Below are 216196 nucleotides of genomic sequence, written 5' to 3'. Positions count from 1 at the left end.
CCTCCCAGGGAAGCTCCCTGGGGCATGGATGCCTTGCCTGTACCCACTGACCTGAGCAATCCCCTGTCACTGTTCCAGTGATTGCTTTTGTTCATTCCTCCAAGCATTCCTTCTTGCCTTCACTACCAAGTTTCATTAGCCCTGGAAATCATATCCTTCCTGAAGTGCTGGACCCTCCCGCACATTTCATAGCATAGCAACGTAACTCCATTACCATGGATCCCAGACACAAGCGTGCAGAATTTATCTAACTAATCAAGCAGCTAAGGGACACCAATTTCAGCTATAGTCAGCTTGCATTATAAAGCACTTACAGCTAAAAGGTAGCCTACAAGCACCTCCCAGGGAGGCAAAAGAATGAGGTGGGGGGGGGGTTGTTTGTGGTTTGTTTTGTTTGGGTTTTTTTAATGGCATATGTAACGTGCATAGTCTTGGTAAACAGACAGAATTATTCATCCATCCGTAAGCTGCTTCCTGCTGAGGTATCACACCTGCATGTGATATTTGAGAGCTGGGAGTTCTTTCTTTAAAATATTGCCACACTGTAGAGGTTTATTGTCCAACTTTTACTCTGAGTGTGATTATTATGCATTGTCATCTTTTGCCCAAAATCAAAATACACTCTAAAATAAAGATGCACTCTGTTGCTACGCAAAGCAGCTGGCTGATGACTGATGTTGAATGGAATATGGACCAGTTGATCTTTTTCCACTTAGCAGTTAATGAAAACTTAAATCTCAACTAGTAGCTAATCGGAAATCTCTACAAAAGCCATCTATAAAGCACAGACTTAGGTCTTCCAGAATACAATTAACCTGATAAAGCCTCTCATCCAGAGAAGGAATCTGTCATCTGTATTCCATGCCTTCAAGGACCTATATCAAGGTGTATGGGACTGTTTGCTGAGCATGTTATTCAAAAGATGCAATTAAAATGAAGTGAGAGGATTTTTTTCTTTTCTATTTTTACACACCCATTGAAGCTCTGATGTAAGGCCTATTTGTCATAGAAAACTTAAATGGGTGCCACAGGGGGCAAATCTCTCTTGCACCAATTTGCAGAAAAATAGTGTCTTGTTTTCTAAATATTTCAAATGAGAAGGAAGGACACTTAAAACACAGTTTTGGAAAACACAAAAGGATAATTCTTACTGACTTAAAGACTACAAAAAAATTTCTCATTAGGAAAATTTTAAAATTGACTTGAGACCAGCTTACAGCAAAACCTGAATTAGAAGTGTAACCTTTTTTCATAACAAGACTTCACCAAGCAGTGCTATTTTTGTCAGTGATGAGTTCCTTTGTTGCTGGAGATGGCTTTCAATTTCATGATGTTGCAATCGGAAAGCCTTAAATGTTTCAGAATCAGTTCTAATATTTTCCTGTTGGTAAGCCATTTTTAAGACAACCTACCATTTATGGTTATTTTCCAAACATGGGGCCAAAATAAAAAGTCCAAGAAAGCCCATCCCATAATTCACATTGACAGTAAGTGTATGCTTCTCCAGGTTTAGCAGAGTGTGTGTGTACACCAGTCGTGTGATGAGTGTAACGTTTTCTCTGAGTTTCTCCTGGTCTTTTCCTCTTTTAAGGTATTTCTATTTTCTGTTAGTCTGTTTTCCTAGGAACTTGACACCGATACATGCAATTCTGTTTGCTGGTTTGCGTGAGTTGTGAATAAAGATAGCAGTGATTTATATAACTGGGGTCTCAAAGAATGGTGAAACTTAACAATGCAAAAACCAGGCTTTTAACTATTATATGCATTCCATTACATCTCAGGGTATTGCAGGTTGGTTTTTTAAAATTTTATTTTCCTTGATCAATTCTTATTTTTCTTCATGTCTTCCATTTCATGTCCTTTTTATCTCCTCTTTCAGAAGAAGTTACAATATGTTTTTCTTGACATTCCTACTTAGATATGGCTTATCTACTTAGATATGGCTCTCCTCAGCTGGCTGAGGAAAAAAAAAGCCAAAACTACTAATTTGCTCTGACAAGTGCTTTCACTCTTTGTGTTTTTGATGATTGGTTGTGCTGTGTGCTGGACTTCTGCAGCAGCTAATTAGTAACTCCCGATGCCAGAGTAACTCCTGATTCCAAAGGTTGACAGATACCATTTGAGCTCTCATTTCAGAGGTAAATGACAGCCCTTTAACTCAATTATAGTCCAGTGTGGCATAATTGGACTCATTTGTGATCCTTTACCTCTGGCTACTACAGTTAATTTATGGGAAATGGGACAGTATTCTTTTTTTCAAGGGGAATTAGAGTCTATTATGCTTTAATTTATACATTGTTTAGAATTCTCCAGACTGTTTATACCTTAGCACCAATTTTTCCATTTCTGCATCTGCTCATTATTTCCTAATTCCTTTTTATTATACTGAAATCTATTGTTTCTGTGTTAACATGCTTTACAGGAGTTTTCACTGAGACATTTGGAGTTTTTACTTTTGTTACAGTGTCCCTCTAATTAATACAGCCAATTTCGCTATAATGTCAATTACTTTGTGGAGTATATAACTGTGACCATCATCTAAATCTGTTCCTTATTGCACTGGTAGCAGTGCAGCAGACCACTGCCACTAGCATCACACTTTCCTGTAATTCTGACACTGTAGTGAATTCCTTCCCAACTGGCAATAAGAAGGTCTTACACAGCTCTTTCTCTGCTTGAATTCTCTGTTTTCTGGATTGTGAAATTGTCCTCTGCATAATTCAAGAACCGCTTCATGATCTATGTTTGGCAGAATTTGTTACCCAACAGATGTCTGGACAGTTAATGACCTCTGTAAGTACAGCCCTGTGATTTCTTGCTACTGATGGTCCAAGAATTTTTAATCTATTCTGCAACAAGTCAGCACTTGAGCAGCATGTTACCTCTTATTATAAAACAAAAGCATAAAATTTGTATAAATTTTCTTTTCAGAATTGTTATGCCTAGTCAGAAGTGGTATTTTTCCCTCATTTTCTTCTGAATCTTTGTTCATGTATGTGTACATACCATGCACACATGCACATAGCTCCATATTTTTCCTTGGCCAAAACCAAAGGACATGAATGAAAACCCCTGAAATTAATCAAAATACAGTTTCAGAGGAAGATTACTCCCATAAACACAAGTCAGAACTCACACTGCATGTCTTCAAATTGGGGAAAGGGTAGATGCCTAAAAATGGTCTATGGTAGCAAAGCCTCTTTGACTGTCACTTTTACACATATAGCAAATGTAGTCTTACATTTGAAGAGGATTTGAAGGCACTGGAGTGATGTGTTCTCAGTATGAAATCATGCTGCAGCTGCACAACCATTCCCTCTTTCCTCCCCCCCACCATTCAGATCAAGCTCTAGCCCATCCCTGCATAGGAAAGTTGTCCTAGTTTCTCTTCTGTTTTTTTTATTCTGTTCAGTTATCGGCACTTGTGAGAGGAAAATTGTCAGGCAGGATTGTATTAAAGAGGAGGTAAGAGAGTCTCTAACATCTGGCACTCATCTGCCAGAGGAGAGAGTCAAGGAATTGAATGCGGATTGATACAGGTCCAGTCAGACATCCCTGTGGAGATATTCTGCAAGCCAGGTGCTGAAGTTCCCAGAACATAAATCTGCACAGTGAAGTGCTTGAGAGGATGGCTTGTACTTCAATGTGTGCCACTGTGAAGGAGAGAAATTAGGCTGCCTGCATACAAGTGCTCCTCTAGCAGTCAAGGTCCCAGCAGCTGCCTGGAACTCTCACCACATAGCTCCTGAAAGCCAGGAAGTTTGCTAGATGTCTCATTGGTACCTGCTTCTGGAGAGGAAGGGTCATTGTGGCCAAACTGCTGGATAGGAAGGTACCCAAACACTGGAGAAATGTTCATCAGCTGGATCTACACTGGTAAGGTTCAGAAGCCAATGCTCTGGCATTCTATGCAGAGCTCTTACAATTGAGGTATAGGCAGATTACTGGGCAATTTTGGCATTAAAATCCTGGCAACCTCTCAGATGGTATGTGGATATGGCTTGGAGGACAGCATGGAGCAGGAGCCATTTCCTCAAAAGCAATTTTACATCATCACTTTTGGGTGAAGAAGAAAATGTAGTTCTGCAATGCAAGCTAGGACACACTGTTTTGCCTCAGAACCCAAATAACAATCTCTGGTTTGTTTCATGAGCTAGCAGAGCTGGAGCAGGTACCTGAATTTCTTGCTACAGTTTTGGTCTTGGCCTCTCTAGCTTTGGCAAAAGGTTTCTTTTTCTGTTAGGTGGGGGGATGGAGGGGTGGGTTGTTTGGGGTTTTTTTTTCGGGGAGTGAGATTGAGGATTTAGTTAGTTAGTTTGTTTCATGTGTTTAAGTATGCATGCATATCTACTTTCGGTTTTCTTCAGATGGAGAAACCTGTTTCCAACACTCATTCAGTACAGTTTGAGGGTCTTTACATGTTCTTAATTACTACCTATCCCCTTCTCCAGTGTCTTCTCACTTGAACACTTTGGGAGACTTGGCCAATTCTTAGTGTTTCCTGTCATGGTTCAATGGCAAATAACTATTGCCCTAGTCCTGTCTTGTTACTGGAGCTGATCTAGCACGCCAGACAAGTTCTTTTGGTTTCAAGAGCATCGCTTGGCCTCCTATGGAGTCTTTTGAGCACCTAAAGGTGCCTTTTTATACTGATACCTGGTTTAGAGCCTTTGTGTGAAAATTGTCCTGTGCTCATATTAAGCATACAATACAGATGCTATTCTGGGGCTAGTTAGCTTGAATTTTGGGGGCTGGTGAAAACTACTGGGAATGTAATTTTTTTCCTCCTCTCTCCCAGATGGACTGACTCACAGGTTTGCTTTGTTCTCCTATTTGGAGATTCCTTGTGCACTTTCAGAGGTACAAGCTGTACACTTGTCAGTTCCTCAGTCTTCACAGGGGTATTTCTACTATCTTGTCAGATGATATTTTTATACAAGGAGGTCACTGAGTTACAGATGAGGACATGACTGAATAATTGGTTTTGCCCTCCAAACATGTGGAATCTTGTCTCTAGAGCACTTCCTATTTTACAATAAAGAGTATTTCTCCCCCTTTCATGAATTTTCACATTTGGTGGATGTCCTACAGTGGGCCAGTGCTTTCACACCCACTCTTGTCCCAAAGGAAGTCTTCCTAAAGCAGCTAAACGTGACTCAGATATGGTTCTCTCTTCAAAATCAAAGGGTGCTCTGTAGGTTGTGACAATAAACATATGGGCCTACTACTGTGCAAGATGTTCAAAGCAATCAGACATCCTGGCTGCAATCTATCTGGAATAAAAATTATCAGGAGTGGCCTTGAGGTAATCAGAACCAAATGCTCTATAACACCATCTGTGATAATGCCCATCTAAATGTGGCATTAATGGGATGTATATATCTGTGGCCACAGGCTGAAGAACCTCTTACCACAGTGATGATCAGAAATGGTGACTTGCCTGCTAAAGAGAAGGTGGTACATAACATTTGCACAGCGTAAGACATTCAAAAGTTTGATTAGACAATCTGGAATTCTTTTTTAACTCCAAACGGTCCTGTGGCAGTGAGTCATAAGTCCCTGTATACACTGAAACTTCTGCAATTTTGCTCTCAAGCTGCTTCTTGGGACTTCTTTGCAGAAATCATTTTCTACAGGAGGGATGAGTTCAGCTGCCCTGCTTCAGGAACCACAAGCTTTTAAAGCAATCCTTTGTCACAGGTTTGAGTTGACAAAAACTGGCAGCTTTAGCAAGGGTTCCACCTATTAAGGACTCAGATGCTTTGTTTGTACAATATGGAGCTTTCTATGTAATTGCAGTAAGGGGTAAAAATGGCTTGACTGCAAGAAAACTGCCCAGCTCCAAAAACTTTCTATTGAAAAGTGCATATTAAAATGATGCCAGAGCTTTGTTAGCAGTAGCACTGCTAAGATCTTTTGGACGTAAGTTGTATCAGACTTTTTCTATTTTCAAATATTCCTTCATTCCTTCATCAAAGGCTCTTTCAATATTAACAAGCAATAAACATTTTTATATTTTTAATAGTTGTTTATATTTTAATAGTAGTTTTCTTGTTTGATTTTTCTCTTTGTGCACTCAGATCATCACAGAATGGTTTGGATTTGAAGGGACCTTAAGGATCATTGAGTTCCAACCCCCCTGCCATGGGCAGGGACACCTTCCACTACACCAGATTGCTCAGAGCCCCATCCAACCTGACCTTCAACACTTTCAGGGATGGAGCATCCCCAACTTCTCTGAACAATGTGTTAGTGTCTCACCACCTTCCTTGTAAAAAATGTCTTCATATGCCTAATCTAAACCTACCTTCCTTCATTTCAAAACCCTTTCCACTTGTTCTGTCACCACAAGTCTTGGTAAAAAGTTTCTCTGTCTTTCTTACAGGCTCCCTTTATATATTGAAAGACTGCAATAAGGTTTCCCTGACACCTACTCTTCTCCAGGTTGAATAACCCCCAACTCTCTCTGCCTTTCCTCATAGGAGAGGTGTTCAAGCCCTCTGACCATTTTTGTGGTTATCCTCTGGACCAGCTTTAAGAGGTCCATGTCCTTCCTCTGCTAGGGATGGCAAAGCTGGATGCAGGACTCCAGGTGGGGTCTCACAAGGGCAGAGTAGAGGGGCAGAATCACCTCCCTGAAACTGCTGGCCACACTGCTCTTGTAGCCCAGGGCGTGACTGGTTTTCTGGGCTGTGAGTGCACATTTCTGAGTCATATCCAAGTTTTCATCCACCAGTATTCCCAAGACCTCCTCTGCAGGGCTGTTCCCAGTCCAGTCATCCCCTGGCTTGTATTGGTAATACACTGACCCAGGTGCAGGACCTTGCACTTGGCCTTCTTGAATTTGTGAGGTTTCAGATGGTTGAAAGCATTTTGTCAATCTAACAACATCTACTGTAGGCCCATGTGTAATACATGTGAAGAAAAAAAAAAAAAAACAAGCCAAATGTACAAAAGTTATTGTAATAATTTGTTCCTTGATATTCCCTGGGTATGTTCTTAATTGCACACTCTAGATGAAAGAAAAGGCAATACTTCAAAGCTTTTATATAGTTCATGCATTACATAAGACAAATTCATTTACCTTTCATGCAGGTTACATAGGTGATGTTAATGCATTTTCCAGATACAAAATTGTGTTTGCTGATGATATTTTATGATTCTTCAGTATCACAGAGGGAAGATTTAGGGAAGAAGAAGGTCTTAAGTTCTGAGGCCTAGAAAAATATGAGAATAATGAGCTTAGATGAGAATAATGAGCTTAGATGAATTAGTGGTCAGAAAGTTCTACAAAAAAGACAGTGCACTAAATTACAGAGGTTTTTTTACAGAAAGTTGGAGCCCAAAATGTGAGTAATACTACAGCAGGATCAATGAGGACAAAGGAAACAGCAGTAAGACTGCATACAATGCCAGAACTGCTTATGGGGCAAAATGTATGAGCCAGGAGTTGTCATTTGCAGCCCACACACTGACACAGCATCACTTTTTTTGTTCTCACATGTTCAGTTAGTTACAAAGCCAACAGCACTTGCATGGCAGCTAAAAATGAGTGTATATTTTCTCGATAAGGCACTACATAGGGGTACTGCTGTGTTTATTTTTTAATGCTAATCTTTCTCTCTATAACTTTGACCCAGAGCAGATTCAAGCCCTGTTTCTGATAGGTCCTCATTTTCTTAATGACCACATAAATCAAAACTAATAAAATATAGAAGAAAACTGTCACAATGAGCATGTAGGGCTCATTAATAGAAATATGATAGGTGGTATACTATTCATTGTGTGACTGATAAATACCTGGAGCAAAATAAGGAGCAGTGATTAAATTTGAGGGTGCATTTTTGTAACAGGTTTCATATTTTAAGCAAGATGGACAAGCAAATTTTCCACAGAACATTTTGACACTTCATGAAGTTTGCCTTCCTATATAAAGAGCTCATCTATATTTGTTTCCCACATTCTTCCAAGAATGATGTAGCATATGAAATTAAAAATACTTTTCAGTAACTATCTTATGAAGGCTGTCACTGATGACAAAATAGGAGAAGGACAGAATTTTAAACATGCATTTTTGCAGTTGCATAGAAGTGCAGGTATAGAAGAAATTGTAAATCCTATATATTGTAAATCTGGAAAACATTTGGTTTACAAACAAGCAGAGAAGAAAAGCATGAGAGAGTAAAACACCATATTCAATGAGTATTGAGAGGCAGCTCTACTTGTTGCCAAGTGTTTTTTTACCTTTTTTTAAAATGTGGTTATCTTTTGTGTATACAAGTTCTTTGATTTTGCATGGGTCATTAAGAAGGAGGCCTCAGAAGACAAAATATGGCTTTCTGTCAATAGAGCAGTTTTAAATTTAAGCACTGAATCAGTCAAAGTGCAGTCTTGCTCCCACACTAGCTCCCTTCTTGCAGAGTGAGAGCAACTGGAATCAGATTACTTAATGGCTCAAAAGGGCATGAAGAGTTTGGGCCTAAAAACTAATCACCATAAACCAGTTTTTCTTTATTAGAGGCCTCTTTTGGGGACTTTTACTATTATTCTTACTATTGTTGAGCACTTTGTAAAAGGTCTGGTTTTCCTAGCATCAGCAAAAAGACCAATCTGTTTATTAAATTGCCCTATGGCTACTCAGTGGCCCCAGTGCTTGACAGTTTTAGCTGAAATGTATGAGAGATGTCACTTACACTGCCAGATCATGTAATGGTCATAATTATGCAGAAAACTACAATTACACCAAAACAGAACATGCTGCTGTGCTTTTTGGTCAAAGGATTTTACCTCATCTTGTAATAGGTGTAACAACTTTGCAGAACAGGAGAATCTATAAACACAGGGCTGACAGCAGAGCTGGGTCCTTCAGCTCCCTCCTCTCTGGGCCACTCTTTCCATCTGCAGGTCGGGGTTCTCTCCTGCTTGTCTAGACTGTCACACAGGATGTGGTTACCTACTTTTAAAAACAAATTTAGTATGTAAAACTTAGAAGAATCTCACCCCTGTATGTCTAAAACTCAAGACATAAAAAACCAATCCCAAACCCAACCAGCCAAACAGAAGATGGAGCCAGAGAGCAGGTTTTAAAGCAATTTGCCAGAGAAGATGGGGAATTCGGTTTGCTCCAACTCCTAAACTCCAAACAAGACTGCAGATAAGGAATTGGAGAAAGTCCTTCAAGATTCTGGCGCAGCACAAAAGCATGGAAAAAGGCTCCAACTCTGTGTGAATGCATCAGTCCAAACCAGCACAGCTCCTTCCCCGGGGTCTTCTGTCCTCACCCTGCACATGAATAGCGTGAGCCACAACTGCTGCTTTCAGGCAGGCAGCCTAATTCTGCTCTACCCCATTCAAAAGAGGGAAAGTCAGCCTGCTTCAAGAATATAAAGGCCAAAACTAACAGAGGGATGGATGTTTCATTTACCGAGGTGTCAGCCCAGAACACAGAGTAAGAGAAATGATGCTAAAAACCAAAGATGAGGTAATACTAATTTGATATAAAGTAAGCTGCATTTTTCATTCTGTATTACTGGTGGATACACTCTTCCAAGAAAGTTCATATAATCCAAGTGTACCTTGTAGACAAGAAGTAGAACCTTTGAATGATGTCATCATGTCATCATTTTGCAATTTTCTGAAAAAAGCAAATACTAGAGGAGCATCTTATAATTCTTAAACCTACAAAAATTTTTAATGCAGAAAAATAACTGAATAAGCTTGCTTTTCTTGGCATCAGATTCAGATGCTAAGTTGTCCTGCTTTCAGTCCTAGCAATATTTTTAATCCATGCAATCTGACCTGAAAGCTGTGACAGAAAATGAAAAAAGATATTCTAGGAAGTATTTATGAGATTTATTTCCTTGATTTTTCTTTTCAGTTATATGGGGAAACACTTTTCTAAAGTACCCTAATTTTGCTTCTGTAAGTTCTCATTAAACTTGATGTCTACAGCAATTCTAACTTTGTCTGAACTGTCACACAAGACATGATTCCTGACTTCTGTCATTGTAGGAAAATTGTTTATAAAAAGTTTTTGATTGTTTTGTGTGACAGTGGTAGATCTGAGAGAACACTCAGGTCTTGTTGGTAATTTCCATGTCTTTTCCATCACCACAATACTCTCTAAGCCTGTAAGGGGAGAATGCAAGAGGAAGGTCCAGATTCTCACTTCAAAATATTTCTATGTCTTTGCTGTCTCCCTTCCTCCTCTCCTCAGGTTTCCACATATTAATTTTTCTTCCTGCAGTCATAGCAAAATTGTTTTTGTGTTCAGTAGTTTCCCAACCATATTTCCCCATCTCATCAGGGAGAGTAGAGCATTGACCTCAAGTTTGCACACCTGACAAAATGATGTACCAGACTTCAGGACACATTTCTATTATTCACATACTTTCCTGGTCTTGCAGAGGAAATCTCCATTACAGATAAGCTTCAAAAAAAATGCCCTTAAGAATTTTATCTTGAATAGCCACTGGAATCTCTCTTGCATTGTGTTGTCTTTTTTTTTTTTTCCCCTTCATTTCTCCACAAAGGGTAACTTATTTCCAAAATCAACCATTTATATAAAGCATATATTTGATTTCATAATATTTTTATTTCACTTTAGTCCAAAATGTCTGCCCGCCTTTCAATGTTTTCCTCCAAACAGTGTCTTAAACCTTGAAGGAGTAGTTGGATGTGGAACTCTTTAAGGATATAAGAGAGAGAAGATTAATAAGGGAGAGTGATATTTCAACAGGCAATTGAGGATATCCCAGCTGATTTGGGAGATATGTAGGACCTCCTTCCAATCCTGTGACCCACACCTTTGCCTATCAAGACATTTCTCATTTTCTCAACTACTTTCTTCTTTAAAAGCCTTTTTGGAAAATGTATTCTGGGTCTCCCAAAAGCCTGCAGCCTGCTATCTCCAGCATACGCTCAACCCCTGTTTATCTGTCAGTGATCCACAGTGCCTGATCTTGAGTGCAAACAATTGCAAGCTTGGCAGACTTTACCACACTTCAGTTTAAAAGACATTTTTAGATATATTTTGAAAACTATCAAGTATACCAATCTTCAAAGAATACCTCAGACCTCACCAAGTAGTGAGACAAGCATTTCTATCTGTAGGTCTAGCCTAGGACTGCAGGATCATCCCTAGTGGTAAGAAGGTGGGTCTTTGACTCTTCAGCAGTAGCTCCCTTTTAAGAATTATGAGTAAGAGATATTATCTAGTCCAGTTACACATCATTGGGGAAATTGTTTGAGACTGCAGATTCATTTCCTGTAATCCAGCTGTTGCTGACCAGACCTTTCCTGCTACAGTACACTTGCGGACCTGTCATGTTTAGTTGAAAAGGCTTAAATGTCTCACTGTGCTCCTGCAGACACTGCTTGCTTGTTTGGCAGAAAAGAGATTACAAAACACGGTGAAATTTAAGTTTCTGTCACAAGGAATTGACTTTACCTTTCTTCTGTTGCCTCTATCTATTACATAGGCAACAGAAGTGTGAGTGGGCAATCAGGATTTGTTATGTTGCAGACGCTGCTGTGTGCTACTCCTGGAGAAAAATTAAAACTCCTCATCTTGGATTTTTTCATACCTGATTTTTTTTCCACGGAGAACTGCTGCTCATTGGCTTGGGGTGGGTAAATTTAAAGTTGCAGCTGAAATAGCGCTTTCCAATCTGCTGACAACTTCTGCAATGTAGGACAACACTTCAGACATTGAGCATGATTTTCCAGAATCTTTCGAGACAGATTATGAAAGTTTGGCATATGCCTCGGGAGGAAGTTGCCTTTTCACTGGCTTCAGCACAGAGCTCTGGGCAAGTGATCTGACTTTTTTGGAGTTCAATGAATTTGTCAGGAAAAGTAAGCGAAAAGAAGCCGCTTGATGAAAACGAGCTGCTGGAAGTGTGCTGCGTTTCTCTTAGGAAGAAACTTCCTGGAAGAAAATTTCTGCTGGCGCCGCGCTGCAGCCCTGCCTGCCCGCGTCCCTGTCTAATGCAGCAGCAGCAATCCCATGTTTTCCTTCAGTCCCAGGAAAAACTCAGACAAGGAAATGTAAACAGAGGGAAGCAGCCGCTTAAAGTTCAATCCTCACTCGTTTGTTTTTGGGGTTTTTTTTTCGCCCAGCGGCCACAGCAACGTGGGACGGACCGCACGGAGCCGCACGGTGCCGACAGTCCATAACCAGGCACGGGTCAGGAGAGGGACACACTCCCCGGGCTGCCCCTGAGGCGAGCCGGCGGCGTGGGAGGGCGGCCCTGGCAGGAGAGGTGTGCTTACACCTCCGCCAGGCCGCAGGTTTCCCTTTGCGAAGGCGCAGCACCACAACCCCACTCAGCGAGATGGCGGCGGGAAGCCGCCATTTCCGACCCCTCCGAGCAACGCGCCCCGCCCCGCCCCGCCCCGCCCGGCCCGGCCCGGCCCTCTCGGGGGCGGCGCCGCCGCCGCCGCCGCCCTGTTCCTGCTTCCCAGGGAGCGCCCGGCTCCGGCAAGTCCCTCCTCCGCCTCGGTAGTGCGGGCCGCCTCCCTCCCTCCCTCCCTCCCTCCCCCGGCCGTAGCCTCCTCCGGCGGCAGCGGCGGTGCTCGCCGGCCCCATGGCGGCGGAGCCCCAGCCCAAGGCGCTGACTCGCAAGCCCCTCCTGCTCAACAAAGTGGAGGGCTCGCAGGAGGTGGTGAACATGGCAGCGATAGTGCCCAAGGAGGACGGGGTCATCAGCGTCTCCGAAGACAGGTACCGGGCAGCGGGTGTTCAGCGGGGCCGTGGCGGTGGTCTGTCATCTCCCACCATTGCTGCCGGTGATGGTGGCGGTGGTGGGCCCGCAGCGCGGTGTCCTGGGTGGTGGTGCCCCATCGCCATCGTCACCGGCGAGCGGCGGCGGGAGGTGGCGGGTCCCGCCGGCGAGGGATGGTGGAGGCAGACCTCCAGCATCCCTGTGGGACTGTAGATTCCACCACCCGGAGCTCGGGCAAGCGTCAAGGTGGCGGTGGCCCAGCATGGGGACATTGCTTTAGGCAGACACATCACGTTCTGGAGAAGAAGAAGCCTGGAGCAAGGGTCTCCAGCTTAGTGTCCCACTCCTCCTCCTCCTCCACTGCTGTGTGGGTCAGGGCAGTGACTGGTCTGGGGCGCCGCTGAAACTTGCAGGGTGACTTTTCTTAGCGTAGCTACAATGGGCTCTGAGATTTTCTTCATCACAAGGACTGCCGGGGAGTCTGTGGAGATCTTTGACCTTGCCTGAAGATTGTGGTGGCAGTGGCTGAAACAGTAGTTTTGGTTCCCGTTTCCCCTCTCCAAACGTTTCTTAGTAATTGTTTAAAAATACCATGTATCAGTGATAAAATCTTGGAGTTAAATCCCGTGTTGAAAAGCTGCCAAGGAGGAGAATGCTTTCAGGCCCTTTAGCAGGGCTTCGAAGTGACTGAGGCTGCCCAGAGGCAACTCTTGTCTCTTTTGAAAGAGCTCAAACTTAATTCAGCCCTGCAGCTGGAGCTTCAAAATTCTAACTTGAAGATCTTTTATTTTTAAATAAGTGCTTATTTTTCTTGCAGTGTCCATAAATAGTTATTCTAGGCAGGGTTTCTTTGCAGCTCAGGTGTATGGTGTAACCTGTGTCCTAAGATTGAAAGACACATGTTGACCAGTGTGTCAATATGTTTTGATGCTCGAGAGTATTTGGGTGGACTGTTTCTCATGGATACCTGCTATTCTGTTGAGTGTCTATGTCTCTGCAAGCTTTCTGAAAAACTGACTGTATTTTCTTTCATCTTTCATCTTTGTACAAATTTAAGATCATTTAAGTTCACCCAGGCTGAGGTCTCCAAGTGAACTCTCATATGCCTGGTAGCAAGAGGAGCTGAGCTACTTGGAACAAGTACTCTGTCAAAGGAACTTTAAGCAGAGTTTTACATTGCTATGTGCTCACAATTTTATTGTCTTTACATTTTTTATGTATTTGATGAGGTGTTGAATAAAGCTTGAGCTTGTTTTGGTTCACAGTAGCTTGTTAGGCTTACTCAGCCCATTCTTCTTCCCTGTAAGAAGGTATTCCTGAAATTTATTTCCTCTCATATAGATGTCTCTCTCAATCTCTGCATCTTCCCTCACCTTAGAAAAAAACCCCCGTAGCTTTAGTTGTTGATAACAAGTTGATGCTCCAGGTTGATATTTCTGCGTAGAGAAAGGGATTGATAAGACATCTTTGTTTTCACTGGTAACTGAGATGTCAGCTTCAAGAAACAAGCAGTGAAGAAGAAGCCAGGAGTTTCACACTAGGAAAGTCTGGAGGTTCCCAGGCTATTTTCTGTTTAAAGGAATTAACCAGGTAATGTGCCTGCTTGCGGGGCTTGTTTGCAGCGTCCTTGACATGCTACAAGCTATGATCCTGCCTTTTACTTCTCTAAGCATGAAGATGTTGCTTGATGGCTCTTTCTTTCATTTTGTGCTTGCATTAGCATTTTTATTGTAGTTAAAAGGTTAAGAGTCTAAAACTGACTTGGAAGGAATAGCAGGTTGGGAGTCAAACTTGCAGGTTTTAGGATACCTGGGGTGAAAGCATAATTTGCCAGACTTTCAATACCTGTGTATTATGATTAGGCTTGTGCAGATCCTTATGGCACCTTTTCCTGTTTGGACCTGCCCTCTCGTGTTAGTGTTGACATGGTTGTTTAATGGCCTTGGAATGTGGAGGGCTTTTAGAGCTTCCTGGAAACTGTTAGGGATGGTTATGGAGATGTTATCTGTCCCTTTACTTGTTAGCAAGTAAGTGAGTTTTGTTCATGTTTCCCAGCTTGCAATATGCACTGCTCATATGAGGAAAATGTTCTGAAGCTTCTGTAGAGAACTTCAGCTGGAATGACTTGCCACCTCCAGCACTTGCTTCAGGCTGGGACATCTTCTGTAGGTGGAGGAATTGTTTTGTGGGTGAATGGCTGAACACATCATTATTGAAGTTGCTGGTAGTCTTAGCAAACACAACAGCTAGGTACCACTTTAGAGGTTTTCTTTGCTGTATGATGTGGCCCTGTACACCTAAATCTTTAAAAACAGGAGCTAGCTTGGTCTCTGGTCTCAATTTAGTATGGTACGAATGGTGTTATCTGGTTTTAAAAGACACAAAAGTGGTTTTAGCTATAGCTTGCGGACATAGTCATGCATTATATAGCCTTGAATCATGTTTGTAGCACATACATGCATATTTATTAAGAAATAAAATGAAAACTATGTAATAATAGAGAGTGTGGTTATTCCTCATAAAGAAAGACAGAGGAGGGGAAAGAAGGAATCTTGGGCGGGGGGTGGGGGGAGGGTTACGTATTTAACTAGATTCTGAAGACTTTATGTACCCTACTTTATGTACCTTTTTTAGTGTGTGTCACTTGTACAGATGATGCACACAGATTTTTCTCTTCTGAATCCTGGTCACTCATGTTAATTGAGTGATGTTCATTGTGCCCTAATCCTAGCGGGTTTTCTGATTCTTTATCTGGGCAAAACAGACTGAGCCTGTATCTCTACAGTACAGCTGGTGCGCATGGGAGGGATAAGATATTTTGTGGTTTTTTTCTAAGGAAAGGGATGCACCTGTTTAGACAGGTGAGAGTTAAGGTAGTGGCAACATTTGTTATCCAGGAATGTATAAATCTAATGCAGGATGACCCTAAGAGGTTACTAGCTTTCATCCATGCTCTTCCCCGCCAGCAAACATGTGAAATCAACAGACATATATAGCCAAACATGGAGAGTCTTGAGTGATCCATAGCATTGTATGCTCATGTGAAGCTGAAGTGGGATTTTCCTAATAAGCACAGCTGACCCTAAGTTGTCATCAGCTTCCTCAGTATTAAAAGCATGTGCTACCATTTCAAAATTGCTGAGCATCCTTGTCTTTTGTTGCCTTTGGAGGGAGACGTGGGTGTTGGGCATGTCTGAAAAGTAGGTCACTGACATGTCAAGTTCAGACATATCTAACTCTGTGCTCTGGAGAAGATTCAGTGTCATTAATCTTACCTGAGCATGGGATACGGTGGGACAAGTGCACTGACTCACCCAGCTTTCAGTGCAAGCAGTTCTGCTCAGTGCTGGCACACTTGTGTGTTTCTCAAGAGCCTGCCAGCGATGTGAGTGCTCATTCAGCTGGGCCTTCGATGTGCTGATCATGTGTTACCGTGTGAGACTGGCAGGAGGGGGCTGGGTGTCATCGTGGTAAACCTGCACTTTGCCAATAGCCCTCTTTTTACCACCAGCTGGATTGTAAGTGAGGAAAACTTTCGCAGAGGCTGGTGTAAGCAGCTTTCCTGGTAATTGTGACCTCTGGTCTATGCCCTCTTGTGGGCGGGAGTTCTGTGCTCACTTCCATGCTACGGACCTTGGAAATGTAGGTATTCCAGTCAAGAACTGTCCTCCTGTAAGTATTCACAAGAAGTAAAAATTTTCACAATCAACGGAAAATTGTCAAAACCTTTTCTTTTTAAAAAATGGGCATTCTAGTCTCTTAGAAGGTCACAAGACATAGGAGGAAAATATTTATCCCTTTATCCCACAGCTTTCAAATTTCTATTTAATTTTTTTTTTATTAAAGGAGTAGAGACCTTTGTCTTCTCCATTACCTTGTATTATCTTAAGTTCTTTTTGAACTCGGATGTCTCAGCTTCTTCATATGGATCACTGTACAAACAGTGAGCCCAGACTGCTTATCTTATTAGTGTCTTCATCTCACATAGAGAAAACTCTGCAGAGCTTGTATTGCTAGGTTTGGTTTACAGTTCAAGGATTTTAAATACAGATATGCACTTCAGCTGTTGTCCAAGGCTTGTATTCTGGGTATTCTAACTAGCAAGATTTTTAAGGGGCATGAAAACCTAATGTCCATCTTGTGTAAATGAAAATCTCTTTGCTAAACTAACAGGGAACTAGGAGTGGGAATATGCATATGTGACAAGAAATGTGGGAGTTGTCTTTGGGTTTGTGCTGACATGACCTCTAACATAGAGAACTGTGATCTTTCCACCCTTAAGTACATAAAAAGCAATCTTGTTCTCCTTGTGGTTCTCCTGTCCAGATCCAGAACATTAAGCATGTAGCATTATAGTTCATGCGTGTGAAAAAGCTCTAATGGAACAGTGGGTTTCTTCACACAGTGCTGTGTTCAGGTAGGGTGCAAGGAACCACAGACCCTTGGTAAACTCTCTGAGTTTCCTTTCTCCTGTGGTGGAGTGGTAAAAAGTGATTGCTTTGCCCAGCAATGTGGTTGCAGTACAGGTCTGTAATTCTTGTCTAAGCACAGGGTTACATCACCAGTGTCTTCTCTGCCTTGCGTGTGGCTGTTGGTTAGCAGCAGAAGTGAAGGTGCTGTGAGAACTGATTTTGATGCTGTTTGTGTATATTTATCAGTCTAAGCCTGGAGGTTTCACATCCAGGTGATTGCAGCATGAGCAGTAGCTCAAGCAGTGCAGAAGTTGTGGATGCTCTTCACAGGTGTAAAAAGACTTGTCCCTGCCTGGAGGTTCTTTAAATTTTGATAAAAACATCAGTCACCAATAAAATTGTTGATAGAAATTGAGGAGACCTAGTGCTGTAGATGCAATTTGGTTGCTATTTTTTTTTTTAACTCAATTTTTTGGATATGTCGTAATTTAATGACTGTGTGTTTGGAATAAATGTCAGGGTGGAGGTTAGTGCCGGCTGTTTGTGAGGAAGAAGCGGATGCTGGCGAGAGGCTTAAGAGAGCAGACAGGAGGTCCAAAAGCTCTTGGAATCAGACATTGTTGCAGATGTTGAACAGTAACTGTTCCTGATTTGACTAACATGTATCCTGTTGAGATGCCAAAATCTGAGACTAGTATGCAAAATGTCTTGCTGAGTGCTTGTTGGGAGAGATAAACTCCACTTAGTAACTTGTGGGAGACCTTCCAATGTTGTGCTTTTTTAACCCTCTGTGCCGTTTTGTGCCACCACTTGTTGAAGTTTGTCTGAGCTTATGTTTCCCTTGCCTTAAGATGCTCTCCCCCTCTGTGTCAGCTAAAGATTTAAAGCACAAACATTTAGTCTCATCCCTCTGATTTGAGCTATCCTGAAACTACTAGCTCATGTAGGTCAATGCACAGATTGGTGGAACTCCTGCAGTTGCATTAGGTTCATGTCTTAACTGCAAGATGAGAGCTGCAGAAATGTGCTCTGACCTGACTTGGACCACAGCTTGTACAGACCCAACTTCAGCAGCACAGTTGGGCAGCAGAATAGAGTGGAACCTTAGGTGCTTGAGCCTTCTGAGTTAGAGGTGCAATGGGTTTTACTCCCCTCTCTGTTTTAGAGATTATTCTTTCTGTAAAAGATGTGAGTGAATATATCTTAACTTACAAGCTTTAGCTGGAATAAGAAGAGCTACTTAATACACCTTCTGTTTGCCTCCTGGTAGCCTTTTTTTCTGCCTGTTGCTGAACAGTGTTCTTGAGTTGCAGCAGGTTTTGGGATGATGCATCTGCTTCCCATACTAACCAGTTCTCATTTCTCTTCTTGTCTTCCCTGGCCCCATCTTAATTTCCCTGGCATCTGCTTACACAGAGACTGGATCTCTCATCAGTGTGTCTCATGTCTGTCAGGCTTGGTGACCTTCCCCTGCAGTCTCTCCAGTTCTGCAGCTGAGCAGTGCTTCTCGCCAAGAGGGGACTGCACAATGCCACCTCTGTGTGTGGCCTGTGGACTCTGAAAGAAAAACAAGTGCCAGTTATGGAGTACATGCAGTACAGAGACGGCATATAACTAAAAATATGCTGTTGAAGGAAACTTGTTGGTTTTTCTCCTCAAGATAAAGATGTCTAGAGGAGGCAGTGATGCTGCAGCATGAAATCGCTGCAATACCTAAAACTAAAGGAATTGCAACCGTTTTGAAGCTACTGAACTATTTAAGCAAGGCTGACCTTTCATTGTGGGTCACTTAGCAAACTGAAGGTCTCAAATAGCATGTGACCATTGTAACACAATAGAAATATGTCAGTAGCTTGTTTGAGCTACTTTATAGCATTTTGTTTACTGAGACAGACTTTTCTTTCTCTCTCTCCAGCTGCTCTGGTGCCTGCATGGTGTCTGCCAACCGTGATCTGTGCACAGGTTTCCTAGCAACATCTCTTAGCTGTGTGGTACTACATGGAAGAGAATTGCTCAAAAGTGGCACGAGTTTTGTAAAATGGTGTTTGTAACAGCCCAGAGAGAAGTCAGAAAGTACTTGTCAGCTCAGAGATCAAACGGAAAGGAGAGAGCGGGAGGGCAAAATGCAGGCACTGCGTTGGTGCTTCTGTGGTCAGGAGCTCTAAAAGCTTCTTAAATGATGAGCAATGCCCTGAGGAGAGCAACTGGCTTTTGCACAAGTGTCTTCCGTGCATCACTGTGTTGTGTGCACTGTAACCTCTCAGACACTGAAAGACTATTCACATGAAAACACTGCTTGGCTCTTGTTCCTTCATCACACACTGGCCAAATATGAGTGGGTTTGTACAAAACTTCTGTTATCGGCATGTATTTGCCCAAGGATTTGATAAGAATTGCAGTAGTCCCTAATGCAAGGCCAGAAGCAAGAAAAAACACAGCTGTTTCCCTTCTGCATGCAGTGTGAGGAGTGATGGATACAGCCATGCACTGCTGGTTGTGGCAGGGTGGGATGGGGCACCATGGGACGGAATAGGAGCAGCAGCCATGGAATTCTGAGAATAGCCACACACAGCGGGGCACATCCTGTTCAGCAGAGCCTTGTCCTGCAGGGGGCATTTTAGGAAAGAGAAAACAAAACTTCCTTTTTTTTACTTTTGTGAGGTAAAGAAATTATGTAAATGGGAAAACTATAAAACAAACATCCACACAGGAATGGCAAGTACCCCTGCAAGCAGTTTGGGCAAGTGGCTGGAGCAAGCCTGGAGAAGGAAAGGGACAGTTTCGTGAAAGGAGAAGCAGGAGAGGGCAAGTTTACCAGGCAACCCTCCAGGGAGGGACCTTTACATAATCACAAAGCCATATGCATCTCTTGGGGGTCTTCATATGTCAGTCTGCATGCCTGATGGCTTGAAACTGCACATAAATAATGGCCAGAATGGATATTTGTCTATCAGAAAACAACTAATGAATTTTACAAATGAGACTGTGCCAAAATTTTAGATGGACAAAATGGATTTTTTTAGACGGACAGTACTGGCTTCATCCTCATGAGAGGGAGAACAGTTGTGTAGGCTGGGCTAAAAACCATGGTGTTTTAATTTTTCTCTTAGTCAGGCTGCAGGAAATAGCATTGTGTAACTAACCTTGGCCAGACTTTGAACATATGGGCTTTGCTTGTCACACCATGTGTATTCACCACTTAAATTAAGTTTTTCAGGGAACTCTTAAGGTTTTGAGCACTGAATCAAAGGCGATGCCAAAGCACAGTTCTGGGTAGAAAAGCACGGCTGTTCTGCTGCCAAGTTTACTGCAAAGTTTTGTCTAATGTTGTCTTTTATTCTCCAAGTCCTGTACCATTCCCTCCTACTGTGAGGTGAAAGATCAATGAACTTAGCAGGTTTTTGCAATAACAGTAGTGATCGATCAGCCCCAGAAAGCAATGCTTTTGACCTTTACAGGTCTGTAATCATGGTTTCCTTAGGCGTTGAGTCCTGTGGAGAGAAATCTGAGAAAAGGCTGTCCTAATGTGAAGTGGCCTATTTTGCCACAGGTTGAATTTTCTGAATTCAGGTGATAGAACAAGTACAGTTTTTTGTCGTGAAGGCATATGGAGAGAAGATCCATGCCCGTGTTTAGAATGTGACAAATAATGAGATTTTGCACCTCCAGCAGTGAGTGCAAATGTAGTAAATTTACCTTTGGCTTCAAATTCACTTATAATAGCAAATAAAGGCTTAATTGTATTCTTAAGCAGGAGGTGCATCTGCTTTGTGGAATACTTTGAGGCCTTAAAGTAAACAGTTTTTTTTTTTTTTCTCCTTTAAAGCTATGATAAGGGCTAGTCATGAGTTAGTGCTAAAGCTTTTGCTTTAGCTTAAAATACAGTAAGTTATAGTGAAAACATAATTACATTTATAGAAGCTAGTGCATGCTAGAAGATGGGAGATCAGAGACTTTTGGTGTTGGTAAAGAGCAGTGGTACGTATCCTCCTGGTGCAATGGTTTCAAGATTTAGATATCTAAGTACCAACAGTCTTTGTCTTCCACACTGTTAACTTATCTGTGGCTTGAAATTAAAAAAACCCCATATAAATAGGGACTGAAAAAAGAAGTCCAGTAGGTTTAGTGTGATGCAAGGATAAGAGGAAGTAGGAGAGCACTGAAAATTAGTCTGTTCTGTTGCTTTTCTTGTCACCATTTAGGCTTTCTGTGGCAATACAGCAAAGCTTATCTTATAGATGTCTCCTCCGATTTGGATGCTTTTCCAAGAACACTTACAGTGGGGTTTCTATTCTTACAGGTGCCAGCTGGCACTGCAAGGTCAAGTGATGAACTCACTTTTCTGTAAGGTATTTCTCTATATGTATGTTTCTAGGCCAGTTTAGTACACAAAGATACAGAAGGGATTGCCTTTTCAATTAAAGAATCGCACTTATCTCAAAAAAACTTGTAATGTAATCCCTTTTAAGAGACAGGTCCTCATAAAGTATTTTGCCCAATTTCCAACATACATAAACTTTAGGAATCTGTGCTGTGAAACTGGAAATGATGGCCTGCATTTTGCTTGTAACTAGTTTGCACTCATTTTGCTTATGTGCTGAATTATCCTTACTTTATATATTTTCTTCTTGATCCTAACTGTTATTAAGCTGTATCTTCTCATTCCCATAGTCCATTCTTTTTTTCCCATCCAATACAGAGAAACTCTGCCCTTCCTCTCAGATCTGTGTTTTGCTAGAGCAAATGTGGGCTGTGGAGTCATCCAATGAGCGGTTCAAATGGACATTTCAAAGGCTTCATGTTTTGCAGCACCATGTGCATTCCATCAGATAGAATGAAAGCAGGATTTCCAAGGAGATGCTTTCAGCTTTGATGGCAAGGGCATAGCCTGTGGTCCAGCCTAGCTTTTACTGCATGCAGGGTTGGCTAAAGACAGCTGCAGCATTCTGATGGCAGTAGAGGTCCTCTATGCGTGTCTTGTCTGGATTTAGGAATCATGCCTTGGCTTCACTGGCTTTTTCAGCAGCTCCACCAACAATAAGCAGTTGTCAAAGGATCATTGCCCTTCTGTAGTTACTGGAAGTCCAGCAGGAAGGGTCATGCCTGTGCTGTTCTCCAACATCAGGCATACAGCCCTTGTGTTTGTTCTTGTCCTGTTGGTCCTATTGATTCAGACTCCTGTGGCACAGGACTCTTTGATCAGGCAGAGCCTCAGCACAGTCTGCTTTCTCCTGGCCAGGAGCTTAATGGGAGGTGAAAGGGTCTTTGCTGAATAGTCCTGTGTTTGTCTTCTAGACATAAATGTTCTCTGTGCTTTTATTATGCCATGGGAACAATTTACTTTAGCATAGGCAGAAACAAATACTGATAAAAACTAGAGATCTAAGTAGGGCAGTGTAGTAGTACTAATACGGGAAAAAGAGGACAAAAGCAGTCTCAACATTAATTGTGCTGAAGAGAGAGGGTGAAAAGATAATGTATCTGTCAAATCAAAATTGACACCTTTGGCTTTATTGTCCCCTAGGCCTGGACTGATGATATGTAATTACTGGAATTAAGAAGTTAATACTTTTTGTGGCAGTCAAGTGATATGTTTTATTCTGTTCCACTGAGTCCTATGTCCCATTCAGTCAGAACAACTAAAATTAAGCCCAAAAAGAGCACTTTGGGTCTACCAAAGCCTTGCCTGGGCTGCTCTGTGGGCTGCCCTAGCGACTGAGACTTTTAGTGGTGTCTGATGAGCAAAAGCCTGTCTGGTGCTACCTCAAGTTTTCCAAGTTCTGTTACATCTTAATTTTTTGAGACAACTGCCAGTGCCAGCTAATGCAAAGAATGGATGTATGCTGGATTTCCTCAGGCAGGAGCAAGAGGGGAAAGCAGCTTGTTTAAGAGTGTCAGCTGTAATGGGTGGTGGACCACTGCATTTGGCACAGTATGTTACATACAGGGGTTGGTTACACAATGTATAGGCACTAATCCATTTCCAAAGAGTTCAGTCTCTTCCCTTCAGGAAATGATTCAGACTTTATAAACTAATCTCTTCTTGGTACCTTCTGCAAGTGCCAGTAAATGAGTGGGAATAAATGAATCCATCATCATGCTTTGAAAATATCAACTGCTAAATGATCCTGCCAGATTTCCAGCAGGGACATCAGCTCAGACCCATACAAACACTGAACTTGCAGCTTCACACTCTGATCTCTGTTGCTGCCAAGTTTATTTGTAGCTAAAAGGCCAAAGCACATAAAATTTTGGAGAGCCTGCTATGGTGCTTGGAGTACCATGGCAGTCTGAGCTGTGAAGCGCCAGCAGATGAACAGCCCTGTTGGATGGGCTGTTGCAGAGACCTCTCAGCCCTGCTGCAGGCAGGATTTCTACAGGCTGCCCAGCTGCAGGCTTTTCCTTGGGGGGAACATTTGGGATCTCTGTTGTTTGCCATTTCATCTTCCCCTTTGCATGCTCTTTATGGTTCCTGATACAGTTGGGGAGCACAAGGCTAGGGGGAAGGGAAGAGATCCCACAGTAGCTTATACCACTGATTCAAGTGTTGATTTTGGAGTGGAGGATTAAAAGTAAGAGATGGGGGTTTTTTGTTAAACAAGAAATGCTGTAAATGCTGTTGGTCACAGCCCTTCAGTTTCCAGCAGTAAGCTTTTCCACAAATACTGTTGCTAACCCGTATTATTATGCTGGAGAAAGCAGTAGGGAAAGGGAGCTATGAATGTACTGATTGTTTAAAAAAATAATTACATGCTCTAGTGGCTGAAAAATGCATGACTTTCATCTGAATTCTGAAAGCTCTTCTGTGATTTCAGATGCTTTTACTCCTACTTTCCCTCCTTCCTTCATTCTTTAGTAGATGAGAGAGAAGCTTGGTGAGGATTTCCTTTATAAGTTTGTGTGACCAGGAAACCAAGCCAAAAAGTTGTCATCCCCAACTGGTTTCATCCACAGCATCCTTTTGATCACAGCTTATATTCGTTCTCTAAAAACCTGATGACCTAAAACCTCGTCTTCGAGGAAGCAGGCATGAACATTGTTGTCTGGCTTTTATGAGGAGTGAACACACCTGAATAGAATGCCCAAGGACTGCTAATATTGAGTTCACCAGCAGGAAGCATGGATAAACCTCACCCACAGCTTGGTCTGCCTCAGTCAGTCTCCTGTGGTCTTTCCTGTGCTTTAAAACTGAACTTATGTTCACATGCCCTTTTTGACACAAACAGACATTTTTAAGAGTCAAATTCTTTTAGAAACAAGCGTAACTGTTATTCAGCTATTAAGCACAAAACCTGAACTATTAAATGTGTAGGCAAGTGTTTTGTATACAAAATGATATGGGAGAAGTAGATAAATAACCACTTTGACAAAAATTCTGGAGATAGGAAAAGCAATGACATGGGTAATTGCTTAGTGATCTGTGTTCATGTTTAGCACGTGGATTAAAAAGTGCCAACAGTGGTTTCAAAAAGTGGTGCATGTGCATGTGTTGACACCTCAGATTCAATGGTATTTTTCCAGAAATAAATGGTACTGCCTGTGTTTGAAGGCAAGGTCCTAGCTTGCAAGCTGGTTGTTGTGATATTCTGAAGCATTATCCTGGCAGTTGTCATCTTTTTGCTTTGAGTTTCATTTCCCTTTATTGCTGTGTATGATAACTCTAAGCCGAGAAATGGTTTTTATTCAGTTATTGACCAATGCCATTACACCGACCTCAGGCTAATAAAAATGAGGGAGGGAAAGTGGGAAAATATGGACCACCTTGAGATATTATTGTTGTGTACAATGTAACAAGAAAGAGCTCTTGTCAGGGTGAACAGCCAACCCCTTGTTCTCACTTTCTTGTTCTTTTAGACAAGCCCAGTATTGCACAAGATGGTTGGTGTATACAGGGATCAATACTGTTTCCTTTTTTTAATGGCTCCATGAATCAGCTGGGAGATATGGGCAGCTGAACCCATGGCCAGTTGCTATAGGGACTGTATTTCTAATAAATTAAATAGTGTGAGAGTATATTTCAAGCACGGTGTTGGGGTTTTAGTTTAGTCTTAGGTTTTTTTTCTGTTAAAGGAATTTTCTCCCATATGCATGTTGCTAGGGGACAAATAGCTGTACTTAAGAAAGACAAAAAGGGAGTGGGGCGGGCCTGGCTACTTTTTTGTCTACACCTGGGTGTGGGGGCAGTTCGCTCTGAGCGTCCGGAGAGAGAAGCTGCAGAGAAAGGAGCTGCTGCTTCTTCTTTTTTTTGGCCGTTCTTCTCTTCCTGCTGGAAACAACGCCGGGACCCCAAAAGCCGCTTTCCCTGCCCTGCTGGAGGCCGAGCTGTGGCTGCCCTGCCCCGCTGCTGCTGCTTCGAGCTTTTGCTACGCTGTAGCCCTGCTCGCCCTGCCTGCCTGGGCCTCTGTGGGGTTCTCCCATCTGGATACATCTCGCCTGCCACCCGGGATTTGCGTTCGTCCCTGCCGCTCCTGCCTGCCGTTTCCAGCCTGCTGCTCCTGAGAGTCCGGGATCGGCTGCCCAGGGGTTTGTGAAGCCTTTGTCCCATCCCTTCCCGGGATCCCAGGCCGCCATTGCCCGCGTGTTTCCCGAGCTCGCTCCGGAGCGCCCCCTGCAGCCGCGGGGGAACCATCGCACCTGCCCTGCTCACCGGGAGCCGCCAGCGCCCCTGCCGGCTGCGAACGGAACTGCACCCGAGGGGAAATAGCCTGACAGCCGAGAAGGCTGGCACTGGGTTTGTGTGTGCTGTTACTGTCATAGTTGTTGTTGTTTTTGTTTGACTGGTTATATACATATACATATATATATATATATATATAGTAAAGAACTGTTATTCCTATTTCCCACATCTCTGCCTGAAGGCCCTTGATTTCAAAATATAATAACTTGGAGGGAAAAAGGGTTATATCTGCCACTTCAAGGGGGGCTTCTGCCTTCCTTAGCAGACACCTGTCTTTCAAAACCGAGACAGATCTTGGCGCCCAATGTGGGGCCTGAGGGCATTAAGAGAGAGAGGTGAAAAAAAAAAAAAAAAAGGAATAACAGTTCTTGGAACTTTATTTTGTGTGCCAGATATAGGAACCTTGTTAGGCTGCACTATGTGGTCTAGTTTACCCTGGTTCGGGTGGCATGTGGCCGTAGCTATATTCTTCCCCTTTGCAGCTCCTTACTTGAATCTGGGTCCTCTGACTAAGGCTACCATTGCTGTTATCCAGCTTGCGTTATGGGTTGAGAAGGTGAGGAATTCATGGGTTTTTAGCTTCCTCCGGAATGTGGGCACATGGATAAACGGCTATCACACACTGAGCACATGTTTTTGGGGTTATGTTAACAATGGTACCTTCTGTGAGGAAATGACACCAGGGGAAGTTTTCCCCCAACCCCTCAACCAGTTCTTCGGGCCCACCCCATCAATTTTCGAAGGGTTTAAATTCCCTCTGAATATTAACCATCTGCTGCTGATAGGCCTACTCTATTTAGCACTCAAGGATAAGTTGAGATTGGCTTGGATATCTACCCGGACACCAGCCCCAGAGACTAGAGATCCTGCCCCAGAACCTGACCTGGCCCCAGAGAGTAGAGTTCCTACCCCAGAGCCTGATCCTGCCCCAGAACCTGACATGGCCCCAGACACAAGAGATCCTACCCCAGAGCCCTATCCTGCCCCAGAACCTGGCACGGCCCCAGACACTAGAGATCCTACCCCAGAGACTGACGTAGCCCCAGACACTAGAGACCCCGCCCCACAGACTGATACCGCCCAACAGTCCACCTCAGAAATGGACTACCCAAACTGGGTGGGGGTACTGGCAAAAGGGATGCAAGAGATGTGCCAAGAGATGGGTCAGGTGCGCCAGGGGATATGCCAGGAGATGGGCCAGGTGCGCCAGGAGATGTGCCAGGAGATGGGCCAGGTGCGCAAGGAGATGTGCCAGGAGATGGGCCAGGTGCGCAAGGAGATGTGCCAGGAGATGGGCCAGGTGCGCCAGGAGATATGCCAATTGCTAAGGGAATACACCTCCTCAGCTAGTGAAAAGCCCTCTCCCTGCCCCAAAGAGGGTGAGTCCGATGGTACAGCAGTAGAACCCACGGATGTTACAACCGTCCAGGCTTCAGCTGAACCACAAGGACAACCACAGCCAGCAGCAGTCGCCCCTGTGCAAAGGAGGAAGTGTAAGACCAAATCAGTACGACCAGTTAATGATGATGGACAACCAGGGCCCTCACAACCAGCAGGAGAGCCAGAGCCAGAAATCATCACTGAGTCCCTGTCGTACGACAGTCTCCGCACTATGCGAAACGACATTGTGCGAAGGGGGCGTGAGCCTTATACCACCTGGCTGCTTCGGGTTTGGGACCTTATGGGCACAAGTGTGCAACTGGATAGTGGTGAGGCAAGGTATCTGGGATCATTGACCCAGGACCCAGGTGTGGACCAGGTATTTGTGAGGGAGCCAGGGCCCCTTTCTCTCTGGGAGCGGCTCTTAATGAGTGTGAGAGAAAGGTTCATTCACAAAGAAAGAATGCAGGAGTACCATCATAGAATGCAGTGGAAGACACTCGAGCAAGGGATTCAACAGCTAAGAGAGGTGGCAATATTAGAGGTACTCTTTGGGAGGGATGGACAGCATGATAATGACCCCGATAAGGTCAGGTGCACAGGACAGATGATGTGGAACCTGGCAAGGCTGGGGCCATCGCAATACACCACCTTCATTGCAACGATTGATGCTGACAATACCCGAGAAACCGTGGGCTCTGTTGCCAGCAAGCTCAGGCATTATGACAGCATGATCAATGGCCCGCTGAAAGCTCATGTCTCTGCTGTGGTCCAGGACCTCAAAGAGGAGATGAAGGAGATGAGGAAGGAAATGAGGGAGGAGATGAGGGAGGAGATGAGGGAGGAGATGAGGAGGGTCAGTGTGGCACCAGTGCGAGTCACAGGCCCCCAAGTCAGAGCCCGTCGTCCCCCTGCTAGAGAGAGAGGGTACACCCCACGAGCTGAGCTGTGGTTTTTCCTGTGTGAGCATGGGGAAGACATGAGAAGGTGGGATGGGAAACCCACCTCTGTCCTGGCAGCGCGGGTGCGTGAACTCAAGGAGGGAGGCACTAACCGAGGGGGTTCCGCTAAGGTGAAGGTAGCCTCAGCCTCCCGTGACCGAGCTGCCAGATATTTCAGAAGGGAGGATGATATGTCGGATCCCCTTGAAGGTACCTCGAGCATGTACACCCAGGGAAAGAATGATAACCAGGGCTAGAGGGGCCCTGCCTCTAGCCAGGAAGAGGCACGGGAGAACCGAGTTTTCTGGACGGTGTGGATCCGATGGCCTGGCACATCAGAGCCACAAAAATATGATGCATTGGTTGATACTGGGGCACAGTGTACTTTAATGCCATCGGGACATGTGGGGGCAGAACCTGTATCCATCGCTGGGGTGACCGGGGGATCACAGCAGTTGACCCTTTTGGAAGCTGAGGTGAGCCTGACTGGGAAGGAGTGGCAAAAGCATCCGATTGTGACCGGCCCAGAGGCCCCGTGTATTCTGGGCATAGACTTCCTCCGGAATGGCTATTACAAAGACCCAAAAGGACTCAGGTGGGCATTTGGTATTGCTGCTGTGGAGGCAGAGGGCATTAGGCAATTGAACACCCTGTCTGGACTATCTGAGAATCCTTCTGCAGTTGGGCTCCTGAAAGTGGAAGAGCAACGAGTGCCAATTGCCACCTCGACAGTGCACCGCCGGCAGTATCGGACAAATCGAGATGCTGTGATCCCCATCCACAAGATGATCCGCGAGCTGGAGAGCCAAGGGGTGGTCAGCAAGACCCACTCACCCTTCAACAGCCCCATCTGGCCTGTGCGCAAGTCTGATGGGGAATGGAGACTGACTGTGGACTATCGTGCCCTGAATGAAGTGACTCCACCGCTGAGCGCTGCCGTGCCGGACATGTTGGAGCTCCAGTACGAGCTGGAGTCCAAAGCAGCAAAGTGGTACGCCACTATTGACATTGCCAATGCATTCTTCTCTATTCCTCTGGCAGCAGAGTGCAGGCCTCAGTTTGCCTTCACATGGAGGGGCGTGCAGTACACCTGGAACCGACTGCCCCAGGGGTGGAAGCACAGTCCCACCATCTGTCATGGACTGATCCAGACTGCACTAGAAAAGGGTGGGGCTCCAGAACATCTGCAGTACATTGATGACATCATTGTGTGGGGGAACACCGCGACCGAAGTGTTTGAGAAAGGAGAGAGAATAATTCAAATTCTCCTGCAAGCTGGTTTTGCCATCAAGAAGAGCAAGGTCAAGGGACCTGCCCGAGAGATCCAGTTCCTGGGAGTAAAGTGGCAAGATGGACGGCGTCAGATTCCTACTGAGGTCATCAATAAGATCACAGCAATGTCTCCACCGACCAACAAGAAGGAAACACAAGCTTTCCTAGGCGCTATAGGTTTCTGGAGGATGCACATTCCCGAGTACAGCCAGATCGTGAGTCCTCTCTACCTGGTTACCCGCAAGAAGAACGATTTCCACTGGGGCCCTGAACAGCAGCAAGCCTTCGCCCAGATCAAACAGGAAATTGCTCACGCCGTAGCCCTTGGCCCAGTCAGGACAGGACCAGAGGTGAAGAACGTGCTCTACTCTGCAGCCGGGAACAATGGTCTGTCCTGGAGCCTCTGGCAGAAGGTGCCTGGTGAGACTCGGGGCCGACCACTGGGATTCTGGAGCCGAAGCTACAGAGGGTCTGAAGCCAACTACACTCCCACAGAGAAGGAAATCCTGGCAGCTTATGAAGGAGTCCAGGCTGCCTCAGAAGTAATTGGCACAGAGGCACAACTCCTCCTGGCACCCCGACTACCGGTGCTGGGGTGGATGTTCAAAGGAAAGGTTCCCTCCACGCATCACGCCACCGACGCTACTTGGAGCAAATGGATTGCCCTCATCACGCAGCGCGCTCGAATTGGAAACCCAAGTCGCCCTGGGATCTTGGAAATAATTACGAACTGGCCGGAAGGTGAGACTTTTGGGTTATCTTCTGAAGAAGAAGAGGAGCAGGTGACACGTGCTGAAGAAGCCCCACCATATAACGAGCTACCAGAGAGTGAAAGACAATACGCCCTCTTCACTGATGGTTCCTGCCGAATTGTAGGCGCTAGCCGGAAATGGAAAGCCGCTGTATGGAGCCCCACACGACAAGTTGCACAGGCTACTGAAGGAGAAGGTGGATCGAGCCAATTTGCTGAGCTCAAAGCTGTTCAATTAGCTCTGGACATAGCTGAAAGAGAGAAGTGGCCAAAGCTCTACCTCTACACTGATTCATGGATGGTAGCCAATGCTCTGTGGGGTTGGCTAGAAAGGTGGAATAAGGCAAACTGGCAGCGCAGAGGAAAACCAATCTGGGCTGCTGAAGAGTGGAAAGACATTGCCACTCGGGTAGAGAAGCTATCCGTGAAGGTCCGTCATGTAGATGCTCACATCCCCAAGAGCCGGGCTAATGAAGAACATCGTAACAACAAACAGGTAGATCAGGCTGCGAAAATAGAGGTGTCCCAGATAGACTTAGATTGGCAACATAAAGGAGAACTGTTCCTAGCTCGATGGGCCCATGATGCCTCAGGTCATCAGGGCAGAGATGCCACCTATAAGTGGGCACGAGACCGAGGGGTGGATCTAACCATGGACAGTATCTCCCAGGTTATCCATGATTGTGAGACATGCGCTGCGATCAAGCAGGCCAAGCGGGTGAAGCCTCTGTGGTACGGTGGGCGATGGTCCAAATACAAGTATGGGGAGGCCTGGCAGATTGATTACATCACACTGCCTCAAACCCGCCAAGGCAAGCTCTATGTGCTCACAATGGTAGAAGCCACCACTGGATGGCTGGAGACCTACCCTGTGCCTCACGCCACTGCCCGGAACACCATCCTGGGCCTGGAAAAGCAAGTCCTTTGGAGGCATGGCACCCCTGAGAGAATCGAGTCTGACAATGGGACTCATTTCAAGAACAGCCTTATAAACACCTGGGCTAGAGAACATGGCATAGAGTGGGTGTACCACATCCCTTACCATGCACCAGCAGCTGGGAAGGTTGAGCGGTGTAATGGATTGCTTAAAACCACCTTGAAGGCACTGGGTGGGGGGACTTTCAAAAACTGGGAGATGCATTTAGCAAGAGCCACCTGGTTAGTTAACACCCGAGGCTCCACCAGCCGAGCAGGCCCTGCCCAATCCGAACCCCTACAAACAACAGACGGAGATAAGGTTCCAGTGGTGCACATGAGAGGTATGCTTGGAAAAACTGTTTGGGTAAAGTCTGCCTTGAGCAAAGACAAACCCATCCGTGGGGTCGTTTTTGCTCAGGGACCAGGTTGCACCTGGTGGGTGATGCAAAAGGATGGAGAGACCCGATGCTTACCTCAAGGGGACCTTGTTTTAGGGTGAACTACCCATGACTCTGTACTTGTATCACTATCAGCATGTATATTTGTGTATAATTTGGGTAATGCATAGATTTATATGGTTAAGAAAAAAGTTAAGTTTCATGTAACATGTTAGTATGGGAAAAAATTCGGGGTGGATAATGTTGGGGTTTTAGTTTAGTCTTAGGTTTTTTTTCTGTTAAAGGAATTTTCTCCCATATGCATGTTGCTAGGGGACAAATAGCTGTACTTAAGAAAGACAAAAAGGGAGTGGGGCGGGCCTGGCTACTTTTTTGTCTACACCTGGGTGTGGGGGCAGTTCGCTCTGAGCGTCCGGAGAGAGAAGCTGCAGAGAAAGGAGCTGCTGCTTCTTCTTTTTTTTGGCCGTTCTTCTCTTCCTGCTGGAAACAACGCCGGGACCCCAAAAGCCGCTTTCCCTGCCCTGCTGGAGGCCGAGCTGTGGCTGCCCTGCCCCGCTGCTGCTGCTTCGAGCTTTTGCTACGCTGTAGCCCTGCTCGCCCTGCCTGCCTGGGCCTCTGTGGGGTTCTCCCATCTGGATACATCTCGCCTGCCACCCGGGATTTGCGTTCGTCCCTGCCGCTCCTGCCTGCCGTTTCCAGCCTGCTGCTCCTGAGAGTCCGGGATCGGCTGCCCAGGGGTTTGTGAAGCCTTTGTTCCTTCCCTTCCCGGGATCCCAGGCCGCCATTGCCCGCGTGTTTCCCGAGCTCGCTCCGGAGCGCCCCCTGCAGCCGCGGGGGAACCATCGCACCTGCCCTGCTCACCGGGAGCCGCCAGCGCCCCTGCCGGCTGCGAACGGAACTGCACCCGAGGGGAAATAGCCTGACAGCCGAGAAGGCTGGCACTGGGTTTGTGTGTGCTGTTACTGTCATAGTTGTTGTTGTTTTTGTTTGACTGGTTATATACATATACATATATATATATATATATATAGTAAAGAACTGTTATTCCTATTTCCCACATCTCTGCCTGAAGGCCCTTGATTTCAAAATATAATAACTTGGAGGGAAAAAGGGTTATATCTGCCACTTCAAGGGGGGCTTCTGCCTTCCTTAGCAGACACCTGTCTTTCAAAACCGAGACACACGGGGATCTGGCTGGCTGTGGTGTCTGGTTGTTGGTATCAGGCACTGTTCTTGCCGTCAGCCAGTTTGTACAGGCAGTCCCCATACAGGGTTTGGGAGTCGGCTTCTACCAGGGACTGTTCCCAGTACATAGCTTGGATGCAGCTGCTGGTTTCTATGCCAGATGGCCTCACTGCCGGAGGCTGGTCCCAGGCCTGTGTCACTTATTAAGGTAGGTGTGTTTCACATCTCCGAAGCACCCAGGTCATGTGGCCGTTCCTCCTGGTGGGGTATCAGATTGCCTACAGGACATTGGTTCTGAGATTTAAAAAAAACCCCCAAACCAACTAAGCCACTGGATTAAACAAGACACAGCCCTTGAAACTGTTACGCCTCTAAGCACTTCTGTTGGTTGGAGATCTGTAATAGTAAGTTTAATAACTCTGAATTTGAGACCAAAATAGTTTGAGATTCTTAAGATAACTTCAATCAGATGTCTAGAGGAGGACAGATCTCCCAGGGCCCCTGCACTGAGCAGAAGTTCATGTGCCTGCCAAATTCCTGTGTGTGACATTGGCCAATGACCCGCGGGGCTGCAGCCAGGGCTGGAACCCAGCTGGAGCACTGAAGTTGCATTCATTGCCTCTGTGGCCAAATTCTCTAGTCAGACCTCTTTGTTCGCTTCCTGCACCACAGGAGGCCCAAACACTGGACCTGTAACTGATGTGAATACATCTTCTGGCATTCCTCAATAGCTGTCAAGATATGTTTTCTCCATGAGCCTTTGTTTCTGACACCCAGGGATGTATCTTTGGCCAGTTTGAGCAGAGCATTGCATGTCCTGTAGGTGTGGGAGATGGGACATGAATGCTTCCTTATATGCCAGCTCCTTCCTTGCTTACACCATCCTGGGGTGGCATCATTCCAGTGGGCTGGGTGTCATTGCAGCTGCACTGTGCCTGCCAGTAAAAGTACCCAGGTTTGTTCTAATAAGTGTGACAGTCCCTTCACTGTTTCAGGCCATGTGAGAGCTTTGGTCCTGTATTTTTAAAGTCATAGAACAGTGCTAAGCTGTAGTAATGACCAGTTTTGAAATGCAAGTCACCAGTCATCTGCATCTGAAACACAGACAGCTGAAGAGAGAATTCTTCATCCGAATCAAGAGCATAGCTTGAAGAAGGTCAAGGAAGTCCAGTCACAAACTGCTGTGAAGTTTTACTGAAATATTTCATCTTCGAAAAGACCTTCAGTCATAAAAATTACATTCGTGCTCCTTTCAATTCCTAAAATACTTGAAATAAGCTGGACATACAGTTGTCACAGACCTTACCCCAAGCAGTTTTCTGCCCATACATTTGGTGTTGCTGCCAAATGATTATAGAAAACTCTAATAGGTTTTGTAGGTTGTATTAAAACTTCAAGGAGGACAGAAAATAAGAAACTTCCGTTTCCTAGTAAAACTGGTGATGCCACAAAGAACTATGAAGGGGAAGTGGGTGGCCTCAACAGGTTGTGAGCTCCTCTACCTAAGAAAAGCAAGGAAACTTCAGGTACAGTAATTAAATTAGTCTTCAAAGCACATTTTCAATAGAAAGTACTTTATAGCTAGAGATGCTTGTTCTATAACTGTCAAATAGGTCTTTCTGCCTTGTTCAGTTTACCTGCCACTGATAATGTAACAGGTGTTGTTTGGGCAAAGTCTTGTGGAGAGAGTCTCTTCCATAATCTTACAGTTTTTGTACAAGCTGTTTCCATTTGAGTATCTGGTGGATGATTCACACAGTATTTCAGTCTTTCTCTTTTTTCTGCTCCTTTACCCATTGTTTCGGGGACAGTGATGTGTCTCCTGTCAGGAAGAAATAGTAATTTCCTTTTGTTTCAACATGCAAACAAACACCAAAATTGTCATGGCTGGTTTCATCCTGCTCCAGTGTCACTTGAGAGTTTTGCTGCTGGCCTCATGAGTGGGACCAGGTGAGCATTTCAAAAGGACAGCTGGTATTTGCGTTGCTGGAGGAGTGCATGTACAGCTGCACAAGGGTGATAGATATCCCTTAGCTGTCACTGCCAGAGTAACTGGGATGGGGCAGCGATGGAGTCAGAAAATGTGTTGGATGTAGCATCATTGTTCTGAGACTCTTTGGCATGGTGCTGCCCTGTGGCAGTTGTGTTCTCCTCCTGTTCCTGAGCTTGGCCCAAGTTGCTAAGCTGGGTTTTGTGTCTTGGAGCCAGGTTTTCCAGTGGCAAGGATTGTTGGACTTGCCTTGTCTTCTACAGTATGTTGTTGTTCCCTCTTGGATTGTGAGGTAATTTATATATTCTAGTTTGTTTCTTGTGTGGAGTGTCTTGTTGTAGGAGCCTTTTGTGTTTCCTATGAAAAGTTTCTTGTTTCATTTTTAATATTACTTTAGCTGTTCTCAGGATGGTTGATCTGAAATTATCCTCTGGTACAGGTCCTCTGATACTGAGGAAAAGGTGTCAGAGTATTTTGGCCCAGCCCCGAGTTGTTATAAGATTGATTGCCTTTTCAAAGCATCAGAGGATCAAGAAAGCAACAAAATTTCCTTTAAATCATGTATGCCCGGAATTCCCGGGATGTAAGAGTTGTACAGCAATCTTTATAGTATTTTTCTACAAAATCTGCTGCTTTTGCTGTACCACAAGATTGCACTATCTTACTTTGGACACAAATAGAAATTCTGCTTGGCCTCCATTGCATAAGATCTTGTAGAAACAACAATTTTAACCATAGTCTAAGAGAGAGAAGCGTATTTTGAGCCAAATAAAATTAAATAACAAGTAGCTATCAATTATGCAGAAGTAACAAAAATAAACAGAACAAGATGTCTAACTTAGCTCCCTCCTTCCTATGAAACTAAATTGATTTTCTTTTCTGAAATCAGATCAGGGTGACACTGGTGTTGCTATTTGGCAAGATGATATGGTTACATATTGTCTGAAAAAATAAGGAGAAATCATCTGCTAAAGCTGAAAGTTGAAATGGAAAGGTTTCATTGTAGAGAGAAAGAATGGGATGAATGTGTGATTATCCATCCTGCCTTGCAGAGAAGCTCAGTTCTTGTTCAGTCAGTGCATATCCAGTCTTGATGCTATGAAAAAATGTAGCTGCTACATTTTTGATTAGCTTGTATAGTGTGGAGTGGCTTGCACTGTGGTGTTTCATGAGAGTCCCATTTTTCAGTCACTACCTCTATGGTGGTGACGCCATGAAGATTTTTTCCCTTTTCTTTTATACCCCTGTTATACCTTTTTTACAACTTCTGTATTCTTAGTGCTTTTTGCCTACATTCTTGGACTTGTTTGTCAAGCTGAGAGACTCAACATTTTAGAAGCTTCGTAGGTAGAGTATAGTGTGCCCCAGACCCCAAGGTCCTCTCCAGAACACATTCTGTAAACCAAGATAGAACCATGCAGGGGAAGGCTCCGTGGGGAGGGGGGCTCATTCAAGCCTCTCATTGGGGAATTTTTGATAGATATGCTAATCAGTAAAACCCATAATGTTATACCAGATCTTTTGGGGGAATTGCAGGGTGCATTTTGGTGCATTTGACCTGGACGTGTGCACCTAAGGATCCTTAAAATAAATACCAAGGTCAAATCCCTTTTCCTTTCTAATCGTGTTTGACTCTTGATTTTAAGACCGGGAAAAGGCATCAGTGGAAGCAGAACTCCTAGTCCTGTGCTCTTACCTTAGACCTGCTGGTGTTTGGTACCACTGTCCTTAAGTTCTCTTGTGCAGCTGGATTGTGGTGCTGCTTTCTCTATATGTCCAGGACTGATTTAGAAGCATCTCAAACAAATGGGTTTTATCTTTGACTAGTAGTCATTTTTGTAAATATTTCTTAAACAGGACCAAGTTTGATTCTGTGTGTTTGTTTATTCAAAAACTAAGCTGCTTTTGACGAAAAAAATATTTCATTCTTGAGACCCAGTAATAACTTGACTCAAGTTGGGGAAGAAAAGAGAGTAGGAATTTAAGAGCCAGAGCTGAGACTTGAAACTTTCCATAAACACTGAAGAGGAAGACAACAGAAGTGGAGCTTTTTGTCTTCCTTAAAATATGTACAAATTTTGCAGTATGCAGTTGGGAAAAGATCACTTGACATTGAATTCAGATAGCCTGCAATGGTCATAACTTCCTTTTTCAAACATATTTTTCTCTATGCTTATTTCACAGCAGTAGATAATGAACCTTTGTTTGTCTTAAATGCCAAAACCAATTCCTGTCTGTTAAAAGAAAACAGAGCCTAAAGGATTTAGTGTCCCAAGTAACAGAGCAAGAACTTCGTAATTGTGAGGTATCAAGGTAAGTGCAACTGCACTTTGGGGAGAAGCCTTAATGTGGGAAATACTTTCCAATTTACAAATTTGGAGGGTAGCTGTTGAGTGCGGCTGTAAGGTTTTCATTGCCCTGTCTGTCACCAGGCTGCTTCGTAAATGCAAAATGTGGAGCTGGACTGCTCCCCTTCCTTCTGGTGAGGGACAATGCACATGCACAAAGCTGCCCTGATACCACTGTAATCGGAGTGGTGGGAGAGTCTTGGGGTTTAATGGTTTGTCTTCAGCCTGTTACTTCCATTTGGATAGACCTGTTATTACCAAAACACTGTGTTCTTTCAGTTTCCTTGTCTGAGCGTTACTGAACCAGACAATCACTGCCATCCTTACTGCAGGCTTTGTATCATTTGTACTTTATATCCTGTTCCCTACTGCTTGTTCTTCCCATTTGTGTTCTAACTCCTCTCAACTCAGTCTCTCATTTCCTCACCTTTCTGCTTGTTAATTCTCTCAGTGACCCTCCTCTTATCAATTTGGAATTCAAAAAAGGCAGGCTGTCTCCTTCCTGCATGAACTTGGAGCAGCTGCACATCCTTGCTAATACTGTTAAATATCAATATCCAAGTCACCTTATATGAAAGTGAAATGAGGCAGCTTGGATCAGGAAAATCACTGACACCAGAAATTGGTAAAAACCACCTTGTGTATTGGTGATGTGAAAAAGCCTTTACTGTGTTTAGCTGGTTTTATCTGCAAGGTGTTGCCTTCTAAAAACCTGAAGTACCCACACTATCCTTCTGTGGTCCAGCAGCAGTCCACAGTAATTCCCAGTTTATTACTAGGGTTTTTAAAACCTGTTTAAATATTATTAAAATGCATTGAATTGTTATGAGTAATTGAGAGACAGTGAATGTGTAATGCCTCCTAGGCATGAGGGAGTGGGATGGGAAGATACAAGCAGTAGAGAAATGAAAATCAAATGGGTAGAGTTTCTTTCATTTGCAGTGGTTGGGGAGAATGGCAATATTTGCCTTTGCCTTGGTGTTTCAAAGCTGGCTTGGTGAGGAAGGGAGCATCAGCTGCTTGAGGAGGAACGTGGGCTATCTCTGCAGTTGCTTGTGGGGGGTGAAAATGCTGAAGGCTTTCTACTGACAAGGAGAGGTGACCTTGGTAGCCTGGTACCTGCTGGTTAAAGGGTGTTCCTGAAAACAGAAGTACAGGGATGCAAAGGGATGCACCTTTCCCACAAACACATACACATCTCAAGCTTATATTCTTGCCAATAGCATGAGTAATTTTAAAAGGCTAAGTCTAGCAGGACTTGTAAATCGCTGTCAGCGCTTGTTGAACCAGATGCTGGAGCCAAAACTCTGGGGAGAGAAATAGTGTGGTTGAAATGTGTGTAAAAATAAAGGGTGCCAGAGGAAGAGACAGTGTGGGATGACTGGGAGAACTGTTGGGAGTACAGAAAGATGTCTCTAAGCTTTTAAGTGCATGGCTTGGAAGTAGGCTACTGGACTGTCTTCTGTGGTTCCTATGTCCTAAATAGAATTAATGGTTGACCACTGGGAAAGGTAGGACATAGATCCTCAGCATTCAGTGGCTTTTTAATTAGCATGCAGCTGCCATACCATGAATCTTTGTTTCCTTCTACAGAAATATTTTCCTTCCAAAAATTGATCAAACAAAACCATTAAATACTCTGAAAAAAAGAAAAAGTGAGTAGGAAAAGCAAAGACGAGCCTTGACCTTTCAGACTTAAGAGTGTGAAGTGAGTATTTTAAAGGTACGGTGCTAGGGGGAAAGGATGCATTTGTGAAATGATATGGTTGTGCATTTCCAACAGCCTTTGTTAGCTTGTATTTATTTACACTGAGCAGTGCAGATGATGAAAACGTGTGTGCTTCCAAAGCAACCCATTTGTTCACTACAGTGTTTGAGGTTGTAACTGTTCTCAGTCTTTCTTGTAAACTTGCTGTTCCTGTTTATTGGTGTTATTTAGAGCAAACTGTCCATCTGATCTGTTTTCAGGGTCAGATCCTGTCCACAGAACAGCTCTGTCTAATATTTTCTGCCTCCTCCCCTCCAACTGGAATAAAAATTGATTCTAAATAATGCCCTTCACGTGCACTGCCTTCCTCTGATGCTCAGTAGTTGGGACATCTCTCAATTAAGTAAACTGCTTAACCTGCTGCAGGCTCTTAATAATTTACATTTCTTGATAACTGCTCACAGACTGCATACATCCCTCCAAAGTTCACCGTGTGTACCTGACAAGAAGACACAATTTACTTCTATTAGGCATGACATGTAGAAGAGACTTAGTAGACTGTCAGGTCATTCCACCTGGATGTTTTCAGCATGTCTCAGATACGAGGACAGGAGAGTGGGAGGAGGAACTGCTTAGCACAGCAGAACACACATGGATTGTGAAAGCAACAGAGTGGGTTTTAGTCTGTGGGACATGTATCTCATGGCTTGAGGTAACTGGACACGTCGTGTCTTTGCATGGTAATTTAACTGTCTGTAAGGAAAGCTATTCCTCCCCTCCCTGCCCTCTGTGTAAGAAGTAATCCTGTCTGACCTGCAAAAAAGTCGAGCCAGAATTACAAACATGATTTTATTTTTCAGACAGTGCTGAGCCTGCAAGGCCACAAGATCAAAAAGGACCCTTCTCTTATTTACTGTCTTTACCCCACCTCAGCTCATCTTTTTCCCCAGCAGATGCTGTGAGCAGATTTTATGCTTTAACTAATAGCACAAGGATTTACTGGCCCAGTGGGTTGTCTCTAGCTGTCTTTTACCTTGTGTTACCACTTAAAATCTGGTGTCCTCTGCCAAGGTCAGCAATAGATCTGGTCTGCTTCAATCTGCTGCCACTCTGCTTACAATGGCCCTTGAATAGGCCAAGTCATTACTTCAGGCGCCTTTCTTTGCACTGCCCATGCCTATGCTAACTAGTAGTCTTGTGTTGGAAGGCAACATCCACAGATGCAAATGCCCCATTCCTGAAAGCATTCTAGGCCAGGTCGGATGGGGCCCTGAGCAGCCTGATCTAGTCAAAAGTGTCCCTGCCCTTGGCAGGGGGGTTGGAAGTAGGTGGTCTTTAGCTCTCTGGTAAGGAACTTCATCTTTATTCAGGATGGGGAAAGTTGGTAAGCTTTTTCCAGTGTTCATGTACAGTTGCCCACTATTTAAATCAGCAATGACTTTGACAATCCTTGCTTTGAAAATATTCTCTCTTGAATCCCTGATTCCTGTAAATATATAAATACTCTATTTATTACCTCTATTGTAATCACCATGTTCAGTAGCATGACCACTATAGTAAGTACTTAATACTTTCGAACTTGAGGATGTTACGTTTTTTATTAGCTTGAAATAAGATTTACATGTGGGATGCTGCCAAGCAGAGAAGCAGATCTTTAGAGATTACTTTATCTGATAACCTCAAATCTATTTCTTCCAAGATAATACTGGTATTTTCCCTATGAATGGCAGCAGTAAAAATCTGGAGGAGGCAAGCTGAGACAGCATCTGGACAGGAATTGCAAAGGACTCTTCTTGTAACCCTCTAAAGAAAAATGCCAGTAAAGTAATGTAGTAATAAGGTGCCAGCAAAGAGGTTTTTATATTTGCTGCTTTTGCTGTGAACCAGAATATCTGTCCCTTATAGCAAAGAGGAAGTTACCAGTGAGACAACAACTAGGTAATTGAACTGAAGTTGCTACAGGATTTATTGGTTTGGTCAGTCACCTAAGCAGTGGTCTCCCATCGGGACTGCACTGCAATATGTTGCACCATTTCACATATTTAAATAATGCATTTTTTTGTACCTGAGGAGAGTCGGTCTTCTGTCCTCCCTATGCTTCTGCAATAGACATGGCTTTCCTGTCCTGTCTTCACAATGAGAAAGTTTGATGCAAATGGTCAAGGTTTATCCTGGTATTTGATAACCTCTGCCTATTGCTCTCCGTTATAATTTTCTTTCCACCTCTCTTGCCAGAAACACATGGTTCTGGGATTGCCCCTGAGAGCTGTGGCTGACAAATCCTTTGTTCCCTCCTCTAATGATTTGGACTAGATGCCTAACCCAAATTAGCAGATAAGCTGATTGAGTCTGGAGAGATGTGAAGTGCAGGAGAACTTACCAAGCGGATAGCAGTGTATTGCAAAGAGAATCTAATATTGATAAATATATTTTTTTCTCTTTCATCCATAGTCTGTAAGTTTCTAAATCCTGCCAGCACGAATAAAAACCGTATACAACTGCTGCAAATAAATGCTGCTAGGGTACATACGGGAAGAAGATGCATAAAGAAAAGAAAGATAATGCTCTTATAATTTAGCAGGTTTGTCTGTGTCTGGATTGCTGCATTTAGTACAGAAGATGCCAGTTCAGACAGGATATTGCCTCATTAGAGGGATTGGAAAGCAGGTAAGGGGAACAAAATACAAGAACAGCTCTTCCAAGAGACTGGAAAGATTGATTACCTTAAAGAAGAGGCATGTAAAAAATGATACAAGTATACCCAGCAACTAACCAGTGGAGAAGGTAGAGACAACAGAAAATCTAGTCTTGTAACAGGAGAGCAAGAGGATGTTCACTGAAATTTGCTATTAACTATTGTAAACATGATAGAATAAAATTACTACAGTATGAAGTTGAATGTTGAAAAATTGAAAAGCTACAACTAGGCCACATGAAAGAAGTAGCTGGATATAAAGAGGCACTGCATGTTTGAGATAGATTTTTGTAAAAATAAATTTTGTAAGTAATAAAACCTAAAGTTTAGGACGGAATATTCAGTCTCACAGTACCAGTTTGAAGATGGTTTCTGTTCAACTCTATTGATTTCCATCTCCCCATGCAACCCCTACAGGAATGCAGAGATGACAAACTGACTGTCATTTAAGCCCTTGAAATGCCAGATCATCTCTAAATTACGGAGTCAGAGGTTTGGGCTTTGCTGGCACCTCACAACACACTCTGCAGTATGCATGATAAGAAGAAATCTGAGAGCCTTCGGTAAAGCACTTCAGGGCTGCAGTTCCTTTGCAGCTTTTGTACAAACCTTTCAGGACAGGGTTGTGTTTGTGTACCTTTGCCCTGCTTTCTTTGTCCCTTTTTGCTGGCATCACTTCTGTTGGCCTTTCTGGTTTCCTTCCCAGAGTACTGAAACTCCCCAGCCAAAGTTGTCCTGCTGGGTCAGAGGCTTCTTACCTCCTCTAGAAGAGCAAAGCCTGAAGGAGTTGTGTTTGTGTGAGGACAGTGAAAATATCTCTGAGTCAGGCTGCCCTGAGAGGAAAATGGCAATGAGCAGAAAAGCTGAGGGAACATTTTATCACTCATGAATAATTGTTCAAGTTCAGCTGGAGGAACTGGAAATTCGATTCCTCTGCAGAAAGTCCTTGATGATGCCTCAAGGAGAGCATTTCCAGAGGCACTTTGGTGTGGCCTAGAGCACACAAATGCATTCCAAGTAGATATGTTTGTTGTCTCTGAAAAAACGGTGCTGTAATTTTTCAGCAGTATTTAAAAACCAAAAGCCTATCTCTTCTTATAGAGGGTGTTTCAATAAGCTTTCAGCACCTTCAGCTGCATGTGACCAGCTGATTGTCCTATTTACTGTCTAAGGAATTTACCTATGCAGTAGAGGTACGGGGGTTGGATTTTGGTTTGGGATTTTGTTATGGTTAAACTTCAGGCAGCAACTAGGCACCAGACAGCTGCACACTCAGTCCCCTCATGGTGGGATGGAGGAGGGAATCGGGAGAGTAAAAAAAACCTGTCTTTATCTCAGGGCTTGAGATAAAGACAGTTTAATAGGCAAAGCAAAAGACAGACACACAAGCAAAGATAAACAAGGAATTCAGTCACTACTTCCCATCAGCAGGCAGGTGTTCAGCCGTTTCCAGGAAAGTAGGGCTCCATCATATGTAACTATTACTTGGAAAGACAAAATGTCATCACTCCAAACATCCCCCACTTCCTTCCTCCTTCCCCAGCTTTACATGCTGAGCACACCACCATATAATATGGAATATCCCTTTGGTAAGTTGGGGTCAGCTGTCCCAACTGTGTCCCCTCCCGTCTTCTTGTTCACTCCCAGCTCACACGTTGATGGGGTTGGATGAGAGGCAGAAAAGGCCTTGGCTCTGTGTAAGCCCTGCTCAGCAATAACAAAAACATCTCCATATTATCAACACTGTTTTCAGCACAAATCAAATCACAGTCCCATACCAGCTGCTGTGAAGAAAATTAACACTATCCAGCAAAAACCAGCACAGTTGTTTTGGGCTTTTTTCACTAAGGATAAAATCAGAGAAACAATTTATTAAAGCAATCGTTTATATAGTACCAGAAAGAAATGTTTGCATTGAGAGTTAATGACTTTATGGGAAATCTATGGGTGTTGGGCCTTAATAGCTGCTTGCTTCAAAAAGGGTTTATTTGCACTGGCATATGATGCTCTTCTCAAAATCCACGAAACACAGGGTTTCCCCTACAACTTTATGTTACATTAATTAAATGTTGAGTACTTTCTGACTGAATGTGTTAAATAAACTGTCAAGGCAAAATAACGCTTTTAGAGGTTGTGCATGGTCTTCCCTCTTTGCATCTGGGATCCTATTTTCCTTACACCAGGATTCTGAAATATCTTCAATGAATGGCTATACTCTGTTTAATACTTCAAATACCTTGCAAGAAGCAGTGAAGTAGTTAATGATTTAATTTAGTCTCCTGCAATGAGTGATGTAGATGACTTAGGTCCAGAAATTAAAATGCTGAGAGAGGGCATCATTCTACATGTGTGGAAATGTGGCTTTCTTTCTCTGCAGTAAAGGCATACTTTACTAGATGTTACACTGGATAGTTAATCAAACATTTATATGAAAAATAAGTTGAGGTCTAAGGGTATGACTTAATTTAGTGCTTGGGATCAAATATCAATCTTTTCCTGTAAATTACCCTATATGTGACTATAGTTTATTAGAAATGCCATACTGGTGGTATGTATATTGAAAATGAGGATGTTCAGCTTTGACTTCACAGAGCCACTTTTTTATCAGTTGAATAATGCATTCATTTTTATGCAGAGTGAAGCATGTGTAACTTAATTATCACTAAGTTGGAGCTTTGGAGCAAAAAAAAAAGCGTTGTGTTCTGCTGGACAGATGTTCCTACCAGGCAGCTGGAAGCAGGACAGTGACCTGGTGGGTTCTAGTTCTTCGCCTTTGCTATATGGGCAATTTATAGGGTCGTAGGAGGGTTTCTTTCTTTCAAATTCTGGATCCACTAGGTATTTTTAGCATGGTTCCACTGAGTCACTTATTGCATAGCAGGCCTGCATTTTAATCTAATGAGGATCTTTCTATTAACTTCCATTACTGAAACATTTGAATGTGGGAAGAAGGTGAAAGTAATTGGATTGCAATAATTAAATTATCCAATGCAATTACCTTTAAAAGGTTGTGTGTTTATGCTTCCTGAATGCAAACAGGAATTGATCAGTACAGGCAGCACCAAAGCTGCATCTGTTCTGGAAGTAAAATCCTTTGGTGGGGTATGGGTGAAGGAGATCTGTGGGTAAGAGGGAGATGAAGATCATTTTGTTACCCCAAAGATCTGTAAGGAAGACTGATGCACAGTTTTTAATGATGTATTTAATTTTGAAACTTTGCTTGGAAAGAAGTCCCAGCATGATGTAGCACTTGTTGTTTAATACTTTCCAAAGCTGAAGGTTGATGCTTACTGGGAACTCCAGCCCAGCATTTACCTGCATTTGCAGAATAAGTTAGCTTCCCTACAGCATTTTTGCTGGAATGTGACGTAGTCGCTGCACTGCTTCTTATGACACATGATGACAACTGCTTTTGTGGAGCTGCTGAAGACCTGAGGCAGCCCAGCTCTCTGAACCTTGTTCTAGTAACCTCAACATAACGGAGTATTTCTCTGTGGTTGTGACTTATGGTTCATTTTTTGGGTCTCTACTTGACCAGAGTTTCTGAAGTGGAAACTGGTCGGAATCCGTTTTTCGTCCAGTGCCTGAAGAGCAGAGCTTGCACTGCTCCTGGGCATGTGTACTCAGGTAACTGGAAAAATCACTGAACTGCATTTCTCATTGTCCAGAAAACTGAAAAATGGGTGGAAACTGTTTCACAGCTGAGTAGTAAAGCTGTCATGGTTTTTTTTTGAGTCATAAAAATTCATTTCTCCTGAGATTGTCTCCTATGGATCTTTGTTTTCTAGTCACTTCCCACGAAATACTCAAAAAGCCTTCTATGTAAACCAAAACTGTGTTAAATAAATTGGTGTCACTTTCTCTGAGGTCCAAGTATAACTGATGGATATAACACCCTGAGAAACCTATGCAATCCTCTAGCTGCATAAAACCTACCAAAACATTGACATTTTCCCTATTACGCAATGTGCATCTGCATTTAGTTTAGCAGCATGAATTAAATGGGGAAGCATCTTATAAAGCATGGTTTGACTGCTTAGTAAGCTTTGTGTGAAAAAAATCCTGCCTTTCAGTCCATCTGCCTGCTTGTTTGGCACTCTGTTTAGTGCAATGGTTTTTTATATCACTGGGTGGGATTGACAGTGCACTTGAATGTTCAAGTGCTCATGAGACTCCTTCCTCCCTCCCACACAGCTGGTGCCTGAGGTACTGCTACCAGATCCAGCAACCACCATGTGTGTTTTGGTGTGCTCCCTGTGCTATTCACATCCAGGACTGTGTGCAAGCTTTGCTTGGTTCACCTCCCTTGCCATGATCCTGTTTCTCTGGTGCTTCTGAGCTTTGTGCGTGAGGGTTGCTGGATTGGTGACAATGGCAGCAGTGTTTTGGATACAACAGCAGGATGTCAAAGATGCTGGCTGCTGGGAGCTGGCCCAGGTTCCTCTTGAAGTCAGATCTTACTGCTCCTATGGTTTCATAGCAGGGCTTGAGAGATACAGAGTAAGGAGTGCAGTTATTATTCAAAAGGCTTTTATTTTATAGGAAGCCCAATGATGAGTTACAGACCAAGGTTACAGTGAGGCTATTGTATCCTCTAGAAATGCCTTTGTGAAATCACTGCTGAGAGAACCTCTCTAAAACAGCCCTGAAATAAAGTCCGTTCTTCAGAACTCTAATCTTTTCCCCACACATTTTCCCCTTTTCCTGAACTTGTAGCTCTTGCACTTTATTTTAGAAACTGAACCTGCCCTTTTCTAATACAAAAGAACCTAGACCAGATTTACAGTGATCATAGAATCATAGGGTATCCTGGGTTGGAAGGGACCCACAAGGATCATCAAGTCCAACTCCTGGACCTGCACAGGATACTCCAAGAATCACACCACATGCCTGAGAGCTTTGTCTAAATGCTTTTTGAACTTCAGCAGGCTTGGTGCTGTGACCAATTCCCTGGGGAGCCTGTTCCAGTGAAAAACCTTTTCCTAATATCCAACTTCCCCTCACTCAGCTTCATGCCATTCCCTCAGGTTCTATTGCTGGCCACCTGAGACAAGAGATCATCAGTACCTGCCCTTCCACTTCCCCTTGAGAGGAAGCTGTAGACTGCTCTGGGGTCCCCACTCAGTCTTCTCCAGGCTGAACAGGACCTCAGCCACTCCTTATATGGCTTCCCCTCCAGACCCTTCACTATCCTTATGGACCTCCATTGCATGCTCTCTAAATAGCTTTATATCAGTCATATATTGTGGCTGTATAGCTGTACACAGTCTCAGAAAAGGTCCAGTGAGTTAATCTTTAATTAGTTCAGCTTAAATCACACATTTGTTCATCAAAACTGGTGAAAACAAGGTAGTACCTGGAATGTGCCCCAAAATTTCAGGGTCTATGCAGAATCCTCCATCACAGTTGTGTGATAGGTTTTGTGGGAATTAATATGGGTGAGTCTGAGTGAGAGACAGTCATTCACTTCCCTGGGCCTTTGGTGTTGGGTTTGGTGGGGGTGGTGTGGAAGTACTGGGGTTTTGTCTTGATTTTTCTTTTGCTTTTTGTTTAGTGGACATAGGATAAGGACTGTTAGATAAAGTCCTCTTGTTGCCTGAGGCTTTGGCACTTACTATTGCATTTCTATTTGTTTTCCCCGAAACACGAGCCGACCCAGAAACTGGTTCTGGTTTTGACTTTTGCTTTCATATACTTTCTTTCAAAAGTTATTGGAGAGATGAAACTCCTCATCACTGGTTCCAGTACACTGGCAGTGGTTCATGAGCTGCCACTAAGCATGAAAGATACTTTATTCACAGTAGGGTTCCATGTCACTAACTGGTGGAAGTCAGAATCTCTTCACATCTCTTGCCTGCAAAAGTCCCTGGAGATGGTGGGGGATTTTTAGTATTGTATAATTCAGTTTAATGCAGTTGTTATATGTTATATATTATGTTGATAATTTTCTTTATCCTACTTCTTATGACAGTGTGTCTCTGCTAAAGGCAATAAAGCTGTCAGTGGTGTACTTGGACTTCAAATGCTACTATTGTCACATTTATTTATTGGCATCAGGTAGAGCTTTTGCTGTCACAAATGCAGATGTTTAGTTTCTAGAGAGACATGTCTTTTGAATACTTCTGAAGTATCTGTTATTGGATATTTAGGAATAGGTGAAGTTTCTTTTCAACACTAAAGAAGTTGTCAGTGTACTGATGGTAAGAATATGTGCTAATACTCCATTAGGTATGCCTGAAACCTCACAGATTGCACTAACCCTTATATAATATTATCCTAATATCTTTTTGTTTCTTCTGTCAATAAATAGCTGGAAGAGTGTTTTAAAGGGCCTTCCAGAATAGTTTGGTGTGTTATTTTTCCTTTTTCAAAATTGTTCTGGAACTGTGTTAAATCAGTTCTGTAGTTAGAACAGGGGACAGTAGGAAATGTTTATTTTTAACTATGTCATTTGCACTGTTCGCATACCCTCCTTTCCCAAGGAGATATAACATGCAAAGGATCTCTGAATAAGCCTGATGACTTTAGAAAGTGACAGATGAAAGTTTCTATACCTCTGTAATTTCTGTCCTCACTACAAATAAGAATAAAATGATAAAATAATAAAATAAAGACTTAAAAATAATTTCACATCTCATTTGATGCTTACTGGTCTTGGTCACTCAGCAAGATGAGAGAAAATAATCCCGCAGTATATGGTCCAAGGTATAAACAATAAGGAATACATTAAAATGCCATTTAAAATAATTTCCTGAAGCCCAAGAATACCTACAAAATAATATAGTAAATTGTATGTGTTGAGGGTTACCTCTGCTCTGTTATAGCCTGGTGTATGTCTGGGGCATGAAGGTGATAATGTTAGAGAAGTGCATCTCAGCAAAGAGAAACTTTTTAAGAGACAGGAGTGAGAAAGGAAAAAAGAAAAAAAATGAACAGGAGAGGAAGGATCTGTTATGGGAAACTGATATATTTGATTTCCTCACTCAAACTGTAGAACTAGAACTGGTGGGTTTATGGATATTCTGGAGAAGTGGAGTGTTATAGGGATCTTGGTTCTTGAGGTAATGAATCTCCCTACCACAGATTTCACAGTATTGCAACATACAAACGTCTTCGACCAGTGCTTTGATGCATCAATATGTCTGTACTGTATGCAACACCAGTGTTTGTCTTTTGCCTTAATTTCATGCAAGGCACAAAGGAGCCCTGCCTATGAGTCACTCACAGAAACTCAACTCCAACACTCCGAGGGACACTGAGTTTTCCAGCAGTGAGGTGATTGCTCAGGCCAGAGTAGGGATAGAGTAGAGAATCTCGCATCCAACATGGCGGCATTGTACAGATTTTCATGGGGCACAGTGCAGCCTAGATGCACAAAGTTCAGCTTGTATGAACAAATTGTTTTTATCATAAATGAGATACCAGTGCCTGAATAAGTTTCTGTAGATGGTGATGTACAGAGCTGCCATGCTGAGGCGGACGTGCTGCTGTTGACATGGGCACCTCCATGAGTAGTAGGTGCTCAGGTGAAGCCCATCTCCTGCACACCTGCACAGCCTGGCAGTGTGCTTGAGACCTGCTGGTACATCCACAGCCACCTGGACTTGAGGAACATTCTCTTCATCATAACAGAGAGAAGCAATTTTTCTTTTAAAATATGCAATTTTCACATCCCCTTAATATACGAAGACATAGCCTGTCTGTTGTATGGCAAAATTATTTCTGTATGTCCTGTCTCATTTAAAAATGAATCATCTCTGTTATGAAAAGACTAGAAGAATATCCATCGATTTGACAGCTTCTAAAAATCTTTCCAAGTCAATTCACTGGCAACGAAATGAAAGGACAACTAATTTCCATGGTGATGCTGACCGAATCACTTTAGAGCAGCTGAAGAATGAATGCTGACCTGGGTGGGTGCTGTTTAAGTCCAGTAACCATGCAAGCAGCAAGTAGTCCTTGTGCTGGATATCCATAAAAAAGCTTATTTTCATTCATGCTTGGTTTTTTTTCTTTGCATTCTTTAGAAGCTCCAAAAGCTCTGAGTTTTACATCTAGTGGGTAGTGTTCTGTAAAGAAGTATACAGAAACGTGTAGAACTGCAGCTGAAAAAGGACATGATCTTCCAAGAACATTTGGCTTCTCCCAGATTGAGTAGTTGATGTGGTTTGTTCTTTAGCCCAAATCTACTTTGAGAAAAAGTTAGCTAGAAAAGGTTACTGAACTGAGGTCAGTTTTCCTTCTTTCAATAAAATGTTTTATCTCTTTCAGTGATCTTAAGAGAAGAAAACTCTGAATTGTCATTTCCTGACATAAGGAATAATTTTCATGCTTTTACATGAGCTTATACATAGATATTGGAATTCCATTATAATGCTTAATATAAATTTTAAATGTTTGCTTTAAAGACAGGCAGAGTAATCATCCTTAATTATAAAATAAATTGTTTACAAGATCTTTTATTTTCCTTTATTTAAAATCATTTAGTGGGGAGATAGTTATTTCTCTAAAGAGTTACATGAACTGACGTGCTGGTTATGTTCCCTTTTGCACACCTTACAGTTAGATGACATCTTTTCATAGTATTTTTATTCTTAGAATGCTTTGTTTCTCATTTAGTTCTCATTTAGTCCCATGATTTAGTCCTTGAATGGAAATATATTTGACTACACTAAGAAATGAGCATACTGTGTACCTATAGAAAAGGCATATATTAGTAAAAGTAGTTTCACTCTTAGCACAACCTCCAGCAGTTTGTTTTTCTTTTTACAAACCTAGAAAATATGTTTTGTTTCAGTATCATTCATCTGAAAGTCTTAACATTGATGTAATTGTCAAATTAATTAGTAGTTCGGCAGTGGGTACAGTTTAATAAACAATATGTTTTGTTTCAGTATCATTCATCTGAAAGTCTTAACATTGATGTAATTGTCAAATTAATTAGTAGTTCGGCAGTGGGTACAGTTTAATAAACAATAAAAAAACCTACCCAAAGCATCCAAATTATTGCCATTTTTGGAAATAAAATTCATTTTTTATTTCCTCCAGCTTTTGAAAGATCTGTTCTTCTACATAGTCCATTCCTAGCAAGCTGAATTATCTGTAAGATGTTACACTGTATTTATTATTTGCCAGAGCCTCAGAGTGGAGAGGAGAGGCATTGTTGAAGCCTGGGGATTTTGAAATTGATAGCACTCAAATACATAGATTGGGATGGTCAAGAAAGACAGGTCTCTCACAGGTGGACCTCCTCAGGGCAGTTTCATATTGAATTATTTCAGCTCCCTGTGATTCATCCCATTATTTTTTTGTGCACACTCATTCGTTCCCACAGTAACCTCACTTGTCAAGGACAAACACATTTGTAAGAGCTCATCCATTTGGGAAACAGAGTGGTTGATGTGCTTCTGGAGCTTCTAGTCAACAGCTGTGGTCAGCTATGGGGAGAAATGACAGAAGGATTTGTCTGTCCCTCTCATCACCAAAGATATGTCAGCATTGTTATTGGCTGCTGATTGTGCCTTATAAAAAGTTTTGGTGTCTTTGCTTCAGAGCTGCTGCTGTGTTCAACACAAAAAGGCCACTAGACTTAAGAGATAATTATAGTGAATGTTACATGTTTTCAGTAATTTGTGAGAGCTTTCTAGCCTTGGGACTTGTTAACCCAGTGAAGTGATAGTTTTTAGAGCAACATACTGTGTCAAAGTGTCTGAGATATTTCTGCAATGATTCAGCTTGTGTAGTGCCCAAATACCCACGGTCTCTGAATTATTTGCTGCAAAAGGAGTTTGAATGCAGGGTAAGATAATCAGGAACCTGATTTTGGATATATGCAATACAGGCAGCCATGATGGTGCAGCCTTTAGTTTGAAGGACAGATTCCTAGTTTTGGAATTGCTTTATTATGCATAGCATCTCAATTCAGACTATATTTGTGTATGTAATGCCTTAGATCAATTTATATTATATTATAATAATTAATTCATTATATTTATTATATTTATTATATTTGTTATATTTGTTATATTTATGTTTATTATATTATGGTTTTGCTCTGAACTTGTACCAACTAAAGAGGGCTGCAATCTGCTTTTTTAATAAAATGAGGTAACAGTAGAAATGATCATATGGTCTTTTCCATAAGCTGTTTTATGTACTACATGTTTTATGTACTAAAAAGAGCCATTCTTGCTTGTTTCTTTTTCCTTAGTAGTATCAAGCACAAGTTATAGAAACAATGCTTTTTTAGATCCCTCCTGTATCTGCTGTTGCATAGTAACTTTGGTGGAAAAGGCTAAATAGAAGTGGGTGATGGGTCGAAATCTATTGTGCTATGCTAACATGGTGCTGTCTTGGATAACTATGTTTTCTAGAGAAAACATTCAGTGTAAATCAATAAAGAGTGCAATACAGTATTATATGGAGAATTTTCTAGTTAACAGGCGTCATAAGGATTAGAGGAACAATAAGGCAGGTAACAGGTGGCTGTAATTGAGGTGACAGTGGGCTATGCAGGAACAAGAAAGACATTAATGCTGCTTTAACTGTTGACACTGTTACTAGACATGTTTTGATGAAATTAACTGATGAACTGAAGTTAAGAGAGAACTTCAATTACAAAGAGGCTTCAGACTGGACCAAAACAAGAAAATGGCAATGAAAGGTGAAATAATAAATATTTAATGACCCAGATGGTACATCAGTCCAGATCCTCTGCTCTGGAAATAAGCAACAAATGTCTCAAGTGTCTGAAGGGCATGGATTGAGTAACAGGGATCTGACAGTATGATATGATCATGAGAAAGCAAAAATAATCCTGAGATACATTGGGAAGATCTTCTAGTAGAGAGGAAACTGCTGATGAGTTTGTGGGGAGCACTGTGGGGTGCTAAGTGCCTGTTCAAGGACAACAACTCCAAACTGATGGGGCAGAGGAGACCTGCAAGGCTGCTTGTCACCTTGGTCATCCTTTTCAGAGAAGAATGAGAGTTCGGCTTCTTTGTGCTCATGGCTTCTTCTGATAGCACTCTGCATGCACTGAGGAGAGGGAAAGGTCCTGAAGCTGAGGAGCTCATTGTTGGCACAAATGGACGTAATCTCAGTAATTAGCAACTGAAAATCTCAGAAGCTCCTTCTTTTTCTTAGAGGTTTTCCTGAAGCAGAACAATGAAACAACAGGCAGCAGGTGGGCCAAGGCTTACCCTGAGAGCAGGGGGAAGGCTTCTGCAGAGACTGGAAGTGCTGATACAGGAATGCTCTACTGGGCTACCTGTGGTGTCCCAAATCCTCATGTGAAGTGTTGAATGAGCAGTCATGTTCAAGTCTTTGTAAAGGCAAAGGACTAAAAGCCATAGCTGTTCCCAAATACTGTTGAGATATGTTCAGCCAAGGTGTTGAATACTACATGGAACCAAGGAGTGGTCTACTCTCATCACCTTACAGGGGTTGAACTGAGGCTGATGTATCAGGCTGGTGTAGGAGTTCACAGGTTTATTTTCCCTCTTAGCAAAATAATTTAATTTTGAAGAACATCTAGTACATTCATCATGACCACTTTGCTTTCGTTCAGTCATGGTTATTTTTTTAATTCTTCCTCACATGTATGTTGTGTTTTTTTCTTTTACAGAACAGTTCGTGTCTGGCTGAAGAGAGACAGTGGGCAGTACTGGCCCAGCATATACCATGCAATGCCATGTAAGTATAAGGAGATGTTCAATATCTACTGTGGATTTGCAAAATGGCTTTTCTGGTTTTGATGAAGCTTCATGCTTATGACCATTTGCAAGCTTACATCTTTGTTTCAGATGTTATTCTTGAACAATCCTCTTGGTATTGGTGAAGCTTTACCAAGTTACGTGCTAATGCTTCTGAGAGGCATCAGAGATTACAGCAGTAAAAGGATACAGACATGTTAGTAAGGGATGAGCATTTAATGCAAACATAGATTTTAAAATGTGGGAGCTCAATATGTATTCTTGTATTCTGCCTCTAATGGAGTCCATAAAGCTTTGTAAATCTCCTGCGTAAATCACTCTGCCCTTCCTACTGTATGTGCTCAGTACATTAGAGTGCAATGGTAAATGGTTTTATTTGGTAAGAACTTAATATTCCATGGCAGCTAATATGATAGAGGGGATACCAGACAGGGAGGGCAGCTCTTCCAGTTTAGAAGCAGAATCATTTTACCTCTACAATTAAATGTGGAAAACCAAATTTCCCTGATGCATCCCTCCATTATGTCTCCTCTCCCAAAGAGAGTGTTCATTCTTTGAGAAACTGCAGAGCAATGTCCATTTTTCCAAGAGAGAGTTGAAGAAATGACAGCCCTTGCTGTTTGCTGTAACCCCTGTATTGAGTGCAGGAATATAACTTTGTAGGTTGTCAGAGGCAAGCATATGCTAATGCTCTTCAGTCAGCTTCAATCAGATGTGCTAGGTTAGCCTGTCTTTGGGAATCTTGTAAAGCTGACCTTAAATCCAGATTGGGGAGCACATTTCAGGTCTCATGGAGGTATTCATACTGTCTGGAGAAAGAATTATTTTAAGCTAAGATAGGTAGATTTGGAAGAGACATCTGTCCCATGATATGTAAAACATTTAATCAGTGCAAGTTTTAGTACAAGAACATCAATTTAGGACCCTAGGGCAGCCATGGTGTTTGCCTGCTTTAAGAAAACAATTATTTGGTAGAGAGGAGGATCACTCATCTTCCTTTGGTGATGGACTAGCTCATAAGAACGTGTCAGTCCCCAAAGGTACTTTCTGCTCAAGATTTTGCACAAGAAGTTATTGTGAGCTAGCTAATGGTGTGGCAGTATGTGGAGCTCTGTCATGATCACTAGCAGTGGCCTGAGTTCCCTTAACCTGTCCTAAGAGGTTTGCTTTCTCCAGCCAAACTGTTATGAAATGGCTTTTCTAGCTATTTGGCATTGATACTTCTCTTTTACCATGTGGTGTTTTTGCATATATTTGCATTTTTGAATCTCATTAGGTTCTTCTCTGGTCTTAGCAAAGCTGTGTTGTTGCCAGTAATAACAGCTTCAGTGGAAATGATGGAGTAGATCCAGTTCCACTGAAGGGGGTCTGTTTCAAAGCTCCTTCATAAATTTGAACACTTGACAGTACTCCTTCACTTCGAAGGCTGGCAAGCTTTTGAGGCATGAGATAGTAAAATTATACTGTGTTATTCAACAATTTAAAGAATGATCAGGTATAATTAACAACTGAAGCAATGACATTACATGTAATTAATGAATTACATTATCAGCCATGCCTTTAAGCTTGGAAATCATAGAAAGGGCTCTGAGTCAGAATCTGTACAAGTCTGTGCTTAACTGGAAATGATGGTTTTGTCTGTTTCTGTGTTGATCACCATTCTGATGGTGCTCTGCTTTAGGTTCATACTGGGTTTTGTTGTTTAAAGAACAATGACTGCTGAGAGGTTCTCTATGTAAAAATGTAGTAGGCACAATGGTGCCTTTGTGCTGCTTAGCAAACTGTGAGTGGCAGTCCTACCTATAGATACCCCATTAACATGACTTGTGACTTTAAATGTGGTGATGTGTGACCCAATCTATTTTATGATGTGATATCAGGTAGCCTTAATAACTGAGTTTGCAGCCTAGGTCCTCTGGGAAATGAGAAGGATGAGGAGTTGGGTTGATTCAGTGATGTACTTTGGTCAAATTCTGCACCCAAACAGGGTTATCAGTGCATTCTGAATGTGAAAATCATTAGATATCTGGAAAAAAGTTCAAGATTATAAATCTTTTCTGAGTTTAGAGGTAGGATTTCCCCTAATCGGGGAAGTTTTACATCCTGCCTATGGGTGATTCTATGGTCAAAAGATTCTGGACAACGCAGTGGCCACATTTTTGATCATCATCTCTAGCCCATGAACAAGGAAAGAGCTGTAGCTGAAACCTTGCTAATACATTTCCTTCACACCAGTGTTGTCTCAACAGCTGATTAGAACAGACCTCTGTGAATGTGTAACCCTGGTTAGATGTGTGCTCTTGATTACAGGTGTGACCATGGTTAGATTTGTCACTTTGGGCACAGAATTAATTAAAAAAACAACTTATCAGACACAAATTTATGAAAGGTAAAGAAATTGTAGTCAGGAGTCAAGTAAACTTTTCCAATTAAAAAAACCATCAAAACTAAGACACAAAAAGACCCAAACGCAACCAAAACCCCTATTACAGGTGTAGAATGGAGTAAAGGATTTATTGTACTGGGGAGCAGTGGAGTATCCAGTCTTTGGTGCAGATAATACACTGCTTGTGTTATGATGGTTTTCATAACTAGCGCTTTGCTTTGAACAGGAGGGTAAAAAACCTGCAAAGCAAAACATGCTCCTTTGGTCTTGAACTGTGTCACATGTAGGCACTTCAAAGTGGGGGGGGGGTCCCTGAAACTGCAGGTATAAAGTCTGTATTTCTCTTCTGATTCTCTCAGCCTCTAATAAAAGTAACACACTCTTGAGAGCATGAGGTATGTAATTGGGTTTTTTTCTCCACATTTCATTTTCTAAAGGCAAAAATCAGTGTGTATTTGCCCTGTATTTAAGACAAAGACTGCAGCCAGACTTCTGCGTCAGGAATATCCTGCTTGTCCTCTATAGTAGTTCAGATCAATCTTTTTCCAGTCTGAAATCCAAATCATAGCTAGGTACTGAAGTAGAGAGCCTTCAGAGTGCTGTTATTTTTCCTGGATATGTTTTTAAAAGGGTCTTAAATATCTTAGAATCTTAAGGTTTCAGGTTTTTGTTTTGTTTTATTTTTCCTTTTTTTTTTTTTCTTCCCCTCTTTTTAATGAGCCTAAGTGCTTAAGTACCTGAATATCGTTTTAATTTTACTAGAGTAAGCTGCTACAGTGTTGTTACAACTGGCACCACTGACTACATCAGTGTAGCTGGTATGGACATAGTTTTAGTGCTGACATAATGATTTTTCTAAGTGCACATGTTACTGAAGAGTTCCCTTGGGAAAATGATTATAGCAAAATAAGTATCTTTACACTGCTATGATTGTGTACACACAGGTCTGGAATTCAGAAGTTACTTCTTTTGTAATCAGAGTGTGTCAAGCAATTGCTTGCATCATTTGCTTCAGGAGTGTTTGGGAAAAGCATACTTCAAATAGTTAATTTACCTGAGACGACTTCTCTGTGAGCTGCTCATTGCCTTCAGAGATACTGGTAGTTCTTTCAATGTATGCACAGTGTCCAGCATTTAAAAGCTGCTGTGTAGAATATGCCTGTTCTGGTATTAAGTGCCTTTAAAATTCTTTGATGTTTATTCTGCTTAGAATTGGGGGAGAGGTTCTGTCCATTTGTTTCTACAGCTCTTATTCTGCTACGGGCATAGAAGTCTCAATATAATAGTAATGCACCACCTTTGAAAGGGATGATTCCAGTTTGCCTTTTCTAAGGGAAAGGTACAGGAAGGAGCAATTTTGTCACTGTTACTAGGCCTGATTTAATTGTTTCCTTTCTGTCAGTTTCCTTGAACAGAAGCCTTTTCTTTATTTCAATTCAGTCAACCCTGCCAGGAAAGAAATAAACTGAGGCGCCTGCCTCGATGTGGATCTGATGGGCTTTCTGTTTATGGTTACTTGTCCTTCAGGAAACATTTCAGGAGGGAGTCAGTACTGAAGGTGGAACAAGTTTTATTAAACAGTCAATATTGACTCTTCTTCTTCATATACCTTTGCTGCCAACTAAACTATCAAGGAAGATTTGCTAAGGTATGGGCTGTTTAGTCCTAAGTGAGACATTACTCAAATTGAGAATGTACTGGATTACAGTACTGCAAAAGAGAGGACTCCAAGCTTGTTAGTAACACAAACATGTGAGCAATCACAAAGGAGAGTAGAAACCAAGAGGGGGGAAAAAAGCTGAACTAAAAGTGTATCTGACTGTACTCTATATTTATCATAAGAATATGGTTTATAAAGCACTCTTACTGTTATCCTAGCTGCAGTTGGCAATTGATCCTGAAAAATAATTCCTGAAGGTTTCTGTTGGGACAGCAGGATTCCCAGCTGCATGCTGCTGTGTTGGGCAGTAAAAACAATTCCTGCTTTCTGAATGTAATTTCACAATTTTTCAATTAAACCAAGCATAGCTCTTGAATTCTTGCAAGGAAATCTGGTTTTAGCCTTGATACAAACCCTGCCAGATCCTTGAGGGAGCATACTGTGACCGTCTTGTGTGCAATTTAAGGATAAATCCTGATGTTTATTAGAGTAAAGTCAATGTAATCAAGCAATGGGTAGTTTTAGATACAAAGTTTTATTTCAGTCATAGTATGTGATACTGTCATAGTGCTGCCTGTTATGAAATTGGAGTAGGGGGCAGTTAAACTCAGTCCTTAATATTAGCTGATATGTTGATTCCTACTGGGGAATTTTCTTACTGTAGGTACAGGATGCAAGCCTCTGACATAATGTAGTGTTTTGTTTTATTGTCAGCACAGTTCAGGCAAATGTAAAAAACTAAATTATTCAGCTAAGTAATCTCTGACTTACACTGAAATGTCAGGTGCCTCTTACATCAAAGCAGCACTATTGCACTTACATGAAAAGTCTGTTTATATGTAACTAGCAAGAAACATAATGAAGGAACTGGAGGAAGAAATAGCTATTGTTCCATGTCCTAATAGGATAGGGTTGAATGAATTGCAAGAACAGTTTTATTTTAATTCTTGTCTACTGGAAAGCTCAAAATGCTGCACAGCATCACAAAGCATGTTAGCTAGTTTTAGGCTTTCCAGAACTTCAAGAAAACGAGAATCGCAGTTTTGTTAACTTCATCAACATGTTCATTTTTTTCAGCTCCATGTTCATGCATGTCTTTTAACCCGGAAACCAGAAGGCTGTCCATAGGTCTAGACAATGGTACAATCTCAGTAAGTACATCCAAAGATTTCTAGTTGAAATGGTTCCTTTTTGAGAAGTATGTGTGTGATGATGTGTTGAGAATATTTTTGCTAGTGTTTGGGAGACAGACTTTTTAATGCTAGTGGAACTGAATCTGTAGTGTAGAAAATGTTAGATGATTAAAAATTTTATTCCAGCTGCCACAAAAAGATTGAGTGGGGTTTACAGTATTTATTAGGCAAGTCAACAAACTGTCTTAATTTGCATATTTCTTTAAAAATAACACAGAGAAACAGCTGTTGTTTTATTAAATTTAAGTGACTTGTTAATTACATGATACCAAAGTTTTCTGAAAGCAGCAATTAAGAGGAGGAAAAATCATCTTCTTAGAGGCAGAAGGTGGATTTCTGCTCCATATCTATCTGCTTTTCCACACTTCAGAGTTCACATTTTGTTTTCCTCTCCCTTCAGAGGAGTTGCTTCTAATTGGCAGTGAAGTTGCTGAGAGATTTGGTTCATTAACATCTGAGGTAGATGTGTGGAAAGGAAGTAGGATATTAGAAGAAGAGTGTGTCTGTTAGATCTGTGACAGAGGGTAGCAGATGACCTTATTTATTGGATTTTTCTGTATCACTTTGGAAGAGTGGAAGAGTCATGGGTCAGAGGTATTTTTCACCTATGCTTCATCAATAGATTCCTCTTCCAGTTAAAGATCATTTTACCTCACTTCAAATTTTGCTGCTGTTGTCTCTGCCTTATGGGCCTTATAACTGAATGAGTGTTTTCAGGCTGGCATAAGGGCAGCTGTCTGCACTAAAGCCAGTATGGTGTTTGGGAAAGGGGGTGTGACCCTTTTAGCTGTTGCCTGTAAGCTCCATTAAAGATGTGAAGGTTTTGACCTATAAAGCTATTAATGGCTAGTAGCAGAGATTTTTTTTGTGTGCCTGTAGGAGATTTTTCCTTTTGTATCTACGAGATGGGACAGATTCCAGAGAATTCTCTGCACCTCTGAAATTCTCTCCTTCCCACTCTCTGAAGCAGCTGAAATTTGCCGGTCCTACTAGGCACTTTTGTTTTCACTGTTTTCACTGGGCCTTTGAGGAATGTGAAGGCAACTGTAAATAAGGTATTTAAATACTCTGGCATGATGGGAGATGTGTCCTTTGTCTTGGGGGCATTTTATTTTGAAGAGTCAGAGGATGCTTCAGAGTAAATGGGGTCAAATATTTTCCATTCTGAAGCTAAAAAAGGTAAATGAGATATGCAGGTGATAAATCTACATATGACTTCGGGTATTTATAGGTATATATTGCCACTTCTAAGGCAGATTCTATTTGTTGCTAAGCTGGGTTTTTCGTTTCCCAGTCTTCTGGATACAAGTATGTAGTAAGGGGGAAGTGCTTGTCTGTGTTACTTGATTTAGTCCTCTGTAGCTGCAAGCATTTGTGTGGTGCAGGGAAATGCACGCCACAAACTTGTACAAAGGATGACATGTTTTTGTCTGTAGCAAACCTAATACTTACTTGTAAGAGAAGCCACTACTGTAATGTGCTGCAAGAAGCGGTGGAAGTGGGAATGGAAGAGCAATGGGAGCCCCATTTTCAAATCCCAGCAATACTGGGGTGTAGAGAACATCCCCAAGTACTTGAACGTGAGTTACAACCACCCTCTGGAGGACAGGATAAAATTTCTTTCCTGGGCCCAGCTATGATTAGTGTAGCACAGGAATACATAAGCAGGGCACATTGGCCACAAAATAACAGAATTTAATCAGCAAGGTGACCTTAGTACCCTTATTTTAATTTCCTCAAAGGGAAAGTACAGACAATTTGCTTGAGCACCTTGAAATATTTGGGAATTAGTCAGCTGCTCCACATTATCACTTCTGTAATGCCCAGCACACTTGTGTATGCTGGGTGCAGGGCTGAAAAAAACCCAAACAAAAAACCAACCAACCAAACCAATAAACCCCTGAAAATTATTCTGCACCTTCACTTCGGGTAAAAAGAAAGGATTCCTGCTAAGGGCTGTGAGCTGATAGTCATGATTTTTTTTTGCAGTGCAAGGAAGTACTTTCAGGTGTAAATGGAAATAAGAAAATGCCTTTTTTTTATTCTATGTGAATTTTTTTTAAGTTGTTTGGATTTTGGTTATAAGTGTGGCACCTCAGGAATGTGTATGCTGCATTATGAGAAGGATGGGCAGCAACACTCCTGGCACAGAAAGAAGTTCCAGCAAAGCCACCTGAGGTGAGCTTGTATGGCCACCTCTCTTTGTGAAGCAAGGCGATAACTTTTGCTTCTACAGAGAGGAAGAGATTGTTTTTAACCTTTTGTCACTTCTCAACATGAGGGCTGCACAAACATCTGTGCAGCACCATTATCTTGAATAAGCATCTTGCTTGAAGAGTGGTGGCACCTAATGTAAAAAAAAAAGTTTGTGATCTGCTTTTTTTACACTTTGCAGACCTTTTTTTGAAAAGAGATGGCATCCTAGGGACTGCTTGAGGTCCCTTTTGGAAGCCAGAAGACCTTACCCTGGACATTAATTCCTTGCTCTGAAGTGGAGAAAAATGCTCTGGGTGCAAGACTCTCAAGATACTACAGGAAGCAGAAGAAAGGTCTTCCACTTGCAATAAACAGGAGGCATCCACTGCCAAGATGAGTCTCCACCTCATTTCGCCATGTGAAAACTCATTGCCTAGATAAAGTTAATCATTAGGTTCTGCAGCCAGTAGAGGAGAGATGCCTTTGGATGTGCCCAAGTTACTTTTCCTAGAAACCGTTATGAAATGGCATAAATTTCTCTCTTCATTTCTGGGGAGATTGAAATGAGCGATTTAGTTTTTAGGTAGCTGAAGTTGAATTAAATTGATCTTTTTTTTGCTGACCATGCCTATGTCTGTATGAAGCTGTTACATTAAGCAGAGCCATGAGGACAACAGGGCCCCAGAACAACCCCTTCAGAATTCTTCCTTGGGGGTGGTACTTACTAAGATAAATTCATCTTCCACCTCATCTGATCTTAGTGCTGTCTACAGGTTTGACCATAAACAGTACTTTGAATTCCTGGGACTGAGACAGGCTCTACCTGCTGATGTACAACCTTCCCTTCTGCTGTTATGGGGAGTTTAGTATTTTTTCCCCTCAAGAAATGAAATGAAATTATATAATAAATAAAGTGAAAATGCTGTCATTATTTATGACATTTTTTTCCCCCTGACAGATATAGATGTAATGTCTGACAGAAGATTTAAGAGTTTTCATTCTCTTCCATTTCTGAAGCATGTTTGTTGTTCTCTGGAAGACCTGAGAGCGCAGTCGGTCACTTGTGTTAACAGGATAAAGTCAAGCCTATAAGGAGATTTGTAGTGTGTTGTTAAAATGGCATCATCTATCAAAGAACAGACTGTAAATTCCCCGGGATGGGAACTAGGCTGTGAATGGGTAATGTGTAACTAATATATAAAGATTATTAACTCAGAAATTGATTCAGTTGCTTAAGGAGAGTTCTCCATTTTGTGATACAGCCATTGACATATACCTGAAGCTCTGGGAAGGCATGGATCTTCCCTAGTTCCTGGACCATGTCACCCATACCCATGGCCAAGGACTCTGAATTATTTGAACAAGATGCTGATACTATTTCTAGGATGAGGTTTTAGAGAAGTCTTTTGCTCAAGAGAAGTTCCAGGTGGGTGTATGTGTTTCAGTGTGAGGGAGGTGTGCTACACAAAGAAATAGTTGCAAGTCTTTGTACGTCAGTGGACATCTAGATTTTGACAGTCTTCAAGAATTCTCCTTTGTGCCTTGTGAAGACTTTCATGGTACCAAGTCACTGTTGTAATAATAAGCTTACCTGAAAATAGGCAAGACTGAGCATTAACATTTTAAGTATGATAAAAAAGGTAGTAAAGTAGCTCCAAAACCTCTGAAGGATAAAGAGTGATCTTGCCAGAAGAGTTGGTTTTGATCCCTGCAAGGAGGCTGTTTGGTTTTGTCATCTTGAGTGCTCTGATATGTCCCAGTCCTTCCTGTGCAAAAGGGCTCAGAGAGGACTCAGAAATCTTCCTCTGTTCTGTTAACAAGCACTGACTGAGCTGTGTAGGTGACCCTAGCTTTTCCAGCTCATTAAGGAGAGCAAGAAACTGCCTAATGAGAATTGAGTGTCAGCAGCTCTGAGAGGAGCAAAACATCTACGTTGGCAAGGACAAAAAGCCAGCTTCTGCTGGAACAATGTTAAAGAGATGTAGTCGGTGTTTTTGTAGTGCAGATGACACAATGTATGTGCAATAGGGCATGAATTTCTTGAGCAAGGTGCCCTGTGCTAACATACCTGTCTAGTGACGCAACTAACGCATTCGGCCTGAAGAGGGAGAGGGCAATAAGTGCAATGGAAGAACATTTGAGAGTGTAAAGGGGAGCGGGGAGACCTGCAGAAAGATTAGAAAATGCATCACAAATTATCAGCTACTTTCAAAGAAGAAAATTATATGCAAGAAGTCTTCAGGAAGAAAATTATATCCAATATCCAGGTTATCTGAAACTGTGTTTATCTTGTAATATATTTGGTTTTATTTTGGATGGAGCAGAGTATTGATAGTACATAGCTGTGGTTTGTATTAAAGCATACAGTGGTAATCAATATTTGGATACATCCTACAAACTGCACATGTTTGATTTATTGTATTATAATGGAGAGATTCAAAAGCCTTTTCAGTCTTCCACTGAAACTGTGGGACTCTTTGGGTCTCAGAACAGAATGACCACATGAAATTTGTTAAGAGAAAAATGCAAATAGAAGTGAGAATGCAATGCTCTCTCTACATCCCACCTGAAGTCACCAGCATCTGTGTGCCACTGCAGTCAAAGACAAGGACAGCCAAATTGGTGGGAAAGGCAGACATATCTTCCCATCATGTGTTGCAGCAATTAAAGCAATTTCTCTTTGGGTAACAACGGCAGAAAGCATTCTAGCAAAGGGTCCTGCTTCAAATAGGCTTTGTAGTAAAGCATTTCATGTGGTGATTTAGTATTCTTCAGACAGTGGTTGATGAAAACAGGTTCCCCTCTAGGTAGCTGGAAAGCTATAGCAGATTTTTAACTTTCTGTGGTTTGTAGAGTTAAGGTGACCCTGATATAGAAATCCAGCTGACTTAACTTATTTCTTACTGCTGTTTAAGTAACACCCCCACTGTAGTCCTTAGCTGCCAGGGAAACCTAATGGGAGGTGGTGCAGATTAAGGAAAGGAAGATGAAGTAGAGCAATTTAAGAGAACATATTTATTACAAATTTATGAACAGAAACCTAGAGAGAGCAGAATACATAGCTGCCTCACAGTTGTTTTTCTGGAAGCTGGGATATGTAGATGTTCCACAGATGAGTACTGTAACCTCTCCACAAGCAGAAGATATGATGTGTTTGGGTAATTATGGTGCTGAAGGCCAGGCAGATTACCTGCAGTGACCCAGCAGAAAATGCAGGGTGACTTCTTTTTTAATTGTGGTTTGGAAACTGGGGGGGAAATACTGGCTTGTTGGGGGTTAGAATGTCTTTTGCTCTTTTGCATTAAACATTGGTTTGCCTTAAACATAGTCTGTAGGCCCCTGAAGTCCAGTCTTCTCCAGTGCTTTTGGCATGTGCACAAGAACATTTCACAATTGTATGTTTATCAAATTCGCTTATCTTGCATTTGTAATGTTTATTTTAGTTTTCCATCCTATTTCAGGTTAAATGAGTTAGGTTTTACTTCTTCTGTCCTCTAGGCAGATTAGCACAGGGAGTTTCTGTGTAGTTTGCTATAAATTATTAATATGATGTGTTTTTACACTCCTTCATTTTTTACTTTGTGTTTCTCTGAGTATGTGATGTATGCACATAGATACCTGACAGCTCTGTGAAAGCTAATTCATGTGATGCAGCCGCAGAGCCTAACCTTTGCTTGAGTGTTTCCTCCAGAGAGATGTTGCAGGAATTTGCTTGTGGCCATTCTGATTCCCCAGTTTTGAGCAACTCTCCTCTTCAAAACAATATGCAGGAACACCTGGGTGGTCAGTCAGTTTAACCACCTGGGATTTTTCCAGGAACTGAGGCTGCCATGCAGACCCTTAGCTGCCATTCTCATCATTTCGTCATGCAAAAGCCATACTGGAAATTGAACAGCAGCATGAAGGCAGCAGAGCCTGTCCCATAGGTGTGCTCTTGCCTGGACACAGAAAAGTTTGGGTTTCTGTTTGCCTGAAGCACTGAGAGGCTGTTTAACAGAAACCTGAAATGCATTCCATTCCCATCACGTATTTTTGGTACCTAGCCTGGACTGAGTAACTGAGAGGGTCTCGTAAATATTTATATTGAGTTTTCTGAGTGTTCAGGTTGGGGTGCCGTGTATGCACCCACATGGATATGTGTGTATACACAAATGTACACGCGTGCACACATAGCTGTGCACACATGCGGGTTTCTGCCCAGGCAGTCCTGAGCAGCAGGTGTTTGCCAGGTCTCAGGTTCCTCATTTTGTGGCACCTCAGCTCACAGCCAGTCATTTCTGTCAGCTTTTTTGACTTCTTTTTTAATGGTTCCTCTTATATCCATTCCATTCAGAAGTACTCATAATATTGTTTCTTAGGCAGCTTTAAAAAGTGAAAAAATTTAGATTTTTAGGTACTCAAAGTTATTAAAAGTATAGATAGGGCTGTGATTGTGAAGAAGGGAGAGCTTACCTAGGTAAAGTATTCAAATGTAAACAGTCTCAAACACTTTACATCTCTAAGCCATGTTTCTTTTGATTTTTCTTTCCCTCCCTCAGGAATTCATTTTATCTGAAGATTACAACAAGATGACGCTAGTGAAAAGTTACCAGGGTAAGAACCATGATATGTGTTAATTGGCGTGTATTGTCATTAATTTTTGTTAATATTCTCTTAAGGAGTGTGAGTGGAAAAGTTTCCCTTGCAATGATAGACTTTTTTTTTTTTAACTAATATAAATGCTAGTTTATCAATAGATCTATAATGTGCTTTGTTTTAAAAGAGCTGTTTCATGTTCTGTTTCTCCTTTTAATTGTTCCTTTGGAATATCACAGTAGACGGCAATCTGTCCACGTTCGGGGAATAGGAGTTTTAGTTTTCAGTCTTCAGTAATCCAGTGTATCTACTGAAACAACTTAGGAAACTAACCCATCTTTTAAGGCTGAAACTTTTGGGGTTAGTTTGGTTATATTTCAGTAACTGACGGTTCCAATAACCACAAGATTATCAGTGAATATCTCCCCTAGGAAAAGGTCAAGAAATGCTAGCCCATACCTTTTCTAATTAGAGTCTGGGCATCACTAATGTGATGTTTTCAGAAACCTAGATATTTATCCTTTTCAGACCTCTAAAGGACACTGTTTTGGACAGGTATTCTTATAAAAGTAACAAATACATGTGACAATTTATTGTTATAGGGGCTTTTTTGCTGTTAGACTAAGAGGTGGTATGATATTATATAGTATCATATTATATACTAAGCATTATGTTTCTGTACAGAAGCCTCTGACATGTTAGCTTGAGATTTCTCACATACAGTTTAAAATATGTACTTACTCATATATATATTTTGAGTTTTATACCTTGAAAGATTGAGAGGGTAATTTAAATCTCTAAATGGAGGCTCTGGAGATCACTTTGTAACATTTAAATTTTAAGGTATGAAGAGAATCTTCATTTTTGCAGAGCATGGCTAACGTGAGTGTTTCACTTCAGCTGTTTCATGAATGTCTGGTGTGTTGTAAAATTAAGCTAGAATGCCTGCATTTTTTCTTAGCTTGTAAAAATGGAATAAAAAATATCCAATGATGATAATATATATATATATATCTGAATCTTAAATAAGATTGCTGAAGTCTGACTGTACAGGTGTTAAGTATCCAAATTTGTGATTGTTCTGCAGTCACCAAAGTTTAATGCAGGCAAGTTTCATATTTAAATATTGTGGCACTAAAGAGGATGAGCTGAGGTCTTTTCTTCTGTATATGCAGAACAACATATGCATGAGAACAACTTTCTTGATGAGTTCTTCAGGGAAAATGCTGAAAATTTTGGAAGAGTGGAATGGATTTCTTGGCAGTATTTCAGAAAAGCCAGTTGACTGTGACAGCCCACTGAAGGTCTGGGGAAAAACTCTCATAAAATTAAAAAAGAAAAGAAAAAAAGGAAAATGAAAGCTGTTCTCGTGGCCTGCAATGTGCCAGATGTGCTGCAAGCATTAGAGGAGGCCTTTGGATAGGAAGATGCCATGGAGAACCTCCATGGGTTGTCCTGGGGGGAAACCCAAGAGCTCAGATTCCCCAAATATTAGAGAGCAAAGGATTCTAATGAGTGTTCACTAACATCAATGGAGAGGTGGTGCAACTGACCACACTCCTAACTAGTCACCTTCTTCCTAGACTACCTGTCTCACCATGGGAAGGTTTTTCATAGGATCATAGAATGTATTGTGTTGAAAGGGGCCGTGAAGATCATTAACTTCCAACCTCCCTGCCCTGGGCAGGCACAACTTCCACTAGACTGGGTTTTCAAAGCCCCATCCAACCTGGCCTTGAACACTTCCAGAAATGGGGCATCCACAGCTTCTCTGGACAGCTTGTGCCAGTGTCTCACTGCACACACCTGCACAATTGCAGTGAACAGTTTTCTGACAGTGCAAGGCTGGAAAAAGAAAAAAAAAGAAAACCAAAGAGATTTCCCACTGTTTTCAGGGCACCAATGACCTGGGGCTGCCTGCTGCTCCACAGCACAGTGCCTCCCACCACCCCCTCCAAAGAGACATGCTCCTGGATTCTCCATTCTTCACACCAGGTGTTGGTGAAGGAATGTAGCACCCCCTCTGCCTGGTGCCTGGGCTTGGCTGGACCCATGCTGGAGGTCTGGAATGCTGGGGAAACATTGCAAAAGTGAGGTGCTCTGTGAGCTGCTGTCAGTCACAGGGTCCTGTGGTTCCATCAGTCCACACAGTGTTAGGCACTTTCATGTTCCTCTTGCTACGTTTGCCTCCAAGCAGAGCACTGAATCTGGGCTTAGTGGTGGCCTCACAGGGTCCAAAGTCCAACTGGGACACAGCAAGGAAGAAAGAGCTGTGCTTTCACCATGTTTTCTGGGAGAATATGCAGGGAAGGGCATTGTAGTCTCTTGGGTAGGTATATCATGATCCAACAGAGATGAATCTTCCTCAGATGGTCCAGTAGGACTCCCTCCACAGTCTCATCCCTGCAGTGCACCTTCCTCACAGTGGCCATACTGAATTTTGGGGTTGGCCATACTGAGTTTTGGGGTTGGTAAAACCCTGGGCAAGGAAAGATATAATAACAATAATATAATATGTAATTATATAATATAAAAATATAATTTAAAAGGAACAGGTGGGTTTGTTAGGTATGGTGGCCTTCTAGCAGTTCATGTGTTAAAAGTCTTGCTTTTAAAAGGTTGTGCTTAAAGTTTTCAAGTAAGACCTTTATGTTCTTCTGAAGTATTTTAGGGGGAGTAAATAATTTTATTTAGCCTACACTAGGGGCTTTAGCTGAGTCATGCTGGCTGGTTTTGTGTGTGCTAGCTTCATAAATGGTCAGCAGTGCTCTTGCCCACTGGTGGACTATTGATCATCTCCCACAACAAGGTATTACAAATAGCTGAGGCTGCTGTAGTGGTTAAAGAACATTAACTGTGCCTTGAAAGGCCATGAATATGTTGGTTAAATGATCTTCTGAGGACAGAGAATGACAGCATGTGGATAGGCTGTGCTGTGGTCTTGGTAGGGGTGTGCTGCCAGGTCTGGTGGTGTATGGAGCCTGGCATTGGCAGTGTACATGGCTGGAGGTGCTCTGTGGAGGTTTTGCTGCAACGCTGTGTCTGGAGTTGTGGAATCTTATTTCTTGAAAGGGATCTGAAAACAGAGATGGGGGATGTGACACAGGATTAGTCAGGACTCTGGGGTGGGTCTTGTGGCATTGGCCTCCTGTGGGCACTGACTCATTCCCTTGCATAAGGAGGAGTAGTGCAACATTTGGACAGTGCCATTTGGGATGCTCTGGGTAATTAATTTTCATATCACCATCCCCTCTTCTTCAGTCTTACCACCAGCTGATGGTGTAGACAACCTCTGCTCTCTCCCTGGGCAGTTCCTCCCACATTCCTGCAAGAAACCCTCCTCTCCCCTCAGCAGCCTTGGCTTTCAGCCCCCTCCAGCCCAGTCCAGCCATATGGCTGTTGCTGCTTCCCATTCCGCATGGCCTTCTCCACACCCTGCTTCTTGTACCTGGACCATCTTGCTGTGCTCCCTTGGGATGAGATAACAGCTCCTGGTTTTGAGTTTTGTTTTATTTATTTATTTATTTATTTGACACGTGCTTTTTCTGCCTAGCCAGATTTGTAGACCTGCTTCTGCCCCATGCTTTGTGCAGCCTGCCTTTTTTCAAGGGTGTCAACCTGGCCCACTGCTTTCAGGCCAGCTCACGTCATGCCCTTACTTCTGCTTTCCCTTAAGCACAGCCTCTTCACTTGTGCTTTTCTTGCTTATGCTAAGCTTTTTTTTTCTTCCTGGCAATTTCTACCTCTGTTTTGGTGTTTGCTGATACTTTTTACTGTTGTAACCCCTCAGCACAGCTTCTTGCCCAGCACTGTGTGGCCGTGCACTGGCCGTGCTTCTTGGATCTTTGCCTTTACCCACAGGACTGACCCTCCATTTCCTGTGCTGACATCTTGCTGTGCACCTTCTGGCTGCAGCTTCTTTTCTCTGGGCACAGCCTTTCCATCCTCTCTCCAGCCTGCTCTTTGCACAGTGCTCGTTGCTGCTTTCTCATAGAGCAGAGCAGCCACCCTGCTCCCTCCCATCCTCCAGCTGCACATGGACCCGTGCCCTTCTCCTCTCTGCTGCTTCTCTCCCTTCTGTACAGCATGATCTTTCCCCACAAATGGCTCCCTTCTCATTCTGGCTTACACAGATCTGCTCTTGCCGGGTGCTTGTTGAGAGTTTTCCTGTGCTGAGACCACATTCACACTCCTTCCCCCCATCTCCATCCTGCTGCTGTTGCAAATGAGCAGCTTTGGAATTGTTTGCTCCACGTTTTTTCTGCATACAAATGGTGATCAAATCTTCAGTAGATGAAGAACCAGCTTTTTGTTTGAGGCTTCAATATGCTGAACCTGTGTTAATCCTAAGGCCCAGACCACTTCCTTGCTCTGCTATCAGCTTCCAATCTTCTGATATTTTGCTTCTTTAAGCCTTACATGAGTCAAATTCCCTCTTAACAGCAGGTGACTTTCTATTTGCATTTGTTTTCTCTTTGCTTCTTTACTTAGATGATCTACACTGTATACTTTCACTTGTTTCAGATATTTCTGCCTCAGTGTGTGTGTGGTGGCACCAGGTAATATGTGCAGGTGGACAGCAGAGTGCTGAATTGAAAGCTCTTTTTGGGGAGAGAGGATAAGCAAAGCTGTCATGTACACCCCATCCACCTCTTGGCAAGTACCCTTTTTTAATGTCTACTCCTTACTTGCCAGAAAGAGCTGCCTCAGCATCCACAGGCACTACTTCTACCAAAATTTACAAGCCTTGTCTTTTAGAAGTTTTAGGAGGTAGAAGACAATTTAGGAAAGTTGGGTCATGCCAGCTATCCTCAAACCAGCTGAAACCATAAGAAGCTGTCACTAGCAGCAGCATTTGTCATGTGCTGAGAAAACATTCCTGGATAGGCCTTGAGCAGTCTGATCTCAGCCAGCTTTGCACGTCCTGTGGAAGGGCGTGGGTGTGTCTGTGGCCTCGATGGTTCACACAAGCTCCTGGGACATGTATGTGAGCCCATGAGATGCTTGTGGCAGCAGTTGTGTCACTCTAAGTGCAGCACTTCACCAGGTAGTGGAGATGTTCCCAGAGAGACCAATGGACTGGTAAAGATAAGCATGAGCCAGCCAGGGGGTGACTGAATTTCTTCCCAGAAAGAGAGAGCAAGGGTAGAGAGGAAATGGGATCTACTTGAAAGAGCTCAAGTGACTCCTGGATGGTCCCCATCCTTTTATCTGGAATGTAAAAGTGTGTGGAAATGACAGCCAAAATCTGAGCTCTTCTATGGGCAAGAGTGAAAGCATCTGGGCACAGTTCACACCTGACACTGTAAACTGGTTTAGCTACCAGTCACAGTTATGGCAAGTTGTGTCAGTACATCTATTGACTTTTCTGCTCAGGGAATCTCAGTCTGAAAAAGTGGATCAGGGCCGGTGTTGGCTCTTGGAAGCCTCCTCTTCTCTCCTACAGGTAATTCCCCCTTGTAGAGTTTGAACACAGCTCTCATCTGTGCTGTACATTTGTATGGGGCAGACAGCAATTTTCCCGTACTGTTCTGAGGAGTTTTTCTGCATTTCAGATGGGCTTTGGGGGTGGTGTTTAAGCTTCTAAACATATTCAATCTTTTTTTGTGTCAGTTTTTACACAAACAAATAAAAGCAGTCTGTTTTATGTGACACATGTTGCTGGGTCTTAGAACTGTAATAAAGCAGTAGGGTGGTAGATTGAGGAGTGTGGCATTCACCATTAAGTTACAACTGGGAATAGTTCTGTATGTCTTTCCAGCTACTTGTTTTATTAGAATATCAGCTCAATCAGCACTTCATGACCAAGCCCACTGGTCATTCATACAAAAAAATGTCTGTACAAGCATGTGTTCCCTTGTTTTAATGAAAAGCTTTTGATGGCTTTATTTTGGTAGCAGTAGAAATTTATTCCTTCAGCTGTTTTATTCATCTACCACAGCTGTGATATTTTTCTTTTTTATAAAATTTTATTCCAGTAACCTTTTAATGCTGAAACTTCCCTTTGGTGCAGCATTGTGCCTGTGCTGTAACTCATCATTCTGCTGGGGTACCGCACCCCTTATCCACCAAAACGTCACAGTGAGAGGAGCAGCAGTGTAGGCATCTTCACTGCTGTCAAAAACAACAGCTCAAAAGAGGTTTAAATGGAACCCCAAGTCCATTCCACAGTGGCAGCTTTGTTAGTGATAATACAATGATGGAGGGAAGACTTGTGCTGCTGTAGAAGATAAATTACTACAATAGGCATGGAAGGAATTAAGTCTTGCTTCCACTCTTTCTCATGCAAACACTGAACATGCAGAGCAGGGACCTTAGAAGCTTCCATGGAAGCTGATGTCAATAGGATTATTAAACACCAGCTGCTTCTGTAGGGAAGCAGAAGTGGAGGCGTTGGGTGCAGTTGGTATTTGCAATGGTTGTCTGCCCCCATGTTCTTCTCTGCAATGTGCTTACATGTCTGTCTGCTTAACTTTCAGCTCATCAAAGCAGGGTCATCATGATTCTGTTTGTTCTGGAGATGGAGTGGGTGTTGAGCACCGGACAAGACAAACACTTCACGTGGCACTGTTCAGAGAGCGGCCAGCGGCTGGGAGGGTACCGCACCAGCGCAGGCGCCTGCGGCCTGCAGTATCCTTTGCTGAGCTCTCAGTTTTATTTCTGCTCTTTGGCACTCAAACAGCCCTTTTCGTTTGTTTGTCTAGTTGTCCTCCAAATTTTGTGCCCTGTATGGATTCAGTGCTTTGTGAGAGAAACTGTTATTTAAAGCCAATTTAAAAACCTGTCAGTTCTCCTTGCTTTGTCTCCTTAATGTGTAGTGGCATATTTAGGTCTAAGCATTTTTGTGCACCACAATGGGCAATCTGCAACCTATTGTGGTCTGCTATTGTAATAAATATGGATAGGGCCTTCACTTAAACATGCAGTGCATGCTTTCTTCAGAGAATTAATGGCAGCAAAAGTAGGTTGGTGATCAGGTCAGAGTGCCTGTGTGTAAACATGGTAAAAATTAAATTACTTTAATATAAAATAATAAGCACTTGCCCTTCACTCTGGAACTGCTCACTGTGTATTGGGAATTTGGGTTAACTAAGGAGTAAATGATCCAGAAATGGCACTCAGGTGGCTTATTCACCTAGAGCTGCCCCACCTGCCTGACAATAAAAAAAAATTAATTCAGGTTTCTTGAAATGGAAAAGGAAATGGAAAAGGATGAGCTCTTAGGCTGAAAACAGGGGTTAGCATAAACAGACTTTTTAATGCCCCGCAGTGTATGTGGTATAGATGCGTGTTCTGCTAGTTCATGAGAAGTGATACTGACCCAAAATTATTGTTTGAAGATGGACTTGCTTTATATTATCTGGTAATTCAGCCAATCTAAATGGCAGAAAGACTGAACCTACTTTTTAATTCATTGATAAATATTTTTGAAAGCATGATGCAAGAATTTGCCCTGTATTCCCTAAACCTCTCTAGAGAACAGCCAATTTTGACTGATTAAAATTTTTGGAGGACAATTTAATTTGGGTCATCTGACTATGATGGTGGAGGGCAGTGGAAGCAGTGGGAGGAAGAATCACTGGCAAATACTGCAAAAATATTTGGCATAACCAGGAACAGGTTCAGGTTTTTTTGTTCTCCAGTGTCCTATGTGCTTAAGATCAGTACTCCTTAAATAGCACTGCTCTTACAGAGTACTAAAAACAGTTACTCCTTAAACATCCAGTATGGATTCTGAATGTGGAATTAAATTGGATGAAGAGGTCAGAATCTGTCCAGTTAGGTGATTTCTGTAGGTGGTTGAATGGCCAATGAAATCACAATGGGGTAAGGAGAAATACAACCAAATCTTAAAAGCACCTTCCCCCCACTCCTTTCTTCTTCCTGTGTGGCCTCAACTTTGTGCCCGATTTGCTCTGTCTCCTGGGGGTTGCAGCTGTTTCATTGCATGTTGTCTCTGCTAATCCTTCTTCCTCAGAGGGAGGACTCCTCACACTCTTCCCCTAGTCCAGTGTGGGTTCCTTCCATGGCATGCAGCTCTTTAGGAGCAGATGGCTCCAGCATGGGTACCCACAGGGTCACAAGTCCTGCCACCAAACCTGCTCCAGTGTGGGGCTCCTCCATGGGCTGCAGGTTGATACCTGATCCACTGTGGATCTTGAAGGGCTGCAGGGGGACAACCTGCCTCACCATGGTCTGCACCATCGCTGCAAGAGAATCTCAGCTCCAGCACCTGGAGCACCTTCTCCCACTCCTCCTTCACTGACCTTGGTGTCTGCATTTCTCTCACATAGTCTCACTCTTTTGCCAGGTGAAGTTGCTGGGGCATTTTTCACCCCCTTATTAATTCTGCTCTCCCAGAGGCACTGCGACTGTTACTGCTGGGCTCAGCCCATTGGGAGGTCCATTTTGGAGCCAGCTGTCATTGGCTCTGTTGGACATAGGGGAAGCTTCTGTCAGCTTCTCACAGAAGCCACCCCATATACCCTCCACTACCAAAGCCTTGCCACACAAACCCAGTACAAGCAGAAAACTAGTAATAAATATTTCGTGTAATTTTGGGAAGGGAGGGAGTGGATACCATCCAACTCTAGCACTTAAGTTACAGAGCCCGAGGAGACAACTCGTATGTTCATGGCAAAGAGCTACTTAAATGGTGTTTCATAACAAAAGCATGAATTGCATCCTCGGGGATAGTCTCTTTTTTCCTCACTCAGGGATACTGCATATTAGTATGAACAGGTATGAGCCTTATTGATATGAACAGGTGCCTAAAAGTACACTCTGAATACCTCCTTGAGACTGGAGCACTATTCACAAGATTGCAGTATACTCATGTTAAAAGAATTAGTGAGTCATGAAAGGAATGCAAAGCTTGTGTAAATAACATGTTTTCCTCAGCATTTATCCTTCAGATTTGATGTGGAAACCCGGCATGTGTTTGTTGGTGACCATTCTGGGCAAGTGACCATACTCAAACTAGAGCAAGAGTCCTGCAGCCTTGTTACCACATTTAAGGGACACACAGGTAAGGCCTCAGGAGGAGACCCAGGAAGGTGCTCAGGAGGGTCTTCATCTGTGCTCAGCATCATGATGATTTGACTGTCCTGTGATACACTAGGATGGCTTGTGTCAGTGTATAGCATGGAAGGAACATAGACCTTAAACTGTCCCAGCAGTTCAGGGAAGCTGTATTGGTAAAAACAAGAGTGATCAGAGCTCTGAGCAGAACACATCTATGGCAGAAAATGCCACAATCAGTAGCTGCTAGTTAAAGCAGAGTGGGACTTGAACAAGTTGTGGTAGTTCTGGGAGGGAGAAAGGATGCTGCTAAAGGTAAGATCTGTATTGGTAGACACTTTATCTGAAGTGGAACAGGCACAACTTGGAGGCACTAAATGCTTGTTTCACTGCTGGGACTTGTGCCCCATCACCCTTTGAAAAGAACAACCCTGGATATGATGCTACCTTCTGACAGAAGAAATCCTGTTGTTCCTCAGCATTTTTTATTCATATCCCTCCTCTCTAACTAAATGCTAATAGCTCAAGGTAGCACAAGGTAGTTCAATCCTTGAGCTAGGATACTGAGAAGGTGCCCATAGCATTCCACACTTGCTTCTCTTTTAATCTTCTGGAAATTATGGAGATGGAAAGTTGTGTAGCTCCCACTGTGACCATTGTTCTACCATGCTTTACTGCTCAGTGGATTCATCCATGCAAGCAGCAGTGGAGCCCTCTGCCCACAGAAGATCAGGAGGGGGGGCTTCAGTAGTTTTTCTAGACTGTTATTTTTCCAATGAAAGGTACATGGTTGCATAGTCTTTGCTAAAGAGATCTGCATTTTAATCACTCCATATTTTTTGTTGTATCTTTATATTTAACTACATTCCAGTCTTTCACTTTCTGTAATAAAATGACTGTTATGTGTGCTCCTGTTGCAGGTGGTGTCACTGCTCTCTGTTGGGACCCAATACAGCGAGTTTTATTCTCAGGCAGTTCTGATCATTCCATTATAATGTGGGATATTGGAGGAAGAAAAGGAACAGCCATCGAGCTGCAAGGACATAAGTATGTTCAAAGCCCTTCCTCCTGCTTTTATGGGAGAAAAGCTAAAGGCAGAAGCCACATCTGGAAACAAACAGCCCAAAGGTTACAGTCTTCACAAGCCTCAAGCTTGTATGTGTGACACCCTGTGGTCCGTATACAACAGGAATAATTTGCTTATAGTAAGTTTTTCAGTGTTGGGGCCACAGGCTGTTTTAAGAGTCTGCAGAGGGTGGTGAAGGAAAGCACAACGTCTGTAGTCCTGAATGTGTTATGCCAGAGCCTGTGCCTTTGCTGGAAAGAGGAAGCTCCTCAAATGAGAACAGCTGCAGGGAAATTCTTGGGTTTTAGGTGTCAAGGTCTTTCCTTCCCCTAGAGGGAGCATCGGGCTTGGACAATTAAACCCTTTTTCCTCCATGCTCCTTCACTGCAGCCTGAATTCTAAGTGATGTGCTTTAACCTTTAACCATAGGAGCCTTCACATCTCCTCAGTGCAAAGAGGCATCGTCTTTGCAAGTACATTTGCATAGCCAGAGACGTCTTTGAAGGCGGGTAAGCCCATGCTGGGCACTGATTATACATCACAATGGCTCTAGAGGCTGTGACTCCTCACCTTTGGCAATGCAACAAGTTGGTTTCAGAGTACTGGGACTGCAGATATGTGGGACTTGCATGCCAGGCTCAGGTCTGGAGAGACAAAATCCTGTGGTGGTTTTGGGCTAACAGTTTCTTACATATTCATGCATTTCTTCTGAGTGATGCTGCACTCTGCTGAGTGATTGGGATGCCTCTGGGATTTCAGAGCACTGCAGAGCTTTAGCTGAAATTCCCAGATCACCCTCATACCCTACCAGTGGTGCCTGCTAATGCATCACTGCTTGATTTACTGCCGTGGAAATTAGTTCTATTATGAAGTTAGCCTCTGGATCTTTGTGTGACAGCTGTCAGCTGGAACTGTACAACACAGTGTCCTGCGAATCCTGATGGTGCCTCTGGTGGTGGCAGGCAGGCACTGTGAAGGGTGGCAGTGCTGTCCCAAACTCTCCCGTGAATGCCTTCCCTTCTGCAGGTGCAGCCATAGGCACAAATAAATGTGTTAGCATGCAAGTCCTTTTGGCAGACAAGACCAGTGGTGGTAGCAAAGGAAACCAAATGTTGTAGATGATTTCCAGTCACAGTATGATTGGTTACTGTGCCTTCACAACCTTGCTTTTTCCGTAACAGTGTTGTACAGTCTTTGTTTCCCAGGTTGTAAATAGCCTGAGATGAGGCCTGACTTTCTTTCTTTTATGAAGGACTGAGCCCATCTTTGGGGGTTTAAGTTGAATTGTTTCTCCCATGTTGATTTTCATTAAAAGAGGAAACAGAAGCACCTAAACTTTCCACCTTACTGTGAGAAGGCTTAGGAACAATTTAGTGATTCCTATATTATTTTTTAAACTCTTTATGCTTGTTAGTCTCAAAAGAAAGTCTTCAGTAGTTTCTCAGTGATTCACTTCTAGATGTTGCAGAGATTTACAAAACAAAGTTGTTGCTGACATTCTGACAAGAAGGTATCTTACCAGGGGCTGCATTTATGCATCCAGATGTGCCTTCAGAAGCTGCAACCCTGTTGAGGCTTCCCAGTGCAGCTGGGACCTCCTATCCCAGGAGCAGCAAAAACAGTTATCAGAACAGGTCTTTGCTTTTGTGGATGCTGCCCAGATGAGCAACACTCTCATTCTGGTCCCAGCCTGACAGCAAAGACTGATTGCATGTGATAGATGCCATGTGCCATGAGTGGGGGAGGGAAACATATGAGCAAATAAATGGTTTGTATTGCGGTATGGATATTCTGTGCTCACTTGTGCAGTAGCCACAGGTGGTTGATTGCTAACTGTCTTGTTTCTTTTTCAGTGATAAAGTTCAGTCTCTCTCCTATGCTCACCACACTCGGCAGCTCATCTCCTGTGGTGCAGATGGAGGAATTGTCGTCTGGAACATGGATGTTGAGAGGCAGGAGGTAGATGCTTAGTTCTTGTCAATTTGGTCTGAAGCAGTCCTGGGAAGAAGGGGCCTGTCTAAATTGTGCAGCTTTCAACCTAAACAAGATCATTCCAAGCTTTAAAAATGTTTCTGGACATGCTCCAGTTGTTATACAGCAATTATGCTGTGCCTTTGATAATATGGTACAGGGGAAATCGCCTGGCAGAAAATTCGTATTAAACAGGCTGCTAAATGGCTCTTGCTCTTTACATTACTGCTCTGAAAGATACCCTGTAAGGAGGGTATTGAGATGCTCTGCTGTGTTTTCCAGCATATCATGAGAAATATCAGTTCAGATGTAAATGGATGGACTGATTAATTAATTTTGGTTTTTAAAAAGTAAAACAAGAAGTCTCTTGGTCATCTCTGGAAAAACACAACCCAGCATTTTTCTTCCTTGATAAGAAGCCCTTGACAAGGGCTTCAATCTCACTTGCTACTCAGTCTTGCTTCCCTCTGGTGTAACCACGTAGAAGTGGGGTAAATGATGGCTTTGCTGATCCAGACAGTAAGATTTCACACACAGTTCCCAATTGCTTTTGTGCTTCATGGCCAACGAATGTGAGCGGGTGCAAAAACGCTCCCCGCGTCTTTGGCACTGTGGGAGCAGCCCCCGCTTGGCAATTTCTGAGTCCTGACTCAGAGAGGGGGAGCGAGCTCTGTGCTGGCTGAGTCAGGCACCAGCCCTGCTCAGCAGCCTGGCAAATCCTGGTGCCATGAGTCACAGCAAACCTCTGCCCTCTTCCTGGCAGGGGGTAGGTCAGAGCAAGGCTTTTGGCAGCATGGGCTTTCACCTGCTTTCCTGGCTCTCAGGAGTTGTGGCCTGAATGGGTTGAGTGTGTCTCCCTTGAGGAAGGAGAAACGCTAAGTGGAAAACTTGATTTTAAAAAATTACTGAAGTAGGAATAGGCAGAAACTGAGCTCCCCTTTTAATGTGATTTAGCATTTCAGTTGATTCTCTTTAACTGCTAATCCAGGGGCCAAGAATGTCACCAGCTCCTAAAGTGAAACGAAAGCAGAGTGGTTTCCTCCTTCCCAAGAGATGTTTCCTTTTTGCTGCAACTCGAACATCCAGAAATGAAAACCTTTATTTATTTGCTGCCTTCAAAAGGATACAGTAAGGGTTAAGATTGGCTTGTCACAAAATAGGCAGCAATGCTGTGAGAAGGCTGGTTTGAAAAACAGAGGAGAAATATTATTAGCTAAATAAAGGCCAAGCAGCAGGTGCCAATGGTGCACAGCTTTCCCAGACTATGGCTATGTGGGCTTGTTCTTGTTATCAACAGCACAATAGGGTGTTCTTGGTGCTAAACCACCCACAAAACATGAATCCTTGAGATATCAAACCTTGGGTTTGGGTCCTAGATTACTTTTTTTGGATTTTGGCTTTCATATCTTTGCTCTTATTTAAGGATTTTCTCCATGTGATGTGTGCTCAGTACTCATTTTGTTGCTATCAGATTTTCCTACATCACTGAGATTGTGTTAGAGTCAATTAAGCCATTTTAGCTCTTGATTCTTTATTTTCAACTCAATTTTTAAAAAGCTGTAAGAAGACATCCGAATGATGCTATAAGCTGTGTTTCTGTTTGACTACAAAGTGGTTACTTGTCACAAGCAAAATGTCTTCTTCATCTATAGTGTTCAAATGCCCAAGAGATGAAAAGTTATACACAGAGATGTAAATCTGTAGGCATTAAAAAGAAAGACTGTTTTGGGTAGAAAAGACAAGGATTTTTCCCAGCAGAATGAACTGCCTTCAGAATAACTGGCAGAAGAATATGAAACAGGTGGTTGCTTTATTGCTGGAGGTCAAAGCTATCCTGGGAGCTGAGGGTCTCCATCTGCCCTTAACTTACCTTTGCCTGGCTTTTCTACTGTTTTTAGTTCTTAATCTTGGCTGTGTTTCTTGCCATTTTAATTTGCAGCATGTGAGAAACCAGTAGCTCTGAGAAGACAACTGCAGTTTGCTAATAGCACTTCCTCACAAAGTATTAAACAATATTTAGTGTTTATTTAAACTCACGGGTTGATGAGGGAAAAGAGTTTGGGTTTGGTTTGGGTTGTTCAGGTGAATCCTATCTTTCTCATCCCTGTGTGAGAGGCACCTCTGACAGCAGGAACTCCTCTTAGGGTGTTAAAGAAAGAAAGAATATGAAAAACCTCAACTACATCAGCATTTCCCATAGTTTTCCTTTCCCTTCATATGAATTGCTTGGCTATTGGAAATACTAATTGACCCCCGCTCTCACCAGAGGCAATAGCAGGTGGTAAATGCTGTCCAGACAGGACAGATCAAAATATTTTTATATGTTTCATTCCAGAATTGGGTTGTTTCTGTGGTCTTATTATCAAATTCTTCTTCGTGATTTGGGTGAGAACTGTTCCTCCCATGTCCTTCAAAGCTAAGCCAAAAAGGACATCCCAGGGCACAAATGGCATCTTGTCGTCATCAACAACAGTCAAAATGGCATCTTGTGAAGATGGAGATATTAAATCAAACTTAGCTGGCCATATTGCCACACCACAACACATCTTTTTTGTCCTGCCTCTAGGCTCCATTGGAAATTTTTCTGCTTGTTGCTCACTTCCACTTTGTGTTTATGTGTGTGTGTCGCAGACCCCGGAGTGGCTGGATAGTGACTCCTGTCAAAAATGTGACCAGCCTTTCTTCTGGAACTTCAAGCAAATGTGGGACAGTAAGAAAATAGGCCTCAGGCAGGTTTGTATATGTCCCTTGGTGTGTAAACATGGTGCCATTAGGCTTTTCTCTCATAACAGATTCTGGCAACCTTTTCCCCCTAAAGCTTTGAGAACTTGCACTTTGTTCTTCCACTAAGTGCTCAGGGTGGGACAGTGGGTTCGCCTCTGAGGCTTGATTTTGTGACTGAAAGGAACAGACTGGTTTTTTTCCAATCAATCCCAATAGCAAATGCATGTAATAGGCCTTGGGCTGAATAGATTGGGGCCTTTCATGACTTTAGCCATGTGGGACTTTGCTCACTGTTAGTCAAATATGTTACAGAAAGAAATTTACAGCTGATTTTTGGAGATTGTACTGGAACCAAAGCTGTTTTCAATGAAATTGGATAAACATCTATAACTGCTCAGGCTGTACTGGGAAAGGCTTACTGGTCTGCTTGAAACATGCTGCTGTGTTTTCCTGCCTATCAGGAGAGGGCTGCAGATTGCAGACTGTTACTAAAGGGGTGTAAAAATGCTGCATGTGCTCATGGAACCCGAGAAATGAGGTGTCTGGGACAGAGCTGAGCTGCATCGTGTCTTGCTGGAGTGAGATGGTAGAGCCAGTGGACCTGAGCAGTGACATGGTCTGGGTTTGTGGCCTGAGATGTCTTTCTGCATGTTGTCTCCTACAGCATCACTGCCGGAAGTGTGGGAAAGCCGTGTGCGGGAAATGCAGCTCCAAGCGCTCCTCCATCCCACTGATGGGGTTTGAGTTTGAAGTGAGGGTCTGTGACAGCTGCCACGAGTCCATAACGGATGAGGAGTAAGTGTGGACACTGAGCCAGCTTGCACTGGAATGGGGAGAAACTCCTGCATCTGGAAGGGCCTGGGTGGGTGCAAGGCTCTAGGAGGGAGCAGCCTGGCATGGTGGTCCCTGGGCTTTCTCAGCAAGATAAGGAGGAGATGGAGCCAGGAGGGATAGAGAGCCCCCCATCCCTGTTCCTTTCATGCCAGAAAGGCCTCAGTGCAGTTTACAGAGTGGTTGCTGAATTAATGGCTTACAGCAGCAGTCAAATACTTTTTTCCTCAATAGCAAACATTTTGGGGGAAAATCCTGCAGTTAGAGTTCTTGCTGACTTTCGGATTTCTTTCTTCAGGCGGGCGCCTACAGCTACTTTCCATGACAGTAAGCACAACATTGTTCACGTACACTTCGATGCCACCAGGGGGTGGCTGCTGACCTCGGGGACAGACAAGGTTATTAAGGTAAGAGCAAGAAATGTGCTCTAGCTCCTGTATTTCATTTCCTTTCCCTCTCCCATGTGGCTGCAGGGATGTCATACCTGGCTTCTTCCACCCAGAGACTTCTCACTGATGGATTTCAGCCCAATAAGGAGCAAGGAGGTCTGGGTCTATGAAGTTATTGCCTGAAGGGGCTGCGACAAGTTCTCACTGTAGCTTTCCCTTGAGGAAGACCAACTGATTTTCAGCATGCCAAATCTCAGTGTAGCTAGATAAAGAAATAGCTAAAATAATGACTAAGTTGTAACAGCTTGAGTAACTTAAAAAACCAAAACCCTCACAATGTGTTATGACTGTGCTGATCACTGAAGTTAGTAATGGAGTGGGAGTTTTTTTGGTTTAAGGCCAGCTATGAACCTGGCTCATACAGGTGAAACCTGGTGACATACAGAATGTCATTTGGTCAACCTCTACCACTCTGACACTGCTGGAAAATGAAATCAAACTTCTTCAGACTTGTTGCATCCACCTCTAACCGTGCAGCCCCTCTTAACTGAAGAAAAGAGGTGCAAAATATTTGAAGATTCTCTTTTTACTGTATCTTACTGTCTTTTACCATTATTCATTATGTTATATTTTATTGTATTTAACAGCTGTGGGATATGACACCAGTAGTGTCTTGATGTTACATCAGTGGAACTTGAAAGGCGACACTTACAGAAGAAATGGATTTCCTAACCCTAATTATACTGCAGAAGATAGATAACACTGGGGGCATACAGCAGATGAGAAAGGAACTAATGTGTTTACAACAGCTTTATGTCCTCTGCTTGATCCAGGCTGAACATTTGCACGAAGACTCTTTCCACTTCTTCTCAAAATATACAAGAAGGTATTTTTTTAACTAACGGTTTGTACGATCTGACTTTGGTTGTCTTGAGTTTGTTTGGAAAAATCTGTGTGCAGTGCAATTTTTAGTTTTTATATTTCACTATGTCCAGATACTTGCTGCTTTGTACAGAGGGTTCTTGGGTTGTGTCCTCCTCTGTGAGTTTCAGTGTCAACAGACTGTGTAAGGCCATCGGCTCTCCCTGCAGCCAGTACCTGTTGGTTTGGGATATTTCTGCGGACCATGCTCTCTCCAGAGGAGGAACTCCAGGCACGGTCTCTGGTTGCATCACTGAGGAGCTGATGGACTAGTGCAATTCCTAAAAGGGCTCTACCGTCTACTTATCCTAGTGGGCATCATCCTGAGAGCATTCATTGGTTTGTATAATCTTCCTGCCTCTTCCTTTGCTGCACAAGTCACAGAACCAGGGGTCAGGTTACTCAGCAACTGATTTCTACAGAAAACTGAAATAGTTCTCCAGCTCAGAGCATTACAAGGAGCACACAGACTTGTTTGAGTTTGATGAGGCTGGCAGGCTGATTCAAATGAAATCATTGGCAACAGGAACTTTTGGGAGTGTGTGCATGGAGGGGGGCAGATCTAAAACTGGCCTAGATCTGAAAAGTCTGGTTTATCTCTACCTCTACCTCTACCTTGCACAGCAACATTTCAGCATTTATACCTGTCTGTGTTGTTGAAGATGAATTTTGTTTTTCCTGTTTTCCATTAGTCATATTTATTTTTTAAAATGCTGATGGTTTTTATTAATTTCCGCTATAGACCCGAAAGTGATATTGCTGAATGATGCCCATTGTCCTGTTGTCATATTTCACAGTTTCTCTTAAAAATAAACAGTATTTAAAAACCTGGATTGACCAAAATTACCTTTTTAGAATGACATTGTCAAGGTGAATAAACAAAAAAGCCCTTTTTTCCAAAGGGACCTTCTCTGAAGAGCCAACTCTCCATTCCATTAATCCATGTTACATTTTAGCACGGTATTACTCATGCACTTCAAAGAAACTGGTGTAGAGAATTGAACTGCAGACCAGACCAAAGGCTTTCCTGTATCTCCTGTTTCAGCAGGCCTTGTGGTTGTAGCTGCTGTGACACAGCACACTGGTGGTGCTCAGTCTTGCCCTGTTTTGGACTTACATTTTTCCCTCTGTAGTGGGGAGGCCATGATGTTTGCCACTACAGAACACATTGCTACCTGGAGAAGCCTTGTGTTGTCTCTTGAGTGAGAATGCCAAAAGAAAATAAAGCCTCTCCTTTGTTTGCCCAGCAGCAACTCACTTTTGAGTGGGGGGGGGGGGGAAAAAAAGGTTAACTCAATCCATGGCATTAATTTTGGTCCAGTGAGCTGCTGCAGTAAAGGGTGATTGGACTTCTGTGTGCAAGTCACAGGACTGCTATGTATTTTCAGGGAAAATTCTCTTTTTAAGCATTCTATAAACTGTGATGAAGCATTTTGCAGTCATGTTCTCTGAAATGATGCCACATTGGGTTTCCTGGTCATACAGCCTGTTATTGGTTCCCCTCTAGATAGCATATTTTAAAGCATATTTTCAAACATAGTTCACACAGCACTATTATGTTTCCAGCTTGAAAGTTGTTTTCTCAGTCCTCTCACTTTCTCTCCTGGAAACTAGATGCTTGTTTCCTCTTGGAATGATTTTCATTACACCTTGTGCATGTTTTCTGATGACTGAAGTGTTCTTGGCTGTCAAAGCTATGCAAGATGAGCAAGTGGCCTGCCAGTATTTCATTCCAGCTGGAGAATACGTACAAAGCTTTGCTGGACTATGGTGTTCCATGTTCCTTTGGGCTCAGGGCCTTTTGGTCAAAGACCTGACCTGTGCTGTGCAGGGAGTGCATTTCATGGTGACAGAAACACGGGCGCACCGAAATGAATTTAAATTGCTGTTAGGTGCTTGGTTCTTGAGGAGACAGCAGTAGCACCAAGTCTGGGACTGCTCACACTGATGGAGTGGTGGAGTCAGCAAGCTGAGTATCTGCCTCTGGGCCAATGCCTAGTCCTGAACATGTAATGTGCAAACAGGTGAAGAACTGATTCCAAAGGAGGCTAAATTTGAGAATGACTTGTTTGGACTGTTCTGCAATAAACTCTTGGCCACTCCCCCATTGTCTTCCAAGGAGTCATGGTTTCAATGTTGCTTATGTGTGGATGTGGGGTATGCAAAAAATTTTCCTGGCTGTTCTTTCTGACTGAACGACCTGCAGGATTATCTGGATTTAAGCTAAACATCTCCTTATCTTGCAGTCTCAGGACAAACTGGTCTGGGCTTAGAAAATTATATAAGCTGAAAGTGAAGCTGCGGGGGAAGGGAAATTTGTCCCTTTTCAATGCCCTTAAGAGCATAATGTAGAGATATGAAGGGAAAATAGATGTTTCTAATTCAGTAATTCTTTTACCTTCCAAATGAAACAAGAAAGATTTGACACTGGGAGAGTTAAAATGCCTGCCTTCCTCTTCTGTTGTTAGAGTAGCAATCTCAGTTTCTTCTGTCTACTAGATCTGTATGAAAAAGGATCCCTGCTGCCTGGTCCTTTTTGTTTCCATTTTACTTACTGAATAACAAATTTGAGCTATTTTCATTAATTGCATTATTGGAGGATGGGAGGAAGGTGTGTTTTGATACTGGTGCAAACTGCAGTGCCACACACACACACTCAAAGCCCAGCCCACTTTCCCTGGGGCTGCTGAAGGGCAGTAGCTTTTAGCGATATCTCCTGCTGTGACAAGGGGCACACGAACAGTGCTGGCCTCCCTCTGCTCTTTACATCAGAAAAGGTGACTGTCATTTCTCCCTTAGCTGGTGTTTCCTTGTGGGAAGAGGCAGTGTTCTCCAGAGCATCTGGTGCTATTCTTTACTTTTAAATGAGCAGTGTCTGCAGAGCTTAGGCAGGTGATGGGGCAGGCACCGGTCACATACACAGTGCCTGAGCAGCTTGCTAGAGCCACTTGTGTCCCAGGTGGGGCAATTTGAGCCCCAAACTTCAGTCTTTTAAAGCTGAAAATATTTAAGTGAAGGGAAAAGAATGTGGACATCTGCTTGCAATGTAGCATTGATGGTCCTCCCGTCTACAAGAAGACTTAACATCATGGTTAGATGTTGAAACAGGGTAGTGATAGGGCTAAAGGTCAGCCAGTCTGGCAGAGGATAATCCAGAACAGTGCCACTGGTGTGCTCAGCTGTGAAGACCCTTGTCTGCAGCTGCTTTTTGCATCCAAGCCCAGGTGACCTCCCTACTCTGTCCTCCTGAACTTGAGGCCATCACCTGAATGTCAGCACGTGGGCTCTTAGTACATCAGGAGTGGTTATGGCACTTTGCCTGAGAGGGTGCCATGAGTATCTCCAGTACTGGGAAGGGAGGGATGTGTTCCCTTTGAATGGGGTTAGTTGCTGATAAGAAGGTAGACAGATGGATGTGCAAAAAGGATGATCCAAAACAGTTGTATGGCGAAAAAATTGCCTTATGCCTGCTGAGGAAATCATTGTTAAAAAGGAATATTCAACTTTTTTTTCCTGTGTCCAGTTCTGTGCTCCCAGTACAAGAGAGAAATGAAACTGCTGGAGGGAGTCCAGCAAAGGGCTGCTGAGATGGTGAAGGTACTGGAGCATATCTGGGAGACCTGGGACTGTTCTCCCTGGAGAAAAGAAGGCTCAGAGGGATCTCATCAGTGTGTGTAAATGCCTGAAGGAAGGGTCCACAGAGAATGCACTGGTGTCCAGTGACAGGGCCAGAGGCAATGGGCACAAACTGAAACACAGAAGATTTCCTCTGAACATCAGGAAACAGTTTTTACTGTGAGGGTGACTGAGCCTGGGCACAGACGGGCCAGGCAGGTAGTTTGTGCATTCTCCATCCTTGGAGATATTCAAAACCCAACTGGACATGACCCCACGCAACCAGCTCTAGGTGACCCTGCTTCAGCAGGATCAGATGACTTTTGGAGGTTCTTTGCCACTGCAGCCATTCTGTGATTCAAAATCCACTTAATGTCTGTGTCTACTCTATTGCTTAGAGTGGGAAAAATCTAAACTACTACCAAATTAGTTGCTAACAAATTGGCAAATATTACCTACATCTGTCCTCACTGTTTCAAACAGGATTTGTGTAGCAGCGACCAAAATTCTGTTTTGTAGCACACAGGAAATAGGGCTACAATGTGTGGTTTTACAGGCCGTGTCCTTTCCAGGAGACCGCATTGAGCACATGGGATGTTTTCAATTAGGACTTAGAAGACTTTTTTCTATGTGTGGCAAAAGTATGCAACAGTAACAACAAACTTGATCCTTTTTTCAGGATGCATTGATGTGCTGAGTCCCTTCAGTGATGACCTCTTATGTAATATTGAGGAAGACAGAGATTTTTCTCTTCAAAATTGCATCTTGTGAATGTTGGCAGGAAATCTTTGCTCCTCAGAAGAAAAACAGTGGTCCGTAGTTTGCTAATAACCTGAAGTTCTGGGATTTGAGATTAACTTTGTGTGATCAAATGTGACTTTGAATTGCATTTTCCCAGTTTGGGGATTTTCCCTTGTGACCACTCTTTGGCCATGACTGAAATTTTGTTTGCTGCAGGACACATTGTACAGCTCAGAAGAGAAAGATTGAGTTCAATTGAAACTGCTGCCAAGTAGGGACATTGAACTCAAACCAAAATAAAAACAAGAGATCAGAGTCCTGACAAATTCTTTGCAAAGAGGGGATACCTAGAAAGAATGTTATCACCATACAAACAAAAATAAACAAACAAACAAAAAAACACCCAAACACCCCCCCCCCAAAAAAAAAAGCACCTACAGTACAGAAATGAATATTTATCAGAACTGTATAAAGCCAAACCATCCCCCATCCCAGCACTGTAAGCCAGCCAGCAGCCATGGTCCAGATCCAGAAGCCACAAGGAACATATAATTGTTCCAGTCTATGAAGATTTGACTTCCATTTCTTGTTCTTTGGTTTAATTGCCAAATAATATTTATCTACCTCAAATAGTTTTTTCAGAACTGCACTAAATGCATCAGCACTTTGACATTAAGAGGATGGGGAAGAGACACATCACTACTGAGATGGTGCAGAAGAGGAATCAGGCCTTATGAAGATAGTTTTGCCTCTCTCCAGTTATTGGTTCTTTAGACATTAAATACTCAATTTATTCAAGGGTTTACCACCTTTATACTTACATTTTATAACAGGTCAGGGCTTTCTTCAGATGCAAAAAACCCATTGCTAACACCCCTATTTTGTCCTGTCTGAAGAAAATTCTGTGGGGTTGCCATGGCCAAGTAATTAAGAAATTTTCACAAATAAACAAGTACCCAAACTTACTTGCTACATCTTTGTCATTAGCACTAGTTTTAGCTGTGGTTTAGCTTTCTAAAGGCTGAGCATTGCTTCTGACTCTGCTTGGTAAGTTAAGTTCGTCATACTGACCAGTATCTTGTTGGCTTTGCTGTCTTTTTGATTAGAGGGATTTTATTTAAAAACATAATCTTACTGGCTTTTGTTCAGGTCAGTGTTTTGTAGGAATGCTGCTCAGCAATTTGACCATCTTTTCTAACTTTCATTGTAAAACTTCCCAGTACTGTTCCATTATGTAAATAAGTGTCTCTGATGTAGCTGAATAAATTGTGGTATCTTAACCCCACTAAATTAATTTCTATCAGCTTTTGGCTATTTCTTTTCCTTCTCTATGTGTGTAATGAGGAATTTGGTTTATTGAGTTTTGGCTGGACTCATTCACCTCCCTGTTCTGTGAATTGTCATAAAACTGATAACTATTGTATAGACACATCCTTTGCCAGGACAAATTCTTGCCCTGAGTGCCTTGGCAATGGGTGGGCAGCCCAAAGGAAATGCTGTCCGAGCAGTGGGGGAATTGCACAATTTTGTGCATCACTCCAAGGCTTCCTGTGTATTGTGGATTCTGAACTGAAAAGTAAAGAGAAGAGAAAGTGGTAGCTCCTGGGACCTCTCTCCCTGAAGTTTGCACAAGTGCAGGTTTTGCCACTCTTCCTCTGTTTGGACAATATTTTTATCTGTGAAATGGCACTGACAGTGCTGATACAGCAAAGGTTTGAGTTGTTTCTCCTGGCAGCAGGGTAGAAACCTGTCCTGCTGAAGACCTTTGGCCAAGCTGACACTGTGTCTCTTCATAAAGCTGAACATTAGCTTTTGTTTTGAGAGAGAACAAACTTCCTTCAGAGGAATACATCATTTTTCCTTAAGTTTATCTGATGGCTCCCTCTAGAGAGAGGAACATAAATACTGACCTACTTCACAAATTGAAGTTCTTGGATTTGATCACTTTTAGTCCCAGAAGTGGTTTTGTTGCACTTGCTGCCCGTCAGACTCAGTGCCTTTTCAAAGGCTTCTTTCTCTCATTGTCTAGATCTGCACTTTTTGGGTGACTGCAGGAATACAGAGTTTTTGAGTCCTCTTAGTTGCATTTCAAAATTATCTCCTGTAATCAGTCACTGGCTCTGCCTGAATGTGCCTGGAACTACCTCTTCCTACAAAGCAAGAGATGGAAACCTGAGAAAAAAGGGAAATACTGTGAGCTGAGCCAGGGAAGATGCAAACCTTTGTGCTGCTGGAGTGGAAACTGCCTGTTTAAAATGATAGTGGGTGGATATTGACCAGCACTAATTTTAGATAAGTATGATCCAGTGTCACGAGATGGGGTGCTTTATTTTTGCAGGGAGGGTGAGAAAATAACATACAGAGGAACTTACAGATTAAACTGCTTCATAGCTGCCCTCCTCCTCTGTTCCATCAGGTTGTTCCCTGAAAGAATAACTCCATGTTCACTCTCCACTCCCCAAGTTCACCCCTACTTAATGAAAACTAGTACTGCTCCAAGTGCCATGGCTTTTAGAAAGGCTCTGTCATTACGAAAACACAAATTAGTGCTTGTACTGACAATTGAAATGGCTGGGACTGTCCCCCACCAAATAAATTTATTTACATTGAGGTTTGCAGGACTGACTTACCAGGATCAATGAAGGATATAGCAGAACTCCCTTCTTTGAGCCCAGGCAGTGCATGTTCAACATCCCACCTGAGCCTTATTTAACAGGAAGGAGTGGCCCTACTCACACCTTATTCCCAGTGAGTGGAACACAGAAGCTGGAGCATGTGTTACTGCAAATGCCAAGTTGGTATTTGTAGTTTACTCCAAAATAGTGAGGTAATAGTGAGGTATGGGAAAGCCCCCATTCAAAGGCAAACAACAAGTAATTTTTTACACCTTTAATCAATAGCAGGTTGATTTAGTTTGTTGGAGTTTTTTTAAACAAAGAATAAAGATGACCCAGAAAAGAGGAAATGCAGTTTACAAAATTGTTTGATACTTGTTACATTGACCTCCTAAAATTTTCATCCAAGATGAGAAGTTGCAGTGGCCTCTGCATCAATGAGTCAGTCCCACTGCACTGACGATGGGCTGTGCCTTTCCATTAGGATGTAGGGAAATGACCGACTCCACATGAGCCCTGTGGTGCTACACTCCTGTGCAAAATCCGTGAGAAAAAAACCTTCCCAACTAGGTGACTTCACAAAATGAAGAAAAATGTGAAGCCATCAGAATGAGGTCAGAGTCATAGAAGCCTCAAAGCTTCCACAAGAAATGTTGGGCAGGGCATGGACAGGAAAGGGTGGCAAGAGCAGCTGCTGTGCTTGTCATTCCATTCCCATGAACCAGGTGTGCTCTCAAGTTTCCAGTATGCACTGCTTAGCAAGGACCTGTGCCACCTTCATTTTCTGGTCATCTGTGACTGGATACTGTTTTTATTTTGCTTTTAAGTTTTAAAAGTGGAAAAGGAGACTGAGGGTAGACCTCACTGCAGTTACAACTTCCTTGTGAGGGGAAGAGGAGGAGTAGGCACTGATCTCTTGCCTGTGGTGACCAGTGACAGGACCCAAGGGAATGGCCTGAGGTTGTGTCAGGGGAGGTTTAGGTTGGATACTAGAAAAAGGTTCTTCACCCAGAGGGTGGTTGGGCACTGGAACAGGCTCCCCAGGGAAGTCACAGCACCAAGTCTGACAGGGTTCAAGAAGTGTTTGGACAATGCTCTCAGGCACAGGGTGTGACTCTTGGGGTGTCCTGTGCAGGGCCAGGAGATGGACTCAATGATCCTTGTGGGTCCCTTCTGACTCAGCATAATCTGTGATTCTGTATTTACTCCCTTACATGAAGGTGCGAGTCATTCTGAACTGCATTAACGCAAATCCTCTCGCTGGCTTGCAGCCACATGCCATGTTTGCTGCCGTGGAATCGGGCTGAAATAAAGCGTCAGCAGGACCATAATACCAAAGTGTGTGAGACTCTGGACTTTGTTTCTAATTGCTTCTCCTGTGGTTTAATTCTTTTTAAATCACAAGTGCTCTTAAACCATAGCATGTTGCTCTTTGACACTGACCAAACTTTGATTAAAGCAGTTTTCTTAACTTTGGCTTCATTTTAAAGCTGTGATTTTAAAGCAAAATGAAAATTATAGGCTATTCAAATACACTACTGCAGAATGTGGACTAAAATGTGTTAAATATATATAGATAGTGCACTTTTTTTACTTTTATGAACTATTTAAATACCAGTCATCAAACTTTTCTTCTGTACTGCAGAGCTGAGAAGCAAACTGACGTAAACATTAAATAATGCATATATTTTTATTAGCCTTGCAGCTATTGCTATAAGAAATGTAGTTACTATATAGGCTTCCAGCCATGCTCTTGTTTTGGGTAACTGTATTTAACAGTTGGAACCACAGAAAATGTTAACAACAGACTTGCAGGAAATAAACCTCTGTACAAGCCTTGCTGTTGTTTTCTTTCACTGGAGTGCAAGAAGGAGTTAAGTTTATAAATGAGGCAATAATTTGAATGCTGACCCAGCCTCTTCAGGAGGAGCTGTGACAGCTTGACTTGTCTCACTCAGCACTGCTTATCACAGGAAAATTTTTCTCAGGGCCCCTCTGACAGCAAAGTCTTTATTTCCAAGGAGATTGACAATAGGCTGAAAAAAGCAGTTTTTTCTCAAACTGATATTTAATAGGAGGCCTTTGAATAATGAGGAAATAGCATCAGCCAGGAGGAAACTAAATTACATAAAGCAGACAAAAGGAATTCTCCTCTGTCCATCAGCAGCCTTTAGCCCCCAGTCACTGCAGAGCTCAAGAACATCTGTGTTATATTTGTGTTTAGGTCCTTTGTCCTACCACACTGGTGTGAGCCACATGTGAAACAGTGCAGCAGCTCAGCCGGGATCTGGAGGCAGTTGGTTAATAAACACACTCAGTTCAGGAGAAAAGGTGTTACCTTTGTTAACAATAGTCTTGGCTTTGCAGTAAATCTGAAATAATTAAGATGAATGAATCCCACCAAAATATCTTAATCTGAGCTGATTGTCTTCAGCACTATTAGAAAGATGCAGCACTGTAGGTGGTGTTTCTTAAACTAGATCCAGTAAATTGCTGTGAAAAAGCCCATTTTTTCCTCTACCAATTTACAGTGAGAAACTCAGTGAGTAATTCAAATGTCCACAGATCAGGTAAGATGAATCCTGTCCTCTGTAAGTAAACAGATCCAGACAAAATACAACCCTCTCATCAGGAGGTGGATTCTCCTCTAAAACCTGTGCCCTGCCAGTGTTCCCTTCCCCTCTTAATCCATTCATAACAATAAAGAAATTCCCTTTAATCTCTCACAGAAATGGCAAGCAGGTACAGCTTAGCATGTTGTTGTTTCTTTTCATGCCTACAGTCATGCCGCCATTTCTCCACTGGATCCAGCCATGTCTGGGTGTGTTGTGTTGAAACCTCCTACTTCGTGATATTTTGACATAAATGGGATAATATTTAGCCCTGGCTCCATAAAGTAACGTGGAAGGCATTTGGCAGTGTTCCTAAATTCTTGCTGTTTAAACATGAGGAAGCAGATCACTTCTGCATACCAGCACTAATTTATAGAAACTGAAGGATGTGAGGAATCATTCCCTTTAAACTAAGCAGGCTCTGTGAGAGTTTCTGCATTCCCAGTTACCATGTGTGAGCCAAATCACCTTTATGCAGTGAAAGAAGCCACCAACCTGTCAAATACAGCAGTTAAATGTTGTTTAAAGCATTCGCACTTCTTTCCTGAAGTCCTTCACAAAGGCTACTGAAGGTACACTCCTCTGCATTTCTGTATGCCAAGTGTTTTAAATTTTTCTAGGTAACTTTACAAAGTCTTGGGGTTTATTTTAATGCCTCTCAATTTTTTTTCCAGTCCAAAGGATACAACCTTAGTGTGTTTTGAGGCAGCAGCTGCATATTCACAATGGGAGAGACTCGACAGCAGAATAAAAATTACACAGGTGCCACTCTACCACCTCATTATGAAAACACCTGAACCCAATTCATTTTTAGCAGGCCTATGGAATCCTATTTCCCCTCAACAGCAGGTTACTGTGTAATCAGAAGATTTGTGGTGACACTGTGTCAGCAGGGACACTAAGTTCCTGGAGAAACAGATTTAAACTTCTGGGAGAACTCTTCCAGCATCTGCATTAGTTTCTCTTCATCCTCTGGGGGACTGTGGGTGTATGCCAGGGGTAAGTGTGTAGGGACTGGTTGCCTGTCTGGAAGAAAAGAAAAGAAACACCAACCCTTATGGGTACACTTAACTCTCTTCTAGCAGAAAAGAGGTTTTCCTGATGGGTTCTATACTGCTCAAACACACCTCATGGTCTTGAAGCCAGGAAACTTACCTGCTAGGTACCTGTAAATAAGGCTAGTTAAGCATATCTTCTAAACCAAAAATTAAACTAATTCAACTTGTATTTTGGAACTAGAGTGATTTTACTGTAGCACAGCATGACCTGGACTGTACAGCAAGCCCCCATTTGCAGCTAGGGACAGTACAGGAAAAGGAAGGCTTCCTTGTGAGGTTATGCCTGTCACTAGTGCAACAACTGCAGGCAAAGAGCAATAGCTGGAGTTTGTTGCTGCAGCCAGAGGATGCTTTTGCACTTGAAACAACATTTTTTCTTGCCTCCTGGATAATGTTTCTAGTACTGTGCAGATCCCCAGCTGGGACTTGGTAGTTAGGATTATTTTCAATCTTAAAATGCTTACTTTCATCCTTGGAAACAATGGTTAAATTCTAAATGCAAAGGAATTTGGGCTTATTGCTCAATCACCATAAGTGACACATATCCAAGTTTGCTCAGTTTGATGCTTTGCTTGGTTTTCCAAATCTCATGCCTGTCACTCACTTTGTAAATACAGCTGTTACCACCATCCATTCTAAGGGATTTTCCCCTCCAAAAACATGGTATCTAGAGCCCGGGAGCCTTACGACAATGCTGTCAGAAGCGTGTGGAACAACAGTCAGAGCACTGGTGCAGCACTGTTAAGTCTGTTCAGTGAGCCCAACTTCCACAGCAGCCAGCTGAGACAAAAAGAGCAAGTTGTTGCAACCCTGGGCAGCAGATTTCCCTGAAAACCTATCAGGCTGCCACAGGGCTTCCCAGGAGAGCAGAGATACTTGCTCTCTTAAGAGCAAATGTTTAATTGACTGCACACACCACATAGCTTCTGCTCATGGAAAACTGAGGAGAGAGAAACATGCAGAGGAACATTCCCTTCTCCATCACTGATTATGAACTGCTTCCCACCTAGCCATAGTGCTTCCAGTAGCCTGTGCTAAAGTTTGGGAACTAGGTGTGAAAGCCAAGTTCAGCATCATAGAGAAGATGCTTCTAGTCTTTGGAAAGCAGGTCTCTGTTAAACATTTTTTATATATTTTAGCAGATGCAGAGAATTCTGGTAGTACTAGTCATGTTCTCACTTCCCTTTATTTCTTTCTCAGAAAAAAAAAAAAAAAAGCTGGCTTTGGTTTGTTCTCAGAAGGAACAGTAAAAGAGAATGTAGAAAATGGAGGGAAACTGTTGATTTGGAATGGCTGCCCAGGACCAGAAGCGTGGGGTTTGTGGTGAAGTGCTCCTGCACCCCAAACCCTTTACTGAAAGGGCCTGAAGAGTGCCCATGTTAAGCTGTGGCTTCCAAAAGGCAGTAGGAGCAAGAAATAAATTACCTCACCACTACTTGATAAGCACAGGACACATACTCAGAACTTCTCCTGCAGCTTTAAGAGCAGTCAAGCCAGGACCAAAGCTCTCAAAAGTCAACAGCTTTAGCTAAAGAGCCAGGGCATGTTCTCTGTTTACCAAAGCTTGGGGTAGACAAAAGCCAAAGGCAAGAGCCTGGTGGAATTATGAAAGAAACAGAAAGAATGACTGAGCAGAAGCCTTAGGACCAGAAGAAAGTGATCAGAGTAAGAGAAAGGCAAAGCCTGGTTCTACAAAGACGGCTGACCAGCTGGGATGTGGGGTTTCCACATGGACCACATGCTGACATGAAAAATGTCCATTTAAGTATCTGTCAGCCAGCCCTGTGTGACTGTCTGTGGGACAGAAGGGACAAAGTCACCCCAAATGTGGAAAAGTCTGAGCTTCCTGCATTCTGCATACAGAGATTCAGTGGATCAGGATTTAGTGCCACATCCAACAGAAGTACTGAGCTTCTGTAAGCACTTACCCTGAGCTTTCTCTTTCTGGACTGACCTGCATCACCACTGAGGCATCCCTGCTTCCAGCTGCTCCTACAAAGATACCTGTCATTTGCTTGGGAGAAAAGAAAGGCTCTGTCCTACTTTTCCATCCCCTAAGCTAAGTGCCAAAAATGCCACTGTGCTCAAGTGTCTGCCCAGTGTTAGAGAAAGGGGGAATTGGCAGTTTTAGCTAGCATGGAACAGTAGGAAGAAGAACCTGTCATAGCAAAGCCAATTCCCAGCGCTCTGTGAGAAAGATCCTCGCTTCCTGGCATCATAAAAGATGCTGTTTGACTGCTGTGATTCACCTTCCCTTGGCACAGTCCCACATGCAGCCATTTTCATTACAAAAATCCCCAACCCTCCCTAAAGAAATGCTTTGAAGTCTCTATCAGCCACTTCAGAGGACAAAAGCACAGCGTTCAGTCGAGCCTTAAGACTTGAAACGACTTTGAGAAATGCTTTATCCTTTGAACAAGCTGCCTGGTGCAGCCTTCATCCCCTTCCAGGCCAGACAGGGATCCTAAGCTCAGGCAGGCTAGGGATCACCAGTGAGAGACACTGCCTCCTTACCCTGGAAGAACAAGCCACTGGGCAGCTTTGTTGCTTCAGCTGACACTGCCAGCCACAGGACGGTGTCAGCTCCCTGGGCCTCCGTGCGCAGCGAGTTCCTCATCCTCTCGTAGAAATCGGGCATGGACGACCTCACGGCTGGAACGGATAACAGTGGAATGGTGGCCTGCCATGCAAGGCTTTTTTTTTGATACAAAAAACCCCCAAAAAACAGAACAGCTTCAAATTGCCATTTTGTGTGTAGGAAGGAGAGAAGGTATCTCTGGAGCTTATGGAAGAAAATGAGTATTTTCCCCTATCTGGGAGTTAGATGGTTTGTGGGAGAATAGCACTAAGGTGCCAGATGATCCACCACTTGTTTGTTTGGGTCAAATTACAGGGACAAAACTGATGACAGGATCTGTAAGAGCTTCTCGTGCCAATTCCATTCTAAACTGTAAAGATGACAAACTCAGGGGAAACATCAATTCCAAAAACCAGATATTTAATGGGATTTTTAGCTCCTATTTTCTCACCAGTTTTAGGAAACCAGTTTCAGCACTGTATTTAAAAACTGCACACATCCTGTCTAAACTCTGTTTTCATTTAATTTTGTCCAATAGATGATGACTGTAGGCCCATCTACTATAGGTGTTTATTTTTGGGGGTTGGAGAGTCTTTGAACTTGTAGGTGGGATAACTTTATGGTTCATTAGGTTTGAAATCCACAAAGGAAGTGCAAAAATAAATGTATTTTAAAGAAAAAGAAATACCAGGATTTTAAGTTGGAAAGGGCTATTTTCAAGCATAAAGTAGACAGGGTAAATGCTTCTGTCATCAGAAGCAAATGTTGGAAACTGCATTCCTATAGGAGACCTAGAGATGGAATTGATATTCTGCATCCCAAGCTTGGGCACTGGGGGCTGGTAAGACTGGGGAATGCAACATGCATACTGCATGACTGATGCTGGCCCACCTGCTGAGGCACAGTCACTGAAGAACAGCTGCAGCTCTGACAAAGGGCTGAATGGCCAAACTGCTGCTCAACAGCAGTAAACGTTTAGGGGGAGCGTACAGGAACAGGGCTTGCACAGTGGTGCATTCTCCTACACGCCCTCACAAATTCCCAATGTCTGCATGCTGGTACTTACAGAGGCAGAAGCTCCATCTGTGTGTTTAACAGTCCCACTACAAATGTAACTTGGAGGTTACCTTAAAGAACTATGTGTCTCTGCTGTGCATTTGTGCAGGGCTGGAAGGGTTCACTGCCCATTATTATTCTCTAGATATACACAGCTAGCAGACACTGTGCAGAATAGAGCCACCAAGGGGATATAAAACTACTTCAAGCAGCAGTTTGGAGAAAAGAAATTACTGCACCTGTTGGAAAAATATAGTAGGAAGTTTCATTCCTCTTTGCTTTTAAACTAATCCTGAAAAGAAAAAAATATTGTCAGAGTGTGAGGCAGATGTTACCTGGAGTGTCTGCCCAGCCAGGGTGCATTACGGAGAAATGGATGTTTCTGTGAGCCTTTGCCCACTGTTCTGTCAGGACAACTTGCTGTCTCTAGGATAGAGCAGTAAGAGCCACACTAGCACCGAGTTCAACAGCCTGTCCACCAAATTAGTTCCCAGGGAAATAAACTACATCAAATGTGCCATAAATACCGGAGTATATCATGTACAGCAGAAATATACCCTTCTCATCCTGACTGGATTTATTGGGTAATTTCAGCAGAGACTTCCACAGTCATTGCCATCCATACCCTGGCCACAAGTTTACTTTTAAAGCAGCTGCAGTGCTTTTACTGACCACGTCTACTTACTGCAGACTGTGGGCAAGAACTAAGGAGACAGACAGGGTTCATCAGCTAAAGACAGTGTTACCCCTCGCGACTTCTCTCATATCGAATGAAAGTCTAGCCACGCTCTCCTTCATGTAAGATGTATGCACCCCTAAGGGCATGCCATCATAATCCTGAAGATTATTGCCTGTGCATCTCCATATGGGTTGGATGCAATGAGAAAACAACAGTGAACAACAGGCTTTTTGCAAAGCAGATGGTATGAGCTGCCCAGCAAGGAAGAGCTGGGCTTTGTTTTCAATCCCATGGACTGTACCTTGTTCTGTGCATACACCATAGTTCCATCAAATGGCCCATTTCCTGACTGCAAGTCAGATACGTTTAATTTTTGAACTAGCATGCCCCCAGAAGAGACAGTTATCTGTAATGAAATGAATGAAAAACAAGTGAATGAAAAGCAAAACCAGGAACTCCCCACAGATGCACTCATGCATGCAATGTAGTCTTCAGGCCATAGATGGAAGTCCCTATGGAGCAGGATTCCCCTGCATACTCTTTGCATTATGCTATGCTCGTGAGTAGAGCATACCTGGAGATGATGTGGAAGATACGTAAGTTTTTTTAAGAAGTGATTTTCATTCAAAGTGATGTTAATTCATTTCAGGAATTTTGTGCTTCCTCCTTTTGAAAAGTAATGGAGAGAAAGAAAATAGCAGTATAGCACTATTTGCAGTTTGTATGTTTAGCATTTACAGAAGCTAGTCAGAAGCCATACAAAACTTGGGAAATTTCCTTTTTAAAAATGTACCTGCTGTCTAATTTCACAGCAGGATCTGTAAAGCTCTTTTAAGACTATACTCCTGTTGTAGGTATTTAGCACTCTGCTGCAGGAGCTAACTTGCCCTAAGGAAACTAAGAGGGTAAGTTCCCAAATGAAGTGTTTTACTCTGATTTCCAGTGAAGGGTTGAGAGCAGCAGGCAGGAGCTTTGCCTTAGAGGAGGAGGTTGTTGTTAGCAAAATCCAAGAGGATTCTAGAGATCCTTACAGCATTATAAGTAATCCTGCATTGCTAACACAGTCAGAGAACTGCTGCCACAAACCTGAAGGTAAAAATAGTAAAACACCCTTTTTAAACAGCATCACAGACTCACCACTCTGGCATCAGCTGCTTTTTCCAGGAGGGGCAGCAGGGCAGTTGTCATGATATATGTACCTAAAACACAGGCACCAACATTAACTTTTCCTTTTAAAAAAAGCTTTTTTTTTCTCTTCACCCTCTATAACAACCCAAAACCCTAAGTTCCTTTATCTCTGAAACCTGATCTGAATTTGACAATGATTTTTTGTTGCTGCTTCATCTGCAATGTGCCAACTCAACTTGTAGTGGTTCACATTGCCATATACTTAGCAAAAGGCATAGGTTATTTTACAGACTTTTACATTTCTTGTACTTATAGAGAAAACAGCTCACTACCTTCAGCCACGAATCTGAAGGCAAAATGGCTCAGGTATGGAATTCCTTGGGTGGGGGACGGTGATACCAGTGAAGAAACAGGAATCCGCTTCCCTCCGAGTGAGGCATATACACACAGAAGCCAGGTCATGAACAAGAGAAGGAAACTGTGCCTCATACTTGCAGTTCTTAGGGCACTGCATATGCACTTAAGACTTGTCCATTTTTGCCTTCTCACTATGAAATCCCTCAGAGTACACTGACACTTTTGATTTGTGTTGCACACAAAACCTACCCGTTAAATCCCCAGCATGATCATTATGGAAGATAAGGAATCTTTGCAGGAAGAAGTATTAATGTTGCCTGCCCAAGGCTGAGCTAAGATTACTTGGGAAAACTTAATCGTGTCCTTCCCTGCTTTAATCGGGTTCGCTTAGCAAGGATTGGTACACACCACACAAATGTATTCCATTACAGCTGTTACCATGACCAGCAAAGTTTGTTATTCCAAACACTGCTCAACTGTCAGTGCATCTGATTCAGACACACAGACACACCTAGTGATGTTTCACCCGAGTGCAACACAGTGATTTTTTTTTTGGTTTTATCTCTTCAGAGATTTTTTTTCTGCTTAAAATGTATTTTTAAAAAATTCCATTTAATTTGAAATGAATCTAGCCCCATTTAATCTAGTGTTTCTGCATCTACTTCCCTCTCATGTCTCCACAAATGTCTCTAGTTCAACAATTCTATCGGTGATAAACACATTTTTTTTCCTTTAGACACCGAGGCCATGTTTTTCACTAGGCATGAAGACTTCAGCACGTCTTTACAACCTCTCTTCCACACAGGCAATGAGATCACCCAGTTAAAATACAGCATGTTTATAAATATGGTACCAAAATCAAACGTGTTACATGCTTGGTGAACAAGCTGTTCAGTTCCCCTGTCAGTCACAGCAGTCTTCACTTTCTCTATGTAATCAGAGGTTATGTCCATACACACACAATATATTTAAAACCTGGGCAAATCAAACAAAGCAAATGCACAGCAGATGAGTAAAAGCAGCCTGTCTCCAGCAGAAAATGTGAGCAAAGGCAGTTGCCAGTGAATAACGAGAGCCCGGCTGTGTCCCCTGGTAGTGGCGGGGAGACTGAGCGATGACATCATCGGTACAAGAACTCCCGCTGACTGTCAGGGGACACTGCTGCGATGTGGGAAAAAATAATCCAAAAAAAAAAAAAAAGCACTTCAGTACAAGCTGAGAGCCTGGTTTAAATGCTGTTTGGCTGTGGATTCTTCAAAATGCAAAGTAACATCATGTCTTGGTTAAATAAGCTGCATCTCCTAAAGGCAGAGCTGCAATGCACCAGCTCTGAGGATGCTCCATTTTACCGTCCTGCAGATTAATTTACACTTTTAAGGGACTTCATGTTGATTTGTTAATTCTAAAGAGCTGCAAAGATGAATGCACTAATGTTGCCTCATTAACAACCGAGTTTTGTTTTGTCTTCCAGCTGGAAAAGAGAAATGTTCAATGCCAAAAATCCTGCTTAGAGCAATTGCAGCTTGTCAGAAGTTTATGTGCTTATTTAGAACCACAGACTAACTGCAAAGCCCACATCTCCTTTCTTCCTCAAGTTTATTAAGAATTCAGTAAATCCCATAAAGCCAGAGCATTCCACCTTTTTGCCCTGCAAAACCACTTGCTCATTTGCTTTGAGACAGAGCACGAACAGAGCAGTTCTGATCACAGCTTCCTACGGTAAGCAACAGTATCTGAAAACATACACAGACACGACGCATCAGGCAGTAAGGCTGAAGCATTTAATTTCTCCCACTGCTAAATATTTCACCAACTACTGTCCCCATTATAAGTGTTTGAACACAAACTCCTCATTCCTTTGACAAAAATACTTGGATATTATCCATTCTTATTTGCCTGGGCTGGTCTGTCAGGCAAAACAGCCTGGAAAAGAAATTTAGATCGGTAATTGTAGAACAGATACACTTTGTTAACAAGTTTTATTGCTGGTTAGAATACATCATCATCAATTGAAACGTCCCCATTTTTATCAGTGCGAAAGCTGGCCCATGGTCTGATGGTGTCAAACAGCTTGGGAGAATGCTCAGTGTGGTCACTGCAGGGCCTGGCACAGCCGTGTACCTCACAGCAGGTACCTTGTCCAGCACAGCTGTATTGCAGCAGGCACTAACACAAAAATTAACTTCTGAGTAAAAGGGGGAAGCTGAAAATAAAGGCATTGCCTGCCACAGTCCTTATAAAAAAAAAAAAGAAGGAAATTGTTCTTGTAAAAAATAAACTTTGCAAGGAAAACCAAGACTGAATTGGTAAAAGAAACTACATTCATCTCTGCCCCTACTTAAGGAAATCTAGGCAACATCCAAAGAGTATATCCTTTTGCCAATACTTGATTATTAATATGAATGTACTGGATATCAGCCTTTCCAAAACGAGTACTTGAGCATTCTAACACATTTACTTGATGCAAAAACATTTTTGTCTGTTAAAGGAGAAACTTCCTCCCATGGAACTTAGTTTAAAAAGGTAAAACATACCAAATGTGATTAATGCTTAATTATCACTGTTCAAACTGTACAGATTTTTTGAGGCTTCTTTTTTTATTTAATAGTTTAACACAAAAGTACATGAAAGGCAAAGTTCAAGAGTGCTGTGCCTTGCACTGAAAGCAGTAAGTATTGGTTATCTGCTGGATATACAGCTGGTACTACCTTCATTTAGGACTGTGTGACAGGGGCCAGATTTGTGCATTACCATTTCCTGTCACCGGAAGGTACATTGTCCACACGGCCCAAAAGCTTGTCTCCCACTGGTGTAACAGGGGAAAAAAATCAGTGAAATAAATGGTATACAACATTTCCCTTTGAAGAGAAGTATTTGCTGTGATACAAAGGAGTCCAGCAAGATGAATTTGGGAGTTTGCTCAGAAGCAGCAGGAATGCAGAAAAAGGTGAGTCCAGTCTGTCACACCCATATAAAGGATTTCATCTTGCCCTCACTGAACTCTGCCAAGGTGAAGAGTTGACTTGCAAAACCTACTGGACAAGCTACAGCCCTGTTCTGTGTAATGACATTTGACAGTACTGGCTGGCCATGTTTTCTCTACTTAAAAAGGCTCCTGGGATAGATGTACAATTTATTTTAAAATAAACAGTCTCTTAACATTAGCTTTCTCTGGAAAAACTTCTGTAGCTTTTATATCTTGAAGGTGATCTCACATAATATGAAATCACATATAATAGAGAGTAATTAAAAGTTTCATATAGAGCAACTCCACCATTACACACCATTAAACCAACTGTATCATATGGTAAAGTAGACAGGGTGGGTTGCCAATCTATGCATTAAACACGGTCATTCCAGTGAAAGTAACGAACATGGCATTTAATGAGAACACACTTTGTCCATGCACACTCCCTCCCAAGTGTGGATCACATTAATATTTAAGTTTTGTGTTTCTTTGATAACTATAAAAACAAAACCCACCAAAAATATTGAATCACTACACATTGCCTGTTTGGTAATTGCTCCACTTGCTCTGAGATCTCCTCAATTTAGTTGAGTAATCTGATATTGTGCTCTAACTAACAACTCCAGTTTTTGACTCCCTATAGTGAACTCCTCTGTCAACCTGGATAAACACTAATTCAGTGGTTTCAAAATCACAGAGTGAAATATTAATGACACAAGTGTAGAAAATAAGGCACCATTGCAGAGATAAACATTTGATTCATATAGTAAGTTGTTTATTTTAAAAAAGCCCAAGAACTACAAAAATCAGCCTGTCTGCCTCATGAACTCCTAAATCAAGTTATGCTACCTTTCCCCATGACCTGATGCAGAAGCTGAGGGGACTCCATGGAAGACATGGAAAGGTAGCTCTGAATGTTGTTGCAACAGTTATTCCACTGTGGGTCTCACGACATGAACAAAATGAAAGCTGTCCTAGTGCAAGGGACAGCAGTCTACCACGTATTAGACACAGTCTTTCCCACAGAACATTGCAAGTCGTTCTGTACTAAAACATGAAACTGAGCAAAACACAGGATAGCCCAACAGAAAATATAAAGAAACACTGTGCACACAGATTTCCGAACTGGCGTAGATCAGTCTGCCAGAACCTGGAAGACTCCTTAGGATTCACATATTTCAGATTGAAAATCAACAGGGTATCACATAAAATAAAAGTACACAAACAGATACTCTGATTTGCTTTAAGATTTAATGTGATCCTAAAATCTGTATTTTATAAATCAATTTTTAAGAAAATTATGGTTTCAGCAGAAGTACCATTGTAAAGCCACTACCTGCTTATAACATCAAATTAATTGATGATACAATTACTGTGGACCCAAGTGTCTTGGAGGATTCCAGAAAGTTTTTTGCTTGATGTTCTATCTGGCAATTAGTGGCACATTGCTGCTGAGGTTTTTACCCTGCTAACATTCAGATAAGGGCAGGCAGCCAGCACCATACTCACTGAAGTTTTTCATCTGTCTGAGCTCTGCAGTATTATTAGGAACAGTGTTATTTCGACTGTGAAAAAAGTGGGAACAAAAAAAACCCCCAAAAAACGAAACACCACCCTTTTATTGTGCAGACTTCAATGGCTCATTCATCTGGTAGAAATCGGTTAAACTAGCTTGCTTTTCTTGAGTCCAAGTAAAAACAAACCACAGAAACAAACAAACAAAACCACCCAACAAACAAAGTGACATTCTTCCTTGGCCTGATTATCTTTTCAAGCCTGGAGTTTATGCAGTTCCCAGTAAGAGACATCCCTGAGTCTCTTTTCCTGAGTAAGAGATCAGGAACGAAGATTTTAGTGTGCTGTCTCTGAGGGCCAATTCCACTGCACTAGCAATAACTGAGAGCGTATGGGAAGAGTTAATGAACATGAAACACAAAACAAAGGTTTACATTTCCCTCAAACGACAAAGCTCATCTCAATAAGGGTTCCTTTGTCTCCTGGGAACTAGGCTTCAGTACCATTACTGCATGTGCAATTATATTCAGTTTTATCCTTTCACATACCACCTCTCATCCATAAGTCTCAAAGCTCTTTAGAAAAGAAAATTGGAACCACAGCCTCCTTTTCACAGATGAGGTTGTCTTGCCAAAGATCAGGCATTGAACTTATGGCAAACTGACAGCTGATATTCAAGTTGTTTGACTTCCAAGTAATTCAGAACACACCAGGCTACACCGGCTTCTGTGAAACACCAGTTAGATACAGGTCACACATAGGGAAGAGATTGACAAACACCTATCCAGGTTAGGCAGTTTGCCATAGATGGGCTATAGCGTTACTATGACAGATAAACATCCTATTTCCTCTGGCTCTAACCCTTCTGCACAGAGAGTAGAAGTGTATGTCTATATATTACTAAAACATGAGAGCACATTAGATTGAGGAAAAAATGCATACTGAGAGCATCACTTATTTATCTCTCAGTGTGTTTTAGCATCCCTTTGGCTGGTAAGTAGCAATAAAAAAGTAACATGTATGCCATTTTTCCATGTTAAGCAGGAAGATACGTTGAGTGAAGTAAAGTGAGGCAGGTGATAAAATAGAGGAAAAAGGATTGCTTCAGCTAAGTGTCTAGTGCTTCAATAAGAACATGATGCTTTTGCCTCCACTTGCTTATCAATGCCGAAGTTTTTTTCCAAAAGGACTGAATACCACCACCTTTAATAGTATTTGCTGGGAGTTATACTAAAACAAGTAAAATAAAATTAAATTTAAAAAGTTTTGACTCAGAAGTCTGCAAGTCTCATCAGAGGAAATGATTGCTTGTTGCTGCCCAGCTCCTGGGTACAACTCTGAGTACATGGTCAGCCCACAGGAAGAAATATAAGGGCAACATCACACAAACTAGAAGACAGAGAAAAAAATCTGCCCATCAGGATCGGCAGGTCTGCAGGCAATCTGCCCACATTATCCCAAGCGAGTCACTCAATTTGGTACTGAAAGTGTGTTTCAATCAGCAAAGTGCTACTTCAGACTTGTACCTGGCCAGTGCTCCCACATTACAAAGTGTTCCACAGCTATTCTGCTCTCTACATTCACTGAGCTCCAGAGATCAGGCAACAATTCTTGAGGCTCTAGCAGGGAATAAAGGCAAGGTGTTTCATTTGACAGCAACAACAGAACCACAACAAGCCATACAGCGTTTTTGCCTCAGACTCATTTTAAGTGTGCTACAGGCACCAGCACAGATGCAGCTGCCACCACCTGCTCAAAGCACTTTACAGTTTGAACCTGAATATTAAACAAACCACACAAAGCCTTAACTATCAACCTGCATTTTACATTTTCATGAACTTCATCCACCTGCATATTCTGACAGCAACAGAAAGGACTATGCACCTCTTATTTCAGTTGCTATCCTCAATTAGCCAGTCAGCTGTGTTTTACATTAAGAGAATTTTTCTTTCTATTCTAACCAGTGTTATTTTTGTACATAATCATACGAGAGGACTTATGCAGTTATTTCTGTCCCATGTATGCCCAAGAAAAGTTCAGGATATAAAGTACGTTCCACAAGTTAGATCATGAATTAGAACTGAACGCTGACATCCATTATGGTCAAAAATGGAGTAAGAGATCAGTCGAGAGGAAAATATTCCTAGACTAGATTTAAAAGCTCCACAGCATTTCAGACACCTAAATGAGCAATTTTACAGCTTATATAAATGTTAATCAGATATCAGGTACAGAATTCAAAAACTGTGTCGTGCATTTAAAGCATGTTATACTTCAGTCTTGCTTTCTTAGATAGTTACAACCTACACATTCCTTTACTAGACCAGAGCTAAGAGCCAGGGTAGGAAAAAAATAGTGAAAGAAAAATGGAAGGAACACCCTACATGTAAAGATCTGCAAAAGATACTGGTATTATTCTATCTTGTCAGTCAAGCGAGGAACAACTGCACATTTTCCAAACAAGGGCCTTGAGCCCATGTCACCCTTCAGGCTTTAGCATTACTGGGGCAAAGAACAGAACTTAGTTTGTTCTTTCAGACCACATTCCAGTTTATAGCCAACTTATGTACCAGCCATATCTAATTTAGCCAGGCTTTCCTCTCTATAACCACAGAGAGTTACTAAAACAGAAATAACTTCTCCCAAGTAAAACACACCCAAAGGTACCTAGTACTCAGGGAAATAACACAGCATCTACTCTGACAGGTATTTCTCCACTCAACTTTCTCCTACTAAAACTCCAGATGTTATGATTTATTACCCTATCCCTGACTTTGAAGAAAAAAGCCTGCGGTTTGTAGCCTTGGTCCTTCATGTGTGTCTGGCCTGCAAGCACAGAAGCTTCCTGTTGCACTGCCAGCTTCTTCCAGCTCAACCAAGTCCCACTCTGTTCTAAAAGATCCAAAATCTAATCCTTATTTTTATCTAGGGAGAAGCAGTCTAAGCAAACAACCCAGTCCTTGCCTGAACTCTGAAAAAGTCGGACAACAGAGGATGATTTACCTCCCTAAACTTCTTATGCAATCATGCAGCAAGTGATACACGAATGAATAAAGGAGATCTATAAGTAACATCCACAAAAGATAATACAGGCATTTTCCTAGTTTGCTACAACCATAATTCAGCTTCCTCTGTGCAGTTGTATACTGCTAGTAAGGCTGATTTACAGCTGGAAAAGCAGAATTTGCTGCTTCTACTTGTGAGATAAAATATAATTCAAGTGATGCACTAGTACAGTTCCTCAGCAGTTAATATCCTCAATGTCTCAAACTAAACCAAAGCATGCATTTGCATTCAGATTGTTGTGTTTGTTTCACTCTGCTTCTCCCTGGAAGAACTGTACCTTTGCACATTGCTGGGTTTTAGTCTGAACGACCAAAAGAGGATTTAAACTAATTTATGGTGAATAGATTCCTCAAGGTAGAAGTTCTTGTACTTGTGCAGCCAGGGGAAATGTCATGGCAAAATAAAACTCTTTATGAATTTTTTGGCCATGAGAAATAGAAGTATGTTAGCAAAAGATTAGTCAGAAGCAAATGAATCTGTGCCTTTATACTTGATTTAATTGTCAATTTAATCTATTCAGACTTGCAGAAAAAATGAGCTGTATGTACAGTAATAGTGAAGCAAAAGACATTTATACTAAAATGTTAGTTTTCAAACATAAATAGCATTTAAGGAATCAACACAGGAAAACGGCTAAGAATAAAAACCAACAATTGTTTCCAGATTATGCTAGTTCTATAAATGCCTTATCTTTACAGACTAGGTTTTCCCCTTCCTCATTCCAGATACTGATGAACAGGAGGAAAATACAGAAACAAAGCACCACAGTTCTTCCTTAATGTGTCACTTTTGAATATATTAAAGACAGTCTCTTGAGAAATCCACCTACCCGGCAGGGAGGCAGAGGGGGAAGAGTAGCAGGACTGTTGGGTGGATGCAAGTACCATGTGTCTCTTTGCAAGAGGTGCAGCTTCCAGCCTTACAGATATCAGCAGTCTCAGACAGCTCTTCTCTCTGCTGGCTGGCTTTTTGCTCACCTCTTTTTCCACGACTTCTGTGGGGAACCTTCCACTTTGCTCACCATTTTTCCTGCCCTCCCACATCTCCACTTTCCCTCTTGACTTGTTTCCCATCATTTGTCCCTCTTACACCACTGCCACAGTTCACACAAAATGCCCCTTTCACATGGAGTGCCCAAGACTTGCCCACTACTGCTCAGTCCCTTGACTAGAGATTACATGTTTGAGAGCATCCAGGGCACCATACGTGGCACAGGCTTCCTACACAGTGCCTCTGGCACATCAAACAGGGCTGTGCAAGCCCACTCAAACATTTGAACGTCTCTATAAACATCTGAATGTGCTCCAAGCTCCATCCAAACCCCAGAAACACAATTATTTCAAAGAACATCAGCAGCAACAATGCTTGGAACAAAGTTCGCTAGCAGATTTCAGAATCAACCTGCAACTGCCCACTTCTGCTATGATAAATAAAGGTGCTGATATCAGAACAATTGAAAAAAACAGAGAAATTAAAAAATGACACTCCAAACAGCTGTAATATTTCTCCTTTTCCTTTCCAGCTTCTTCCCTAGCATAGCAATGCTATGATTGCTCTTTGAGCAGGAATACATACTTCACAAACCCAGCTATAAAAACACACTTCTGTAAGCAAAATAAGTATGTTCCAGAACCAAACCTCCAATACTCACCCAAAGTGTTTGTTGCAAAGTTTTTTTCAAGTCCATCTTCAGTTAATTCTCTGCTATTCACCATACATCCCGCATTGTTGATCTGTAAAACAACTCCTTTAAACAAAAATAATCTACACAAATATCTACAAGGAAATCCACACATATGAGCAGTCCATGTTAATCTGCTGTTTCCTGACACTGCAACACAAAGCTACACAGTGTAGCTTTTATTTGTTCAATAAAACATGCTTGCAAGCTGTGTGCAGCTAGCATAGTCTCTGACACATTTCTTTCTCTGCCTTACCTTCCAGAAGGAGCTCAGGCTTTTCTTTCCCACTTCAAAAAAAAAAGATCTGCCCCTACACACCTTCCTCCATGTTCACTGCCACTCCTCAAAACTTATTTCCCCATTTTTATCAGACATTCCTCATCTAGTAAGCACCAAAGGAACTGCTCCAGGTGCCTCGGCTGCAGTACAGCCCCCCAAGCAAATTTTCACTGCTAAATAAAGGGGAAACTGTACTGAGCCCCTTACCAACCATGATGATTAACTGTTTCCTCTCCCCTGGCTAAGTTTTAGTCTTTGGACTTCTTGCAAAAGTTTAGTCTTTCAGAAGGTCTAGCTTTAAGAAGGACAATGTTATTAGTAATGGAAGTCAAAGAGAAAATGTGTGGTGTCTCCAAAGATGCAGCTATAAAATTACTGCTTTTCTCTTTTTTTTAGCACATCTGTGTGAACTGAGAAAGGACAAGAGCAAGCAAACCATGGAGACTCCTGAAAAAAAAACATCTAGAGAAAAATAAGGGGAGAATTGTGGGCCAAACTGTGAGGTCTACATGACTTGTCAGATAAATTCATAGGCTACACACTCCCAAGACAGACACACATGATTTAAGTACATGAACTTACCAACACATTTAATTTATGTTCATTTTGGAATTTTTCAGCAAACTTCCATATTTCCTTGGGATTAGATACATCCACAATATGCAAGAAGATATTCTAAAGGAAAAGAAACTAAGTCACAATCAACAGGGAAAGTGAAGAGAGACCCTGTTTAGGCCTGTCTAGGTGAAAAGGTATTTAAGCAGTATGAAAAAAATATTGTCTCCAGAATGCAACTAATACAGGTTAACATGCACAACTGCAAAATTTAACTCTAGTCCTTAAAACATGCTTAGTCATTGCTTCAGCTGCTTCTGAGACACAGATTTTTAATGCCAAAGTTATTAAGAGAGAGTCCTATTTAGATAAATATATGTGACAGACCACCAGGCATAGCAGAGAACTAGAAAAATACTGCAAACCTTGCAAAATTTCCGTTTAAACAATTTAGCAGCTCTCTCTTTGGCTGAACTTTCCACGGAAATGCTCCAAGTCACAGCATTAGAGAATAACCTAGATTGGAAGAGACCTCTGGAGGCTGTTTGGCAAACATGGAGATTCACCAGCCTGTCTGAGCCTCCAGTGTTTGATCACCCTCATGGTGAAAACATTTTTCCTACTATCTACTCAGAATTTTGTCCCTGTTCCAATCTGTGTCAGCTGCCTCTTGTCCTCCCACTGCAGACCTCCAAGAGAAGCATGGCAGTGCCTTCCCTACACACTCCCATCAGCCAGACCCATCTCAGCCTTCCCAACACTGAGCAAAATCAGCCTTCTCAGAGTCACCTTGCACATCACATGTCCCATCTCCCTAGTCACCCCCTGCTGGACTCACTCCAGGACATGGATGACTTCCTCCTCCTGGGGAGTGCAAATCCAGGCAAAGGACTCCTGCTGTGGTTTCACAAAGGCTTAATAGAGAGGAAGATGCACTTCCCTCAGTCTGCTGGCTAGATTCATGTTCGTACAGCCTGGGGTATGATTGGCCTTCCCTGCCCCAGGGCACTGCTCACAGAGGGACAACTTGGCACTCCCAGGTCCCTTTCTGCAATCTGCTTTCCAGCCAGCTAGGCAAAGGCTGCACTTCATTCTGTCACCCGTGCTGTTAAAAAGATGTCATCAGGTTTTGCCCCTGTATTGACTCCTGGGGGATGCCACTAAAAATCATTAACAGATCAGCTTTGTACTGTTGATTGTTACTTTTGGAGCCACATGTTCCAGAGTTTTCCATCTACCTTTTCACCCACCAGTTCAAACCACATCTCTTCAAACTGGCTACAAGGATATCATGGCAAACCATGTAAAAGGCCTTGTCAAAATTAAGGAGAGCACTGCTCCCCTCTTGTCCACAGGCAGAGTCATTTCACCATAGGGATCAGGGAGAGAATCAGAAGGGTAAAAGATAGAGAACATGTGGGTTGAGATAAAGACAGATTAATAGGGAAAGCAAAAGCCACACACAAAAGCAAAAAACCCCAAGCCCATGGCCATACCCCCTGAGAACACCCAACCTTGTCTGATCTCAGAAACTAATCAGGGTTGGGCCTGGTTAGTACTTGGATGGGAAACTTCCTGGGAATACCAGGTCCTTTAGGCTTTTTACAAGGAATTAATTGACTGCTTCCCACAGACAGGCAGGTGTTCAGCCATCTCCTGGAGAGCAAGGCCCCATCACACATAATGGTTACTTGGGAAGCCACCACCCCAAACATCTCCCCATTCCTTTTTCTTTCCCCCAGCTTCATAAACTGAGCGTGATGTCATATGGTCTGAAATAACCCTCTGGTCAGTTTGTCAACCTGTCCTGGCTGTGTCTCCTCACAACCTCCCGTGCAACCCCAACTTCTTCTCCAGTGTGGCAGTACAAAAAGTAGAAAAGGCCTTGGCTCTATATAAGCCCTCTTCAGCAACTACAAAAGCATCTCTGTATTATCAACCCTGTATTCAGCACAAATCCAAAACACAGTCCCATACCAGCCACTGTGATGAAAATTACCCCCACTCCAGCCAAAACCAGTACAACGAGCAAAAGTATAGATCCACTCCAGTGCTTGAGTCATGCCAACCATTTCTCTCTAATCCCAGGGAGATCACAGCTCTGCAGTCATGCATGAGTGTTTCCTGTGCTATGTGTACTCATGAACAGGCATCTGAAATGGGCTCCCAGATATGCTGCTTTCTCATGAAAACTGTGAGAGCTTCCTCCAATTTGCTGTCCCCATGACACATACTCACTGTTCCCATGACTCTCCCAGGTTTGGTCACTACCAACCAATGAACCACTTTAAAGCCTCCTCACTAAGCTTAGCAAACCTGTTGGCAAAGACACTCTTGCTCCAATTTGTCATTGCTGCTCAGCTCATCTAACAGAGACGGTACAAGAAGTACATAAAGGTCAAAGTGACAAAGGCCAAAGTGACACCAGCTGAACATTCAGGTGTTGACCTTCAGGGCATGTAAGCTCCTACCCAAGCCCTTCCCTTTCACTGTATGGATTTAGGAGACCACAACTTGCCCTTGACTCTCTGTAAACACTCTTGGCGAATTCCAGGTCACCCCTCACAACATCATGGGTGCCTATGTGGTTGGGCAACAAGAGGTACTAGTCTAAGGTCCAGACCAGCCTCAGCAGACTCTCTGCAATACCTTACATCTGAGTCCCCAGCAAGTGACAAACCTCTCAAGTCATCAAGCCAAGACTGCAGATGGGTGTCTCCATCCCCCACAGGAAGGAGTCTTCAGCCATCATCACCCACAGCTTCCTCCCACTGTCAACAACTGTTCAGGATCATCTGTCTCCAACACCTCCCCTGACAGAGCTTGCTCTTCCTCATCTGTTACCATGGTGCTATACCTATCCTATAAATGCACATCTGCAGGCAGAGAAGGAGCTGCCTTCTGTTGCCAGCGTTCACAAGCTTCCATTCCTCCCCATCTTAGGACACTCTATCCACCACTTATTCAAATGCAGCTTCCAGCCATCCCTCCTTCCATGCAATGTGCTCTTCTACTCTCTGTAGAGACCTTGCCAATCTCCTGTTTCTATTCCCTATGGTTCTGCAGCCTGCTCACCTCCTGCTGTCACTTCACCTGGCAGCTCAGCACCCTGAGGACAGCAGAACCCAACAGATGAAGCCACCATCATCCCCTTCCCCAGGGTCAGGGAAAAGTACCAGTCACTCCCTGCAACCCAACATCTGCCACATTATCCCTCTGGAGCTCTGTCTGGACAGGTCTCCTATGTGCCACTCCCACGTGGCTCCCGCCAGGGTGGGAGAGCATGCTTTCAGGAGCATCACTGCACCCACTCCAGCTGTCTCAGAGTGCTGGGTGCCTTTTGCATCCCCTTCCATGCTAACTGCTGCATTAACTCCTACATCCTTGTCAGTCATTCCATGTCACAACACTCTTGCAATGTTTTGCAATACTATGGCCAGCAATGTGGATGCAATAGAATTAAAAAAAAAAGGTTTAACATTGAGCAAAGTTATCATTTTCTAAACCACTAAAGCTAGAAATAATTCCTCCCTCCAAAACATCAAAAACCTTTTGCTGTTTGCTACAGACAATTCTTCTGCTTTCTGCAGATTTGTGTTCTACATAGTACAAGCACAGTGGCATTTATCAGCATACAAAGGCACGTCAACTCCTACTCTTCTCCTAGATAGCACTTAGTCTCAAAGACACTCCACAGATTGTCTTATGACGTATGCCAGGAAAAGACAGTTTTAAAATAATTATGCAGAGGATGTGTTCTCTTGCAAAACAACAAACAATCATTAAAGGGCCTCCTCGCTTTCCAAGTTGTTTCTTTAAATACTCATTATACAAGCAAATGAGATAAGTGAAGAAGCTGAAAAAATGATATGGCATTATTGCCTGCCTGTAATTATGCTTCCCTGAAGATAAAAAGCACATGACTTTCTCTCTAGCCATTTGATTTCAGCTCCTTAGTTGAGTTTGGGTCAGAATTTTCTCACTGTAATAACGTGCTCTAGGATAACTCTGCCTGATCAAGGAGATTGGACCAGATGACCCACCGTGGTCCCTTCCAACCATACCCACTCTGTGAATTATTTCTGACCAAAAACTTAACACTGCTCTACTGGTTCAAGCTGGATACCTCTTTAAAACTTTCTGCTTTTAAAGCTAATACCATTATCTACTGGCACAGAAGAGGTAAAGTTTTTTGGGCAGATGTTCACTATTACACGGGATTTCAGAGATTGAAAAAGATGCAAATCAACGTTTATCTGCTGAACACTGTCACACTGACTCTGGAAAAGGATATTCAGGCCTGTTACCTATAAAGGTCCTCGAAGGTAGCACAGCCATTTTCAAAGTGAAACCTAATCTCTGTGACTGGATCTATTTCAACAGATTAGGAGAACTTTCCAGTTCCCAGATCTAGGGGCAGGTGACTGCCAAATAATTCCATTTCAGCACTGAACTCCAGCATGTACTGTGGAAGATGGAAAAAATCTTTGGTGTATGCTATAACAGGATCTCCATCCAAATTATCAGGAAGAGCAAGTTCAGCCTGGATACAGCTTGTCAAGTTGCAGATAAAGCATTTTATTATCCCTCTGGATTGCTTCTGAATGAGCACTTATAAAGAAGGATGTTCTTATGGACTCCTTATTAAAATGCTCTTCCCAGTGCAGTCACGTGTCCCACAGGGCCTCTTGTACAGCTCATCTAACACTTCACTGAGAGCTGCTCTCTGCATGAGTGCCCTGGGTCACAAACAAGTTCTGCAGTGCCCTCACACTCTCTCATGACTACAGAAACTATGGGTTCGCAGCCCACCAAAAAGTGGGAATGCAGTAATTATTCTGCCTTTAGAGGAAGAATATTATTTGCCTCAAGTTTTTTTCACCAGGTGACAGAAAATGAAGAAACCTTCAGAGGTCAAACTCACCTCTCTTCCCAGGCTGTCTGACTGCAGTTAGAGAAGGAGGTAACACAGATAATCACCAGTCTTACTATAGCCATGGGATTACACAGCTATAGACAGCTGGAAAGTATTTATTTCTACATAAGGACTGATCTAATTCACCTTCATTAAAGAACTGAAGAGTAATGCTGGTTGTGCCACACTAGGGAGCTGAAATCAAAGAGCAGAAATTTAGTCAATATGACATCTCTAACCATAAAAAAGTCTTCAAAATTTTTGAGCCACATTAAAAACCATTACTGGAATCAAAATACTGTGTACAAGAGTCAAGTCATTATTTAAAATGAAGATTAGGTCTCCATCCAAATGCTGTGGGTTAACCATGGTAGACAGTTCAGCCCCATATAACCCTATTTACTCACTCCACTTCCAGTGGGAATGGGGAGAAAATCACAAGGACAAAACCAGCACAACTTGTGGGATGAGATAAAGCCATTAATAAGTGAAGCACAACTGTGTGTGCAAACAAAGTAAAACAAGGAATTAATTCACTACTTCCCATTGTCAGGCAGGCATCTAGCAATCCCCAGGAAAGCAGGATTTCATCCCATGCAACAGTAATTTGGAAAGCCAAACACTATAACCGTGAATGTCCCGCTTTACTCCTTCTTCCTCGCAGCCTTTACTGCTGAGCACAATGTCACATGGTCTGGGGTGTCCCTTTGGTCAGCTGTCCCAGTGTGACCCCTCCCATCTTCTTGTGCACCCCAGCCTGCTCACTGGTGGGGCGGTGTGAGAATGAGAAAAGGCTTTGATGCTGTGTGAGCACTATTCAGCAATAACTAAAATGTGAGTTGTCAACACTGGTTTGGTCACAGATCCAAAGCATAGCACCAGAGGAACTGCTATGAAGAAAATTAACTCTATCCCAGCCAAAACCAGGGCACCAAGATAGAAAGATAATGACTAGTGAATTTCTCCATAAGCACACCCTCCTGAACAATTAGGAAAAGCAACAGTGACAGATACAGGCGTGTACTGCAGAGCGATACATACAGAAACCAAAAGAATGTGTAACAGAGGAAAGGAAGAGATATAAGAAAAGGAGATGAAAACGCATGTAGAGCACAGAATAAGGACCACACACAGCACTTCACAGAGCAGCCAACCTTAGCAAATCAAGAGCATGTTATTCAGACACATAAAACCTTCAGCTCCAATGCTGTAGACTCATAAATGTTGTTGCAAGTGTTGCAATGCATTAACTTTTAAAAGCCTCAGCCACATAGTTAGGAATAGTAAGTAAGTAGGACATCAGAAAGCAAATCGACAACAAACATTAAATAAAACAGCATGCTGCTGATGATGTTATTAATCACAGAATACATCACCTAATGAAGTTAAATCACTTCAAACCATTTGAATTATAAACTACTAGATGTTTCCATGTCTGTATGAAAATATTATTAAAAACACAACAACAAGATGTTGGAAGAGTATCTCAAGGCCCCTGGGGCCTTTAATAATAACAACTTTTCTAAGAGTAAACAAAAGACTGAAAACCAGCTCACCTGATTGCCCGTTTCTGTCACTATTTCCTCTTTGGCAACTTCAGCCCGTTCCTTATTTCGGCAAACCAGATGAACCGTGCCACCTGGTGGATTGCGACAAGAAAAGCACTTGATACTTAATTACTACCCGCATTAGGGGGAAACATCAGCATTTTAATTAGATGAGATACTAGATATCAGAAAAAAGATGGAATATTTTTGCTTGGCTCTGGTTCCTGTGAAGGCAGGCAGGGTCATCATGCAAGGCTGCACGTATGGAAAAAGCCACTGCACTCTAAGTACTGTGCTCAAACCATTTCTGTCAAGTCTGTACATCATGTTTAGTGGGTGACATACCAGAGCTACACTGGAAATTGAAGCTAAGGCATCTGTATTATTGATAGTTTTTTGATAAATGCCTTAGGAAGTTCAGTAAAGGGCTTGAACCACACAAGTGACTAGAATCACTCTGTGAAAAGGAAATAGAAGTGCCAGATATCAGAATTCTCAGCAGTAGAGATATGACAAGGACTATAGCCTCAAATTGCAGCTTGGGAGGCTCAGGTCATCTATTAAGAAAAATAATTTTCAGTAGTTTTCTTCTGAATGGACCAGGCTGTCCCAAGAGGATGCACAATCTGCATCCTTGTGGGTATCAAGCAGCAAGACACAGCAGTGACTGGTTTGATCTACTGCTGCCAACAGTCCTGCTCCAAATGAGATGCTGAGCAAGGTGACCTCTAGAGTCAACCAACTTTTCCATTAAAGGAATACACAAGGCAAGGCTCTTCTCAGAGACCTGGATACATAACACAGTCTCATCACTTAGCCACATTAAAGAATGTCTTCAAAAACAAGACTAAAGTAGAGCTAGGCAAACTTTTTTTTTTTTTGCTTCATAGTCTCTGATTGTTACAAGTCATGTGTTAATTTTAGTCATAGGAATACCTATACTCTTTACCTTTGCCTGTTTTTAAAGGTGTTCTAGGGATTGCTATCAGTTCACCACTAGCAATCTCAAGGAATTAACCCCTAATAGAAACATAATTAATCACTGATAAACAGTTGTGTTGGGTCACACTTCTAGTGCCCAGAACCCAAATGGAAAACACCAAGTCTACCTTGAGGTGATACAGTCCCACACTGCACAGCCCAGTCTGGGGTCTGACAATAAAATCTTTTGTCTACAAGAGAGGTTTTTCCACTGAGCACCAGGACAGGGGGGAAGTTTTGGTGTGACAGATACACTAGGAAAGGAATTTAAATGTATTTTACATGGTAAAGATTGAAACTATTTGAACTTAACACATGGGAATAGTCAGAGTAGTTGGGAGAAGACTCTATCAAGCTGGAAGTGCAGTTCACAAGACATAGAGGAAATCCCAAATCTGCATACCCATAAGACACCAATTCAGAGAAAAGCGGAACTCAGAACACAGAAATTGTCAGAAAGATCATCATTAGTTAGAAAGATCTGAGTGCTTGGAGGTAAAGCCAACATAGCTTGATTATTCTTCTGCTGAGTCTGAATTACTTATTTTCTTCTTGTGGTGCCCTTGAAGAGATTCAACTAGAAGTCTGAGCCCCAACAGCTGACACTGAGTTTCAAAGTGAGATGTTCAAGGATGGGACCAGGAAGTCATTTAACTTCATATGAACAGCAATGCCCATACAACATATCAGACATGCAGTCTGAGCCCAAGGTTGTTCTGCTAAACATGGTGACCAAATCCCATACACATCCAGCCAGCTGTCTAGTTTGCAAAACCTGGTAGAGATATCCATTTGTGAGCAAACCAGTCACCTGACAAAGCACTACTTACATAAAGTGATTATATACATTAGCAGTAGCGGGAACCTGAAATCAATCACGTGCTGGCACTGATGTAGATCTTTAACCCAAAGAGTCTTTGATGCTAACAGTTTTATTTTTAATAAAATAAATTCAAGTTTAATTTAACTGAGTCGCCACTTTCCTTTGTGACATAGTTACAAAACCTAAGCACACAAAGAGAGCAAAGAGCCACAAGCTCCTCCCTTTCTCTACGTGCCAAAACTCCTGTCACTCTTGCACAACAGGAATTATTTTGTCAACTCTGTAAGGGATTAAGTTTATCCTTCAGCAGCAGCTAGGTCCAGTTCATACCATGTCCTTGCGTACAGACAACAACATAAAAAAAACCAACTACACGTAATCAGTCAAAGGGCACAAACTCCAGGGTATTATCATCAAGATCAAGAACACCTACATTGCTTTTTTTATGCTCTCCCATCTCATTTTGGCAAAGACAATTGTTTTCTTTCGTCATATGATACATTTGCAAATTCCTCAGTTCAAATTCAGCCCAGTTGCTACTGATACTGAATTAGCCTTAAACAGACACTGATCCGTCACCAACATCCTTAGATGCCACTATAACACAGACAGTTTTGGTAAACATGCACTTGAAAAACGATTTGCAGATCGTCTCTGCTAATTTGGTTTCCTTATTCCAGTTTTCACCGCACTGATTGTGCTTAAACCTCTAACCCACACTAAGAGCCCTGTAAAACGACCCCACATCCCAGGGGGGTGTGTGTGTGCTGGAAGGCCAACCCGCTTCCTTCCATCTTCTCTGTAAGCCTCCTGGGAGCTCCAGGGCAGCCCGGCTCACCTCTCCTCGCTATCTCCTTGGCCGTGGCCTTGCCAATGCCACTGTTTGCACCAGTGACCAGGAAGGATCTTCCAGCCACATCCACCTCCACATCAGCTGGGTTGAAGTGCCTGGAAGCAGACTCGTAGCCAGATCTGAACAAATCAAGAGACACCTGTGAGAAACTAGAAGAGAAACCTTCCAAAATAAACACATGTGTGGGTTGAAAAGCACTTTCCTCTCACAGCTCAGCATACAGTAATTGCCCTGTTTACTCTCTGTACCCATGGGACAGGCCATGAACACCAGTGACACTGCAATCAGCAATGTATCATAGAATCATTAAGGTTGGAAAAAGGCCTTTAAGATCAAGTCTAACCATCAACTCAGCAGCACCACCACGTACACCCATGTCCTCAAGTGTCGTATCCAGATGTTTTTTTGAACACTTCCAGGGATGCCGTCTGCATCACTTCCCTGGGCAGGCTGTTCCCACGTTTTGCAATGAAAGCCACAACTCGCGGTGGCGTTTGGCCGCCCCAAGCCACCCAGCCCTCACCTCGACCCTCGGGGACCGGCCCGGCCAGAGCCCCAGGGCGGGCCGGGCAGCCCTCTCCGAGCGGGGTGGGAATCTGCCCGCCTTGGCGGGGGCGGGCAGCCGTCCATAAAACACCAGGGGGACACGGCCTCGCCGCGGGTGAACGCCCGCGCACAGACAGGAACGCCTCAGCTCGGGCGCTGCGCCCGCCCCACGCCGCCTCCCGGGCCCCGGGCGGCCGCCGCCCGTACCTCGTGTACTCCCGCAGCCCCTTCACGAACCACACGGTGTTACGGTACCAGGACATGGCGCTGCCGCCGCCGCCGCCCCGCAGCGGTGCCGGCCCCGCCTCTGCCCTTACATAAGGCGGCCGTGCCCGCGTTAGGTAAGGGCTGAGAGGCGGCCTCGCTCGGCCCGGCCGCGGTCACCGCCGTGGACCGGCCGCGCTAAGGGAGGGTGCGAGGCAGCGCGGCGAGTGTGACAGAGGGGGGGCAGTGGCGCCGACTTCCTCCTTAGCAGCAGTTCATGGGCTGGTTCTTCTTAATCCCTTCTGTTTTCTCCCCTTCGTCATTAGCCATGAAGTACGGCTGCAACCAGCCCCTACCTCGCTGCAGACGGCTGGGCCTGGCGAAGGTGGTGGCAGAGGAAGGATGGAGAATTTCCCAGAACGCCAGCTCGGGACAGATGCGGTTGCCAGCTAAGCTGGGGCTGCAAACGGGGTGTTGTCTTTTGGGAACAGGGAGCAGTGCTACAGGACCTAGGGCTGCATCCTGTGCCCTGGAAAGCTGCCAAAGGGATGCTCCCACAGAAACATAAACAACGATGTGCCACATGAAGTATCATTTCGCATAGCAAATCCATTAAATACCCAGCTCCTACTGATGAAGTATTCCAGTAAGGAAAAGGGTACCTGAGTGGCTGTTGCAGTAAGAGGAGTGAAATTCAAAAGGTTTTCAGTTCCTTTGGTATGTTCTTTGAACCTGTGAAGCCCAAGAGAAGCGCTTAGACTTGCACATCTGGACAGCCCATGTTAGCCATAAGGAAGTTGTCATCATAGGCATAATTATACTTTTAAGTACACAAAAGGACTATGCACTTAGAGAGTTCAGTGTGCAAGTTGGATAAATTCATGCATTTTATGGGGTATGCAAGGCCATATGCAGAGAAGCTCCTTTGCAAACCCTATGTAAGTTTTCAAGAGCTTAAGTTACCTGGTTTCAAAAGCACAGATAGGGAAGAAATGGGAATACTCTCTCTTTTTTGATGCTGTATTATAGCCTGATACTTCCTTTTCTAAATCTCTAAATCTCTTCGCCCTGGCAAAGGCCTTGTACTAAATTCTTCCACTTTCTCAGCACGATGTGTGAGTATTAGGCTCATACAAAAGGCGCTGCCTACCATGAAGTTACAACTTCTGAATTCGGCCCTGTCTGCTTGTACTGTATATTACGTGTGAAATAAGAGTATTTAGAGGGCAAAGAGACACATTTTCACTGTGATATTTTCTTCCATGCAGAGGCCATCCAACTACATGTTATACCTTTGCATGAAATTTAAAAATGCTTGTTCTTAAAACAATTGAAAGACTCTATTAAAAAATGTAAATGCAGTAAGCCAGATCGTGCATTATTGCCTTGTCATTTCTGTGTTTACCCTATTTATTTCTTAGGAACTGAGATTATGGCTTAGTACAGGCAAAATGGGATGATGGGTCTGATGTGTTTTGTTTGTAGTTTCAGCCTGTGTTCTCATAAATTGGGAAGTTTGTCCCTGCAGTCTGCCAACCTCTGGAAATAAATGGGGTGCATGCAGAGACAAAGAATTCCTCACAGGCTCAACCATTTGGACTGTGATCAGCATGATGCTGCATGGTGCAGCCCTGAGGTGCTAACCAGTGTGAGTATGCCTGGCAGAAGCTGTCTGTGAGTCAAACACAAAAATAGATTTTGGCAGGCAGAGAATGGGACCAGCTCATAATATTTTGGGGGTTAAGCAGTAATGGGCAATTACAGCATATTACTCATGTTGAGATTACAGAAGATGTCTGAATGTAGTGTTGGCTACCAGTATCATCCTGGTACATACACAATTTTCTCAGAGAATATTATGCAAATACTGCAACACCCCTACTGTGATATTAGCTGTACTCTTCTAACAAATGGCATTTTAAGGAGATTTTGTAAATGCCCAGAAATTATGCCCTTGCCAGAGTGCACCAATCCCTGAGCACATTCAGTTGAGACATTTCTGCTTAGAAACACTTGCTTTTTTCTGTACTGAGGGGTTAAGCTTGCATTCAGAAAGGAACTGTCACAGCACTCTGTCTGAGCAGCTTCATAGAATCAATCATTAAGTTTGGGAAAGACCGCCAAGATCATCAAGTCCAACCGTCACAGCAAAAGCAGGACCCTTGCACACTGTCCTAACACCACCTGGATGTTTGTGTTGCCTCGTTTCATCCCCTGTGGTGTTTTGCTTTTGTACTGTTGTTCCAGAGGCAGGAGGCTGTAGACATTGTGTAAGTGCTCTCTGGTAACCCAGCCATCATGGTGATGAAGGGTTGTGTGCAAGAGAAGGGCAAGACGTACTTTTGCCAAGAGCTGGGTGGTGCTGATGAAGGGCCTCCATCTCAGTATTCTCACACACAAAATTTCTTCCCACTTCAAAAGATCTGACTGCATATCTTGCCTTTTGTTCTGAATTCTAATGTTGATGGATCTTGTTAGCTGAATTAGAACCCATTCTGGAGCTTTGGAAATTTGGAAAGTTATAGCTTCTGGTTTCTTTCTTGACTGCTAGTATCTTAGCAATTAACTCCAACAGGACACTGCTCTGAGCATGAGGGATTTTTTTAGACAAAGAATTCTTCTCATGGATTGGCATCCTACATCTCAGACCCCTATCACAGCCAGCAACTGGTATATTTGTGTCATATATAGCTGAAAGTGGGAGAGCCAGAGTCTCTTGAGCTCCTAGTATTTCCCTCATCTGAGCACAGAACAAAATGGCTTCACCCAGGCTAATAAACACATCTCAGTGTTTATCCCTGTTAAAACATACCCAAGTTAATTCTTAACCCTATATCTATGCTAGCAAATACTCCATTGCATATTCCCAGGCCCTGATCCTCTTAATGCCCATACTAGGCAAATAATTGTTGATGCCCAGGCTCCCAGTAGGTATTATGCAGATACTTCTGTCCAAAACAAGCTCAAATATCATTAGGGGAATAGTTTGCTCAAAGGGTAATTTATTCCCAAACACTGCAGATGAGGCTGCACCAGGGTTAACACTTCGCAGCTTGGCTTGGCACTGGTGGTCCTGCATTCTGGTGCATGCATTTACCAGAGTACAAATAGCCTCCAAGCTGTTATGCAGGCCCTCCACGACTGCAGGTAATCCTCCAAGCACATAAAAATTCTGGAATGTTGTGGCTGTGAGCCTCCAGACATTAGGATTTTTCATGAAGTAATGAGTTGAGAATCTCAATTTTCTTAAAACACAAGAGCTGGTGAAAAATATCTCTCTGGCACTCAGCTGGACTAACATGAAAAACACACCTTAGACTTGATCTGTCTTTGTACCTGTCAAATAGCAAGGAGTTTCAGGCAAAGTTTTAATTACTTCCAGCCCAAAGAAAAGTTGAAAATGCTGATTGCTGTTAAGGTCTGTGTGTTTCAGCATGTTTCATATTTTCTTCCCAGGGGACAGATCTAAAAGTAGAGTACTCAAGAGCTGAAAAGCAATTATATATTATACAAGATATTTAAAACAGCTTCAAGGCTATTTTGCCAATCTCTTTTATTATCTTTTTTTTTTTTTTTTTTATGAGAGGCTAAAATCTCAGTCTTAAGGACAACTGGCTCCTTTGCTTGCTTCCTTCCAGAGATCTGGCAGGCTGTTGTGCATTCTCTCCTTTCCTTGCAGTTACTAATTTTCTAATTAAGTCTCTGTGCCTGCTCGGGGACTTAAATCAATCAGAACTGATTCAGTCACCACTGATTGCAGTGGGAACAGGCACAGGCTTTATGGCCAGGTTTGCAGGAAAGCTCAGCATCTATAATTGGGGCCAGGTTTCCAAAGGAAGTGGCAACTGTGTACAAGCCACTACTCTGGGAGCTGCTCCTAACCCTATTTTTACCATGCTGGCCTCAGCTCTGGATGCAGAACACTTGAAAACTCTGCTTTAGAAACTCGCACTGCCCCAGTCAGTGTAATAGCAATCAAGAGCTGTCAGCAGCCTGGGGAGAGGTGGTTGATACTTGTCCTCTTGTGTGGACAAAGCAGAGGATTTGGTGAGTGGTTGAAGGGGAACATCAAGTCTCTGAGGTCTCAGGGACATGTCTGAAGTGCTCATGGTAGTAGCAGGGTGAGAGAAGCAAAAGCTGCTCATCCTGAATGCAGGGAGGGGTTGAAGTTCTGGCCTGTGTTGTGTTTTGGTGAACAGTAGGGTGTTTTCTTTGTTGTGTACCCAAGTCATCACCAAGTTGGCCAACTGCTGTCATCAGCAGTGTTGTTTCCAGTGAAGAGTCAGGCTTTCCCCAGACCAAACAGCCTTATATTATTGAGGAACAAGTGTGGCAGTATGTCATCAGCTCTATCACTCATTGCTCAGGGGCCAGTAAAAGGAATCTCGTGCTGTGCGTTATCAGAAGTATAGGTTTGCTTTATCAACAGCTGAGGGCCCTGGGCTCTGGTAGCCTGCAGGGCTTCCCAGGGTCAGGCATGTCCTGGCAAGGAGAGAGGCTGCTGAGTGCCCTCCCAAAGTGGAAAGAATTGGCTGGGAGCAGCAGCTAAACCTGCTGCTAACCTAGTTAATCTCATATATATCAAATAGCTTATGCAAGCTTAAGTGTATAGGATTGTTTTTAAAATAATAGGATGGCTTAGGATATTTTAAAAATAATAAAACCAAAACATTTTAGTTGATATGCATCCTAGAGAATAAATTTTTTAGTCAGTAGAAGATAATTCTGTGATTCCCATGACTGAAAAACTCTTTATGTCTTTATGATGCCTAAAGACATACTTGAATGCATACATGTTTGTTGCTAGGCTGTGGCAGTAACGCAGTTATCGATACTAACATTTTCTTCAGCTACCTTTTTTTTCTTCTTACTGCTCTTCTACTGGATCTTACTGTTCTTCCTACCAGCTGTTGGGCAGGAATGCTCACAGGCTTATTGACTCAGGTGAGTCCTGCTACATTCCATTCTTTTGTCTCACTTTTTTTATTCTTCTGCAAATCTTACTGCTTATTAGCATTTTATTCCAGCCCAGTTGTTACCAAATTGCTGATGTTATGTAATATAATGTATCCTCCAAGAGGTGTCTACAAGTAGAGAAACAAACACACCTGCTTACATGGTTGCTGTCTGTTTTGTTCACATGCCAAAGGAATAGTCTGAAGTTTTGTGTCTTCAAGCAGTCTCTGTGCTGTGTAACAGAGCCTACACAGATACGTGAAACTTATCCGTGCAAAGGTATGGAGCCAAACCTTCCCATGCAAATAAGCATCAGACCTGTTTACTTAAAGTCTTATTTCACCTGTTGGCTAATGCAAAGCTGCATTAGCAATACAAAGAGCAAAAGTAAACAGTGTTAAAAAGGTGTTGTCTACAGCAGCTTGTGAATAAGAGTGCATAGTGGATTTTTTTCCTCTACTGTTTGCATCCTGTGTACTTATTTCATATTGGCACTGAAAGGCTAAATTTTTTTTCCAAAGGACTGAGAATCAAATCCATAAGATAAGATTGAGAGGGACCTTAAAGATCATACAGTTCAAGCGCCCCTGGGGTGTGGGCAGGGACACATTTCATTAGACCAGGTTGTTCAATACTCTTTGCAACTTGCCCTTAACACTTCCAGGGGTGGGGCACCCACAACTTCTCTGGGCAACCTGTTCCAGTGCCTCACTACCCTTACAGTAAGGAATTTTCTCATAATCTCTAGCCTAAACCTACTCTCTTTCAGTTTGAAGCCATTCCTTGTTGTCCTGTCACTACATGTTCTTGTAAAAAGTCACTCTCCATCTTTTTTGTAGGCTCCCTTCCACATGCAGGTACCTAACTCACCTGGGCATCAAGAGGACCTTGTAAAAGGAAAGCTTTCTTGTGTGTTGATTTACAGGCCCACAGTTTGCATGTCTCACATTTGAGCTGCTGTACTGTAGCATGGGGAAGGGAATAATGGATTCTTCCTTTGCTTGAGTATTACTAATCATACAGAAGAGTCAGTATGGCTGAGATTCAAATCTGTGGGCGAAATCAGTCTCTGATATAACTATTCATCTCAGTGAAACTGCAGCAGGGTTGATTATAATTAGCATGACTGGTAAATGTAAAGTACCTTAATTTTTAGACTGCAGTCACATAGGCTTGTGCACTTACACTCATTTTTATTCAAATGAGACATTTGGTAGAAATTCAGTGTTACAAACACATACATGATTTCTCAGAATTTCATACAATTTGTTCAGAAACCTTGCAATATGACATTGTTCTTTTCAGCAGTTTCCTTGTACTGTGCAACATCAGATGGCACTTGCCAGCCTTTTTTATTTTCCCTCAATACTATACTTTCTAAAAATGTTTTCTGTTTCCTCCTGCAGCTAATACCTGTGGGACTTTCATCTATCCAGTAGTGAACAGGAACCTGAAGAAACCTATGCCAAGAAGTAACATTTTCAAATTGCAGTCCTGACGTAACAATCCTTTCTGTATTATATGTAGAACGTGCAAGGGTCCTCATTGTGATGCAAAGTCCTATCAACTAGAATTTGGAGAAAATTAATTATCTGAGATTAAATTCAAGATAACTTACAGAAACTGGTCTAGTTTAGAATGTTGTAAAATATATGAGTTATCACCAGTTTAATCTTTGTAGCCCTTTGCCTGTAAAGTCAAAGCATTTAGGATCTTTTACACCAACTGCTCCTATTTCAGGATCTGGGACATTTGAAACAGCTCTTGGCATAAAGAAGCAGAAGATATTCTCGGTTATTTTTTTTTCTGCACAGTTACCTTATAGTTTTAAAGTCTGATGTCTTGGGACCTCATAAAGCTCAGAGCAAGAGCTCTGTGAGAGAGATCATCTTCTCTGACAGCACAGCGTTCCGGTTTCCAGTCCTGAGAAGATGAGGTCTGTGATATGTCTGATGCTCTTTTTTTCTCTCTTCTTTGGGCCAGCAGGTAGGAGCTGTCTGTGTTCAACATTCAGAGTGAAGGAACAAAACATTGCTTGTCTGTCTGCTGCTTCTAAAATAGCTGTGGAAAGCTGCTCTCTAGAGCTTTGGAATCTTCTGCCCATTGCTGAAGAAGGTGGAGTAGTGAGAGGACAAATGCACCGTGGACAATAAGCTGTAATAAGTGTAACTTATTTCATGGCTGCTGTCAGTGCACTTATATGTATGTGTGTAGAGTCAGTGTGTGCACACAGAATTGTCTTTGGTTCTTCATATTATTAGATTTCTGCAGTACTCACAACTAGCAGTGAGGAGGCTATCTAATCCTTTGAAATAATGTGTATTTTTTCCTTTAAATACTGGAACTAGACCTTGCCTTCTCAAGAAGGGGAGATGATTTAACTGAAACTGAGCTGGTTTCCTGCATTGTAGTCAACATTCTGAGTTCATAATAATTAGCTTAAAGGTACATTTTGTTCAATTTTTCAGAAGACATTTATATTACTGTGGGAAAAAAATGAACATTTTCAATTTGTAATTTTAGCCTGGTGGCAAAATTCAAATTAAACATTTTAAGGTGTAGACTGTATTTTCAGCCGCTTGACCTTTGGGCTGTAATGACTTAATTCCCCCACAGCTGTTTGCTGAGGAGGCACACCTACTTGTGCAGAGACTGAGCATATGTTGGGGACACCATCAGTTTGTGGCAGTTCAAACAGTTGCTGCTTGCAAGTTAAGGTGCTGTGGTCTGTGCACATGTTCCTAGCTTACCCTAAGTGAGATAAAGTGCCTTCAATTAAACTGCTTTAATTTAGGTTTGAGTGCATCATTTAGCCACTGGGGCAACTTGAGAGGAACTATGCAGCTGCTGGTGGGTCAGAAGAGCCACTGTGACTTTGGTGTATCTAATCACATGCCCCAAACCGGGTGTCCCTGCTCCACCCCTGCAAGAGTCCTGTCTGCTGAAGGAGGCATTAGCAGTGAAAGAAGGCATGCTTAGATCCCTCTGGGCACAGAATGGATGGCTCCAACAGTTTTTGAGGTGTTGATATTCTCACTTGCATGTGCCATAGCATATTGATGTGCGCAAGGTAAAGGTTAATACTATCAATGCAGAATTTTTCTTTTTTGGTGATAGCAAAGTATTTTGTTTACTTTGTATAACTTCAAAATATTTCACAAATGTCTTTTGCCTTGTTAATACCTCCTCTATAATTTTGTGTTTGTACCAACCAGGTACTGAATACTAGCACAGTGACTGGGCAGCACTTTCCCAAAATGTCAATGGGTTCTCAAATTTGAAGAATTAATCCTCCATGTCAGACTAGAGAATCAGTCAGTCCTAGCCTCCTGTGAATGAGGCACAGGCTTCAGGTTTACTGTTGTGTGGCTGAAGTTTGGCAAATCATTGCACATCTGCTGAGCTACTGTAACCACACTCTCGAAAGCACATAGCAAACACAAGGCAACATCACTTAGAAATGTTTCTTCTCCTCTGTTCTGAGCTAAAATCACCTCCTATGTGCTCAGATAGGAGCACATCATCACTTGCTGTGAGGTCACTGGAATCAATTCAGACTTAAATCAGGAGTATTAGCCCTTAATTCTTGGTGATTAAGAATGATTCTAGCAGCATTTTGCAAGAACAGGGAAATTCATACTGGAGTCTTGTGGGTGGAGCTACTTTCTTGTTAAATTTCTTTTGCATTATCAACTGAGTATAATTTTCTGGTTTTATGCCTGTTCCAAGCTTCTGGGTTAAGTTCCTGTGTAATGACAAACAGCTGCTTTGTTGTATTTGAGTGATGGATGGAATTATGCCTTCTGAAAGGCAATTTCTTAAACACTTTGGGTTCTTAACAAATGAAAGATGCTCTCCACTGAATGTAAAATCCTATAGAACCGTTCAGAACTGAACCCTGAAATCCAGGAGCCCAAGGGCTGAGCTACTGAAGTGTTTGGGGTGGGAAAGAGGAATTCTAGTATTTCACCATTGGCAGCAGTTATGTTTCAGAAAAGTGAGGTATCATTAGAGAGGCAGTGGAGAGCACGTGGTGGAGCAGCTCTTTGGGAAACAGAGCCAGTGATTTCTCCCAGATCCAATCTGAGGCCCACAAATAAAAGGAAGGATTTCCACTGGTCACGTCTCCCTACATACAACTGTGCATGGCCTAAGTCAGCCAGCACTGTTAGTAATACCTATTCCATGGATTTCTGAACAGGAGCAGCCTAGCTGTGACCTTTCCTGAATGGATGCTGCAGAGCAGGGGAATGCTACACTGATGCTGCCATCACGTCAGATTGTTTCACCTTTATCCTACCTTTCCCCTATCCTATCCTATCCTGTCCTACCTTTATCCTATCCTTCTTTCTAAGATTAGTTTTCTGGAAATAAACAATTCTTAAATCTGGGGCCTGAATTAAAATCCTTGTGCACCAAATGCAGGCTTAGTTGTCTATACAATAGCTGGTGAGATAAATGTTTGTGTTTGAAGACAGGTGGTTCCCACAGATGTTACACTGCTTTCAGCCTCAGTCCCAGGAAGGATGGTTGAGCAGACCCTGTTCAGCTGTGGCATATTGTTGAGTTCTTTTACATATCTCACCCTTTCACAGGCATTTTATAACCCTCTTGGGTTTCTCTAAAACACAGAATTTAGCTGCGTGGGTTTTAACAGACAAAATACACAAAACACACACCTTTTTCCTGTGCCTTGGGCCACCCTCATGCTCATCTAGAGGGGAGCCCCTCCATTTTGACCACATTAACAGAAATGCAAAATAATAATGCAAAAGCAGAAAGAGCACTTTTACACTGCATTCATCAACACACAAAAAACCAATCTACCAGGATCACTTCTGGGCTTGTTCCATTACATGTCACAAAAAAATTGTCTCTGTGCATGCTGCTGCTTTTAAAGCTGCTGCTGCTGCTGCTGACTGAAAAGCTGTTTGCATTACATCTGTCCATTAAGTACAGATTTCCACAGGTACAGCACCAAGGTGAACAAATCAAATGTACACTCACACCATAACAAGAGAACTGCTGTAATGAACACATTCACCTGAAATCCTCACATCCCTGCCCATGTCTTATAGTTGTGTTTTATATTTAAAATAACAAAGTACCACCATCAGTTTTTCTATGAAGTTGATCGCAATGGTTTGATAGTCATCTTTGTGTTAGTGTGGTACTAACAAATTACTGCCATACAAAAAGTGTGCCCCCTGACTGGGGAATGCTGAGCCCTGGCTGAAGCACCGATCTGACACTCAGTAGCTCAGTTCCTTGTTCTGCCAAAGACTTGCAAAGCAGCCTTGGCTCAGTTTGGATGTATTGGACATCTACGGATGTATTCATGCTGTCTGGTTAAGCCACAAAGTTAGATACAGATGCTTCCTAGTCCAAGTTCAGAAGAGACCCAAGGGCCATATTCAGGCTGCCTTTTATACATGCTTGTACTGCTATCATAGCTACTTACTGGCCAGTCTGACAGTGGCCTGAATAGCTCTCTGGTGAGCATCTCAGTTACTGTCAGAGTCCATGCACTATGCAAAGTGGTCTGAATACAACCCTTTGTCTCAGCTCCCTCCTCTATAATGCAGGGACAATGACAAACCTCAGAAAGACTATGGGGAGATGTTCAGATCCCAGTGAAGAGGACAGCATGGCTGCTTTTATAGGCAAAGATGTACTGTGCTATGTACAACTGAAGGGGGAGCTGGTTTTAGAGGAGTTTGCCATCTGCAAGAGCTCGCTCCTGATAAAACATCCAGAGTTGAAAAAGGGATGTAAAAGTTAGCAGGAGTACACCCTGGCACCTGCAGCAGCATTTTTATGTAGACTATGCTGTATTCCAGCATAGCTATTTCCAGACGGCACTGTATTTTATAATTTCCTCTTGAAGTTGACTGCTATCACACATATATATCATACAACAAAGATGTACACAAGGGTGAATTATTGCCTGTTCTTTGTTGTACACACTTCCCCAAACATCTGGGGATTTCTTTATGTAGCATTTAGTCTTCCTCAGAAGAGAATCTTTGCCTGGAAAAACAGTATATGCAGCAGCTACAAAAGATAAGGAGAAACAGAACAGTGTGGCTAATAATGAGAACACCAACAGCAAAAATGTACAGGGTTTTGTCACAGTAATCCTGAGGCTGATGAAAAGGGGGGATGAAATTTGGCAGATACACAGAAAAAACCCAGTAGTTCCCAAGAATGAACCAGAGAAAGAGGAAAAGGCTGAGGGTTAGATGGATGTAGTACTTGTGAGCATTCTGCCTCCAGGGATACTCGTCGTCATCATCGTCATCAATCACAACAGACTTGGAAAGCAGCTGCCTCATCTTGGTTGAGTCGTACAGCAGGAGAGTCACCTGGAGGCATTGGGGGAGAAAAGGGAGAAAGTAAAGCGGCTGCAGAGAGTCCGAGCACCTTCTGGCCACAGCCAGTCTTTGGGCCAAATAAAATTTGGTGTGGGAAAATGGTGTAAGAGAAAGCTAAGGAGCCACAAATGAGGCAGGTACTGCTGGACAATAATGCATTTTTTCTTATAGTTTATTCACCAGTGGGGCCATATTCTGGAAAAAAATTGCTGATGGAAAGGCTTGAGAACAGATTGTGTAGGGAGATGGCAGCAGCTCCCACACTGGAGACTTTTAAGAACAGGTAAGAGTAACTGCTAAATGACTTAAGTAGTGTAGTTCCTGCCTTGTAGTGGGTAGATTTGTCTCTTCTAACTCTATTTTTCCATGGTTATAAAGTTGAATCAGCTTATATCAAATTATGAAGCATATAGACTATGACTTACACGTCAAAGAAATTGCTTTAGATGCTTGCAGTGTACTGTTGTCAAATTTTCTTCAATTAAGTGTCATTTTCCAAGATAACTCCATTCCTGCCTTCAGTCAAAACTAGCAGAGAAATAGGTGGAATACCATGATGCCAGGTGGTTAGGAAGGTCTGGTATACAAGCAAATGCAGAAAGACTCATCAGTGGTGCTTGGATTTCTCATTTAGTCTTGGCAATACAAAGAACACGGGTAGATTAACTGGGCTGCTCAGTCATGTTGTCTTTCACAGAGTTATATTCTGGGCTCATTTTTCTGCTTGAAGTGAAAAAGAAGAGCACCCCTCATTTTACACTCTTCTTTCTCCAGAACACTGGCCAAGGAGAACCTGTTTGGGTACATGTTGTGCCTGGTTCAGATTTTAGTCCATGTGCCCCATTTTGAATAGGAAAAGCTCAGCAAGAGAATCCAGAGCTTTCTCTTACTCTTCCCTCTAAAACTGTTTGATTATATATAAATGATTAAATATTTATTCACAAGACCAACTGGTTTTCTAGCCCAGATGTTGTTACCAGTTTTTGAGAAACACAGTTTAAAGTTCCAGCAACAACATAGGCAAAAAAATGGTGTTTCCACTGATGTCTCACATGCAACTGAGCACTCAAACTGACAGGCTTGCTCAAACCACCTTCTCAAATGAACATTTATTTTACACAGACTCGTGAGACACAGGAAGGATAAACCTACCTGGCCAGTGGGTCTGAGGTTTCTGCATGGGGGTGTACCTGTTGCTGGACCTGAAGCCTGCTGCAGCCCATTTAGCTTTCAGCTCAGCACACAGGCAGGTGCCTGTACTCACTCACGTTCCATCAAGCTCAGCAATGGGAATGGGGTTAAATGGCAGATGAGTATTGGGTTTGAGGCAGTCAGAGAAACCTCCCAGGGAGATTTATGAATCTCAACTGCGTCTAAGTAGTTCACGGAAAGTGCATTTAATTCTTATGGATATTGCCTTGCCAAGCTGTGATTGAAGAAATTGCTGGCAGTCACTCACATTGTTATGAGCTGCTGAATAGACATTTATGGAGCAGCATGGCATGAATTCAACAGGCCTCTCTGGGTGCTCTAGAATGGTTCAGTTGCCTCGGTGAACAGTCACCACTGCTTTTTAAAAGACTGGAGATGGGAAAGAAATAGATGAGGAGACTACAGACTGCACAGATATGGGCTAGAATGACTTGCCACTAGATAATGTCCATCACAGGACAGCATCCATTCAGACTTCATCCTGCACCCATTCTCTGACCTTTTAACTTTCAGAGCTCAAGTGAGTGCACTGCTTGATGAAGTCAGTGCAGCCCAGTGAACATAACAGAGGGCAGAGTTCAGATGGGCGAGAGACTTGAAAATGGCTACAGACCAAGGGCTGAGATGACCCGTGAGTGAAGCTAATCAAGTTCTAACTAAATGCATTGCCAAAGTGCAAAATAAGCAGTCCTGCTGTCAACTGAAGTAAAATTCAAACCATTATTTGATGTCAGCATGAATATTAACTCATCCATTTGCCATTTTATTTATAGTGAGAAAAACTGACTTTAAACCAGAAATAGCTAAGAACCAGTCAACATTTTTAATGAAAGCTTCAATCCACTAGCCTCAAAATTTCCTTTCAGTTCTGTTCTAATAATTTCTAAACTATTATTAAATGAACCTTTGATTATACAGATAAGTCCACAGGTGTGATCAAATGACTAAGCACTTGCCAGTAGAACTCACAACATAGCAAATTCCTTGTAACAAGATTAAGCACTTTCTTTTTTTCCCCATTTTCTTATTTACTGACCAAAGGTCCTCGGAGGGCATGATTCATAGGCCAGTGAAGTACTGTGGTTTGCTTGGGTTACCACTGTGAAAGAGTGCAGTGGATGCAGAGACCTTTAGAGGAGTATTTTTTCCCCTTTCTTTTGGTCCTGACAAAGAAAAGAGGCTAGAAATGTGGCAAGGCTCTTCATGCTCCCTAGCAGCGAGTTAACACCATCTGCAAAGGGACTGTCACAACAGGGGGATCCTTTAGAGTTATGTGGAGTTATATCTTTATAGTGACCAGGGTTTATCACAGGTATGAGGGTGTGTCTACTTGTCAAGCTGCCAGACTCTGCCTCAGCAAAGACACAAGTGAGCACAGTCCACTAGAAGACAGGTAGTTGTGGTTAGAAAATGCTGCATCTAGATTAATAAGCCCTTCTGTGTTGCAGGGATATATTTACTCTGGAAGGAAGTGATTCCGCTGCAGTCATTTACTTCTGGCCAGGTCAGAGTGGGAGTAAATTGTACTTGTGAAGGACTATCTACAAACACAAGTAGTTTTGTAGTATTCTCAAAGCACAGAGAATAATTTTTTGTCCTCTCTGTATGAAAATAATGGAGAAAGATTTTACATGCTTGGAGGATTTCTTGTGGAAAAAAGGACCCCATTTACCACAAGCATTCATGTTAAGTAGTCATTTCCCTCAGTAGGGATGGTAGCACAGATGCTGTGATGCAGGAGAAAGTCACACCACAGTGTGTGGGACAATGCTGAGCTCATTAGCATCTCACTTGACTGATGGGTGCTTTTAGTGCTGGAACAAGCACAGTCCAATCCTGCTAGCTCTCCAGTACTGGGTGCATGTGGCTGTCTGGAGCTATCACTATGTCTTAACTAGCAAGTCGAAGTCAAGTCACACAAAATATTTTTCACACACAGAAGGCACATTACCTTTAAGCTGCCAATCACGCCACCCACCAAGAGATATAAGGGAATCAGTGGCTGAACTGGGCAATCTTCCAAAAACTTCATTCCTGAATGGCAAAAATGAATGTTATCTCAAGTGATCAGATTTTGCAACAAGCTGTACAGTGAAAACTATAGATGCTGTAAGTGAAGTGTAGTGCTTACACCCAAGACTTGTATCCGGTGTCTGTTGAAATGGGGGCTGAATTAAAAGGGGTTTGCACCTCCCACTACAGGACTGAGGGCCATGAACAAGCAAAAGGCAGGAGAAGGAAGAGAGAGAGCAAAGTCAAAACCAACATTACTATTTTCTGGCATTACTGTTTGGAGCCACATATAGAGGTCATTAGCTTCAGCCACAGCTCTTTGTTAAATGAACCATTGACTGAGCTGGACAGGAAATTTTCATCAGTGGTAGAAAATTCACTGAAAATCAAAACTATGAAAAGAAAAAATTCTGGTAAGCTTCCCCAGGATTTCCCTGCTCATTAGTTCCTATGAATGTGGCATGTTCCTGAGTCAGATGCCTGGAAGCTTGGGAGCCAATACCCGTGGGAGCACCTGGAACCATTTTAGCATTCCAGGCAGCTGATAGGGAACTGTCAAAACTCAAGTTTCCAAGCTGTTTGGGTTGCTGGAGGATAAAAGCATTGGTTGTTATGGACCTGGGGATCCTGGCAACCCTCAAATCTACTGCAAGAAAGGGAAAGCTGGATAAGTTTTAGGGAAGAGAATGTATGGCTGTGTGAGGATGTTGCTGGCAATAGAGACTGAAGCTTGTGATACAGGTCTGTGGCAGTGAAAGTCATCTGTCCAAATATAGATGTCTGCAATGCAGGCATCCATATGTGAACTAGTTTTCTAGACTCTGTATTGACTCTGTCAATAGGGAGAAATAGGCACTTGTAAAATTCATTTATCCCAAGATAGGCATTTGAAATGGGTGGGGTGAGTTGGTCCCTGAAAGTGCTTCTGTCTCTCCATGGCCACACAAGGAATCTAGACAGCCAGCTGTAGGTACCTATAAGTTGGCTGGGATGAATCCCCCACCCAAGGCTCTTACCCAATGGCATCTTCAGAAATTTTAAACAGCTCATTATGCTATAATTTTATTGGTATTGATCCCATATTTCAGAATATGGAACTTTGACTGATCAGTTGCAGAGGGTAGAAAGGATTTTCTGTTTTCTTCTTGCTGTATAAATAGTTTTCAAGGAGATATTCTGACTTTTCTCTGAAAAATTTGGGTTAACTAGTTGCAGGATACTGAATGTGCTGGTCTTAGTGCTAAACATCTCAGGTGGAATGTCTTGCCTCCATTTTCAAAACTACACTGAGTAGGAGGAATTAGGAAAGAAGTACCAGTGGTTTTGGTTTGGTGGTTTTTTGTTGTTTTGGAGTTTTTTGGGTGGTGTTTTGTTTTTCCTTTTCTATAGCTGTAATCCTCTTCAGCTCATCAATTTGTCCACCGAGTCCACTGCTATTGCTGGTCCAGAACTTTGCTGATGGCCTGAACCTCTCCTGCACTCTTTGCATAGCATAATACAGCGGTTCTGGATTGTGGTTGCTTGCTACAGGTCTGACTTCAGTCATAGGACATGGGGTAGGGTTTTGTGATCTGCAGTTTTGTAATCCCCTGTGTGTCAGGTCTGTGGAGTTCAGCGCACTCTTTTATATGAAGTATATATTACCAACCTCTATAGAAATGAAAAAAGGTGCACTTAAATGGATTTCGACTCTCTCCTCTTTTGTTCTTATTACAAAGCTGTAAGTTGTTGTCCATTTTGCCACTATGTAATGCTGAGACCTGCTCAGACTCCCAGCTTTACAGGAGTGGGCAGCAGGGAAATTGTCACAAATTACATCATGTTCATCAGAAAACTGCTGCCAGGGCTTCCAGAGTCCTTGGCCATCTAATAGCCTGCCACAAAAGCAGCTGGCCAGGGATCACTGGGAATATATTTCAGTTTAGGAACCTAGGCAATTTCTATTTCCAATGTGTTACTGAGATTTCTATTTGAGGGAATAAAAAAAAATTAAGGAAAAAATGCCTTTCTTTTTTTCTCATGGAGCTATGATTCCCTTTCCCAGACAAATCTATTATGGAGTCCTTTCATATATATAACATGACATCAGTCAGTCTTGGGAAGGATTTGAATGACAGACAGTGGCACTGTAGGTTTTGGAAGAACACTGCAGACAGATACGACAGCAAAAGAGTAGGTCAAAGCGGGTGATACAGTAGTAACTTTAAAAATACACCCTAAGGTGTGAATAGAAAATACGGACCCACAGTTGACAGATGGGCACTGGTATTTGTTACAGTGAAATCAGTGAATGTGCCAATCAGTTCTCACACAGCACGTGTTTGATTTATCTGGGAACACCAAAACTAGTAGGAAAGCATCAGTGCTAGCTCTTCTTTCCCGTAAGCAACAGATATGTTCTCCTTCCACTGCTAGAGATGAAATATATGGACCATGAGAGATCAAAGCTCTGCTTCTACTGTAGTGCTGCCTGCAAGCCAGAGCCGTGGTTCAGAGTGAAAAGCAATTGAACCTGACCACAGCACAGACCAGCACAGGAGTCCCAATGAATGGACCAAAGATCTTTGCAAGATCAGACACAGCCTGCACAGTGTCCAAAGGGAAAAAGGAGGTGGGAGGCTTGGGAAAGCAGAGGTACTTGCACATTTTACCTCTTGGCTACCACAGAACAACACTCCAGTGTGATCCAGGACACAGAGTCCAGCAAGTGGAGAGAGCACTTGTGAGCAAACAGGACATGAGCATCTCTACAGGCACCATTTGGGGCAGTGCTCTGGCATGGCCCACAGCGGATTGCTACCAACCAAGTGTCCTTGTGACACGATTATCCATGAGATGAGAGGCCAAGACAAAAGAAAATCAGTACATCATTGGCCTCTTTTTAGCTGCTTTATTCTTCTCAGCTGAAAACAGCTGAAGTGCATCCCATAGGAAAGGAGGGCTGCTGTACAGCAAGGCTGATCTGGTGTTTGGTGCCCTCTCCATGACTTTTATTCTAATGGGAGGTGGAGAACACAACATGCCAGGCCATTTTCAGGTGTTCCTTGTGGATGGCTGCAGCTATCATCACTTAGCACAGACCTCAGTCAAGCCCTGACTGTGGGCCTTACACTTGGATCTAGGTGCTGCAGAGAATTTATCTCAAAGTAATTGCTTTTCGGCACCATTTTATCAGAAAGCTTATCAGCAAATCAGAGGACTGGCTGAAGGACTGAAATACAAGGAAAGATTGTGTTAAACAACTGCTAAAGCACAAGACTGGTTCCTACGTAAAGGCACGGAGAATAGGCTTCAGACAACTCTCAGGAGCATTAGAGATTTGAGGAAATATTTGGTGTAGTTATGAGTGTGAGAAGTAGTACTGGGTTAAATTTGAACAGGGGGAAATTTAGACTGTTTATTGAAAAAACCATGTCATCAGCTTTCAAATGTGATTTAGCTGCCCTTGGGGAATTCTGTATATAAAGGTACTCTGGACAACATACAAGAATGCATTATTGAGAGTAATCCTTCATTGTCCCGGAAACAAAAAAAAAAAAAAAAAATTAAAATAAATCTCTATGTCTTTGGAGTGTTAAGTGAAAAAAGGGTTCATCTCTGCCAGTAAAAATGAAAAAGCTGCTAAACAATCTATGGCTTAAATGATGTCACAAGTCTGCAGCTTGGAAAATATGCTGAGTCCTTTTCATGTATCTTGAATTATACTGTGATTTACAGCATTATCAAATTTTAAGAGTGTATAATGTTAGCGTGTAATTATTACCAGGGCTGCCTGTTACTCATCTCCGAGTTTTAACAAGTACTATATCTCACAGTTTTCCTCTGCAGGAAGCAAGAGCCAAAATGACTGGAGGCACATCAGCAAGTTTTTTTTCTGAGATCATGGTAACAGAATATTATCAGAAAATCATAGGGTTTTTCTTGGATAATAAATATCAGCATTTTCCTTGACATTTCATTTTCCTAAAAATGCCTTTGCTGATATGGAGCTGCAGGAAACCAATATCCTCTGACAACACTATATTACAGTGACATTATCTCTTAATTTCAGTAAATTGTGGGGGGAAAAAGGGCTCTGTATCTGATGGAGGAGATATCCAGAGCTCCAGGCTAATATCTTACCCTATACTTTCCACTGTCTACTGATCTTAAAGGTATTATGATATATTCCTGGGAAATTATATTTATAAGTGGTCAGATTCCAGCCCTGGATTCATTTCCAGGAGGCAGGATGTCAATATGCATGGAAGCCGTGCCACATTTTGAATTATACCTTCCCATCCCTATTTCACAGTTCAGGAATCTTCAGCCTGGGGAAAAGCTAAAGCTAGAATCTTCTTAAGGGATAAATAGCAATCTTAAGTCATGGATAGGTATAAGAGCTGAAGTGTTGAGATGTAACAGTTTGGTCCATTTCCCTACTTCCTAACTGCTCCTTAATCCCTTATTAGAACCCCCTAATTCCTAATTAGGACATCCTAATTGGAATCCCACCATAGTCATCAGTGGTGCTTTGAAGGCCCCAGATAAAGGGAATAGCACCAACCTTTAGCTGAACACATATGTGGGTTTGGATAACCATCCATGCCAACGGGCCAGGTGTCCCAGCTGCCTTAAAAGTCACCTAATCTCAAGGCAGACACCAAAGAGAGGATGTGGAACTTTCACTGTCAGGAACATCCATTTCCCTTAACAGCCTGCAAGGACAACACACGGAGCTCAGCCTGGCTGTGGATACACACAGTCCAAGTGGGATGCATCTTGCCCACAGCATCTGCATGTAGAGTTCATTTGGACCATCTTTCATGAATAATGAGGGACAAGATAAGCAGCTTCTCAAAGACAAGGGCTGTTGAGGACTTTGAATTCAAAGTGATCTGGATACACTGGAAAAAGGCATTCAAACCCTACGAGATGAAAATTCATAGAGCTGAACACTGCATGTAGGGGAGGAAATTTCAAGATTAAATAAGATAAATAAGAAATGAGATATGTCTGATAGGGAGCAGCACTGCCAAAAACCATCAGGGCTTACAATGCACCACAAACTAAATTGGAGGAAATGGGTTGGTGCAGGGAGGCCATGTTTCATTTTGAGGTGTGTTTGCAGAAATCCTGCATGTTAAACAGAGGAGCTAATTACTCTGCGCTCCTCATTCCTCAGGTCTCAGCTGGAGGCCTGTGTTACATCTTTCTTTTTTTTATAAGGAAAAATACTTACATTGGCCAGAGGCCAAAGGTGGGAGGGAAAAATGAAAAAAAAAAAAAAAAAAGCTACAGAAACAGTGACCTGTGAGGTCAGGATGAAAGAATTAGGTTTTTAAGACCTCTGAGGGAAAAAAAGAGAAGATGGAGCAGGGTTATAATAGCAGCCTTCAAACAGTTCAAAGGATCTCTTGAGCAGGACAGTGACCAATCTGTTTTGTGACCACGGTGGGCAGGACAGGCTGTAATCTGTTTAATTTGCCATAGGGAAGATTTAGGTTGGATATGGGGAAAAATACTTTGTCTTTGAGAGCAATAAAATGTTGAGATAGCCTCCTTGGGAAGCCATGGAATTTCCTTGAGCAAGGGCAAGTCAGACATCTGTCAGGGTTGCTGTGAGCATGCAAGCCCGTCTGAAAGCAGAGGTGGACTGGTGTCTCTACTGATGTTTCTCAAGTGGGGTTCACAACTCATATGGAGGACTTGAAAGGCCCAAAGGGAGCAATGAAATGTTAAAGAAAAAATAAAAATCTATGTTAATGGAAAGGGAAAGGTGATGCTTAAGAAAAGAGGGGCCTTATGCAGTTTAAAAATGTATAAAATTCTGCAGCTCAAAGGATTTTCCTTTCTTAAATATTTGATCTTGAAATGCTACTCACAAATCCGGCTTTCAAGGGGTTATACAGAGACAGATCAGCCAAAAACCAGGTCTGACTTTCAAAAAGATGGAGAAATAGCAGCCTACAGCATCTCTTTTTCCTTTCCAGCACTATGCTTCTACAATTTTTTGCAGTGTATTTAATACAGAGGGATCCTGATTAATGAAATCTTCTCACGTGTCAGATTCTGAACTTCCTCCCCCAGACTAAGCTGAGTTTTGAGGCAAAACACATTGGAGGGGCTCTTGAGATAAACAGGGTCAGAATTCAAGTACTCCTTCCTCCCTCATATGGAGTGTGGGCTGGGATTTTGTACCAAGTCAGAGGTTTAACAGTTGGAAACTCTGAATTTTACAGCTCCTTTCTTCCACCAGATGTGTTAGCCTGCCACACAGTGCCTGGAAGTTCCTGTTTCCAAATTGCTTTAGTAGTCAACTTACCTATAAAAGTCATGGACAGTGGTAAGGCAAGGAAAGCGAGAAGCCCAAATATAAAGCATGCTGTGAAGGAGAAAAGAAAGGCAGAGTTATTTGGGCTACTTTAAATTTAGAGACCATCCAGTTCTTTACAGATGCTCTGTTTTCAAACAATTGTGTAGGAAGAAATGCAGTGCATTTGATGGGGTGGGAATATCACATCTGTAGTGCAATATTTGTGGTAATGGGACCAGCACGTTTTATCACTTCCAGGGTGCAGTGAGAGACACAAACTGCTTTTGCAGCTACTACTTGCAGCTTGTCTTATTGCAAGGGCAAGGAGTCAGTCACTGCTGCCTTATCCTGCATCCTCTTCAGAGGCACTGCCAGGCATCTGTGCAGTAACAAGTAATTTTGCATCAGCTAATCCATGGCAACTGATGAGCCATATCTGTTTGCTAAGCAAATAGCAGTTTTAATGCCATTCCACTTAGTTTTCACTGATAGCTAAATAAACTGTCTTTATTACAGATGTGAATGGCTTCTGGGTGGTCTAACTCCCTGACCCAGCTTAGCTCATGACCGCAAAGGCAGCAGCCCTGCTGCAAGGAATGGGATTTGTCTTTGGGATAAATTAGCTTAAATTGTATGGAAGGATGCTCTTAGGGATGCACATAGACTGTCCCTGCAGGTGAGTGGACCTGAGGTGCTTGCTTACTCCCTAGAGAGCTGCTGGTGTATCTGAGCCCAAATATTTTCCCAGCACAGCCTGGTGCTGCAGAGGATGAATGCTTACCTTCACGGAAGGTGAAGGACAAGTGTCAAGAGGTGAGTGAGGGTGAGTGTCAAGAACAGTGTGAGCAGCCTGTCTTACAAGAGCTGTCACCTGTGTGCTTGATCATGAACCCTTGGCAACATTAAAGTGAAATGCTGCATTGCCGAATGAGAGTAAAATATAATGAGGACATTCTGTGGCAAGTGTTCCTGCAGAGCCCCTCCAGAAATGGCTCAGGCTGCAAGTGGGTGCCTAAACATGCCAAAGGGCAGGTGGGCATAGATTGCAGAGGGGCTGAGAAGAGCATGGACATGAAAGGGAATAGGATGTCTCCATGGAGGCTTGTGAAAAACATCTTGGAGCAAGTATTTGGAGTTGGTTTGGGAGCTGCCCTTTCGCAGGGCAAACTGTGTCACACAGTTCCCCATGCCAGAGAACTGCAACCTCTGCAAGGCACATGGTGTCCTCCTGGCCGTGCAGGAGCAGGGACACATCCAGCACCCTGCAGACAGTGCCACTCCGGGAAATTCTGCAGCACTGCCAAAATATCACCCTCAGGCTGCCTGAGAGAAAAAGGGCAGCATCATTGCCTCCACTTTACAGAAGGAGAAACAGAGAGAGGACATAGCAGCAGCATCAAAATTCAGAGCAGATCCACCAGGCTTTCTGACTCGCAGACACTTTTCATGGGAACACACCATCCCCCACAGACTGCTTGTGTTTTCTCCGCAAAGGACCAGGATCTTACACTTCAGCGCTTGAGAGACATCTTTCTCAGAAGTACCATGTTTGTTATCTCTATGAATCGGGAGAGGCTGAGGTTATTTCGAGCTGAAGAAAGCACTTCTGTTCCTTTGTGTAGCCCCCTCCTCCTTTCCCTGTCGGCCAGTCTCTCTCTCTCTCTCTCTCTCTCTCTCTCTCTCTCTCTCTCTCTCTGTCGTTTTTGCTCAGACTCCTATCTCTTGAATGCTGCACAGTACAGAAATTCTTCCTCTGTCTGAATACTGTCCTACACTTGACTAAGCTCTTTCAACCACTGACAGCCTCTCATTAGAACAACTCACCCTAGAGCCTCCCTTTTCACCACACGTCACATTTTGTGCTAGCTCCTCTTGCTGTTATGTTATCTAGGCTATTCTTTCATATTAAGAAGTGATGGTATTATATCTGAGTTGAGCTTCCAACACCATTTGTGGGCAAACAGTGCCCACAGACTGGGTAACACATTTATCTGGTGCCCAAAGGGGTGCACTTCAGGCCTGCGGGCATTGCCTGGTGTTGCCACGAGTCCTGTCATTGCAGCGCAGCCCTCGGAGCGACGTCACCCCTCTGCCTGTGGTTCGTAGCTGTCTCTTGTCCCTGCCCTTGCTGCACGGGAAGTGCTCAGGAGCCCGGGAGGAGGAGGAGGCATCATGTAATTTGTTAATTGTGCAGCGCGTGTTCTGCCTGACCCCGGGGAGGGACGCTGCAGTAAGCTCTAGAAAAGGCTCAGGGGGCTCGTGTGCATGTGAGGCTGCACATCTGGCACACAGGTGTCCGTATTTGTTTGTGTCTGACATCTACCCAATGGCCCGATTTTGGAGGGGAGAAATGGGAGGTAGAGACCACTCAGAGCTCAAGAGAAAAAGATAATGGTTCATTAATTCTGCTCCCAAGGCAGTCGCTGGGAATGTATTTACTCATTATCTCCCCATTCAGCTACAGCCTCTTAGGTCTCGAATTGGAGGGGCAGATGCGTAGTCTGGGAAGGCTTCCAGATCCATGTTTAACAAAGTGAGACTCTTCAACAATTGCCTACACAACTGGCAGGGCTCTGCAGCCACTCTCAGTGTCGCTAGCAGCACGAAAGACTGATTTTCCCTTAATGTGTGGGGGTTTCACAGAAATGCTGCTCAGTTGGGATACACGCATTCTCTGCCTGGGTTTGTCTGGGCTGTGCTGCCCCGTTCTGGTCCGAAGACAAATTGCTCCAGAAAATGGTATTTGCCGCAGGGTAGCACAGCTCAGCAGAGAGGACGCTGCTGTGTAGGCAGGTCCACATGTGGGGCTTGTGGTATTTTTATGTTGGCGATATCGCCTCACAGGCTGGTCAGAGAAGCCCCTGGCCCCATTCCTGGAACAAGTAGCAAAAAAAGGGCCGGTAGTCTCTAAAAACACAACACAGTGAGGGAAGTGTTTCCAGACACGGCTCGAAAGGATATCTGCTCCGTCAAGCTGGTGCCAGGGCATCAGGCAGGAGAAGTCACTGCTCTGTATCAGCAGGGCAGCCCCTGCTGCGGCACTGGTGAAGTCCTGCTGTGGGAATCCTAACGTGCCCGGAAATGGATGAAGGGAAGAGCTCATGTCTGGGATCACAACAGAGGAAGAAGAGAACAAGTGGCTGAGTATCTTGCACATTCCTTGAAATCTGTGGTCACAAAAATCAGATCAGTGGGTGCAGGTTTTGTGTCTCCTGCCCAGCAGTACAGTCAGCTGATATAAATCTGCTGGTTAGCTGAGTTCCTCTTGCCAGGGTCTCCCCACAGAAGTAAATGCACTTGAAATCACTGTTGACATTTTGGCTGTATGTCATGGTCTCTCTTCTGTCTGATGCCTGAGCCTTTGCATCCTCCACAGCCAGCCCCTGCACTGCAGCTCTCCTCCTCCCAGTCCTCTGCCACTCCCTTGTTGACTGTCCCCACTAACGTGCCTGGCCTCTGGGCACACAGCCTGATGTCCCCTGGCATTTCCTTGGGATCTGGAGGCAGTATTGGAGGGACACCAATTCACCTGTGGGCTCCTCAAAGACTTTATTTTGTTGCCACGAGTTTTCCAAGCACTTGGAAGTTTCAGATCAGCTCAGGATGTCCCTATTTACTTTAAAGAGAGAGAAAAGTGTCTTTCTTTTCTGGTAAGAGTCTTCACAGAATTTTCAGAAGTGATTTATGAATATAACTCTCAACCTACCTACTTGTCTTAGTAGTGTGCTAATACAGCTACAGTGCAAGCTTCTTAGTAGAGTGACAAGCTCTCTGATAATAGAGTAATAAAAGAAGTGTTGGTTACATTACCATCACTCCCAAGTGCTATTTGTTCTGTAGCTTGTCAGGTTCTGGATAAAAAAGGAATTTTTTTTCTTTTAAATGAGATGCTACCAACTTCCAAACAAATTCTGCACTTACCCCAGGATTTATCTGCATGAACAAGCTGAGGAGCAAAATTCTGTGTGTAAACTCACAGTATGCCCTTTGGACACCCTGTGGGAATGCTGCTCTAAAGAGGACTAACTCCCAGCAGTCTGGGTGTGAGGAAATTTGGGTCAAATTCAGTTGGCAGGGCCTCTGGCCTGCTGATGCCCTGAGGCAGATGCAGATGGTAGAGCAGTAGCTTAGCAAGCAGTGTCACAGTGTGCTGCATTGCAGCCCGGGTGGTGTAACAGGCTGGAGTGCAGATGGGGAGCAGGTGTTTTCACCCGTGTTTTATTCCTTCATGGTATCTGCAGGCATCCCCTGCAGTACTGATAGGCACTTGGAGAAAAGAAAGAATGCAGCCTGTGAGGGTGTCATGGTGGCAAAGAAAGTCTCGATGGATCTTTCTGAGCAACCAGCCCCAGTAAGATCATGTGTTTTACAGACCAGGGATGAGTCTGTCCATGGTTTTGGCAGCTGTGGATACTGGCTGTCCTGTGCTTTCGAGTCACAGGAAAATGTCACTGTCTCTGGTGGGATATGCAGAAAAGACTTGAAGGAAGTAACATGATGGAAAGGAATTAAATCTGTTTAGCTTGGCCAGCCATCACAAAATGAGAGAAAATAACATCAAGGTTTGAGCATTCAAAAACAGACCTGTGAGTCATCCAAAGGGTACAGACATGAGATGAACTTGAGCAAAACCAAAAACTGGTCTGTTCATGAGGCTAAATTCCATAGCAAGGAAATATATTGATGGAATAATCTCTGGGAGTAAATGGCAGGAATCCCATCCCTGGGGTGATTTAATCCCTTGACCAAAGTGGATACTCAGAAGATGCAGGATTCAGGGTAAGGAACTGCCATTCCCATGGAGGTCTCTAGTTCCAGTGCAAAGCCACCATATGAGGCAGGGGAAATGTGAGAAAACTGACCAAATCCAAGCTCAGGGCCACCAGCTGTTTGCTGTGCTCCATCACTCTTTGCTTAGACAAGGTTGAATTACTGTGAAATAGAAGTTTGGTACCCAGATATCAGCATCACATCACCTAAAATTTAAGTCCTAGGTGTAGGTGCTTTGGAGGTTGAGCAATATTGCAGAGGGTCTTTTCTGAATTTTATATTATGCCTCTGGATACTAAACTACAGTTATGCCATGGTCTAGATTCGGGATTTGGCCCCTTGTGAAAAATTTCCAGAAGTACTTAAAAAACAATATTTAGGCATTACATATAGAGCCATTCAGTTTTCTTTGCAGTAGACCCAGGGATTAGCCTTTTTTATTTTGGTCAGTTAATTGAAGACTGAACTTAAATTGCTACACCAAGAATGAAAGCATGCTCCACAGGTGGGTTGGCTCTTGGGAGTTATTTAAATACCAGGAGACCATAGGTACAAGTGTGGGTTTGTGCTGAAAAGCTCTTTGAAACATATATACAGGATGATGAGAAAAAGTGAAATTAAGCATCACTCCACTTCATGAGGTCTTGCATTTTAATGAACAGAAAATGAATTTTCGATGCAGTAGCTGATCCATAACTAAAGCTGAGCTGATTTTGAACTTGAGCATGATGAAAACTTGAAGATACTTTTCTGGAATGGTATTTCTGAGTTGCCTTACTCATGGGTAACTTTTCAGGTACCCAAGAGGGTGCTTCTGTTGTAGAAGAGCATAGGTGAGATCAGAACTTATCCCAATCTTTCAAATAAAATTTCAGAAGGATTAAGTTTTTTCTCTGTCATCATTGAAGTTCCAGTGGTAATTTAATACCAGGGAATGGTGATGTTTTGCTTGTAACGACTAGGAACAAAAATCAGAGAAAATACCACTTTTTAAATTGCGATATTCACCAATGGGTCTAGATCGCCCCTGCATGTCCTTTCTGCAGGGTGTGAGGGATCCCACAGGGACCAGCTGGGTCCCAATTCCACTCCCAGGCACTTGTCAGGATGTAATGAGGGTGCCACATGCTCTTCACCCTTTGTTTTCCATCACTCCCCAGCCCTCCTTTCTCCTGGAGCAATGATGAGCATGAAAAAGTGGACAGAAAATGTCCTCTCCTCTACCTGTGCCAAGTTTCTGCAGGGAGGCCTGGACTGAGCTTCCTGTCTCTTTGGCCTGATTTTCTCTGCTAGCTTATAAGGGAGCAAGGACTTGAGGGGTTTAATCATTAATAAAAGTTCATTCTGAACTTTGAGAACCTTTCAAGCAAACCAAAGATCAGGGATATAGAAGACCCCAAGGCAACACCCTAGACTGGCAAGTGCAGGAATTAGTGTGGGTAAAGTATCAATTATGATGAGGGTCAAGGGGTTTGCCACTTCTTGTGTTTGAGTGGAATTAGCAATTGCAACTGCCTAGAAGTGAAAGCAAAAGGCACTTGCAACTCAGAGGGAAAAGGAGATGCAGTCAGTGGGAGTAAGCTGCTTTAGAATCCATGGATTTTAACCTCCTGCCGAGGACACTACTTCCCTGATCTTACAAAACCCCACCTCTGAAGTGGATTTCTCCTGTGCCTCTGTGGAGTTTGCACAGCCTCAGCCCAGGTCAACTTTCTGCTGCGTTGCTCCTCAGAGAGCAAGAACCAGCCTGTTCAACCAGCTGTCAGCTCATTACAGCCCTCTGAGTCCTCCACCCTGGGTGGGAAGAACCATTTGCTTTAAAACCTGAGCTAGCCCAGGCTGTCATGCAAAAGAACCTCTGTACAGAGAACTGGTGCTTCCAACCCACAGCAAGGGGCCTTTAATGGGGGATACCCCTGCCTGCAGTGGCCGTTGTCCCAGGCAGCAGGGAAGCAGAGGGAAGAATACCCTGTCCCAAATCTCACTGGGTGAAAGGGGGGATATTCCTGACCATATTCCATCCCCAGACTTGTGTTCCTGTGCCACCACACAGGCTGGCAGCAGTTTTTCTTGGCAGGAATTGCTCCTAGGAGAGTTTGTTCCCAGGCTGGCTGTGCTGCCCTTTACCAGGTGATTTTCCCTGTGGATGCTTCTGTTGCACTATGTGTAAGGTAACACTTCAAAGAGGAGGCAAACACATTATTTTGCTTAGGCTATGTCTTGCAGCCCATATTTAGGTACATGGTGGTGTTTGTATTTGTTTGAAGTTTTGTGCTGGTTGCTATACATCAAATACTGCAGCAGGCAGCTGCTGTTCGGGTAGAGATACTATTGCACACTCCATCAGCACTGTAAATTGTCTAGGAAAGGAAACTTCAGTGGAAGATTCAGGTGGGACTTGGCACCATTGTGACTCCTTTATATACCTGGCTTAGCAACAAGGCTGCTTAAATACGTAAGGTGATTGCTACCAGAACTGCCTTACCATTGCTGGCAATTTTAGATATGCACCGGTGGCAGGCTTTCTCCAGGCCGGCAGCCATTGTGATGAGCCTTTGGGGAGTGTCTGTGGAGACAGAGAAATTCATATGGCTGTGAGAAGTGTCTTTACCTTACTAAGTATCTTGACTCAGAGTACTTACACATGCTGGCAGCCTTTCACTACCCTCAAAAACTCCAAGCATGCACAAACGCAGCCAGCAGCTAGCAGCGTGGCATACCCAGAGGAAGGTATGCCTTCCAGCAGCTCCAGGCTTGCCTGCTGGTGATGATGCTCAAGCTCTGGGGTCACAGGGAGGCTGGGGGAGAAGTATTAATGCCATTTTCCTGAAAAAACTATGAAATGTTCTATCTTTATATTGGGGTTGGGGCAGACCAAGGTGTATTTAACTGTTATGAGAAAACCGAGTGAAACAAGTGGGGTTCGCTACACAAACCTCAGCAAGAATTAACTAGTGAGTAAAAATGAATTAAAGAAGAAAAGGAGCAGAGAGGATGAAAATAGTTTTAAGATCAAGAAGGATTCTGAAGAAGGATATAGAATAAAAACTGCAAACCACAGGGAGCCCAGAAACACATGCCTTTGACAGCAAAGCAGCCGGATTAGAAAGTAGCTCCTTGCAAAGAAGAATTTTTATGAGGTGGGGTGAGTGATGAGCAAGCAGCCAGGCATCCAAGGTCGGGCCTCAGACAACACCAGACAGTTAAGTAGCATCCAGCATCAATGGGAGTGTGGAAAGCTCTCTCTCTCTCACACACACACACACACGCACGCACACACACATGCTCCATGCCTCAGCTTCTGGCCAGGGTCACTACAAATGTGCCACCACCAGCAGCTGTGTGACCAAAGAAGGTGTGTGTGGAAAAGGCCAGGATAAGGGAAGCTGCATTCCTGCATGCACCTCAAAATAGCCTCTAGATTTCCTAATGGTTAAAGAGCAATGTTTTAAGCTTAGCCTCATCATGTTCTGAGTTGACATGGAATCCACCCTAGGGCTTTTTTGTGCAATGATGCGTCCAGCTTGGCCCAGAGCCTTCTAGGGACAAAAGGGTCCCAGGTATGTGTTGAAGATAAAGACAGACTTGTTCAACCAGCTGGTACATGGCCATAACTCCCTCCAAAGCCTGTCCAAGCCCTACTAGTCATGGCTGAGCAGAGGTGGCTGTCTCCAAGCCCAGACAGGACCCTCTGCTGCCATGGGGAAAGGGATGGGGTTTTCTCCTTGGACAATGGCATTGCAGATTCTATCTCCTGGCAGTAAGAGAGGCAGGTGTGATTTTACCTGTGGGTGAGTAACCAAGAAAGAGTCAGGGACCGAGGCATTCACAGACATCCCACCAGGTCAGTAACCCTTGAAGGTAGCAGCCAGCCACCAACATACACATCCAAGTTTCTAGTGTGCCTCACACATCAGACATCTCATGAAATTAACTCTCCTTTTCCAGCCCTCATCCTCATATCCCAGAGTACATCTCCATCAGTACTGAACGATGGACTGGAATGGAAATTACATATAAGTGTCAGACCTCTGGTGAGTGCATGTGTCTCGTACCAGCCATCAAACCTTCTTCAGCAGAGCAAATATTGTACTTTTGGGCTACAGCTATTGATGAGAATTTTAAGAAAAAAAATAAGCACCATTGCATGCTCAGGGAAAATAGAAAGGAGGAAAGGAAAGTGGTTGTTTTCACAACCAAATGATATATTAACTTTAAAACTTTCAGTGCCAGTTTATTCCTAGAAAGTGCAAAAACAAGCATTCATTTTGAATATGGCAATGGCTGCTGGCAAAGATGTTCTAAATTATGCAGAGATCAGGAATATTAGTTTTTATGTAAATGTTTATGACTAAAATTACTTTTATAGCAGTAATTCTTACAGAAACAACATTAATCAATCCAATGCCATATTAAAAATCACTTGAATGTCAAATTATCTTAAGCAGAATTTATTGTGGCTGGGAATGCTGTATTTGCATAAGCAGAGGGGAAAACAGACGTTTTGTCTTTATTTACTGCTCTTTTACGCTAAAAGAAAGAAGACAAACTGAAGGAGGACTCGGTATCTGGAAGTGTGTCACCACCTAGTGACGGAGCCCAGAAGTGACCGTGAATCAGAGCTCTGTGTGTGCAGTTCGAACAGGTGAGATAAAGAAAGCAATTTCATGATGGCTGCGCACAAAGCGTGTTCACACAAGAACACAACACGCGTAACTACCAGGTAATGGTCTCAGTCCTTCCTCAGACGTTGGCTTGGACTTCTTCAGGATTGACAAATCCCTCAGAGAAGTCATTATATTTGCCAGATAAAGAAGTGTTTCCCCTTTCCCCCAGACCTTTGGTGATTCTGCAGAAGCCGCTGTGGGTGTTAAGGATGAATTATTTTCTTTTGTGCCAATGCATGAGGGTGCTAAAGTGCAATTCAGCAGCCAGGCAGCTGCAGAACAGTTTTGTTTCCCAGCTGAAACAGGGAAATTGTCGCTGAAACTCACTGGAAGCTGAAATTGGTGCAGCATGAAGACTGGTGGCATACAAGGGCAGGAAGGTGTCCTGCCCCACTGTGCCTGCTCCCAGTTTGATAGTGAGTTGGGAAAGTCATATGCAAAACATAAAACTCAGCCACAACTAGGAAAAAAAGGTAAAGACCAAAGCCAACTTCTGGACCTCCTCCCATCAGTCCTTCCCTGAGTTTGTTTCCCCAGTGTAAAGGGACCTGCCCTTGGGTTAGGAGGGCCAGCAAGCAGCAGGGACAAGTCTCTGAGCCCCTTGCAGGAAGCTGGAGCCTCTCCATACAGCTGCTTTTCAGGGCGGCAGGTTGCAACAGAGCCACAGTAGAGCCACAGCACCCCTGTGCCTCTTCCAGGCTGTCCAATACTCCTCAGTGAGTGCCCTCTTTGCTGGTGGTTGGCAGCCAGGTTTGCCCACCCGGAACACAGCTGTGTCCCACATTGCTGCCTCCTGTTGTAACTCAGTTCCTTGTCCCTTACAAGCAGCAGTGAAAAGTCTCTATAGCACAGACCCTCCACCCTGTTTCCCTGGTTATTTCATCTAGTTTTAGCTTTAAACTATTTTTCTGGTCATTAATTCTCATCCTAAATGCTTAGGTTAATAGGAGTCAAGAGAAGGTGAGCACTGACTGACTGGTGCCTGACCTACAGCAAAGCCAAAAGACAGGTCAGGCTGGCCCCACCATGTGTCAGTCCAAACGAGAGCCATGTCCGCACTTGTGCTATGGTGCTCAGACTTTTCAAACAGAGCCCTTCTCTCTCCCAGCTGCAGGTGCCCCACTCTGCGCTGGTGGACACAGCAGGCAGAATTGCTGGGGCTTCCTAAGACCCCAGTTCCCACTCGATGGCTGCTGACTGCCAGGGGGTCCCTGCTGGGACACGGGAGGTGTACATGGGCCAGCAAACCCCTCTGGAGCAAGGGCTCTTCGCTAAGGACTGCTAGAGAGAATGGTTTCTTTTTATTTTCCTGAAATATTCAGAGCAAAGTCCTCTTCCAGATCTGGCTCCTAGCAAATCACAAAGCCCCACACTGGCTTTTATGCCAGCACGTTGTCCACTTCCCAGCGAACCCCTCTTACCTGAGAGTGCTGTGCGTGCCAAATCCTTTCACCTGCACGTGTGGGAGATGGGGCAGAGGAATGGCAAAATCCAGCCGTCAGTGGAAACCAGCTGGGAGAGCTCTCTCCGCTGGGACCCCAGAGCTCTGCTCTGCTCCCTGGGACGCTGCCCGTGGGCGGCGAGGCACGGAGCGGGGGGAGCTTGGTGGCTTTTACTCCTCCTGGCCTCCCGCTCTCACAGCTCTCGACGGCAGCACCGTGGGAGCTGTGGGATGCGGGAGCGCTTGCCGGCGGAGCCCATCCTCATTAGTTCCCCCACTCCCACGGCTAGCTGGAGCCACAGCCCACCCTGTGCCGTTTCAGGGTGACAGCAGGGGGAAGCAAAGGACCCCACACAACTGTGACTGTACAGGAGGAAAAAAAAAAAAGACAAATTTATTTCACTAAGTCTTTTATTTTAGAGAAAAAAAAAATTATTGAGAAATCAGTAGAGAGTGGTAAGTATTTGGTTCATTCTTCAGGAAATTTCCCCCCTCCCATCAATGCAGCGGATAGAGCTCTTTGCAAAGTGCCACATATATCACCTTAGCTGCTGGCTCGTTTATATGTCTTGTGACACCCTGGCAGAGGTCTATTTGTTAGGTGGTTACTTGCTAGGTCACCTTCCCATCAGCAGGTGACCATCTGGCATCTCAGGTGTAATTATAGGTATGGATAATCTTCTGGAAAGCCCTTGTTTCTGTACAAGAAAAAGTGGGTTTGAGGGAGAGCACCTCTGCAGGAGGACTGACAGCATCAATAAAGATTGATTTGTACTTGGAGTCCGTTCAGAAAGGCCCCACAAGAAAGAAAAGGTTACCTGCTGCATTAGTCATCAGCAGGGAGCTGCCAAAGTGCCTGCTCCAGCTCAGAAGGAACAATCCTGCCTTCAGCTGCCAGGTTTGCACAGTTCATCACCAACACAACTCCCACTGCTACATGTTTTGCATTAAGAAAATGTCCACACTGGGTCAGCTAAGGTAAGGAAAATGATGGTGTTTGATGGGTAACTTTGCATGCTGCTGGGTCAGCACATGCACAAACACAGCCACAGGCTGGTTCTTAGACTCTCTGTGCTTTTCCCTGCAGCAAGGTCCAATATGTTGGAAAAAGCCCTGACTTCATGGGGGTGTGACTGCCTGACTGCCATAGCCTTGCAGGGTGAAAATTTTGGTGGAGGAAGTTTGGCAGTGAAGCAGAAAGTGAGGCTGTGGCCTTTATCCTTAGCACTGAGCAGGGGTTTATTGGAGCACTTAGAGAAGGCAGCCATGCACTCTGTACAGACAGGGAAGGGAGCAGGGAGACAATTCTGGAAGACTCAGGTTCTCTTCTCCTGTGCTGGAAGAGGCACAGCAGGAAGAGACTGAGACACACTGTCCAAGTGGCCAAACGGGACAGCCTGGCTTTCTGTGTTCCTGGTTCTTCTTTCCTTCAATGAAATAAAGCTTCTTATTCCAGCAGAGAAAGCTGCTCTTCCAGAGATTATTCCTAGGACAGCACCTGGCATGAGATATCAGCAAGGATTTCAGTCATGTCCAACATCACTGCCCACTTTTGGGGTGCTTTTTCTCACCCTCCATGAAGTTCTGAGGCAAGTGTGGGTTGCCTGTGCCTGCTGAGGTGATGCCACACGGTCACACATCCTAACCCAGGGCCTTCCAGCTTGTGTGCTGCTCTCCTTGTGACTGCTGAGGTCCTGGGCTGAGCTGAACAAAGGGACTCTGTAATGCTGCCACTGAAGGCACAAGAGAGCATGCTCTCCTCAAACACAGCCCCCTCTCAGACCAGGAGGCACTTTTACATCCCCACATAATACACATTTGGGTTTTTTTCACCAGGTGCATTTTTGGAAGTGGTTGCACCTCACCATGAATTTTCCTGGGTACTTAATGGTTAACATGGAGAGGGAAAGGGCCATGTAGAGATGCTCTCTCCTTTCCAGCTTGTATCCATGTTCAGTTTATTTTCACCCTACATATAGGGTGAGCACTTTTGCCACAGGGCCTTCTCCTAACTTGATAAATCAGAAGTCAAAATCAACATGGAAATAGTCCTCCATCTCCTACATATTTTTTCTTTTCAAATCGGAAGAGTCTGACTGTTTTCATAAATGCTGGATGCAATCAGAAATGCTATATTTTCTTGTATAAATTATCCTTGTGTATTGAAATATAAACAGCCAATGGGAAAGAAATCCAGTGTACATTTCTTTCACTGTTCAAGGCAAAAATGTGTACTTATCTGCTGAGAAATACTCTGCTTTTGCAGTGGAAACCAATCATCAATACCAACTTACCAGCATTTTAATGATCACCTGTTGGAATCCTGGGAATTGTAACAATTAATCATCACAAGAAGATCATAGAAAAAAATAATAGGGACCAAGAGTTCCTATGGCAAGTGCAGCCAGTGTTGACAGCGACACTTAGTAGTACCATTAAACTGCTTGATTCCAGTGTTTTTGAAGGAAAATTTTAAGGCAGCCTTAGGAAGATACTGAGACTAGAAGTGCTATCAATGCAGTGAGTCAGTGTGTGCCCAGCCCAAAGTCCCCTGGGCTCTGAGAGCCAGGAGGTGACCATCTCCATCCCCTGGGATGATCTGGAAGCTGCAGAGCTCGGTGCAGAGCTCAGTGCAGAGCAGAAGCTGTGAAATGCTTCAGCCTGCTGACACACACAAGATCAGACCAGGCACTTTCCTCTCACGTGCATCACTGAGAAAATGTTTTGTGAAGCTGTCACTATAAATTACAGCACCAGGTGAAGCCTGTTGCTGTGGGTGTTTCAATTCCTTGGCTTCTTCCCACAAGACTGTCTTGGGGAAGGGATGTTTATGTGCCTGTCTCCATGGCAGTTTACTTGGCAATGCCCAGGAGGTAAGGCAGAAAATGAGAAAATATCAGACTGTCTACTTCACACTTTTCCTTACTCAGGATCATTTATCACAATGTAATTGAGGGCTAAGGAACAGAGAGGCAAAAGACAAAGTGTGCTGGATAACCTCCAGGGAATGTAACTTTATATTAAAGTCTAGTAAGGGGTAACTGCTCGTGTTGCAGCTTTCACTGTCAGGTTATTCAGAGGGTCTCTTTTTCTACTTTAAATATGCATCACACAAGCAGAATAGGATGAGATTTGCCTTGTGTTTGGAGGAAAGATTACAAGACACACAAGTAGCAGTTGTGGCTTGGGATACCTGTGAACCTAGATGCTGGGGGATAATTCTGGGAAAGTAACAAGAGATGTTCCCTGGCTCCATAGCCATTGTCTATCCAAGGCAGGGTAATTGGCCAGCTGTCCTCACCTCATTTGCTTGTATCACTTATCACTGAGTCATCATTTACTCTATAAAATTCAATCAAAAGTGGCAAATAGATTTGCAAGTTTTTAGAGGGAACAACCAGACAGCAGAATGCAGGGCAACAAATGCACATGGTATGTTTCCATAGAAAGCCAGGCTAAACCAAAACTCCAGTGCTTGAAAAGTTAGTAATGAAATTACTTCCTTAGGAATGTTTGCTGGTTTCCTACAGGGAAAATTTAAAAAGAAATAAAAAAAAGCAAAATAAAAAAAAAGCGCTTTATTTCATTTTTATTGAATGGCATTCATCAGAGACTGTCTCCCACTGGTAGTTCAGGATGTGAACCTGTGTGTTGTTCTGTGTAAAGAAAATTTTCCTTTAAATAATAAATGTGTTTCTTTAAAAGTTCCAGTCCTCTGTTCCCTTGCTTATCCACCAAAGTAAAGAATTGCCCAAATTAATGTGAGCAAAATTTACCCACAAGCCCAGAGTATTAACTGGGAAATTCCAGTACTCTTGAAACGTGCAATAAGAGAAAGTGGAATTACTAAAAATATAAAAGCCAAAGCCCCTATTGAGGTCCATGTATTCTTTGTTTATGCTACTACAGAGTGTGATAGACAAATGTGTAGAGTTTGCAAAACCCTTTGGGAATCCCTGAAAAATGAAGTGGGGGAAAAGAAGATTAGCTCCTCACACAAGGGCATAATAAAGCTACTGAACATTTCTGTCTTAATTGTGCTTCATGCTAGAGTATAAGGGAAAGTTACCACAGCTGAATAAAATGCTGAACTCTCCTAGCAGCAAAATGCCTCCTTTAATATAACAGCAGGAACATAAACCTCTCACTTATAAGATATAGTTAAAAAAGGCTTATAACTCACAGAGGTTTTACATGGAATGAAAAACAAACAAAAAAAAAAAGCCTGTAAGGTTACTATTCCTGAAATACGATAATCTAAATCAGCAGTTTAATTTGCACTTCCGCATATCAGAGTTAATATTCCCATTGCATACAGACATAATAAAAAATGCTGTTCCGTTGACAACAGAAGGTAACATTGTGCATTTTCATTTTTTTAATTTCATTTTCTCACTCGTGAAATATGCCTTTTGCCACCTTTCAGTGTGTTTGTCTTCCTCAGCTGGAGGATAGTAAACCATATCTAACACAGTATCTGCTCAACAGAACTGAAAAATCCTTCCAAAAGGGAGGAGCACAACCCCTACTTGTAGCCTTAACTCATGGGAAACAGAACTGTGTGTTTGTTGTAGAGTGATTATGGTGAATGATAACGAGAAAAAACGGGAATGCCACAGAACAGTGGAGTGACCACAAATGAGGTAGGATGGAGCTCAGTGCAGTATGGACGTGTGAGGAGAGAGGAGCCTTCACTGCCGTTATCTGAATATGTGATTTCTGGAAGAGAAACAAAAACTGCTTGCTGTGCAGCTGAACTGAGAAGCAGGATTTTGTTCACTCTCACTAATGGATCAGCTGAGAGTCAAATAGAGGTGTCTACCCAGGAGCTCCCATTAGGGTCTGCAGAGAGGCATGGTCCAATCTAGTTCCCTAAGTGCATCCCACCTGGCCTACACAGAAGGATGTAGGTCTTGTCTCATATCTGCTCACCCTGGATAGGTGGGTAATTGAGGGAACCTCAAACGGGTCTAGAAGTCTTTATTTATCTGTTCCTGTTCCTGCACTAGCTCCATCTGCACTGTGATATGGGGCTGGACACCTGCAGTGAGTGTAAATGCCCATATTGCTGACAGCCTCATTTAGTTATCTGCAGTATGGATCCTAAAGTCATCCCTGTGATCTGTGTAGACAGGAATGACAAGAGTTGGTTAAGTTTGCGTTTCTTTCTTCTGTAGGGCTGTGATGGGGGTGGGAGGTGGGGTGTGCTGCCCCTAACACAAGGGAGAAACAATCCTCCCCTCTATATATGTGTATAACTAGGTAATGCATTAAAATCTCTGCTTTGAAAGATAAAATATTGCTTTGTGCAGCCCCTCCAAGCTCCATAAACTAGAAATTACCCCACTGATTCCTGATCATCATTGCCTGCCCACAAGGCCTGGTCTCAGGCTGCAGCTGAGAGGTCCAAGTGGGAGTTTGTGCTCATGGGATGCTTGTGAGAAGGATCTTTTAGTGGCAGCCAAGTCCATGACTTCTCACAGCCATGTGTTGCCATGTGCAGAACATCTCACAGCCGGAAGAGAGGGTATCTGGAGCAGGTCCTAAGCATTTTGTGAAGAAGTCACCTTATTCAACAGCAGCATTTCCCTCCAGGCCAGTTTCTACTTGAGCAAGAGCCAAAGGGGATTCCCTTTGCTCTTCCTCTGCAAAGGAGAGCTTTGTGGGAGCAGTTCTCCAGGCAGCTGATACAATAAAACAAATACAACGGCATATCACATCCAATGTTTTGGGGTCCCTTTGGGTGTGTTCAAGGACTCTTCATATCCTGGGCTTCAGGTCCCAAAGGATTCAATTTTAGACCTAGTTGCAGTGGATGAAGGCAGGATTAGGAGCCAACTCACCTTGGGCCTATAGTAAATTCAGCCTCTGGCTGATACCTGAGCAAGCAGACTCGTGCAAATGAGCCATTTTTGGTGAAATTCAGGCATATCGTTGCTTCTCCTGATGAAATTATGTCTCAGAGGTGTGTTGGCATTTAAGCTCAGTTTTAGGTTTCCCCATCCAAAGGGATTTGTGAATGAGAGGAGAGGCTGTCTGGGCTGCAGACATGTCTCACCAGATGGCACTGTGCTCACAGGCTGGGACAGAACCGGGAGGCCGAGTGTCCAAGCAGGAGGTGTGGAGGTGTTCGTGTGGCGTGTAGATGCACAAGCAAGTTCCCAGACCTGACTGGGGGGCTGCAGCTCCCGGTCCACAACCTTAGCATTCCCCAACTCCATTTAAAAGTGGGGACAGTGTTGAAACTAAGTCATGTTCCCTTGCACGTTGGGTGGGCTCCGAGTGCCTCCGGCACAGCCCTTGGGGGAAGCAGGGAAGCGCCGTGTCCCGTGCATTGAGCACACCAGACAGCAACACCGTTCACAAGGTGGCTTTTGTTTTCATACTATCTCCTTGGGGCAGCACTTCCCTAAGTCCTCTTCGACTGAAACGAGCTGTAAGACTCACAGGGGTAGCATGAGGAGCAATGGATTAGTGCTGCCAGAGCAGAGCCTGCCACAGAGCTCTCCTCACAGCTGTGTCCCACGGGCTGCTCTGTGCTCTCTTCAGAGTCTGCTTGGCTCAAATCGTGCCTCTGTGTAACAGGTATGTATGACCTCACAGAAAAAAATTATGTTAATTTTTTGGTGTTTAATTTTTTTAATCTTGCCATTCTGTGGCAAGAATTCCCCTGTGAGGGGTTAAGAGTCAAACCACTGCTTTGGAAGACTTCCACAAAGACAATCCCCTCTGGTCAGGTAATTTTAGTGATCTCTTCTCTCAGTTCACTGATTAGTTCAGGTTACTTACAGCCTAAGATTTAATACTTAATTTCCAGGAAAGCTTGCCCATGCTTTACCTGACCTGGCAAATCTACTATTCAAGAACATCAGATACACATGAATTATAATATATAGTCAGCTTTTCCTTAATGCACCTGAGGCTTTGCTGCTCAGCCTTGCATGAGCACATATTGGTAATTTGGTAGTTGTGAAGGCACTTCTTATCTGGTCTTTGGTTTTGAACTGTGAAATAGAGGTGATGATGCACTTTTTCCCTCTATTGAACTTCTGTTTTGGCTAAATTCTCCAGCATGATAACTGTCTTGTTTTGTACAAGCACCATGAAGCCTGAGTACCAAGGCTGGTGCAACCACTGTGGATTAATTTCATGAATAATAATATTAATAAAAACATATGGTGAGTCATTTTAATTGACACTGATGACTTTAATATAATTAGCATTAGGAAAATGCCAATATTTATATTTGCTAAAAATGTTAGCATATTTTGCTAAAAATTATAGCAGCGGAAGGAAGGAAGGAAGGAAGGAAGGAAGGAAGGAAGGAAGGAAGGAAGGAAGGAAGGAAGGAAGGAAGGAAGGAAGGAAGGAAGGAAGGAAGGAAGGAAGGAAGGAAGGATTTTAAAAAGAGTGGTATGGTGAATCTGATTTTTCAGCTCAATCTACAGTGTTCAGCTAACTTAGGCTACTAAAACAAAGGCTAAGGGCATAGACTTAATCTATGTAAATATACCAAGGATAAATAATTGCTTATGCAAAATAATAATTTTAAAAATTTAGATCAAGTGAGTATAAATTTGCCATTAAATAGAATCTGATTTCTAAACCATCAGAGAAGCAAGGGTAGGAAAAAGCTTCTCATTACCTATAGAAAATGTCTTTTACTAGGCTGAGAGGGCTACCAGATGCAAAAGCTCTTTATTTGATCTGAAACAAAGTGGTCTGAAACTTCAGATCATCTACAGTTGCTTTAACTTTAAATTCATTAAATTAACCAACTGAAGATCTTACTTTGGGGCTTGTCTTTTGGTTTGTTTTTGTTGTTTGGTTGTTGGGGGTTTTTTTTCTGGCATTGATGTGTTTGAGGTAGGTTTGTTTAGATGATTTCTCATTATTTCTGGAGCTGTGTGTGTGGAGAGGTTGTGTGCAGGGGTCAGAGGGCTGCCATGGAAAGGCCTCTCTGCATCATATTACTGCTTTTGTAAGGCGATGAAGTGATGGAGCAACTGTGAAAGAAGGACACTGAACCTGAGAACTCAAGAGGTCTTTTTGCTAAACCTGAGTCTTAAAAAATGGATTTGTAACCAAATCTTGGCTTGATTCACCACTGGAAGCTGCCTGAAATTCCTTCCACAAAACATATGGCATATATGGCATGTACAGAGTTTTGCCTAAAGTCAGTGAAGATATTTTGGGATTCTGTAACTCCTGCCATCTCATTTTCTCTCTAAAAATACCTACTTCCCAAATCCAAAGATACCTGAGCACTTGGAACAACAACAGAAGGTCCCTCCTGTGCACAGTAACTTTTCCAGAAACACAGATGCTCCCTTGAACAATTTACCTCCACATGGGTAGAAATCAAAGCCTTGGGACAGGTGAGGAAGTTTTTCCAGACAGCTCCATACGTTGGTCAGAAAGCGACAGCTGCCGTTTTAGTGATGGATGAAGGACCACTGAGACAGAGCAGCCACCCACCCACTTTGAGGTCCTTGCTCATTGGTACATGCTGGAAGTGGCAGTGTCACCAAAGAGCTCCTCCCTGCACAGAGCTCTCTCTGAGACAGCAGCAAATGAAGACAAATTTAACTGTTGCCGTCTAATGGGTGGCATCTAATAATCTAGGTATGACATGCACTCGTGTCCACTGCTACTGGGCTCCTCTCTGGGAATCAGATCCAAATTTCAAACACTGAAATGTTGCTGTTGGGATGTCCCAGCTGACATTAAGGACAGTGGAGGGCTGCTCTGTACACAGCCAGTGGGGTCTGTGGTGGGATTCAAGAGGTGGAAAGGGTCCTAGACATGCTCCATACACAGAATCCATCCAAATATCCAAGTTCCAGTTATGCTTTCCTCACAAGAAAAGGTGTTGAGAGTTTTCCACTCCTCATCCTTGAAAAGAAAAGCATGGAGTTTTTTACTGTGCCAGAGAGCAAAGTTTTATCCATCTAGTCCTTCCCAGGAAGGATGTTACTGGTAGCAGTGATGTTGAAAGCACTTTGGAGTGAAATTCATCTCCATCTATTACCAGGAAATTTGTGTTGAAATGGCAAAGGATGAGGAGTTGAAAGCTGAAATATGTTGGGTATTTGTCCTCTTTGGTAACAGAATTTACTTTGTGAGGAGGATGGAAGAAAATCAGAAGAGAAAGAAATACTATATCCTGCTGCTGCAACTTCACATATTCATGGCAGGTGCTCAAATGTCAAAAATTTATACCCAAAGGTTTCATTCACTATGTCACCACTGCACACAGTGTTTAGTGTCCTGTTTTCTGTGCTTGCATCACCAGAACCACTTGTCTAGAAAAACAATGTTTTACTAAAAATTCAGAAAGTATTTGACTAAAGAGTATTCTTTCCATCAAACAGCTCCTGGAGGAAGGGATGAAGCAAACTGAGAGAAGAAGGAAAAACTTTTCTACTACCATTTACAAAGAAGAAAATATCTCACCTGGGAAGAAGACTGAGAGGCTGTCCCAGAGAGCAAGACTTTCTTAATGAACAGAATTGTGTCTATTCCCATGTAAAAAGCGTGGTTTTGGAAGTTCAGACAAGGAAGTATTTTACTAGAAGCTGCTTTTCACTAAAGTACTGGGACATTTGAAAAAACCTTGAAACAGAAGAAGCTGGAACAGATTTCCAGGGGTTATCTCCTAGCAGTCATGATGGTTTTTAATCTTGGTTTCTTCTACAGTCCTCTTGAAACATCTCATTCTTCCTGCCTGTCCACAGTTACTCACTGGATGTTGATTTTATCATCAAAGAATCCGGGTTAGTGAAGTGAATTTGGCTCAAGGTCTCACAAAGAGGTCACTGTGACTCAGTGAAATATTCTACAGCCAAATAGAAACTGAACACTCTTGTCTAAATTTTAAGACAATTTCAGTAGAAAAATAGAGACAACTTCTGTCAGTAAAGTGCAGGATCCTGCAGGATCAGGGGCTGAACTGCACTAAATGCATTTAAAATGTACATAATTAGTAATTAAAATATTGTACATTTCCACAGAGAAGGTGTTCAAATGACCAAAATTTCAAAAACTAGAAACATAAACCCAGGTTAAAATACCTACCTTAAAGAGAGACCTGATTTTTCTAATCCACTCATCCACCACTTCTTCCCAATGACTTTAGTGGAACCAACCCATTTAAAAGTCAGGCTACTCTCCTAGAGCATGCTTTCAGGTAGATTTAGGATCACAGGTTTTCTTTTGAAAACCATCTGGTCTTGGCTGTGTCCGTGCTCAGCTTTAGCTCCATCACTTGTTTTAGTTCAAGTAACACAATATACAGCAGCACTTCCCTTGGCTGCCAGATTTAGTCATACAACCATAACAACACAATCTGAGAATGTGTCTAACACGTAGTGTAGGTTTGTGTCTTCCAGACAGTTTTCCTAAGCAGGGGGAGCTAGTGATGCTTCACAAGCAACCAGCATGAATATGGAGCAAAGTACTCATTTTGGCTCGTAGCCTGCCAGGAGCCTAGTGACTCCTTCCAGCTCCACCCACCATCCCTAGACTTTAAACCAATGGTTCCAAACTTGGTGAAATTCTGTCACTGTAGGTGAACAATGGATCACAGTCACCAGTGGGTACCAGACACCCAGCTGCCTTTAGGACTGCACTTCTCCAAGTGTCACGTGTCTCTGTTCTAGACTTTTCAAAATGCTGCTTTTTCCAGCAGCATGACACAATTCTCTGGGGCTTTATTTCTTTTGATGGTAAGAGATGGTAGCAGAGAAGAATAACAAGAGTCTTAGCAAGTAAAGACATAATTTTCTTCAAATTCATTTAATATCAGTTCACATAAGGCCTCTCTCTAGTCAGAGAATAGACCTAAGCTAGCATCAGACTTGTTAGCCATTAGTTCTGCACTCTTAAATTTGTCTGCAAAAAATTATTTTGATAGCAACCAAAAGAGTGTTGGCAGACTTGTGGAACAAAATTATATCATTTACTCATCTTCTGTGAGATAATAATGACATTTTAATTGAAAAATGTACTCTAATTACTCTACATCTTTATAAGCCGGCCTCAGGAGCACAGTAAAAGAACAAATGGCAATATTTTTACTGTACCACATGAGAAAAGGCTCTCAAAGTCTTATTTGTATCATTTCATGCATGTTCAGGAGATGGAAGCCTCATAAAAGCAAAATTATTTCCTGATTTTCTCTGATCCAAAGGAAACTTCAGCCACATGAATTAGAGGCAGACTCCGAGGTGGGACTCACTCATACACCCGGGTGTCCCATGCCCAGTATGTGTTGGGATATCTCCCTCAGCTTTCACCTGCAGCTCCCAAAGGACATAGGTCTCTATGTGTCATCTTTTAACAGACCACCTGCAGAGGGGTTCAGTGTTAAAAATGGCACTGGATGCTTCTGTTTAGGCACCTGGGTCTCTTCCTCCATGTCAGAGTCAAATTTGTTTTCCTAAGAAATTTTCCAGCTGAACCCTGAAAGGGCAGGAAGGAAGAAGAAATTACTCTTCCGGCCTTGGGTTGCTGCTCCTCTGCCATGGTTCCATGAGCAAGTCTTTTTTTTTGCAAAGAAACCAGGCTGAAATTGCTGCAAAGGGTAGATTTTTATTTATAACACAACCTACTCCCTCTGTGGAGCTGGAGGCACTGTGCAAAAAGTCATAATAAATCTTATGAAACAGGATAAATAAGTAAGCCCCTTGAATCCTAGCTGTAGAATTGAGGTAGAATAGTGAATGGAAAATTAGATTTTTGTTTTCTCTTCGTTGTTCAAGTTCCATGTGATTTTGGAGGCTGTAAATATTTTGGGGTCTGTGAAGGGGCAGGAGACTGCCAAGGGTCAGGGAGATGAGAGTACCTCAAGCACCAGAGGGAAAAGGGCAGAGGTGTCTGTCCCTCAGTTGGGAACCTGCTCATCTGGGATGCGGGGAGCACTGCAGCACAAAAGGCTGGTCCTGGCACAGCTCCTCACCCCTCTCCAAACCAGCAGCACCAGGAAGCATGGTGGGAAATGACTTAGAGAAATCCCAGGACAAGGATTTCTGGAAAGAAGATCAGCTCCTCTGGGAGAAAGACCTCCCTTCTGGAGGAGGACAGCATTCTATGGGAAGAAAAAGAAACTGTGGACAGATAAAACAGCTCTCCTGGAGAAGATAAAGAGGCCCTCCAGGAATATAAAACAGCCTTAAGGATTATAAAATGTCCATCCAGGTGGAGGCCTTTGGTCCTGAGAGAGGATATCTCCACAGGGAAAAAGCATGAATTTTTCTGCTAGGCTCAGAAATACGTGGAAAGACATGCACACTGAAGTGGATACTTTATTTAAGTAGTGCTGAATTTCAACCATTGCTCTAAAATAACATCTGTCATCCTTGGTATAAATCAGACAAGGGGTTTTGGTGTGATTTTCTTTAAAGCCATTGCACTCATGCTTTCAGGACATTATTCATTCTTTTGAGGTTCTGCAGCCTAAGGAATGGGGTACACCTCTGGTTTCCTGGCCTGTCAACAGGACGTGTGGGTGGGTAAAGCCACAAGAAGGTGGGAACTTCATAGCTGCGATCATCTTCTGGAGCTCAGAACAGCTCACCTGGCTCAGTACAGTATGTATCAGCTAAATAAGACACTGATAAATGGTAGCAGTCAGATCGCCAATATTTAAGTGTCAGAGTTAACACTTGAGTCTTAATGAGACAACTTGTGCTGTTCCACCAGGTTTGGTGGAACATTTAATTTCCCACTGCTCTCGGGAGCATGACGGGAACATTTACCCTCTTGGGTGAGCCTCCCTCATCCGGTGTCTGTCTGAGAGAAGTTTTGGCATCAGCCTTGCTGACATGAACAGAGGGCAGGGAAGAAGTTGGAAGGATGACAGAAATCAGCAGTACGGGGGAAAAGATGAAAGCTGGAGGGAAAGCTGGCAGTAAGTCCCTCAAAGAGAGAAATAAATTTATCAGTTTGTGTATATTTGTGTGTGTATTGGTTTGGCACGGCCTGCTTTTGGTAGCGGGGGAGCCACAGAGGTGTCTCCTGTGAGAACCTCCTGAAGCTTCCACCATGTCCAGCAGAGCCAGTCTCTGATGGCTCTGAAAGATGGACATACTGCTGGCCAAAACTGGGGCAGTGAGAGAGGTTGGTAGTACCTCTGTGATGACAGATTTAAGAAGAAAATCAAAACAAAGTACACACAGTTTTGCTTCTCATCAGAGAAGAGGAGGAGGTGAGAACATGTGAGGGAAAACAACACGGCAACACCAAGGTCGGTGAAGAAGGAGGGGGAGGAGGTGCTCCAGGCGCCGGGGCCGAGGTGCCTCTGCAGGCTGTGGTGCATCCCATGGTGAGGCAGCTGTGCCCCTGCAGCCCGTGGGGATCCACGGGGGATGCAGAGATCCACCCGGAGGTGCCCATGCTGGAGCAGGTGGATGCCTGGAGGAGGCTGTGATCCAGTGGGAGACCTGGTGGAGAGAGAGGGCCCTGCTTCCAGGCTGGAGCAGCCTGTCCGTGGAGGGCTGCACCCCGTGGAAGAGAGACCCACTCTGCAGCAGTTTGGGAGGGCTGTGTGCCCGTGGGAGGGACTCACGCTGCAGCAGGGGCGGTGGGGCTGCTGCTCCTGAGAGTGGACGCACGACAGGGAAGTTCATGGAGAACTGCCTCCAGTCACAGGGAAAGACTCCTCTCCCGGAGAAGGGGAAGGAAATCTCGGTGATGGACTGACCAAACCCCCATGCCCTGTGTCCCTGCGCTCTTGGTGGGAAGGAGGGAGAGGCTGGGGGGTGGAAGGTGTTGTAAGGGCTTATTTTGCTTCTCATTATCCTCCTCTGATTCTGTTAGCAATAAATTCACTCTGTAGCTTTAAGTTAAGCCTGTTTTGCCCTTCAAGTCTTTTCTCCCTGTCCTTATCTCAACTAATGAAGCCTTCGTTAATTTTTTGTTCCCTCTCTCCTCTGCCGAGCAGGGGAGGCTGAGCAAGTGACTCTCGTGGGTGCCTGGTGTCATGCCAGTGTCAAACCACAATAATGTGTGTGAGAGCAGGAGAGGGTGCACACAGGGACTGGGATTATTGTTCATCTGCTGAGCTCATATTGCCAGTGCAGATACAGGAGCCTCTGACAGAAAATCTTCAACAGCTGTAATGCAACACGTGGTCAACATTTAGCAATATTTCATAGAATCATAGAATAGTTTGGGCTGGAAGGAACCTTGAAAGTTCGCCTAGTCCAACCCCTCTGCAATGACCAGGGACATCTCCATGTAGATCAGGTTGGTCAGAGCCCTGCCCAAACCAACCTTGAATATTTCTGGGGTTGAGGCAGCTACCACCCCTCTGGGGAACCTTTTCCACTGCCCCACCACTGTGATTTTATGTAATGTGAGTACAGAACCAGAGCTTTCTGCCAAACTTTGGCACAGCAACTGCAGCTTTTATTTCCTCTTGAGAAACCAAACTCGGACGTTTTATGTTTTCAGAGGTTGAACTGTAAAGGCTGTTCTTGAGACAAAATCTCCATTTGACCGTCTGTACATCCAAGAAGAACATGGGGGACAAAAACAACAGTGAAAAGTACCAGGTATTGAATTTTTCTCTGGAATGGTAGCATCAGTAGCTCATTCTCCTTCTATACAGGATTTTAGCACTGAATAGACTCAAAACAATGTAAGAAGCCTTTACAATTGCTGTTAAAGAATCTGATACTTCTGCGACTGTCAAGCATTCTTCATCTGTCAGTCAAGGCTGTCACTCAAGTTCAGTCCTTTATGATCTACTGAAGGATAAGGCTGCCTGTCCTGTTTAATTTTGCTCAAGTTAAATTATGCACTGTCTTTGCTGTCAAATCCATGAATATTTATTGTTCAATGAATAACCAGTCCATAAAGAAAAGCCAGCTGATTCAGCTAGGGTAGGAATATTTTGCAACCTTGGTTATTATTACTCTCTAATTGCCATGTAAGGCAGAGATGAAAATGACCTATTAGACCATTCAGTGCAACTTCCTACGAATTTGGGACTCTTACGTGTTGGAGCTTTATTATTAGGTGCTACAGAGAAAAAGAACTTTTCAGAAAATAACAGTACTCAAAAAGCACTTGTCACTTAATAAATTTTAATGTCAAAAAGCCAAGAATTTATCTCAGTTATTCAAATCCACATGTCAAATTAACATCCATTTAAACTAAAATTAGGTATGCTCTCTCTGGCAAAGAGCTTGAAGCACATGAAATGCTCTTAGGAGAGCTGCTAGTCACTGCTGTCACAGCAGAGCAGAGCGATGTTTCTCTGATGCTGTTGGTGACAATACAGCTGGTGTGAAGTTTAAGGCATTACACAGTTCAGCACAAAAGAGCCAGAAGTTCAGAGAAAAGCATATACCTATATGGTTTTAGACTGCTGGTAGCTCCCCCAAAAACATTCCATCCACCTGGTAGCTTCAGAGTGGCATTGCTGGGGAGAGACCACATGCAAGAGGCTTTCCAGGGCTGGGTTTTTGAAGTGAGAAGTTAGAGGGCACCTGCTCTGTGTCCAGCAGCTCTGGACTGAGGATGAATTTCAGTCATGAAGGAGATCTCTGCTAACTCTCTGGAGTGGTACAGTAATGAGAGAAACAAATAAAATAACTCCCATATAAAAAAAAAAAAAAAAAGGCACAGTTACATTTATCACCTCTGCGACATGCACAGGGAGGCTGTTAAGATGTGACATTCAGAGTGAAAAAATACACACCTCTCTTGGAACAGCAAGTCTGCTGATCTGGGGCAGGTTGGCTGGAGGGACCAGAAAAGAATTGTACATGTCTGAAGAAATGAAGATGATTGACAGAAGAACTCCCCTAGAGTGGAAGGATATAAAGAAGCTGCCAAGCCCACCTGTGCCTCAAAAGCAGCTGTACCTGTAGTGCTCTGTGTAAACTCTCTAAGCTGTTTTTCTTATTTATCCCAGCACTGGTGTTGCACCACCATCACTTTACTTCTAGGATTTTATTTACATTAACTTAATGTTGTTTTTTCTTTCAAAGCTTCTGCTTAAGCAATTCACAGCAGGATATTTTCTGCTCCAGGCCACAACAAAAGTGGAAATTATGGGCTGCAGCTTTGTTCTTCTAAAACCACAGAACATCCCAAAGCCCAAAGTGTCTTACAGAGGGGTGACAACTTCCACACAAAGTAATAAAGAGATTGAGTCAGTAGTGACAAATCAGCTTAAATATTTGAATGAGAGAAAGAAATAGCTCCTGAGCTCACCTGCACAATTTTGAAATGCAGCAGTGTCATCAGAAAGCATTCCTGACACAGCTGTGGAGCTAACTCGTGGGAGAGACAGAACATACAAAATGGCAAAAAGTCATTTAAGTCAACTGACACGTCTAGATGTGTCACAAACCAGAATAGTAAGAGTGACAGAAGAAAATTAAATTTATTCAGTATACATATGTGTATATTTAGCTGTAATTATTGACTCTATGTGTCACCCATTGCATAGGAGGAATGCAAAAAGCCTGTAAGGCAGTTCTGTGCATCATGGGAAATTGGAGGTGTGCAGACCATCCAGCCATATATAGAAATTCTGCTGCTGTTTTTGCAGTAAATCTGACTGAATTGTTGAAAAGCCAATGCAGAGAGTTTCCACGGAAATTAAAGGAAAAGTTAAAATACTGTGACTGAAAATACCAGATGGGAAAATATAACCACACTTGAATCCTGCAGAAATTAACATCTAATGTGCGTTAAAGAAGAGAAGAGCCACGAAGAAACTGTATTTTTAAAACAATTCTATAATGCTGCAAATTTCTCTATTTCTCCCTTTCCTCTCTCTATTTCTCCCCTCTTTTCTATTTTTTAAAATACTTTATTGATTCAACTAAGAGCATGATCTGCAGAAAGAGAGGGAGTTCCAGATGACATCTGGGGATGTTTGGGAAGGTTTTTGTCCTGATCCAGTGATTCACTCAGTCTGTGCAGTCCCTCAGAGGATCCGAAGTCCCATATAAATCCATATTCACAATTAAAACTGGGATTCTGCTATTGCTGGTTCACCGCAGGCATGAGAAGCAAGCAAGGGGAGCACTCAGAGGAAGTGGTGAATTTGAGCACAAGCACACCTCCCCTTCATGACGTGGGCTTTTGTCAAAATAAAAGACAATAGAGGTTTGCACCCAGGATCTTCAAAACCACCGTGGCAGCCCTGGAGATGTAAAGATAAGCACAGGTTGTACCTTGGTTCTTCAGGTTTGCAATACATGACACAGAACCACCAAGCAAGCAACCAGTTTCCCTGGGGTGCAAATTGTGCTCTTCTTCTTTGTGATTGTTGGGTGTGCACTGCTCTGTGTGTGTGTGTACACAGACACAGACACATAGAGAGGAAAAGTGCCCAGAAACCAGTCAGTGTGTGCAGTGCAGGCAAAACACTGTCACCTCCCTGCACTGCCCCTGCTATTAGAAGTGTTGTGTTAATGACTAAGGGCAGGAGCTGTGCAGCTACGGATTTACCAAATCTCGGCTTTAAGGCTGTGGAAACAGGTAACCTCAGCATGGGTCTGTGACAACAAACCTTCCTTGCCATCACCACCTTCATCAGCATCCTGTGCCTCACCAGACTTCTCAAGAACACATGAAAAAATTAGTTAAGAATGGTATTTTTTTGGTGCAGATGGCAACACGACTGTTCACCCTCTACATTTTTAACGTGAGTTACAGCATCATGATTTTGTTATCCCGCAGCACAGCTTTCTGAGTGTTCTGGCGTGGGAGCTTTTCAAGAATTACTGTTATTACTCTTCATCTTCATGTGCATGTTACCTTTCCAGAGCTCTGCTAAGCTAGCCCGAGAACACCTAAATGGAAATTGGGTTGAAAAGCTGTTATTTGGCTGCTCTACCTGACAGTAAATTTTCAGTTCGTGTATGGATTTTCTTTCCTGTTCCTCAAGATTTGCGGCTTGACTGTTGTACTGCAGGAGGGAATAAAGAAGTGTGAACCAAGGTAAAGTCTCCCTGGGAGCTCAGCAAGTGCCCCTTTTGTGAGCACACAGTCTCTCTGCTGACTTAACAACAGAAAACCAGCTCTCCCTGCACACCCCCTTGCACTTTCAAGCTGCAGCCCAAATGCACAAATCCACTGAAGAAAAAGCTATACATCCCCCAGTTGCTTCATACCTGTCATATAGGCACCAAATGTGTGTATGAAGTGACCTACATTGGCTTTACATCATACCAAGATACACAATGTATTTCTTCTCTGTGGCACTCAGATTTACATCTATGCAATTAACAATTTACATCTATGCAATTAATAGATGCAATTACATCTATGCAATTAACATTAAAAAATGTTTAATTTAAAAAGCCAGCCAAGCAGCAGCCTGCTGGAAAGTCTTTAGCACTGTGCAATTGAGAGATGAAGAAATGATCTGTGACCTGAGCTTTTGCCCTGTTCACTCAGGAGCAGCACTTCCCTGAGAGCAGATGCAACCCTGAGGGCTGATAGAGGTGGAACTGATTAACGGGGTAGATATCACTTGAAGCATCCACCAATTTATGTTAACTGATCTTCCTTCTAATGAAGGCATAAACAACAGAATCTGCAAGGATCCCCCCACAGGGAACCATCAGCCCTGCTCCAGCCTGCTGGAAAGCAGCAGCAGCAGCAGAGCAGCAGGGTGCTTTCCACTTTCATGGTACTTATATGGTACACTTATACAGAATCACAGGTTGGAAGAGATCTCTAAGATCATTGAGTCCAACCATTAATCTAATACTGCCATTTTCACCACTAACCCCTGTCCCCAGGCATTGTATTCTGATATGGCACATGGTATTTTCCATTCCAAGGTCTCACAGACATTGGTGCACGTACCCCGCTGCTCTCCCAAGAGCTGTGCAAAGGAAACTGTTGCCATTTTAAGGAACAGAACACAAAGAGGGGCTGAGAGGTTAAGGATGAAAGATTATTTTGTGGCAGATCTCCACTCCATTCATGGCACCAGCCTGCCAACAGCACTAAGAACACTCAGAAATAGTAGCTTTCAAAAAGTGTGGTGACAACTGGTCATCCTAATCCACGCCACTGTCTCTTATGGCTCCTGGCATATGTATCTCTGTGGCAGATTAAAATGTGATGCTTTTTACTTTTGACCCACTCTCTTGCAGATATTTATCAGTTGTGAGCCTATGTTAAATCAAAGGTGATCATGTTCCATCTCCTTAGTCTACTGTTTGGACCATTAGTTATGGTATATCCTTATCTTCCATTTAAACAGAACACTTACTAGCACTGATTCAAAATACAGTTTTTTCACAAGACTGAACCAGTTTCTCAACACCTGAAGTTTTCTTTTGCCAATCCAAGGGTGACAGCTGACTCCAGGACTCTCCGGAGTCATGGTCCATGGCTTTCCTGGGGAGTCCTCCAGAGAGCCCTGCTTTCCAGAACATGGCTTTCTTGATCCTGAGTGAGTAAAGATCTGCAGCCCCAGCTGTGGAGAAGACCATGGAGTTCATGTAAATCCTTGGCTGGACATATTTGGGGCTGGCAAGGAGCAGCTTGTGGCACTCTGTCTCAGGTCCCCACACCTAACTGGCCCTAGAGAGCACACAAGGAATTTACTATCCTCCTTCTGGGTTGTCCTCCTTGTGATCTTAATTGCCATTTCAAGATCTCAGCCCTCACATTGAATCCTGTGCTGGAGCAACCCAGCCCTGCTCAGCCCCAAGCCTTCCTCCTCCACTTGGGATTTCCTGGTTCATGGCAGCCTGCCCAGAGGCAAGCAGCAGATTATGGTATAACCTACAGCTAGACACTTTGAGGCATAGAGAAAATACGCCAAAATAAAGCAGGCAGAGGGGCTGGCTGGAAAGAGAGGACACAGCCCGGAAAACCCAAGTGGGTGGCAGCTGTGGCCAGCACAACCCTCCTCATGATGTGCCAGTTTCCCACTGAGCAGCAAATAACAGTGACAAATACAGGTAAAGCTTCATTGCTAACATGATTTGTATTGGGGGTAGAGATGTCGGACTCCTCAGTTTAATGCTGGCATGTGAAATTATCAGTTTGCAGCCTCCAGCACAGAGACAATAACTGCTGCTGCCCACATTGTCAGTGCTGTGTATTTTTAGACTCTTGTAGGCATTTGTAGTCATTTCAAAGTGCCTTGATGATTTTTTCACATGTTTTTCCAGCAGGAATGAAGATGGTTTCCTGAGCTGGCTGGATTTAATGACCAGTGTGGGAAAAAAAAAAAAAAATGGCCAAGTGACTCTGCTTTTATTTCAGGTCCAGAGCAATTCTGAAGCTGCACAGACATTCCTTTTGCTTTCCATGTTAAAGACTTTGTGACGGCAGCAGAAATATTTTTCATTACTCTGCCCATTTTACCATGTCCCCAAGCAGGGACATGCTGCTTAGGGGTTGCAGGATGATTTCACTCACAGGTGCTTAGGATAGGGCTGGTTTTCTCCCTTGGACTCCCTGAAGACCTACTGTCCTTAGGACAATGACAACTGCACCCAGTTGCCTTAGTTTCATTATAAGAGAAAAGCTCTGAATATTAGATTTTAGTGGGTTCACAATTCCTATGAGATCAGTGCTGAGTTGTTCAAGAAATAATGTCATTTTTCCACAAGAATCTGGAAGGGCTGAGCTGAGCCCTGAAGGTAGCTGGGGCCAAGGAGCCACAGGAGAGTTGGAGGGCAGCACTAGGCTCCTTGCAACTCACCCATTGCAAGGATGCAAAGTGGGGCCAGGAAGGTGGGGGAAAGCCCCAGTCAGGGCAAAGGGGGAGTCATGGGTGGGCAGAGCAGGAGTGGTCAATCCAACCAGCCAGGGAACAGAAAATGTGGGACAGGTCCTGTAGAGTTCAGCCTGAAAAAGAAGTGAGCAGAGACACAAATGAAAAAGGTCTGTAGAGTCCTGAGGGGCACAGATGAAGCCACCAGTCCCCTCTACTACAAAATTCAGGAGGCCTCAAAAGAAGCTAGCTGTGTTTCCATGAATAATGTACCCTGTTTTAAGTGGTCAGCATTCCCTGATTTCCAGAAATTTAGTTTTAAAGGCTAGCCCTTTTCAAGTCTTCAGAGGTTTGGAGTATGTAGCCCTAAACAGAATGTACCAGAGGCAACCTTAATTCCCCTTTAACCAAGGTCTTCTGCAGGGTTTTGTGCTGAGTGCCAGTCAGCCAGCCATTTCCAAGGGGTTATAAGTATTTAGTACCTGCAAATCTATCAAAGAGGTCCTGCATGATTTTTAGGTCACTGTTCTGTGAAAATCCTCCCATGCTAAAGGATGATTTCTGCAAGGGACACCAACACCACAACCAGCTCCAAGGCATGTCCACAAAAAGAAAAGCCAGTGCAAAGCAGGTGAAGAAGGGGGCATCAGTGCAGCCTCATGCTCCTGTTGTGCACTGCCGTGTCCCTGCTCCAAAGGGCCCTTTCTGACCTTTCCACACCACTCCCAGGGCTGGCATGAAGCAGGGCTGCACTAGGACAGCGAACACAAGAAACACAAGAAACACAAGAAACTCTTGGCAGCAGCCTGCTGGTGGCTGCCCCAGGGCCTTCCTGGGCACCCTGGGTATGCAGCAGTTTCTCACTGCTACACTGCTAGACAAGTTTTTATTAGAGTCTTGCAGGAGCCTAGGGTTTATTACTGCCTCAGCAAAAGCATTCCCACTCTCAGCAATACCAAACCAAATTTATGGGTTAATCTGGAAGAAACAGACACTGACACCAGTAAATTCTCATCATTTGGTTTATTATATGTTCTGAACAACTTACTTGGTGCCAGTATTTCTTGTGTTAGATGTCATCAGTAATTCTGTCCTCCTCATTTATCAATTAATGTTTGTAATGGAAATGTACCCAGCCAGTTTAACTCACTGAGCAACTCTGCTATGGTTGTCATCATGGCCTTTACATGTCCAGCACTGCAACTGCAATCAGTGGTAGAGATCATCCATGGTAAGGCTGTCCTCTCATTCCCCAGAAACAGCCAGAAGAAAACAGCAGTGAGAGACAAAATCAGCCTCTTGTTGCTTTTAAATATCAGCCACAGCCTACAAGGAGCTGGAGAAAATGATGTCTCTTATTAAGCTGTAATCAGTGTTGTCTTTTCTTTTTTTTAACCAAGTTTGACTAAATATCCTGAAAATCATAGCTAAGCTCCAGGATCAACAACCTTTCAGGAAGCAGTGTCTCTGCTGGAAGAGAGTCCTCTGAGTGTGCTGGAAAGACCTGAGACCACCAAGTCTGTATCACTGAGCTGACTCTGCAAAGGGTTAACCTGGGTGATGGGGCAGAGTGCACCCACTGCAAGTTTGCTGATGACAAACAGGCAGAGGTGGCTGCTATGCCAGAGGGTTGTGCTGCCATCCAGAGAGACCACAACAGGCTGGAGAAATGGGCTGGAAGGTACATCATGAAGTTCAACAGGAAGTGCAAAGTCCTGCACTTGGTGAAGAACAATCTGAGGCACCAGTCCATGCTGAGGGCTATCCATCTGGGAAACAGCTTGGCAGAAAAGCACCTGGGGGTCCTGCTGGACACCAAGTTGATCATAAGCCAACAAAGTACACTTAGGGCAAAGAAAGTGAATGGTATCCTGGGCTGCATTAGGAGAGGTGTTGCCAACAGATTGAAGGAGGTGATCCTTCCTATCTGCTCAGCTCTGGTGAGGCCACTCCTGGTGTGCTGGGTCCAGTCTTGGACTCCCCAGTACAAGAGAGACTCCAGCGAAGGGCCATGAAGATGATGAAGGTAGTGGTGCATCTCCTGTGAGGAAATGCTCAGAGAGCTGTGACTGTTCAGAAGAAGAGAAGGCTCAGAGGGATCTCATCAATGTGTATAAATACCTGAAGGGAGGGTGCAAAGAGGAGCCAGCCAGGCTCATTCCATTGGTGGCCAGTGTGAGGACCAGAGGCTATGGGCACAAACTGAAACGGGAATTTCCCCCTGAACATCAGGAAACTGCCACTGTGGGGGTCACCAAGCACTGACAGAGGTTGCCAGTTTTCAAAAGCCATCTGGAAATGGTCCTGGGTGATTGGGTCTAGGTGGCCCTGCTTGAGCACGGGAGGTTGGCCCAGATGACATCCGGAGGTCCTTCTCAACTTCAACCATTCTGTGACTCTGTGAACCCAATTGCTCTTAGCTCATTGCTCTTTCACATTAAAGCTTTCTTAACGATGAAGTGACATGGAGAAAAGGGGACCTCTCTCCAATTCTCAACTTCTGGAGGCAGGGAGAAGCAGCACATTCCCGTACAGTGACAGGAAATGCAAATTCCCAACATGGTACCATGTGATCCTTGGTACAGGGCCACTGATGGTGGGAACAGCAGATCTGACATGGGCAGAAAGACAGGATGTCCACATGGGCTTTTGTGGCTGAAATGCATTCCCCAGCTTTCTGAGGCCATGGGAAATTCTGATTCCTGGCTCTTCCTGTAGTCAAACCAGTCTTTCTGAGTGGGAAAGCCATCTCCCAGCTCTGTGGTAATTGCTTTTATGGTAAATACAGTTGGGGCTGAGTAACACTAAAAAAGATAGCTTTTCTGCAATTAATTATTTTCACAAGGAACTGGGATTCAGCCAAATGCTAATGAAGCCAGAGGGAAATGAGAGCTGGGCCATTCCTGAAACAATGAAAAAGCATTACCAGCAGTTTAGGAGCTGTATCATTTTCTTCACAAAACCAGACAGATACATCTTTCAGTAGTCCTTTGCAGTCACTTTTCACACTGGAGTTTTCCATTCCTTCTGCAAGCAGTATCACTTAAATCCTGCACTAGCATTTTAATACTAAGATTAAAGACTGCCATACAGTGGGAAAGTCCAAACTAGAACCTGAAAATATTAATAAAGCAAATTAAAAACGGGTTTTTGAAAAACATCTGAACTTGTTTAGTGTGGAAAATAGGATGGGGAAAAAGACAAAATAGAAAGAAACCCATGCAAGAAGGACTGCCTAATAGTTTTTAAGACCAGGTAGAAAAAGAGATGTAGGTACACAAGGGCATGCAGGGCTGTAAGTTGCACTGTCATGGCTGGTCACAGGATAAATAAATGAGAGGGTCTAATGGGTTTGACACTACAACCACCTGCAAGAGCAGCAATGAACCAAGGCTGTGAGAACTGCTTGATCACATGGAGCTACCAGGGAATGGATAGCAGGGTGAGTGGTAGACAAGAGTCATGGAGTCTAGTGGCTTGCTCTGTGCCCCAGCATCTGTCTGAACAACTCACCAGATGAAAGAAAATTTTTTAAAAAAGCCATTTCTGTCTCTGGCTTTTTTGGTTCTTGTGCATTAAAAGTTCTTTTTTGCTGAAGCCAGTGCATGCACATTGCAAAAACACTGCAGCCATTCACAGCACCGGATGTGTGTGTGTACAGCACAGCAAATTCAACAGGGAGCGTGTTAATGCTGGTGTAGGTGCTCTCATCCTCATCACACCCACTGCCATTCCTAAACATGTAATTTAATTGGTAAAGAGGTAAGCAGAAGGAGAGCACGCAGAGGAAGTGCTGTCATCAGCGCAGATAGGTAAACAATGCACAAATACACTCACCATAACAGAACCCTAAATCTGCTCATCTCATTCCCCTTCAGGTCTCTTGTTACAGGGGTTTCCAACAGATTTCTTTCCTGACTTACTCATACAAGATGCTGAAAATGATGGAAGAGCTGATGAGAATGGGGAGGATGAAGAAGATGGGAAAACAGTCATACATCTCTGAATCAGAGACCAATAACCTGTCTGCTGGCGAGTTATGTTTTTGTTCATTTGTTATTAAGAAGCTAGAAGTTAGGTTTTTTTAATTCAATTTTTATTTTATTGCTGGTTTTTGGGGTTTTTTTACAAACAAGTCAGGCAATCAGGAGAACAAAGCAAGATGGTGATGAAGAGACAGCTGAAACGCAAAACATCCTTGTTCCTGCTGGGGTCAGACACTGCTCAGGTCACTTCACCTGTGCCTTAGCCCATCTTTGTGTAAGATGCAACCAAAGCTTTCCTCGCTGAAGTGGCTTGATGTTTTACTGCTGTAAAGCAACTTTATCTCAGGGCTTACATTTAATAACTGCACAGGGAGTTATTTAACAACATTAACAACAGCAATGACAGCATTATCAAATCAACGTGTGCTTTTCCTTAGAATTCAACACTTTTCAAAGGAGGAAGATAGTGAGGCTGCTTTAGGCTCAGCCTTGTTTTCCCCCTCCATGTCCTGCCCTCTCTGGCCTTAGATCCTGGACCAAACTCTCCAAGCAAAGTTGCTTTTCTCGTTACTTTAAAGACATCTTGAGAGCAAGCCTATTTTTCTGCTTATATTTGTCCAACCTGCTTATTATTTATTCAAGAGGACCTTTTCCTACAGCTTACTGTGTTCAGAAGGGAGAACTTCCTGCTGAATTCCGATTTCCTCTCTTCTATTTAAGCTTGTGTAGTTGTTACTGTAACCATTAATAACTGGTTAATGGTTCCCTTGGGGAAAGGAGTCCTGATCTGACATCTCTTTTGGCGCAGAGGTGCTATGTGAAACCTACCTTGGACTTGCAGGTTTTAGGGTTCTCCTGGCTCCAGCTGTAGGCTGTGGTGGGTGCTGGTCAGACCCTGGCATTCCTCTGAATGACTGAGGCTTTTCGCTCTCTGGGATCCTCCAGCAAACTGCCCTAGTGGCCCAAAAATCCAAGTGCCCTCTCCCTATAAAAGCAACCTTCATGTCCTAGTTTCTCTCAGCCCTGCATTTGGGTCACAGCAATGCCTTGCAATGCTACAGGCTGGGGGAAGAGAAGCTGGAAAGTGGCTGAGAAGAAAAGGACCTGGTACAGCAGCTGAACATGAGCCAGAGTGTGCCCAGGTGGCCAAGAAGGCCAATGGCATCCTGGCCTGTATCAGCAATAGTGTGGCCAGCAGGAGCAGGGCAGTGATTGTACCCCTGTACTTGGCACTGGTGAGGCCACACCTCAGATCCTGGGTTCAGTTTCGTGCCCCTCACTACAAGAAGGACATCGAGGTTCTGGAGCGAGTCCAGAGAAGAGCTTACACCTCACCTTACACACACTTTCTCAGCCCACCTGTCCCACCTGTGGGTACTTGCACCAGCAGAAGCAGACAAGTACAGGCATCTTCCACCCAAACCACCCTTCTAGCAGCTTCTCGTTGAGCTACTGGTTTAAACTTTCTCCCTGTAACATGGCCTTGGCCAGAGTAGTGTTGGCCAGGTCCCTTTTACAGCCCAAATCTGCCTCCCCTATGGACATGAAGAAAACAGCATGCTATCCAAAAGCCTTGCCCACCTCTTGTTAATCCCTAAGATGATGATACACTTAAAAAGCTCCATCATCTGTAAAGAGAACGATCAAACAAAGGCTTCGGAGTAAGTTAGTTGTGGCACAAATTACTGGCAGATGTATCAGGTTTTTAAATCCTCCTGCCATAGGGAGAGGATAAAATTCCCAACACAAATGGCAACTCTCCAGCAAGATTCTGATATAATTACTGTAATTATATTGTCTCTGCACTCTCTTATAAATCAGTGACAGTACATATTTAATGAGCTCTTTCCCGTTCAGCAGGTTGCTCCCAGCCGCTCAGATTTGCAACTGCAATGCAGAGGTATCTTAAAATAAAATTAACCCTTGGAAGGGAGGCCCCGTTCTGCAAGGATGCAGGCGAGTCTCTCAGAGCAGGGCCTGGCACTGCACACCCTTCCCTGCACTGCTGAACACATGGGCAGGCTTCAGAGCAAGGTCTGATTTGCCTTGGCAAGTAAAATTTTGCCAGTGCTGCCTGAGTGAGCTGGGTGTGGTGGACATGAGCATTGTCAGAACGTAACCTGCTGGCAACCTGCTCGTGGGGTACAAGTGGCTCAGCTCACAGTGCTTGATGTTGCAGAATCTGATGTGGTGCCCTGTAGGAAAGCTCAGGGTTGCTGTGACTTCCCCTAAGGTAAGAGTCTGCTTGAAACAGAACTCCACCCAACAAGCAGTTTTGCACCCTCAGCTCCCTGGGGAGTTTAAGGTCACACCACAAGGTGCAGGTTTGTCCTGAGGATGCAGGCACCTTGCTTTGACTTCTTTCAGCGCAGCTTTTCTTCTTGAATCTCATCTTGTCAAAGGAAGAAGAAAGCAATTTCAGCAGACACATCTGTGCAGCTCAGGATTTACTTAAGCATCAAATAATACCAAGTACCAATTCAGAGTTCAAGGCAAACACACACTAGCCTAAAATCTATTCCTGGGCTATATAATGTTGTCAGAGCAAAATTTTAGACATGAATTAAACTATCCCCTTTACATTTTTCCCCTTGCTGGTAACCAGCAGTGAATGTACTGGATCTTCAGATGCTTTACAGATTAAAGGGTTTCTGTGGCTTGGGCTGGACCTGCAGTGACATCTCGTGGTCCCCCACGAGGTGAGGTGCTGGCTGCTAAGTGGCATAGCCCTGCAACCCAAACCTCACTCTGATGCCCCTGGATCACAGCACTGCTCAGCACTGACCAGCACAGGCCCCAGGGACACACCTCCACCTGGGGTGGCTGAATACCCCGGGGGGAAAACAACACACCTCCCCCTGCCACATCCCTTCACCTTCACCTGCAACACCAGGGGAGACTTCAGAAATCATCCTTTTAAGCATGAAGATAAACCAATCATGAAAATCAGATCGTTGCACAGAGAGCCTGTGGGTGGGCTGTACTTGCCTGCAAAGCCTTGGTGCTTTTAATTCGAGACAAGGAGAGGAGTTAATCTGTCTCCTCCTGTGCTTATGTCTGTCTGAGACTCACATGTGAGCAGGATGTTTTGTGCTTCACCACTTCTTTTGTTGTGACTCTCAAACAATTTCCCACTGAAAACCAACACGTTTGCTGTTGGCATCTTAGTACAGGAAATTAAATCTGACATTTCAGTGTTATCTGATTTCACATCCCTGCACACCATTGTATAATTTCACCACCTACTCATTATTTTTCTTCACACACAGGTGCATTTAGATAAAATACAATCCTTGAACGAATACTTAGGCAGAGAAAGGTTGTAATCAGCTTGGATAGAAATCAGACAGCTTATTTGCTTGAAAAAAGGGGGAAAGGAGGAGGAAATGAAATGGAATAATTTCTTTCCTGTGAACTTAGGGCACCAAAAAATTATATGGCAAAACTATAACATGAGAAGAAAAATAGTTGAAAAACTTCCCAGGCAACAGTACTCCTGAGCTATTGCACTAAAAATAACATGAAAGTCAAAGACCTGATTCATTAATGTCTTCTGTGCTCATTAAAAAATAATTAAAAAGTTACAACAAAAGACTCATTAATTTTTCCCAGAGCAAAATGACTGGATGTCCCCTGTAAATCATCAGATATATCAACACTTACTGTCAGACAGGCAGCAACTGAGTCATGCTGGGAGAACATGCACAATGCAGACACCTAAGATCAAAACTGGGATTTGAAAAGTTGCTCCACACTGCCTAATCCATCAAAATACCCAGTCCTAGGAAAGAGGACAAGTGTGGCACACTGCTGAGCACCTGGGGCACCGAGCTTAGGGAGTCCACGAGTCCATCCTCTCAGGCACCTTCCTCCAGCTCTTTAACTGGAGGGGCAGTACAGGCAACAGTCCCAGGCCAGCATCTCTCTCTGCTGGGGGCTGCAGGCAGGCCAGCCCAGTGCAGACAAGGAAAAGTTTATAATTAGGCTATGCAGAAATGCAAATGCTGAGCTCCACCTCATACACCCCTCCCATGAGACAGCTCAAGTTTAACAAGAGCACACGATCACAAGTGTCAGGACTATCACTTATATTTCTTTTTCTTGACTATGTATAACTATTCTAACTTTCTCATAGACATTTGTGCCTTGGGGGTGTTGCTTGACAAGGAGTTTAACATGACCCAGCGATGTGTGCTCGCAGCTCAGGAAGCCAGTTGTGTCCTGGGCTGCATCCAACGCAGTGTGGCCAGCAGGGCGAGGGACGGGATTCTGCCCCTCTGCTCTGCTCTGTGAGACCTCACCTGTAGTGCTGCATCCAGCTCTGGGGTCCTCAACATAAGAAGGACATGGACCTGCTGGAACAACGACAGAAGGAGGGCGATAAAGCTGCTCAGAGGGTTGGAGAACCTCTCCCATGAAGACAGGCTGAGAGAGTTGGGGCTGTTCAGCCTGGAGGCGAGAAGGCTCCAAGGAGACCTTAGAGCACCCTCCAGTGCCTACAGGGGGAGCTGGAGAGGGACTTTTGACAAGGGCATGGAGTGATTAGACAAGGGGGAATGGCTTTAAACTGACAGAGGGTAGGTTTACATTAAATATTAGGAAGAAATTATTTACTATGAGGGTGGTGAGACAGTGGAACAGGTTGCCCAGAGAAGTTGTGGATGCCCCATCCCTGGAAGTGTTCAAGACCAGGTTGGATGGAGCTCTGAGCAACCCAGTCTAGAGGAAGGTGTCCCTGCCCATGGCAGGGGTGCTGGACTAGATGAATTCTAAGGATTCTTTCAACCCAAACCATTCTATGATTTATGCAAGTTTCACAGCAGTTTGAAGTCTAAGACATTATGCAAATATAATTAGCAAACCTTAACATATTTTCCAGTTAATTTCAAATTATGAAATAAGTCAATCTTTCTTCCGGTTCTTCAGCACCTCTTGAGAGCAGGATAGTGCTGTCAGTCCTCTGCTCCAGTAATTTTCCAGTTCATATTACTTTCACAGAATAAGAGAAAGCCCATCTGGGGAGCTCAGGAGCTGGAGCAGGGCAGCTGCCTGCCCCAAGGCAGGATTCACCTCTGGCTAACACATTATCACCAAATATGTGCCTGATTGCCATGTGCATCTGAAGAGCCCCCCTCTGCAATCTCTTCCAGTGCTCCACAATCTTTCCTGTTATACAGTTCCTCCCTAGTGACTAATCTAAATATTCTTTGGTTCAATAAGCCTATTATGTTCTTGTTCTAGTCACCATGAACATAAAAGACACTGAAAAGATGAGAGGAATAAATCGTTCTCTTTGTGTCTTGAGACCTGTACTTCCTTATGGTATTCTGTAGGTAAACCTACTCAAACTCATTCAATCTTCTTGTATTTCTCATTCTCATATATTCTGACGCTTTCTAGATTTCTGTTAAATCCCATTGCTCTTCTCAGAATTGCCTGTTTTTTCCTAACAAGTATGACATATAAAACTAGACCTGATATTTCAGCTGATGCCTCTCCAGAGCACAACGAGGTATTTTATATCATATGGGTGATACAGTCTTTATATGTCTCTATGTTTCTCTTCATTTTGCAGCATTGCTCTGTTGTTAGAATGGGTCACAAAATGACTGCCAGACAACCAGCTGACCTTTTCCAGCTGCATTGACCTTTAATTCCTCTCTGCTCTGTTTGCAAACTTTGCTAGTTCTGTCCAATTTCCCAAGAGGATTCTGAATTCTATTTCCACCCTTTAGCATGCCTGCAACCTCACCTGTCTCAACATAATACAACACAGTCTCTTTTTCCCTCCTAAATATCTTGCCTGAAACAGATCACAAAGCAGTCACAAACCCTCATACATATGTATCCTGCAATCCAACAACCTCTGTTTATGCTCTTTTTATTCTGAACCCTTCAAGAAAAAAGAAAAACAAAGACACACAGTTATTTGTTTGATTTGAAAAAGAAAAAAACAAACAAAAAAAACCCCAACATATTTTTACTGTAAGAACTGGTAAGAAAACACAGAATAGTGAAACGTCAGACCTTCTTTCTCATAGGGACATGCAGCTATGGCATGTTTGAAAAGTGTGTGTGTGCTGTGAAAGCAATCTCTACCTGCATAGAGTTTTAAAACTGATTTGTAATTTAAGACACTGCTGAGAAAATAGGAAGACCTGTCCGATGCTTTAAGCACAATTCTTTTCCTCTCTGACTTGTTTTTCATTTTTACATTAGGAGAAGCAGGATTTGAACCTGTGTTGGAAACAGCTCTATATTTCAGTCAATGAAAAGAAGTAGTTATTGAATTTTGTTTAGCACAGGTTTTCCTCTTCTTTCTAAATTAGACTATAAAACTTCGCTTACATCAGAGTCCCACACCTGGACAACACAGCACTCTGGGCCTGGATCCAGTGCACCAAAGCTGTTGATTCCTACTGTCCTGACTGTAAAAAGTATTAAGGGGTGAAGCTGACATCCACAGGGATGAAATTACTGCAAGCTTTGGTAAAGATGTTAAAGCAAAAAATGGTCGTCCAGCACTTTGATTTCTCACCGAAGTAAAGAGGGGAACTAAAACCAATGCAAAACATAAATACAAATTTAAATTACAAATTTTCTTAGTTCAAGTCCTGGCATTTATTTATATGATACCAAAAAGAAGCCGCCTTTAAGGCCATTTTATAATTTAAACTTTTAGCTCCATTTTAAGCAACCAGCAAGTTGGGGTTAAGCTATGCAATAAACTCACTCTGTGCAGCTATGCTGGGGTCACACCAGTGCTAGTTCTGCTCAGTCATACCAAGGTAAATACCACCTTTGCTCACACTGGCATAAATTCCTCACTCTGTCAAAGGAAAGAGACAGACAACTGCCCAACTATTAGGAGCTTCCCTGGGTCCTGCAAGGTATCTTGGATAACTGGGACCAGGAATTGTTCTGCCTTTATGGACTTCAATAGGAATGTAAAGATTCCTGGTAACTTCAAGGAGTTTGTTCCAGACAGGAATATCTGTAAGCATAATGATAACTCATAGAAGACCTCTTGTGCAAGAAAAAGGGGAAAAGGCCTCATAAGGAGCAAAAGAGAAAATCTAGGAGAGCAATAGGAATGTGCTTCAAAAGGATGCAATCCTCAAAGCAAGTGAAAATCTTTGAAAAAGACCTTTCAGAGAGTTATAGCAGGTGAAACAACAAAGCACTTTTGGTCCCAGGAGATGCCATGAATCCTAAACACAAAGTGTTCTCACAGTGACGTGTAGTTACAATTCTGTGTAAAAATTCAACTTCTGACCACAGAGTTCCTTATGCCATTGCTAATTTCATTTAGACAGAAATTTATATTTGGCAGCTCTGAAAATACTTTTGCTTCATGTAGTCTTGAAGTAATAAAGTTTAAAAGAGTGAAAAGTATGACATTTGGTTCCTAGCAAAGAGTCACAGAGAAAGAAATTCTTTTTCAGAAACTCCGAAAATTACGATTTTACATTATTTCACAAAATGCTGTGTGCAAACAAGCCTGTTCATTATAGTGCCACAGATTATTTCCATAACTAGAAATAACTGGTGACCTGAAAAAAATCCACAATCCATACAACCCAACACTGAGCTGAGTTGCAAATGTCTTATGAACTGAAGAAATACTTCACTTACAACACTGAAGCTGTTGATGAAGTACCAGTCCTTCCCCTCAGTGGTGAGGAGGAACATCTCCCCCTGTACCAAGAGTCCAGTGCTTCAGATGTACTGTTCTTCATCTGCTCCATTTATGAGCAATGACCACTTGCCCCCTTCCTCCTCAATAAAACCATTGCCTCTTGGCAGCCTGTCTGAAGCCAAGGAAGAGAGGGACACTTGGCTAGTCTGATCCCAGGGAGATGCTTTGGAAGAATCCCTCCTCCTATCGTCCATTCCAATGTGAACACTGATTTGAGAAGGAGTGAGTGGCTTCATGCGGCCTTGAGCTTGTGCTTCATACCTTTCTGTGTCCGGCTTCTTGTAACTAAGAGGAGAAAGAGAAAAGATGTTAACAACAAGAGGTCAATGTGTAGAAGCATCTGGCACTAGAACAAATCAGAAACTACTGATAACCTAAATGTATTGAAAATGTTTATATAGAAAAAATACATTTATAGATGAATTACATATGTTTAAATTAAGTTTCTTATCTAATAGCCCACAAACAATTAATTTAAAATGTGTGGTGTCAAGAATGTGATGGTCTCAAAAATCAGTTACAAAATAATAATTTTTATTACTACTTGAATTTGAATCTGCTAATTCTCAAGCCAAGACAAGCATGGAAAGATCAGGGAGGATGACGGAGAAATGCAGAACACTGCTCAAGATGTCTCTGATCTGAGTTTTCAGTCATTCAAGACCACATACCACTGATTGAGCACTCTTCTGTTGTGTTTAGGGAGGGAGACGGTTTAGTGGTGAACTTGGTGATGCCAGGTTAATGGTTGGACTCAGTGATCTTAAAGGTCTTTTCCAGTCTGGATGATTCTATGATTCCATGCACTCCAGGCATAGTGTTAATGGATAAGAGTACTCATCACATGGCATAAAAACATTTCAATAGTAAAAGAGAGGGACTCTCAAAGTGAGGTTCTTTAAGAAAAATTATGAGTTTGCTGAATTATGAGAAGACTCAAAGAAGACAACTGCAGGTGAATGGACTCAATGATCCAAAAATCACTTTCTGATTCAATGTGTACTAAGTCAAATCCCAGCAATGGCAAGTGTGCATGGTCTTCTTCACATATATATGTACTATTGTGTTCTTTGCAGTTCTATTCACCTGATCCAAAGCTTCAAGAAAGATTATTATCCTAAAGAGTTACTGTAATACAGCTTCCATAAGGCTGAAGCCAAATATTTTTTAGGGGGTTCTCAATATCTACCCACAATGGTGTGTGACATTCATGCAATCAGCACATGGTCAAAAGAAATGAAGAATTAAGGAATCCCTTTATAGAAATTTCTCATCTTTTGGATAACTATACACAGAAACCTTTTAGGATGAGAATCCTGTAGTGGTAGGGCTGGTTCTGCAAACAGACATGTATGTATGTCATTTGTATTTTATATTGTGGTCTCATTGAGCATTTGCAGGATTAGAAACATGATGTAATAACAGATTTCCTATATTAGTTTATACTATACTGCACTGTACTGTACTGTAACATACAGAAGATGCCAGCTACAGTAAAAATATGTGAAGGTTTGGACCAATTTCAGACACCATAAAAAGTCTTACTCTTGAAAAGTGTTTGCTTTCTATGCTGTTAAGAACAGGTCCACTGTAACTGCCAAAAAGGGCACCCAAAAAATGCAGCATTAAAATGAATAGAACTTGAAAAATCTTGTTATAGTTCAGAAATTGGTTTGCTTCCTAAAGAATAAAGAAAGATGCCTTATCTGTAGCAAGGTGCAAAAGAATAAATACACCACTTCCCTGTTTCTCTCGGGCTAATTTAAATAGACAAAAATAAAAACCAAACAGGTACGAATATTTCTTTTAAAATTTACTGTTACATTATGGAGAATTATCTTTCAAACTAATTGTTCATTTGATATTCACAGCAAAACATCCTGATCATTACTTTACTTGGTATTGAACTAGATCTCCACCACATGGGCCCAGGTGACATGCAGTCACACTTTTAGCTGCTAAGTAAAGGATACTCCATACTGTCTTAGTCCAGGTAAGTTCATAATAGTGACAGTTGTCTCTTCTGGAGCCAAGGATTAGACAGAACAACCCCAAGCTAATGGACTTTCAGGTACTTTTAGATGTCGAAACCCAAAGTAGTGTCTCACTTGAGTCCCAGCCTCCGTACTGCCACAGTTCCCCAGCAGATAAACACAAGACAACTTGCCATTTCAGCTGCAGGGAAGACAGCAGGACAGACACAGAAGAAGCTGCCATTGCAGCTGATCCCATCCAAGGCTGAAGCACGAGGCCAACAGGCATGAACACACCTAGCAAAAAAAATTATGGACATGAGCCAGAGCTGCTCATCCCAGCACGGGCATTTCCATTCCTGCATATCATAGAACAGATCAGCAGTTCTACAACACAGCTTGCTGAGACCTCCATAAACACAACTAGATCAATATATGTATTTACTCACTTACTACTAAACATGTCCCTTCCATTGCAAGGGATGACCTTTGCATCAATACAGCTACAAGACTGCAGCCATAGGGTAAGACTATTTGTCCCTTCCAGATATTCTGCACGTATGAAACACAGCAAAGGCAACAGAAAGACAAGGCAATAGTATGGGAAAAGGAGGGAGAAGTTACTCATAAACAAAACAAGGAATACTTTAAGTAAGTTTTAAGTAGGAATTTGGAGCATGAAAAGATGTCTGACAGAGGCATAGGGAATACAAGCAGTAGGAGAGAAAATGTGCCATTCAGGGTGAATAAAAGAGGGAACATCCAAAAGTGGGATGGTACACCTGATTAGAGATGGGTTTGAATATACAGAAACTAATCCCCAAGTACTTCTATATGAAGTAAGAGCATGGTTTTCATTTCATCTAGAAGTATTTATTCCCAAGAGGCAAGCAAAAAGATAAAAAATATGAAAAAGAAAGTATTTCTTTTGCCTTCTGCGAAGTTTTAAGTAATCTAGGAACCTCTCCTCAGTTCCTTGAGCAGGGAATCAATCCTACAAGAGGCACCACAGACATCAGCTGTGCTGCTGTCTTCGACAAGCTGAGCTCTGGCAGTCACATACCTGCTGCTATGGGTATTCCAAGCATATTATAAATTAAGGCAAGAATCAGATTTATCCGTATCCTTCGAACTGTTCTCTTCGATAAGTGAATACTGGCAACTACATCCAGTAAATCATTCTGCAAGACAGAAGAGCACTGAAAGTTTTCCACATGCAGTCTTCAGAACACTAAATCAAAAAGAAGAGTGTCAGTGATAAAAGAGGACAGGTCAAAACTGTAATGCTCACTCGGATAAGAACAACATCTGCAGCTTCAATGGCAACATCGGTGCCCGTTCCAATTGCAATTCCAACATCAGCCCTGGCTAGTGCAGGGGAATCGTTGACTCCATCACCAACCATCGCAACCTTCTTCTTTCCATTTTGGAGTTCCTGGACCTTTGCAACCTTGTGAGAAGGAAGCACCTCCGCAAAGACTTTTTTGATCCCAACCTACATACAAAGAAAGACACCCAGTTGGTGACATGCTTCAAGTTGAAAGGAAGAGCCCTTTGCTGTTCTAGGTGAAGGGCAAACAGGAGAATCAACCAAATTGATTATGGTGAAGGCAACACTTGCAAGACACACAGAAACTGAAGAGCAATGTGCCTTTGGCATAAGAACGGGGCTGATTACAGCCCCCTCCTACTGCAGAGATGCTGGCAAACCATACTCTGCCCTTAGCATCATGCCCTGCATGGCTTTTGGAGCTTTCAGCTAATCATGCTGCATGATGCACCAATAAAAGTTTCAGTGAAATCTAAGAATCCTAGAATAGATTAAGTTGGAAAATCATGAAATCCAGCTGTTAACTCAGGAACAACAAGTCCACCACTAAACCATGCCCCCGAGTGCCACATCTGCATGTCTTTTAAATACCTTCAGGGGTGATGGCTCTACCACTTCCCTTGGTCCTGCTGGCCACACTATTGCTGATACAGGCCAGGATGCCATTGGCCTTCTTGGCCACCTGGGCACACCCTGGCTCATGTTCAGCTGCTGTTGACCAGCACCCCCAGGTCCTTTTCTGCTGAGCAGCTTTTCAGCCACTCTGCCCCCAGCCTGTAGTGCTGCAGGGAGTTGTTGTGACAAAAGTGCAGGACCTGGCACTTTGCCTTTTTGAACCTCACACAACTGGCCTCAGCCGATCAATCCAGCCTATCCAGATCACTTTGCAGAGACTTCAAGCAGATAATGCAACACAGGAACCCTGTATGATCAAGCAGTTACAGCAGGGGAAACACAGAGACAACAAGTATGTGCAAGTCTCAGGGAGATTATAAAAATAAAGCAGATGGCTGGCTAAATGCTTCTACTTATCCACATCTCAACTAATGTGGAGTTGCTACCAACAGATCTAGTGTTGTAGTTTAAAAATAGATGAGTGTATTAAACAGTGCTGGGATAATGCCCTTTGTTTGGCTGCCTTACCAGGCAGAAGCAGCTTTTCACAATGTAAGACAGAAGCTCTCTTTTAACCCTTTAAAAAGTAACATTTTATAACGTTTTTAGAACTGCTGTCCATTTCTTTCCATTGGAAAGTAAGTATGCTCCAAAAATTCAATGAAAATGTAGGTCGACACAGACTACGCTTGTTTAAAACATTCATCTTAGTTTCTGGAACCACAAATTCAAGCTTGTTTCTGAAAGACTTTTTTCCCTTGACAAAGAAAATTGGGTGGGAAAGCACTTTACCATAACTGAACACTAAAGGAAAAGTGTGAAACGCAACAGGAGGAGGATTAAAGAATCACATGGAGAAGCAAAACAGACCTCACAGCCCAGAAGAATGTGCATACCACAGTGCTGGCTGAGTCAGCTGTGTGGTGCAATACCTGAGGAAAGCAAAGTGGCACACGGTGAGATTAGAAGTAGACCAATACAAAGGGAAAGAGGGAAAGGAAGATTGAGAAGGTGGAAACATAGCAAGGTAGAGTGACAATTTGACTTTTCATTTATAGTTTGAGATCAGGGAAATCTCATATGAACCCAGCCTCCTCTAGACTGCCATGCTTCTTAACAATAATTCATATTGTTATGTTGCCCTTTAAGATATGACAAATCCACACTTCTCTAACTGTGACCGACCTGGACCTTCAAGAAACTTTCCTTCATCACTAACCAAACAGGTCTGCCTTTCAGCAAAGGGAACAGTACAGTTCAGTACATCAACCAAAATTACTGTAAGAAGCTACTCCACTGGAGAAGTACAGACTGCATGTCTTCAGTGGAATCTTAATGCAGCCACTGGCCTCTACTATGCCCTAAGACTCGACCTGATTTTTAGTCCAGTTCAAGAAAAGTTAGTCTTCATTTAATATATCCAGGGAAACTGAAGTTCCTGCTTCAAATTCACTGGGGCAAGCCAGAGTTTTAGAACCTCATCATGCAGCTTTTTGCAACACAGAGAAGCAGATACCTGAGTAGCAATGGCTTTTGCAGTTTTCCTGTTGTCTCCTGTTATCAGCACCACATCTATTCCCATGCTTTGCAGTGTGTGCACAGCAAGGGCCGCCTCCTGCTTGACAGTGTCTGCTATTGCAATCATTCCACACAACATACCTGCACAAATAAAAACATCCTCTGTCAGAGAGAGCTGTGGGAGGCAAAGTGGCAGCAAGAGAACAGGGCTCCCCCTCCATCACACTGTAGCAGCTTGTGAAATAACAGATTCTGGGCAATATTGACACTCATGTCTGCAGTTTTCTCACTTATAGTCTCTTCATCATTTGCCTGCTTCAGATCAAACAATAAACACCTTTGATATTTAAGGATCAGGAAGAAGAGCAGAAGAGGAGAGTAGCTTTTAAACATGCCTGACTCCTATGCTTTATGGTATGGACAAATATGATAGTGGGGCAGAGAAAGTGTTAGTTTTTGTGCCCAGGTCAGATATTGAAGCCACTCCTCCAAGAGGAAGCATATGAGTCCGGTTTAATGTTCCCTAGTCTTTCAGGGTTGGATCTCTACTAGAATTAATTACTTTAATTGAGAAGTCTTGCATTCCAGTACATTGACTCAAAGGTGCATCCACACTTCCTTCACAAGCAAATGCCTTTCAAAATTGCTCTCTAGGAGCACCAAGAATGTCTGCTCCATATATGAATCATAGGCCTCATTTGGAGATCACAGGTGCACAGGCAATCTATCACCAGTGCAATCATTTCTCATATCAAGGTATTGTCTGGGATCTTTTTCTACATAGCACAGAACAGAACCCCACTGGCAAAACTCATTTAGTCTAATCTATTATACTTGACTGATCTGATGATTCACCATGTTTATTTATTGCAAGTTTTGAAACCAGTGATGCAATAGGTTGGTCCATGATGCTTAACTGGTGTAAACTAAGGATTGAACATGGCACTGTATTGGCACTGCTTTTTTGAACAATGATCCTAGACAGCAGGGGGTTCAAAAATTAATTCTTAAATTAAAAACTACACAACAAAATCTTATAAACACTGTTCTGTGGTACAAGCTTCTTTTAAGAACACCTTAATACTTCACAGTTCAAAAGCAGTTCTGCACTAAAAGATTAGTGGTTTCTTGACACTAAGCCAGTGATCAACTGCTCCAGATTGTTTTCATCCATTCCACAGCAGGATTTACTCGTATTTATTAAGACCCTCTAAGGAAGAGCAGTTACCATCTATAGCCACTAGTATGGCAGTCTGTCCTTTCATTTCATGGTTTGTCATTGCATCATTTACATCATTTCTAATATTCAAGCCATTGCGTCGCATCCACTCACGATTTCCAATCAACACCGAGTATTTCTGAGAAGCTGATGGACCTTTGCGCACAGACAAAAAGAAAAATTAGCATCTCAAAAGCAGTGTACACAAGCAGAGATGTTTGAGGAAGACAAATTAGGCGTAGGCACTGCCTGAAGGCAGCCTCAAAAAACTTTTCTCTTTCAAGACTCGATCTGTGCCTGTTTACACACAGAACTGCGTCATGGACTTAATGGAAGTGTTTGTCTGTGTTTGCCTTTGCCAGTTGGCATTGTTTCTCTGAATAAGTGCAGTATGCACATTTAGTAAATGCCATCCTGCTTTGTTCTCACAACTAATGACTTTCAAATATAAAGGCCATTTCTGACAAGAAAAAAAGTAGGGTTGTTCTAACAAACAATGCCCCTCATTATGAATTCAATCCAACTTCACAAGAACCATATGAGCAGGTGAGAAAATACTACATTAACACCGTTCACAAATGGCACAGTTCTGATGATTGAAGTTCTTATTCCATTTAATTCTTCTAATAGCTTTCTCAAAAAGGTCAAGAGCAGCACAGGCTTCTGAAGAGAACTGATGAGCTTCTTAAGGAAGGCTTTAAATACCTTTTCTTTCTCTCCTACACTACAAAATAGCAAAGCGGCTTCCAGAGAGTCTGAAACAAACCTATTGGCCTAATCAAAAATATGAACAGGAAACAAAAGGTCCAAGTTAATATGGAACTAAAGGGTAGGATATAAAAAGTTGCAGTAAGATAATATATGTTAAAGGTAACTGCTCTAAATGGGGAGATAATGCTAAACAGCAAACTTTGCTATCTGCTGGACCATTCCTCTGTCCAAAAGGAGTATTTCTGGGTATGCCTTATTGTCTATGTATGGTATGGAATTTTCAAGTACCCAACACTGTATACCTAATTCTCATTTAAGTTTCTGAATTGCAGAGAGATCAAGAGTTGCAGAGAGAGCTTTAATTTTTGTTAAGGCACATTTTTGTCCCTCCTGTTCTTTGCTTCCTTTTGTCCCAAATCCACCTTTTCTTGTACATAGTTTGGCAGGTGGTTGGTGCTGTTGATTCATTCTCTCTCACATTGCAGCTGGAACAGGGGCAGCAGGGGCAGACTCACCTTGTGATTCCAAGTGTGTGATCACTGCGTTATCTCCCAGAGGAGCACTGCTATCCCCACTGATGTTAGCATCCAGCTTACTGCCAAGGATGGCCTCAACTCCTCCGACCTTGCAGCTGATACCACAGCCTGGGACTGCCTGGAAGTCAGTGCAGTATCCCAGGCTCTCAGTGCCAAGCTCCTGCAAATGTAACCAGAGGCCATCATCAGTCTGTCCTGCCCACATGGGGCACAAATATTAGATAACTCTTGCCAAAAAGAGACCTCATTCCTCCTCTTGATAATGACTGACCAGTTGAAAACTAGCCTGGAGTATCAGCAGCACAGAACTAAAAATAAGAATGCTCTGGGCATGCTGTGGCTAAGACTTCTAGAAAAGGGCAGCCAAACAGATTACAGCAAGGTCTCAGCCCTAGCACCAGCAAACCATAAGGAACAGCTTTTTCTAGTAGTTCAAGGATGAAACAATTAGACTGGGGATTCATGACCTCGGCCAAGACTAGGAATTAAAGAGAAGTATTATAACATTAAGCCATGCAGCTTCTAAAAGATGCAACTTTAGTTGACCTCACAGACAATTGGCTGTGGTGGATCAGACCTTTTATATATATGTAAAAGTACAGTGAAAAACTGTATCTAATTCCTGGAGGGATCTGTCTGGATGTTAGGGAAACTGGGTTTTTCTGTTGAATTAGGGAGAGAAGGCAGTGAGTACCTTCAAGATGAGAAAAGGCATTATCAGGATCCTATGAGTTACAAAAAGAATGGAGAAAATATTAATTTATAAACAAGTTATTCTGGGTTGTCTCTGGAAGTTGGAACTATATGTACCTTTCAGTGACCTTAAAACACAGGGATGATAAGGCAGGTGGTAACAACATCAGCCAACAGTATAGCATTACAATTCATAGAAGCCCATGATCCAGTAATAACTGCTGCATGGGATGACTACAGAAGTGTCAGGGTACTAAAACAAATTTAAATAGAAAATGTAAAATACAAGAAAGGCAACTGGTTCATTGCTTATATTCTCTTTCTCCTTCTAAATTTATGTTTTTATTTCTAAATTTTATCACTGAAAGACCTAGTAAGTTTGACATTTTTTTTTAAATTATTTTTTCCCTGAACCAATTAATGACTTTCCTTAGCAGACATAAATTGCTTATTTACACAGGCTTCCTATTTTCACTATGACTTGTGTTTTCCTTCTTCCTGAAGCTTGAGGAACACATGAAATATATAAATGACCTCTGAGCATATGTAAAATTTGCAAAGACTTGAGTAATGTATTCATTCATTTGTGAAACTCACAAATATCACAGTTTAATATTCAAGCTTTAAAGCCTTTTGCCTAATTTATTCAAATGAGCAAGTGACTAATAGAAGTGACTACAGTCAGGTAACATATGAAATGTCACTACACACATTTGCTTCATTATGTTATTTTAAGTATTCTTCCTGCATATATTCCTTATTTTCTCATTAGATCAAGATAAACTTAGCAAGATCTTGCTTCCAGAGTTAGCAGAAAAAAACACTTCGGGTAATACACCTTCTGGTAATGTCAGGACCAAGATGCACAACCATGCAATCTCCCAGCTTTCCTGCCTGTTACTGTTTAGGCAGGCCTTTTCCTCTGGGACCTGATGATTTTATACAACATTGCTGCATTTTCACAGATGGCTTCAGGCCTTGGATGAAATAAGAAGGCTAAGTACCTCTTTGCAGTATTTAGTGACAGCCATTCCTAAAGGATGCTCGCTGCTGGCTTCTGCTGTACCAACAACTGCCAGTACCTTCTTCAGGGGGAGCACGGCTGTGTCTCCCATCAAAAGCACCCTCATGACTTTAGGAACTCCACAGGTGATGGTCCCAGTTTTATCAAACATCACAGTCTTGATCTGCAAGAAATAAACCAAAGTTACTGCCTAAGCCCTGCAAGCATAGGGATGCTTGTGTGTTTATGGCACACAAATACAGTCAAGACTTTTATCCACACAAAGACAGAATAAACCTACAGAAGCAGGGATTCCTGTATATACATTGAACTACCTGTATAGTAGTAGGTCTCCTTATACTTTCTTATTCATTTCTAATAAAGCTACAAGATCATTCTGTGCCCATATCAGGATCTCAGTGTAATGTAGGACTGAGATGCATACACAAAGGACAGTACATGCATTCACACACAGGATTCATTTAATGGGCACCTTAATCACTTTTACCACTAGGTATGTGATGCAAAGAGGGCTTTTATGACTGCAGTTCTAAACAATTAAAAATAACACTGAGGAAAGATGACTGAGGAAGTGGTTTAGTGATAGAGAAGATGCAAAGAGTGCAAAAAGTTCAAGAAACAACAACCTAAGAAAAACTGATGTCATGCTAGTCACCAAACTCAGCCATCACTTGTCAGCCAGGCCAATGGGTCTTGAGGAATCAGAAATGAACCAAAAAACACAGCCCCACATATACTGGAAACCAAAGATAAAGTCAATTCTAATCCTGAAAATAAACATAGCAGAGAAAAAACACAAAACCCAAAAAACTTATCAAAGTAGGCACTTCTTCCATATCCAGCTATTCCAACACACCAACCTTGCAGAATCCAACAGGTCACCTAATTTTTGAAGTCCTGACCACAGCCTTGCATGGATCCAAAAGGTAAAAATTCCTAGCATTAGTTAGCAGTCTTTTTGGTTTGGTTTTTTTTTTTTTTTCACAGAGCCTTGGAAAAACTATTGGTCCAGTAAGAATAAGAATTATCAATCTGATTAACTTGCTGTTACCATCCTCCTCCCTTAAAATGTTCTGCATATGTCTAATATAGCACGGCTTCAATTCATATTCTTTTCAGTGGCTGTGGACATGTCAAACCTCCTTCTCCTTCAACCTCTTCCTTCTCTTCTCATAATTTTTGTGTCTATGAAGGTTTTTTCTGCCTCCCTTCTATCTTTCTTGTCTATACACTAAAACAGTTTCAAATCTTTTTTTTTCTTACATTCTACATCTTAAACTACTGATCAGAGACAGTATGCATTTCACAACAGCTCTCTGAGGAAAGAAAAAACCCCACCAGATTATTGGGCTCTTTTGCAGAAGAGGTGAAGAAAGTGCAAAAGTCAGAAACCTCTGAGGCCTTGCAGAGGATTAGGAACCTCACAGTCATGAGCTTGTAGGATCTGTTGGCTCTCAACACTTTGCTGTGACTACTTTGAAGAAAGAAGGTCGGATTTGTCTTCTTTACCTTAATGAGCAGCAATCAATTAAAAAAAAAAAAAAGTTTCCAGTCTTCCTGTCTTCGTTTGGACCTGCAGGATTTCCTGGGCAATTATATTTCATGTAGCAATAGCTGGGTAAGCTACAAAAGTACAGAATGAACTATTCACCTGATGTGCCATTTCCAGGGGTTTTCCACCTTTGATGAGAATACCATTCTGTGCAGCCACTCCTGTGCCCACCATTACAGCTGTGGGGGTAGCCAGGCCTAAAGAGCAAGGGCATGCAATGCTCAGCACAGTGATCGAGGTTTGAAATGCAAACCTCAGTATAATTTCAGCTTTTGAAATGTTTTTGCTCTGATTCTGCAAGAAGAGGGAAGAAAAGGGGAAAAAATATAAAGAAAGATATGTAAGATTGCTGACAGCAGATAACATAGGTGTACAATCAATCAGTCATTTCTGGAAAACTCCAGTACAGGAAATCAATCTATTACTGTTACTGTAATGCTAAAGAAAGGTCAATGTTATTAATTGTTTATGGCAGTATTTTCTGGATTTTTTGCTTCTCAAGCATATTCTTGTCTCTGCTCTGAGGCTCCCAGATGTAAACACAACTTGCTGGAATTTCCCTTAAAGCTTAGCAAAGGAGAATGCTGTTTCCAGGTACCCAGACCCACCCCCTGTTGCTGAGCATAGCAAATACACATCCCAAAGATAACAGAAGCTCAGCTTGTTTCTCAAGCCAAAACCACTATCTGCCATCAGAAACAGGAATGCCCACAAAAATTTCAGACATGACAGGAATGGCTCAGCTCCTTGCAATGCAGCTGTAGATCATGTTTAGTCCAGAAAGGCTGTTGATAATTTCCATTTGTAAGAACCCCATGCAGAACTAAGGGGTAAATGCAAGTATATATTTGTATCTGCAGAGAGATTTTAAATAGAAATACCATGTTTTACAGAAGAATTTAGAGAATTTTCTGAGTTGGAAGGGACTCCCAAGGATAATCAAGTCCAACTCTTAAGTAAACAGCCCACACAAGGATTGAACCCACAACCTTGGCGTTATTAGGACCACAATCTAACCAACTGAGCTCCTCTCAGGGTCATTATAACATCAAACCTTATCTGGAGAAAGTATGTTAATTACATTGGAAGACATCCTAATACAAAAATCCAATTATAATAATAAAACTACTTACAGGAAAATATTTTTTAATAATATCAAAATTTACAAAACCAATTGTGGTCCATACTATCAATGTCACAGTTGAGATGATGATGATAAATGGAACAAAGTAGCCACTAAATTTATCTGCCAGTTGCTGGATGGGTGCCTATAAAAAAAGAAAAACAGTTATTTGCATGTTCATGGTCGAAACACATAAATATGCAGAGTTCATGAAAATACACAATAGCCTTTATCTGATTCTTTTTTGAAGTCTGGAAAAACACTGTTTGCTGAAGTGTGTAAGTATCAAAACATAAAATCTTTTTATTATTCAGTCCAAATCTGTGAATAAGGTTTTCTTCTTTATTACTTTTACCTTTGACATTTGAGCTTCTTCCACCAATTTCACAATCTGTGCCAGAGTGGTATCACTACCAACATGAGTTGCATTAACAAGAAGTGAGCCATGTGCATTTATAGAACCAGCAATCACTGTGCTCCCAGGCTTTTTAATGACCGGCATAGGTTCCCCTGGAAAGAAAAGGTAGTAATAAATGAGCCAATATCCCCAACAGCACAATCCATTAGCACACAGCTCATTTTATGTTAGCAAAATCAGTATGCTAAGCAATAATGACCAGAAATCACATTCTGTGTATCTCTGTCTGGTGAAGACATGGATAAGTAGTGTCATACTTTTACAAACCTTTTCTTATGTTTAATTTCAAAGCAAATGCTGTTTCCTTGGTCTTAGCTTTTTGGTACACCATCCCTCAAAAGGGCCAGGAGCAAACTAGTTGGAAAAGGAACGTCTAGGAATTTCTCCATTAACAATTTGCATAGCAGTGGGAGTTTGAGAAATCTGTCTTTATCTCCATGACCCTCAGTTTTCAGAGACCAGAAATTTTTTTCTGTGGAAAAGCTCCCATTCCCATGCTACCTCTCCAAGAATACTAGCTCTAGAACATCTTTGTTTTCTCTATTTTTAGTGGTAGTGATAACAATTGGATCTCTGAATCTAAGGGTGTCCCTCTTCCCAAGTAAAGTAAGAACATAACTAGAACAAGTAATCCAATGCCAATGTAATTTTTTTTATATCCTTTATTTTTAAGAATTGCACAAGGCATTGAATCCTTATTATATTTACAAAATGAAATGAAAATTTCAGAAGATGTAAAAAGTCCCATGACCCCTAATAAACATCAAATTTTGAGGCTTTCTTTCCCACTCCTTGCCCATTGCCTTGTCATACAAACCCAAACTTCACATCAATATTTCTACATCATCCATTAGAATTTATTTCTGAGGAGGTACCATCTCTACAATACATTCCAGGGGAAACTCCAACCAGATCACTGGAATAATGGCAATGCTGTTATGACTGTACTCATCCCATCAGTGGCCAAACTGAGAGGAAAACCTTCAGTTTTAGGGTGTGTGCAGATACAGGATTTGAACTCAAGCTCACGAAGGCAAGCCACAGCATCCATTAAGGTGGGAGGCTATTCAGACAGCAGTGTTTGGGTTGGGTCTACTATCTTTTATTGTAACAAAGAGTTCTAGAAGATTTCACTTCTTTGTGTAAGATAAGGGAAGTTACCAGTAATGAGAGACTCATCTGCCATAGAACTGCCTTCAATGACCTTTCCATCCACTGGGAACTTTCCACCAGGAACAACTTTTATAACATCACCCCTTTGAACAAGTTCAACAGGTACTTGCTCCTCCCTGCAAAAGACATAAGTAGAACAGGCAGGTTACTTATGCTATCAGCTTTCAGGTTAACTGGATCAAGCCTAGTCTGTGACTCAGGCAGGCTGAAGGGATTTTGATTCATAAATATATACCTGACAATGGAGTGGTCAGGTCCAAGAGTCACCACAGTGGCTTCTGTGGCTTGAAGAGACATAAGTTTAGCAAGAGCTTCTGAGGTCTTACCCTAAAAAACAGAGATTAATGTTTAAGATACATTGAGATATATAAATCCTGATATGTACTTAACACAATGAATTCTAAACAACCTTTCATATTACAGACTACATCAGAAACAGCTGACTCAAAATTCCTCTGAAGAGTTTATTCTACTCCTATCATAAATACACAATATTTGTGTGGAGATGAGTTACCTTGGCTATGTGTTCCAGCCATCTGCCAAGCGCAATGAACACAAACAACATCGGAGGAGTGTCGAAGAAAGTGACTGGGCTTTTCTCTGCCTTTTCAATGATTGCTACTATCAGGATCACACAGGAATACAGATAAGCAATCGTCGTGGCCAGTACAATGAGCACATCCATATTGGTCGTCTTGTGCCTCAGTGACTTGTAAGCTTGTACGTAAAAATACCATCCACCAAGGAACTGTTGGTGTAAGCATGGACAGACTCGTACTGAGATCACAACAGTAACCACAGCAGTGATTGCAGAGTACATAACACTGCCCATAGCAGAACTAAAACCATTTAGTACATAAGGGAAGGCATTGCTGACCCATGCAAATTTGATACTGATATAACTTCAGGTCTACTAGGAGACTGACTCCATTGACATCCTCTAATTTGCACTTCCGTGTTCTCAAAACCAGAAAATATCATCCTTTTCCTCAGCAATGCAAAGGAAACAAGGCACAGAAAATGAAAGGATTTACCTACAGCTACCCAATTAGTTTGCAGACAATCAGGTATCTCTTTGTTTTAATATTACCTACTCCACTTGGATACTATCTGATGCAACTTTGGCAGAAGTAAGAGCAATGAGTAAATACAGAATGGATAACTTGCAGAAAAGTGCCACTTTGTTCTGCATAGGTGGTACAGACAAGAGGGCAGGCCTAATCCACTAAATCTTTCCATTAGCCTGTCTTTATCACATGAGATTACATAAATGGGAGATGGATAGAAAGCAAACCCCTAGGAAGTAGTATGGACATACCTGAACAAAAGTGCAGAGGATAAAGAAGAGAAGATTCAAAATAGATAATCCAGGAATGAGATTCCGTTCCAGCACCTTAGACCCGTGGTCCCCACCATTGGGTATTTGCATATAAATCATTATGACTACAACAGGAATACCAAATACTAGGCTGTACAAGAAAGATTTCCTCCACCTGAAAAGGAAAAACTGTAAATCCATGGGTTTTCTACACCCCACAGCACTCAGGCCCAACTGTGCTGGTAGAGCAGGGCTGGGGTTATTAGCACTGTACTAACACATGGCTTTGGGATATTTTCAAAGATCCAGTATTTTGGAACAGCTTCAGTGTTTTCTATATATTCAACTACATGGACTTCTGGCAGTTAAAAACTAAAACTAATGAAAGTAATAAAAGTACTTGAACCAACTGATGAACGGTAAAATTAAACATGCTTTACACAAGAATAATCTAATTAACTGGGAGGGGCATTGGGGGGAGTAGAGTCACAAGATATGATCTGGACATGTTCATTAGTGAGGGAGAAAAGAAATACTCACTGCTGTATTTCCTTTTTGTGATCCAGGTTATGTGCATTTGGAGCTCTTTTAGCCACAGAAGCATGAAAGCCAATTTCCTTTTTATTGAAACAGAAGGAAAGATAAGTTTGTTTTGATGAAGCTAACCATATTACTTATAACACACTTAAATGACACTACTTTTAGAAGATATGTCAGAAAAGGACACTGTTCCATATTTAATAAATTCCAACCCCTTATTTATTTTTAGATCCTGCCAAAATGAGTGGATATTTCAGTCAGTACTCAAAATTCAGACTGCAAAGGACTTCTGGTACCTATACATGAACAGTGTATAGATGCAGTAAGTGTCCAAGTTCTTAGACAAAGGAACCTTCCACTGACAGGTGGAATTCTGCTGTACTCTTCCTAAAGGGAAATATATGCCCCTTTCACCTCCACTGGAATAATTAGGAGAGATGGGACATACCACAAAGGAAGTAAAAATGCATAAGCCACTGGGCTAGACAACCTTGTGAGCCAGTCCCTAACACTTCATCAGTTTAATAGATACACCTGAAATTGAAAACTAAAGTGTCTAAAATCAGTTTAAACCCATAGAACAACAAACTGCAGGGCAAAGCATCCCAGAAACAAATATAAGCAAATATAAGCATGGCTGACACTCGGGTGAGTTACTGCAGTAGAACCATGCCTCCGGCCCAAACACCCTAAAAACCCAAAGCACACTTGCAAGAACAATACTTGCATCATGAAATGCTTCTGTGGCAAAATACGCTTTAGAGAACTACTCTACCAGCCTGAACAGTCTACTAGTTAACATGTTAATAACTGCTTCTGCATCAGTTCTGTGGTCTAGGAGATCTTTTCTGAGTAAATACTCTAGAGCATGGCAGGCAAACAGTCTCTGCTGTCCTCCTGACTACTCACTGCGTGCACCTCATACAGTGTGATCTCTTCCCTTCTGGTGGGACAAAAAAAAGAAAGAAGTTTTGTCCACATCTGGGCCATGATAACAGTAGAATATATGATCTGCGTGATTACTGGTAAGCCAGGATTTTTTTTCATTTAGCATCAGGCTGTATCACAAGCTGTTTTGATTTAAAAAGATGTGGGAACAGATGCAAGTGTATACTGAGATATGTAATACTTTTGGCATGAGCGGTGGCAAAACTTCTTTTACAGCCTTTTTCACTGTCAAGAGAAAGAAATATTTTTTTCTGAATTATAAACACTTCACTGAAATGACTGTCATTCTACATACAGAATTGCAAAAAAAATTAATATAGGACACTTTTGCCAGATACAGATGAAAAAAGGTTCTTATTGTAGTTTCTAGTATGTGTGTTTTTAGAGTAACAGCTGGGGAGCCTATGCATTCCTGCGGAGCACAGCAGCCTCACCACAAGAGTGTAAAAACATGGCAACAACTATGGCATCTACAAAACCAGTGACACCTCTCAAATATCAGCTGCTTTATTTCCTTCTAAATTTCACCATGTAATTGTCCATACACAAAAAATTCCCAAAGCCTACCTTGATTACTTTTATAATATCTCGAGGGCCAATAATTTCAGGATCAAACTGGATGTGAGCTTTGCTAGTCGCAAGTGCAACTGAGGCAGAGAATATGCCATTTGTTCTCATGAGTTTGGATTCAATATTGTGAACACAAGAAGCACAAGTCATCCCTGTAATCTAAATAAAACACAGTTTTGAGTCATTAGCAATCCCCCACATTCACCCAATATTTGTAGGTGTACTTGAGACAAGGCCTCAGCCTAAAGGTTTTACATAACTATCCACTTTTATTATAAAACTGTGCAGACAGCAGATCTAGTCACAGCTATGTATTTGTATGGCAGCACTCACACATGCTATTAACTGTAAAAGTCTAACTAATAGAGTTCCATCAACACCTACATCAACATTGCCAAAGCCAAACTCTGCATGTGTAACTTCATCTCGCTTATGTAAATTTTCCTGTGGCTTCAACAAGGCATGTTCCCACTTTGTGATCTATTAACAGAGCAGCAGACTGTTGTTATCTGTCTTGCAGTAAGTATTTGTCAGAGAATAAAAATTAGTATTTGAGGAATCCATCCTTCATATAAACAATTTACTAATTTTACTGATTTTACCCGAAGATCCTTGACCTCTACACAAAGCCCTTAACATTAGCAGTACATATTTGTTGACACATTCTCAGTTACCCAGAGTCTGTACTCAAGTGCCTTAAGAGAAAAAAACCCTTCTGTTTCATTTCTGCTTTCTAAGAAGAGTCTAATCTGTACATAGAACTATCACTTTTTATTTCAGTGCTTTTGGATAGGTTCTTCTAAGCCAAGTTGATTCTGTCATTTCAGCAATTATGAAAAAAACAGCATCACCAGCCAGAACTGAGCTGCTGAAGCTACAACTGCTCAAGCAAAGGTATTTGCAAGAAAATGAGTCTTCCAGACCTGACTTTTCCAAAACCAACATATAATTTCAAATACACATGACTTACAAGAAGCTCCACCTGCCCTTCTGTTTCTGCATTATCTTCCATGACAGTAGCTTCAAAACCCAGATTCTGGATCAGCTGTGCTATTTCAAGAGGCTGTATGAGTTCTGGCTTGTATTTTATCTCTGCTTTACCTGCCATCAGTGCTACCAACACTGAAACAATTCCTGCAGTGGCAATAACAAAAATATTAGATAATGTAGCTCCCTTGAGGGAAACAAAAATAAAATATTACAAGTGACTCTTACTAAGGACTGTAACAACTTAGGGATATTATAAGCCTACTGATTTCTCTCTGCCTCCTTCTAGTGTTGTTCCCTAGTCACAACAGCAAAGTTTGTACAGAGACACAGCCACACTGAGTTTTCCTTTAGCAATGAGAGGAATTGCAAGATTTACACATGGAAGGAGGTGAGTTTTGCTATGATCTGATGAAACAAAAAGGATGTTTGGAAACAATCTTTACACCCATAGCTGCAAGATCTACCCTAGACTCTTGTCGTTTGGAACAAGCCACACAGCACAATGCTAGACCTTTTTATTTTCCTGTTCTCCACCCCTCCTTATATTTTAATAAATAAAAACCCCACAGAAATCTACATTTAGAATTGAAAAGCAAAACATAAAAATCACAAGACAAAAAAATAAAATTGTTTTGAAGACCTAATGCATTTTTTAATTTTTAAATCAAGGCAGTGAGACCACCACTGGGGGAGAGTGGGGACACAGAAATCAATAAGCAAAACCTCCCAAAGGCATGCTGATACAAATGAAACCAGACATTGCTAAGGCTCATCTGTTAATCTTCTGTATGGCCAGAGGAAAGGCAGCCCCAGCCTGCAGACTTCTAGACTAGTAAACACCGCTGTGCCTAAGCTTACTCTGGCAGTGGAGCCATACATTTGTTTGGACCTGCTTGTGCAAATATGCCCTGAAGGGTAAGTTTCACATCACAAACATGCCAGAGGTCTCAACGGCTCTGGACGAGATGGATGGCTTTGTAAACCAACAAGGCCCTGAAAACTAAATGAGAACCATTTCTCTGTTCTTGTCTTCAGACTGATTTGAATTTTTTATCACATTACAACAAATTATTGTTGCAAGTATGTTCATCAAGTTTGTCCACCAGTGCAATAGGACAGTTGAACAGTGGCATAGTTACATTAGCACTAAGAAAGAGCATTAAGTCTATTTAACTTCCAGATGCTGTATGGCAGCCTCTTCCATTAATCTCATAGAATGCCTTTTCCATCCCATTGTCCCTTATAGACTCATTATAGGAATCTTAAATTTATTACCATCTTCTTTCTGCAAATTTCTTTCAATGGTAGACACACACGATGCACAGGTCATGCCTGTGATTTGTAAAACACACTTTTCTTCTGAGGCTCCACTGAGCCTGTTTGACCCATCAAGGTGAGGACTGTCTGGAAGAGCATCTGAGGCACAGCCTTGGTGAGGAGGCTCTGGAGCTCCAGGTTTCACAGCAGCTTTGCTGGCATCAGGCTGGCACCTGCGTTCTCCAGTAGCAGTATCTTGAATAAATGCACAATACACTGAACAAACACTATTTACAGTGTGATTGGATGATGCAGAAGTACAAACAAGTCATATTTATCAACCACACAAACCCTCATTGTTGTTTGGACAGTGACATGATAACCTTGGTCTCCACATGGAAGTAATATAGGTTGTTACTATGCTTATAAAAATACACATTCACCAGTACAACTTGCATGACCATTTAACTCTACAGAACTAGTTTTCCACTTTCAGATGGCAAATGATTTCCTGCAATTTCAATGCCTAGAGCTGACAGCTACCTCCACTTGATAAAGATATATTGGTATCTAAAAGGTCCTTATCCAGCACAGAGAATGTAGTCCAGTCATATCCATTCTGTCATTGTTGCCATCTATGCAGAACTCATATCACTTCATCTCAACAAGGAAAACAACAAGTTTCTCAACAGGTTTGTCTTTATGGCACAGTATTCACGGTGCAAGTACTGCAAAATGAGTATTGGAAGCACCCAGGAGACCTGAACACAAACAGGCCTCTTGCAAACATTTTTACCCTTTGCCAGATACTGAACAGACACACAACAACTCGAGCTGTGTTCCCAAACTACCTCCCTTGGGCAGAGGTTTGTGTAAAGGAGCAGGAGTTGCTTCTGAACATGTTAAACACAGGGGGTTCCCTCCTCTTCCACAGATGTATTGGAAGGTCTCCTACCAACAAATTATAAACTAAACAAATCATAATTAAATGCCACATACAGGCCCCTCCTCATTTGTAGTAGTACCACAGATTCAGAGGGATTGGAAGTTTGTAGTAGTACCACAGATTCAGAGAAGTGAATAGGATGTGGTTTTCTGTGATCAAACTGCTTAATTTCAGGTAAACTACATCAGTCTTTCAAAGCTGATATATTTAGTTGAAGCAGGTAAAAATCGCCACATTAGAAATTTGCTAGAGAGGAGATTGTGCATCAAAACTTTTTAAACATTGAGCACATGTGCAAAATGCACACACTGCTGCAGCTGACATGTAAAAGCAGGTGTTTCCACCAAAGAGTACCTGCATTTTGCCACTTACCTTGCCTAAAGCGAGGTTTAGTGAAGTAAGGCAGGTAAAAATACTTGAGAAATAAAGTTCAAAGGCTAAAGATGCTAAAAAGAGGTTTTAACTAAGTAAAACGTGGTTTTAAATGAAAGACATTTCATTAAGTTTGTAGGTTTTATTATTCTGGAATATACATGAAAACATTTGGTTTGATAGATCTACTTACAGCAGCCTGTAGACATAGGAAGAAACCTACTTCAGGGGGTAAGGGGATGAGCTATTTCAAAGACTTCACACCTCAGACCTTTTAGCTTCATAATGTAACTCAGCTCTTACACCCACTGCTGCAGTTATTAAGGGCCAAAACAAGGTGCTCTACAGCTGAAACCTCTCTCCCTTGCTAAGCAAGGTCAGATCAGGCCAGACATTCAGAAGAGGCAATGTCAGTGTGATGCTTTAAGAGTTTCTCTCCAGAAAGGGATCTCAGTGCAGATGTTGCATGACCCAGCTTGGCATGCTACCCACAGAAGAAAAAACAGTTACCTGTCAGTACAGAGGCATCAAATCCCATGTCTTCTATGGCAGCTCTTAACTCTTCTCCACTCGTGACAGCTGGATCATAGTGTATGGTCCCAGTACTGCCAGCTAGAGAAACTGCTACATGCTGCACTCCTTGCCTCTGTGATATGGCCCCTTCTATGGACTGTACACAAGAATTGCAGGTCATGCCATCAATCTTAATAACAGCCGTAAGAGTCGTGCCTTGCGGTGGCTGTCTGATGAGATCATATGTGAAAGCACCTGAGGGAGATGCTGCTTTGCCTGCTTCTGAACCATTATGGAGGGTTACTTTAAAGTTTCCAGGGGGAAGGGATTCAATAGCTTGCTGCAAAGCTGACAGGGTGATGAAATCTGGGGTATATTGTACCACAGCACATTTATGCTCCAAAGACACTTTAATACTTTTTATGCCAGGAAGATCTGATATATTTCCTTCGATGTTTCTGATACAGGACTTGCAGTGCATGCCTTCTATCTGTAAAGTCACTGTAGCTGTGCTACCCACCTCGGTGACCAGTGGATCTAGCCCATCACTCTTGAGACTTGCAGGTGTCTCCCTAGGGTTTGCATTCTGCAAGCGCTGGAGATCAAGGGCACCCAGCTTCAAAGGGGCGGATTTGCTTTTAATGGTGCAGTCATACCCCAGGTCACTGATGTGTCTCTTGAGGTCATCAGGCTGAATGATGTAAGGATGGTAAGCAACAATTGCTTCTTGGTTATCAAGTGACACCTTGATTTTTGCTACACCGTGTAGTTTCCTAATCTTTCCTTCAATGCTGGTGACACAGGACTGGCATGTCATGCCTTCTACCCGAAGCTTAACTACTGCTTCTTTCAAGCTTGGCAAATTTACAGTCGCTGTTGTCAACTTATCTTCTGCTATGTTGGCATCAAAGCCCATATCCAGAATTTCCTGGCAAATCTGTTCAGGACTTATTTCCGACTGCAGATACTTGATAACAGCATGGTTCTGTTCAAGGGAGACTTTAATTCTCAAAATGCCCTTCACCTTGGAAATTTGGCCTTCTATTGACTGCACACATGATTGGCAAGTCATTCCCACAATGTTGACTACCACACTATGCTCTTGGGAAGGTGGAGAGGGCACGGTTTCAGAGCTCTCCTCATAGCCCATGTTGTCAAAAGCAAAATTATGTTTCATTGTAGGCTTCAGCTCACAATCAGGAGGAGAATCAGTGTTGGACAAAGCCTAAGGAGAAAAAGTAAAAATTAATGCATGTATCTTCAGCCCTGTAAAAGCAACAACAGTCTGCATATGCTCTCAAGCACATTTTAGAAGTGGTCTCAAGTCAGTCTATATGGCCAAAACCCTTTACAAGCCTTTATGAGGTTACAACCCTTTTAACCCTTTACAACATTATTTTACACTTGGAATGTATTACCAGCGAGTTATGCCCATGATGATGAATCAGGCTTCTGACAGGTCTCTTCAGCGTCAATTTAGAAAATACTGACTAGGGGTATAAAAGCAGAATTGACTCAATATTCCTACCCCAACTAAGTAATTTAAAACTTGAGTTCTCTGCAGCCACAGGACACTTCCATCACAGAGCCTGGGCTGCTCTTCAGAGCACACTGTCACTGGCACAATGGGTCACAGCAGAGAGTGTGCTGACTGCCTCTCCAAAAGACCATAAACTGGCCCAGTTTGGCCAACATGCTACTTCTCAGGAAGAGTGCAAACCAAACCAAAGAAAACCAAAAAGCCCAAGAAAACAGAATCATTACTCTTCCAGAAGCCTGAAACAAGTTGGTGCAGGGAGGGTCAGCTGCATGACACTTGAAGAGCTATATGCATGCACACAAAGGCCTGGGCTCTCTGCATTTAATATACAGACCTTTCACCTTGTGTCTTGGGGTGACTTTATGATGTGTATCCCCTATCACCTGCTCTATGCCCAGACACGAGTCCTGTGCCTTTTCTGTAGCTTTAAGGCAGACCTTTAAGGGGGGGGAAGCCGGTGGAATTCCTCCGGCGCTGTGTTCAAAAACAGAGATAAGCTCGCTGGCTTCTTCCGCTCCGGCTGCTCAACTCAGCTTGGCTCTCTGCAGCAGGGAAGGGAGTGACATTCTCCCACTTTCTAGCTAGCTTTTTGTTCGTTAGCAAAAGCAGGGAGTTTTCGTGAAACTTCAGTTTCTTCTTCTCTTTTAGACCGTTCAACAACACCAAAACATCAGCCAGGAGACCTTACACCTCGGCCCAGAGGGGCCCAAGCCGACCCAGCTCCGAAGAGGAGAAAGCCACACTCACAGAAAGGACTCTGAAATTTACCAGGTTCTTTCCACAGCGAGAGGTTTTATTATTTAGCATTATTCTTTCACGTGCCTGCGTACATTGTGTTTGTTAAATAAATAGGGGGTTTTTTCCCTTTTTCACTTTCCTCCGATGAATTTTCTGTCCGAACCTGGTGGGGGAGGGCCAGCTGAAACCTGCCTTCTATCAGAGGGGACGTTCCTCCCAGAGCATTTCCCTTAATTTGTCTAAAACCGGGACACCTTGAAAACTGTATCTAACAAAGGCCTTGGAAGACACAGAACTACAAGCAGATATTTTCACTGTCGTTTAATTTTATTTACCTACTTGTGAGTCACCTAAGAAGGACTGTAAATTGTGCTACAGTAACTCAGTGATTTGATCCAACACTGGTTTTCAGGATGGCCAGTAATGAAATAGGCCAGCCAGAAGTAAACTATCTCTGTCAGATCGTGGGCTCTGCAATACCAGAACTCTACAGCTGAATGCACTCAATTCAATTGAAAATGAAATATTAAAAAAAAAAGCACCAATGCTTATCAAGAACAAGTATTGAGAGCACAGACTCGTCTCCAATTGCTGGAGCCATGTGATGAGGAAGATTGAAAAGGGCAGGTACAAGTCCTAGATTGTCAGATTTCATGGAAAGAACATGAAAATTCACATCCATGGTTAAGGGCAACTTTGAATACTAAAGATCTAGATGAAAGCCACTAGGATAAATCTATTCTCTTGCCTGCAAAGCCTTGGGCTCTCTGGCATTCAGTAAAACGTCCGATGCTGGGCATTACTGCAGGGAGAGCCTGGAGAAGGGGCCACTGGATCAAGGTCAGTACTGCAGATCCTGTTCCTATGACCCACAAGACAACTCCTTTCTCAATACCACAGCATGGATGAGAAGCATTTAGGCTGCTTAGTAACACTAGACTGCATCCAGTTCATTTGATGCAGTATTCAAAATTCATTAACTTGATTTCACGCTTAGACAGCTTGGGAATAATGAGGTCTGGGGTCACAACCAAACCAGCAAAAATTTAAGATGAGAAATTTGCTTTCAGCCTTTTCCATACTGTAATTGTTAGAACAGGAGGAGGAATGAGCAAGTTCAACTCTTCAAGATTATGGTGCAGCCTCTCAACTATCCTGACAGCAAACTCTCCCTCCTGCTCCCTCCCTTTCTGCTTGTCCTCATGACTGCACTCCAGAGATGCTGGGAAAGAAGAGTCACAGGAATATTTTAGTCCCAGCATCCTCTTTTGCCTTCTCCTCCCACAGGCCTGGCAGCACCCAGGACACTGCTCTCCTTGCACTTCCCTTTCCAGAAGTTAGTGAAATCCCCAACATACATGGAAATGTGCCACAAGCACCTCCTTTCAAAACAAAGCATTAACAGTTAATCAGACTTCCCTGCAAAGGTGGTTCTCTGTTTAAGCACCACACAAAGACAACCAAGACACTCCCATTCTTGTGTCTTCCTGTTATTGTGACTTCCCATAATTAGAAATAATATCCTGGCCTTGTGTGTGGGGAAAAAACCCATGTGCAAACAGTCTCTCAACCACCGCATTTCAAATGTGGCCTAAACTCAAACTTATTGTAAATTCTGCCTCAAGAACTGTTATGTGAATATTGTGCCTCATCTGCTCTTCCCTGTCCCCAGTCCCACCAAGGACACTGCTCACAGTGGCCTGCTCTTATCACAAACATCCAGTGAAATCTGTGTGACAGTTACAGAAGCTCACCCTGTGTGTGTACTTAGGCTCACAGGACAAAGGCATTTGCCTTCTGCATCCTTTGGTGAAACAGGCAAGACGAGCATCCTCCGCTCTCTGCTTCACTGCCTGTCTGGCTGCCACTTGCAGATGAAACTCAGGAACCATTGCAAGCCTTATGTCCTCCAGTGTGTTCCCTCCACCCCCATGCTCACTGTCTCAGTTTTCCTAGGTACCCCATGACATAAAAGCAATTCAAATTAATCGTGTAAAAAGATTAGAGGGTATTTCTCATTATCCAGTCTTTTGAAAAACATAAAAGCAAGGACTGATTCTGCTATTTTAATGCATTGTAAGTCACAGAAACTTCAAAACTTGGCCACTGCTTTATGTTTTGCATAAAAAGCTATCCCAACATTCAGAAGAATTGGCAAAATTTTTTTGTTTGTTACTTGTCAAAACCAGATGTTTGTGCTCTGTAGGAGAAAAATCTTTGCACACAAATTTTTAAATGACAAGGAAAAAATAGAGGGGATGTGGATATAAGAAAACTAAAAAGCTTCTTTCCTTTAAAAAAACCCCACCAAAAACACACAAGTGCCAAAACATTGAAGAATCTCCCACCAAAACCAAGAAATATGCACAGGCACAAATAAAATATTTACAAAGCCTTTAGTATTGTTTTTAACAGCTTCAAAAAACCCCACAAACAGAAGAGGCACAAATACATCTATGTGTGTATTTGCAAGAAGAGTGCTTCTACACCAGACTAGAGGAAAACAGCAGATTCATGTAAGGACACGCAGATGAGGCATACAGAAATGTGCCCACAGTTCTCCTCAGGCACGTGCTGGGTTTCAGAAAAGGGTTTCCTGATACCAGCCAACACCCACATATAAAATGGAATCTATGAGGCTGTATAGTAATTCAGAGGCACCATCTGCAAGAGGATCAGAGAAGCAATCACCACCAAAAATGCCAAAGAAGGTGCTTGGAAGTCTCAGGCTTGTTTCTGCCTAGAGAGAAATATGAACGAAATAATGGAAATGCATCTGACTCTACATCCAGAAGGGAATGTCTGAAAGAACTGGCCATAGTTACTCTTTTGTCTCTCACACCAAAGGAGAATGGGTGACATTTAAGGGCAGGTGTACACCAAGTCTGTTTGCTCTACCAGTCTCATGCATATTTTTACAGTATCTGTGTAAAGAATATGTAAATAATTGCACATGAAATGATGACAATTCTTTTCCTCCTTTGTTCTGCAAGTAAAGGTTGGAACTGAAAGCACATAGCAGACTGAGGCTCTAGTCTGAAAGCTAAGAATCTTGACACAAAGAAGTTATGAAGCTCATATGAACAATTTAAAAAAAAAAAAATAGAAGAAATTTGAAAAATTATTGACACAGAAGCAGTAGTAGATGGAGAGAGCTTTAAAGAAAGCACCAGAGCTGGCTGGAAAACACTTGCATCTACAGGACACAGCTCTGAACCAGACCCAAGATGAGTAGCAAATGTGCAGGAGTGTGGAACCTGAAGCACATGTCCAGTATGAGGATTTCAAAGCAAAAAACAAGGCATGAAGAACAACCCTTGATGTCCCAGACAGGAGCTGTAGCACTCATGCCTGTCCTGGGGCAAAGCAGGGCTTGGGAAAAGCTGGAAGAGGCAGATGCTCATGCTCTACTTTCTGACTGCCTCCAGCCAGCAGGACGAAGATCATCCAACAGGAATATGCCCTGGGGCTGGACTAACTGTTTGCAAAAGCATGGAGGTGGAGCAGGGCAGGGAGATTCTGCTGGATTGGAAGCACCAAGTCTAGAGCCCTTGGCATACAGCTCTTGGCATCATAGTATCCAGAGCTCATGACAGGTCCATTGGGAAAGGCAGTCCTCTCCCATGGTCTGTATGGCTGGTGGGGCAAACCCACTCCAATGAGGGCTGCCCTCAGAGGCCTAGCATCATGCTGACCCATGGTCCCCCAAAACAGGCTCCTTCTTTTGGATACTCCCATTCAGATATGCAAAGGCTGAGAGTTCAAGCAGTGAAGGGACACATAATAAATGTGAGAAAAACAACTGGACTTAGAAAAAACCCAAAGACAAGGAAACCACAGCACTGGGTAAGACACACACAGACGCACACATGGTGACCCATGTCTTGAGAATGGATGCAACACCATGGCTGTGAACTCAACAAGGTTTGTGCCCTCCTTGGCTTCACGGCCCAGCCACCAGCCACCCCTGGCTGAGTCCCCATGCTGCCTCCATTGCTGTGTTTCATGGTCACATTGTGGGGTGGCTTGTCACCAGGAAAGCCATCCTTCTACCCATTTCCCTTTCCCAAGGGAAATGCAAGAGGTGCAGCCACCTCCAAATGCCAGTATAACACTCTTGGCCTCTGAAGCACAAGGCTGAGGTTGTGACAGATGCACTCCACAACTCCCTGAGCATCATGCACACCGAGATCCAGCACAGCACTGCTCCTCTCTGCTCGTCCAACAAGGCTCTCCTCCCTTGGCTGGTACTGCTCTCCTGCCCTCCTTTGCCTGGCCTGCAGGGATGGCAACTTTCACATCCTGAAACTCAAGCACCAGACTCCTCAGGGTGATGCCACGCGATCAACTGGGGAGGAGATGGGGGCCAGCCCACTCAACACCTCCCCTCTGCCTCTCCCTGCCTGCTCATCCACAAACGCTGGAGCTCACTTAACCTCTCATCCACGATGTCCAGAAGTTTTGGGCTGCTCTTTTCCCTGCACCTCTGTGGGTTGAAATCAGTTATTGCCCTCTTACCTTTGAGCACACAACTGCCGAAGAATTATCTTATCTATGTTTTACCTTCCCTACTTCCTTCTTTCACAACCGCCTGATTCATGGCTTTGGATTCAGGCAGCAGCAGCACACACTGAAAAGCCACATACTAATAATTAAACGCTTCAGATGTTTCCCAGTTTATTATAGACAGACAGTGAACAACAAAATGAGGGCAGAGCAGCCACAAAAACATCAAAGGTCACGAGTCTTCAATTTTGTGCCTGTAACAGCAGCACTTCTGAGTAGACAGAAAATCAATCCTCTCCCTCCTTAACATTTTTCAGTACATCTCATTAGAGCATATTGTTTAAATGTATTAGATCTTAACTGGTTGTTCTTTCTCCCTCTTCTCCCAAACTAAAATTAACAAATGTCAGTAGCTACTATATTCAGTACCTACTTATAACACAATTTGTTATTTTTCAAACAGTTCCTGAGTCTTAAACGAGGGAAAAAACACCTTCTAAACCTGAATATCAAGATTCAATGAGAATATTACTACCAAGCAGCCTTTATGGAGGTTCTGTTTCCAAAATACTAAGTTGATTATACTAATGCTTCTGCCAAGGGACTGCTATTCCTCATCTGGGATCAGGTTTCTCTAACAGTACAGATGATGGGAAAAGGTTTAGGCAGTTGCAGCCAATCTTATTGAAATGACACCTACACTGTAGTCAACAAACCTCAGAGACCTTAGCAGGCACTTTTAAATTAAAGGGAACTGTATAAACCACATTTGGTTTATGGGAAAGGGGAAAGGCTTGCTGTAAATGAAATGTCTTTATAATTTAGAATTAAAACAAGGCAAACCTCTTTGTGATGTTCTTCATAGCAACATATATACCTCAGTGAACTGAATACAGAGAAGAGATCCTTTGGTAGAACAAAATCATTTATGTCAGGATTGTTTTCTAGCAAACATTTATAATACAAGAAGTAACTCAAGGCAAAAAAAGCCTTGAGGTATATTTGGTCTCTTCTGGCTGTTATTTCATTCCAGTTTGACACTATTTCAGCCATTCTAAGCATACATAGTTTCAAAGAACATGAAAACACAGAATCACAGAATATTCTGAGTCAGAAGGGACCCACAAGGATCATCAAGTCCAAATCTTCAGCAAATACCTCATGCAGGAATCAAACCTAAAACCTTGGCATTATTAGCGCCATGCTCCAACCGAGTTTTGTTCTGAGAGTTTCTTTTCCTTAAATAGTCACAATATTCACTGATCCAAACTACATTACTGCAATGTACATACATTTTAAACAGCAAAAACTCTTTTAAAATAATAAACCTCACCATGTTTCTATGAGCATTGATCTAAGTCTCTTCACCACAGCAGTTAATCTCCAAAAATACCACAGTTATATACAACACTGAACTTAAAAAAAAAGTTGCACAGATGTATTTATCAAGGACTTCACTAAGCACCCACTTAGTAGGTATAAATAAACTACTTACCTACAATAAGGACCTTTTAATGTTTCTGCAATTTCTGTTATTTCAGAGAACAAACTAGTATGAGCTTCTGTCAAACTACTCAAGCAATTGCAGTTCAAAAGGAGAAATACTATTATGTTTCCTTCCTAAGAATCACCACTCTGTCTTATTAGAGGTGGAGCTGAAACAATGCTCATTAGGTTCTATGGCACAAGTCATCATTAACATCTTGTTTCAAGGCTTATTTTCAGAGGATCTCCAGAGGACTTTGCATTTGTACTGCTTGTTATGGGGCTGGCATCCATGCTGGGGATTGAGACAATTTAGATAAAGAAGGTTTAACCTCCTTTAATATACAACCCATGTCCAATATGCTTTGTTTTAAATTCACCATTCAGAAACACCACTTCCCTCCTAACATGCACACACACACCCCCACACACACCAGCTCACTGACCTGTCTTTCAACTGTATTGACTTCTGTCATTCCCATGGAGTAACTCTGCGAAAGTTCCTCTTCTTTCTGCAAGTTACTGCTTGTTTTTACCAGCGATGCTGTCTTGGACTTTTCACCAATAATCAGTAGTTCAGGCACATCACGAGCTGCCTGCTGCTTACGAATAGACACCAGGGATATGTTTCTGTCGTTTAAAGTAGCTAAGTAGGACAGTTCCCTTTTCATTTTATTGTCCAGTTTTCTCTCCATTATTTTTCTGGACTTTAAATACTGCAACGCCAAACAAAAGTTTTACAGGAACAGTTATTTGGTGTCCTGTAAGCCACGCTTCTTTCAGCTACATTTACAGAAGCTTGAAGAGTTCTGCCCGTCTAATCCATGTGCTCATTAGGCATTCATCACAAAATCCCAGATGGAACCTGTGATCCTTATGTAGGCTGCTTGCTGCACTCAGCTACCTGCTCTCCCTGCCAGTTTAAATGTTTCCCACCAATTGGCATCCCTCGTGCTTTCCAAACCGCGTTCGGCACTGCTGATCTCTGCACACGGCGTTGCAGCAGGCTCAGCCAAGGCTGTCTTTCACAAGCTACTCAAACATGACCTGTGTGCAGCAGCCAGCACGTAACCAGCCCACACAGACAGGCATTAGCTCCTTGTGGCCATGTGCACAATCACAGCTCCTACACAGGGAAAACGCTGTTCTGTTTCCTTCCATAAAATTACCGGGGATTTCTTGGATAAAATGAAGTCCCTTCTAACACTGACAACATGTCCACAATTACCTAATTAGATAAGGCTCCTAGACCAAAGGTCTTTCACTCATTCAGGGCACAAGAACATTCATTCTTGGTTTCAAGAGGGAAAGCAAAAGAGTGAGTACAATATTTATACTTTCTAAAATGTACCTCTTTACCATCAGCAAGCTTTACTAAAAACCAATGAACCAAACAAAATTAAATGAGCAATTAGTGCCAGAAAGGAAGAAAGTAAGATACATTCTCCTTAAATTCTCTGGGCAACAACAGGAACATCTACTTCAGACAGCCATACACACAACAGGTACCACCACTTGCCTGCCTTGAGCCAATATGTTTCTCTGGGATTGCCCAAAGCAAATTCACAGCACTGTGCTAACACAGTAAGTGGGATCTCCTGTTCCGAAGTCCACAGCAGTGCAGTCCACTTCTGAAGGCACCGCTGAACAGGGCCATGCATTTATAAAATTTATAAAGTATAATAGATGTATCAGCAATTTCCACCCTCCCTGGCTGCGCAGTGATATCACTGCACATGCAAGCCTTAAAATAATTGGTTTAAATTTAATCAGAATCTCTTGGACTTGTAGGAAAAAGTAACACATTTACTCCCATGCAGAGGTTAGCACACAGGGTCAAAATCTCAGCATATCTCTGTCACGTCACAAAAACCTGAGGGATCAATGACAGACACTCCACCTGACAAAAGAATTAGTATAATATTTATACTTTCTAAAATGTGCCTCTATACCATCAGCTACCTTTACTAAAAACCAATGACAGGACAAATTCAGATTCTTCTTCCTTCCAAAGGCAGAGGTACACCCCGCACACCCGTGTCACATAGAGAGTGGTCCAAAAAGCTGCCATGCAGGACATTAGCATCCTAGCTTGTCTCCCTGTCATAACTTCCCCAATACTATGGATTCTCAGTTCTTGGGAAAAGAAGGTCTTCTGCCAGAGAAGCGAAACTCCAAATACTGCTGCACCACTGTTTTGTATCATTGTCGTAATATAAAAAACCAGTGATAATATTAAACTTTTTTAAGGGGTTATTTTGAAAACATTTTGAGAAATGGTTCTTCTAAAGAGAATTACTACAAAGAGTAATGTATCTATGTTCATTCTGCATTTATCAGTGAAACCAGTTAGAACAACATCTGACTTCAGTTCGAACATTTTACTGAAAAAGAAAACTGTGTTAAAGGTGAAATAATTTCAGGAATTACTGATTTTAACTGATTTTGAAATGATAAATTGAAAATCATATAATTTGACTTACATGAAAAATTTCAGCACAACGTGTTTAAATACCAAGCTACATCTACTACATACTAAATACATATATAAAGTTAAAAACTAATATTTGTCCTTCTAAAACAAAACAGGCCTCTCATCCCAAATCAAAGATATTCAGAAATTCCAAATAATGGCAATTTCAAATTCTAGATTTTCTTGGGGAACTGGAATTCCAGTTTCTGGCCATCAATAAAGCATATATTTGATCCAGTCATCTCTGACAGTATCTTTACTATTAAAAATATCCCAAACCTCATTTCAGGTTCACCAGAAAAGCTCAACTTAGACTGACAGAATAACAAGATGTTGAGTATCTTCTCTCCTATTCCCCTCCTTTTTTCCCCCCACAGCTTCTGAGCAACCCTAAGGTAAAAACCTGTTTGTTTCTAACAGCAATGGAGAGAAATTCTTGCTTAGTGTCCCACAGTCCTTTGCCTTCAGCAGAGTCCTGAATACTGATCTGGAGATAGAGAAAAAACACATGAAGTTGTGCTTTGAGCACATTCACCTTTCAAGGTATTTATCCACATTAAAAAGAATTATTTGCCTGGGGTAAAAAAGTTTGCTATAGTTCTTCAGACGAAAGGAACATAAGATATATTTTAACCACTTTCAGTACCTAGTTTAGCTGTGGGCTGGAGCAGAGCGATGGCAAATGAAACCTGTGCCACTGATAGAGTCTCCAGCAGCTCTTGGAGAAGAGACACCATTCACAAAGCAGAAACCACTAAGCATCTTTTAAAGCTAAGTAATTCCTATTTACATTAATACATGAGACTGAAAGCTCAGAGGTCCTGCCCCATATCAATCACTGCACAACTCTCTTAGGTTCAGGAGACACTTCAGGAAGGGATCCAATACTGGCACCTCAAGGCTGGCAGTGTCTCCCAGGGAAGTAAGGCAAATGCTTGGAATTAACCTCTGTGATTGCTGCTGCACTCCAACAGACTGCTACTGGTTTCCAAAATATTTTCTCCATTCTATCTCAATTAATTGCCCCTTTAGAGACTAAGCTAATTGTGTCAGCTGCAAACTGAGGGTAAGCATTTTACTTAAGGCTGAAATAGGAAAGGCAATGTTGCCCTTCTCATCTGATACCAATACCACTCTGGTTTAAGGCAGGATTTTGCACAGCTTAGGATGTTCACCCGGAGGAATCACTCTGGCTTGGTAGCACGAAATTCAGATGGCAAATAGAAGACATGCCTGCTGCCTTCACAGCTTTCTGCTAGTGTCCAGCAATGGTGTTTGCATTTTCATGTCAGAAAACACAGGACATTCCAAGAAAATTAAATCCCTTTGATTTAAAGGCTCAGAACTGATAAAACATGTGTTTTCCCCTTTATATTACCTGCATTATCAGATTACATGATAAACACACAAGAACAATGTGTTCTCACATAAATTTTGTTTCCCAGGTGCATTCATCCTTGGCTTTACAGGATATCCTGGCCTGCATTTAATCCCTCTGGTTCTGTGCCCAAAGAAAGCATCTTAAATACTCTTAACAATGCCTTGGAAGATGAGATGCTTGAAGGAAAAAAATGT

At 42.8% G+C, this 216196-nt stretch overlaps 4 protein-coding genes across 5 annotated transcripts; 1 reads left to right on the top strand and 3 right to left on the bottom strand.

Moving 5' to 3' along the window:
• Positions 1 to 12587: 12587 nt before the first annotated feature.
• Positions 12588 to 82720, top strand: WDFY2 (WD repeat and FYVE domain containing 2; the record flags this gene model as incomplete). Its single annotated transcript, XM_082278458.1, has 12 exons — positions 12588 to 12724; positions 53027 to 53094; positions 58238 to 58311; positions 65088 to 65142; positions 71604 to 71754; positions 74040 to 74152; positions 75066 to 75192; positions 77065 to 77170; positions 79814 to 79915; positions 80571 to 80701; positions 81036 to 81144; positions 81774 to 82720. 12 exons carry the CDS (start codon positions 12588 to 12590, stop codon positions 81801 to 81803), a joined length of 1203 nt encoding a protein of 400 aa, XP_082134584.1. The 3' UTR covers positions 81804 to 82720.
• A 6611-nt stretch (positions 82721 to 89331) lies between these two features.
• On the bottom strand, positions 89332 to 118503 carry DHRS12 (dehydrogenase/reductase 12). Of its 2 annotated transcripts, XM_082279074.1 has the most exons (10): positions 118424 to 118503; positions 117656 to 117789; positions 115023 to 115105; positions 108579 to 108671; positions 107687 to 107768; positions 98139 to 98200; positions 97303 to 97407; positions 96658 to 96748; positions 95203 to 95340; positions 89332 to 92656 (listed from the first exon to the last, which is right to left on the bottom strand). In XM_082279074.1, exons 1-10 carry the CDS (start codon positions 118477 to 118479, stop codon positions 92529 to 92531), a joined length of 972 nt encoding a protein of 323 aa, XP_082135200.1. In that variant the 5' UTR covers positions 118480 to 118503; the 3' UTR covers positions 89332 to 92528. The 2 variants fall into 2 exon arrangements, with proteins under 2 accessions (XP_082135200.1, XP_082135201.1); XM_082279075.1 differs by lacking the exons at positions 89332 to 92656; positions 95203 to 95340 and adding an exon at positions 96405 to 96561.
• A 10875-nt stretch (positions 118504 to 129378) lies between these two features.
• On the bottom strand, positions 129379 to 146583 carry TMEM272 (transmembrane protein 272; the record flags this gene model as incomplete). The annotated part of the gene is made up of 4 exons (XM_082278498.1): positions 129379 to 129741; positions 132914 to 132996; positions 139280 to 139339; positions 146526 to 146583. 4 exons carry the CDS (start codon positions 146581 to 146583, stop codon positions 129379 to 129381), a joined length of 564 nt encoding a protein of 187 aa, XP_082134624.1.
• Positions 146584 to 182560: 35977 nt separating this feature from the next.
• Positions 182561 to 212843, bottom strand: ATP7B (ATPase copper transporting beta; the record flags this gene model as incomplete). Its single annotated transcript, XM_082279183.1, has 21 exons — positions 182561 to 182825; positions 184696 to 184810; positions 185577 to 185694; positions 185805 to 186008; positions 187975 to 188117; positions 189205 to 189351; positions 190422 to 190602; positions 192140 to 192322; positions 193811 to 194005; positions 194845 to 194979; positions 195190 to 195344; positions 196414 to 196541; positions 196661 to 196752; positions 196940 to 197173; positions 197744 to 197918; positions 198284 to 198360; positions 199799 to 199960; positions 200772 to 200935; positions 202067 to 202303; positions 203877 to 205104; positions 212595 to 212843. 21 exons carry the CDS (start codon positions 212841 to 212843, stop codon positions 182561 to 182563), a joined length of 4587 nt encoding a protein of 1528 aa, XP_082135309.1.
• Positions 212844 to 216196: the final 3353 nt, after the last annotated feature.

The sequence above is a fragment of the Coloeus monedula genome (genome assembly GCF_965178545.1).
Source record: "Coloeus monedula genome assembly, chromosome: 3".
In the NCBI taxonomy this organism is placed as follows: Eukaryota; Metazoa; Chordata; class Aves; order Passeriformes; family Corvidae; genus Coloeus; species Coloeus monedula.
Note: the sequence above shows the minus strand (reverse complement) of the source record. Positions and strands in the feature narration are given on the sequence as shown.

Excerpts from the sequence above, each read along its gene's own strand:
- DHRS12 (XM_082279074.1), bottom strand. The coding sequence starts at position 118,479 with ATGTCCTGGTACCGTAACACCGTGTGGTTCGTGAAGGGGCTGCGGGAG. Across the intron at positions 108,672-115,022 it reads TGACAGAAACGGGCAATCAG|AATATCTTCTTGCATATTGT; the intron begins GTGAGCTGGTTT and ends CTTTTCCTTTAG. Across the intron at positions 97,408-98,138 it reads AAGCAGCTGATGCCAGAGTG|ATAACTGTCTCTTCTGGGGG; the intron begins GTGAGTCTGTGA and ends ATTTCATTACAG.